The sequence below is a fragment of the Pipra filicauda genome, unplaced genomic scaffold (genome assembly GCF_003945595.2).
Source record: "Pipra filicauda isolate LSUMZ 115617 unplaced genomic scaffold, ASM394559v2 scaffold309_size868695_pilon, whole genome shotgun sequence".
Taxonomy (NCBI): Eukaryota; Metazoa; Chordata; class Aves; order Passeriformes; family Pipridae; genus Pipra; species Pipra filicauda.
The window spans coordinates 69356-357713 of record NW_024104431.1 but is presented as its reverse complement, the minus strand read 5'-3'; the positions used below and the strand labels follow the sequence as shown (position 1 = coordinate 357713).

At 40.2% G+C, this 288358-nt stretch overlaps 4 protein-coding genes and 3 long non-coding RNA genes across 27 annotated transcripts; 3 read left to right on the top strand and 4 right to left on the bottom strand.

Annotated features, from left to right (window-relative positions):
- Positions 1-16525: 16525 nt before the first annotated feature.
- On the bottom strand, positions 16526-17076 carry LOC120323651. Its single transcript, XR_005564321.1, has 2 exons — positions 16878-17076; positions 16526-16724 (listed from the first exon to the last, which is right to left on the bottom strand). It is a non-coding gene; the product is annotated as an uncharacterized LOC120323651 (long non-coding RNA).
- A 150-nt stretch (positions 17077-17226) lies between these two features.
- TAMM41 (TAM41 mitochondrial translocator assembly and maintenance homolog) lies at positions 17227-45603 on the top strand. 13 transcript variants are annotated; one of them, XM_027748512.2, is made up of 9 exons: positions 17228-17452; positions 18723-18902; positions 19761-19853; positions 22646-22796; positions 25064-25209; positions 27356-27521; positions 29660-29722; positions 44186-44320; positions 45200-45599. In XM_027748512.2, the coding sequence occupies exons 1-8, from the start codon at positions 17315-17317 to the stop codon at positions 44311-44313; spliced, it is 1065 nt and encodes a 354-aa protein (XP_027604313.1). In that variant the 5' UTR covers positions 17228-17314; the 3' UTR covers positions 44314-44320; positions 45200-45599. The 13 variants fall into 13 exon arrangements, 12 of the variants coding, with proteins under 12 accessions (XP_039239344.1, XP_027604313.1, XP_027604318.1 ...); XM_039383415.1 differs by lacking the exon at positions 45200-45599 and adding an exon at positions 36572-36659 and having other exon boundaries at positions 17239-17452; positions 44186-44246; XM_027748516.2 differs by lacking the exons at positions 44186-44320; positions 45200-45599 and adding exons at positions 36572-36659; positions 39141-39344 and having other exon boundaries at positions 17239-17452.
- A 3489-nt stretch (positions 45604-49092) lies between these two features.
- Positions 49093-50076, bottom strand: LOC114002518. The gene is made up of 2 exons (XR_003545895.1): positions 49751-50076; positions 49093-49629 (listed from the first exon to the last, which is right to left on the bottom strand). It is a non-coding gene; the product is annotated as an uncharacterized LOC114002518 (long non-coding RNA).
- Positions 50077-50395: 319 nt separating this feature from the next.
- On the top strand, positions 50396-134380 carry VGLL4 (vestigial like family member 4). Of its 5 annotated transcripts, XM_027748460.2 has the most exons (8): positions 50396-50430; positions 56504-56580; positions 108061-108250; positions 125358-125580; positions 128633-128750; positions 131323-131512; positions 132765-132824; positions 134169-134380. In XM_027748460.2, the coding sequence occupies exons 2-8, from the start codon at positions 56517-56519 to the stop codon at positions 134275-134277; spliced, it is 954 nt and encodes a 317-aa protein (XP_027604261.2). In that variant the 5' UTR covers positions 50396-50430; positions 56504-56516; the 3' UTR covers positions 134278-134380. The 5 variants fall into 5 exon arrangements, with proteins under 5 accessions (XP_027604261.2, XP_039239355.1, XP_039239356.1 ...); XM_039383421.1 differs by lacking the exon at positions 50396-50430 and having other exon boundaries at positions 56345-56580; XM_027748458.2 differs by lacking the exons at positions 50396-50430; positions 56504-56580 and adding an exon at positions 88996-89315 and having other exon boundaries at positions 134169-134378.
- Positions 134381-142194: 7814 nt separating this feature from the next.
- ATG7 (autophagy related 7) lies at positions 142195-261564 on the bottom strand. 5 transcript variants are annotated; one of them, XM_027748455.2, is made up of 20 exons: positions 261283-261564; positions 258297-258507; positions 258019-258073; positions 256251-256368; positions 255364-255441; positions 254665-254781; positions 253524-253673; positions 252920-253008; positions 251690-251811; positions 250580-250670; positions 248684-248828; positions 245177-245335; positions 232006-232200; positions 229611-229814; positions 229242-229357; positions 228486-228561; positions 225200-225280; positions 210402-210524; positions 157923-157991; positions 142195-151407 (listed from the first exon to the last, which is right to left on the bottom strand). In XM_027748455.2, exons 2-20 carry the CDS (start codon positions 258472-258474, stop codon positions 151375-151377), a joined length of 2199 nt encoding a protein of 732 aa, XP_027604256.1. In that variant the 5' UTR covers positions 258475-258507; positions 261283-261564; the 3' UTR covers positions 142195-151374. The 5 variants fall into 5 exon arrangements, with proteins under 5 accessions (XP_027604256.1, XP_039239353.1, XP_039239354.1 ...); XM_039383419.1 differs by lacking the exon at positions 157923-157991 and having other exon boundaries at positions 261283-261563; XM_039383417.1 differs by lacking the exons at positions 142195-151407; positions 157923-157991 and adding an exon at positions 199174-199450.
- Positions 261565-261863: 299 nt separating this feature from the next.
- LOC114002524 lies at positions 261864-264086 on the top strand. Its single transcript, XR_003545896.2, has 3 exons — positions 261864-262023; positions 262325-262358; positions 263858-264086. It is a non-coding gene; the product is annotated as an uncharacterized LOC114002524 (long non-coding RNA).
- Positions 264087-265327: 1241 nt separating this feature from the next.
- HRH1 (histamine receptor H1) lies at positions 265328-283555 on the bottom strand. The gene is made up of 3 exons (XM_027748534.2): positions 283496-283555; positions 269294-269497; positions 265328-268162 (listed from the first exon to the last, which is right to left on the bottom strand). The coding sequence occupies exon 3, from the start codon at positions 268049-268051 to the stop codon at positions 266615-266617; it is 1437 nt and encodes a 478-aa protein (XP_027604335.1). The 5' UTR covers positions 268052-268162; positions 269294-269497; positions 283496-283555; the 3' UTR covers positions 265328-266614.
- Positions 283556-288358: the final 4803 nt, after the last annotated feature.

Below are 288358 nucleotides of genomic sequence, written 5' to 3'. Positions count from 1 at the left end.
TGAGGACTTCTTCACCAGGCAAGCGCATATAATCTCTCCGTAAATCTCGAAGTTCTCTTGTGGTCAGTGATTGTGTAATTTCGCTTTCTCGCATTATTTCTTGTCCATCTCTCCCACGTAGAATCTTTTCCACCTCTCTCTTTACTCTTCCACTCCTACGTGGGACTGCTCCCGCTTCCTCCCTATATCTCTCATGTGGAGGTGGAGACTGGGCATGCCGTGGGGATAAGCTTCTATATTGTTCACACCGTGGAGATGGATTTCTACGCTGTTCATACCGTGGGGATGGACTCCTACGCCGCTCGCGTCGCGGAGATGGACTTCTGCGCCGTTCACGCCGCGGAGATGGACTTCTATGCCATTCACGCCATGGGGATGGACTCCTGCGTCGTTCGCGATACCCCGCGGGTGGAGGTTGTGAGTAATCTTTCGCGTGCTGAGATAAGGGCCTCCTCCTCCAGTCATTCACACCTCCAAGAGAAGGTTGGGTCTGGAGGGGTAGGGATAATTCCCCCTCCAATTGAGGGGGATGCTTTGGCTCCTTCTTTGCGTCTTTTGTAACACTGAATGTGTAGTCAGGATATAAATCATCAAGCGACAATATACCACCGGCCGTTTGTACTATTGCTTTCTTTTCTCTTGATGCTGTTCTGTATTCCTTTGGGCGTGCCCCTAGTTCCTTTGGACGTGCTCCTTCCTGTGTAGCCGTTTCTTCCTCTCTGGTAGCTGCTTCTTCTCTTCCAATCACTCCTTCCTCAGTCACAACCACTTCTTCCTCTCTCGCAGTCGCGTCTTCATCACTTGCTGTTGCTCCTTCTCCCATTGCTGCCGCTCCTTCGTCTACTACGTCCTCTGTTCCTTCTTCTTCTTCTTCTTCTTCCCTTTCTTCTGTGCGTTCTGGTTGCGGAGATGGATCCGTAAGTTCCTTGATCTCCCTTACCCACGTCTTCTTCTTCATAGGGGCAATGATGACCTTCCGGTTCTTAGCTTGAGTCCCGGTTCTAGTGGACTTAGTAGAAATGGCATTGACTTCAAGTTGTGTTTGGACCCCAACATCTGTGGACTTAATAGGGACATCACTGGTTTCAAGTGGCGTGGTTTGGGTCTCTGTGTCGACCTTAACCCTTTGAAGGTGGTCTATGGCAGCTCGATAAGCATTAGCCAGGCCCCAGCACAAAGCGGAGAATTGCATATTTGGATCTTTGTAGGAAAGACACCCTTCTGCCAAACAGTGGGCCATCTCACCAGAATCAAACATTTGTTCTGGTGTGAACTCCCAATTAATGGGGGGTGACACATGTCCTACTAATCTACCGAAATCTCCCCAGGCTCCATGCCACCCGGGGACTGGCCTGTCTGCAGCCCTTTCCAAAGTTCCAGCGAGTCCCTTTGAGGTGTGATCTTTCCTACAAGAGGGAAAGCAACGGAACCCCATTCTTCCAAGTTTAAGGAGCACTTCCAGTACCTTTATCAATGACAGTACTGTTGCAATAAGATTTATATAGTAATTAGAGCCGATTTTAACCATGGGGATCTCCTTTACCAAACCTTCGATGTCAAAATTAAAGGATGGAAGCAATTCGTTCCATCCATCCTCAAGGTCTGGACGTCTCCCTATAGAGTAGCCTAACACAGGTGTAAAGAAAGATGGCTAGAATTATAAGACAAATTAATGAAATAGCCATTGTTTTTGTTATTATTTCTTCTTGATCCCAAAACAAACCTTAGTTTATATAAACAAAGTTTCCTTGGCTGCTTTCCCAGACTCTGGCAGTGTTCCCAGACCTGTTCCCAAAACAATAGATTGGTTTGCAAAACAACACCGAGCTTGGCTGTCTTCCAGGAAAATGTTTATCAAAACAAGCCAAACTTAACCAAAATATCCCACTTCTGACACCAAAAATGTTGTGCAAGTTTCGAGCTGGCTTCCCGCCAAGTCCCCCGAAACTCGACAACGAGGACCCGCCTCCCAGAGAGGGAAAAGAGAAAAAACAAGCAGCCAAAGCTATAGCAAAAATATGTATATATATATATATATATATATGTTTTATATATGAGACAGATACACAAAAGGAGAATACCACACACCGGGGGGGGGGGAAGGGGGGAAGGGAAGGGAGAAGGACAAAAAGGGGCAAGGACCGCACAAGTCAAACAACCAGCCGAAGGCAAATTAGCAAAAATCTCACCACTTCCCTTCGAACAGGCAGGATGGCTAGACACGGCCCTTGGCTCTCCCCTCACGGGTGGCAGATAACAGCAGTCACTGTAGGCCTCGGCTCCAGATAAGCCCGACCGAAACAGGGACCCACCGTTCTCGAACCTCGCCGGAAAGGAAGAGAGCGAACTATCTTATCAGTGCCTTATTTATACCCTAGGTTATGTAAAGGAATAGCATGGAATACTTCCTTGGTCACCTTCCTAGTTCCTTCCTGGTTACAAGCTGGTTTCCAGGAAGGCCTAGACTGAAACCATCACAGCTGGAGGATATGACACCAGGATGAATAATCAGAAAATACTCTTCAAATATTTTTAAAAGTAAATTATCGAGTCTCACTTTTACTAATATAATAATGTTAAAATACAAATAAAAGAATGAAAAAATAATTTTTATTAGAAAATCTAACTTAATTTTCATATTCTAAGAAGAAAAACGAGAGAAAAACAGAACTTCCGAATTAACCAACAAGAGACATACAATTTCTCTCTAATTTTAAAGTTACACCACAATTTTTTAACTGCATTTTATAAATTTTAATATGCAAGTTAACACTAATTGTTTTAAGACAGGGAACACTAATTTTATTCTCAAAGTAGTGAATTAGCTTAATCACAAATTCCGTAAATACGCAGATTTTCGTTGAGTTGGGGAACACAAGATATACAAGATAATGGAGGTCAAACGGAGACAGAAAAAAAGCTGCACTGTAACACAGTTACAGTTTTCATAACTACAGAGTTCATATTTCCTTTATTCAAAGTTGTCTACTGACACCACTCATAAATGGGAAGGAGATTCAAAATGAAGTCTGGTATAGTATTAACATATGTTGTTCAGCTACTGCAGGCAGTCATAAATTATGGTCCTTATAAGTGCTATACACAAGAAAATAATTTAACTGTCACATTAAACACATTTCAAACTCTGAAAATTCCTCTGTGTGACTAGTAGAGTGCCATGCAAGAGCTCAGAAAAAAAAAAAACCAGTGGATTTTTATTGAGTTATACAGACTTAAATATTTTTTAAAAGGTCCTAAATAAGAAATTATCTATACATTTACTTGCAAACATCAGCATCTCTACGAGATCAGGACTGTAACAGACAGAAATAAATCCCTGGACCAAGTTGGAATTCTCCTAGATTAAGCAAAAAACCTTCATTGCTGACCTGAAAGAGGAAGACTGTAATTCTCTCCCATCTCTCCACATTTAGCTATTGCTTGCCTGAGGGTTGTCTGGTGCTTCTTTGCTGATGGACGCAGCAACAGCCAAATTCAGAGCCAGGTGACAGAGCTGACTCAGCCCACCTTGCCTGCAGGCAACCCCAACACCTGGGCTGGAGAGGGGCAGAGAACTCTGGGATCATGGGGAGGAACAAATGAGGACAAGCAAATCACAAGACTTTCTTCCTTCAATAAGCAGAGAACTGTTAATCCAGTGCATCTCCATCACTGAATTATAGCCCTATATTAAACTTCAGGTGTTTCCTCCTGGAATTTGGATTCTATTATATATAATTTATAGTATGTGTATGTATCAACAAGAAGCCTTGTCTTCTCTCAGTTTTTGAAAGGTTTTCTCATTCTTGGACATACCATACTGCTGAAGTTGTTAATACGGACTTTCAACACAAACTATAATTTATATTAAACTTTAGAAATGGTGTTGACACAAAACCATCATTCTTCATTTATCAGATGTCCCTGTGTTTTCACTTATTTCTATTTCAAGTTCTGACTTCATGCTTTCTTTCAAGTAAGAGCCCTTCTAAGCTCTTTAGCTTCACCAGGTTGATTCTCCGTTGGTGTTTTTCTACACCGATGCACATGAGAAAAGACAGATTTCCTTGTGTGTTTTGTTGTCAGAGGCTGGCAGACAAACAGCATTGTTCACCACAACAGCCAACTACTCACAAGCATTTTGAGTCTACCTTTTGACAAGGACTTGTTTCTTCTCTCATCTAAGAAAGCAGGAGTGTAAGAAGAAAACAAAGTCACCACTTCCTGTTCCTTTGGAATTCAATGCTCAGTCTCCAATAAATAAATGAAAAGGGTAAGTCTGACATACCAAGAAAAAAAAAGACAACCAACAAAACAACCAATCATTTTCTAATTCTCTACGAAACACTTCTTGCCAGCTCCTCATTATTTGAATACATGGTTCATGCTGTAACCTCCCTGAGTCAGGCACACTGCCACTGCCACAACCACAGCTGCTTGGCAAACAAGTCAGGTCAAACAAGTATTGCAATTCCAGATACTTTTGCCAAGAAAGAAGGAAGGGCATCTTAATAAAGGGCATTCTAATGCCTAACAGGAGCTAAGTCCTCTTATTGCTTATATGTGGGCTGCCTCAGAACCCATACCTCTTGGTTTTAACTTCTGGGATTTTATAAGCCTTAAATATAATCTCTACACTATGGAAGCTCTTCCAGACTCTATGTGTTGCTATAGGAACAGATTATTTCACTTACACTGCTCTTTTAAATGGTCAGATTGGGTAAATGCAGAAACCAACAACTGCAGAACTGATTACTCTTTTCAAGTTCATTCTTGAAAAGAGCACACCAGATTTTAAGAGAAATTAATCAGCAAGACATTTGGTAGCTGAAAGCAGTCACATCTGAAAAGAACTTTAATGCATATCTTAAATAATATCTTTAAATAAACTATATAACATACTAGCTTAAAACTGAAATCTGGTTGCTACCCAGTATATCATCATTTCTGGTGTGATTGCTCACAAGAAAATTATCTTACAGGGGAAGGTTGTGTTTTGAACTTTTTGAAGAAAAATTCCCAGTATTTCAGTAACAATATACAACACAGTAGCATGAGAACAGTCTGTTTTCATGTCAGTCAAGAGAGACAAAGTGAAGTGACTGCACGTGTGCATGGAAGTCCTGTGGTGGTGCCTCTCCAGGCAGGCACAGCAGCACAGATCCCACTCCCGGCTCACCCTGAGCTCAGGCCACACAGCCACTGCCACGTGGGTTGCACACATCAGGGAAAAGTAGAGTCTTAGCAAAAAGAAAAATAATACCACATTGTGAATTTGAACCATTTGGGATTTCTGTTGTTTGCTTGTTTCACTTTTCAAAACAAAGCATAGGACTGCTTGTGTCAATCTAGACTGAGAGAATAGTGCTCAAAATATTTGATCACCACCAATTTCCTGTTAAAATTCCGTGAAGAAAGGAAACTTTAGAAGGAGAACCATTTTAATTACTAAAGCATGTACTATGATAAGGGTCTCATGGATTGACACAAGGAAAAAGGCCCAAATGATATTTCTGTTGTAGTTAACAATAAAACTTCAGGTAGTCATCACATGTGATACTGTTCAAATATAGCACAGTATTGATGCTTAAACTGAGGAAGAGGGGAAAGAGAATTGCTGTCATTATTTTATGTCCAGAAGGTTACAACAATCTGGAATTCCACAGAAAACTTCACAATCTGCAAGCAAATCAACTTTTGGTTTTATGTGATGCTAAAGATTATAGACATTGTTCCACGGATAAGATCCGGATTAAAATCTGGAACTAAAGAAAAAACCAACAAAAAAAGGGTATGTTTCAATACCACGCAGACATTAATCACCTCAACTGTCCTCATACGTTTGAATTATTTTATGTTATCAATGTTATAATGTGGTATATTTTTGCCTAAAGAACTTTGAATCTCTCTGCAAGGTAGTGCAAGAGTTATTCATATGTTTAGGTCACTAGGAATCTTATGTAAAATTACTTCCTACTGCCATTTCCAAGCCTGATTCCTGACAACCCTCCCGAACAAAGGCATGAGAAACCTCAGGAATATTCTCCCTGGACTTCGTATCTGACCTCTCTGGAAATGACCACCACTGCTAGAAAGGAGTGTAATAATTCCTTCAGACAAATGAGAAGGTGGAGAAGAGCCAAAAATTGCTGTCATGCCCAGAGCAGCAGCTGACCATTTCCTTTGCCTTACCTTCCCATCCTTGCCAACAGATGGAGTGGGGATGCTTCATCCCAGGGAATGCCAGACTCTCCACTCTGAGTGGAGCCTCACAGTTGCCTTGCATGGGGCAGGAGGTCCTCAAGGCAACTGGACCAGCTCAAGGTGAATGTTGCCAAAATGTCCAGTGTGAGATGTGAGAGTGGGAGTTCGGGCTGGATTTCTCAGAGTTTGGAGAAAATGCTGAGGAAAAATGTTGAATGTTACGTTCTGAAGGGGAAACTGAAGTTTGCAATAAACTAGAGATGATGGGTGGGTGATGGTACATTGAAGGAAGAGGATGAGAAAGAGTGGGAAAAAATTAAAGGAAAGTGCAGAAATAAACCACTGGGAACCTGATGTAATGAGAAGTGCCCCAAGAAAAATAGGCACACAACCAATCTTGGACACTTGATTGAAATAAAGATGTGCCTTCTTCTGTGAGTACATTAGACAGAAATAGTGTTTATGTCTGTCTGAATCCAAAATCAGCTTTTGCTACCTGCAGAATACACAAGACTTGAATTTTTGATGCTTGAATAAAAAGTAAATCTGCGACTGCATTTTAAATTCTAGTTATGCTGCAGATATTCACATTCTTCTGCAGCACTTTGACTAATTCACTTTCACTTCAGAATAACACAAGTATTCTTCTTTACACATTGCTTTGTTATCCTTCATCCTAGAGCTGTATTAAGGGATACAATTCCATAATGAGTGGTTTCTCGCATTTTAGTGATTTTCTAGCAGGTTAGACTTTACCTGTGTGTCTGCAGGGCAAAAGAAGTTTGCTTTGCACACCCAGAGGCAGTGTAAACACTTGAATTCTCACACTCTGCTCCTCAGCAGCTATTATTGCAGGCTCTATGGAACATGCATCTGCCCAGATCAGACCTCAAGAAAAGCCAGCCTGCCTGCCAGCAGAAATTTCCACAATCCATTAAGAGTCTTCTGCTGAACAATATCCTAATATACTTCCTTCTACTTGTCCTGTGGGAAACATCTTCTGGTATTTTGCAGCTCTAATTTTCCCCAGTGCTCTCTGTAAAAGAAAAAGATCATTTGCTCATGACTCATTTTTGTCTGAGAAGATCTGCACATGTCACCATGTGAAAGAAAGCACTCAGTGCCAAGCTGTGAAGTATCCTGCATTGCCAGTATGCTCTTGTTATTTGGTTACTTGAGCTACATAGTATGTTTTAAAACTCAAAACTGCATTTAAAATTGCTTCAAAATCCAACCCTAAGATCATCGTAAGTATCAGTCTATTGCTATTAGTGAAGGGAAGAGGAGATTTTTTTATAGTGCTCAGAAAGTCAAGAGAAACATTTGACATTGATTCTAGCTCTGGAATGGAGGAGTCTTAAAGGAGTGAGATCTGAGGCAGCCTAATTGGCTTGGATTCTTTACAAATCTGGCTTAAAGTGGGTGAACTACTCAGTCAATACAGTATTTTGGGAGGCTGTGCATTTTATACTGAAAATATGAGTTTCAAGCCATGACATTTCAATTCTCCTGAAAGACAGTAGAAAAATAGATCTGAGAATTAAGCCTCCTACATAGCCAGAGACCAGCATCAGAATGCACCAAGTAGGTGCACCGACTTCTTCTGTGCTTCTGCCAAGGAACTGCAGCCTTCACCTTGAGAAATGCCTCCCATGACAGCTTGTTATCAGATCATTTTAATTATTTGGAATTACAGTAATAGTAAAAATCTACACATTTAATAGGAATATTGTTTCCTGGATATATACAAACATCAGGAACTAGTTATGAACTGGACAGATTCCACACGATCACCTCCCACATGAAATGTGTTCCAGCCACCGGACAAACAGTAGCGGTGTCAGTCCCCTTTAATGATCCTCTACATGTATACATATATGTACAGGATTCTCCTTTTCTATTTCCTAAATTCAGGGTACCTCTAAAGGGGAAAGATGTTTTTTACTTAATTAATACAGAAATCTTTTTCTCCTCAGTAATATGCAATTAAGTCTGCCAAAAACAGCTAGGCTTTAAAATTGTTAGCAGCATATTGAAATAAAAACCTTACCCAAAGCACTTACCTCTAAGGAGGCTAAAGTAAGTTTAGAGGAATCTAGTCCTGATCAAATCTTTAAAAATTGCTGTCCAAAATGCAAGAAGAATATCAGAATATAACATTAAATTTGGGCACATGTTGATTATATAATCACTTACACTGGAAGAAGGGTTAACAGTAACATCCACCAGGTTGGGCTCAAAAGAAAGTATCTAAGGTCTACAACATAGAATAATTAAGTCCCACAATGTTAATGAAGGCAGATACACTTGAATTCAGTGGTGACAGGCCAGCAGAACTGTACATCCTTTCCCAAAGGCTACAGGAGCAGCCTCAGCTTCCTCATAGACCAATACCCACCTAAATCCTGGTCTCATTTGAGCACAGAGCAACCCTTTCAAGAACTGCTGTCATAAATCTATTTAGCTTTACAGAATCTGACCTACATCATTAGGAGCATAGACTGTGTCTAGCAGGGAAGTCAAATACGGCATTTTTCTACTAAGAAACATTTGTTATTCTCATTTACTGTAAACAGCTAGTCTAGGAATCATCTGCATTTTCACTGTGTTTTAAGACATCACTAATTAGAACCTAAGGAAAGCACTAAAAATACCCCGCCATGCAGCTGACATCTCCCTGATTCAACGTGAGAACCTCCTGTGCTGGCTGAGAGCAGTGACTAACACAACTGCCTTCAGTGTGTGCTCTTCCATGAACACTGGCACGTACAAGAACTACTTTTTCCCAAATAAGATAGATAACTAAGGTAAGAAGATTTTCTTTTCCCTCCTGAAGACAAGTAATTCATAAGTTATTCAGGCATTGAGGGAACAGAGCAAACATTCAAAATTTGATATATCCAGAAAGCAGTAGTTGCTGGGAAAAAACAACTCCTGATTTGTATTCTAGGTCCATCAACTGGAAATGATTTTTTAAGAAAAAAACTTCTTAGTGTTTCCAGGCTTCTGGTAAAAGTCTGTGGTTTTGCTCTGACAAAACAGCAAATGAAAGAAATAAACCCCACAAAATTTCATGAACACCACCAGCTCAGAAACCACATGATGCTCTGTGCATTACAACACTTCAATATTGTTGTTACTTCAGATTAAACTGAAATATTATCCCAAAACTTCAGAGGGTTTAGTGGACATAGGATTCATATCCCTGTATCACGTGACTATTCTTTAGTTTTCTCTAATTCTACAACCACCTACACTCACAGACAGTAACTAAAAATCTCCATCAAGAGAAAATTCTGGAGGAATCAAATGTGAGTAAAGTATCCCTTGTCATTATTGACAAAGTGAGATTTCTGTGATGCTATTTTCCCCATTTTGACTAACACATCAAAGAAGGGAATCCAGAACATTCCAACTTACTGAACAATTTTTGGACATTCAAATATGTAGTTAGAATAAAGAGATGTATTAGAAAAAGAATTAATGACAAGTTACTAAACAAAACTATTTAAAGTACCACTCCAGCAGGAAAAGGTGCATTATAATCTCTTGGAAAATTTGCTTCTAAATCTGTTATTTTTTTAGCTAATGAGTAGTCCTAAAAATGAACCACAGAAACAGAAAATGCAAACTATATCTAGGGTCAAAAGAAGTCTAAGTAATACAGTATATATTCATTAAAAATCGTAACTTAAATAAGCTTGTATTTAAGTAACTATGAATTATGTTACAGAAAACATCAGAAAAAGCATTTTATGTGCATCTGAATATATCAAGTTAATGGGCATTGTGATCCTTCCTAGTTTTCAAAATTCCTGATTTTCTAATGTCAAGCAGAAGTATAGTTTCCTACTAAGCCTAAATAGAGCATCACGCAAGTGGTACTCAAACTCAAGTTATCCAGTTCAAAAACTGTGGCTTTAGAGCTGAGAAAAAAAAATTAAACCCATTTCAAGCTCCTTTAACAATCTTTTATTTTGTTTTGAAATTAATCGCTTATGTACATTTTACTGCTTTTTACTGGATTTCACTATGTAGTTCTCAGCCTTGGAACACGGAATTTTTGCAAAATAAACAAGAGTTTAAGAACTAAAAGTAAGTGAAACATTGCTGATAACAGACTGTTCATCTTTCTGTGCCTCCATCTGCACAGCAGCACAGTGGAGCTTGCACATTGACCATGCCCACGTCACAGTGGGAAAAGAATAACACCAGTCCTTCAATTTAGAGAAACTCTGACAATCAGGACTTACTTTTCTCAGTTTCAGTATTTAAAAAGAATATATTTCCTGTTGCTTTCTGCACAGCTGCATGTTGGCATTCAAACAGGTTAACCTTAAGAAAACTGGACCATGCTTTATTCACAAGGCCTAAGCTACCAGGCCAAATTTCAGAACTTCTTGTAGAAGGTGCATTTCTCTCCCAAGGATTCTCCCCCCCCGCCCCCCCCAGCTCATCTGATGCCTTGTCTAAGATAATTCCAATTGTGCAAAGCAATACTCCTTTTACTGTTTCTTTGAGTAGGCCTATAATAAATAATTTATCTTGAAATGCATTCAGCTCCGTTTTCCTAATTTCAATTCACCACTGCTAAATCCTCCAACCACCTCCTTGAACTAAAATTCTATCTGTCCATACCATTTGATACCATTTCCTTCATAAAACGCTAATGAGATTTTGTGAAACATTCTGATTTTAAAACGTTGTGCCAGCTAATTTAACACTTCCATCTAGAGCATCTCAAAGATTCAGGACGAATTCTTAAAATTAAGATTCCTATGGAATTATCATTTTTACTGTAATAAAAAGGTTTCTCCAGATTTAACTATCTGTTATTACTATTATTTTGGACATGACACTAACATTTAAGATGTATTTTACAGATCCATACTATTAATTTCTTGCTTAAGTATATCACCTATGTGCAAGACTGGTTTCATCAGGTTAACACAGATTCTTCAAAGAAATTCAACAGTAATATCCTATTTTTTTTTTTTTTAATCTAAACCAGATTTGAAATCCAAAGAACATTTTCCACAAAACATATGCATAAACAGAGACATACAGCAAAGTGGTTATTGAGGATCTCAAGGTACTAACAAGGCTGAGAACTCATCCTCTGGCACCAACAAGTCTTACACATCTATAAAACCGAAACTGTTTTATCAGCCACACTGAGGCATTCACTGGTCCATATCCAGAAGCTACTGTTGTTAGCACCAAAATATTTAAAAGGTAAATTCCAATAAGTAATAGAAACTTAATGCTCTAAGAAAAATAGCAATAGTCCGATTCAACTTTGTTAACTGATATGGGTGATAGTTCAGCACTGAAGTATCCCCTAATTGCAGATAATTAACCTGGATTGATTGAATAAGCAAGCCCAGACACAGATAATACACCTGGATAGAACAGACTGTGCATTTCTCAAGGGCCAAGGAGAGAAGGGTTCACACAGCAGTCAAAGTCCAGATTGTTTATGAAACTATTGAGTGAGATCGGACTTGGTTGTGGTCCCAGAAGAACTGTACTTGGGACCAGCTGCCAGTTCAGCTCAGACACAACAACTGCTGCCCTTGGAGCCTGGCAGTTCAGTGTTCCAGCTCTGATCCAGCCTCTCCCTCACCAGTTTGTTTATAAAGATGTTGTGGCAGCTCAAGGGAATTTAACTATTTTCAACATACATGAAATATGCAAAACATTTATGAGTGGTTAATTAAGTTCATTCTATATCTTGCTTTTTATACATCAAATTAACTATAATGCCCTTTTGAATATTTTTCATTTCCACATGAAATGCAGATAAGCACAATAAGTTCTAAACTATTATACAAAACATCAAAAAAATACACATTCTCAGTTTTCATTAACATGATGCATTATTGCCATGACATTATAAACTGTATTCAATATTAAAAGCACCAATTGTCACAGAATATTAATTTCATTGATTATATCTCCCACTATAACAATTTCAAATAAATCAGCTTACATAATGGAAGGGCAGCTAGGATTCCACTGACAACAATATACTACAAGTGAATATTTTCATAAATGAGGAACTAGAATGACAGTTTGCCCTTTCCTCTATGAAATGGGGCTCTTTATATGGACACAGAGCCTTCAGTTGGAGTAGAACCTAGAAAGGACAAAAAATTCCTTCTGATTAAGATCAATCCCTTCATGAAAATAAGAGAAGTTATCTTACAATGGCATTCTGAAGAAATGGTCATTAATGGTGTGTCAGTCATTTTCTAGGTCAACACCTTCACTCATCTTTATTCCATTTTGCAGTCCTCTCACCTTGCTCTCCTCCCTGTTTTGCTTCAGGACATGAAGGGCCTTACACAGCCTGGCCAGGTAAGGGAAAACAGCAGTACAAACTACTTGTTTAGCAGCAGAACTGCAAAAAGGATTGTAGGAGATAAACTCTTTGTGCTTTCACACAGCCCACACGAGCATTAGCTTAAAATATCACTGTAATGTATTTTTCAGTGTCACTTGCTGTTTATTCCACTTAATGATCCTTTTCATTTTCTCTTGTGTGTGCACAGACTTACAATGCTGCCTTAGTAACTGATGATGATGAGAATATGCAGTCCGGTGGCAACAATTATTAGGCTAATAAATAATGTCCTGTATTGAAGCTATAACTGCCTTTCTTATGAATAAATTTAAAAATATTAGTATATTAGTCATGATATAGACAGTTAAATACACCGAAATTCAAACTGTTGTTCAATAAAGTTCATCCTACACACAAATGGTACGAACAAACGACCATGTAATCAAAAGTGTCTAAGCTACACTTAACAGCTGGTCAACTAAAATCCATGGAAACACCAAAGAACCACTGCAGAACACATGGTGAGCATTCAGCAACTCGAATCGTCACACCCTTAGCCTAACACATTTGACATGACTTATTACTATCTACACGTATTATAAACTAACATTATAGTTTTACAGTAAGAAATACTCACAAAATGGAATTAAAAATAAGCGTGGTAAGGAAACACCCTATCACAGTCAGTGCCCTGAAAGCATTACCACTACTGGAGTCACTTGTTTCTGAAGTCACCTTCAGGTGGTGTTTTATCACTTGCCTAAAAGAGTCATTGGCAAGCCACCATCTGGGGTAGTTCTAGGTTAATGCTGCTGGGAATAGAGCTGCAGTTCTGTTACCATTCCAGAGCCAGGGCTGTTAATAATTCAGGAGCACACAGTTGAAATAGAAAGTATTGAACTGGGGATAACCTAGAGATTCTGTTTGTTCCATCTAATAATGGCACAAGGGAACACTCTAATTTGTTGCTCTTTGATGTCTCCACAGAGGGGAAAAAACCCCGTAAAATGTGGCTTTGTCTTATCTCTTATCCAAGTACATAAAATAACGTGCAACTTCCCTAAAAGCTTTTAGGCAGGATATGAGTTTAAAGGAAGAAGAATGACAGTGCTGTTGATCACTCCTCCAAAACAGGGGCTCCCAGCTGCCATGGCAGTTCAGCTGGCAGTACGGGTTACTCGGTTTAACTGTGAGCTCAGTTCCCCTCAGCTCACAAAGTGCTGGGGACAAATTAACTCCCTGGCCCGGGGTGGAGCAGCCTGCAGTGCACCACCTGCAAGGGCACAGCACGATTTCCATCTCACAGTGTTTCACTGCTTCCCACAGAGTGATCTGTTGCTTTGTAAAAATATGTTCTCTCGCACGTTGCCAGTCTGTCACAGAAACCCCTTCCCGACTAGAAAAAGCAAGCAGACAGAACCAAGGCAAGAAGAAAACCCACAAATTTTGGTACTTAACCAACTTTTATGCTCATTTTTATTTCCATATTATCTTGACTACTATTGTTGCCTAGTAAAAATCCATTTGTTGATTGATTGTAACAGCTGCCTGCTAATAATCTCTCAGCAAGAGAAGGGTAAGCCTTAGTGTGGTGATGGCTGAACTGGTTTCAGCAACAAGTCTGGAAGAGACAACTAGAAATATCCATCTGCTACTCTGTCCTTGTTGGAAAATAATCCCTTGGATACTGGTGAGTCACAGGGACACAGATAAGCTTGGGGGAGTGAGGGGAAAGCTATACTAACAAGATGTAACAAACAGTGCGCATCCCCTAACACTTCCAAGTGGCTTCACACCTCGACCTCGTCAAAGCTAAGCAAAAAGGTTTGTGTGTTATCCCCCATTCCTGTTTTTTTTTTTAAATCAGTATTTTCCAATCCAGAGGAGGATCTCCAGGAGGTAATTCAAATCTGATAAAGAAACAGAGGACACCTGGTGGTGTTTAGTTGTTAGCATAAACAAACAGCAAGCCAGCTCAGATGTGTGTGCAGCTGCACCAGCAACAGTTAACGTAATTCATGCTTTAAATAAATAAAATATGAAGCGATGGAGAACCTAAAATAGTCTAATCACAGAAAAATACAGAAATTTAAAACAAACAATATGAGCTGCTGATTCCAGATGCTGCCACTTCTTTATGAAAATTGCTCTTTATTTATAAAGGTTACAGGCAAGAAGTAGCAACTGCATGTTCAGAGGAGGCTGCCACCTCCAACAGGCACATGCTATGGAAAAGTAGGACAGAATCCCCACTACTCAGAAACTAAAGGACACAAAGTTGTCAGTTTTGCTGGAGAAAGATCCACAGAGGCAAAAGCAGAGATCTGAATGAGCCCATCCTGGGGCAGCAGCAGCACCCCAGTGAGGTACTCAGCACCCCCTGAACCACAGCATTTCTGGTACCGTGGAGAGGAACCACTGGGACTGACAGACTGTAAGTATTCAGATTTCCATATTAACTTAGTGAAAATGGTTATTTTTTATTGAAGATGGTGTTATTAAGATACCTCTGTGAAGATCCAATGCTGGAAGATATGATACATGTCTTGGAATTCAGACACTGAGCAGAGTCAGTGAGCCTCCTTCATTCAAAGGAACTGGAGAACACAGAGGCAAGGTAGAAACAAAAACCACACTTGCAGACAAGCTTTCTAGTTATGTGGAGGCTATTCAAAGTTCATATTTTATTGCCAAAAAATTATGCTCTCTCATGAGAAACATACTGCAGTAAGTATTAGAATTTACCTGGCTGAAAAAGAATGAATAAAAGATGACTGTGCAACATACAGAATATTGTACCCTTCCTAACACAACTTTAATGCATGGACTCCATCCCAGCCAAGATTCTAAGTGTGAAAATTTTGTTAAAAAAACCCTCAAAACAAGTACTTGTATCTTTTGAACCAGCACTGTCAACAGGAGAAATCGTATCATCTCCCCTGCTTGTACCAGCACAAACATGTGTGGTAAAGAACACTGGTGACCTGCTTAAAACTAGACTGGTTTAAAAATCTCGACAACCCAAAACAGTTGGTTTTAACCCACATCAATTCCCCAATCTGTTCTGATGTGCAGCCACACAAACACCTACACTGATACGAGTGGATAGAAGAAAACTGCTCCCCTCAACAGCAGTGCTAGCTAAAACTGCAAATCCAACTGAAGACCTTCTGGTGTTTGCAGACTTTGTTACCAAAGTCAGCCAAGCAAAAGTTCCACTGAAACAGATTAGAGGCCAAGGTCAAAAGCAGTACAACACATAAGATACCTCCACATAAACTTTCAGATCAGTTCTGAATTTTGTCCCAGATCACAAGCTATTAGTCTCAAAAACTAACTGTGCTATTGGAAACAAAACCAATTTAAATCTTAGTAGTAGATGCAAGAAACAAACTTTAAGTTTAGTCTAAAATACGTAAAAGACAGTTAAGGAAGAATAGCAAAGAACAGAGTTGTAGGAAAGTTGGAATATAAGGCTTTTAAATTATATGAAGAAAATCCACCTTGGAAGCCCCAAGGAGAGGATTTGAGCTGGCAAGGTTGAGATGGACAATTGTGCAATACTCAAGCAACCTTTTCCCCAGATTTTTTTCTAATACACAAATACTCAAGCAAAAAGGTTCCAGATATCATACCCTCTCAAGAATTTGCTTTGTTACCTTAATTTTTAATATTAGTCAACAGTATAACTTCACTGAAGGGTTACCAGTCTGTTAATTTTCAAACAAGCTTCCCCTTTTTTACTTGCTCATTAGAATAAGTGCATTCTAGGTCAATACCATCCATACCAATATCTATAAAGACCTTTAGCTTCTATTTTGATTTAATGAAATTAGACTTCTTTGTAGTAGCAAAGAAGGTATTTTGAAGGCCATAAACCATAGGAAGATAAAACGTGATCTTTGGGAACCGGATTCAGGGAAGCACAAAATCATGAGAGAACAAGACACACTTCAGTTTCCTGAGCCACTTTTATGCATTTAGCACTCTCATCGAGTTGAGGCAGGTTTATTATGTAGGACTTGAACATTCAAACTAAGCCAGGCTCAGCACGAGGAGAGCATGAGACAACCCTGAGCACAACCAGGATGATTAAACGCTGTGGTCTTTGTGTTTGTGTTCCACGGGGAATGTGTGAAGAACTGCAACGCTGGTGATAATTTCTGAGGAAAGCCTTGGAACAGTATAAAACATGAATAAAAAGATAAATAATAATTAAAAAAGGGAAGGAGGAGGAAAAAATAATCAAAGAAGATGCTCAAAATTGCGAGGACCTAAAAAAATTAAACTGAAAAAAGGGTGGTGGAAGACTAAATGCGAAACCCACCTGCTGAACATCAGCTCGCTGAGGGGAGCCCTGAAGGAGCATTGAGAGGCGCCCTGAGGGGACCCCTGAGGAGACCCTAGAGGAAGCCCTGGCCGTGTCCCTTTCGGGAGCCCCGGCCGTGTCTCCGTCGGGAGCCCCGGCCGTGTCTCCGTCGGGAGCCCCGGCCGTGTCTCCGTCGGGAGCCCCGGCCGTGTCTCCGTCGGGAGCCCTGCCCGGCCGTGTCTCCGTCGGGAGCCCTGCCCGTGTCTCTGTCGGGAGCCCCGGCCGTGTCTCCGTCGGGAGCCCTGCCCGTGTCCCCGTCAGCGCCCCCCGGGGCGGGCCAGCCTGTGAGCGGGGCCGAGCCCGCCATGCCCCCGCCGGGCTGCAGAGGGCGCTGTGGGCGTAGCCCCTGCCCGGCCGCGCCCTCTCCTCTCGCCGCGGGTCCGGCGGGCCCGGTTATGGCGCTGCCGGTGCTGTCGAGCTCGGCCGTGAAGTTCCGGCGGGTCCTGGCACACTTCCCGCAGGAGCTCAGCCTGGCCTTCGCCTACGGCTCGGGGGTGTTCCGGCAGGCGGGGGCCGCGGCCGAGCACGGCGAGGTGAGCGCTCGGGCCCCGCGGCCCTGTGCTGAGCGTTCCGGGCACCGCATTACCTGGAGCCGCCTCTGGCCCTGCGGCTGCGGCTCGTGTACGGGAAGGGGCGAAGATCTCAGTCCCTTACGGGATATTGTCCGGTCCGTGCCCCGGGCTGCCGGGGAGGGCCCAGGGTGGTCCCGGCAGTGGGTTTGTCATTGTGAGGGGCTCGGGGTCCCCTTCGTTCCTGTGTGTCAGGTTATTTACTGCTGTTTTTAAAGAGAATTACGGTGCTGCTGTGCACCGTATGAGGGCAATTGAAAATATATTGCCACCCTGAAGTGGCAGTCGCGGGGCTTCCACATCACTTGGGGGTCAACTGCTTGGAAACAGTGTTTCTTTTTATTTATTTCTTATGTTCGAGCTTTTAAAAATTGTTAATCAGCAGTATTGCTCTTTATTGGCTTCACTTACTAAGCAGTCTCCACAAATGTGACTTTAAATGTGCCTCGTTTTCTTTAAACGGGGATAACAAGAATTTCAGAGCTCTAACAGCATCTCATCGTCACACAAAAGAATAGGAAGAAAGGTAGCTAACAGATTATCTTTTTAGTGGTATTAATGGGTTAGCTGAGATGCTGCCCACAATTAATAAGCCACAGAGAGGCAATCCTAGTGAATTTGAAGCAACATCACTCCAGATAGTGGTGTGTTGCAGGTATGAGTTCCGAGCTTTTGTGCTGTCTGTGTGCAGGCGGTGTGTGCACTGGTTTCTCCAGAAGAGCAGTACATACACTGCACACCAGAAATCTTTGGAGTTTGGATTGTTTTGTTGTCAAAAGCAAAGGAATATGCTAGAAATGCACTTTTTGCCAGCTCTCGGGTGCCTTTATCTGCCCACATCCCCCAATTCACGGCCTTGAAAGTTGCCAAAAGTCCTGTTCATTAGCAGTGTCAGCTGTTCCACTGAACTGTGAATTAAGGTGGTGGAGATCTTACACTTGCTCTTCTGTTTTGGAGGGTTGAAATTTGGTCACGACCAGTACAGGAAAATTTTCAGTAGTCTTTGCTAAACGGACAAGAAAACACAACTTTATCTGAATCTTTAAACTGTATCTGACTTTAATACTTGTGTATTAGGCTTTATTCTTATATTTTTCTTGTGAAAAATTATTAGCTGGAAGTTTGATACAACATATATCTTAGATTATTATGATTGTGTATATCTTAGGTTATTATGATTAACATTGGCTGCTTCTTGACGTATAACCCCCAACACTCTGCTCCTCAACCACAGAACAATATGCTGGATTTCGTATTTGCTGTTGATGATTCTGTGACCTGGCATATGATGAACTTGTTAAAGAACAGGAATCATTATTCCTTCCTAAAATTTTTTGGGCCAAAACAGATAACTAGTATGCAGAGCTACGGAGCAGGAATTTACTACAACACTTTAGTGCCATGTAATGGTAGGGTAAGTATGATTAGTCTTTGTACAAGTACAAATTAAGTAAAATATTTGTCTGTGTGAAGTAGTGAAATGATTAGCTTAAAGCAAATTTCAGGAAGCCAATCTTGTAGATTGTAGCTGTCGATTAACTCGTGGTATCTTCAATATTTCTGTCTCAAAACTGCTTCACAAACAGCATTTTAATTAAAAAGCAAACAGACCAGCTGCTCTTGCACCTTAAAAGTGTGAGCAATGTTTGGAACTTAGAGCTAAAGTGCTTCAGAAACTGTATTTATATTCCTTATTACTCGCTGTCTGCCAGCTTTGGTGGTGGTACAGTGTATTCTGGGAAAACAGGCCCTTAACTTCAGCAGTGGACCACGTAGTAATAGCAAAGTGGATTCTTACTGTTTATTTGGCATAAAATGCAAATTGCAACATAGCAAGTTGGAACTGACACCTGTGTTCTTTGGTGTTGGCAATCCTGACCTGTGAGGCTTGGGTGTAATTCTAGGTAAGTGGTCCAGCAAGTGTCCAGCAAGTTGTAGATCTCTGACAAACTATTTCTTGAGTATTTTCAATATCATAAAGGATACTGTGGATTAATCAAAATATTGTAACATTTGACTGGAGACTTTATTGCAGCTTTGATTCTAGAAAAGATCTTAGAGTTCCAGGCATTCCATTTTTCCTAGAAGTTTGCATGTAAGTAGGAAATTTTTCTTTTACCTCCTGTGTTAATTAAAACATGATTACAGTTTTTTATTGGAGGTGTGTGTTCTTTAGAATGAATGACAGTTATGTCAGGAAGTAGTAAGTTTCATGTAGTGAAAAAGGTATAGGTATGTTTTTTCAAAAGCTTTTATTTTGCTTTATTCCCAGATGATAAAATATGGTGTAATTAGCACTGATACCCTGATTGATGATTTACTTCACTGGAAAACCCTCTATGTCGCTGGGCGCCTACAAAAGCCGGTAACTGTTTGCCTATTCAGTTTTTTGTCTTGAAATGCAGGAAATTACAGGGCTGGAAAATGATCAGTTTTAGTTTTAACTTTATCTGTTAAGGATATGTTGGTACTGAACAAATAATGTGCCCTGATTCAGAGGTGTAGCCCTGGAGGGATAATCTCTCAGAAAGGAAGTGAAATGTAGTCCTTGATTACGTTCTGTGTGATGTGGAAAACCCGCAAAGGTAAGTATGTTAATAAAAGCTTTCTGCCTGTAGTAAATCTTGGGTAACTGGACTATATTAATGCAAAGTCCCTTTAATGTTAAATGTATTCTGTGCCTTTCATAACAGACATAGGGGTCACCAAAATTTAATGTGGGTAAATAATGGAAATCTTTAAAGGTGAAAGCTGCTTTGCTGTGCAGTTACTGTCTAGTGCATTGTATTGTTAAAGTATTTATAACTGAATGAACTATGGGTTAAACACGTGTGTTTTTCTCCTCCGTGTTTGTGTCGTAAAAAATAGGAGGTGTTTGCTTTCCCCGAGTGGTTTCAGCAGATGGCAGCAGGGCTGAGGAAAAATTTGTTAAGACAGGAGGGTGAGAAGGAGAGGAGAACTCTTCAGGTCTTAGAACAGAAGTTAATTATGCTTTTAACTAAAAATTTGGAGTGAAAGTTTGAATAGATTGTCTCAGCACTATTGGCTTTTCTCTATCTCCAGAGACGTATTGTAGCATGATGCAGATCAGAGCAGCTGTTATCTCTGTAAAGAGTGAAACTTAATACATTGAGAAAAATAACTGAAGGAAAAATCCTGAATGTCACATTAACAATGAATAGTGAATAGCTATTTTCAGTGTAACTGCACTTGCTGCTACTTTGATTTGTGATATGGTACAGTGAATAGATCCAATTAAAAGTTCTCTGTACTGTGAAAAAGCCTTCCTTAACTTTGGTGCTCTTTCAGATTTACTCCAAGAATCAACATCCAGCCTTTTTGTACTAGGGTGTTAACTATTGCATTCTGACTTCCTGGGAGATTTTTAACTCTCTGAACTGTTTAAAATTTGTTCATAAATTAATTTTATCACCACTGCAGTGTTTCCAGGCATGCAGATTTTGAAGCCTAGCATATTGTTTTCCTCGGAAAAAATTCCTGTGGTCTTCTGTAAGGAGGAATAAGATCTCTTTGGAGTTTTACATTTTAAAAGGCTGTAACTGTGGTGTTCTTAAAACAAGTCCATAACATGGTGCTATTTACAGGGCTGTCCTAAGGTATAAGCACCTATATGAGTGTTTGTGGTGCCACAGACTTCTCTCTTCTGTCTTTCCTTAGAGATTCCCTGTAGCAGCAAGCTATGAACATACATTTATTAGTTCATCCCCATGACCAGCATGTCTTAGTTATTGAAACTACTTAAGCAAGTCTGTTATGCATTCAGTAACCTTCTCCTGTGGCTTTCAAGGAAATAAATAAATAGTGCAGAATGATTGAAACAAGTAACCTCTGTACTGTTGCATTCACCATCGTATCAAAATCAGATATTATTAAAGTTTTATGCCTCTTAAAGATTTTGTCATAACTAAAAAGTATGTTCTGAATATCAGCAATGTCAGCCATGACATTGCATTGGCTGTGTCCTTTCTATAGTAAGAATTGTGTGTAGCAGATATGTCTGATTGTCATACTTTATTGAACCTAGGTTTGGTTTTGGGTTTTTTCCCCCGTTGATTAACAGGGTATTTGTATTCCTGAAGAAAAATAGTTACTTGAAAGGGTCCCTTAGCTGTTTCAGGTTATATGTGGGGGCAGAATTTCAGGTAATACTGCAACTCATTTGTGTGTGAATGGGCTTTTGGGGAGAAAGAACAAATGGGTACCTTTGTTCATAACTGCCAGAGCCTTTGCATTTTAAGGTATTGTAGGGTAAACAGATATTAAAAAATCTGCCTTTTATAAGCAAGACACTTGAAAAAGACAGCAACTGACAACAAGCAGGGATTCCTGGAGAGTTGCTTCTGGAAGAGCATAGTTATAGAGCCATCTTGTAAACCAGGATGACTTCATCTGTCTGATGTTCTATAATGGTGTGTTTCTATATTCCGTTCTTACCAAAGATCTGCTTTTTATTCCAGTATATTTCCATATCCCAGGTGACTGGTTTCTCTAGTTGGTCTTGAACAGTTAAAGTGTTTCCTAAAAACAAATACTTCATGCAGCGCGTGGAAGCGTTAAAGTGATCTGTTCTTCACGTATCGATGAAGATTCCCTTGAGTTCACATTCTTCTCATGCAAAGTGCAAAAATAAAACCTTGCTTCTTCTAGGAGGACAACTAATGTCTGAGAAGCATTTGGTAGGGGAGTCCTCTATTAAAAAGAAAGAATGAAGATGAATATTAAAACTTAGCTCTTTGGTGTTCCATTCTCTTTCAGTGAGACAGTGGTCTTTTTTCTTATTGCATAATCACATATGAAGTATTTCTGTTGATGCATTCATATTTATTGTTTTGATCAGTCTTAAATTTATGAATATGGAAAGGTGAATAGCTCTTCAGAGATTGGCTAATGGCTGTAACATATGGCAGTTCCAAACCTGTTTGTAAAACCAGCCTTTTCTAGCAGACTGTTAATTCTTAAAAAGATGGTCCTCTTTCTCACACGGTGTAAACAAAAGGGGACAGTAGTCCTTATTATACCATACTAATAAGATCTAATTTTGAATAAATTTCTTATTTAGTTTTCATGCTGGATTTCTAGTTCCATCTTCAGTAGCACTTTCCTGAAGTCTTGCTTCCAATGGCTCTGCTTTTTCAGGTGAAAATACTGACACAGAATGAGAATAGCAAGCTGCAAGCTGCTCTTGTTAGCAACCTGAAGAGTGCAGTCACAGCAGCCTTTCTCATGTTACCAGAAAGTTTCTCTGAAGAAGACCTCTATATGCAGATTGCAGGACTCTCCTACTCTGGTTAGTATGTGGTGTCTAAAGTCACCGAGGAGAAAAGCTGTAGTTGGAGCTGTTGTACCACAGTTGGAAGTCTCATGTGTAGTAAGTCATTTGCCCTCTTGCTTTGGGCCCACACTGCTGCATGCTCCAAAAATTGTATCTGAATGCTGTGTTACATAACAGCTCCAAATGACTAATTGGGTTTATTCTTAGGAAATAGGTGTAGGTACCTAAGCAAAGCTTCTTATACCTGCTTGATTTATGAACAGCTAACTATGAGCGACTGAATATGATGAAATAATGTGGGGTTTTTTCTGTTTGTATGGATTGTATTTTGGTTTAGTGTTTCAAAACCTTGGAAAAAAATTTCTTTCCGCTCTCAGTGTAATGTTGAGTCATCTTATAGTCTGACTCATACCGTGTCATCTCTTACTTTTTGAGCGTGATGTGTTTAAGGTTCTTATTTAGTTAATTTAAGGATCCAGATTATGATTCCTCAATGTATATTTAACATTCACCTCCTGGTTAGTATTTGTTGACTTTTTTTTTATTTGCTAAGAGAATTTCCTCCTCCTTTCTTTAGTTAGGAAATGAGTATGGAAAACAATTGAGGAAACTACTGCAAATGGCTCTTCAATGTAAGATTTAGTTGTTACAATTTAATTCAGCATTACTTTTTAAATTTAAATTTCAATATCCTTATTGAAATCACTATGAACAAGTTTGATTCCTTTATGCAGCACTTCCTTTGCTTGTGTAGAAATGCAAGTTTGGCTTTAAAAAATCACAGGTGGGCAGGTGGGGGTTATAAGCTGCAGCTTGGCTGTACTGAGGAGTGTTACTGTTCTTTATGTAATACTTCCCTGAGCAGTTTAGATTGCAGCTTTTTCAGCTTTTCCGTAGTAGTTTTTTTCTGAATTGTTGCCTGTTTTAAAGTGACAATAAGAGGGTGCTGACAATGGGATTGCCAGCCAAGGCTGTTTGCTGCAGGGCTGCAGACCTGTCCACCTGAAACCTGCCCAGCAATGGCATTACATTCTTGGTGGGCACTAGTGACCGAGATACTTTTTTATATAGTTTTTGAAACACTGCAATCAAACAGAAACATGGGAGATCAGTTACCATGCTATAAGATGTTGAAATTGGCTCTACTGTGTGAACAAAGCTAAAACAGTAAGATTCCCAGTTGGGAATGTTCAAGGAAAAGGCTGTTGATTATATGTTCGTGGATATTTTATTTTGCTTCCATTTTGTTAAGTCTTTCAGAGGGTATACCAGTAGACAAAATTGATTTTATGTGTTACTCTAATTAATCTCCTTGCAGACTGCTGAAAAGAGTTGTTCATGCTTGAATTTAGAAAATGTTTAGCCTTTATCTTTTTATGCATTTTTTGAGAGCAGTGAGTCAGTACCATTTGTATGCAAAGTGTTTGTTTTGTGGCTTGGCACAAATTGAAAAAACTAAGTAAGGCTAGCAAGTTGCCATCTTTCAATAACATTTGTCTCCTGAATGTGGGAAGTGGGGAAAATTAATTGATTCAGGATTTTGTTTGTTGATACACGCTGCACTGAGCCTCTAACTCCTGGTTAGAAACACCGGAAGTTACCAGGCTAGTACCTAACTGAGGTAGTTATTACATACTAGCTGTCTTTTCTCTTATTCTCTCTGAAACTTTTCAGTCATGTATCAGAAGAGAAAGTGTAAAGGTCAGTGATGTAACAGTGGTGTTAAAAGCAGTTGATTTTTGAGACTAATAACAAAATACATGGCTAAGAGGAAAAGATAATCTTACCATGACTGCCATTAGGTGAACTTCAGGTACTGCCCTTGAAGTGCAGAGACAATGCAAATTATTTTCTCTCAATATTGGAAAATTAAGCTTATTTGTTTGTAGATACAAAGTATTAGAACTGGTCAGTTTGTTTAGTAGTCTTTTGAAATGTATGTATCATTGCAAAGAATGTAACTGCTACTGCCGCTTGACAGCTGGACTTACTTTGTCGTCCACAAGTGAAAATGTGGACATATGGGCTGATGATATTACAACATATCAGAGGCCACAAAACAATATTTGACTCTAAGCACATATCTTCTGTGCTTGAAGATATTTGAATAGCTTTTTGACTAATAGAAGGTGAACCTTGTTGTGAATTATGCAGGCATTGGTAGAACTGAAGAAAAAAGCTTTAGATGACAGCTTTTTACTATATTGATTTCTGTTATATTCTCCTTCTCTGAGTTTTTGGGTTTTTCCTAATGAATTAACTGTGTCTCTTTTCTTGACCAGGTGATTTCAGAATGATAATAGGAGAAGACAGATTGAAAGTGCAGAACATAGTGAAACCCAACATACCCCATTTTCAGAAGCTGTACAGTACCATATTACAGGACTGCCCTCAAGTGGTATATAAGCACCATCTGGGAAGACTAGAGGCAAGTGTTCTTCAAAACATTTTTAAAACAAACAGGTGGAAGTGCTTTATCACATTGACAGAAGGCAGGAATTATGCCGTGCACTAAGGAGGGCAGTTGTAGTCACTGTACTTGCTATTTGTTATGTTTCTGTTGTTTAGTTAATTCTGCAACCAGAAGATTTGCCTTAAATACCAGTCTCTGCATATGTAGTAACTACTGCTCATTTTCTTTGAGTATGGGCACAGAACTAGAGCCCTAGCAAAGGAACAAGAGAAGATGGCTGTAAAACACATGTTCTAATGACTACCACATGGACACAACTGTCTAGGCAGTGATGAATGAACATATGGTTTATGTTAAAAAGATTAGGTTGTAACTCAGAGGTGCAACTTTCCACAATCAAAAACTGCATCTCACAAAAAAACTCATCAAGTGCTAGTTGTGAAGATCAGCTGACTAAACCTAAGTGAAATTCTGACATTATCTTTAAATACCCATCCTAAACCATTTCTATCCTTAGTATTTGGGAAATCCAAAATGACCAGTATCTTGAATTCGATCTTTCTGGTATAACATTGGAATTAGGGGAGAGATGCCATACAGTCAGGGGTCCAGTAGCAGTTTTCCTCTTGTAGTTTGCATGTCCATGTGTGAATATTCAAGTTACAAATGAAGTTACAAATAGCACGGGTTGTCTCATGGACTCTTATCCTCGAGTCACCGTGGTAATTATCTCCCAAATGCCTCCTTTTAGGATGTGTCTTTGTTAGAAACTGATATAAGTACAGTTTTAAGCAGACCTGAGTACAGTAAAAAATTGTTCTGCAGCGCTTTGGAGGACAGCATAGGCAGATCTGTCTTACACTGCAGCTGTCTCCATGTTTTCTTATCAGTGTGCTCTTCAACAGTTTAGTGGAAGAAATATTTAAATTAATTTTGAAAAGGATCAGTAATACTTTCTTCAAGAAAAAGGCTAGTTACAATAATACTTCCCGTTGTTTTACCTTTAAAAAAAATCCAGATAGCGTACTGCAAATATGCTGTTGGATAATAAATCTGTCCATAATTCCACAATTGTCATCAAGGTTGTTGATTAAATGCCATTATTTCACTGTTGATTTGAAGTAAGGTGCTTTAATATTCTATTGTTCACACCTTGGTGTGATTATTGGCAGTCATTACCCGGACTGAGGTGAATGTCTGCTCTCAGGAGTGCAGTTTAATGCAGAATAGAACCCCCTTCTCCAAGTATATGTCTTCAGAGTTACAGAGAAAATTCTTTCTTAAAAGATTCCTCAAAACCAACTGAAGACAGACGCTAGTTCTCACAGTTTTGGTTCAGACGTGGATTCCTCCCACATAATGTTCAGAGCCTGCTCATCGTCGGCTGACTCTGGAGTGATTCATCTGGAGATCATTTTCTCCACACTGACAAAAGGGAGTGGATAGGGGAACTAGACTCCTGTCTGATGTCTCCATGAAGAGTCTGAGATGTTGTGTGGGAGGAACTGAGCTCTTCATATTTTCCTCCAGTTTTGGAGAGATCTGCTCCATCATGCATTTTTCAGTGTTTGTGCTTACACTCTGTATAAATATGTACAAGCTTGTACGTTGGCATTGTTGTATTCAAAAAAGGGTCCTTGAATTTCTGATTTAGATTGGAAAATGTGGAATGAATGTTTTCTTCAAATTTTACAAACCAGATGTGGTTTGAGTTTAAAGCAGAGAAAATGGTTTTCAAACTAAACTTGAAATGTGTGTGTCTACAGTTTGATTATATTCAGGCAGAAGAAACTGAGCTAAGTGGTCTTTTGGGAATTTTTTTTTAATTGTAGTGTACTTATGTTTCCAAAGGAAATTGGATATAACAGAAACTATACAGTTTCAATGAAAAGTTACTTACAGAGACAGGAAGATCATGTATGTCTTTAATTAAAATTAACATCTTTGCATTGAGTTATTCTTCAGGTTCAGAACTGAGATAACTGCATTTCCCTGTGCTTGGGAAATTTTCGTTACAAATGTCCATTACTTGTGCTAGTGACATAGATTGGGTTCTGAGAGATATTTCTCAGAGGTCAAAGATAGCCAGAAGAATTTTCGGACTTCTTTAAGATAAAGAGAACTGAATGTTTTTTTCTGTCTTATTTTCTATAACATTCAGATTGATAAAAGTCCAGAAGGTCAATTTGCACAACTAATGGCTTTGCCAAAGACTCTGCAGCAAAAGATAACTTCTCTGGTAAACCCTCCTGGAAAAAACAGAGATGTGGAAGAAATTTTACTGCAAGTTGCCCATGACCCTGACTGTGGATTTGTGGTGCATCAAGGTAGGCCTAACCAGTGTCTGTAATCTCTTTTAAGACGTGATAGAGATACAAATCTGTATCTGTATCTGTTTTTCTATTTCAGAAGGATGGTTTAAAGAGAAGGGTGAAAAACCCAAGAGATTAATCACGAGATACCTCCTTAAAAACATCGGTTTGGACTTCTTTGATTGCAAACAGGTTATCTGAAAAACTAGCAAATAGCATTCCTAGTGATATAGGAAGATATGTTTTGGTTTGGGTCCTGGAAGAGACAGTCTTTAGGGATTAGTGTGGCCTGCTTAGACTGTCTTAACTCTGTAGTGCTTACACCTTTAGGCAAAACTTCATCGAAATACTGAGCTATGTATCCTACCAGTCACGCATTGCAAGGATAAGCTAATTTTCTGTCTTGCTGACATTACTCTTCCCAATCATGTTGGTTAGTCCAGACATGTAAGCTCTGGCAGAGAACTCAAGCTTTAAGGAAAAAGATTGAGGTGTGTCTCATCATCACAGCTGCTCTGAGGCAAGATTATGTCATATGAGCAAGTTAAAGCTAATGCTGCAGACATCAATGTTTTTATATGCTGCAGAAAAAGGGAAATGTTTAGTACTTGAAGAACTTGACAAATTTTTAGTTCCAGTTAGCAAATTTTGCAAGCCCCTTTCAGCACAGCAAAAGTTCCCTACGTGCCTGGGAGCCACTAGACACTCTCCAACTGCTGAGGGAGCTTTTAGACTGTTTTCTGTTTGGGGAAATAAAGCTCCTGAGACTTGCAGTTCTCCACTGGCAGTATAGGATGCATTGCATCTGGACATTGAGGTGTCCAGCTTTTTCATGACAGTCTATGACACCTTCTGTGCTGGGCTGCAACAGTAACAGGATAAAAGCTTAATCCAGGAGCAGTGTTGTGAGCTGCACATGATTTTAGAGCTCCAAGTTATCCCCCCTGAGCTCATCATCCTTGTGGTTGTGTTTCTGTAGGGTCTTGCAGGCGTGGCTGTGGCTGTGCACAGTGGTGCAGCAGTTCAGTATCAAAACACTGAATAGATCTGGTCTTCTCAGGCCAAACAGTTTAAACTCTTAGGAGAACAAATCAAAACCCCTCTTTCACTTTTGTGGCCAAAAGATTTTCCTAATTCATCACTCTGAGTGAAGGCCAGGACAAGCCATTTGGGAATCCTACAAGACAAAGCTGATTACTCAATCTGAATTATATTATCCCTAGATATTTTACTAGATCAATATGATTTCTTCCTTTCCCCTCCCTACCCCTCAAATTATTTTCAGTGGAACATTGTATCCCTCTTACTTATTAATGGATTACACTAAACTTTGTTCTTCATTATGGAAGTAGCTTTGAAAGAAGGGTTTAAAAATATTTGAAATTATATTCTAGGTGTTTAATGCAGGATAATATCTTTCAGTTTGGAAGCCTAACTGAGACTACTGCATTCCTGCATTTTTTTTAAAGTATTTAGTAACGTGCAGTACTTTTTTACATATCAGTATGCTTTTATGTGTTAGAACAAACATACCAATACTTCTGAAAAAAAAAATTTTAAGTTTTATATACTTTTCCATTAATACCTAAGAACCACAGGACAATGAGAACTGAATGTGGCACAGTGCAAAGTGATAAATGAGACTTATCTTTCAAAGCTGATAATTTAGAAAAGCCAGACAAGCTCTGCACAACAGTGACATCTCTACTTGATCAGAGAAGTGCAAAATCCCAATTTTATATTGAAGTAATCATGAAGTATAATTTGTTCTGCTCTAGAATGTTGATACCAGCACTTAGATGAAACAACTCCGAATCCTTTGTGACTAATTATCTTAGTAGAGATGTAGTGGGACCTCTAAATACATTTATTTGATCAATTCCTACCGGTTGTTGTCTGTTTTAATATTGATTTGGTTTGTTTTTTTCCTGTATGTTATATATAAAATAAAATAGCTTAGAGAATATTTTCAATTAATATGACAAAGCAGAGCAGAAACAAAACATTGTCAGCATAAGTGTATGTTTTACTTTCAGGCTGGCTTGATTGTATAACTGGAACAATATTTGACTTGTGTATGTTGGAGGGTAAAAAAAAAAAATCGGCACAAAACTGCTAAGATGGATAACATCTGTGTGCTTTTCTCTCTGCAGGCATTTCAGGAATTGTGAGATCTTCCAGTATAGTGCAGAGTGCTAAAACCATACTGACAGCTGGTAAGAATGTGTGTGATTTCCATCAACATAGGTCTTTTAATTTCACAAAGGAAAAATTACAGGGCCCCAAGACTATCTTGTTACAGGAGTTTATTCTTTAAACTTTTAGTGCATTTAATTGAAAGCCCCTGGAAGATAAAAGTAATATTTAAAGCAGAAGATTTACTGTAACTGTTGCAAAATTGTAAAATGCTAAAAGGAACTGGAGTCTGTGCAAGTTGTAAACAAATAAACAAACCCCCCAACAACCCAAAAGTAAGGAAAAAACCAACTTCTGAGTTCAGTTTAATTTTCTATGCAGGCCAGATCTGGCTGATATGCACTAGTTCTGCACTTTCTGCATTAAAAAGGCTTCATGCTTTCTTGAAGTTGCTTAAATAATTTTCTGAATTCATTCATACCTATTCCTAGTTCTTCCACAAAAGCAATTATATACAAATGATGCCAGTACTGGTTTTAAAAGCAGCTATAGAGGTTCCTACTGAGCAATCCTTATCCAGACTTCTACAGAGGCTGTTCCCCTCCACTGGTGTTGGTGACTCCATGTTACACCTCCTACCCCTAGCAAAGAAACACAGCTTTCAGTGTTCAGGACCATTACAGGTCTGCTGAGTAAAATAAGCAGGAACACTTTTACTTTTTATATGTGTCTGTTAATAGTTTAGTTCTATTAAATGGAAGAAGTCTGACAAAACTATTGCCTAACTTTTAGTAGCTGGAGGAGACAGAACTCCATCTAAGTAAAGCAATTTTGTTATATATCAATTAAGCGCATGGCAGATGTTAGCTTCTAATGTAAGGTTTCCAACCAAATAGGTACATTTTTCTTCTACGGTTTGTTGTCAAAATTACCTGCTAGTGGTCAAGAATTCTGGTATTATAACATGCCTTTTTTAGAGATGTCAACTTGCATCCTATCTGTTCCTAAATCCATGGAGCGTAGATTTTTTTTGTGAAATAATTGTAGGGGAGGGGTCAAAGACAGTGTTATCCTATTGAATCCAGTGCTTGGGAAAGTTATCCTGACTGCCCAGTAGGGCAAAGCTGTTTGTGTGTAACTTAAAGAGCAGGGATAGAGACAGCTGAGCTTTCTAGGTTATTTATGCTCTCCTTCTGTCTGTTCTGATGGACAGAAAATCCCCTCTGGGAGTTATTAGCTCCTTTTGCATGTCATGCAGTAAATCACAGCCTGTGTTGGTACTGGGACTTTTGTGGGGTCCTAATGCATCTTCTAGTAGGACTTGTGATTCTTACCATGTTTTCTGCTTGTGCACTTGAAACTAGTTATTTGGGAAATGCCTTTATTTTCCTTTAACTGCTTTTTGCTTTATATACAGTGGCTTTTTTTCCCCTTTAAAACAAACTCGAGTTGTCTCCTAACCAGCCAGTTAACATAGAATAACACTCATATTTAAAAACATGTATTTTCTGCTGGTGGTTTTAGTGTTGAAAACATATTTTTGTGATTTGATTCAGGTAAAGCAAAGCAATTTGGATCCTTTGCCTCAAGCACGAGCCAAATTTGAGCAAGGAGGCCCTAGGGGAGTTGATTTTTCTTACTTTTAGCATAATTTAGTTCCTTTTTTTTAAACATATTTACAGTCTTCTGCCAGAATCTGGCCAAAACCATTTGCAACAGAATTCAGGATTGATGGATTTTTCAGATGTGAGATTTGTATGATCTTAAATGATTTTCCCTGGAATTGAGGAGGAATGGGTGTCCATGGGTTTAGGAGTTAGTTAGTAAAAGCTTTTTGCTTGTGGGGTTTCTTTTTGTTGCCTTTTTTTTTTTTTTTTAAATAATTCTCTCCAAACACTTATGATTATGTTAAATCTTGCTGTATCTTCTTATGAAGATTTTCTCTCAAGTACAGTTTCTTAGTTTAAAAATGCATTCCTAGGGGCAGCAGTACTGCTGCTGCCGTGGCTGTGCCAGTCCTTGGGGCTCTCCACGTTCCTGGAGACGCAGAATGTGCACAACACAGGGTGGCTCCTGCATTGGAATAGTTGCTTGACTCATGGAAGGAATGTGTCTTACAGGGAAGTGTGGAGCTTTAAATTCAATCCCTAAGGATGCCATATTTCTTCATTCTTTGTCCAAATCTTGTCTAATATTCTGTTCCCCTAAGACCTATTTTCACGCTTTCTAGTAGAGACTTTAGGAAAAGTATATGGCTCTGACCTTCTGCAATGCTTAGGTCAAGAATAGTAGCTTAAAATAAGAGAATTATTAAAGAGGTTCATGAAATCTGTGGCTTCATTAAATAAGCTCTGACTTTTTTTTTTTTTGCTGTTTCTAGTAACTGTATAAATAGTTTGTTTGAGGAAGAATTAGTTTTCACTACCTGACCATCGTTCTTTTTGGAATGTAAGGGAGGACACAATATCTTTTCCTTAGCTGATTGTTTTACTTTAACAACCAAAAAAAGTGAAATGCCTACTCTGGTCCATAGCATGGCTGTCAAATGTACAGCATATTTCTAAATTGAATGCTAAATGTTAAATCAGCAATCGTTGTGCTGAGGTGGCATGCTGGGTATTAACATTATTGGCAAGGAGCACAAGCAAAATAAAGAATTTCAACCCATTTAAGAGAACTTTTTTCATCTTTCTCTGCCAATGTGGTTTTGAAGTTGAGCTCTAGCTCTGTGTTTTTGTTTGTTGTTAAATGCCCTGTTTAGTTTTTGAAAATGTGCCTGTGCATTTCTTCGAGTCTGTGGTGAGGTTGCCTCTCTGTTTCTCATTAGAGATGGCACCATGGTTTAATTTGTTTTCCCATGTAGCTAGAGTTTGCATGGTCTTTGGGAACTAACTCTGCAGCTCTTATATTTAACTCCTCTGAAGGAGATGTTGATACTTATTTAGCTTGGATTTCTTCTTTATATTTCACTCGAGGAATGCAGCAAGCCTTGAAAATTTTTCTATAAATACAATACTATGAATTAAATCATCAATTGAAGCATTTGTTCAAGATACTGTTAAGTTAACACAAATGCTCTGAATAACATTTGTTTTCTTAGAATTGAGATATTAGTATACTAATCCTTGTGTATTCAAGGATTCTTTTAAACTTAAAGGATCAGCTTTATATGTAAAATACTCTGTAGAGTTCAGATAACTGATGTCCTCATCAGCTGCCTGAGCAGATACTGCATTGCCACCAACTTCACTGGGAATATGTGTACAAAGTTTGCATATGTCTGTGCATGACACACTATCAGTATGTAACTATTTGCCTCCACATGACAGCTCTTCAGCAGTACATACATCAGTCTTTCTTTTTAAAAGGAATACTGCATCCAGGCATATCTACCAGAAAACTTTGGGGGACTTCAGCCAAATTGCTGTCTTACAACACTAACACTTCCAAAAAACTCAATGCAGATTGTTAAGTAAAACCAGATACAACTTGTGTTTACACTGAGATGCTGTGGTCTCGGTCCCATGTGCATTAGGCCTTTGTTCTGTATCCTATAGTGGAAAAATTTGAAGGGGAGGTGGAACCACCAAGTCATAGATTCATAGCTGAAGTAAGAAAGACATTTTTATGTGGGTCAACTGCTTCAGATTCTGAGACTGAGCCATAATTACAACCATTAACTTTTACTACAGATGTGACTCATCACCCTGAGGGCTGCTTTAAGAAACCAGCTGTATGTATAAACCTGCATTTTCCTTTGCAGGCTGATGTGGTGGGGCAGAAATGTAAGCATCTCATTCCATAAGCCTCTGGTGGGTGGAGTTCAGTGGAGTGCTCCCTGCAGGGGGAAAATAGGAAAGAGAAAAATCTCTGTTCTGTTGAGCTGCTTCAGGAGGCAGGGTGAGTTGGCAGGCTGGTAGAACAAGCTGACTTGCAGGCTGCAGTGCCAGCACAGTTAATTCCAGTCCTGCAGGGCTGAATCAGCTGCGTTGCTGTTGGTCTGCCACGTTATCCTGCGCTTCCACAAGTACTCTGACTTCATTGTAATGGCACAACAGCATCCATCCTGTCAGAGCAATTCCCGTATTGGAGGGGCTGGATCCTGCATGTACAGTACCTGGGAGACTGGACAGTCATTTTCAAAGCCATACACACAGTTTTAACTTTGGAGATTGGAATCACTTCTTTCATTTATGTGCTATGCCCGAGCTCAGCCTGGCCTTGTTCTGCAACTGGAATTCTTACCCTGTGTGCAATTCCAATGTGGATATGTGAGTCGCCTTGGAATTTACATGATTATTCACTTATTATTTGAGGAGCCTGTCATGACTTCAGTAGTGTGCTTGCTTTTACAAAAACCTATTAATTGTAGAAAAGTTAGAGCATACAGGATACAGCGGGTTTGTAAGTTCAAAATACAGGTATGGATTATTTCTTATGAAAGATAAAGCTGAGCTTATTTAAATTGCAGTTAGAGGCACCAGAAGTGTAAAACTGATTCTATACAGCGTATTTATCATAGGATTTTTACCCTCAGAAACCTTTCCTTGTTACTGCATACTCGTTTGACTTCTTGCTACTCTAGACTGTCAATACCAAATGTATCTTTTCACTTGAAATATTTTATCTTCATTTGATTGCTTTCTAAGGTCTTTTTCAAATTAAAAATGATCATACCCTCCTCTCCTCCCTCTCCCCAAGAAAAGACCAGGGCAGTAGATGGCTAAACCCGTGGTACTTGTTCCAGAACATCTTTCCTTGCACTCTGGTCTGTCATACTGTGTGCCTTACAGCTAAATTGCTTCTGTGTATTTTTAGTCAGTCTTGTGAGGTGTTCAATTAGATAAACATAAGAAAGACTGTAGTAAGTATAACGTACCATACTTTCGATCTCTGCATTTAAGTGTCAAAATGAAAGCTTCTTGTGCAGCATTAAAAGCTTGCCTTTTCAGTTTTGAATTTGTAAGGGTGTGATTGAACTGTGCTGTAAGCTGAAAAGTCACTGTGTCTTATGTTGGGTTTTTTTGTTTGTTTGTTTTGGGGAGTATTTTAAACAAAAAAAGCTGAAAGATGGAAAAACAAGTAGCTCCACTTGCTAGGATCTCAGGACCCCACTGAAATGCCAAAAGTAACAGGTTTTAAGTTTACAAATACTAGATGACTAAACTCAGCAAAAGGCTACGTCTTTTGTTTATTCTCGGTCTGTAAGAGATGGCTGGTAGAATTTAAGTGTTTAAGGGTGCACTTCACAAATTGTGTGGGAGTCATCCTTGGTCCCTTCTTATCTAAAACTCCTAAATGCTTGGAGGCAACGACTGCTGCTCTGTCTTTATGAAAACTGAGACATTCCTGCCTTCACTGTAGGCCCAGTGTGATGGTGTGGTATTTACCAGAGTTCACTACTTGTGGGCAGGAGAGTGCTAGAGTATGGCAGCTACTCTGGCTTCATATGAGGTTTGTTATAACCAAGTGACAGCAGGTTATTCTAAAGCAAAATTGGTCCAGACAACATCCCCGTGACACATTGAGGTCCATGGTACACCTCTGATATTGGCAGTGTCTCCAAAGTATAGCTGCTTGTCATCATCTCATTATTTTTGCTGCTTTCAGTTCAGCTGGGTATGTGCCTTGCCTGGTGTTTCAGACCCATCGTTTCGGTATCATCTCCTAAGCACACAGATTGAGCAGTTTTATTCTCTGGCAGATGCACCATTCTGTCAGTTATGAAATTGTACCTGCCCTTCTACCTAGTTGGCATGAGGCAATAACAAAATATTCAAGGAAGTTACAGTGTACTTTACAACTTGTTGAAATCAGAACAGATTTGCACCTTAACAGTCAGCAACATAGTTCCTATGACAAACCCAGATCTCTGTTTTCACTTTTAATTCAAGAGCCTTTGCATAGCAGTGCCTGGGCTGCTGATGGTCTGCAGGGTTTGATTAAACACATAGTTGAGGTGGGCATCAGCGTGATGCTTCTCAGTTCTATCTGTAGAATTGGTCTCCAACAAGGCAGGCAGGTGCCCAGTGTATGGCACTAAGCACAGCTGTCTAACATCTGCTTGGCACCAGGAATTGGCCCAGGAGGGGGTGGAAGTGTAGAGCTTGTTATCTACCAGTCACGTGGACTTTGCTTGTTGTGCTTGAGCAGGATGTTCTTTTGTCCTGGTTCAGCCCTCTCACTCCTTCCCCTTTATCCCTTCAGTAAAATTTTGGCTGCATAGCTTTGGGCATAGCTTGAGGTTCTTCATCTAATCTCCAGAATCTGGGAATTGGGCTCCTGTCTCAAGAGCCAAACTGCTTTGACAACTAGATTCTTCTCACAGGCATGGCCAGCTAAGTAACCTGCATGGCTAACGGCAGCCTGGAATCCTCCAAACAGTCCTGCTTAGGTGTCCTGCTGCACAGTGGAATCTGGCAGGTTGCTGGTGTCCATTACCAGCCAGAGTGGAATCCTACTCAGCTGGACATACCTTGCAGTAGATGAGAAAGGGCTTGAAAAAGCACAGTGTATTAGTTTGGTGAGGATCTGCAGCACACACAGGTGCGTTAAAAGCCTTCCTGTATGTAGCATTTAGAAACAGTGATGTGAAGGAGAAGTTTCCCTCTGCACCAGTTAATTGTTTCAGCAGGAATCTCTACATTTGCTATCCCTCAGTTATTGTCTGTACAATGTGCTTGTATACAGCATTGTCAGGCCTTCAGAATGAACCTGTTTATTGTACATGCTTTGATACTATTGAAGTTTTTTTTTGTGTCATTATCTACTATGTTATGAAGGCTATTTGCATATCTGCCTGGTGGATTAGGTTGTCATTCCTCCATGGAAATACTTCACTTGGTGTAGTGAAAACTATTATCTGAGTCAGCCTTCCTAAATGTTTATATTTTTCATTTTGTCTTTTTTTTTTGTCCTTTTTTTTTTAGGGGCAAAGAAATCTGTAACTTACAGTATGAAGAAATTATATAAAATGACAAAGGGATGGTTAAGGAAGACATCTTGAGTCTTGACGTAGTATGTATGGGTAAATAAATGGTACTTTTTCTCTAAATATTTTGCAGATGCCACTTTGCATACTTGAGAAGATTACAACGCATTTAAGAAGTCCATTCTAATGACTTACATGCCCAATTTTATGAATGAAATAGGAACTTTTTAATGGGAGAAGGTTTGCTGGTAATAGGGCAAAGGAATTCTACTCTGTAAATACTGAACTGTATTTTCTTGTATACTAGAGCTTGGATTTTCAGAAACCCCTAGTAAAAAGAATTGATTGTACATATGAATGAAAACCCAAAGCCACTCATTTTCTATGTATTGCTAGCTTTATTTTCCAAAATACCCTCAGGCTCTTTCAAAATAATCAAGTTCTTTCAGGGACTTATGGAACTGGAGAGCCCACTGAATTTTGTGTAGATAAGAAACTGTCCTTTCACATTTCTGCATTGACAAGTTCATCCTTAGAATTCTTCTGAGGATCCTCACTGGATGCTTCTGCAGGGCAGACCTTATGGAAAGGACATTTCTTCTCACGTGTGACATTCTGAATCCAAAAAACTTCCACGGTGACTTTCAGTGTGGGAAAGAGAAATGAGCAGCTTGTCAGGTGTCAGGTTTCAGTCCTTTCATAAAAATCCTTTTATGAGCCTGAGATGAAAACTGCCCAACTCATGGCTCAGTCTTGTCAGAAGAGCCAGAGTTGGAGGGAAAATCATAATTCCATGGACCTACTTGTGCAGACTTATGAAATATGTGTTGTTTGGCAAAAGATTCTATCAAAGCACTTTGAAGTTGGGAATATTATGAACAAAAGCACATATTTTTTGATTCTTTGATTTTATTTTTTTTCCCCTGAAAATACTGTCCACAAAGGTGAAACTTGTTTTCCCTTTAAAAATTAGCTAAACTAAAGAAAATTGGAGTTTTACATAACGTGTTCAATCATGCCATTAAAGATTGGACATTTCTGGCAGTTTTCATGTGTGGTGCAATAAATTTGGAGGATCTTTTGTAAACAGAATATTTTTCACACTCAGGTGGGTTTCCTACTTTGGGAAGTTTATCTTATTAGAAATAAATTGAGACAAGATTTAATTTTGTTTGTGAAAATGTCAGTGATAAAAATAATGTAATGGTAAAAAATGGAAATAAGATGTATCTTTCCTGATTAGCATGTGTTTTTTTTCTTGTAAATTATCTGATCAGTAGGGTTGTCTCAAGCTACATTCAATTTAGTGATCTCACTTTAAATTATTGGAATGAAGTTATCTGCTAATTGTTTCCAGGGAGCAGTTCAAAGCATGAATTTAAGAAAGACAACAGAAAATATATTATTGTATGTAGTATGACTCATGCAGGCTTACTTTAATCATAGGACAACTTTAAAATATTGATTATTTTTAAATATTTGAGTTTGAAATTTTAAACCAGAGTCAGGAAATAAATGTGTCCCCTTTTTAAAATTATTATCTTGAAAAATATTATTCCTGTGAAATAGTAAAGAAATGACTGTGAAAATTTCTAAGGCCATAGGTAGATTCCTAAAACTTTGCATTATCCATTGGTGATAGATCCAGAATGTGTGAGCCAAATCCCCTCAAATGTCCCTTTGCTGATATTAGAAGGCTCATGACCCTTTTTATGGGTCATGATGAAGAATGTTTGTATGTGTGGTATTAGCATTCCCTGTCCCCCCTTACTAATGGAAGAGGCCAAATTCCCCAATTTGAAAAGTTTACCATATAAGAAATGTAACCAGGGGCTTTAAGCCACTGCTTAAATAAACTTAACTTGGGTTTTGGCTGGATTTTTTTGTTTGCACGAAGAGGTTCCTTTGTAGATAATCTAGAAGTCTTTTATACATAATACACCCTTATCCACCTTAAAATTAACCTCATACGAGTTAATTAAGTGAGGGCTTACAGTAGCCATACCATTTTTAACATTTCAGCATAAGCTCTAGTAAAAGAAATCTGAAATCAGATGTTGACTTGCTTAGGTGTGCTCGGTGGGAAGCTCTTAAGAACAGAAAACACTGATCCCAGTGCTAGAAACAGACCCCGACAGATACAAAGGTTTTGGACAAATGAACAGCCTGAGAAAAGATTCAGGATGGAGCCATGGCCTTCTGAATGAAATAGTTACCAGGTAAAAAGTGAGAACTGCCTGATTTAGTCATCTAACAAGGTGACAGCTTTGATTAGTTGGTCCCAAATGAAATGCTCCGTAGGGGAACACTTGGGCACATGTGCAGCAGCATAGACAGAACACTGATTTTTTATCTGGTGTTAGAAAATTTTTAGTAGGGTCCAGGGTAGTATCTGGGGAGGGAAGGAGGGAGGAAAGTCCTCATCTGTGAAAGTCTTAGGATACAAAAAAATTGGAAAACTGAAATTGTCAGCGCATAAATTATCCTTGTAGGAAACGGGAAAATTTCAAACATATCCCTCTGCATAAGTAGTTAGCAAAACTATTTATCGTATTTATCTTTTGTAGTTTTGTTCTTTTTCTTTGAAGGCTGTGTGGGAAGGGGTCTAAGAGAGCCTTCGCTCCTTCCAAAGAAGAGGACGCCAACCACTGGTGAGGATTTGTCCTCGACAAATTCAGAGAGATCATTCCTAGTGAACCTGTATTTTTCTGTGTGAATTCTGTTCCTCTAGTCAACTTTTGGAAAATAAAGTCTGTAAGCAGAAAAATGGAGTTGGTTTTGTGTTTTTAAGAAGTGCCAGTTGCTGCACACTGGACTGTTAGAAATCTATTCCATATACTGAATACATTACCAGATAATTAAGGCTAACAACTAAAATGTTATTGCAGATTTTGCCTCATTTATTTTCTCTTTGTGTCCATAAATGAAAATATAACTATTGCATTTCTGATTCCCATAATTCCCTCAAGGATGCAGGCTTTACTAGGCATTGCATAGAAGTCTACAGGCTGACAGAAAACAAAAGGACATCTGTGGTGCACAGATGGAGCTAAAAGTTTTCCACAGAATAAGCAATATGACCAAATTAAGAAAAAAAGAGGCAGTGGCAAAACTAAGACATTTAGATTTTAATAAGCTCATTCCTTCCTCCTGTAATAGTGGAATGTAGTGAAGTTTTAAACATCATGAGGCATTCTGGGGAGTAATATTGAACAAAACCATCCTGACGAACCAGTGCACTCTTTTCTTTTGTTTCCTTAACACAAAAAGGTGAGACTGGGGCTTTTTAACCTGGTTAAATAACAGCACCACAGGATAGGAAACCATAAATTGTAACTGCTTCAAGCACTGGTTGAGAGGGGTCATGTGTCATAAGATTGCTCAACATCTGGTTGAGAATTCCTATTAGCAGAGCATTTAATCACATGCTTGACTTAAAATGCATAGGTTAGCACTGTTTTTGAATAGGGATGTAATTCCTTTTTGACATAATGGCAACATATAGCTTGGCCTTGAATCTACAGGAGTAAAAAAAATTGTACGAATCCTTGATGTAGAGAGTTGTACAGTACAGCTGGACATGGCTGACCCCCTCCTGGAATACGGCTGCCACATAAGTAAAGGCTGGATTTTAACAGCTCATTCACTCTGGTGATTTTTATTTACCTTGAAGTTGTGGCTGTTTTCCCTTCTGTTGAGAGAGAATGCCTTGGAGATATGTGTGCACCAGAACTTTAAATAGAGTATCTTGTGGGGATATCTTGTATCCTGAGAGGCTCAGTGTTTCTCCTTCTCTGCAGTTTCTCACTATTGGTGAGTTTGGGGATAAGCAGCAGTTAAATCTGGAATTTTTTAATGATGAAATGCAGTTGTAACTCTAGGGAAGCATTTGAAAGAGCAGCTTTCTTTAAAAACCCTTAGTAATACAAAGATAATGTCCTGAATATTAAAGTAAGACACATTTAAGAGTGGGTTTGGTGTTTCAGAAGCTGCTTGCCCCTGAAATGGTGCTTCAAAACATTAGGAGGCAAAAACAAGTCTGTGATGTGAGAATGAGTTGGCCTCATTCCTGCAGTGAAACAGCAGTCTTCATCCTGCACCTTGCTAGCTGAGCAAGGGCATTTATTCAAGAAATAAGGTTCTCCTAGAAAAAAAAAAAGATAACGTACTGCTTGCTGTCTGGCAGCTAATTAACCATTTTTATGTGCAGCAGATGCTGTGTGGTATCAGGCCCTCCCAACCCTTACACTGTTTGTCCTGCCATGGATTGCTCTGCCCCTCTACAGGTGTTACTTTACTGAAGTTTGCCTGTAACCTGAGCTGGTCATGTTTGTCTTACATTGCTGGATACCCCCTGCATATCTTGATTTTGCTTTATGAACTTCCTTTGTGTACAGCACTATAATGGGTCACTTCTTGCTCTTTGGAGAGAGTTTTGCAAATCCCAGTTTAATAGTTCCTAGTTCACTCCATCTGTTGATACATTGCCAGTATCTAAGTCTGTGCACTAAATCTTTGTGAGACTTAATCTTAAGTCCTTCCTCGTCATCCATATAGGCTGAAATCTTCAACTGTATTCTGTTCTGTAAATCATTTATCTCTGTGCCTTTTAAGAAGTGGCCTACCTTTCCCCTTGGGGCCATTGGTCTTGAACGTATTTATTTTTTTGGCAGAGTGCCATGAATGAATCATAGCCCTGAGCAGCTCAGCCTGGGCTCCTCTCGATTGTTAATAGGGAATACTTGGGGCAGTTGTTACAACGCCTTGCTCTGGGAGACTTTTAAGAGAAGAGAGATTGATTTCAGACTTGTTAGTTGCTTTTGAAGTTCCTCAACAGTATGTGGAAATGATTTCTTACGGTTGTACAGCTGTAATGCACTGAAATAACTCGTGATTGTTGAATGGGAAGTTGGTACATGGGAATATGTTACTAACTCTTTGTCCTAATGAGCTGTTTGCTCTTTCACAAAAAACAGTCACTTCAGCTTTTCATTCCATTTGTAACTTTCCTGTTTATACCTTCCTGCTCCATTTCCATACTGCTTTATTGTTTCTCTTCTTGACTTAATTCTCAAGTCTTTCATTCTGTTCTTCAGACATCCCTCTCTTTTGGTTTCGCTGTCCCACATGGATATTGTTTCATACTCCCTCCCTCTTTTTCCTGTGTAACAGTGCTTTCATTAAAGGCAACCAGGCAGATGATTTATTTCTGATGTCTTAAAAGGCTTCTTTGTAATGAAGAGCCTGGAGCCAAGCAAATCACTAAGGATTTCCGTAGGTGAGTCAGCAGCATGGGCCTGGCTGGCTCTGAGACCCACGGTGTCCACAGTGAAGTATGGAACTATCTCATGCTTCAGAGGGAATGAAGTAGATGACAATGGGAAATCAAAATTTGACTGGATACATCACCATAGATTCTGGTTTCCACTTCTTTGTTAACTTGTCCACTGTTGTGAGCAGCCCATTTGGCTAGCACTGGGATGTTTGGCTGCTCCTAAACTTTGGATTTGGGCAGTGCACAGAGTGTAGGACACAGTATGCTGACCTCCTCCATCAGCATTCGTGGGATGTGTTCTTTATCACGTGCACATTTCCCATTTTCCAGGTGTTTGAGCACTGAGTTTCTCCAGCTGGTTGGCTGTAGGACCCCTCAAATACCACCTATATTGAGTGCACCTGACTTAGTTTTAACTGCAGAGCCTGTATTTCTCACCTGTGCTTCAGGGAGGCTTCTCTTTCGATTTGGTTGACCTTCAGCGTGAGGGAATTGGACCAACAGATGGGGAGTAATAGCTGCAACCTGATCATAAACAAGGTGCCTGTAAGTTAGCACACAGCTGAGCAAGTGGGATCCCTTTCTGTTAGAGGGATGCACTTTGGAGTATTCCAGAGCTTCCTGATGTTTGCAACAAAAATCTTTGCCAAATTGGGAAGATAAAGATGGATCCAGAGAGCAGTATTCCTGGGTTGCTTAGGGAACTGAACTGTGAGGTCCTTGTTCTCCACACTGAGGTAGTAATGCTACATCCTGTTCTGACTTGGGAAACTTCAGAATAAACAGAGCCCTTGGTGAGTGTCCAGTGGAGGGGGATCCAAGCAGGGTTGTGACTCATGCCTTTTCCCAGCAATTAATTTAAAAATAGAGTTGACACTGATGCTTTGAAGGTCAGAATGCCAGGTCAGTGTGTGTCTGATAGTTTTTCATGGGTAAGGTGTTGATAGAGGACGAAGTATTCTTCATTTTGAAATTCAGTTCTGCTGGCCTATATTCTGTGTAGAAAATGAATTTTCTTTGTATTATCTACTGCAGGAAGAAGAGACATTACCTCTACATAGGTATTTTCTGGCATATTTTTTGTCTGAGTGAACAGCTGCTCTGTCACTTTTGATACTGTGGTTTCACAAAATTTTGCAGTGACCTTATTTACCTGTTTTTCTAGATAAAAATTTACATCACAGTTGCTAACTGATCCTGAACTTAATGACTGCCTTAGGGAGAGGCAGGAATCACTTTACTCTTGCACATTTTAACCTCTTACTCAGACTGGTTAAATCAGAGATGTTAAGAAATGGGTTAAATTTTAGTACATGAACAGGAAGCTTTGGACTATATACATTCTGAAATTATTCATGAAAGCTGCAAATGTTTTAGTTACACCTTCAGTAGAACTTTCATGTCATTTTTGCCTTCACAATTCAGCATTCTGCCCAAACCTTTTCATTAGTGGTGGGTGGCTATTTTGACGATTATGCACATTTTTTTCCTGAGAAATTGAAGATACTGCAGCTGTAAAGGCAATATTCTGAACTGACTGAAACTTCATGCAAGTGTCATGGCTATAGAGGATTCCTCCTGCTTTTGAATTTGAATAGAATTTGATTCTTGGGAGCTTGCAACCACAGGGGACAGTCTTTAAAAACAAAACAAACCAAAAACCGGTCATAACACTATGTCTTTTGGTTCCTTCACTTGCTTTTGTTGTACTGTGAGATCTGCTCTGAAAGACTCGAGCCTGATGTTTAAGATACCTCCCCTACTGGTTAAACAGGCCAAGTAAATGGTAAAATATCTCATTTATTTAATTAATTTGTATTACTTCTCTACATGGAATCTGTCTAGCTCTATGAAATACTTGGTAAATTTGAAAGGTTCTGCTCCCACACAGAGGATTATTTTTTTAATCTCTGCTTTCCTGCCAAAGCTTCTCCAAACCTTGGTATTGAAGCATGAAGGTGTGTGGGGGGGGCATTCAATGGAGTTTTTTTGGTTTTGTTTGTGATTTTGGTTTGTTCTTTTAATGTTGCCATCCTCAAGCAACATTGCGCTTAGCAGTGGTGAAATGTCTGGCTCACTCCTTGTACGAGACAGCAGTGAGAGCCAAGAAGTTTGGCTCCTTAAAAATGTTTTGAAAAGTGGTGCAGGACAGGGGGCAGAGCTGACATAAAGCAGCCTCCCAAGGTCTGTCTCATGATATTGTCACAGTGCTTTGGCATTACAGCCTGGGGCAAGGCTTTTGAAAACCAAATTATTTGCACAATAAATTCTAGACTATTTCTTTTTTTCTTTTTTTTTTTTTCCCCTCTGTTTTTTCTCCCCTCATTGCCTCCCAAGACTGGTGTTGGGGCATAAATCCTAGGTGGGGAGATGGTACACATTCTGCACACTCCTGGTTAACTTTGAGCCTGCATCCTTGGGTTAGACTTGCCAAGCAGAAGACTGAGTCAGCAGCAATTTCATAGTTTGAAGGTGAGTTTGTACAGACAACAGTAGATGGTCACTGTGCTTAAAATGCTTACATTTTAAAGTGGATTATATTTAAGGGTTGTACTTGCACAGGTGCTTTTAAAGTTCTGGGTTTTTCTGCTTTTCTTTTTGTTGTTTAAAGAATGTCTCCTCTGTTCCTTATCTAGAGTTTGTGACTAATTTTCAGTATAAAATTGAAAACATGTTACTTGTATTATAGAATCATAGAATCATTTAGGTTGGAAAAGACCTCCAGGATCCTTGAGTGCAACCTTTGACCAATATGGTGTGATTCCATGACACATGGACAGCTGACAGATGGGTATTCCTAAGGGCCTAGACAGTCTCCTGGTGCCCAGTTCCTTTAGGCAGGCATGTTACTCTAATCCAGTCACCTACTGCTGGTTTAGAAGAAATTCAGGTGACTAAAGAACCTTTCCTTATAACCTCGAAATGTATAGAAATTATGTAGCTTACAATAAGTTAGTGTGGAAACTCAGAAAAACAGATTTGCATCTTATCACGAATTGCAACCAGTCCATGATTTTAATGATCCCAGTGGAACTAAAGTTCCTCTTGACCTATTTGAAAGGATACAAATCTAATAGGGAGTTAAATCTATTATATGTATGTGTTTGTTGCACAAGAAAAAAGTGTACAGTAAAGAGGTTGCTTTGAATCTTTATCTACATTTGTGTATCATGGTTATACTGACCTTTTTTTTACACTGAGCTCATCATTCAGTCTCTCTGTGAACCATTTGTGGTCTTTTTATCAGTGTTTAACAAAACTTGGACAAATTAAAAACAGTGGGTGTGACCAAAGCTTGCTTTTAATTTGTTAATCTGACACTCCTTCATTTTTAACTTTTTTTTTTCTCAGATATCTTGACTGTCTTCATTTTATGGGAACATCCATAGGGTGGAATCTTTCCTAGAACAAAGCAAGGAAAAAGTACCTGTGGTTAAATGTTCTGAAAGAACAGAGTTGGTGGTGTTCATATTTCTGTTTTAGTCTGAAAGTATCTCATTGTTTGCTTGAAGATTATGCTGGTGTTATGACCCTGCTCCAACTGAAATTATACTGTCTCTTTTAATCTGTCTTTGGATGATGAGGCAGACAATTATGAAGAGGACAAGCTTTGTCTTGAAGCAGGTAATAAATAACCATCTCCATCAACTTACAGTTTGGATCAACTTGTCTGTCTGGAATTACTGCAATTTAACACATTATGGTGTAATGAAATAATAAACTATCTTCAAAAAAATTTAAAGTGTCTTTTTAAGTCTGATATTCCACAGTGTTTTGGATTTTGGGTGTGTTTTTATATAAGGTAGCTTTGAGATGCAGTGCAAATGAACCCAGATTTTTGCAGGGAAGAGTTTTAGATTCAGAGCTTAGGGGTGTTAACATGGAAGAAAAGATGTTTGTTTCAGCGGCTGCATAATTTGTGTGTGATAAAATGTGTTTTGAGATATGATTTTAAAAGCTGCTGTCATTTGGTGTAAAATCAACCTGTTTTATTAAAAGAATGTGTGGATAGATGGAAGCATGCATTGTAGTTGTACTGACAGGGATTGGGAAGCAATGACATGCCTTACTAAGCTGACAAGTAATGGTGTTTTGTGATAGCTTTGGGAAAAGTTGGTGCTTTTGGCACCAACTTAATAATCTTCATGCAAAGTTTAGTATGTCTTGGGCTTCTCCTCAGACTCAAGGTAACTTCATGCATTCCTCTCTGTTGTAACAGACATAACTGTATTGTTGCTGTTCGAAAAACTAAATGAGATTGCAGTAAGAAACTGGAAGAACTTCCATAAATTCCTCTCTTACTTGCAGTGATACCAGTTGGCAAATTACTTCCTTAGATGGGCACCTAAAGAAAAAGAAACCATCTCTTTGTAGCTCTACACTTGTATTGTTGATTGAAGCAACACACAACACGTGCCCCCTGCTGCAACTCTTAGAAGCTGAGATCAGTCAAAAATAGTTTACCAAACCAGGCTGGAGTCCCTTTGTGCATGGAGCACCCGTGGCTGGTGAACACTGCAGACTTTCACAATAATAAGGCTATTGCTGTTGGGACCCACATGGAGGGAGGTACTTGCCCAAGGCATTTTTAACCAACTCTTGGTATGGTGAAAATGTTTTATTTTCTTGGTTAGCCATGGAACAGATGTCAGGCTCAATTTCAATAGTAATTACAAGATTAATGTTTGAGTAGGGTCTGTAGAACTGGGCCATCAGATCTCCCTGCAGACTGCAACTGCACTTGCTAGCATACAGGTTTCCCCCTCTGGTTTCAGGTTCTTTCCTTCTTCTATACTAAAAAGAAGAAAAAAGTGTTAAAACACTTTGTGAAACAGTGGCAACTCTCAAAACATACTTAGAAATGACTTGGTGGCTTTTGGTGCTTGTGAAATACTGGTGTCTCTCTGTGCCCCTGTGCTAACATATTGTTTGAGGAGCTCGGTGGGCCTGGGGATGTGGCAGATCTCTGTGTGACTGGCACATCCACAGCAGGAGAAGTCGGGAGACATCGATCCTGCGGCACCTGAGATGCACCGTCAGGAATGATACCGGCTCCCTCACGCAGGGGTTAAATCTTCTGTTGCGGTGGCCATACCGTATGGAGAATGTGACTAATTTTTGGTGATTAATACACATTTGGAACAGGAGTAGCAACTGGAGTCTGTCCCAGGATTTGCATCATATCTTAGGTGCCTTACCTAAGGCTTCAAGCACTACTTTTGTTTTAGTTCAGCTAGGAACCCTCAGCTGTCTCAATCGCTTTTTGGGTTTCAGCAAAGTATATTTTTGCTGGTATCCAAGTCAGCAAAGAGCCTTTGATATCATTCAGTTAGAAAGTACATGCAAAAACGAAAACAAATTTTAACAGCTGAGCAAAACAAAATCTCATTCATCACCCAAGGCTGGGTTTGCTTTACTGGTTTGTGCATTTGCCTTTTGAGTGGCTTCGCTGAACATTAGCCTGTGTTGAACTCAGCAGCTTCAACAAGATTTTCTTATGCTGTTTTCGAAGATTTCCAGTGTTTGACAACTTGCCCTTCATTCTTTTTGTTTTAACGAGTGTTTACAGCTCACTTCAGTGGGGAAGTCTGTCTGTCTGCACCAGCAGTGTCTGTACGGGAATGCACAGGGTCACTGTTCCTAGCAAGCTGATGTTCCTCAGACTCTTTAGATGTTTAGTAAATATCCTGTTGTAAAACTTTTGCTGGGAGCTGTAATAGAATATCCAAAGGATGAAAAGCTGGTTTTGACCTCTCCTTTTTCAAGCTCCTCCTCATCCCAGGAGCTCTGTGTCATTAAACAAAGAAACCCTTCCTACCTACTCCCTCCAGCAGTTATAAACAGGAGTGGCAGACTTTTTTCTTAAAGATGCATATTAAAAAGTCTGCAGCAATTAATTCTCGTGATGTGTACCAATGTCTAGTTCAGATCTTTTCCCAGTGCCTGTGGGTTTGTTTTCCGTATTTCATTTTTTTTTCCTGATATCTTTTTTTTCTCAAGTTTTAGATTATTATGACTAGTATTTTTCCAAATATTAGATCATCAAAATTCTGTTCTTGTTAGCTGGTAATGAAAATATTTTTCAGTAGTCTATTAATACAATATTAATTTTAAAAAATATAAATATTACCATATATTGGTATAAATGTCATAGACAAAGGTTTAAAAATATGTATAAAATTATGTTTATTATTATGAGACTATATGCCTTTCAGTTTTTTAGCAACTGAAATGTTTCTATTAGGTATACTGAGTGTGTGGAGTCTAAATCTGGATTTCATTTAATGTTTGGAATACATTTTTGGCTAGCTTTTGGTGGCCCGGAGATCTCATGACCTGTCCACACAAGGATATGAAAATACTTCAGTGTCAGCTATTCTTGCATGATTTTGATAGACTTTTAAATGGGAACTGGACAGCACAGGTCCTTCATGGGATCTGAATCTTTCAAGGAATCCAAGTGCAGGGTGTGTGGGTTCATCCCCGGCCGTTCCCTTCCATGCAGCCTCCCACACCACTTGGCCAGGCTGCTGCTTTGGCTGCACCTCTGGCGACATGTGGGAGCTGTGCTCCCTCCACCATTTCATGCACCAATCCCAGTTTCAGGATCTAAAATAAACCTTGCTGTGCCTTGGTACTTTTTTTTCCTTGAGAAAACACAGACAGTTGTGCTGCCATTTATATACTTATGCATTTATTATAATAGTGTGTGTGTCTGTCACACTGAGGGGAGGAGGAGCTGGGTGGGAGAAATACCATGAGCAGAATTCCACTGAGACACGGCATTTCTGTTGCTCTTTTTGGGTTCCACCCCAAATCTGCAGCCCTAAGGCTCTTTGTGGGGTTCACACTGATTTGAAGTTGTGTCAGGGCAGGGTCAGGTTGGATCTCGGGAAAAGGTTCTTCCCCCAGAGGCTGGTTGGGCGCTGCCCAGGCTCCCCAGGGCAGTGGGCACAGCCCCAAGGCTGCCAGAGCTCCAGGAGGGTTTGGCTGATCCTCTGGGGCACAGGGGGTGACTTTTGGGGATGGGTCTGGGCAGGGCCAGGGGTTGGACTGGAGGATCCCTGTGGGTCCCTTCCAACTCAGCACATTCTGTGATTCTTTCCCTTAGCAGTGCACTCCAAGAGCTGCCCAAAGCACCCTCAGATCCTTGTGAAGGTAAAATGCAGAATTATTGGACGTGTTTCTCTACGTGACAACTGATGTTCATGTGGACACCAGAAGATCAGTACAGCACTTTCCCATTACTTTTCTGTAATTAATTTCTGCAAATTAAATGCCTGTTGCACAAACAGCATTCCGGGGTTCTTCAGAGTGCATTGGAATAGTCTTAAGTTTGGCTTCTGAGAAGTGGCTCTTTCAAATACACAAGCTGTTCCAAACCAGTTTGTTTTTGATAACATTACTCAAAACAGGCAAAATGTGCTCCTAAATTGCTTGAATCTTGGGAATGGCAAACTTGGAATGAGTGCTGCTGTAAGGCAAGGGGAATGAGGATGTGCTGGTGTTCGGGGAGTGCTGGGATGGTGAGAATAGGTGTGTTTCTTGCTTTTCCCAGTAGTCCAGTGCTGAGGGACTGGATCGTTCTGGCTCCTGGCAGACATTCAGACTTTTTGCAGTTGCACGTGGGAGCTCCTGCTCTGGAGATGGAAGAGTACGAGAGCGATTCGTTGACCATGGCGATGGCTCAGCTTTAGTTTCACACACGTCTGACTGGTGGCAGTTCCTCCGGCGGCTGAATGAGTCATATCGAGTGCAAGAAGGGATTCTGTAAAAATCTGCTGCGGTACGAGCAGTAAACAGGAAACAAAGTGACGGATCTGTTCAGACCAATTATCGTCAAATTGTGTGGAATACGTGGACGTTAGCCCCCAGTCCTTCAGCCCGGCTGTAGTACGTTACCTCAGGCTCTGAAACGCTTGTTCCTCGTCATTTGTGCGTGTGGCTGCTCAGCCTGTTTGTGAGATGCTGAGTGACGGCGCGTTTCAATTTGAAACGCAAGTGGCGCACTTCGGCTTTTAAAAAAGTGCGTTGTGAAGAAAAATTTTTTGTTGTTTGCCTGTAGTTTCAGAAAAACTTTTAAACCAGAGTCGGAGTCAAGCAGGCACAGACCGGCGTCGTCGTCCCCGCTCCCTGTTCTCCTGTTCCTCGGTGTGGCGTTCCCGGCTTTCTCGGGGTTCGAACCGGTGGCCCTTCGACCTCGGCCCCCGCGAGCCCCTCCCCGGGGCGGGGCCTGGCGCGCGCGCTCCCTACCTGCGAGGATGTGACGTCAGCTCATCATTACCCTAATTACGGTGACGTCATAGCGGGCTCGGCCAATGGGACCGCCCCGCGCTCCCCACCTGCTCGGCGCAGAATTCCCTCATTCCTGGGATTCCACCCCGGGCCCGCGAGCGAGCGGGGCCAGCGGGGCCAGCGGGGCCAGGCTCGCCGCGCCTGCTCCGCTCCGCTGCCGGGCCGCCAGTGCCGCCCCTTCCCGCCACTCCCGGCCCGGCCCGGCCCGGCCCGGCCCGGGGGCGCCGCGGCCGCGCTGCCGCCGCTCCTCCTGCCGCCGCCCGGCCCCGCCGCCGCCCGGAGCGCCGGTGAGTGAGGGGGGAGCGGCCGGGCGGGGGCGGGCGCAGGTGCTGCCCTGGCGCGTTCTCCGCGCTGCGGGACTTTCCCCGGGGCGGGCGGAGCGGAGCCTCCCGGAGGGGCCGCGGGACCACCTCGGAGCGGCCGCGGGGGCTCCGAGCGCTGCCGGCGGGGCCGGGCCCGCCCGAGCAGCGAGACTGTCCCGACAGGGACTGGCTTCGCCGGCTGGAGGTGCCCGAGGTGCCGCAGGTCCCGGCGAACGGGAACGGGGAGGAAATACCCCCCAGGAGCCCCTACCCCGGGTGTTAGGAGCAGCGGGACCGAGCGGGCGCTGCGTCCCTGCCGTCCCCGACTCACACGTGGGCTCCCGCACGGCGTGCTTTTCCTACAGGGAAAATCCCTGGGGTCACATCAGTAGCAGAGGTGAAACCTTCTAGAATGAGTCCCAAGGGCGCTGGGAAGGTTTTTGACTCTGTATCTTGTATATTCCATTTGTAGAGAGATTTTTTTATTCAATCTGTAGCAGTGCAATTTCAGGCTGTCTTATGTGTTCCCCAGATGCGATCAGCAGTAATCAGTTCTCGAGGTTTGCATTTTTTAAGTAAATAACTGGGCTGGAACAGTTGTTGCTGGATCTCCAGCATCCCCAGCGTACTGCGGGGAACAAGAATGGGGTGTTTTGGTGCAGGATGCTAAAACAGGGTAGAAAATCATTATACAGACTCTTGGGGGCATATTAATTAAGAGCATTCACACAATAAAGTGTCAGGTTCTTATTTACATATATGTAGCTCTGATAACCTTCTCAGCATCTCCATATTACATTAGTTAACTTGTTTGTTCTCAGAAACATTTGAAAGTTTTCTATTATAAAAGGGACCTTCAGTTCTATCTGCTGTAGTTAAATGTTTCATAATAGGTTTGCAGCGGAGTGTGTAACATGTAGGATGGACTGAGTGGTCTTGCAGATAGATACAAGACATGGTCAGGTTGGACTTCTCTACCTTTAGTTTCTTAGGTTAGTTTTTAATTCAAACACCATTGCTAATAGATTTCTTTGTAGAATGTTACTTTGTTAAGGAGTTTTTATGCAACAAGGCAACAAAAGGCACAAGGTAAAATGCCGAAGCTCTGTTTTAAGCTTATAATTTTCTGTGTGATGAGTTAAATTGTTGTTTCTGCCTGAAGATTTGCCTGTTCAAACACTTTTTCCACATGCAAAACAACCATGGTTAAAAAAACTCAAAGTAGTGAATAAATAATTTTTTTTTTTAAAGAAAGTGATATTTTGAAGATTCCTTGGCCATACTTGGCCTGAACTCACTCTGAGGACGATGGGTTGTAAATGCAGGAGATGAGCAGTACTAACCGTAGTCATGACCTACACTGAGTACTTGCAGTTAACATTTCACATGGGTATCTCAACACAGGATTCATGTATCAACAAGTAGAAGCTTTGATCTAAGTGCAGTCGAAGGAATTTATTGTGTCTATTTGAGACGCATACTGTGCTCATCATTATTCTCATTCATGTTGCAAATCTGATTTACTCTCTCCTATAATAAAAAATAAAAGGTATTCACCTATTTTGCATCAAACTGCTGCTTTATCTTCCTTTCCTCTGTGGACTTACTGGTTGTGCTGATAAGCTGTGCCTGGATTTCCTCTTCAGTTTTGCTCTCTCTCATGGAAATCAGCTGAGTCTCTCTCTATAGGTACTTCTGGTTATGAATTTGGGCAGGACTGTGCCTGTATTTCCCCAGGTAGGAGCTGCTTTTGACCTGTTTGACCATACTTTTCAATTAATCATGTTTTCCCTGTACTTGTGTTTATCTACACTCGGTTCACTTTAGTCTTGATTGTTTCTCGAGTGTCTTGTCATTTTGAATCACTTTGTCATTGTTACAATGGGCTTTGTTTATGAACCCTCCTTTTCTCCCTCTAAAGTTATCTCTATAATTTCACCAGATGGCAATTCAAGTACCAGACTTTTCTCTCAATCATTAGAAGGTTCAGCCTTTCTCTCCTTGTCTGTCTCTAGTTCACACTGGACACAATTGAGAGAACTCTTTCAGGTGTTCCTTAGGAAGGTGTTTGCAGTAGCTGTTCTGTCAGTCACACCTAGAATCCAGTCATCCTCATGGCTGTGATTTCACTTTGACTTTTCATATCCAAACTGGGTCAAAATTCTTCTGATTTTTTTTTTTCCTTACCTGCTCAACATGTCTGTTGTCCTCATCACTCTTTGTCCTTGTTTCTATCATCTAACTTGTTACTTTAGCTCCAAGGTAAAGTCCATCCTAGACAAAAGCCATCATATCTCCTTAATGAGTACTACCCAAACATCATCTTTCATGTTTCTCTTTTCTTTCTGTCTCTTTGCTATTCCCCCTTTTAAAAAATCAAATATAAAGTTCTTTTCTTTATTTCAAATTATTCCTGACGTACCCTGAATATAACTTTGGTGAGGTTAAATAATTGTCTTTCTGTTCAGGCTGAGTGAGTTGGTGCTGTTTACTTAATTTCAAACAAGCAACTTGAGGATTTTTCCACGAATGCTTTTCCGGGTGCTTGGAAGGTGCTGTATAAATCCATGAAATCACTTCAACCTTCATTTTCAAAAACTTTTATTTCTCTGTAGTCTTAAAAAAAAAAAAAAAAGTTAGCAGATATTTGCTGACAGTATTCCATGTGTACCTGGAATTTTCAAAAATGTGAAAAGGAGAGGGGGAAAAAATGTGCTGTTTTGTTACACTAATGGGTGTTGCGTGTTTCAAGTGCTGCATAAAAAAAATACAGGTAGATCAGTGTTTAGTAACTTATTTGTCTTCCAGGCATTGTACCTCTGATTTTACATTCTGTGTCTTTACTACTTTCCAGAATATTTCTGTACTGCAGTGTAGGTGAGAGGACAGAGTAGGGGCATGTTGAATGGGAGCAGTAGCTGATAAATAAAAGGACTGAGTAAGATATTAAACTAATATTTCAAATTACAGTAGATAAAAATATCTTGAATGTTTGTAAAAGTGTTTTTGGCTCATGTCTCTTTAAATCTAACAGTTAAGGGATTGTAACAAGTAAGATATTTGGGAAACTGTTTCCATAGTTTAAATCAGATTTAGCCAGAGGAAGTTCAATTGTGTTCTTGTATTTCACTGGTCAGTTGTTTTCCCTTACCAGATCGGGGTGCAGAGCAGTACTTACACATAAAATAGAGTTGGTTTTTAATGGGGATACTCATGAAAGTCCAACATTCATGCAGGCTGGTTTCTGCATACACAGGTTTCTGTGTCACACAGAGAATTAGCTGGATTTTGTCAGGAGTCTGCTTTTTAACTCACTTTTTTATTTTTTTTTTAATTTTTTTTGGAACCCTGGAAAGTGTCCTGGTCTTTATTTCTGAAACGTGACTCCTCCTGAGGATGGCTGGGCTGTTCTCTGAAGGCAGCCTTGGCAAAGCTGTATCAGTTGCTGACCTTGCCCAGATCAAATTAGGTTTTTAAGCTTTGAGCAGTCTAAGAGAAGATCCCTTCTCTCTCATTCTCATAGGCAACCTTTATTACTTTCTAAAGTGTTATCACTGGCTTGTTAGTCTAATTTAGAGATAGAGGGATATTTAATATTGTTTGGAAAATAATCTGGAAGTTTATATCTCCTTGAAGGTAACTTTCATAACTGTGAACGTGTTCAGTGTGTTTAAAAAAATCCCAGAATACTTGGTGTATTGCACTGTGGGATTTGCAGCTCTCCCTTCAAAGCAGCTCTTGGATGAGCTCAGTATTTGCACAAGACCTTAATTTTAGAGGAGCATCTCAGCAACTCTCTCATGATATGGACTTGAATAATATACAAAGGTGCAAAATTATATAGAGCCCACTTTTAGTGAAGTTGTTTTTGAAGTGTCTAATTTCCTGAATAGAATTAAGACCTGGTTCCTGTTTCCTTCTCTCAATGTGGATTTCTGTCACCAGCTAATTCTTTTACTAGGAACATGTTCCGGAAAGGGTTTGGGCATCTGCTACTCCCATTACTTGAAATTTGCTGAAAAACTTAAAGAAAAAAGGCAATTTGTTGTCAATAAAAAACATTTCACTATCCTTTGCGTTGCTCTTTATCAAGAGGTGCTTGGTTTTTTGTTTTTCTTTTCCTAAGGAGTTGACTAAAAGGGTTTGCATTGCTGTCTTTGAAATTTAAGACAAAGTTAGCACTAAATCACGAGTTAGCCTTCAGTTTGGTGTAGCTGCATCACCTGATCAGACATATTTTAGTAATTTTTCTGACTGAATTTTCACTCTGTTAGAGGAATTTGTGTGAGGGTCAGTAATCAACAGTCTGGGGAGAAATAAAGTGTTATTTTGAAGTCCAAGAAAACAAAAAGCAGGAAAGAAACTAAGCATCAAGGTCTAAAGGATCAAAGTGGAATGATGCTGAAGGCTTCTCCAGCAAACACGCTCTGCCAAATATTTGCTTTGGTTTGGAGGAGAATGTGGCCAGACAAGATATGAAGAAATATTTAATAGTAAAATAAGAAGCTCGGATCTTATTTTCTAAAACCTCTTGCCCACAGGTACTATCTTTAAATGAAAGAGTTAATTGACTTACAGCATAGTTAAAATACTGTTCTTGAGCAAAAGCTGATGATGACAGGGAGGGAAAGGGCACGTTTTAATCCTCAAGTGCTATGCTTTGTTATTTCAAGTTTTTCTCTTGTATAGTTCTGTGGAAACATTACTGGATTTAATTATTTAAACTTAAAAATATATTTTTTAAACTTACAAATACTTCAAAATCCTTTCTCTTATGCTTTAAAACCTTTGATTAAAATCTTTGACGTTATTTAGGAAGAGGGAGGGAGGACAGTGAAGTTTATTGTTTTAGTGCAAAGTCAAGGAAATTGCTTCCCAAACATATGCTTGTTGTTAAGTCTGTGTACATGTTATACATGTGTTTGAGATTTCTGTAGTTGCCACTACCTTCTTTTTTTTTTCAAGATTATACTGTAAAGTAAGTTACAGTAAACAGTTTTTATGATAGAAGATCATGCTAAGTTTTTGGTGGAAGAAATCCAACAAAACTGTTAGCTGTTCCGAGATTCTCTATTTTTTTTTTTCTTAACAGTTCTGCCTATGCTGTTGCCTTCTTGTTTAAAAAGACATATAAGTTGCTGGCGTTTTAATAAAAGCAACTTGACAGCACGTTGTTCTCTTCCTTGATTTCCCTTTCATATTTTTTGAATTTCCTATTGGAACTTCTTTTTTTAGTTTTGAAGCCATCTATGTGAAGCTTTGAGAAGCTTATGTGAGCTGCAGTGCAATCATTGGTTTTAATGGGAGAGTCTGTTGCTTGATACAGTGCTGAAATGTCCATTTTTAATGTGGTAGGATGAATGTTTTGTGTATGAGAATTATGTGTTGCAAGGGGCTAAAACTGGGGAGAAGCAGCTATTGAGGTGTGTAATTATACAGGTTGCAGTTCTCTGTGTTGTTGTATATACACATACCCAGAGTTCAGCTATATATTCATTAGTAAATGGCTTATAAACTTTGAATGATTCTCCCTTGGACACAGGAGTGTGGAGATGGAGTTTATTGAATCCTGTGGCTCTAAAGCAGTCTCGTGCTCAGGTAGTCAGGCCAGCTGTCACCTTCACTGCAAATGAGTTGCATCTTTGGATAGTGTCTCAAGTAGCTCTTTATTGGGATGGAAGGCCAGCATGTGGGACAAAAAAGCACTTACAACATGTAGTAGATAACCCTGCTGCAACATTTGTGACCAGCAGTCACCAGCTTCAGTACTTGAGAATTTGGTCTTCTGGTTTGTTTGGGCAAGTAGTTGGTGGGAAAGCTAATTCCCGTGTTTCCTTGTTTTCAAAACTAAGCAATTACTTAGTTTTAACAAGTCCCGTGCTGGTATAACATGAAAAGAACAGCAGAAACTTAGATTTTTGATTCTTTTTGCTGTCATGCTCTTTTTCATTCCTTCTGTAAAACCTGATGTATGTATGCTCTGAACAGGTGATGCAGCACTTGGTATGTTAAGGACTCTTGAGTTTCCTATCTGTAACTTTGGGTCTGAATTTTGCAGGATCCAGGGAGGAATGGAGACTCCATTGGATGTGCTGTCGAGAGCAGCATCTCTAGTACACGCTGATGATGAGAAACGTAAGTCTGTGATTTAGCTCTGCTTTGCTGGATCCGGATCATTACATTTGCACTGTGTGTCAGCCTAGATGTTGGCTCTATCAATCTTGGTATTTTGCTGAATCAAAGATGTGTAGAAGAATGTCAAGAACCCTTCAGAGGTTGTCTTCCTCAGGTGCAAACCCAATATGTTGCATTTAAATCTGTTAGTGTGCAAGACAGAATCATTCCTATTATTTAAAATTACTTACCAATTCACGTGAAGGTGCCCCTCTTTTCCCAATTGCATATGCATTGTGAGTAGACAAAAAGTTGTGATGGAACTATGTCAAACTAAGGCCAGTTTGAAAACTTGCCGTCCCTAATGGTATTGATTAGACTTGTTCTCATTTAAGAACACAGAACTGTGTGGGCATGAGTGGGTTGCAAAGATTTCAGTTCATACAAACTACCAGGTAGACTGTTATCATTAGTAATGAGCACTTCATTTTCCTTTCACTGCCAGTAAAAGGTGATAACAGGGTTTTAACATAGTGATGTCAGTGGCAGCCCATCATTTGGGTAATATTTTTGCTTTCAATATTCATAATAAGAGTTTCAGGTGGGTTAACTAATGTTGGAATAATGTTTTCAGTTCTGCCAAACTGCAGTGCTGCTTTGTAGATCAAATTGTTACCTGCATGCTCACTGATAAATGTCTTTGCCAGGTTTTTCCGAGTAGTGTAAGCACTCAGGGAGTGTGTGCCTCTTGGCTATCAGCCTCAAGAGGTGCCGACTAGCAAAATGGTATTTTGAATTTCAAACTGCTTTTGTGTGTAGCTTCTGTGCCTAAAATCGCCTTTCAAGATGAATTCAGCTTTTCTTCTTTTGATCTTTGTTCCTTTATTCTGCATGTGTTTTTGAAAAGCAGTTGTATTGAATGTTAAATAAAATAATTGATGCACTGTTGTTAATCAACTCACTCAAGTAATCACAAAGTAAAAAAATACAGCATATTTGGATAACAAGTGTATATTCAAGTAGTCAAGAAAGCAGTAGCTCACCCTTTCAGAAGTCTATAAAATGAAGGTTTCATACCCTGATGAGCTCTTCTGTGTTACTGGCTTTTAGCCTTATAATGAATATTGGCTTTGCTGTTCTTTCATGTTCACTTTACTACTGGATAACTACCAAGTTTTTGTTGGTCTCACTGTAGTTGGATGACTTAGTTGATTGCCACAGTTGTTGACTATTGCTGGTAAAATGAACAGCAATGGAACTCCTTGAGGAAATAGTTTCAACTGTGAATTTGGCCTGGGGGATTTCTCTTGCAAACTAACATATATTTGCAGAAAAGTCAAAAGCTTAACCTATTTTGCTTTGCCTACATTTTATAATATATTATGAATACGTATTCTCAATGTTCTTACGCTTAAATGCATTCTTTTTGGTTAACTATTCCCTGAGACTCTAGTTTGAATTTGAGTTCCATGGGGTAGGAATATTGCGCTGGATCTGGAGAATCCAGAGCAAGTCTGATTCAGTGCAACTTGCATGTGAGGAAGCTGATGTGTATCTGGTTCTAATTTACATTCCTTTAGTCTTACCACTTAGACTTAATTAGATTTATGCCACTCTGCAGCTTCTAACTTGTGCTATCTCTGAGCTTGTCCTCTTGCGTGAATCACACACCGAAAAGCTGTAGTAAGAAGAGCTGCTGAGAGGAAGAGAAGAGCAGTCCCTGAAGTTGCACTTTTTTGTGTCAGCTTTAGTGGAAATGGCACCAGCCAGACTTCACCCTTTGTTAAAGTGGATACTAACAGCTTGAAGTTAGTCTTAGTCTTGAAATTAGAAATTATCCTTGAGCTTTCCAGTGAAGTGCCTGGCATGCTGCTCATGGAGTTCTAGCAGTGGTCCTGTCTGTATTTCTGTATCCTCGTTCACTTTGTCTGACACAGAGTTCTACAGAGAGTTTCCAATATTCCAGTCGTGTCCAGGAGTTCAGGAATAATTTTTTTATAAAGTGAAGGATCCTCTTATCTCTGTGGGCACTCACTGCAGTGTCAAGTAATATTAAAATGTCTTTGTCTTATATGTTGTATGAACACATATATCTTTGTTTATAGACAAATCACATGCTGTTTAAAACAAATGCTTTTAAACTTCCCAGGAGATGTATGTTATTGTGGCTTAACCTCAGCCAGCACCCACGTACCACCCAGCTGCTCACTTACATGTCCCCTGCCCTGCTGGAATGGGGAGAAGAATCAGAATAAAATCAGAATAAAAATATCTCAACCTGTGTGTTGAGATAAGAACAGTTTAATGATTGAAATAAAATATTATAATTACAGTAATGAAAAGGGAGACAACAAAAAGAGAGAAATAAAACCCAAGAAAGACAAGTGCTGCATAATACAGGTGCTCACCACCTCCTGTCGATGCAGAGCCTGTCCCCAGGCAGGGGTCAGTGGCCAATTCCCCGCCAGTTTCTACACTGAGCACAGCATTCTGTGCTGTGGAATATCCCTTTGGCCAGTTCAGGTCAGCTGTCCTGACCATGCTCCCTCCTGACTTCTTGTGCACCTCCTCACTGGCAGAGCCTGGGGCACTGGGAAGTCCTTGGCTTCAGGTGAGCACTGCTCGGCAACAACCAACCAGGAGTGTGTTGTCAGCATTGTATTTATCCCTTCGGACCTGAAGGGAGCCCACAGCCTAAAGGAAGGATGGAGAGAGACTATTTACAAGAGCCTGGAGTGACAGATCAAAAGGGAATGGCTTCACATGGACAGTGAGTAGGTTCAGATGGGATATTAGGAAGAAATTTCTCCCTGTGTGGGTGGTGAGGCCCTGGCACAGGTTGCCCAGAGAAGCTGTGGCTGCCCCATCCCTGGAAGTGTCCAAGGCCAGGTTGGACAGAGCTTGGAGCAACCTGGGATAATGGAAGGTGTCCCTGCCCATGGCAGGGGGTGGGACCGGATGAGCTTTAACTCCCTTCCAACCCAAGCAATTCTGGGATTCTATGATTCTATAACATTATTCCTGTACTAAATCCAAAACAGCACTGTACCAGCTACTAGGAAGGCAATTAACGCTATCCCAGCTGCAACCAGGACATGCCAATGGAGATTTCCCAGAATGGTCATTGGTTTCTTAAGCAAATATGACCTTGATGTTTTTGGTTTGTGTTTTTTCCCAGCTGCACCTGGGTCAGTGAGATTGAACCTCAGTGATACATTAGTACTTGGTGTTGCTTTCAGTCTCATCTCTGGTTTAGTTCATGAACTATATTATAGACTGTATTTCAACAGCTCCCAGTTTAAATCATTCTGCACTTGTTAGCAACAAAAATTTATGAACCCCATTTGGTTAACTGCTGTGTCATGGAAAAGATAAATTAGGGAGAAGAAATGACTACTGCAATTCTGTGTTTGTAACTCTTACCACTGTGATGGAAACAGCTATTTAAGGTTATGGTACAGTGGATCTGTACTTAAAAAAAAAAAAAAAAAAGGGCTGAGCAATAGAAGGTAGACAATGATGTCATTATAAGCCAGACATCTTAAAGGCTTGTCACTAGTTTCTGACTTGTCAGTCGTGGAGGAAAGGCCACAGGAAGCCTGTGCTGTTTATGAGCAGATGTTCAGTGCTGGAGTAGGTAATGTGCAACTATTTTATCTGTAAGTGGCACCTGTAAGGTTTTTCTGGGTTCTTTTCAGGACTTCGGGAGTGGGATTTAGATGAAGTAACCATCTGTATGATATGCATGTTTGCTGGTTTTTGAATGTTATCATGGCCATAAACATTATTGAATGTGGGTTATTGTAAACTGCAGAAATCCATTTTACAATGAGATGCTTGATACTCATTACTCTTATTCCTCTTCTTTCCCTATACTTCTCACTGGGGTTATACTGGTTTCTCATATGTTCAGGGTTCAAGTTGGCTGGTTTTAGAAGACCACAGTGAAAGCTGGTAAGATTTAAGCAAGTGTTCATGCAGTAAGGAGGATTATCATTTTGTATTTATCTCATGTAAAAATAAGAGATTTGGGAACTGGTCATAGAATCATAGAATCATAGAATCGATTGGGTTGGAAGGGACCTCCGAGATCATCGAGTCCAACCCTTGGTCCAAATCCAGTCCATTTACTAGATCATGGCACTCAGTGCCACGTCCAATCTGCGTTTAAAAATCTCCAGGGATGGTGAATCCACCACCTCTCTGGGCAGCCCATTCCAATGCCTGATTACTCTCTCTGTAAAGAATTTTCTCCTGATATCCAACTTAAATTTCCCCTGGCGGAGCTTAAGCCCGTGCCCCCTTGTCCTATTGCTGAGTGCCTGAGAGAAGAGACCAACCCCCACCTGGCTAGAACTTCCCTTCAGGTAGTTATAGACGGTGATGAGGTCACCTCTGAGCCTCCTCTTCTCCAGGCTAAACAACCCCAGCTCCCTCAGCCTCTCCCCATAGGACTTGTGCTCCAGTCCCTTCACCAGCCTTGTTGCTCTTCTCTGGACCCGCTCCAGCACCTCAATATCCTTTCTGAACTGAGGGGCCCAGAACTGAACACAATACTCAAGGTGTGGCCTCACCAACGCAGAGTACAGGGGAAGGATCACTTCCCTGCTCCTGCTGGCCACGCTATTTTTGATACAGGACAAGATCCCATTGGCCTTCTTGGCCACCTGGGCACACTGTTGGCTCATGTTGAGCTTCCTGTCGATTAGTACCCCCAGGTCCCTAGGTCTTTCAGTTGTAAACAGCGTTTTAAAAGCATAATCTTGTTATTGAGAAAATAGTGAAGGAAAACACTAAGGAGGAGTTGTGCTTGCAGAATGTGTTGTAAGCAGTGAGTACTCACCTGTACTGATTTTATAGTAACATTTACACTTCCTCCAATATGTAAGTCTAGTTTAAGAATATGGGAAAGAATGAGGAAAAAATATGTCATTTCTCACTCTCTCAGGGTAATATAGTGAAAAATCTGTTGTTGACAAACAGGAGAAAATATACGTCCATAAGGAAATGAAAGGTTTGGAAACAGCTAATGAATGCCACATTGAAGTCCTGGCTAAGAACTTAGCAACCTAATGCCTTGTACCAAATCCATACCTGTTGAGTCTTGATTTATGTATTGAAAAACTGATAAAGAACTACACGAATAAAAAAAAATATCTTTGATCAAGTCATGCTTCTTGCACATGTGGGATCAACCACATGTGTCATCCCTGGGTGTATGGAAGCCTGGAATTGCTATTCCACACTTCTTGCCTGTGAACACTGTTATTGTTTGGCAGCAGTTTCTCTTATGTGGTCTTGTTTAATGCGCTTCAAATAATTGGACCACACAGTTGATATTTCTAGTACAGAAGAATTATTGTGCTTTAAAATCCCAGCCATAATCTGCTTTGTCATAAAATTCTTGTGTAGACGAGACCTAAAAGTCAGTTTTCACTGTTCTTCATTGGTATCAATAGTTAGAAGTGGGAATTTTGTACTGGCTGTCACCTCATCATTAATAAATATGCACTGATTAATTGTTTTGGATAGCTGATCCTAAAATACGTATCACTTCAAGGCAGAGGTGAAAACAATGTATTATTTTTTAGGACTCTTGAAGAGGACACTAATTCTGTAGTCTTATTGTCTTTAAATACAAAACAAGCAGTATTTATAGTAGAATTAGACTTGAATGTTATGTGTGTTAGAGATATTAATGATGAAATATTTCCAGCATCACCAGGACTTTTGCACCTACACTACTAATGTTTGTTGTGTAAATTTATAGCAAATTATGGGCAGTAAGCCTGAGAAAGGTTTTAATATCAATGTGTGCAGAAGTTTTAAAATCCTACTGTGGGAACACTCACATCAGCACTGAAAATACTTCAGGGCCTCAGGGGTTTTTGACTGACTGAAAGTGAGGAATTGGATGGAACTTGCTGTATGATGCAGTTAGTACAAGTCTCAAGGATCTGTTTCATTTGAGATTTGCTTTTTAGGGGGGGTTGAGGTTTTCCTGGCATCCGCTTCAGAAAAATGGGTTACAGTGGCAGCATTTTTGCACAGAAATGAAGAAGCAGTATCATGTCACAGTCCTTGAGTATTTTCTATTCACCAGTTCACGCCATTCTGAGTAAAAGTGGGAGGAATTGCGGTGCTTGTAGCAAGAATGATAAATATTATATAGCAAATATTACTTGGAACAAGATGAAATATTTCCAGGAGAACATAATCTTGTCATGTGACTTGCCCTTTGTATTTTTATTTGCACATATATATCCAAAATAGGAAATCTGGTACCAAAGAAATAAATGGAAAAGGTCTTAGCGGCATGCGGTATGAAGAGATATTTCACTATTGCTTCTCGTTTATGGAATATTTGCTTTAGGGATGGAAAGGAATCAAATTGGTTTAATAAGGGCATCCTGGAGCATGTTTAGAGTTCTTTTGACATCTAAAATGTGTTTATGTACTGAACCATAGTTCTCATATAGACTGTTTTGGTGGTAAACTGTTTTTTGTTCATGCTGGTATTCATTATTTGGCATCCCCAATCCTGTGCGTAATACATGGAGCAGTTTAGTACACCACAGTTAATCTGGTTTGTGTTTATTGTTCTGCCATTATTCCTGGAGTTGGTCATTATTTTTTCACTGCCACAGTGTGGAGAATGTGAATGCTTTCTGTAGTTCTTGGTGCTGTACAAATAGCTGGGAAAAGGTTCTCGGCAGTGTCGAGGGCAGGAAGCAGAGATCTGCTGTCCTGATATGGGGCTGCTTCCCATTACCCAGAGAGTCAGGAGCAGGGATGGAAGCTCCAGACTCCCATTCCCAACTTCTCTCTGTAACACCACGACACTGATGCCACAAGGCTTCTTTTGAACCCTTGAGCTCTGTTGGTGTGCAAAAAACGTGGCCAGGAGTCCTGGCAGAGTCTGCTGCTGTGGACACTGTTGTTACCTTGGAAGTGTCACTTTTGGAATATTCAGGAAATGAACTGGTGATTGTCTGTTAACAGAAGCTCACAGCTGCACCATGAAATTGCTCACAGGGAAAGTATTCTTAAGGAATTCCTTGCTTTGAAGTGTGTCATGCTGGGTTATGATCCTTTACCAGGGCAAGCTGGGAGTCATTATGGATAACCTTAAGATACCATTGCCAGCAGGGCTGACTAAATCTTGTTTTTTCCCCAATTTAGACCAGATAAAAATTTACCTTATAATGAAAAAGTTGTATGTGATGCTTCTACTAAAAATATTCCTTCCTATGACTTTCAGAACTCCTCCAGTGAAACATTTTCTGGTTTGTGGGACAATACTTGCTGCAATCCTGCTTGGCTATGTTGAGGGAAACACGACCATGTTAACCCAGATTTTTCTTTTGCATTCTGTAAATAAATTTAACGGTATTTTCTATGCATATTGTTTTTCAGTGCTTTTGAAGTTTGGGGATTTTTAATCAGGGGTTGGCAACCCTTGGATGTCTCTTTTAACCAATCCAGTGCAAACTTTCATTTAGAACTTGACTTCTTCAGAAGGACTTTTCCCTTATTGGGTTGAGAGGAGGGTAAGAAGTACTTTGTGATAATTTCTTATATGAATGTGGGCAGACTCTCCACATGGATGTTTGTTTCTTCTTTTATGGCAAATTAAAATATTGATTTGGTTGTCTTTCTGCCAGGTTGGTGATTGGATGAATATGTCTGTGGGTTCAGAGAAGAGGCAGATATTTGACAGACACAAAGAGTTGGTCTTAAAAATCAGAGGTAGGGTTAGACTTTGGTGTTCTGCAACTCAGTTTAATACACTGAATTCTTTAGTTGCAGAAATTAATGTGTAGTTAAGTAACTGAATAGCTTGTATGATTTAGCAACTGTGTTTGTGGTCAGAGCTTGTCTGTGGTGTCCAGCAAGAGAGGAACTGAGGGTTTCTGAAGGAAAAGCTCTAATTTCGAAGGAGCAGCATCAGCAAAAATCTACATTTGTAGTCCCTTAACAACTATGAGAGGTGTTAAAAGTGGATTTGTCAGCTATTTGTCTTTTTGTAATGTTTAATCAATGGCAGCGGAAGAGGGGAGTCCTGTTAGTTTTGGAGCAGAACCTGTGATATAAATAATCCTTTTTTTTACTGGACAGGAGAAAAGTATGGAAATGGGATGTTTCAGCTTAGTAATAACGTGATGGAGAAATGTGAGTGGTTCGATCCTTGAGATGTGGCCTCAATCATCTGATGTTGTGTCTGAACACCAAAAGCTTGAAGTAATTAAAATTCGGAGTAGTAACATGCATAGTGCTCTGCTTTTAAATTCATGAACCATACAGAAAATACTAATATCATCTGTTTTAAATATCAATTAGTCTGTTTTTTTGTAAAAATATCAGAATGGGTGAATTCCTGATCTTCTGGTTTTTGTTTTTCCAAAACCTTTAGCTCTTTGTATTACTTGGCATTTCACAGGATAACTTCCTGTAAATAGTGTCAGGGCCATTTCATTATTTTTAGGATTTTCCTGAAAGTAGGAGTGTTAAGTAGGATAACTATTCGTTTGGGTTGTTTTGTTTTAAAAAAAAAAAAATTATTCTTACCCGCAGAAAGTTTCACCCTCTTTTCCTCCAAGTTTATTGTAGCAAGGAAATAAAGAATGAGTACAGTTATGTTTTCAGCTTGTTAAATAGGCTGGAAAATGGGGCAATTGTCTGCCTGGCGCCTGGATGTATTTTAATAGCAGGGGAATGCCATTAGCATAGGCAATGGAGTGGTGGTAATGCCTGCAAGGGACAAAAGAGTCTACATGTTTTTTTCAAATTAATTTTAAAAAACATTTGCAAGAGGTTCAGCTGCCTACAGTTTGTAAACCTATTGTAACATCCTTCAACATAGCAGATATTTCTGCCCAGGCTGCTCAGAGCTCCTGAGCAGTGGCAGCCACAATGTGGCTTTTCTTTCTGAATCCTTTTCAGCTAATTGGTGATAAAATATTTGCAGTGACTGGTGACATTACCTCCAAGTAAATGGTGTTTACAGGAATGCTGTCTTTAAATGTTGTTTGGCAAATGGAGAGGAAGGAATCTTTTTACCAGAGTGGAATTTGCCATCAGATAGCAACCATTGCTCTGAAAATCACAGCTGGCTGAACACCGTGTTGTTAAGTGTGCGAGCACATCCAGACCTATCCGGATCTTGTTGGTGCATGTGCTCCTAAATGACTGGCATTTCTGAAATACTGGGCTTGGAACTGGGTACTCTGCTTGTCTATTTTACCATAACCTGTATTTATTATATACTGAATTTTCAAACGATGCGGGGAAATTATTCACTCATTAGGTTTTGTCCATTGAGTTTTTTGGTGATGGGTGGAATTACAGAAATGGACTGGGGTTTCCAACTTAGCAGAATATTCTGGCATGTGAAAATCTGGCCATTCTTCATGTGATACGTATTATTTGGTTGATGTAATTTTAATTTTTTTTTTTAAGTTCTTAGTTAATTGGAAATACTGCAGGCTGACTTGGGAAATGCAGGGTACTTTCCCAGGATGTCCTTTCCATGTCTTTAAGAGTACAGAGAGTTGGGTCAATCTTGGAAATGACAGTGCCACACATGAAAAGCTGGCAAGGCAGAATTGGTGAGGAAAAGAGTTAAAATATTTCTGAAATACTTTGGGTTTGGAATATTTACTATTGTTTACCGCTTTTTCCATATTTAATTGTTTTTTAGATACTTATTTCAGCACTTTGTCTGTGTCTGAAAGGGTTAGAATAGAGCACTTGCAGCTTCCTTATTGCCTCTCTAACACCATGTCTTAAACCAGGCTTAATGTTATAAAGCCAGTTAGAATTTTGTTAAAATTGAGGTTGTCCTGTACAATCTTTACTACTTGTTCAGTCATAGTCTTTGGTGAAATGAGCATAGAATATTTACAGATCTGTTGTAAAAAGCAATATGCAAGTTCTTAGTTAATGAGCATCTGTTTGGTATTTTCTTTTCCCTTGTTGGGATCCCAGACTTAATTTATGCTGTGCCATTCAAATTCTGACCTGAAGGAGGAGGGATTTGAACATGGGTTTCCCAATCCAAGATGAGTGTCCTAATTATATGGTTTATGAAATAAAAAGGGGATACTGTCAATTAACACACTGTTTTACTGGTTCTTACCTTCTGTTGTTTAAGAAAAAATAAAATAAAAAAATAATTAAAAAAAGCAGCAGTATTTTGCTTCAGGCTGAAGAGAACATATTTCTCCCCCAAGAAGCAAACACCAAAATTACTTGCTTTCAATTTCCCCCCCCTTTTGCTGCTGAACCAAAAATCAGTTACTTGTGTAAGCAGAATTCTGGCTACAAATCTGCAGCACAACTATAAACAATGTGACTACAGAAACTTCTGTCATCCTTAAGCTTAAAAGGAGAAATGCTTCTTATTTAGCAAACTGAAGAGTGAAGAATGATTTATTACCCTCCTCTGATTTTTTTTTTTTCCTCTTCTTTTCTGACTTTAAGCTTAATGACACTCATTGAAAGGTGTAATACCCTGTATTACAAGAGTATTTTTGTGCATCCACTACAACAGTATTGTACTAGGTGATAATGACTTCATAACACTGGAATAAATTTGCTTTAGATACACATTTATTGCTTTGTAAGGCAGAGAAATTCTAAACAGTAGTTGGACAGAAATAACCTTTTGTGTGTTCTTATTTTAAATGGAACAATTTTAGCACACACACTAGGCTGAATTTTCCTGAAACTGTGGCAGTAACTGCTTTTATTTTCTGGGTCATGTCCATGTTGTCTGTTTGGTTTGTGTGAAAACATCTGTGTATTACAGCTGTAACTTTATTGCTGTGAATCTCCAGCCTTTACTTGCCTTCTTTAGAGCTGGATATCTCTGGGTTGTACAGCAGTGACTGTTCATCCACAGCTCCATCTGTCTCTTTTTGTATCTCAATGCACTTCTTGCTTAGCCTGACTTGGAAAACATTTGATTATATAAACAGGCAAAAATGTTACTTTCCCCTCTGAACTCACCTCCAAATTATGAGGACCTCTTTCAATTGGTTTTATCCTGAGTTATCTCATCACTAGACAATATAGTGATTTTCCAATAGTGGTCTAGATTTCCAGTATGTTCAAGGTGAGCGGTGTTGGCTCTGGTTGAAATCCGTGACCTCACTGTGCAGGTATCTCAGAAAATAAATGTATGTATGTATGCATGTATGTATGCGTGCATGTATGTATGTATGCATGTATTTATTGCAGAATGCTGGCACTTACCATAATGACATCATTTTATGTTACATTCACCCACCCAAACTATTCTTTTATTCAGAAGATGAACTCTGTTTTTAGAAGTACAGTTGAATAGCTAATTATCTTTACATATGTTAAACATTATGCATTTAAATACATTAAAGGATTTATAGTAGTCCCTAATAAATTTGTTATAAATCAATAATTTCTTGATCTCTTTAATAAAACACGTGAATAACATAGGCTTAAGGATGTCATTTGTCAGTGTTTGAATGTGAAGGAAAGTAGTGGGCTTTCCACTGTCTTCTGTGGAGGAAAATTTCAGTCTTTTTGCAGAAATCTAGCTGGTGTTTGTTGCTTTTTTCTTTTTTTAGTGCAATAATAATTAACTAATCTCAGTGGAAACCTCTGAGCTGTCTGACTCTTCTTGTCTACAGTACTGGAGAGATTTTATCTGAGTTACAGCAGGAGTTGGTTACATGACTACCCTGTGGTTCCATGGGGCCAGGGCTCAGCTGCCTTAATCCTTTGGACTGAACTTCTCATGACTCCCAACAGATGTTTTGCCTTTAAAGGTCACTTTAACTTTCTGACCAGGCTGGTTCTGTGCTTCCCAGAGCGTGCCAGCATAGTTCACAACTGGAATGTAGTTGGACATCAGGAATGAAATTTCCTTAATTTCTTTTTCACTTCCTTAGTTATTCGACTAAATCTCACAATACCCACTTTCATAACAACTGGCAGAGCATGTTTTAAAAGGATAAGACAGTGCCAAAATAAAAAGACTGTACGAGTAATTAGAATGTGTTGGTTTTCTGAACGGTGTAAGGCACAATCATTGGAGTTCTAAGTACTGTATTTTTGTAAGGCTTCAAGACTAAATATCTCTGTATCTATAGGTAGAGCAGAGGCAAACTGGTATACCCACATAACTTGAGCATTGTTACGTACCTGTATCGTTAGCGCTTCCAGTATAGATCTCCCTAGCTAGACTCTTTTTTTGTGGTCATCTGTTTGTGTTTGCATGCATATGCCTGTCTGATCTTCTGATAATCTGGCAGGTCTATTCTAAAATCAGTTTTCTTTTTACTTCTCAGAAATAGGGCATAGTGGTATTATGAGCTGCTCCATTGACCTTAATACCATCACATTAATGCCGCTGTCTTTCTGCTTTCAGTCATACCCAAATATTACTTAGTAATGAGAGGAAGACTGACAATAGAAAAATGTAGGTCTTTACTACTGCTTCTGGCTATTAACTCCTAACCACCACTAATCTGTTCAAACATGTGCCCTTCTGCTCTCCTTACCTATTTCAGTTATTAATAACAGCAGGTTGTGCTTTCTGGTAGCACTCAGGTAACTTCAAGTCACTTGTAAAACAGGATGGATATACACTTGCTGCTTCGCAGTGTTGTACTAGTTGTAAAATTATGAGCATATGGCTCCAGCATGGGATAAATGTGATAAACCTGAAGAATCTTGGATGGAGTGGCAGAGAATTTCTGGAAGAACAGAGCAGTGGTCACTCAGGTGATCTCAGGCCTGGTGTAGGTAGGACCTGCCCAGGGAAGACTGTGTGTGCTGCTCACAGTGGAGGTTCAGGGCAGGTGTCCTGGCTGGAATGTGAGGAGAGGTGACCTGCAGAATCGTAGAATCATAGAATATCCTGAGGGGGAAGGACCCACAAGGACCATCAACTCCTGGCCCTGCCCAGGACACCCCAACAATCCTCCTCTGTCCCTGAGAGCGTTGTCCAAACCCTCCTGGAACTCTGGCAGCCTTGGTGCTGTGCCCACTGCCCTGGGGAGCCTGGGCAGTGCCCAACCAGCCTCTGGGGGAAGAACCTTGTCCTGAGATCCAACCTGAGCCTGCCCTGGCACAGCTCCAGCCCTTCCCTCAGGTCCTGTCACTGGTCACAGAGGGCAGAGATCGGAGCTTCCTCTCCAGAGGGACTTAATGATGGTTACAAAGAGCTGAAAAGTGATGTGCCAGCAAGGTAGGAAATAGTGGACAGTGGGCTGCAGTGAAAGGTCTACTCAGCTCACCCCTTTAGCAGACTTGTGTGTAGGATGGAATTCCATGCATATTTTATGAATATAATGAACATGTGTCAAGTACAAAAGGAAGAGTTTTGTGGAAGACCTTCTATGTATTTCTCAATTTGGATTCTGTCCTGGTTTCATCTGGGACAGAGCTTTTCCATCTGACAAAACTGATTCCAGATATATTTTTAGTTACTAAAGTCTTATTTACTTTTCTTCTTTGGATTCCCGTTCTCCATTAAGTTGGAAAGAGGTTATCATTTTCATTTTATGGTTGAAATTGCATGGTCACTGAAGTAAGTGGAAAATACTTATGCAAATGATGCTACTTGGTGACTTCTTTTCTTTTGACTGTTATCACACAAAAAAGATAAATAATTTCTCCAGTAACTATAGAATAACTGATGTTTCCTATGAGAAATAGAAGCTATGGTATAAATGAAGATTGGGGGTTTTTTTAAAACCTCAGTTCAGTTAGCCCTCTGCATTCTCTGAGGTCTTGTTTTTTATTTTCTTTCTACCTTCCATTATGGAAGTGGTGTGTGATTATTCTTTTGTTCTTTACACGTGTGGGTAATAGATTGGAGGCTAAAAATGAGTGTACAACTTAGTGTTGGAATTACATTCCATGTTCAACATGAATTGGTGTCCTTTCTTTTGTATGGCTGCAAGGAAATCCACATGGTGCCATTTGTGAAGTAACCGAGATTAATTTCTAGAAATGGCACTGAAATTGAATGTATTAATCTAGTGACACATTTAAAATATTTAATGCTTTTAACCAATAATTTTTTTAAAATGTGAGCTTCTTTTACATTTTGCTGGAATAGGAAGAAATAATTGGAATGTACTTTTGTTTCAGTTGAGAAGGTATCCCTGGAACAGTGGAACAGAGGTTTGTGTCATCAGCTTTAACTGAAATGTACCTTTCTACAATTTGATAGTTTCTCTTTTAAAGGTATATTGCTGACAGAGAGTGGAAGGTGAGGTGAGAAATGGTGAAAATGGGGCTGAAGAAATGACAAGTCTTTCCTGTGTTAGTACATTCTTAGCATGTTTAGCACAATTTCTTTGCCATGGTGTGAATTGTTGGTTTAACCTATAGTTCATAAGTGATTAGATTTAGAAATATGTTATAAGGCATTATATTCAGGTCATTCTGAAGTAAATGTACAAGAAGAAAGTTGGAAAAGCATAGGGAATTCTGTATGGAATTAAAGTGGAGGTTAGAGGGGGGGTGGAGAGAAAGGAATTGACGACTTAAGAGAACCTTTAAGAGCTGCAGCATTATTTTCTAATGTCTGCTACAGTCATATTTTAGCTGATACTGTTTTTTCCAGACTGTAGGGTTTGGTTTTTGTCACTATACTGTGAAGCAGGCATTGAATTTATGATTTAAGTCAACGACAGCAGGCTATACTAGTGCAGTGTTAGACAAATATGAGGGATAAAATTAACACAGTGCAATGTGGTGACTGTTCAGTTCCCACAGAGTTTGAGATATGGACTGTGATGCCTTTGCTTTATAGATGGCCAGGTTCCAGCCAGCTTTCACCCCAGAGCTCACTAAATTTAAGAATTGTCACTGTTTCTTGAACACTAGGTGCTTTGTACAAAGTGCACAAGTAACTGGAATGTCCAGCTTGATTCCTAACTACAGTTTACAATCCTGCAGAAAAACTTTCGGGGAGGTGCGACCGTGCTTTTAACAGGAATTGTCTGGGTGGCCAGAGGCTTTAGGCTAAACTTTAAAGGAGTGCTAGTCACCCCTGGAGGATGGATCAGTGTGTTTGTTCATGGGAAGAGGGTTCAGTGAAAGGCAGTGGATGGGCTGTGCCTCCCTGTGCTCCCTGTTGACTGTGGGCACAGGGTCCGATTCCATACCCAGGGTTCTCTTTGGCAGTCAGAGATGCTCCCCTCCAAAAACTGTTGCCAAGTCAGCACTTCTGCTGAGGACGTTACTTGTTTCTGATTCCTTTTCTTGCCCACTGAGGAAAGTGGGATTCTCCACAACTGCAGAGGAACCAGAGTTTGTTTATTTAAACAGATACATCCCCTCCCAGTTTGTTCTCCGTTTTAGGCTGTGTACAGATGTTTTATCAATTTTACTTGGAAACCAATACACAAACCAACTTTGTGGAATTAGTGTAGACCCTTATGACAAAGTAGTGTCAGTTTAGTGAGTTTAGTCATATGATTAACATTAACATACAACCATATTAATTGATTCAAGCCTTCATAGGGTTTACTGCAGTTGCAGACCGAGATCAAGAATAAACTTTGTAATTGGAATGTTAGAGGAGTAGACACGTGTGTGAAGACAAGAACTTGATGCTTCTATTAAGATTTTCTCTGTGCTTATTGCATTTGGGAGGCCTCACTGTCATCTGCTGACATCCTGCACTCAGACCTGTGTGTCCACAATCACTGTTGTGCTGAGTTTACAGTAAAAAATATTGCACAATTTCTGGCCCTGGCATCCGAAGAGGCAGAATGTATTTTGAACATTTGTTATGCAACACAGTTAACTGAGTTGTATCACTTTTTTTATAGTAATTTTTTTCCTCAAAACTTTGCAAGCTGTCAGATATCTGATAACCTCTGACAGTGCTCAGATAGCATTCCTGATACTGAATTCCAAGCCAGCTGCTGTGCAGACTGGTGTGGCTAATTGGTTTCTTCGAGATTGTCTTTACTGCACAGACATACATTCCTGACAGAAACTCAGTGATCAAGGAAGCAAAGGAAACCTAAATCAAGTAGGATTTAGCCTGAGTTGGTTGACCTGTCTGGGAGTACAGAATAAAGCCTAAATTAGCCCAACAGAAATGATGTTGCTTCAATATCATTCTGTAATGTGATGACTGTCTTTTGTATTTGTCTAACTGGAGAGACGCATCAGTTTACCAATGCTTCTGAAACTTGAGAGCTCTGAGTGTTCAGTATTTGTTTAGTATGTGGAAAACCTGAGGAGAAAATGGTGTATAAAGATGAATCTACTGCTGCCTATCAGTAAATAAGAATGATCGGAGAATAGTGACCACGGTGGCAGCAGAGTCATCACCAGTTTGTGAAGATTGCGTTGAACTTTGAAAATTCACGTTCCACACGTACACATTTGTGTTCAGAGAAGAACAGCAGCAAGGTTGAGAAGGTGTATAGCTCAGAGAGAGATTTTCTTGGTGGTATAAAATTCAATAAAAATAAAAAATCAGGCAGCAGTTTTGACAGGGATGATGCGTTAGTCAGTTGTTATACACTGGCAGTTCAGTTGATCTGCTATTTTGTATTATTAGTGACATTAATTTACATTTGACCTATCTGCTGCAGCCTGACAAAGTATAAAGCACTTACTGGCTTTGGAGTTGGAAGAATTATTCATTTAGGAAAATCTACTGGCATGGCTTCAGCACACTGTTTTTGTTCTTTTGGTGGCCCTATGAATGTACTGTTCCCTGTGGAAGTGATGTGTGCCCAGGGAGAGCTGTGTTGGTGTGTATATGTGATATAACTAGTAGTGTGTTTCCCTTTGTAGCTGAATCCTGCTGCTGCTAAGTCTGTAAGGTGAACTTTGATCTTGGCATCATCTGCACTGCAGATTTTTTCTAAGGCTGCTTGTCTTGTCAATGCTTATTCCCATGAACAGTAATTAATTCTAATTATTGTGATGTTTGTGGATATGGAGTCCTCCTTTTGACTAGCTTTCTTTTTTTTGATCTTGGTGTATCTTATACACAAAGAAACTATGAAATGACACTTTTCTGAGACCAAAGTCAGGCTGTAGTTTTTTTAGTTGAAGTTAACGAGCAGATTGTGCTTAGCGAGATGTGCAAAGGTTCACAAGAATCCAAGAATGTCAGAAGATATGCAGTTCAACCAGCTTCCCGAGGCCTGTTGTTGCAATGCTGGGCTTGCAAATCGGGATGTACAGACAGGAATTAACTGCTTCACTCACTTAAAGAATCTGATTGACTTTGCAGAGGGTAAATGCTGCTTCACTTATGTGTGAGTTCAAATCTCTCTCACGGTCCCTGGAAGAATCCGAGTTTATATCCCCCATCAACAAAACTAAAGAGAGTATTTTGCAGAATGAGCACAGCTCAGAGCAAGGAAAAGGAGGTAAATACAAGTGCAGCACCAGGATTCTTTTAATAAAGGTTCTCTGCTGGCTGGTGACTTTTTAAATACGCTGTCAGTAAATTAACAGGTCAGACAGGTTCTGCCTGAAAAGAATATACAGACCAAGAGTTCTTTTATTTGTAATTATGAGAGTGGATGAAAGCAAGGTGTGGCCTTTGGCCCAGGAGGAGAGTCAGGATCTGACTAGCTTCTGTGCCTTCAGGTAAATCTCATCCTCCTGCCTGGGTTTCTCCAGCTGTGATAGAGGTGTGATCCTTGCCTCAGGAGGAAGCAGAATATATTCACGTTTGCAAGGTTCCTTGCAGGTAGAAATTCTATGCACATAGTATTTCTAATACGTTGTCTGTATTACATGTTAGAAAACTAACCTGTTGAAAAATAAAAATCCTGATCGCATGGCTTCAGTTTAGGTGCATTGTTTCTTCTCTTTGTGGAAAGTAACTGGAAAATATGTAATTCCGTCAATTTTGTTATGGATGTCCAGGTATCTGACTTCAGAGAAAGCTTAAGATGGTGAATTTTTCCTGAAATAGAAGATATCTACATGACTGAGTGCATTTGATGAATGAGACACCTAAGAAAAAAATGTATTTTGACAGTCTTTATCCATCCACACCGTTTAAAAGTTGTTGTATTTTGCCAAACCCAAACATTTTAGCACTTCGCAGTTGGGCTTCAGAAATGTTCAGTTAAAAAAAGTTTTAACTACTTTCAAGTTTGAGCTCATGGATTCACTTCAAGGCCTGATTTACGTGGCTCTTTTTTTTTAATCCGTTAGAATTAAAAGCTGAAAAAAAAATAAAATGTGTGCAATGTCTTCAGATGCCCATGGGAGAAATGAGGCTTTGAGAAAAACATCAACGTTGCAAAACCTTGCAATATCATGCACTTGCAACATAAAGAACATGGGGAAAAAAGGGGCCAGGTCACTGCTAGATACCAGTTTTTTAGGAGCAGAGTCTCCTTATTTCACTTTACATGGTCTGTTAGAACACTCAGAATATGAAAGTAAACGCTGTTCTGGGCCACTCAGGGTTCTGTTCTGTCGGCCCTGTCATGGCTCTGCTACAGTTGATTTTTCCTTAAGACACACGTATGGAATACTTGGAAATGATCAGCTCCAGTGCTGTAGGTTTGACTCCTTGGTTCTGGGGGTGATTTGCATCCCGTGCAGGGCAGGTGTGGACAGGAGGGTGTGAGAGCCCTGCGGAGGAGCAGGGCTGGGCGCTGGCTCCAGCTAGGCAGGCTCACCCTGCCCTCCAGCTCCAGGGAACAGCTCCTGTCGGCTCCTTTGGCACAGCCAGGGCACGGGGAGATGGGCTGGAGCTGGTTCCACAGGGACACTTCAGGCTTTGTGTGGAGATCCCTCTTTGGGCTGTTTTTTTCTTTTAGATGCAGCTTTGCCACTGGGATGTTTAAACCCATTCCCCAAATGGTGGCAAAGGTGGGGCTCAGAGAAATAAAACGCTGGGAAAAGGGGAATGTCCACTGGTTTTACTTACTGGCTCCACTCTTTTAATTGCGAATTTGTACTTTGTAGGCTACAAATATGTGCAAAGACGTTACAGGGTTTTTTAACGTGGTATGACAAATACATTCTGACTTATGGGAGGTGTGGTGAATTGTGTCACTAATCCACTTCCACTTTAGCCCCTGGCATTTATTTTGGTGGCAATATTTGCTTTGCTGTCTCTGATACAGGTTCTTAAGATTGTTTCATGGAGGATTTGATTTATGCGTCTGTAGATAGAAAATAAGAATAATTTGAATTTTTCTTGATGGCAAATTGGAAAATAAGAATAGTTTGAATTTGTCTTGTTTTAAGTGGTTTTACATTTCTTCTTCTTAATCCACTAAGTACCATTGTCAAAAGTATAAGAACTTGTAAGAACACAGAATAATTTAGTAGAGTATCTACTTGAATACAGTGTGTGATAAAATTAAGCATGTCCACAAAAAAAAAAAAAAGAGAAACAAGGTCATCAACTCTCTTCAAGATGTATATTGCTAGGATTTTCTGTATTTGCTTAATTATGCCAATAGCATGCATGTGGGAATGTATTTCACATTAATTTTGTTTTAATAAACTGAGGCAATGACGGTATTGAGAAAAATGAACCTGGTTTTAGAAGTCATTATAGATACACACATGTATATACAGAACCTGTAACTTCACTCAGAGTGAGTTAACTATTGCCAAAAATAAGATAGGGAAAAATGCAGGAAATAATAGGGAAACCCCAGGAATTATTTTCTCCTTGTTTATAAAAACCTCACATTAATTTTGGTGATCTGTTTTAGAGGGGGGATTCGAAGGCTGACCTTTGTGTACTTTTTACTGCCCCTGTAAGAATCAGTTTAAGTTAAGGAGAAGCTCAGAGGTGTCGGTGCCCATATTTTGGATGTTTCTGTGGATCCTGGTCCTGGCAGCGTGGGGGAAGGAGCTGCTGGGCTCTGGTGTCTCCAACACTGAACTCCTCAGAGGTGAGATCGGGCAGAGAGAGGGGAAAGCAGAGCAAGGTGAGCTGTCTGAGTGCAGGGCGTGCTTTGGGAGGCAGCAGTGCATGTTGGCAGAAGAATACAGGAGCTGGGACTGGTTAGGCAAGAGTTTGGGACAAGCAGGTACTAGTCCAGGATCATTGAAAAGGGACATGGGAGTTGGAGGCTCAGGTGATAAGGCAGTCCAGGAAGGAGGGCGATGGGACAGGAGGAAAATGGGATGCGCAGGAGGACTGGGAAGCATTTTGCCTGCTTGGTGGATATGAGGAGTTCAGCCTCACTCTTAACTTCTGTGGGTACTAGTTTTGTGGAACAGTGCTGGGGGGCAGTTCTGTTCTTTGCAACTTGCCCTATTGGGGAGAGCCTATATGTTGAAATTTTGTGTTGAAGTTTTGAAATTTTGAAGATGGTGATTAAATTCAGCTTCTTTGTAAAAAATGCAGGGTATAGAGCACTCTTGACCATAAACTGTTTTTCACTCAGGGCCATAGTCTCACTTGCTGAGAGGGACAGTGAAAGAACTATTTGATATTTAGGTGGGTTTTTCTGCATTGCTTAGTGTGGAACTTAAACTTTATTTCTGCCCACTGTCCAAAGCAAGCCCAAACAGGCAGGATTGTTCAAGTCCTTGTAGGTTTTTGTGTGGCTGTCACTGTGCTGCCACAAAGCCACAGTCACACCTGTCACTGTGCTGCCAAAAAACTTGACAAACCTTTAATTAATATTCACAACATTTTTTATATGATTCAATTCAATCATTATTCAGGACCAGAGCCAGTAAATCTTTCTTTACACAAAATGTGGTGAGGTCCTGTGGGAATAGAGCCTGCAAGGTAAGCAAGTGTGATCATGCAGTGGCAAAGCCGGGGTGCACCAAAAATCCCTTTCCTGGTATATTTTAACTTGTCAGTATTTGATTTTTGCAATCACTATGTTATCCTTTAAACATAGGATATGTTTCATAAGGCATGTCATGGAAATAGTAGGATGTCTCCAGCTCAGGATTTGTTGTTGTTGTATTGTTTTTTGTTTTGTAACCTTTTTGGTGCTACTTCTTTTAAAACAAAATCACGGCTGAAAATGCTGACAAAACCAGACTTCACCTGGGGGATATGTGTGTGTGTGTGCATGCATTTTGGTGCCATGTGGCTCATGGAGCAGTTAGTCAGGGCTGCTCACACACCTTGGAGTCAGTCTTGCTTCCAGACCAATTACCAAGACTGACATAAACTCAGTTATGCTCAATATTAAGGTCATAAACTGAGAGCCTTTGATTTTAAGGATACAATATCATACTTTTGTGCATGGTTTAAATGCTTGTCAGTGCAGCTTGTGTCGATTCGCCTCTTCATTTATCATTGTCTCAACAAATCAGCAGTTCAGGCCAGCGATGTGACTCCCTATTTAATTGTCGTGGCCCAGCCCGAGCAATCATTTTCATATGACAGTTCACTTTCTCTAACTTCTGGAAACAACAAGCCCAGAACTTTTGGCAATAATATGACTTCATGTAATTAGCTCAGCTTACCTCCTACCACTGTTGGTTTTTTTTTCTCCTTGCTTAGGAGCTGGAATCTGTCTATAGGGGAATTTTATCTGCAGTGGAGTCTTTATCAGAAGGAATTGCTGGGACCATTTCCTCTTTAGCCACCAGTCCTGTTACAAAATAATGCCTTTTTTGCCCTCTCCTCTTGAAGGAGAGGAGTATGTGAACTCCAGTATACCCAGGATGACTCTCTCTTTTTCTAGCACTTTGGGAAGAAGATGGTGTATCACTGGGTTAGTAGAAGCAAACATTGCTTATCTTGAGTCCCTGTTCCTGTAGCTGAGAGTACCTGTAGCTCAAGAGAAAGGAAATAAAAGGTCAAGAGGAAAAGGACCAAGACAAAGAGAGAGAAGGTAGTGCGAGGCTAAGAGTGTGACCTGTGACTTCATGTTTGGGGTATCAGTATCCTAGGATTGTGTATCTTTTGGTGTTGTGCGTGCTTGGGCCTGTCCTGTGGCTCCAGGGCTGGCAGCAACCAGAAGCAGAGGAGCTGAGGAGCTGAGGCTGCTTTGGAGGGGAACAGGCAGAGGGGATTTTAAAGCCTTGGTTATGAAGTATTACACTTTGGGTGGGGAGGGCTGGGAATTCGTGGTGAGGGAGGATGGGAGGCTCTGGGTAAGTTGGGGTTGATGAGAAAAGTAGGTTCTTAGTGCAGGAAGAGAAGGATGGAATTTAGGGCAGTTGGAGAACAAATCTGGAGTAAGGGTGTTGAGATGGTTGGAAGGAGACAGAGAAGCTTGTAGATAAGTGAAAGAGAATGATAAAATGGGAAACACTTTAAAAGGCTGAGGAAGTTTTGGGGATGTTATATTTGTCTTGCTTGAGAGGCAGTGAATAGAGTTGAGCACAACCTGACACATGGGCAGTGTTCATCAGAGGGGAAGTTTGGAGACTTTATGGTAAATGAAAACCTAACATTTGGGTTTAAAATGGCATTTTTTAGCACTGCAGTTTGGAAGCCCCATGTTGCTGTTACACTTTCCATGCTGTGCAGTGGTCCCTTCTATTAAAGGTGGTGAGTGATCCTCGTGAGCACTGTGTTCCCTAAGAAAAGCAGGGAAGCTACAGGAAAGACATGTAAGTATAGAATTGGTGGTTTTGTCAGAAAGCTGGAAGTTAATAACAAATAAGTGTCTTTTTAATGCAAATCGTGAAAAATTTATTTAATCCTTCTTGTTTCTGTTTCATTTTGAAGTGAAAACATCAAATGCACAAGAAAAGCTAGTGTTGATAGATAGTTTTGATTGAGAATTTCCAGCAGTCTCTGAGTTTCAGACTAAAAATTACCCTTTTGGAAGGCAAAATTTCTTGCCTTGTGTGAACCTGTAGAATTGGAAATGGTAACTTTGATCCATTGGATTTCAGCTTCCTGTTCACTGTTAGTACTTTTCACGAGTGGAAAGCAGGAATGTTTGAAGCTGATGGTTGTTTTTTGGAACAGGAAGAGCTCGACTGCTTTTGTGAGGTTTTCCCTTATACAGGGGCTGACGGGGTGTTATTTCTCTATTTCTGAGACCTGTGAATTTGTGCTTACGGACAGTGAGGGCACCCTCTGCAGTAGGCAGCGGAATTAGTACAATTTTTAACATTCCACTTGCATGTTACATAACATGCACATATGCGTGTGTATGTGTGTGTGTAAATCCTATACAGCTACAACATATTCTTTCTTGTAATGCTGCTTTAAACAATGCAACAGCAACACTTCATGGTTCTTTTTTCTTATTTTCTTCTATTTGATCTGGAAGACATCCATCAGGATCATGAGCAAAGGTGCTGTTCTCTGGCTGGCTGGGGTTTTATGAGCACTACAGTTTGGGATAAGTGAGAGTGTGTTTAGGGTTTGGGGTTTTTTTTTTTCTTAATGTGGTAAAACCCAACTTACTGCGGTCAAATACTTTAAAAATATTAGAGAATAAGACCTTCGGTTGGAAAAGAATAGTCTTAGAACTTCAGTGAAATTTCATTTTAAGTTAACGAAGTAGATTGCAAGTTATAAAATTGGGATCTGTAATAGGTACTTACTAATATTTTCATCTTAAAATTTAGGATAAGTAATTGCTTTAACATTTAGAAGCCAAATTAAATTTGTTTCATAAGAAAAGTTGTGATTGATTTTGCTACGTGGGATAGCATTGGGATTTTATCTCATTTATAAGGCTGTTACCTGGGTTACTGTAATATTTAGTCTGTGTGCAAGTAAGGTCAGCTCCACAGATCTACATATGTCAACATCAAAGCTCAATTAGGCCCTGTGTGTGTGTATATATATGTATTTATATATATATCTTATGTCTCACCAAACAAGCTGTAAGGGGAAATGTTTTCAAAGACTTTAGTAATCTTAGAGCTCTTTGCTTTATTTCTAAACCCTGTAATTAGTGGGTTCTGGAAACTGGATTTGCTTCTTCCCAAAGCTGAGGGATATGCATAGTAATTTTGAAATCTAACCTCTAAACATGGGCTGGCTCCTAACTTTTCTAAGTTAAAAGTATTTGAGATGCCTCAGCATCAAACTGGTTTAGAATTGGCTTTTTTCTTTAATACTCTCTCATTTTTTTATCTTCTCATTTCTCATATTGGAAGAACATGAAGTGTTTCCTTTGCCCTGTTAGCACGGTAGCAGGGCATGGCAAAGTTAGCACTTCACTGTTTGCATCTGGAGGCTCCAGTGGTGTTTGAGACTCTTTGTAGATCAATTTAAATTATGTTTATGATTATCATCAGCCCTTCAGAAATTTATATTAGCAGGCAAATAACAGGAAAGATTATCAAGTTTTTAATTAGCACATAACAATTTTTCAGCCTAGATAAACTACACTTATCTGTTATGTATTCTAGCTGCATTATTGAAGTGTTGTCAGCTCAGCTTAAGAGAATAAAAAGATAAAAACACCAGCAAATTGTGAATTGCAGGGTACCATTCAGAAATGAAAAAAAATTCTTGGTAAACCTGATCTCAAGCTTGCTGCTCACTTTGAGCATGCATTCAGGGAATGAGGTCAGGATAAATCAGGTGCTATTGAGTTTTCTCGTTTGTGTTCCACCTGGTAGCATTTGGAGTGATCCTCTGCTTCATTCCCTCGACTGCCCCACGGCCTTTGGCAGGTGCGAAATAGTTCTGGAGGTCAGAAGGAACAGTAGATCGTGTGCTTTCCAAGCCCCTGCTCACCATCAATTAAAAGCTTTTAAAAGCACTTTAAGCTTGGAAACAACCAGGAGTTACAGCTTTTGTTGCACAGCCAGAGAAAATAAGGTGATGGAAGGACATGGCTCAAGTCCTGGGTCGGTGTGATCCCACTGATGGGAGCGAAGTGGCTCCTTCCAGTTGCCAGCTGTGTCTTTTTGGAGACACAAAGTACCTGCTGGAGCAGCAGCTGCTCCTGAAGGCCTCACAGAGGACCTTTGTGCCCATTTTATATAGTCACCCATGGAGCTAAATGTCACTATTGCCAAAAAACCCCTCCAAACCCAAGTGGGAGCTCAGAGAAGACTTGCCTGTGCCCTGCCTTGGGCCCTGGATTTTCTGTCCCCTCACCCTGTCCTCAATTGCCGTGTGAAAATGGGCTGTGGTATGAGAGCAGGTGTGTTTAGTTTGGGGTAGAAGGCAAATGGCTTTCTGAGGATGATGGGGGGAGGGGAACTGAAAGGTAGAGGGAGAGGGTTCTTGCTGATGAGGACAGGATTTAATTAGCCAAAAAGCTTTGTGAGTTGTTAAGTGCCTCAGAGTTTTTTGATCTGATATGAAATGGCTGGTTCTAAATCTAAATATTTACAAATAAGTGATCTGAATTTTTTATTTACATTCACAGTGATATGCTGTTTAAAATCTGTGTCTTCAAAAAACTAATACAGAATGAGATCTGCAGTACAGCAAGATATTTTTAAAAAACTAATAATAAAAATCCAGCTGCCAGACAAGCCATTACCATCCATTCCTGGGCCCTAGAAGAGCTTGCAACTCCAGATATTCTTGGGTATCACTATATTTTTGGTTTCTCTGGGATTTTTTTTCAGTGGGAAATGGAGCCAGGGTGCCTGCTGACTTGGTCCTGCTGGGAATAGAGTGATTCCTAACATAAGTTACCCAGCAGTTTGTGAGTCCAGTACACATACACAGTCATAAACAGAATTCCTTACTAGATAATACTGTGTTTGGGTTTTTGAAGCAATACTGAGTAAGGTAGGGTATGACAATAATGAAAGAATATAGAAATTACTTTGTTACAACTTAATATTGGGTGTAAGTCTACTATTTCATTTTTGAGAAGCTCCACTGATAATAGCAACAACATCTTTTGTGTTCTATAATGTCTGGCATGTTTTTGAAACCTTCAGCTAGCGAAGGACAGGTAAAACAAGAAGACAAGCACTAACTTTATTCAGAGATGGTCTAACTGGTAGGGCTTTTTTCTTTATTTTTTTAAGGCTGTGAAAGGAAGCAGGTAGTTTGTGATTAAAATCTATTTGCAATGTACCCTTATGATTAAAAAAAAAAATAAAAGAAGAGTCCACATCTGAAAGAATGTGTGTTTTGATACCTTCTGTTCACTGGTGCAGTTGTCAGTACTTAACGCTTCATAAGAAGTGTATAAAGTTGGTATGTTTTGTGGTATCTGACTCACTGAGCAGAGCTGAGTTGTCTTTTGCTCTCTGTGGGTGTCAGAGGCACAGCTGTGAGATAGCTGCTTGCAGCTATCAAAGGAACTTTGAATGTCAATTTTCTTATAATGCATCTCTGAATTTCCTGTGTGTTCAATCCATTTTAAATGTGTTTCCTCATCAAATCTGAATGTATTTCAAAGCAAACAACCCATCTTGCTTCAAGGAGAATTTTTGTTTTGTTTTTCCCTGTGAAATATATTCTAACTGAAATATAAGAATTGAGGTGTGAAGCGCAGCAGTTTTGCAGTGGAGTGCACGGAAGAAGAAAAGCAAGCTTTTTTCTTCAGGCACATCGCCACCTAGCAGCTGGCAACTCAAAATTGCTCATTTCTTAGTTAAAGAAAAAAGCTAAAACCTGTTTTTAAGTGCTTTATTCCTCCACTACCTCCTTGGTGCATATTGAGGTATCAGTAGATGCAGTGTCCTGACCTCAGGAGCTGCAGCAGATAATTGTCCACTCAAAAATGGAATTATACTGAACAGCATTGCATGGTCACACAGACACACCAGAGTGTGTCTCACCTCTATAAAGACTATTTTTTCTCGCAGTTGCAAAATTGGTCACTGTATAAATAGCTGTTCTTTACTGATGATCAAAGCTGAAATTTCAGTTGTCTCTCTTTTGTAGTGTCCATTCTTGTCCAGTGATGCCATTTTCCCACTGAAAGATGTTGTGTGGTGTGGAGTGGAGGCCAAGCTGATAAAACTGCACCAAAGCCATTTTCTCAATCTCTTCAGCACTACTGCCTGAGGCAGCAGCAAGTGTGAGAATAAAGAGGGAGGAGAGGGTGGGAAGGGCAATGGTCCATTGGCTGAGGGCAGCGAAGGAAAGGCAGACAGCAGAGCTCGGTGGTAGCTTGCTTGAAAACATTTGTTCTAAAGCAGCTCAGTGTATGTTTAAGTGCTGTCAAAACCATATAAACTCTTACTGTCAAGTCTGATATTATAGACTTGATATATTAAGGATTTTTTTCTCTGCAAAAATTCAAGTAGCGAATATGTACAATTGTACCTCATTGCACTCTACAGCTTCTTCATGAGGGGAAGAGGAAGGGCAGGCACTGATCTTTTCTCTGCGTGGACCAGTGACAGGACTCAAGGGAATGGCCTGAAGTTCTGTCAGAGGAGGTTTAGGCTGGACATTAGGAAAAGGTTCTTCCCCCAGAGGCTGTTTGGGTACTGCCCAGGCTCCCCAGGGCAGTGGGCACAGCCCCAAGGCTGCCAGAGCTCCAGGAGGGTTTGGATGATCCTCTGGGGCACAGGGGGTGACTCTTGGGGATGGGCCTGTGCAGGACCAGGAGTTGGACTGGATGATCCTTGTGGGTCCCTTCCAGTTCAGCATATTCTGTGGCTCTGTAAGTTTTATATGAAGTCCTATTATTGCTCAAATAAGGCAGGCCTGTGTGTTTTTATCATGGAGAAGTTTTATCAGCATTAGGAACCAATGACTCAATAACACTCATGACATGCACTGTAACTCTTTGGAAAGGTAAGTTTCTCAAGCTCTTTTTAAATCTGAAAAATGCTTTGTGGTTCTCCTCAGCTGTTGGTACATCCATAGCAGTGCTTTCGTTGGGGCAGATGTTTGCTTTCAGAGTGAACCTCCTGATTGCCTTTCTTTGATCTGCATCACAGAGGGGTCTCGGCCATGGACTAGATGTGTTCAGATGAAAAGAAGCTGGGAGAAGTGCAGTGAGGGTGCCCCTGATGTGCTCCAGCTGCTGAGGGGACATTGGTCTGTCTGTCTGAATAAAAGCCAGATCAGGGAAAATGTGTGGAGCTGAGAAGGTTGAGTCCACTGTTCCTGGTGCTTCACACCACTGTATGCTCCGAGAGAGAATTTGGTATTTTCTTATTGTGAGAACTGTAGAAGGGCACAGAAATCTTTCAAACTCCACCCTAATGCATGGGCTAATTCAGGTGTCTGCCTATGGAGGGGGCTTGGAACTAGATGATCTCTAAGGTCCTTTCCAACCCAAACTATTCTATGACTAACTGGCAAAAGACACTTTTAGTCACCTGGGTTTGACAATGGTGATTTTTCTACTCATTAGAACCATCTTTTTTTTTTTTCTGTATTTTGCTATCCTTGCTTCAGTACACTTCTGTGATAGGACATTCCTGTGTGAAGACTGAATTTGCTTTCCTGTACTAAAGTGAACCAGAAGATCACTATCTATCTGCTATGTGGGATAATTAGAATCAACTCCCATGTGAAGTCCCCGGTGATTCCAAGCCTTGTGGATTTCCTGTTACCTCTAGGGGATGCTGTTGTGCTAAAGTTCTAGTGTTTTAACATTTGATCTATGTAATGGCCAGTCTTCGCGAGCGAAGATTTGGGAAAGGTCATTAACCCTTCCAGCCTGCGCAGTGGATTTTTTAGGTGAGACACAGCGTGCGCTGAACTGAGCCCACCCTTTAGTCCTGAGGTTCATCTGCCGGGGCCGAGCAAAGCTTGGACAGTGGCAGTGAGGTCCCCAGGATGTAGGTTTGTTTAGAGTGACCTTCTCTTAGGTGGATTGCCTACCAAGGCTGACGAGCTCCACCTGCCGGGTTCGATTTGATCTATAGATCTGGGTGTTTATCTACCTGACCGAAGGAAAAAATGTGCAATCCTGTGGGAAGTACTCCAGCTAGCATGAAGCAGAGATACTACAGCTTGTAACTGTGTTTGCAACGATCAATATGTAGAAGAACAGAAGGAACTTAACAGAGGTCCTGGGGGATGTTAATAGCTTGTTTTTCAGTGTAGGTTCCATCCAACCTGCTGATGCATTGATTATTGATTGCAGTTCAGTGGAAGGTCTCTCAGACGGGTGAAGTGTTTGATGAACAATCAACACCTGTTTAGAGCAATCTGGATCAAGGATTTATTGACAGGAACCAAGTACTTTATAGTGACCTTGGCAGTATTTAAAGTTAATGTCTGCTGGACTTGAATTTGTTGAGCTGATAAGTTTTCTTTCGAAGAAGGGGTTCCTATGAATGGATTTTGGATTTAAAATATAATATAAGAGATACGTTTACATTGATAATTCCCCCCACCCATTATTTCACTAGGCATTACCTTATTTTCAGCGTAGATATTTTAATTTAGAAATTCATAAAGCTCCCAGTATTGGGTACCAGTTTATTATTATTTATTGTGAAACATCTGAGTTGTTCATGACACAATATTTGACAAGTCCAATCAGAGTGTGCTGTGCTGCTGAAAGCCATTTCACATGACAGTGATCATTACTGCCTAAAAACCTGTACACCAGTGACAACTGGTCTCATAAAGAAGAATTAACTTATTTTTTGGTGTCAGGACAGCACTACTGAGTATTCAGTGGTTTGTAGGCAACACCTAACCGTGCTTTTCCAAACAGCTTGAAGAAATATATATCCTTGAATATAGAGGAGAATTCATATTGGCCTTGGAACTGTTATGCCCGTGTGTAGCTAGCACAGTGTGCACACCCTGTCTTGTAGGCCCGTGCTCTAAAGGAGCGTAGAAAAACAGTGTTTTCTTTTCTTCCTTGTCACCTGCACCTCTCAGAAAGATTTAAGCATTTTAAATTGGAAAAATTAAATACTTTTCTTATCCTTCCTAAGTATCCAATAAAAGTGTAGCATTAGTTTAAACTCAGGGGTGCTCTCCATGTTAAAAACTGTACATATCAAAATGTTGTCCCCAAAATATTTTGTATACTTATGTAAGAAACTTGCATTTCGTGGTGAAGAAATGCGCCTCTCTTTTGTTAACGTTGTAGATGGGGATTTTTATTGCAGTTTATATCTTAAAGGGCTAAGATCTCTCAGTGCCTTTATTAGATGGCTGGTTTAATTTGATGCAATGGTGTAGAATATCTTTGAGTATGCACAATGTGGTCTGCTATGCAAAACTTCCAGGCCCCTACTTAAAAATCATAATGAGCTTTTCATTATTAAAAAATATTTCTCTTTCTAGAAAATACTATGGGCTACTTTGGTCTGCCTGGTTGCAACTTTTGCAGTAACAAATCCTGTGAGGTGAAAAAACAACTGCAACCTTTTTATTAGGTACCATCCAAGAAAAGTGCTGTTACCTCAGCATTAAGTACCCATAAGTTTTTATACCATGTTAAAGTAGTGTAGATTAATAGCATTTCCAATTAGGAGAGTGCCCTTCTTGTATAGAAATAATCAATAAAGGGCTTCTTAACCTTCAGCTCCCCAGCCATTCGGGGGCTTTGTTTCTTGCTCTGATGAATTCAGCACTGTTAGTGGCCATTCTCCTTCAGCTGAAGCACCTAGGTAGGTAACACACAGGTCTGCCTTGTGTATCTCAAATGAGGAGAAACCTTATTTAGGTTCTAGGCAGTCTTCCTTAGAAGATTCAGTAGATACCAGTAGTAAATTTAAGTAAACTAGCTACCTTGTTTACTGAAATACCCAGAGCATTCAAGCAGTAATTTTCAAAATGCCATCACCAAATGGGACTCCACGAGTTGCCTCTGTCATGTTGTATCTTCCCCTTCTCTAACAGAGGGAAGAAGTTCTCAGGGTGGAAATGAAAATGTTTTACTGGTTCTCACTGTCTGCTCTCATGTGTATGATGAAGATTCTCCATCCCCGAGAGGCAGGGATGAGCCTCCAAGCCTAAGAGGGCAGAGGGAAGATTAGGACTCCATTAGCTTTTTTTGTTTTTACACCATGTTCTTGGACCAAACTTCCCCAGTGTTTGTCTTTCCTGTCAGCCCAGACGTCAGGTGCTGATGGGCTGCAGGAAATGCAGACTGATGCCCATAGGGATAGCACATGCTTACACCCATGCAAATGTTCTGCCCTCTCAGGATGAGTCACACACATCTGTATAAGCAGCCAGAGCCTTTATGATCAAGGTTGGGAGTGCAGAAGGAGAGACCACATCCTGAGATGAGAGGACTGCAGCACCAATCTCCATCATTTCTGTCATCTAACTGGAGCTGTTAAAGATCCAGAGCCCAGAATGTTTAACCGCTAATAGCCCTTAAAAAATCCAATGTGGCTGTGCCCTGACAGAATCGTAGCAATGTGTGCAGTGCCTGTTTACATGCATAGGCAGAAACCTTTTTAAATTATATATATAAATTATATACATGGGAAAATGGCCACTGTACCTCGCACCTTTAATTTTAATTGTCTTTTTAGTTCCTGTGATTCCACTTATCATTCCAGTGATACCATTCTGTGATTCTAGAGCTGCTGTTCTGCCCTGTTACTGTAAGGCACCACCATTTTTCACTGTAAGGCATATTTGAGGCCGTGCTAGGGAATGAAATAGGCATTGAAGAGTCAGAATTAGTTTAAAATAGAAGGCTCAGCATCTGACCAAAACGTTGCTGTGTGCCGGTGTTCTTTCCGGTTACTGCAAAGCATCATCATTTCTGTCATCTAACTGGAGCTTTGGCAGCTGCTAAAGATCCAGAGCCCAGAATGTTTAACCGCTAATAGCCCTTAAAAAATCCAATGTGGCTGTGCCCTGACAGAATCGTAGCAATGTGTGCAGTGCCTGTTTATATGCATAGACAGAAACCTTTTAAAACTATATGTATGAACTATATACACGGGGAAACGGCCACTGTACCACGCGCCTTTAATTTTAATTGTCTTTCTCATTTCTATGATTCCATTTATCATTCCTGTGATAGCATTCCGTGATTGCAGGGCTGATGTTCTGTCCTGTTGCTGTAGAACCACATTATTTTTCACGGTAAGGCACTGGGGTGTGTGAGACGGTGCTAGGGACTGAAGCAGGAGCTGAAGAGTCGGTATTAGTTTTAAACAGAAGATCAGCATCCGGCCCAAAAGTTGCTGTGTGTTGGCTTGTGCCCGTGCCCGGAGGAGGCCCCTCAGCTCCGCGGCTGCGGCTTCCTCCCCTTCCACCCGCCTCCTCCTCCTCCCGGGCGGTGTTTCCTGTGAGCGCCGCTCTGACGCAGCCCCGGGCCGGCCCTCCCTCCTCCTCCAGCCCCCCCGCCCCAGCTCCGACACTGGGCGCTTTTTGGGCTGATCTGGTGCACAAAGCATCCCCAACATCCCAGCGGCCGCGCGTGCGCGGGAGGCGGGCCGGGCCCGGGGCCGGGATCGGGATCGCGGTCGGGATCGGAGCGGGGCCCCGGCGGGCAGTGCCGGGCACTGCCGCTGTCAGCGCCGGCGCTTGCAGCGGGTTCCCCCCCCGGGAACTACCCTCCCTTCTCTCCCCTGCCACCTTTTCCCGACGGGTTTGCTTTGCTTTTCCACTTTTTTTTTTTTTTTTTTTTTTTTTTTTTAACAAAAAAACAAGCAAACAAACTTGAAAAAAGCATTGGGAAGCCCTCGCACAGCCCCCCCCCCCCCCGTCCCCGCTGCGCGTTACCCCTCGGCGGGCTGGCAGAGGAGCGTGTGCGGTGGAACCCACGCTCCCCGACCCGACCCGCTCCAGGCTGGGCCTCGCGCTGCTGGAGTTTGGGAGCCGGGAAAGCCTCGGCACCGTCTGCCCGGCCGCCTCCCCCTCCCTGAGCCCGGGCCAAAGCGAGCGAGCCGGTCCTCTCCGCCAGCTCGATAAATGCTGTTTATGAGGATGGACCTGTTGAACTACCAGTACTTGGACAAGATGAACAACAATATCGGCATCCTGTGCTACGAAGGTAATGGTGCCTTTTCACGGGAGGGTAATGGATCCCTTCCACGGGAAGGCAGCGCTTCCCTTCCACGGGGGGTGGAATGGATCCCTTCGCCGAGCGCTGTTTGCTGTTGTTTGTCAGCGGGAGTGTTCCCTCTGGAGATCGGCGGTGTGGGACACCCCGCGGGCTGTTGTCAGAGCTTTGAGGGCAGGAATTTCTTTCTCTTCATTTGGTTTTTCTATTCTTTTTTTACGAGACGAGTTTCCAGCGGCAACTTTACTTTTTCCTACAGGCAGGATTGCTCAGACCGAAGGCCCGCGGTGCGGGTGGGGGTTTGTCCGTCGCTCCCGGAGCTGTGGGAGAAGCGGTGCGAGGACGGGCGAGTTCCCGCGTGGGTCCCTCGGCGTTGCCCGACACGGCTCGGTGGCCAGGCCGGGCCCCGCCGTGTCCCTCTCGGGGCCGTGTCCATTGTTCGGCCGCTCCGTCCCCTCCTCTCCTCCCCCAGCACCGCCCCGCGCTCCGGCCCCCGCCGGGAATTACACAACGCGGGTTGTGCTCCTGGAACCCGGCGCTGAGTTCCCCTGGTGTCGCCTCCATCCAGGGTAGGCTGGCGCTTGCTCTGCACACTGTCAGCATTCAGAGCCCTGTTGGGAAGGCGCCTGAGGTAACAGGGCAAAATCAGTTTCTTAATCTAGTGGAGTTTTTCTCTACGTGCGTCTCGAAGAAGCGGTTATGGCTTGGCTTTGCCTGGAAAGAAAGGCACCACAAAGCGAATTCAGCTTGGCAGTAGAACTGTTTTTGCTGTAGCCACACACAAGCACTGCAATTTTTTTTTTCTTTCTGATTCAGCAGAAACATTTTCCATGTTCGTTTGGAAAATTATCTTGCTGTAGTTGTCAGGAATGAAACAATATAGAGTATACATAGGCCCAGGAGATATCTGTTCATACTCCAGGCCAGGCCAGGCCAGGCCAGAACACAGGGAGCTGAATCTCACTTTGGAAAATAGTCATTTCTATCACTAAACCAGCATGGCCACATTTCTTCCCTTCAGGAAGTGGAGTGGCTCCCTGTTGAACTGTTAATATCTTTGTTTCTTTTTATTTTGGTTTCTTTCTTCTTTTTCTTTCCTGCATGAATAGGTATATATTCGTTTGAATAAAGCTCTTTTACAGAAGATTGAGCTGAAAAATATAGAGCTGGGGTTCAATGGAGTTGAATTTCCAACCTCTTTCTTATCCTTTCTTTATTAGCACAAGAAAACTAGTTTTAAAGAAAATAAAGAACAACAACTTGCAGGAAACTAACTTCTTCATTGCTCTCTACAGTAACCAGTATTTTCTTTGGAAACAATCAATAACTTCTGATGAAGACCATAGCATTGTATGCAGAACTTTATTTATGTAGTTTCTGAGTGTTTTGTTGACTAAGTTTGTTGACCTGTAATTTTGGCTCATTATTTCAATTCATTGTAATTATGCCTAGTATTTATGGAAGATTCTTTCCAGCCCCTTTTCCCCCCACCCTTTTCTCCAGTAATTGTTATTTAACCGGATCTTAGCTTTAATAGTTCAAAAGCAAAAGAACAGCTTAAGAAATACACTCTATTGGACCAGTTTTTGTTTAGTTTAAACATCTGTTGCTTTTTTCTTATTCTTGAAGTTAACATTTTTAACACTAAAATAAACACACACAGAATGAAGAAAAGAAAAGCAAAACTTCAGTGGTGTTTATAGTGAAGTGTTTATATCCCAGTGGCTTAAAAATTATAAATACTGGCAACATCTGCACTGAACTCAAAGGGTGTTTTAGAGATGCCTACAGATCTTCCAGCCTCTGTCATACTATTTCTTTAGTAAGTGAGTTGTATCAGCAGTGATAGATCTTGTCTTTTCAAAGGCACTGCCGCAGTAGTAACTATATTGACAACAAAGTATCCTTTCAAACTCAATGAATTAGCATTTACTGAATGTCACACTTGTAACTACTTATAAATAGGTGCCTTCCTGAAAAGTACTTTTGGAGAAGGATAAGATACAAATGCATTGTATGATGGGAAAATAGGTTTGGAATTTCAGAGGAAAGAATGAAGGGCCTATATGCCGCAGGATGGAAGTGAGATGGGTTCCTTATTCCTTTAGATTCTCTCTTGAAACAGTTGTTTTTGCTTATTGGTGAAATGTGTCAGTATCATTTTATGAGGTTTACTAGTGATTTTAATCTTTCATCTCTGACACAAGCCACTGGAACTCTGTGCCATTGATTTGTAGCTGCACCTTGTGGATAAGAGATGTATTGGAACACAGAAACAGGAAGAGTTCTTCCATCATGTGCATTTGGTGGGCCTTTAGTTTGACATGGAATAAAAGAGTATAATTTGCAGCCCAAGATGAGTCCTGCTTTTTCTTGCCCAACAAGAGTCAAAGATAGCTCCAGTCACAGTAAACTCCAGGCTATTGAGTTAATGCCAGCACTGGGATAGTCTTCCTTGGCTGGTAGGTGCAGGAACCTCTGGGAGGTTGCTAAGTTGTGCCATTCATGATCACACTCCAGCAAGTATGGAAATATTGTCCAAGGGCTGTTTAGTTCATAAAACAATTTCTACTTTTGGCTGGTCTGGGGGAAGAATGTAAATGATGTTAACATAAATGAGATCTGCTTCATGGACAGAAAAGCGTCGTTTTGCTGAGGCTGGGGGAGAAACGGGAGATCAGAAGTTCTCCTATTAACATTTAAGAGGTAACGGTGTGTTGTGGATTTACCTGATGGCTTTGTAGATGAAACCTGAATTGAAGTTGACTGTTTTTTCAAACATACTTTTGCCCTTTATTCCTTTTTTTTTTTTTTTTTTAACTGTAAGATTGCTGTAGCACTGGCACAGGTTGCCCGGTAAAGTTATGGAGTTTCCGTCTTTGGAGATACTCAAAACCTGTCTGGACATGGCCCTGAGCATCCTGTCCTGGTTTTGAGCAGGAGATTTAGACTAGATGATCTCTAGAGGTGACTTTCTAGCTTCAACACTTGGGAAGTTCTGTACACTCATGCATTTAAAGCAGCTACAACCAGGAAAAGGATTATAACCCGAGATGAGGTGAGAAGGGGGTCCATAGCTTTGAACCACAGAATAAAGCCATTTCCTTTCCTCAGGATTATTTTACACTTATAATTTGTGCCCTTTTGAGTGTTTCCTTAATCTTATTACTGGCTTTGAGCACCTTGTGATGCCCCGTGATAATCTTAACTCTGATTAGTGCTTTTGGAGGAAAACCTGAATTTTAACAACATGGTGGGTTTTTTTAACAAGTTGCACAGAACAGAACATTTGAGTTTCATTTTCCTTTGTTTTGATTTTAAATCAATCAAATAAGAATGTTTAGTCTTCACCAATGAGAAAAGGATAGTTATATTAGCAATAATCAACCATTTCAAGCAATTTTATTAAATATATATTTGGTGCAATAGGAAAGAAAAGAAAAAATAGATAATTGTTGACTTGGTATCTGGATGCTGATTTGTAGTATTAATACATCTGATATTCTTCCACTAAACATTTGCTGCCAGTTATTAACAATGGCCAGTTTAATGAGTAGTGCTTTCATGTCATTGTTTTCTTCCTAATGAGCTCAGAGGCATCAGAAAACTCTTGGGAGGCTGCTGTCCTCGCTGAGGTGCAAAGGCCAGGGAGCAGAACCATTCTGTACCAGCCTGGCATTCCCAGGGCTTCAGATCGAATGACAGGCACTTAATCTGGGCATGTATTCAGAGGTAGAACATCTGCATCTTGTTTTGCAATGGAAACTCACTTAAAGTCAGCTTAATATTCTTTCTCAGAGAGCCTTGTGTGTGAGGTAATGGAGTGCTCAGAGTTAAAGAAAACAAATCTCAGGTGATCCGGCTCTTTGACTCTGTCCAGCAAGTTTTGGCTCCTCGTTTCCAGTAGAATATGTATGAGGAGGTGCAGTCTCCAAGCAGATTTGTTTCATTCTGTTGTTTATCCGAGGGAGTGTACAGATTTCTGTCTTCCTCTCTCTCCCAGTTTCAAATGCTTTGGGTTATTAGTGCATTCTCAGGGCTGGAAATGCTGTGCTGGGAAAGGTATAAAGAAATGCAATAAGATGCTAAGAAGTCCCCCAGGCATGTTACGAGACTTGGAGCACTTGAAATAGTTATACAGAGTTCTCTGGACAGTCCAGAAGACTAGATATTTTTTTTTAATGAAGAAAATTGGATCCAGATTTTTGGAAAAACACCCCTTTCTGGTTTCAGGACAGCTTACATTAGTTAGTGGCATATTACATAATTTTTTCACTGCCTTCCTGTAACAATGAAGCATTACTTGGCCACAACACTGAGCTTGCATAGCTGTGTGTCTTCTCAGGGCACTGCAAGGCATTCTGAATATGTGTCTGTCTTCCCCAAAAGGCCAGTTCAGATGTTTGGTATCAGATGAGGAGTCCCACATGCATTCTGCAAGCTTCATTTGCTTTTTAATGAAATGTCATGTGTTTTCTTAAGTTCTAAAGAATAGTTTCAGTCAGCTGTTTTTGCTGACCTCGCATTTTTCACTGGGTTTGTAACATCAGTTTCTCGTATTATTTGGTTTAGTTTCTAAATATATGAAATGACTTTAGCACTATTCTTCTATTAAGAATGGGATAAAAATCTCCTTCGCGGTGAATTAAGTGTTCTTATTTGTAATTCAGTGTAAAATTTCTGTTCAAAGCCATGTAAATTAAGATGCACCTACAAAATGTTCCCCATTTATAGAACATTTTGTGGGTTTTGTGGGTTTTGCCTTTTCAATGTCTTTTATCTTCAGGAAAAAACAAAGAGCCCCAACTTCACAGTTGGGCTTTTCTTACTCATTTCCTCCTAACATGAAGTTGGGAATATCCTCTTCAGTACTGACATCAAAATTCAGTTTATTTTCCTCATTCATCAAAGGCAGGATAGATTTAGGTCATACTCAAGCTTTCTTTTTTTTTCCCCCCCCTGGAGTTCTGTTGTTCTCCTCACCCTGGATGCTAGTTCAGCATTTGTACTGAGAATTCAAACAAGGAAATTAAAAACGTAAATATAGTTGTCCCACAGCTTTCAGTAGATAAGATAGGCAACACATTTTTTTCTGAGATAAAAGGTAGCGAGGTTTGTAGCAGTAAGTTAAATTCTGTGTTAATGAGCACTTTGCTTAAAGGCTGTAACTTTTTACTCACAAGTCAGATTTGTTACAGTGCCAGGTCTCTTTGGATATAAATCCAGGGATTTTAGGAGACATTGAAAAAGCTTAAATTGCTCCAGAGTTTGAACAATGCACTGTATTGTATGGAGAACTGTTAGAGAAAAAATAAACCTTAAACAACAGTCTTCACTGTGTGGCATCTAAAATTATGAATGGAAAAGTTCATCCATATGTATCGGGTTTGCCTTTTTTAAATTTCTACTTTGCATGAAAATAGCTGTCTATTAATTTCTTCTTGAGGATTAATACAGATGGGCCTTTATATTTGATTTTGGCTGAATAGGCTACAGAGTTTGAACATGCTGCATGCAGACAGTGTGCCAAGCAATTTAGCAAAGCTGTTTACACTAACAGTAAGCCAGCAGGACAGAGCCTATAATTTCTCCCTGATAATAGTATAAGGTAGTGGTGAACACAAGTTTCTGGAGACGTGTTTACAAAAATGGTATTATGCTTTCTCAGCACTAAAGAATCAGAAGTGATTTTGGTTTTAATTCCTTCTTTAAAGCCAACCAGTTTTCCCTTCCTCATGCAGTCTGTATCATCTCCCTGGAAATTGCTTTGCAAATGAGCACGGAGCAGTTGCCGGACACACAGAGCCATTGTTCCCTTCCCTCTGGGTGACAGCCCTGCCTTTGGGGGACAACTGACTCTGGGATCCAGCGCTGCTGGCTGCTGCTGGCTGCTGCTGGGTGAGCACTGAGGCTGGAATTGCAGTAACATGCACACCACCCTGCTCCCTTTGGGTTTCCTGGAGGCAAATTTTCCTGGGTGCTTCATCTGACAGCTTTTCTTAAGAGAGAGAGAGAGGACATTCTCATGCCCTGTCTCTACAAGTGGACTTAATGGTCTGTGGAGCTTGCTGAGCACTGGTGTGTATCCTGGGAGCCTTGATGGGATGGAGAGAGGGATCATCCAGTGCATTGAACAGGCAGTTGAGCTCTTAATTAGGGTTATCTCTGTCCACTTGTCAACCTCATGTTACAGATGGATGGAGTTGGGAGAGTCTTAATATCAAGAGTAGTCTGGCACTGATTGTAGGGGCAGTCAAGCTTGGAGGACTTTAGATCAGAGAATCACAGAATTTCCTGAGTTGGAATGGACCCATCAGGATCATCTAGTCCAACCCCTGGCCTTGCACAGGACACCCCAACAATCCCACCATGTGGGTCCAAACCCTCCTGGAGCTCTGGCAGCCTTGGGGCTGTGCCCACTGCCCTGGGGAGCCTGGTCAGTGCCCAACCACCCTCTGGGGAAAGAACCTTTTCCTGAGATCCATCCTAAACCTCCCCTGACACCACTTCAGGCCATTCCCTTAGAAAGGGCCTTTCCTTGTTAGGAAAGATCTCTGTACAGCTTCTTCCTGTGTAACCTTGGTGAAGTTGAGGTAGTGGTGTTCCTGGGACCACCATGGCATTGGTTCTGGCCAAAGAAAGAAGTCATCTAGAAACCTCAGTGAGGTGATGGGTCTTCATCAAAGATCTTCAGAGCTCTAGTTTTAATAGGAATGTCGGTCCTGAAAATCTCAGGGTGGTGGGGACAAAAGTGAGAAATGGATGTTGGAATGTTTCCTTTACCTAAGTTTCACAGCGCTGTTTGGTATCAGATTTTTTTTTTTTTTTTAAACAAGAGTTTAGAATGTTTCCTTGCCTAAATTTCATGGCACTGTTTGGCATCAGAATTTTTTAAAGTAACTTTCCTCTTTTTCTTTGCGTTTAAACTTTGTTGCTGCTAGTGTTAAAAACCAGAACTTGTTAAACATAGCAGCACTTGGTGCAGTCCAGCTTTTCCCTCCCTAAGTGTTGTGTGACACTTTGTGCCTCATTTTGTCTTTGGAGGAAAAACTCATCCACAGTGTGGTGTACACGGATGGAGGTAGGTAATATTTTGGATAAAGTGGAATGTTAAAACCTTTGTGGCACACGGGGAGGAAGAGAAGGGTGTCTTCAGCAGGTAGGTGCCAGCTTATTTACTTCTTTTCATAATACATGTTGTTACAAGAGTCTCTGATTATTTAAAGACATGTACTTTTTCACTCCTCAGCAGTTTGGAGTGTTCCCTGTCAGCTGTGAGAATCAGGCACTGTAGTGTATAACTTTCTTTCTGTTCTTCCAAATGTCACTAACAGGTTCCAGGAAATATATTTGCTCTCCCAGGAAAAGTTTGGACCCAGTCGTGTTTAAAAAGCGGTAGTTTTTCCTGGAAACCCATTTGACAGGGCAGACCACTCAGCATTGCATTTCCCTTGTTTGTGAGACTGAATATTTATTCCTCAGCATACAGAAATAGGGTTTTTTTGCCTTTAAATGTGGTTTGTAGGTAGATGTGAGAGAGATTTAGTACATAAGCCTACCATTTTTTTGCCCAGGATAGGAATGGCACTCTAGTATGGGAATATAATCCAATATTGGAACATTTATTATGTGTTGTTTGAACTAAAAATCCCAGAACAGCTGATTAGCAATAGTTACCATCTACCAAATGGCCAGCCCAGCAATCTTTTGCATAAGAAGAGTGAAAACCAAAGCTGCTAAATGGATCTTTTGAAATAGCTGTTGTCTTTTAGGAATAAGTGAGTATTTACTTGTTTTACTAATGGCATCAACACACTGTGGTTGCACTTCAGAGTTGTTATTGGGATTTTCAATTTTGTTATTTAATTGCTATTGTTTGGTAGGTCTTACTTCTGAAAGTAAATTCAGGTATTTGTGAAATTAGCAGGTTTGGACACTTTCAGAGCAGACCCTTTCAGGAATTTATGGTCTCTTGGCTCCAGAATACTGAATTGTTTTCTTTGTGATGTTTTGCTAATTGTAATTAAATGGTCCTATGAAGAAAATTAAAGTTGTCGAGGCAAAAGGAAACTATTTCTGTGAATCTAAATTATCTAGTAAGGTCAGTAAATGCCACACAAGAGCTGGCCGAGTAAAGTAGGACTATTTAGTTGTTCTGTTTATATTCTTTGGGAAGTAATATCTTCTAGAGCAGGATCTCTACGAAAAGTGCTCTTAGCATATAGAAAAAGAAGTTGACATAACTATGGCACCTCCTTTGTGGAGGTTTTATCCCAAACACACTAAATGAAGATGAGGCGAAGGAAATGCTGTATGATTCATGTAGGACAAGTTTGAACTTGGCCAGTTTCTCAGATTTAGTATAAATATTTATGACACTGAAGGGGATTTTTTTAATATGCTTCCTTGTGCTCGGGCTCTTTCAGATGTCCTCCTCAGACATCTGGTGTGCATTGCTGCTTGTTTAACCCCCACCCTTCAGTTTTCATGCTGTGGCATCTTGGAGAGCAGTCGCAGTCACTCTGTGGTTGGTGTAAATTAAATCTCCTTGAGCCAGCTGGGAGAATGCTGACGTGCACACTTTTCCTGCTGAACACTCTAAAACCAGTTAAAGAGGGGAACGCTTTGCTCTTGTCTTGCCGTAGGCATCACACTGAGCTATTTACCAGAGGTGTCAAAAATAGGAATTCCAGCATTAACAAGGATGTTTACAGAGTCTTGGCTTGGTTTCTGTATTTTAGAAAATGCTTCTCTCATTGATGTTACATAGTCAATGTATTTACCTCAGCTCGTCAACCAGAAAAAAAAAACCAAACTTAAAAAGTTATCTTCCTTTAAAAATCCTTAAAAGACCAGCTATCTAAGACTGTAACTGCTTTGAGGTACTTTATGTTTGCCTTAATAACTAATCTGTGGATGTTCTGACTTTTTCTGTGTAGCAGGGTAAATTGAACACTACCCTATTTGATTTCAAGTGTTTCTCAGGGGGTCCATTTAGAAGCAAATGTGATAACAAACATTTTAATATATGTATATATTTTCAACCCTCTCTGCAGAGTCCTAGTTCTCACAGAAGCATAGTTAATTCAACTTCTAGATTCCCCCATGAAATAAAGAGTGAACTTACTTACAGAGGGGGGGAAAAAGAGCTGTAATTGGTTGACTTCACGTAAGTCAAGGATAAAGCTGACCCCAACATTCAAAGTACCTCAGTTGTAATATTTTGCCATGGCTGCTAAACCTTACTGTGACCTGCCAGTAAACAAAAAGTGCTTTTGCCTTTTTGAGATGTGCAAATAAAAATAGTCATTGATCAACTAAGCAGATAAAAACTCTGAAACTTGGATTGATACCATATGAACTAGATCCTTGCTTTGTGCTCAGCCATCATGGAGGGAAAGCAAGAGCTTTTGGAATAAAATATTGTGACTGTGGTTCATCTGTAGTGGACCCCATTTAAACTGAGGTGATGGCACTTGTTTCAGTGGAAGTAGTTGAGTGTTTTTAGCTGATGCAAGGAATGAGCCCTTACAGACAATAGTGGGATTTTATTTTGGGAAGAATTTTAAGTTCCTCTGTCTGAGCCACAGGACCTTCATAGGTCTCTTCTTTTAGATTAGGTCTGTTGAGTTGTGTAAAAGGAATGTGCCCACGGGAGCCGGCAGGTAATTTTGTGTTCCCTTCAAAAGATGTGTTATCCACCCTTGTAGTACTGGTGACGAGCTGAAATCCTGCTCTTCCACTGACTCAGGCAATGACTGAGTTGTATCTCAGCCTCCTGCCATCAGCTGCAGACCAACCCTGCACACGAGGAACTGGCAAACTGACATATCCTCCTCATTTTCCATGGAAAGAGCACAGTCAAAAGATGATCTTGTTTTCATCTGAATGGCTCCTGTGGTTTGCTGCTGGATTCTGTGCCTGAGCGCCCTGCACAGTCGTCACTGCTCCCTTGCTTTCCCTCTCTAGAAGGGATTTTGGAGCCCACTTTGAAGTACAAAGGGATTTTGTTCTCTACAATGGATTCTTTGTGGGAGATGGGTTGGAATTGTTCTGATGCTCTGTGGATTAAATATCTTCAATATTGTGTGCACTGTGGTTGAAGGAGCTCTGTGTCCTTCACACGCGTCCGTTTCACAGGCGCTGCCGTCAGGTAGCAAAACCAAAATGGAAATTGAAGTTTTTCCTGTGCTTATTAGGCCAAATGTAATTTGCTCATTTCAGCTCAGTTTAGGGAGAGAATTTGGTCACTCGTTTGCTTCTCGTGGGGATTCCCTCAGGGAACTGGGCACAAAGCTTTGCAGGACTTGCAGCAGCACAGTCCTCTGAACACTGACCCGACTTAGTTCCAAGTCCATTCTGAAAGGAGCCACCCACCTGTGCATATCTTTTATTAACATTTTGAATACATTTGCTTTTGTGTTTGTATTTTAAAGCATTTTTATGCTCTCTTGAGGGCATTTTACCTTCCAGGTAGGGAATTTGGGGGAAAATAATATGGGAATAAATGAAACTGCTTGAAAGTGCAGTATCAGATTTCACAGCTCTTTTAGAAAGCTCATTTTCTCGATGCTCTGAATTTTTCCACATGTGGCAAAGGAGAATAATGTGAGAAAAGGTGTTCAGAGCATGTTTATAGTAAACTACAATAAAAGCTTGTAGTATTTCTAAAAATAAAAATAGTTGAAATAAGTGGAATATTTTTTTAACCTTTGCATAGTGCCTTTTTCTTCAAATCCTTATGAAAGAAACAGTTCACGATTTATTGGATTTAATTTTAATATGACCCCATTGCAAGTGAGCATCTCAGAATTAATATTTTAAGCATGGCTGCTGTAGAACATACTGACTGTCCTCATATCTGTGAGGAGCACTGATTACCCAGTGCAATAAAGTTTAATTTGTGTTACAGGATCATATCCATGAAATATCAGCCATTGGAGCAGAAAGGGGTGTTTCAGACCTGAGTATCCACTGACAGGAGGAATTATTCAAATTTGAGCTTTCATAAATCGATTTTCCTATTTGTCTTTGCCATCTCATGAAAATATAGTTGTAAGGTATCATTTAATACATTGAAATACTGCTCAAGCCCCCAATCCAATATCTTCTGTTGTGACCTTACTGTGACTTTGATTTACTTTTGAAATAGATGGCAGGTCTTCTAGCTTTGATTGTTTCAGCTGAAAGACAGGCTGATCTTTGATCAGTTTAGCTTTGCCGTCTTTTCTATAACACAGTAAGTCATTTAGCAGTGTGACTAAAGGAAGAACACCTAGATCTGGAAAGCAACATCTTCAACTTATGTGGGAGAATGTTGTATAATTGTTCTACAAATAAATTAAATGGAGCTGCATTCTGATGCTGTGGTTATTATTTAAACTTTGCGTGGTGATAGTTTTCGTTCAGCGTTCTGGAATTATTTTCTATGTTATGGTTACTGTAACCCTCACCGTGGTGTTTGTTGCCTGCTTTCTGGTGTGTGTGTCCCAGAGTCATTCCAGCCACGTTCCAGGGTGGAAATGCAGTGCCTCATCTTTCTTCATGGGACACACACAGTCTAGAATCTTTAAAGATTTCAACCACACTGAGGACAAAACATTGCCCGGCACTGAATAAACTGCAATGACTGAGTTTCAGTACCAGTATACAGTGTGGTGTAGGGATGCACCAGGACTGCTTAACAATGCACTGTGTTTTGCCAGGGAATTAAATGGCTCCTGTATCTTTTGCTACCCAGTAAATACTAATGTCATGTTTAGAAAGCAAACAGAATAATGTGAAATGTACTGTTTTCTGCAGAAAATGTGAATTATACTTCTCCCTTTGCTTTCCTTTCTCTTCTCTCCTGTGTTTGGGATGCCCAAACTGCTGCCTCTTGCACTTGGCCCCACTCAGTAGCTGGGCTTAGTGCAGAGCTTGGTTCTTCTTCAGGAGCCTCTGTAATGCACTGGGCAAACATAAAATTATAACTGTGTTGATTTTTAGTCCCTCTTAACTGATTTTAAATGGCCGATACTGGCGTTTCCTGGGAGAGCTGGCAGAAAGGCTCAAAGGAGTGCTCCCTGCTTCCTGAACCAACACCCATCCTCTGCCTTGAACACAGAGGAATCCTTTTTTTGACATTGATGTTAACTAGTGTTGTAGGCAACTCCAGTGCTGTTTATCTGGAGATTAGTGTAGTTTAGCATTGATTAAATTTAAATCTTGTCTGCCAGATAATTGGAATCTGATTTTAGCTGTAGTTTACATGAGTGCAGGTATTCTAAGCAGAATAAAGGAACATTTTTTCAGAGTTTTTTAGGAGTTACCTAAATGGGACATTATCTTAAAGGGAGATCTGCAAATTTATGAAGTAATCTCATGCTCTGCAGTTAGACCCAAGCCTGAGTTCATTGTTGGGTTGGAACTGAACACAGCCCTACATTCACAACTGTTGAGGTGTGAAAAATTGGGGTTTGACAGAGGAGATAATAAGGAGCTCTGCCAGACCAAAGCATTGAAATTTATTCCATCCTGCTTTCTTTGTGGCACCTCTGCTGCCCTTCTTCTTTCCATGCCATCCATTTCTTACCAAAGAGACTCCCTCAGTTGGTACCTGGTTGATAGAGCAGAGAGAATTTTTCAGTCTTTAAGTGGTCAGCAGGGACCTTTTACGTGTCTTATATGTTTGTGAAGTAGTTTGTAGAACTACTAAGCAGTTATCCATACAAGTCAGTTAATGCAAGAGTGTGCAATGCTATTTGGTACAACTGTGCTTTTACAACGTGATCAGAGAGAACAGAAGATGAGGCAGGCAGTTTCTCACAGTACCTTTGAAGGAGCAAATACGGTTTATACTTAGCTTTGAGAGGGCAAATTGACTGTTTTCTGTCTGTTGCAATGTAGTGTTTGGTATATAATACAGCATTTTCAAGACCTGTAAAGTGGAAAACTGCTTTAACCTGTGCTGCTCAGCTCTGAACACCAGTATGCGTTTTGGAAAGGATCCTCAAGTGAGCTTGTGTGCAGACTGCACGTCTGTGCACTGTGCCTGACTTGGGGCTCCTTTGTACAAGGTTTTGCAGGAAGTGGAGGAGAAGTGGGTGGAGGTGATTGAACGCAGAGGTCACTGTTTTATGTTTTTGCTTGCAGCGTCAAGCCTGACGTGTCCCTCATTGGCAGGCACGGCCAGATGGAGGAGCCAGGACAGAACAGTCGATTTAATGACTGTATTTTGGCTTTGGCCATGGGTTTTCTGGCACACAGGTCTCTGCACAGCGGTAGCCAGAGCTTTGTTCCAGGAGTAAGTGTTTTTCGTATGTTTTGTAAACAGAGGAGAAGAAACTTTTGCCAATTTTTCTGTATGTGTATGTAACTTTCTGGTCTCCTAAATTAGCCTTTTTGTTATCATACCAGAAAGTCTGTAAAATACGTTTCAAATAAGGGAACCTGTAAGGGAATTGGTAAGTTGTCTGCTGAAAAAGAAATCTATTAATTATGATAAAAAATATTTCCAAGATCTGATTTCATAGCAGCATTTTTTGCCATTCTGTTGCCATCAATACTTAATTTTTTGTTGTTTTGTAGTTTGCTGTTTTATTATGCTCTCCCGATAGGCCTGTTTAATATATTCTAAAGGAAATACAACTACTGTGACTGTTTACAGTGTTTGACAGACTGCTTCCCAGAATTATGTCTTATTTAAGCTCAGCTTAAATCATATATTTTGAAGAAGCAACCCAACAACAAAGTAATGGTAAAAAGTGATGATTCCACATAAGGGATTTTGTTTGTTTGTCTGAGTGGAGGTTGTAGAGATTTTCAGCAATTATATAAATATTATAATTTGTAACTGCTTCTTAGGATGTCTCTTACGGTGACCAAAGATTTCTTACTGAGGAGTCTGAATGGACTAATTTGTTGTCTTTGCTCGAGCAAGTGAAGCAAATCTGCCTTAAATTACACATTTTTAAGACTGTCTGTTTCAGACATATCTAATTTCTGGGGAATTTCCCAATTTCAGGCGTATCAATTCTCTTGCTGTACAGTATGCTGTGAAGTAACACCTAAACTAGGCAGCTGCCAAAATCTGCACATTGATTCTCTGGGGCTGTATTGCAGTTCTTCTGTTTTGATAACTTGTTTTGATGACTTGTTGAATTGAGTAATTTGTGGTGACTTCCCTGCTTGGTATTTGATATCTCAAATCATGTGATTTTTTATTTTGTACATGAATTGGAATTTTTTTGCCATTTATCCCAATTTATGTTGACACAGACTGACTTCTGTGTTTAAGGTAGTGGAAAAAACATACAGTATTTTATAAATTCATTCCAGTCTTCCTGTGATTTAATCTCCTCGTGATTGTTAGAATACAGGAATAGAAAATAATATAAATTTCATTTTATATTATCCTTTTCCCACATAGATTGCTTTTGTGATTATCTTGGCTTTTCAGCAGAAGTGCTTTGTATGTCACAAAGGTAAATTTTGGTCTTGAATCAGTAGAGAAAACTGCCCTTGAAGATCTCCATGTACTATTCATTCCTGGGAATCTGGCCCTAGGAACATGAGGCAGCTCCTTCTACTACTGAGAGTTGGTCTACAGGTATTGGAAAAGGTAATTAAAAGCGTAACGCCCATTAATTAAAGTCTCTTAAACGCTCTTGCCCATGATTTGATTAATTCATAGAGTGGCCTGAGGTCATGGTAATTCCCAAGACCTTCAAGGTCTTGGTGACAAACACCACAACTGAGGAATTTATTAATTTTTTTCCAAAGTTAATAACGTTGTTGGGAATTTACTCTCGTGAACAAATCCATTTATCAGATGCAGAACACAGAAGTAAAACGGGCAAGGGCAGTGCTGGAATTTTCTTTCGAGGAGTTTTATTTCAATCTGTCTTAAGGTCTGTATCGTGTCAGTCTTCAGCTGGAGAGACGAAGCCTTTCATTTCTGGGTGGTAATTAACACTTAGACTTTGTGCATTAATAGCAGCCAGCAGGAGAGAGGAAGCTGGGAGGGGGGATAGGATATGGCTCCGTGCAGCCCATATGGAGCTGCTGGGGCAGAGGAAGGAAGCTTAGCTGCCAAAATAGTGTGGGGTTTTTTTTTTTCCAGTCCTTGGTAACTCCTGGAGTTCTCAGACACATTTAAGACTTCTCTGGTGTCTTGCTATCAAATCCACACTTGTAAAAACATGACTTTTGCTGTTGTGATGTTTGTGTTGCGTGGACGTTCAGGTGGGGATGCAGATCCTGCTGACTGAGCTGTGAGAGAAAGGCAAACAGAGCTGGAGATCCACTGTTTACAGAGAGCTGTCCTGGTGGTGTGTAGGACTGAAAAGAGCCATGCTGGTTTGACAAACATTTAGTTTGCATGTGTTAATTCGAACCACTTTCAGTTTAGGCTGGTAAGTGGTTAAAATAAAGAACATTCTTGCTGACTGCATGGACTTGAGTCAACTGAGAGCGCTGCTGCTCTATAGGCAGACGCTACGTCACGGTGTTATCTTTGTTTAGCTTGTCTGTGCTTTTTATCGTGTTGCCCAACAGTTTTAATAAAAAAAAAGAGGGGGTGGGGGGGAAGGGACTGGTATGAATAGTTGTAAGTAGAACTATCTGAAAGCAGCAGATCTGGAGTGCCTTACACCAGCTGCTGACTGAGACAAAGAGAAGCATTATGAGAGGCACAATAAATGTGTTTGCTATCTCTGCTCTCAGTTGCAGGGCAGACACAAGCCATCACAGTAATGAATTTTGAAGACTGGAGTTTGGACTTGGGGAATTTTATAAAACACAGTTGTTCTATCAGAGTGTTGTCTTGCCAGCTGTGTGATGCTAGTCTGGTTTCCATGGAGTGTGGTCAGCTGGGGGAGACAAATTTAGTCCCTAAAGCAGCATTTGGGGCAGTAGTCTCCTTTGTGGTTTCTCCCTCTCTGCTTTAAATTCAAGTTTGGTAAGGAGGAAGGTAGTGGGGAAAGAAGTCACCATCTTAAATTAAAAGCAGTTTTAGCCCTAATCAAATGTACAGGCCTCATGAGAACTCATGGTGCAGTACAAATTCAGTATATGAATAAGCAGTTTATCTCTATAAACAATGTAAAGAGATTTTTCCTCTTGATCTTACCCTGCTGTCTGGACCCATCTTTGGCATTGTTCTGCTTGTCTGGTGTTGGCAGGATGGGCTGTACAAGATGCTGAGCACTGGCCACTTGAACCCTCTCACTGGTGGCTGTCAGTCCGTCCTGTGAGAGACACACTGCTCCAACCTGCACATTGCTTCCACCAGTTCAAGGTGTTGGTGTTTGATTAATTTTGAACAAATGGCCCTATGGTGCTGGTCAGATTCTGGTATGTTTAACTGAAGGCCTTGGTGTTCCCTGCAAATGCATTACCAAATTTGACAGGCTTTAATTAGAAGCTGTTCCTTTCTTTGCAAAATTTCTTTAAAATGGGTTTTCTTCTAGCATGCAATAGCATTTTTACCAGATTTTGTACTCAATCTGGATGCTAATATATAAACACTGTTCTTACCATCCATATAAGAAATGGAAATTTTTATTATTTTTTGAAAGAAAAAAATCCCATTGTGGTAATTTAATATCAGGCTCCTACCTGCTGTTTGGGGAAAAAAAAAATGACTAATTTAGTCAATTGAACAACATCTAGAGATTTTTTGGTTTTTGTTTTTTGTAAACACCCCAGTTAGCTTTCCATGGATATTTAAATTGCCTGTGTTCCTGTCAGGAGTTGGTCAGAAGTCAGTAGGAGTTAGGTGCCTACATGGAATTTGTAATTGCTGTAGTGGAATTTTGTATTGGAGTCCTCAGAAGTGATCAGAGGTACTGCAGGGAGAAGAGTGATTGCAAGTGGGTGGGAAGACAGTATCACTGTTTCACTTTAGGTGGTGAAAGCTTTATCTTTTGACATGGTATTAACTTAATTTTTTTCAAAGACAAAAATGAGGGAGATTCCTCACAGAAAGGGACTGGTATGATGTGGTTTACTTTTAAAGTTTAGGATATGAACAGTCTGTAGGTGAAGGTTTCTACTGGCAAAATACAAAGGCTGAATTAAAAATGCAGAAGTTTACTGGTCTGAAGACTATTTCTATGAGAGGTCTTTGTAATAAAGGCTCCTCTGTGACACTGGAGCAGTTGTGGGGGCTTCTCAATTAACACTTTGGTTCCTTGGAACAGGAGAGGTCTGGATGTCTGTCCTAGAGCATTTGCAGCAGGGCACAGTTTTTGCTATTTAGAGCTGAGATGGAAAGTTCCTATTTAGATTTGGTGCCAGAGTCTTTAATAGAAATCATGGCTTGTGGGTATTATAGGTCAGCATGTATTTGCTAGTTTATATTATGCTGACTACATTGGCAGAATGCTTATTTTTACTGGTAAACATTCAGGAGGTTTTCTCCTCACTCCTTTTTCCAACAAAATGGCATTTGTCATGTGTGGAATTAGGGCAGCATTTTATAAATCATCTGCCTCGGCGCTGATGTGAAAATGTGTGGTGGTATACAAAGATTTCCATTGTCAGGTACCTCAGCGCTGTGGATGGAGTTAACTTGATCCTAATTTTAGGTCTGGAAATTATGGCTGTGTAGAAAACAAAATACTTCTGGCAGTGTAGGAAAAATACAAATTTTAAACTCTAGCAAAGGTGGCTATTTCAGAGATATTACCAGAATAGGTAACCCTGGTTAATTTAGCTCTCTACAGGCCCCTGATGAAGCCCCAAAAGCATTTTTTTTAACATCTTTAAATCCCTATAAGGTCTAAATATGGCCTGTGGCTGTAAGGATGTGAGTTCCGATAAAGTCTGTAAGTGCTGATGAAGTGCAGCACTGTGCTTCAGCTGGTGCAGGTACTGAGACATTTAATTTAAATTAGAAAAGTGCTGTGGTCATGCTTTAATGCCTGTTTAGCAACGATATGTCAATGTGTTTATGCAAAGGCAACTCTGTTGTTGCTGAAATTATTAATACACAACTCTCATATGCTGGGAATGGTGTTTTCTGGTAAGTGTTAGATTATATAAAAATTTATAATCTACTCAGGAGCCTACCCCCCCCCGTCTGCCCAGATGGAAATTAGCATTATCCAGTTGAAATTCTGTGATTCCTGTGCTGAAGAACTGTGCTCTTTGTTCACAGCTCCAAAAACACAGTTTTAAAGTACTTAAAACTTGCATCAGCAAGTTCCAGTTTTTTTCTTTAATTTTTCCCTTGCATGGTTATACACCAGACAAGCTTGTTTTGGACAGCTTTTTGTAAAGGGAATCATCTGAGAATTTGAACGTTCATTCGGTTTTATATCTTGGATATTTGGCATAAATGTGAACTGTAGCCCTGGAATTTATAACCACAACTATAAGAAAAGGAACAAAGCTTATTTCGCTGTGAGCAGTCATGGTTTGCAGAGTGAGGTAATCAAAGCTCGGTGTTGGAATTGCAGCCTGTGCGAAGGAATGTTTCTGAGTAAAAAAAGCTGTTGCAAAGATGAGTTAGCTCAGCCTTTCAGATCATCTGAGGTGAGCTCCCGCCTCTCTTATGCTGCCTTTTCTCAACTTTTTGTCCCAGCATAAAGCATTGTTGTGGTACAACCATGTTGAACGTGCCCGTGCAGTTTGGGAAATTTTTGAAAATTTTGAAATTTTGGGGAAATTTTTCTGCAAGCACGTTTTCAAAGCATGTTATTTCACCTGTCTTTTCCCTGTCGTGTTCACTCTCTGCCGTGTTCCCCCCTAGGTGAGGCAGCACTGAGAGGTGAGCCCCGAATTCAGCCCCTTCCCGTGTCCCCTGCGCTTACCAACCACCGGACGGGCCCTCCTCCCATCAGCCCCAACAAGAGGAAGCTCAGCATGGACCAAGGGGACGAGGAGCTAGACTGTGAAAACGACCATGTCTCTAAAATGAGTCGGATGTTCAATCCACATCTGTAAGTGCCACGCTATTTAAGGTTATCCTCTGCATCTCTCTGTGTGCTCAAATCATGCCCTGGCTAAAAACTTTGCCCTGGATTTTCCTTTTGTTCCAGCTTGTATGGGAGATCTGCCTAAAAGCTGCTGCGATTAGATGGGGTTTCTTGTTTTCTTTTGTTTTCGTACAGCATGAAGTAACAGGAATTAGCTCAGCTATTTATAGTAAAACACACGTATTCACCTTGCAATTCCTGAAGTATTGTTCGGTTGTTCTTTGTTATCTTCCCCTTTCACTTCCCCCCATTCTGGGCGCTCTGTGCGGATGGGGGTGGGGAGGCAGGAGGAGGAGAAACACAAATGCTTTGCATTTTTTTGAGGCCAGGAACTTGTGAACCAGCTGCTCCCTTGTCTGCCTTGACAACTGGGCAAGCTGCAGTTGTTGCTAAACATTACTGAGGGATTGCGCGGCTCTGACAGTTAGATGTGGACAGGTAAGGTGTCGGTGAGTGAGGTGCACGTGTTGGGCAATCAGCAAATGCCATTCTTGCTGCGTTCTCATTCCTGGGAATGCAAGCGTGGTTGGCACAAAGTTCAGACTTAGAGAATTCCTTTCATTCTTGACTGGAGGAAGCCATGGAGCGGTTCAGCAGCCTGATGCCTGTCCCTGCTGCCTCAGCTCCTGCAGCCCCGGCATTCCGCACATTCCGCGCTGCCTTGGACTCTGGTGTGCAGCCCTGAGATGTGGACAGAGGTATTTATCCTCAAATAAATCACCACAGTGTTAGTCAGAGGCTGGGCCTGCAGTCTGCACTCTTGGAATTTGTTACAAATCAGGAATCCAGCACTGAAGTAATGCAAAACAATAAAAGCTCACAAGCTGAAAGAGACTTTACAACATACCTCCTTCTTTTGCCTAAAAATTTAACTATTTGTAGCCTTTCTTTGGAGCTGAGAGTGCTGGTATTGGAAAGAACTGTGTGCTGTGTTTTGTGGCACACATGCATTACACAACCGAAGAGATTTATGGCATTTTTGAAACATTATGCAACTTTATGGGGAAAAGTGTGATTTCTATTTTTTTTTTAAAAACTTATTTTCTGGTGATGAAATAAAACACAGCTGGCACATATGTACATTATAACAGTGGAGGCCATAAAAATAATGAAGTCTGAACCAGCAGACTCTTGTGCAATCAAGGTTCAAAACTAAAAGATACAGGCAGTTATTTCAATGATCCCTTAGATATACATTAAAGCTATCCAATATTTTCCAGTATGGTATATTTTTATGGTTCTACTCAATGGATTCTTTCTGTGATTTTGTACATGAAACATGCATCTCCTTATAATAAAAAGCACTGGTTTTCTGTCCAGAGCTCATGTGATTTAATGTGTTTAATTAAACCATCTACTGCAAATGAATTATAATCTAAAATAGCATCCATGAGGCCATCTTTTTTTCTACTTTATTTTGTAAGTTTGATCTGGCCATAAGAAAAATGTACTTTCAATGGAATATTACAGAAACTGGAACTTTTGTGATGCATCTGAAATAGCTGAATGTCTGTGTATTTCAGATATATCAGAAAAGTTCACAAACATTCTTTAAATTTTACTCCTATTTCCCTACCTCCACAGCCAGTGAAGTTTTTTTTTCTGAATGTTTTCCCTCTTTTTTGGATTTTGATGTTCTGGTTTAACAAATGAAATGGATTACTCAAACTCTGTGGAACTGTCCTAAAAATTTTGGTTTGGAGATGGGAAGTGTGTTGTAGAAGCTTGAGTTTTTCACAATAAGGAAAAAGACAGTAGGTTTGGGGAAATAGATGTTTTATAGAACACAATAATGGCAGTGTGTGACTTGAAGGTTCTAGAAAGTATGACAACATTTAATTTAGAAAACCAGATCTGTAAGAGACGTGGAGTGTAACGTGGGGAAACTAGATGGCACAATATCTTTGGTGATAGCAAAGACATTTATTTCTGTGACTCAAACTATAAAGATAAGTTTCAGTCTCCTTTTCAGGACCAAGTCCCCTGAAAAGCATAGGATGAAAGAGTTGGTGATACAAAATCTGGGCACAGCTGCCATGATCAATATGAGGGCTGCAGACTGCACATCTCTGCCCAAAGCGGTGTGTGAATGCCTCCAGTGATTCCCAGTGTCCAGAGGGGCAGACCACTTTCATTTGGAAGTGAGTGCTTAGAAGACAGAAGTCTTTATAACCTCCAGCAGCTCTTGGTCAGGCATTTGGGTCTTTGTGATGGTGCTGGTAGAACTGGGAAGCAGCTGTGTGTTCATCCTCTTAACACCAGCATCTTGTGGTTGGAAATGTAATTAAATAGGACAAGAATTGTGTCTTTGGTTCATTATAAATGGTAGAATCTTTCAATAGCAATTTGGTCTTAACTCTTAGGTAGCGGCACCCCAACTGTGCTTCAGTGGGAATGAATCCATTTAAAGGCTTTGAATATTTTATTAGAAATCCAGTTACGTCAGCCTTTTGTTTGGAAACGGAGGGCTTTGAGATATTCCCTGCTCAGGTGTAACTCCCTGAAGTATCATCTGTGAGTGTTTTTACTTTTATTGTGGAAAAACACAACTATTGGAGTACAGTGTCCAGAGCAGAGTGAATCAAATGCCCTGGCAAACCTCCTGGCGTTCTGAAATATGTAATGGAATTTCTGTGCAAAGAACAATTTATCAAAAGCTATTTTCAAAGGAGATGATTCTCAACTTTAAGATAATAGAATATACTTGAGACCTTGTGGTTTAATTTTTAAAAATCAGTATGTGGTGCTACCTTCCTTACTTATATATACTTATAAAGCTTTTGTATTTTTGTGATGATAGAGGTTGTATACTCCCATAAGCTCCTTGGGGAGAAAGAGTATTTCCACTCCTTCCACAGGTAATATGGAATTCCTTTGTTTGCATTTCACACTTTCTGGTGTGTCCCTCAGATGTTTTACTTGAAATGCACTCACTAAAGTTAATCTTGCTGAAGTAAAAAGTGCTTTTTGCACCGCACTTCATTTTCTGGTGCTGCGTGAAATAGAAGTGTGCTTGTTTTGAGCCTCGGGTTGAAACACACCTTTGTTTTCCCATGAATTCACTAAAATCACTCTGATTTACAGGAGGGTAATTAGGAACTCGGATTAAGTGAGAATTCTCTCTGTGTGTGCGGGCAGGGTGGCCACGTTGTTCCACCTCCGGGGTGCATTTGGGGAAGCCTGGCGGGGTGAGCGCTGCCCAGGCATGGCCGAGCGTGTCCGCGGGTTCCCTCTCTCCCTCCTCTCGGGTTCTCTTCCTCCCTCCCTCCCTTCCTCCCTCCCTCCCACTCTCTCTCGGTTCCCGAATCCCCGGGAATACAAAGACCGCCTTGTCCCAGCCGGGCACACACAGCCCTGCCCGCGGGACGCACCTCTGCCCTAAGAGTCCCCAGCTCCCCTTCCATCAGCCAGAGGTGCCCAGGCCGAAGAGCTTTAAAGAGAAATAACCATTTGAGTTCCTATTGTGACCATTATTTTTGTTTACTCGTGGAGTACATCAGGCTGGAAGTTGGGGTTTGGGACAAGAAGGCTTGTGGACAGAGTATTTTCTGCTTGTTGGGATTCCCATTTGGTTTGTTGGCATTAGGATTGCAATGAAAATTAATTTCTATATAGAAATCACCTTATGGCAAAATGTTTGCAGCTGTTAAGTTGATGTCTGAGGAATAATCATCTCTTGGTTTCTGTGATATATAATTCGGCTTTTTCTTGTGATGAAGAAAGGTCTGCACATGAATAAAGTAGTTTAATGTGTCATGCAAAATGATGTGTAGTTTCAGACGTAAACCGTCCAGACCCAGACTCTTCTGTTTCAAGTTCTGGTTTGTCTTCGCTTTTGTTACAAAGAAGAATCATGTCAGTTCCACCCATAAGACTCCTGCAGTGTGGAAGCTGCCCTACACCGTGGAAGCTGCCTTACACCACAGATTTTTTACCGTGAACATCCAATGGCATCTGTGCACTTTAATGACACTGTGGTAGAAATCACCAGGGCAGCCTTTAAAAAAATCTGTCCTAAAAGTGACTTGTATTCAAAGACCACAAAATAATTTGTGTTAGAACAGGCCATTTCATCCAACCTCCTGCTCAGAGCAGGGTCAGCTGCATCTTCTTCAAGCTTGTGGTAGCTCAAAGCCAGAAACCTTAAGATCTGAAGTACTCAATAAAACAAGGCCCTCCTCATTAGAGGTGGGCTCTGTCACTTTCCTCCTTACCATTCCCTGAGCCTGATTGAGAACCCAGAGGGGAAATGTTCTGCAGAAAATCAGGTCCTCATTGTGGAGGAGGCTCCAGCTCCAGCAGGGTTTGAAAAGATGCAGAACCGGCTTGCAGAGGTAGTGTGGGAGTTGTCAGAGAAGTTCTTTGCTGCTAACTGCTCCTTTTTGGGTTCCAAACTTCATATGGTATTAAGAAATATGTTTACACTATCACTTTATTGTGACAAATTGGAATTGGATAAAAACCCCAACACACAACTCAGAACACCCCAAGTGTTTCTCATTTGCTGAGTGAAGCATCTTCACTCAGTCCTCCGGGCACAAATATGCTCTTGAAGTATTTTACGGTTCACCTGGGCCTCTCAAATCAGTCCTGTTGAAGCTGAACTCTATTGCCAGTTGAACTGATACAATGTTACTCTTGTTGATTAAGTGGACAAAGAATCACAAGGCAGGTTTCAAACTACTCTTCCTAATTTTTTTTTTCTTTGCTTGAATGATGGACTGAATCAATCAGATGTATTTTCTTATTTACTAATGGAGATTGCACAATACACAAAATCACTGTTCAGTTGCTTCCAAGAAATATATGTTTAATTGAACCTTCAGAGGTGGACTTGAAAAAGCCACCATACCTGAGTTAATATTTAACACTGAGTTTTACAGTTCTTAGCCAAGGGGGAATTTCAGAATGCACTCCACTCCCTTTCAGTTCAAGCACGTGTAAAAGGTTTGTTATGAACAGTTCCAGGGCTAAAAGCAATCTGATTGATAGCTTATCAGTCCTTTGCAAAAATACCTATCTGTCAAAATTTGGGTATATGTTGAAGTACTTGAAAAATCAAGTAATGTTAACTCAGGTGTCTCCTCCACTTGCAAACAGAAGGGGTTTGTTAGCGAGCTCCAGATTTCTGCTTTGATATCATGTTTCCCACTTTCATTTTACATCTCATGTGAAGAAGCATAACCCTTCCATAGTGTGGCAAGGCTCCAAGATGCCTTGTGAGGGGAAAAGCTGTGTTAGTGTTGCACAGGGGGTCCAAGCACCCATACGGAGGTTTGGACACCCACTTAGGGAAGGTACCTGGGCGCCTGTGCACACAGGGATGGAACATGAATCACCTAATTTGAAGGGACCCATAAGGATCATGGAGTCCAACTATTTAGTGAATGGGGAATCCCTTGAGCCCTGGTGTTGGATTTTTACCCCAGGGTGAAAGTAAAATTTTACATTATGTGAACTATCATATATTGTCATGGGGTGAAATTCAGCACCAATCCAAAAGCCTGATATCTAAGCAAGAGGGAAGAAAAGAACCTTTGCAAGCTTATTCTAAATGTATATCCCAACCCCATGGAAACAAAGGTTTAATCTCACTTCTTTCTATTTAACCATTTTCCCAGATGTTTCCTGCAGTTTGACAGATGTGCCTTTTACTAGAAAGTTGCGCTCTTGAGAATTAGAATGTTGTGGACACTGTTGCTATAGACAATGACTCTGTGAGGGCAAGATTTGGAATCAAACGTTACATGAATTTCTAGTTGAATCAGTAGTTTTGTTCCCCGGGCTGGCAGTGCTGGTGCTGGAGGGCGGCAGGCACAGCCCAGCGGGTTTAACTCCTTGCAGCGGGTCTGGCTGAACAAACATGGCTGTGATTCCCAAGCATGATCTGGGGAAGGGAGCTGATGGATCTCCCCGTCGGATACGGGGGTCGATCCCGGGGGACTCTTGCGCCGACAGGACGGGTGGGCCGGGGGTCGTGTCCTGCGGCGGGGGCAATGCCCGGAGTCCGGGGGGACCCTGCCCTGCACTGGGCCAGGGCTGGGCTGCGTTTGAGGTTTATCTCAAAAGAAAGCGAGGAGGGAAATAAAAGGGCTTCCCCACCGTTGCAGTCTGGAGGGTTTGACCTCAGTGACGGGACCGCTTCTCCCAGGGGGGAGGGAATGCTGTTGAGATCCACGCGCTGTGGTGCTGAATAGGATCTAGTGGGGATGGATCCGGTGTAGATGGGTCCTGTGTGGCTGGTCACCCGTATGGATGGACCTGTGAATGGGTGCCATGGGAGTGGATACTGTGAGCGTGGACACTTATGTGGATAGATCCCGTGTGGATGGGGTCCTGGTGTGGATGGACCCCCACGTGGATAAATCCCACGGTGGGTGGACCCCTGTGTGGGTGTACACCCATGTGGATGGATCCAGTGTGGGTGGATCCCTGTATGGGTGGATCCCATGTCTGTACCACTCAGCTCACGCTGAGCTGCCTCTGCATTTCTTACCTAACTGCACTGGTGCTGTACACAAACTGCAGCTCCTCATTCCCAATGTAAATGTTCCTGAAGCACGGCAGGATGTGCCCAGAACAGCAGCAGCTGTACCTGTGGGACTGTGTGTGTAGGGGGGATGGGATACGCCTGGTTTACTGACCAGAGCGCAGGATACCTGGTGAGGAAGGAGAGGGGTGGGTTTGGTAAGCCATGGGAACAGCCTTCAGAGCATCTGGGGGGAGCTTGGCATGCTCCAGTTACTGCTGCATGTTGTGTTTGAGGTGGTGCACATGTGCTGTGCTCCGTAAGGAACAGTCACACAGTGCAGTCACGTTGTGGTCGATTCCGATGTTCCTGTCACAGTCCTGCTTTTACAGTCCTTGTCTGTCCGAGTAATTTGTACCATATGTGTGTGAGCCATGTGGACATGACTGACGTCGCTGAGGTCGTGCTGCCTGAATGATGCCTCATGAATCTCTTAGTCACATTTTTAATCAGTAACTTTCATTATTCACAAACCAATACTTTAAAAGGGGGGAGAGGGGAGGAAAGGGAGTAAAATCCCCGAACATTTTTGCTTGTGGTTTGCTTTTTTAACTAAAGTCTCCTTTAAACCAGAAGCTGCAGTGAGAGGATACTGTTGATTGCAGAGTGTGATGGATAACTCAAGCGCCCGAGTTGCAGAAGTGCCCTCTAAACATGCAACTGCTGCTGGGGTTGCTTTGCTTATCAGCTTTTCAAATGAATTGTTTTACTATTGTCTTGGTTTAACAAGATTACAATTTAAAAATTAAGAGACTTCAGGTGGAAGTGTGGAAAAGGAAAAGAAACAGCTTTGCATTAACAAAGTCTGAATAAACAACAAATGGTGCAATCAAAAACTTTCAGAAGAAACAAAACAAAGTTCCAAATCCCCGGGGGGGGGGAGGGGGGGGGGGGGAGAACCGTGGCAAACCGGGGAGGGGGGGAATGCAGAACTGTCCCGACAGTTCAGAAGGTGCTCACAGCCACGTGTGCTGGCAGTCAGAAATGGAAAAAAAAAAGTCTTTTCCCCACAGGCAGTCTCGAAAGCAGAATACCTCGCTCTCAGGTGGGTCAGTTTCTCTCTCTCTCAGTTGTCCTCCACGAGGTGTCCTGTGGGGAAAAACTTCCTCTCAGGAAAAGAGAAGGAGGCGGCCAAAAACCGGGCTCCTGCTCAGTCCTGTCCCGGACCAAACCCCCAAAAGGCCCCGAACAAAGGACTCCCCGCCCTCCCCGCGCTGCCCCCACCCCCAGCCCGGGAGAAACGGATTCCAACGTTTCTTTTCAAACCTATGGCAACTATATTGGTAAGAACAGTTGTGCAGTATACAATGAAGCTGTTACTGTATTTATAGTGCTTCTAGAGGTTTTGATAATTCAGATTTTATTAGCAATTACAAAGAGTTTCAATAAACTTCTAATGAAATGTTTATTCCTTTTATAAAACAGCCTGTGAAAAAAATCTGATTTCTTAAAACCAGTTATTTATACACTATTCTCAGTCTAAAGGCCTGAAGAACCTGGGGGTTCTTTGAGAGTTGTTGAAATTTTTGTATGAAAGTGATTTATTGTACTTTCTCTGCTTTTCCCGCTGCACATCAGCTAATGTTATAGTATGTATCTGATGGACAGAGACCACAATTCATAAGCTTTAAGGATCCAGGCCCTTTTCCCTCTTTTCTCATAAGACCCACTGAAGCTGGAAATTTGGCACAGTTAATTCCAGCACTGTGACCTTATTTTCAGAGATTGGGTTGTGTTGTTAAAGCTCTTAATAAATAAACCTGCCATTCTTGTGTTGTTGGTATCTTTTACTTCCCACATCATCTCTTTGAAAAAAAAATTTTATATGCTCCTCTACTGTAAGATTTTCACTTGATGCATCTTTTAGATGATGGAACCAAGTAAAATCCCGTAAACTGGTGAGAATTAGGGATTCACAGACTGACTTAACCTGGTGCTCACTTTTACAGAAACAGTTCCATGACAGGCATTGAGTGATGAACAAAAATATTTTTTCCAAATAAAAAAAAGTAGAAAATATTGTGAGGAGCAGCCCAGTGAATCCTCTAAGAAAATGTGACTGCCATTTTTTATTTCCTCTGGCAGTCCTGCACAGCTTCACCACTGAGTTTTCCTAGAGCCTGCAGAACAGACTGATGCTCCCTGGCAGTGTTGAGCACACGTGGATGTGGCTGATCTTGCTGCACTGGGACATGACCCACTGCTGTATTTTCTGTTGCAGCCTTTCTCTGCCACTGGCCTGTGGGATTCTCTGTGTGACCATAAATAGTTTTTACGGTATTTTCCAGTGACTCGGTATAAAAGGTTTGTTGCATGTGCCAAGTTGAACTTCAAAAGGATGTTAATATGGCTGAATTATAAAAGCTGCACGTGACCCAGCTCATGAATTGGTAGAATGTGGGAGGAAATGTCTGCCAGAGGTGTTTGGGTGGGCAATGCAGTGGGTACAAATGAATCCCTTTACAGCTGCCTCTGAATTTTTACAGTAACCCCTCTGACCTTTGAGCTGTTTGCATGGAAGCCTCTTTGCTCTTTCCCTGTGCTGTCAGATTTTTCGTCCTGCTTGTTAGAAACTTTAGGGAAAGTTTGGAGTGTCTCTTTAACCTCGTTTTTTTATCATTTGCTTTTCTGGAAGTTCTCCCCTCCAAGCATTCAAAGTACCTTATGGACTTGAAACAGTTCAGATTTCTGCACAGACACTTCTAGTTTCCCTTGCAGCAGTGACTTGCCTTTCTAGATCCTGTTCTGTTGATTCCAGTATCTGCATTACCCTGCCTTGCTCTCCAGAAGTGAGCACTGACAGACTCCCTCTGCTTCACCAGCTTTGTTTGACTGTCTCAAAATAAGGTTATTGTGCCACCAAGTACCCTGCTACTATGGTGACTTCTGTGGAGTTTACTTTTGAGCTAGAAATGAAATCTTAGTTGTGGGTCCTGACTGGCAGCTGTAGGATTGAGTTTCTGGCATGCTTTGATATGTCTGAGTCTTTCACTTTTACTGAAACTACCTTCCAAAAAAGTGCTCTCTGAACTGCAGTAGCAGCATCTCATAAAGACAGACCACATCCTCTGCAGTGCCTTTCTCAGCTTCCCAAATGTTCGCTTCTTCTGCCTTTTGTTCTTCACAGTTGGCAGAAATAGTTCTTCTGTTATGCATTTTTCTAGTGCAGTTGTGCAGGATTTTCCAAAGGCAACTGAAGCTACTGTTGTTCTTTCAAGAGGGAGCTATGGAGGGGTGGCTGAATCAGATAAATCTCAAAGGTTAGTTACTTGTCCTGTCTCTTTCCCAAGAACTGTGCTGTTCCTGGGCAGAGTTGGGAGAGGGAAGCCAAAGATACTCCCTTGCAGGTTAGAGGACCAGAAAGTTTCTCCTCTTTGACTAAGGGATGAATACTTTTTGTCCTCAATCCTTGAAAACTAAGTCAGAGCTGGTGGCAACTGTACTCAGCTGTTGGTTCCCACCTCGAAAGAGTTAAACCAAAGTTTGAAGATGTGAAATGGGATTATGTTTATACTCCAGAAATCACTGTACATTTTAGGAAATTTTTTAAGCTTACTGCAATATAACCAGTTACACCCAGACACTTGTTACTGTGGTAGTACTGAAATGCTGGAACGTTCTGTTGCTCTAATTCCACCTTTTGAACAATTAATGATTGTTAAAATTTATGTAATTTTCCTAACAGGCTAATTCATATTTACAGCTGCCTCAGCAGACTTAATGACACCCCTTACCATTTCAGAATTTTTCTGGATATTTCCTATGTGTTAAAATTTTGTTGTTTGCATCTCAGGTATGGTTTAATTTCTTCAAAAAATTATGGAACTTTAGAATGAACCATCAGGTGTACCAAGCAAAATGAGAACTTAAATGCAGGAGTTGGAGTAGGTTTGGAGTTGAGCAAACAGGCAGTAGCACTGCAGAGCAGAGAGATCAGTGGGCGATTTCCCCCCCCCTTTTTTTTGAAGGTTGAATTACAGGTAACCTGCAACCTGTACCTATTGCAGTGAGGTAACTTTGTCAGTGTTTCTGCATTGTATATGTACATGTGTTCCAGCAGTGATGTAACTTTTCATTTAATGAATCCCAACATTTTACTTATGGATGGAATGAGTGATTACTTTTATGAAGAAACCAGTGCTACCTTTTAAAACAATCCTTCGAGTGTTGGAGCAAAGATGGCCAAATATTAAAGAAAAAATTCCTGTGAGAAAATAAGGAGGATCTGAGGTTGTGCTAATTGATTTTACTGTACATTTGATTTAGATTTCAGTTTTGTGGGTTTGGCTTTGGACTGAGTTCTTACGTCCTGTGGTTGTCTTGCATTCTTTCATACTTGTGAGTATCAAGCCTTCAGGAAGAGAAGCTCGTCTGTATCTGAAAATTTGTGCGTGGTACAGGCAGTAATGGGACACTCCTTTATGCATTTCACAGCTTATTATTGATTACTTTACTGTGAAATCTGTCCTCTTTGTTGATTCCATTTGTAAGTGACAATCTTGTCCGAGATTTTATCTCTGAAAATCCTGTTTTGATGAGGATAAATATAGAAAGTCTGACCTGTGTTTGTTTATATGTAAGATTATCCTATTTGTTAGAGTATTTTCAATGGTTTAGACTTCTCATTTCAAAGGTCTTTCCATCAGCTGTAGCACTAAGCTGAAAAAAAATATCATTAATTGAAACTTTTTAAGGGAAGGAACTGCAGAATTCCAACTACAGAGGAGTGGGGAGAGCAGGGAAAATTGGTGTGGTTGGTGCATGTGTGATTTGGACTCTGAGAGAACTTGTATAAATATGATGTTTAATTTCCCAGACTGGGGCTGGTGCTCAAGTTAAAAATTCAAAAGAACAACAAGCTCTTTTCTGGGAGGAGTTAACTTTAATTACTGGTGGCTGGAGAAGCTTCGAGGCAGTGCTTGAAATCCTGGGTGGCTCTCAGGAGTTGTTTGTAGCCTGAAGCAGAAAGTGAAGGCTCAGCCGCTTGTTTCTATCCTTGTTAAACCACACTGGGATGGGCAAAGGGCTGGAGGATGTTCCAGGCCAGGCCAGACCTGTGGCAGAGCCCTCCATGACCAACTGGCCCCAGCAGGACCAGAGCAGGAGACAGGGATGCTCCAGTGCTGCTTCCAGAAAGGCCTTCCCGGGAGAGCAGTTGCCAGCTTGACCTGTGCGTTGGTACAAAAACATGAGCTTTAGTTTGGCCAGGTTTCCTGCAGGGATGGAGATACTGTACAAATAATGTTAAAATATCAGCAGTGGCAAAGAAAGGGAGGACATTCATTAACTTTCTTGGGAAACCCTGTCGTGTGTCCAGGTTCTGTGGCAGGAGTGATTCCTGCAAAGACAATGATCTCTGCAAGTTGCCTCTTTGAAGGTTTTTTGGAATGGAGTACTGAGCCATAAAAGGAAAAGGCTACTTGAAGGAACTGCGAAGCATGAAGTTAATAAAGCAGGATAGGAGAGGGTTATATATTTAGATGACAGTCATTCAGAGGAGATGTGGTTTGAAGAGGGCATTGGGCTGTTTGGGGTATTTTTTCATGTTATAAATACTTCAGATGATTGGCTGACAGAGCAAAGTGATATTACTTTCAGGTTTTATTTGGGTTGTTGGGGTTTTTTTAAGTCAATTCAGCTTGCTTAAAAAAAATCTGAGTAAAGAACACTCCGGATGCATATGCATCATTGTATTTTGAAATACCATCTTAAATTCTAGTTTTCCCACCTCACAGTAACACAAGTAATGTAGATAAAAGTAGATACTTTCACAGGAAATGATCCCCGTCATGTGGAGCAGATATTAAGTATCAGTGGATTATAGATCCTTAAGCAATCTTAAACAAAAGCAGCTGTCCTCTTTCAGACTTCAGAGTTAATGAATAAAGACAATAAAAGATGTTAGAAAATAAATATTACAAAGATGCTAAAAATATTTAAATCATATTTGACTTGTTACACAAATGGAAGTTTACTCCCAAGCAATATTATGCATTGTGTTTGTGTAAAGAAAACATTTTACATAGTTGTTCTTTGTGCAACACACTCCCCTGTGCAACCATTTCAAGTCAGAGCTCTGGTTCTGCCAAAGAGAGTGTGATTTCTTCTCTTGGAGGTACAGTAATGCTTTTGGCAACTGTTCCTTAAGGATCTGCAGGCTGAAAGTGAGTGCAAGCAAAACTGTCCCCTTCACTGGGCCTCTTTTTTCCCTTTTCCTTAAGCAGCTGGCAGAGTTCTCTTGTTCCCGTAGCGGAGTGTGAATTACCCCCCCTCAGTGCCAGCGAACAGAACAGCCGCGGCTAAAGGGTCTGCAGCAAAAAATGCAAACAATGCATTTGAGTCCCTTTGAGCTGGTTCTGAGGAGGGCTGGAGCATTGCTTTCAGTAGAAATTTCTTTAGAACCAGACTGCAGCAGAATTCCAGTCAGGATGTGTGTGGTTTTGGTGTGACATCCACCCGAGCACATGATGCTTGGTAAGTGCTGGAGTCCGGGTTATGATTCATTGGGAAGCAACATGGGAAACAACTGTCTGTTTTTCAAGTGTTGGAGAAATTAATTTTAGGTTGGAATTGTAATTTTGCTAAAATAAACCTGCAAGTAGCTGGAATTACCTGTGTTAGCAGGGAGGAAGGGTGGTGGATATGACTGATGGTCTCACCATGGGAATTGCTGTTTTTTAAGCCAGTAGAGTTGCACTGCACGTGGAGCCCAGGGTTGCATATGCTGGTTTTTAAGATGAAGTGGAGTCTGGGGATGGCAAAGCTGTTTAGACAGCTAGATTTATTTGTGATATATATTTTTAAGTTCTTTTTCAAACTTGGTCAGAAATCCTTCTTTGTAATTTTCTGCCCTTATGTTTGACCTAAGGGATGCATTTCTCCTTGTTCAGTGCACGTGGAATGTTTAAGCTGATGGACTTCAGTGAAATGTAATTATCTTCATACACATGCAGTTTTGCTGCCCCCTCAGATAAAGTGTCTAATAGCAAAACAAGAATGACTTCTGTCAATAATAATAATTAATCATTTTGAAATTGTAAAAAATTTTCCATTTCTAATAGAAAATTATTTCTAAAGTGTCATTTTAAACTAAAACTACTTAATAGTGGGAAATTGATGAATACCCTATAAGTAATTTTAAGTACAATTGTCTTACAAGTGGAGTCGGATATCTGTAGGATTTGCTGTTTATATTTAAATAGGAGGGACTAACAAGTGCCGGTGTATTTTCACAAGGGCAGAGCTATCATGTTACTGTCCTACACAGTGCTGTAACATTTCCAACTGGGCTCAGAAAAAATAATATCTGATGTGGAAGTAGAAGCTTCAGATATTTTTCTTTTTTTTGCAAAGACTATATAGTTGAAGGTAGATGAACTGAGGAGAGGATCTTTGAAGAGTGGAGTATAAAACAGTTCCCTGGCCAGAAGAGGAGTTGTTCTAATTTAGGAAGAGGACATTATTTGCTTACAGACAGGACTGGAGTGCGGCCTGCTGAGATTGCTGAGATAACTCAATTTTAGGTGTCTTTAGGGAAAGTCTGCCTGCTGTGCTTGTTCCTGGCATCAGGCTGATCTCATTGCCCAGTTTCTTGGTCCCTTCCAAAAATCTTTGCAGGAAAGTGTTGTTGGGTTTTTTTTGTGTTTTGTTTTTTGTTAAGAGTTGGGGTTTTTGTTTGTTTTTTTGTTGGTTTGGGTGTTTTGGGGGCAGCAAAACTACCACTTCACCCCTATTTAGGGCTGTGACTTTTTGTTTAAAGTGAGGATGCGTGAAATAGGTGCTGTTGTGTAAAATGGAAAATGTATTTTGCTTGGAAATTTCAGTAAGTTTGTTCATCAGTGGTCACTTGACAGCCCCACTCCCCAGTAAATGCAGCACTAAGTTGTTGAAAAGTGAGTTATAAGACAAAACCCCCAAACAACTGGTGTAGCTACATTTTTTTGACTCATTTTACAAGTATTTTTGGTGGAGGAAACTAAACTTTTCCCTTGAAAATCAACTTGTGCTTATTAAAACAGAAAAATTCTGAACAGAGATTATTCTTTTCTTTGAGGGAGTGAAAAGTAGGAATGTGCTAGAGCTGTAGGTGGTTTTGCAACCTCCAAATGGTCATTTAAATTGTAGTAGACCAGATAATATTTTGTTGAAAAGTAAGAATTTGGCTTGCAGCCGCCAAAGATTCTTCATTGCAGGACGGAGAACAAGCCATCCTTACACAGCCTTCATTTAAACGGTGATTTTTTAACGTGGCTTTCCGTGTTGCTGTTTCCCAGGATATCTCATGGCTGCTGTGCTATTTCTGAAGTTCCCCACTTGCTTCCTCGGGGTGGGGCAGGAGGGTTTGGTTGTGTCCAGGAGCTGTTTCCATACTGTAATTCAAGAGGAGGCTACTGTATGTTAAATATAGTCCCCGGCGCTGCCATTAACTCACATTTGCATCAGTCGTTAGCTCAGAGCGCTGCAATTCCAAACTTTCCTGCTGAGCTCTGCTCCTGCAGAACAGTGCAATTGAAACAGGCCCGAGGCTGGGAGAGCCATTCCTGCTGGATTTGAGCTGCTTTATGCTGTCCAAATCCAGCCTGCAGAGAGGTTTGGGAAACACAGGGTGTTCAGGGACCATCTTGAGCACCAGCTGTGAGACCTTCGAGGCTGGATCTGCTGGTCGGTTCTGCTGACCTGCAACTGCTAATTTGGAATTAGTTGAAAGAGATGGGGGGCAGAGCAGGGGGATCCAAAGGGTTACAAATCCTATTGTTATGCTGTTGGCTGTTCCCTCCTAAGCGTGCCAGGGGAATCTGCTTGAGGGCTGTGTCCTGAGGTTCTCAAGTCACTGGTTACCTGACATCATATTAACCCTATCTTTACCACAATAAATGAAATTTGATTCAGGCAGCAATAGCAGATTTCTGTACAACCACATGACTCTTAAGCAAGCTCAACAATAGCACTGAAGAACTGTGAGAAGTTTCTCAACACAGCAGAGATCTGGATCCTCATCCCTAGAAAGATGATCACTTTTCTAGGTCTTACCTGAGAGGGGCCAAAAAAGATATGGGAAAAGGTTTTATCTGAATAAAGTATTACATTGGGAAAAAAAGGTTGTTGAACAGAGATGAACTTGGGAGTGGCATGAAGATGATGAGCAGGGAGCAATGGCTTTGTCTCTCTCCTAATACAAGAATCGAGGCAAAGCAGACCAAGACAGATTTTAGGTTAAAAAGAAACAAAAAGAGCCCGTGAAGAAAAGGTACTAACAAAGTATGTCGTTTAGACTGCGGAATCCCTGGCCACAGGATGCTGGTGAGGCTAAAAGATTCAGGACTGGCCAGGATCCAGGACAGGATCACCATGGGACATCCCCACACCCTGTTTGGGTGTTTTAGGGGTTCCTTATTTCCCTTGACTGGCAGGGCTTTTTTCCCCTCAGCCTTCCTTTTGGAGACATTTCCTCAGATATTGAAACAGGCATTAGCTTTTTGAACTTGTAACTTCAGTATTGAATTGATTCCTTTTCTCTCTCTGCCTAATATTCATCAGCATTTTTAAAGGTTGCTCCTGCATATTAATTTGCTGTGATATGCTTTAAAAAATGGGAGGAAAACCACTTTGGGTTTTACCCACTTATACACAGGACACATAGGACACTTCGTTAGTACTTCAAGAATCTTCTGAAGACAGGTTTTATTTTGCACAAAGCCAGCTTTCTCCTCTAGTGCCTTCCTATGGGAAGGATTGATGGAGTTTGCAGTTTGAAACTCAGTGACCAGTCCCTGCAAGTGTGTGAACTCTTACAACACTGGTACTCCCCAGACTGCCAGTGATACCCACACTTCCCTGAGTTATGAGTGAAGTGCCTTTCCCTTGAGTCACTGGTTTGCCTTTAATGACAATTATACTGCTGTATGGAAACTGAAGTCTCTCATCCCTAGATACAAACCCAGCTTTATTTCCATTGCAATGAGTGATAGGCTAATTATGTGAGCACATCTCCTGGGATTTACTTTTCAGGAGTAGTTTGAAGTTACTCTTTTGAAAGAGCAGTTGTAATTAAGTGATTCTGAGGTAAGTGCAGTGTAGTTTGCTTTTCCGTCATTTTCTGCTCTGAAGATTTTGCTTCCTGCCTTGACTCACTGCATTTTTGCTGATATCAACTGTGTCTTTTCAGTAAAATAAACTTTCCTTGGGCTTCAGCAGTGAATATTGCAGTGTTAGGAGAGGGAGTGGGATTAACAGTATGTTAAATGAGGAGTTATCTGATCTTAAAAAAGTTGTCACTTTAACTCGGTGCATCTGAATGAATATCTGAAGAAATTCTACAGTGAAGAGAAATGCTGGCTGCCAGAGGTTGCAAATCGGGATGATTGGCTTCACTTTGCAGGGAAGGAGGCTGGATAGACCAGGGGTACCTCGCTGAGGGATTGGTTCTACACCTCCCACAGCCCAAGCAAAGTGCATTTCCCGGTGTTTCTTACAGGGATTTGATGTTGCATAGCTCAGAAGAGCTTGGAACAACAGTAAGGCCTTTTTTCTTTCCTGCCTTAGAAACAAGACTTCCAACGGGGATTACCGGAAGGAGCACCGGGAGAGGAGTCGCAGCCCCATCGAGAGGGCAGCTGCCCCGACAATGAGCCTTCATGCCAATCACATATATGCCTCAATCCCAAGCTTGAGTGTGGATCAACCTCTAGCACTGACCAAAACCAGCATGGATGCAACCAGGACAGTCGGCATCACACCAACACTGACTTCTGTGGAACGGCAGCAGGTACGGGTACGGGCTGGCAGGAGCTGTGTGGGTGGAGAGTGTTGGCTGTGGACACAGGGAGGACTCCCAGATGTAAGCAGAACGTTTTGTGAATTACAATAGAGAGGAGATACTATTCCTCAGGCAAAATGTATTTTAAAAACATGCAGTGAATGTCACAGCTCATCGTGTGTAATGTGAATATATCACTGCTGTGTAAATGTATCTGTCACAGATTTCTTGGCCTTTCTGCTTTCCCTGACGCACATGTTTTAATTGGGAATGCGAAGTGTGTGGTTCAGTGAAGTCCCAGTACCTGCTAGGCAATGACTGATGCAATTTGGAGGTAGTTGCAAATTGATGCAATTGTGCCCCTCTTGGTGATCCATGTGTGCTCCCCTCCCCTCTGTCCTGGCTCTCTCCCACCAGGACTGCTGAAAAACGGGTGCAGGACAAAAAGGGCATAAGGGAAAATTTTGCACTGAATGTTCCAGGTGAAAGAAACTGGAATGATCTTAGTTGTTTTAGCCAGCCAAAAGCTGCATTGTTCAGAGCAATGTTGTGTCACTAAGTCATAACGACTTTTCCTAAAGCCAAGTAATTGTTTTTGATTATTTTATACTTTATTTCCATATGCTGGAGTGGTTGTTGGAGGGGTTTTTTTGTTGATTGGTTGTTTCTTGACTTTCTTGCACATTGCACTTGTTTTGCTTCAGAAGTGCTGAAGATGAGCCTATGCAGGTTCTACAAGAACAGTTAAGTGTCAGACTTGCTTCAATCCCTCTTACAAGTGGAGACAAAGCAAAGAGAATTGAGTTGTGATGAGCTGCAGCACTGAGAAATGAAACTGGCCCATGTACCCAAATCCATCCTTCCTTCCTTCCCTCCTGCAATGATGCCTGCAAAGGGTGAACACGTGGAGTAGATGGTTTTTCACGTGCTTTTCACTGGAGCCATCAACTTCCCATCCCCTGTGGATTTCCACGGGGGTTGGCTGTGTACACAAGTCCCTCACATTTTGCTGTGCCAAACCCCAACTTTGCACCGCTGCTCTCTCACACCCCTTGGCAGTAGCTTGCAGAGCTACTGTTCAGTGTAGGTCGGCTGTTCCTTGCTCTTGGTTATCAGTGATGACAGAAGAGAAGGGACGGGCTCCAGTGACAACACCAGTGCCCGTTGACAGCATTACTGCTGTGTCCCTGCTCAGCAGCTGCACCACTGACATTCTGTCTGACCTGGGCTGATTCCTGCTGCCCAGTACTGGATTCCTCTCTCCTGTCATCTTTGATGGTCTGAATTAGATTACAGTCATTTTTCTTGGGAAAATAGGATGTTGAGGTAAGACCTTGCTAAGATCACGGAATAGAAATCATCCAAAATAAAAAGTCTAGTGATAAAAAGAAACCTTAGGTTGATGATTCATTGTTCGGTTTTGTGGGTTTTTTTCACCTTAACATGTTGAACGGGATTTCATCTTACTCTGTTTCTAATAAACAGGTGGGGAAAAATTTCCTTCTTATTTTCAGCAGGGCGGGGTTATTCTGTATTCCGTTGTACTCACTGCTACTAAATCCTCATTTACCTCAGTATTTTCATACAAGTGCCTGTATTCTGCTCAGTGCTCTGTACACACACACAGCCACAGCAGAGGACTCTCTAAGATGCCTTATCCTGCCTCTTGGATCCTTCGTGGTATTGGCACATGGATTCCTGAGGCATTATTACCTGTCTGTCTCTACTTCCCACCTCTTACATGTCCAAAATACTCTTTTGAAAAGATTAGCATACATACCCTTCTCAAAAAAACGCTTCGAAGCGGTACAACATCTTGGCCTCTATAGAAAATAAATACTTCCACATATGAAATGCTTCCAAAAAATCAAATACTTCCTTTCTTTTCTTTATTTCCTTTTTTTTACTTTGTTGTCAGTGCAGTGAGATGTAGCTAGCCTGTTGTGTAAAAAAATTCCTGTTGTGTCATGTCCTGCCAAATGGTGTTAAACCTCCCTGAAGAGCTCAGCTCTTTTACTTTACAGATCTTGCTCTTTACTAGTAAGAGCAAGACTTCACTGGCCTTGCTCTTACTCTACGTAAAGAACCACCTTCTTCCCCACTGACCTTGTGTCAGGGTAATGCAGTGATTTTTGTGGGTTTGCTTCACAGATTTGTAAAATGGACAAGAAGTTAAATTACATCAATTCTGTTAATTTTTTTTGAAAACTTAACAATTAACTTACATTGAGTATAATGGACTATTTGCATCAGAAAATATACCAAAGATGCAAAGCAAATCTATTCCAATACCTGTGTTCTTTCCCTTCAGCCACCTGGAGAAACTGGGACATTTCTTTTCCCAAGGCCTTGTTTCAATGTAACATTTACATAGTAAACAACTATAAAAAGAGTATTTTATGTTTACACTTTGTACAGAGTATAGATGGCAGAGCTATGATGATGTAATATAGATTTTGGGAAATTTGCATGTGTTGAGAATGAAAAAAGATTATGTTAATTAAGTAGTGCTGGAGAGCAGATTAATTACAACAGGAAAGTATTTGTGGTCAAGACTGGCTCAGGAGCTCTTCAGATTATACATTGCTTTGTGTCTGCAATATAGAATACAGAATTAGAGCTAGGAAAACTCAACTTCTGAATGAAAAACTTGGGTAACACCAAGATGACAAATACCTGTAAAATCTGCAAAGCCCTTCTGAGTCCTGGAATGACACAGATGTGTGGCCGTAGGATGAAACATACATTTAATGTGTTGACATTTGACATTTAGTGCTGCATATGGAATGTCTGTGAGGTTGAAACAGTCACTGTAAAATCATTTTAATGCTTGTAATGATTCGCTTTCACACTGCCCTTTTTCTGTGTGGCCACTCACCACTTTATTTCCATAACGGTGGAATTTTGGAATTTTAAGTGCAGACTTTTTTTTTTTTTTTTAAAGCTGAATAATTTGGGGGGTTTAATGTGCTTTTTTGAATCGGATAGTTCATGGGTTTAATTGGTGCTGCTGTGGCTGATTGCCTGAGTGAGTGACAGCTTTCCTGTGTGTCCCCCCCAGAACCGTCCCTCTGTCATCACCTGTGCCTCTGCCAACAACCGCAACTGCAGCCTCTCCCACTGCCCCATCGCCCACAGCGGCTGCGGCTCCGGGCCTGCCTACAGGAGACCCTCCAGCAGTAAGTGACACCTCCAAACTCCCCACGGCCTCAGGAGAATCCCAGGAGAACAGAATGGGCTCACCAACCTTAGCTGGTGCAGGCACTGATGTATTAACAGCAATGAAAAAAGAGGTGAAACAATGGACACCTCTTTGTGTATCTGCTCCCTGGACATGCACTTTCTAACCATCAATCCTGTGCCACTGAAGAAAGTACCAATTCAAAGTAAGGGGGGGGGGGAGGAGAGAGGTGCTCTTTCTTCTTGTTTTGAAAAGCTGCTTTAAAAAAAAACACCCCACACAGACAAAGAAGTCATGATGTTTATTTTAGTCCATCTGACAAACAGCAGCCAGGGCCAGCAGATCCAACTATGGAACCATATTTTAGAAGCTGTTGTTTCTCCAGTCTTTCAATAGCCAGTAAACTCTTACTATTCAGCTGCAGTCACAAAAATCTTTCCTGCAGCTACAAATACTCTTCCAAAGCCCATACCCTCCACCCAGCTCTGCATGGATAACACAAAAAGCTTTGGAGGGCAGTTGCTACAGCAACCCAAGCAGGAAGTTTTAACTTTCTGCCTTCTATGGTACTTTAGAAGAGCAACGAGGCTGGTGAAGGGACTTGAGCACAAGTCCTATGAGGAGAGGCTGAGGGAGCTGGGGTTGTTTAGTCTGGAGAAGAGAAGGCTTAGAGGCGACCTCATCACTCTCTTCAACTACCTGAAGGGAGGTTATAGCCAGGCGGGGGTTGGTCTCTTCTCCCAGGCAACCAACAATAGAACAAGGGGACATGGGCTCCAGCTCTGCCAGGGGAGGTTTAGGTTAGATGTTAGGAAGAAATTCTTTACAGAGAGGGTTATCAGGCATTGGAGCGGCCTACCCAGAGAGGTGGTGGATTCACCATCCCTGGAGGTTTTTAAAAAGAGATTGGACGTGGCCCTTAGTGCCATGATATCGTAATTGGAGTTGGATCAGGGGTTGGACTTGATGATCTTGGAGGTCTTTTCCAACCCAATCTATTCTATGATTCCATGATTTTCATTCAGGCAATACTTGCTGGGAAACCTGGGCCCGTTTCTGTTCATCTCTCCCACTGCAGAGTGGGAAAGCCCAGGGGAAGCACAGCCCTTTCATGTCAAGGGCTTTCATGTCTGCTGAGGCAGAGCTTTAACACACAGCATCGCTGAAAGGTCACGGCAGTGGGGCTTCGTCAACCTGGATATGTCCATGGACACACTGTGTCCTACACCGGTGTGCTGTAGGCAGGAACCTAGAAGTCTATAGTAGGGTATTAGTATTATTAGTAGTAGTATTTTTTTGATTTTGTAAAGCTCAGTGTATTGTTGATAACTAGATTTAGAAGCTGAAGTGCTAACTAGAATTAGAATTAGAAGCTGAAGGAAACCCTTAGACTCTTGAACAAATCAGTCAATAGGGACCTCAGCTGTTACAAGTTTTCTCATGAACTGGTGTTACTGGTCTCAGGAGAGCTGCAGGAGACCTCAGCTGCACTTACATGGGCTTGGGAAGAAGGGTAAAGGTTTCCAGAAAAGATTTGTCTCCTGTCAGGTGAAGAGGTTTATGCATGACACTCACGTTTATTTTGGGATCAGTCAGACCTTGCTGTAGCACAGATGCCAGTGCCATGGATCCCGACAGTTCCAAGTGCTTTCTGAAAGATAATTCTCATTTAGACACAGATACTGTTTCTAAAACGTAAAACTGCAGCTCTCCCATATTTAGTCTGAGGAATTACTGTACCAAACCTGTCTTTTCAGGCTCTTTGTTCCTTTTTTAATAGTATTACATCAGTTTAATGCACCCAGTGCAAAGGTAATGATTTCATTTAGTTTGCTGACTGCTCCAAGCACAAGTGTGTGAAGTAAGATGAAACCCTGAGGTCAGCTCTTGGCACGTAGTTTAGAATGAGGGCGCCTCACACCTGACTGGGACATGATTTTAAAGAACCATTTACATCTTCAATTCTGTTTAAGCCTAAAGAATTTACTGTGTTATTGTTCGGGGAGAGGGTTTCCACAGAATTACAGCTGTAGCTTTTAGTAGGCTGAGGGAGAATATAATTATATATATAAAATGCTCACCTGTTGCAGGTCACAGAAATGCAAAAATACTTAACTCCATTTTTACTTCTTTTCATTTTCATTTCTTCTTCCCCATCCCATTCACTAACAGTCCCCTAATGATGTAAGGAAGCCTGGCCTCGTGCTGAGACAGGGGCTTTTCATGAGGGCTTGTAGTGACAGGACAAGTGGCCTTAAGTTAAAGGAGGGTAGATTTAGGTTGGATATTGGAAAGAATTTCTTCCCTGTGAGGGTGGTGAGACCCTTGGCACAGGTTGCCCAGAGAAGCTGTGGCTGCCCCATCCCTGGAAATGTCCAAGACCAGGCTGGACAGGGCTTGGATCAACTTGGGCTAGTGGAAGGTGTCCCTGCCCATGGGATTAGCCTTAAGGTCTCTCCCTACCCAAACCATCCTGTGTTTTGTGACAGAAATACAGGAGAAAATGTGGGTTGTGGATCCAGCCCTTGGTGCCAGGGTTCTAACACATCCTGTGCCTCCTTTCCCCGCAGCCACCACTGCCTGTGACCCGGTGGTGGAGGAGCACTTCCGCCGGAGCCTCGGCAAGAACTACAAGGAGCCTGAGCCAGTGGCAAACTCGGTGTCCATCACGGGCTCAGTCGATGACCACTTTGCCAAAGCACTGGGGGACACATGGCTGCAGATCAAGGCTGCCAAGGACGGCGTCTCCAGCAGCCCCGAGTCAGCATCGCGGCGGGGCCAGTCTTCCCCTTCCTCCCACATGGTCAATCATAATCACTCACCCTCCGTGGTCTCCTGAGGAGAGGACCCTTCCCTTTGTCAATTTGCATGGTTTGACTGAGCTTTGAACAGTGCTTAGGTAGTGTTGGGGGAGGAGAGGTTAGTTTTCAACACGTTATTGTGTACTCACTTTTTTTTGTGAAAGGGTGCCCTTAAAGACAATAGCAGGAACTATTTCATAAAGATTCATATGATGTAGCATCCTTTTTTCCTGCCTCAATTACCAAAGAAACCTCTGATGCAAATCTGCTGCCCCTTAAGAAAATAATGCACGCTGATCCACAAAAGCCATTACACTTAGTTGGTTGACCCCAGTCCTTTTTGCTTTTCTTAGCTTCTTAAGACTAGAATTTGTCTGGTTTGCTTACATTGCTTTTTTTTTTTTCCCTCTGTGAAGTAATTTTGTATGTATATACTTGAAAAGAACTGTTATGTATGATTTGCACTATTGGAGGAGGACTGAAGTTGCACAGCAACTTTCTGGAAGAGGCTAATATTTTGAGGGCAAACTGCTGAAAAAAGGGTTTAAGGATGACATTTCTATCAGTTTGATTTTTCTTAAAGCAAAACAGCTTTGGAAGGGGAAGTCTCATACAGGTTATAGGTCTTTCTCTCTTTAGATTTCAGGTGCTTAGTGCTTGCAACTGGACTGCATAATTTACAGAACACGGGCATTTTTTCCTAAACACTGCAGTTTGTTAGACTAGAGCTGAGGTTGGAGGGTTCCATAGTGCTTAACGATGCATGTTTTATGAAAAATAGCTGGTATCTATTAATGTATAGACAGTAAGAATCATAATACTTATTAGCTTTTCTTCAGAACTAGTTTATTTTTGTCAGTAACAATCCTAGATATACTTACTGCTGGTACAGTTGTACTCTATGGTATTTGTATTTGATATTCACTTTAGCAGCAGCCAGCATCGAGGGCAGCCTCAGGACAGGCCTCGTGCCACCCTTGGAGCTGGTGGCTGCTGGCACAGGATGCTGAGCTCTGCGCAGGTCCAGCCACCCTCCCTGGTTGCAGCACTGCTGCTTCACAGGGATCTGCTTCCTAAAACCAAGTCTGTGTAATCTACCCTTAACTAGCTGCAGGAACTGCTACTGTTACGGATCTTGGCTGGACAACAGATTGTTACAGTTTGTGACATATGATCTTTCTTTCTGTCTTTTTTTTTTCCTTTTTCTTAAGCCTGTTCCTAAACCGATGCCAAGTTGCAGCAAACATTCCTCCAGTAGAGACTTTATACAGGTATTACTGCATTTATTATCATTTGCTATATTGATAGCTACTAACTAGAAATTAGGTAGTAGAGGCAGGCATGAAACCACAGCTGTGCTAGTGCTAAGAGCTTCTCTTTTTCTTGTTAAGTGTAACTACTCTCCCCCGTACATTCCATCTTCCCAATACAGTTGCAGCTAGGGCTTTTTTTTATACTGGGTTACCTGAAACGATTGGTTCAGTGTAGAAAATGAGAACTAGTTGGAAGATGAACTACACGTGATGTATTATGGACTGTGTTACAGTATTGGGTCCACTGTGGCTTTTATTTTATGCCTTTTTTTTTTTTTAAAGTTAAGCTATTTAATTTGGAAAGGGTGCAGGGTAGAAAGAGATGGGGAGATTGGCTCTTACTCTTGGTGAGAAGGTGGCTGCTCAGTTTTCTTTAAAAAAAAAAAAAAAAAATCCCCCAGCATCTAAGCCCCCAGTTTTACACATTTCACTACCATCTTACTGGGTAGTCAACGCTTCCTTGCTTTGGCATTCAGTACCCTACTCTCTGTAGGAAGATTGTTAAAAGAACACTTTTTTATATAGGTAACTTTAAGACCATCGTTACGCTGTGCGTAAAGAATGTACAGAGAAATTTGTAGGTATTTTTTGAGGAACAATTAATTTGTTAATGATATGTAGCTATTTAATTTTTCCCTTTCCTTTATTGTAATCATTCATTTATTATTTTTTTTTTTTGGTTGGAGAAAAAAGTTGATCTTTTTTTTTTTGTTGTAGATTTGTCTGTAATACAGTAAAAGTGCAGGAACACAGTTATTCTATGAGGACACTGCATTAGCATTAATAGCCACTCATTTGTTATTGCTAGAGGCTACTGAGCAGTATAACAGTCAATACTAATACTGTAGATGGACTCTGTGGAAAATGTGACTCCTATATTTCTTTGTAAACACAAGTAAGATAATGGTTTTAAAGCTAATATTTTCAATAATAGCTGTTTTACAAGGTTACATTTACTTATCTGAGATAGGTAAATGGATTTGAGGGCAATAAAGATTTAATGTGCTATGTCCAGTAAAACATATATTATTGGACACAACAATGTCATGAAAGCCAAAGGGTTGGGGGGTGGTGGAAGGACGCTAAACTGAACTCACCATCACGAGACGTGGTGAAGTTTCTTCACAGAGCCAGGTTATCTACAGTTCAGTTTAAACAATTATCTCTGTGTTTGTAAATCTGTAATATACCATTCTTTTGTGGCCTTGTTTCACCTGGAAAAAAAAAAGGTTTGGCAGGCCATCTTTTTTTTTTGTACTTAAAAGTAGCCTTAAAGAACAATAAAGTGCTCTTAAATCACAGGTGTGTTCCTATGCCTCTGTATTGCTTGGCAAGAGAGGAAATTGGTGTCTGTGCCTCTGGAGCTGGAAGCAGAAACAAGCCTCTGGTCATGTCCTGGTCCTTCCAATGAACCCACCTTGTTCAGGACAGTGACCCCACCAAAGGGCCTGCCACAGCCTCACCTGAGCCTTGGCAGGGGGGTCCCTACAAGACTTTGTCAAGAAAAAAATATTTTCAGCAACAAAAAGAATCTGTTGCTGCCCCAGCAGCTGTGCTGGGCCTACAGGAGCTTACCAGCAGCTGCTCCTGAACAGGGACTGGTTTGGAAAACACCAGCTGGTCCTGCATTTCTGCCTCATTCATAAAATAACCAATGTGTCGATTTTCTTCCATTTCATTTGTCCCACAACTTCTTCAAGTGTTACCTAGAGAACAGGAAGAAGACAACTGTATTTCAAATGTCAACATCCACCATCTTGTGTTCCAGGTAAGGTGCATTCTAATGGCAGATCATTCATTCATCAACTGAAGATGGTTAATCCTTAAAAACAAGTGTTCTAATTACCTGAGTTTGAGAAAGATCGGTGAACCAGGCAAGAGCCTGCAGAGGGCTTTTCAACACTGAATGCATGAGAGGGGGTTCCAAAATTAAAAAAGGAGCCCCTAAAAGTAACAAGACGCAACGTTCCTGTTTGAGCAGTGGGGCCTAAATGGTTTGGAAACACAGCAAGTCTGGCTTGGCTGTCCAATGGCTGGGCTTGGGGTGGGAGAGATTTCGCGAGACCCCTTCCAGAATGATTTGTTTAACACACCTGAAACACATCCCTCTGGTGGAAAGAGGCCTAAATCCATGTTGTGAGGGTGTGGGAGGGAGTCCAAGGACAACACGCCCCGCAAGCCTCACAGTCTGCTTTCCAAGGGGAGCTGGTTTCCTTTCAGGAAAAAGTCATCCTTGTACCAAAGATTTTTGGGGAGGGAGGTGTCCATGAGACATGCCAAAGAGCATCACTTTTTCAGGTCAGTAACTTACGTGTTCCATTTTCTACATGGTAAAAGGAAGAAAACAGTAATTTTTTTCCTACCACATGATATTTCTAATTACTAAGCAGGAATTCTGCACAGGAGGGTGGCACCATGGCCAGGAGAAACAAGGCCATACACACACAACCAGACCATATACACACATTTCATTAAGTCCCACAGTATTTGTAATGGCTTTTTTATAGGAGCTAAACAAGAGGCAACTTCCAGCTGTGCCTTTGTAATCTCACCCCTACACATACACGTATTTTTGCTAATTTAATTTTAGCCAAAACTTTAATGTTAGAAAACGGACCTGACCACAAATACCCTTGGGATTGAGTTGGGATCTTTGTGCAGAGTTGAGTGCCGTCATTTCAAGATGGATTGGTTGTGAAAATTACCTTTGCATACAAATATATCCAGAGGCCAGAGAGATAGCCAGTGCTGGTGTGACCCAACAGAACATAAGCATGTGTGTACCACACACCTAGGCACGATGTCTCTGTGTCCTCAGTGAGTGGTGTCCCTGATAAGTAAGTGACCACTGACCTATCCATGGACTGGGCTTGCCCAGCAGGGTGGAAGGGACCTTGCACAATGCTCATGTCCTCTAAAACTAAAACCACACACAGCAGCAAAGGGAGTTTATAGATGGTACCAGGCTCAGAGTTGCTCCCGCTGGGGTCTGCACTGGATGAGGGCACTCTAGAGTCAGATGGCTGCAGAGAGCTCAGCAGGGAATTGCTGCAGCTGCTCCTAAATCAGCTGCACTTATCCCAGAATAACCAACTGTCAGACTTCACATGGCACATGCACAGAACTCACAGCTGTAACCAGCTCACCATCACGGACTGGGGCTGTAACTGCACCAGTGAGGAGCTGCTTCCCAAATCACAGCTGAGCTGTCATTGCAGTGGGGGAACACTCCCAGGGCTGAGACACTGCCGGGGGTGAGAACAGCTGTTCCAGCAATGCCAAACTGGTCAGTGGAGATGCAGAAATGTCCTTCAGCCTCTGTGTAGTGGCTGGATGGGGAGCACTCATTGCTCAGGCTGCTCCAACTCCTGACGTGTGGGAGAGACAATCCATGGAGCTGTGAATGAAGGACTTCTCCAGCATCCACACACTGTGCCAACGTGTCAAGTTGCTTAACGTGGTACCCTGGCAAAACACATCCCAAGTATTTTCAATGTTATTTGAGCAAGAGCTGCACTCACCAAAACTGGCTCACTTGGGCTTGGCTGAGGGGAACGTTCACACTCTCTTTAGATCCTTCTTGAGGAACAGTGAAATAGGAAACCACTCTGCATCTTCCTGACGTGCTCCCTGTCTCATCTGGCACAGGTACAGACCCAAAGCATGTTACACACCATGGCTCCAGCTCTCTTCCCTTAGCAGACAGTTTTTTCACAGCTGGATTATGTGGTTTGTTGAAACACATTTTATCCCTGAAGGGCTCATGATAGAAACTATACTAATTTAATAATTTTTAACCTCTTCTTCCATGGGAACATTCTACCCCTCTCTGTGTAGCAGCTCTCTCAAGTGTATTTCTTGGGTATAAGGCAGCCAAGAGAGACAATTTTTTTTAAGCTGCAGTTATATACAGCCCCACAGCAGCTGCGTTGTTCTTCAGACAAGGCTCTCCTGTGTTCCCTGTCACACACATAAGGCAACAGCACTACGTGTCTCCAGAGGTAGGTGAGAGGTGAAGAGCTCCTCAGGAGCTTCCACACCAGTAAACACTGACTGAGGAGACACAGATCCCACTAGACCAGCTCTGAGGCACTGATGAGGGGAACCAAGTGCTCCATTGAGACCATCATAAAGTCTCCATACAGGGTTTACATTTAACATGGACAGGACCCAGCTCAAAGAGAAATGAGAGCTCTCCAGGTCCACCTCTGCAATGTACCCACCCTGCAGAGACAGTGGCACCAGGGCCAAACACACCAGACCATTCCCAGTGCAGGCTCCTCTTGGGCTGCTCCTTCCTCTGGTGCTCAGAGTGGACAGGGTCCTGCTGAAGGCAGGCTCTGTCCCCATCCTGCAGCCATCAATAAGAAAATCTCATGTTCTCCTTTGTGACACAATCAGGAGCCCAATTCATCAGACAACAATGCACAGACTGAGGGGTTTACAGCTGCTAACTGCTGTATCACTTCAGCATCAATACCCACTGACATTCCTGCCTGCTGAGAATGGTTGGCATAGGATTACTCTTACATGGATATTCACTGGCATGAGTTTATATTGTAACAGAGCTGGAAAAAACAGAATTTCTTTTCCCATAGGCTAATTTTACATAATGACAAAGCAGTTACTGACTTCCAGCAAGAGCTACTTCAGTCACATGAAACTCTTTCAATCTCTTCTTGCTTGTAGTCCTGCCAGTTTCACTGCTCACTGTTGCACTGTTCAGTCTAATTTTACATTTTATTTTGCTAAGCAACAGCCTTCTTAAATGCCAAGGAGAACATCTGTCTTCTCTCCATCACAAAGAGACACAAAGGCATCTGTCAACACAAAGCTGTGTCAGCCAAATGCCTGCCATGTTTAATAGAAAGCTGCTTATCTTAAAACTGTTTACTCCATTTGGGGAAATACTCCGCACACAGAAATCCTTCTGAGAGTGTCTGCTATCGTGGGGAATCAAGGCTACTTTTCTAATCCAGGAAAACACAAAGCTCCAACTCCTGCTTCCCAAAGTAGTAAAATAACGTGGGTCGAGTTGCATTAATGACATGTGGCTTGTGTGTTAAAATATACACAATATACCGCTCTGATTATATTAGTTCCAGGTAGTTAAATGAAAGTATAAAAAACACAAGAATTTTTTTTTTTTTGCTTTCAGAGAAAAAAATTATTCAACTAGTTAAAAAAAAAAAATTTCTCAGCCTAAACCCAAACCTTTTCACTGGTACACTGTAGAATTCTTTTTTCCTTCTTTTTTTTTTTTTTTTTTTTTTTTTGAAGGGGAAGAGGGAGATGAAAATAATGGAAAGAAGTAACAATACTTACAGATCAAAATGAGGGCCTTTCCTTTTCCTTTCAAGTGACAAGTTCTTGAGCTTCTGCTAAAGCTACAGAAAATTTCAGCTTATTAACGTCCCCAGAAGAAAGTGTGTGTGTTCAAGGAGCACCAGAGGTGGCACAGCACTGTTATGGGGCTTAGGGCAGCAGCAAAGTCTTTTCTCTTACTTTCCCTGACGTGCCCTGAGTTAACTTGGTTTTACTTTTATCCATCACACATTTTCTCAGGGTGTGAGTAGTTACTGACATTGTTCCAGCTGCTCCAGCTTGTTATGCTTTATAGACTGATAAATAATTTCCTCTCAAGCAGGCAAGAAAGGTGAAAACCTCCTGCCACCAATCTGCCCCTTCCTACCAATGAAAATGCTGAAAGAAACTAATGGGAACAGATATCTAATTGAAGAAGATAATAATTTCTTCTCATTATTCAGAGCTGTTAAAAATAAAGTCATCCTCTGCTGTGAAGGTCTTTTTTACCTAAAAGCAAGGAAGACATTTTCTTTATTATAATAAAGATGTGGCTGGATAAATACGGGCTAAGAACCAGCTTCAGAATGATCAACCACATAAATGTAAAATGCACTTCAGCTTTTAAAGATGTTGCCTAAATCGTGCTATTTCAAAGCTTTGTTTTGCACCCTTGTCTCTCAGTTCGTGCCTTGCTAATTCAGCCTCTCTCTTTGCTGGTCTGTTCAGTGTAATGGGAGAGCTCTAAGGCAGAGCTTTCAGGTGGAGAAATGAAGAAAAACCCTCCAAAGCCACCACCCACAGAGCACGGTGGGATTCCAGGGCTCTTGGTTTAAAGATTTTCAACAGATTTCCTCACAACAAAAAATAATGCTTTTGTTGCTGCCAGGCTTACAAATAAAGCCTGTAATATGGGACAGGCTCTGACCTTTCAGGATTATGCAAAATCAGCAGCAGTAAATCAAATGGTGACTTCGCTGACATGTCTGTAACTTTTAGTGACTCATCCAACATATAAACAATTTCTACTTGGAAATACAGGAAAGAAGAATGTGGGATTCTCCTCCTGCTCTGCCCTGGTACAGATGAACTCTGGATGCAGTTATGGTTCTACCAATTCCCACAGGAAATGTGAAAAATACCTGGGCAAGGGCTGAGAATTAAAGTCAGTAGCGATCCACCCATAATAGGTCATTAAAGAAAGAGAAGCTAATGAAGGCAAGAAGAAATATTCTCCTATTTATATGAAAAGTTTGTTCCTTTTAACAGTTGCCCCATGACAGATCCCATCTTCTCTCCATTCTGTCCTTCTGTGACACACTCCCAAAGCAAGTTAGATGCATTTTCCCCTAAGACAAAAGTCAGTGTTAGCAGCAAAGCTAAATTAGCTTACACATCACTCCTCTCTCTGTAGCTCCTGCAGGATCCTTCCCTTTCTGCCATGGCACAACCAGTCCAGCTCTCAGGTGGAGCAATACAGCCTCTCACACATCCCTCCCGCCTGTGCAAAGTTGCAGTAACTGGGCAGAAAGTGCTTAAAACTAATCACTTGCCAGTGACTAGAAAAGTAAAATTTGCCCAAGGCTCCAAAATCTGCAACTGAACACATGGTTCTTTTAGCTGGCTGTTCTAAATTATAAAATAAGCTCTTCCCTTGATGGCACAGAAGTCTATATTCAGGGTGCTAATTTCCAGAGCTCAACAAAAAGAAAACTGAGGGTATCCAACCTCATGAGCTGCCCAGAATGTAACATGTGATGCTGGGGCACAGAGGCAAGGAAGTGTCACAGCTGCCACAATGGGATCCTGCTGCTGGAGCATCAACAGCATCTGGACTTTGGGACTTCTTTACACTGCTCCCCAGACATTCAAAAATTGGTTTTCTGCCTTTATAACACCAAGGAACAGATACAGACCATTGCTTTTATATTGCTTATACAAATCTCTACTGCTCTGTGGCTGTTTGCCTTGAACAGACACCCAGGCACAACAACATTAGAGTGCTGCAGTGCCTGGAGAGTTTTCTTGCCATCAGTTATTTTGACTTCTATGAACAACTGTAAGGTGGTAACACTGCTATCTCACCACAACTGTGTTACGCATTCACAGACCTCAGAAAATGTTTCACTTGAATTTTTCAGAAGCAAAATTAAAATCAAGTTATTATACATAATGACATTTGGAATTAATTCTGTCCTTGAGCCATTTAGCTTCACATTTTCATGTCTTTTTTACACAGCCACAAAACAGATGTGTTCATTTTTAAATTCAAGAAAAAAGAAAACAGATTCTTGGGAATTGACGGAACATAAAACAAAACCCCAGTGCTGGGAGACCAGCAACATTCTGAGAGTTGTGAAAGCTCTAATCTGCCCAACTAGGCAGACTGATGAAAAGCAAAGATTCTCTCCTCAGGAAACCTCCACTGCTTAACTCTGCAGCCATGATGTGGGAATTAGCTACACTATAACCTCAAAGCAAAACATTGCTTGAACTTCACATGGGATGGTGTTTAGGGAGCAAAGGGATTGTTCACTAAGATACAAGATCACATCATGAAGCTTCCAGATATATATTTATTTATTTTGCTTGTGGCTAAGAAATCTGCTTAAGCAAGTCTATTGGTCTAATTGCTCTGTAGGTACAAATTCAGAACAACATTCCTCTCCTTCCTGAGAGCACTAGAGAAGCTGGGTGACAAAAGAGGAGTAGTACTTAATCTCCATGAAAGCTGGCTGTGATCCACTGCCTGTGACCCTCTGAAACCTCACAGATACAGCAACCCACAATACTGTGGAAGCTCCACAATAGAAGAAAATTGATGCTAAGCCTCAGGAGAACTCCCCATAGATAGACAGGCCCCGGCCAGAAAAAAGGATGTGCCAAGATCTGTCAGCAGCCAAGGAGAAGAACTGAAACTCTTAGAAGGAATGTCCAATGACAATACCTCTGATGGGAAAGCTCCCAAACTGGGGCAGTCTTGGTCCATTGTTCCTAAAGCCTTAGACAGGAAGCCAGTCTCTATACAGTGTCTTTCCTGCCTCTCCTCCAGGTTCCTCTTCTGCCCCTTCATATCTCCCATCTAGAACTGGAACAAAGGAGGAAATAAAAACATTAGTATGGTAGGACAAAAGAATTGCTGGAGCTTCACTACAACAAAGATTTGGGGCAATGGGCGACGATTTCAAATCATTTCAGTTCATTTTGTTCTTCTCTCATAATGGAAGTTTTGTACTTTTTTTAGTGAAAAGTTTAACTGGAGAAAACAGCCAATGAAAACACTGTGAAAGGTTTGTAAAACACAAAGATGTCACTAACACCACAAATTACAGGTCATGGCAACTTACACTTTGTACTTAGTTCATGAACACTTCTCTGGAGTTCACTCAGGAAATGAACAAAGAAGGGTTTTTTTCTCCTCTGGAGTACATTCATAATATATAGCCAGAACTAATCAAGAAATGTTTGTTAAATAAGAAAATTTCAAAAACCCAAGTCCAATTCTTACCTGCTTAATTTAGGTGTGCACTAAAGGCAGTGCACACCTTCCTTTTGTAAATGAACCCAAACCTCTAGTTCCTGGGGACAGAAACTTTCAATGTCAGTTCAGGCCTGGGAGAACACAGCCAGTGTTATTTCCAGCCGCTCTCAGACTGGGTCGCTGAGCTCTATTACTCCATTTCCAACCATGCTAACCCAAGCTGACTGTGGATGTGAATCCCTCTGGGAGCAGCGTGTACTTGCTGTGAGACAAAGTCAAGCTTCTGGCAGGGAGATTGGTAACAAACATCACAAGACTGGTAACAAACACCACAAGCCTCAAAACCAGAAACTCCTTTTTAAAAAGTGCACTCAACTAACTTTTTCCTTTTCTGTTATTTTTTTTTTCCCCAGGAATAGCAAAGCTCTTTGGTGACTCCTCTCTATTTTAGCTGATTTATTACACGAATCCCAGCGCCCGTGCTGGGGAGCACCTCGGCCAGTACAGCCTGGCAAGGAAGTGCAAAACTGAAACAGCAAGCAGTTAAAATTTAAGAACAGATTTATTTCATCCTCTTTTACACACATAAGTTTTAGAAATACATGCTTAATGTAAGATTGTCTTTATATTCCAAAACAGACTCCTTTTAGAATTCTGAAACCCAGTTTAAGACACCATCAAAGTCTGGCTCAGAGCATCCAAATTTTGGCATCCAAAAATTGACACAAATGAATTCCACTAACCTGAGCAACTTATCCAAATTCAATTAAAAGGCATTAACAGACAATGTCAGAGGTGAGACAAAGCTTTATCACCTCTAGAACCTGTACTATTCTCTTGCCCAGCTGACTCCATGGAGATTGGTCTCACTGCACCAGGCCCTTACTCAGCAAGAGTCTCTACTGAACTAACTCAAACTGAGATTTTCTTTGGCCTCACTGGAGGCCTGGAGTACAGCCCCTCAGGCCCCTGCCTCAATCCATCTTCCCATGGATGTGACTATTATGGAGAGGACAAAGTTCCTTTAAATAATCAATGTTTTTAAAAATTCCAAACCGTGAAAGCTGGAAAATAACAATAACACTTTGGCTTACAAAATTTCTGAAGCCACAACCACCTACAACTACATCAACAAAATAATTTAAAACCAGGATTTTGGTCATATTCTGAAACATGTTCTGCTGCACGTCCCCGTGGCATCTGTACACACGAGTGACATTTGAGTCACATTCTTTTCCAGTATCAGATATCATGAAGTTATCTATCTGAATCTCTTAATGACATTGCCAAATACTATCAACAGGAAACTAAATGAAGTAACAGACATCATCATTTTTGAAAATGAAACTAGAGTATGTCCAGCCACAGGGCAACACTGGACACACACCAGCTGACTTGCTGTCTTCCTCCCTTGAAAACCAGTGGTTAAAAGAAGTCTGTCTGGAGTTTGTAGTATTTGACTGCTAAACTCGACTGAATTCCTGTTCAACACAACAGAGTTAGCAAGTAATTGAATGCCCCAGCCCAGGATTTTGGGGAGCACTGGCCATGTGAGGGTACCAGGGGTTTGGAGAGTGTGATCAGACATCAGCTGCTCCATCATGGCTCATGGGGCAGGAGCTTTTACAGCTCCCTCATCCCAACTACTGCCCCAAGGAAAACCACAAATAGTGTTCAACTGCATGCAAGAGGCATGAAACAGCAAACGTTCTAATTAGGGGAAAACTGTCTTCATATTTGTGTGGTCAAATAATTGCAATGTTATCACTTAAAGCACTCCCAGCTTAGTGCCCATAATGATAAACAACTAGTGCTCCAATAGCCACTGGCCACTGGGTAAAACTTGAGTGAGAGTTTTTAGTTAAAAGCATGCACAAAGTAACTTAGAAAATGAAGGGCCCAGAGGAAACTCAACAGCAACTTCAGGAAGGTACGATTAAAAAAAAAAAAAAAAAAAAAAAAAGAAAGAAAGAAAATAAATTATCAGAAAGAAAGTAGAAAGAGATAATAGAACTTTCTTTTAGGACTTTGGTTTAATGTGTCATCTGAAAAATAACTTTAATGACATAGTTCTCAATAGTGCCAAATTTTGGACTGATATCATTAGAAGAAAGACCATTATCTATGGTAGCCACTGATGCCACCTCCCTGCATACATGGATGTTCTCTGAGTTTTCCCTTAAGTACAACCACAACAGCACTGCCTGCTCAGTGAGAACCCACACGATCCAAGCACAATCAAAGGCCACACCTAAAGCCTCTGCTGCACAAATTATTGTGGAGTTCCAAAATGCTACTATTTAAACAAAGGGACGGGGATCCTTTGCTCCCAACAATAAAAAATAAACCAACACTTTTACAGCCTGTACAAGAACACCATGAACACATGACCTAGACAGACATCCAACTCGTCACATTCCTCTGATGACCAGAATTCCTGACATTATTTCTCTCAGCAGTTCCCCAGCCAGGTCCTGCCTGCAGTGACGTTGCTGGGGCTCGTGGCCAAGGACACACAGCTACAGGAGCTGCCTGTGGCCCCTGCCTTCCTGCTGCCACCCCGAGTCCTGCCGGCTTCAGGGACACTCCCCACAGAACCAGAACTTACTGCAGCTCCTCCTGTTCCAGCCACGGACTTACACAGCACTGTCACTGGAAAGGAAACACTGAAATCTGCCGTGAATCTGCTGTGCTGCAGATACACACTTGCTGAGAGTCATTTCACACTCTGTAGTATGAACACATGTCTTTTGTTTCATTGCTTCCAAAAAAACAATGGAAAAGTATGCTCAGACCTTTTCCTCCCCTTGTCTCCACCCCTCCCTAAACCAGGAGTGAATTAAGACTGATTTATAACAACAGAACCTCTACGAAGGCCTAATTACAATTATTTCATTCATAAATAACTGGTATATGAATGTGGATCTCCTGTTTTAAGTAAACTTCTACATTGGCAATTTCCACAATTCAAAAGGCTAAAACGCAGTGTGGTTCCCTGGAATGGCAAGGCTGCCTTAAGTAATTAGAACCCCTAATCCCTCCCCCCGACAAAAAAACCCCTCAAAGCAAAGCTGCAAGTCCCAAAAGCGAAGCCAACAGCCTCATTTAGGAAACTGGCAATTCCACAGGAGCTGCCGGTGATGTCACGGCATTTATAGGGCGCCTGAGTCACAGGTTCCGGAGGAAGTGGCAACACCTACGGAATTACCGTATAAAAGTCAGACTTGGAAGCATGAAATGAGGACACTCACAGACAAAGGAAAAACCTCAAGTCAGATCCTCCCTATGCTAGAGGTTTCCTCGCCACTAATTGAAGTCTGTCACTAGAAATTCATTTGGGTGCTCGCTGACAGCCCTCCCTCAGCAGTGAGGACATGAGCACTGGGGGTGGGGGGAAGATACTCACAGGGACAGAAAAAAGCAGATGGAAAGGACACCAAAAACTGCCAAAAACCAGAGTCCAAATGCATTCAGTGCAGCAGAAGTGGAAGCTCTGCAGGCCTTGCTGTCCTTCCCAGCCTATTGACATGACGAGGAAACAATTCCAGCAGCATTTTTCCAGGCAGCTTTAGCCCACATTCATTTGATTTAGAAAGTAAAACCGTTCCAGCAACAAGATGCCAGCTTGTATTTCACATGCCCCAGATCCTGCAGCACAGCCTTGCCAGGATGCATCAACTGCAGCTTCTTAAGAGATGAGCATCATTAGAAGACCATTAGGACCATTAGACCAAAGGAGAAATTAGGGAAAAAAACTACTGACCTTCTCTTTAAGAAGCAAACCAGAATAACGTCTCTCTTATTTCCATAGTGCATAACATTAGTAATTAATATTAGTAGTGAATTCCATTAACAAATCGAACAATGAATCATTCTGCTGAGATCTAGCAAAAATCAAATGTCCTGGTGCCAAAAAGAAAACTGAAGTTACACACAAGCCTGGATTTTTGGATGCTTGAGGGCAACTGAAGCAGCAATTTACAGCCAAGGAATGTAAGAACAAAGAGTAACTGGATGGGAGAGAAGTTACAAGGACTGATTTTTTAAAAATTGTGCTTTTCATTTGCAGCAGTACAGTGCTGTGCATATGCTTCTGTCCTTCCCTGTTAGCTTACCAAGATATTTTGTTGAGAACTAATTTGAAATTTTTAGCATTTAAATTGAAATGAGTGTGTGCACGTGCCTTTCAGCTCCAGAGACAGAGCCCATTGTACTTTATATTCAATGTCCTGTATAAACATCCACTCAAAGAACGTGAGGAAACAGGCATTTAGACTGCTACAGGAGATGGAAGGAGAGTGTGTGCTCTGTGCCAGCCAGGAAACAAAACATGTTTGTTTTTAGAACTCCTGATTGCCCCTTTTAGCTGTAAGCCCAAGGAAGTGCCTGCAAGAAGCTTCAATGGCAAGAGAACATTGAACAGAAAGAACCTCTGTTACTTCATTTGCAAAGTTCTGACAAATGACCGGTGGGTTTTGAAACTCTTTTCAGAAAATGTCCTAAATAACCCCACTGGATTTGAAAAAATGCTGTGGTGAAATCACAACAGGCAGATAATATTAATACTGTTATGAGGGCTGCAATCAGAACTCAAACTTATACATGGCTGGAGTAGTCATCTGCATACTTACCCTGGGGTGAGATCATCTGGGCTGGGGAATTAGGTGAAAAAATTGCTGCCCTAAGACATGGAATACCTTAAGGTACTTAACATCATTGCTGTTGGAGAGTATTGCTATTAGTTCTTTGGGGAGGAGCTTCAGTTCTTCTTCCCTGTGCCAACCTCCTTGGTCAGGTTAAAATCCTCAAGTGACTCACGCCAGAGACTTCACTACGACCTGGATAGAATTGCTGGCTGGTGGAAGAATGTGGATTTCTGACTGTCAGCTCCTGTACTGAGGAGAAATGAGCACAAGCCACAGCCCACTTGGGTTATCGTGACATGATTTGAATACTGCAAAAAAACCCCAGGTTGGAACAACAGTTTGACCCAGGATAATTGAGAATAAAACCCATAGATATTCTCTGCCAAGTACTGTCAGTAGTAGAGGACAAAAGGGTATCAATAAAAGTGAAATGCGGAAAAAAACCCAATGTCAACAAACTGTTACAGTTTGTCAAGTGCTGCACAGATAAGTAAGTGAACTTTTCAGAAATCATTACACTGGAAAGCTGAAGTGGCAATAGAGAGGGCCAGTCTAGATTATTTTCAAACCTAATGCATTACCTGTGTGGTGCCACAGTATTTTTACACACTGTTAAGGTCTAGCAGAGGTCCAGGCAGCTGCAGGGGAAGGAGAGCTGGAACTGAAATGGGACAGGTAGGCAGGTTTTTCATAGGTTAGGAATTTACACACTGCCAGGGTGGGACAGTCCAAAGTCCTTGTAGTGTAGTATTTCTGTCTTTTAAAACAATTAATCCAGGTGCTCTAAGAGAGAAAAGGTGCATAACACCCTCTTGAGGGAAAGTTTCATTCTTCTGAAACTTAGAATATGCACAAGCACAGCCTCTGCACTGAAAATTAAATTAAAAAAAAAAGAGAAAAGGAATTAATGAAGCCACATCAGAAGATTCAGAAGAAAAATAGTAACAGGCTCAAGATATCTTCCAGACTGTTACTTAGGAAGTCAGCTAAAGTTTACCATGTTGCATAAGGAACTATATAAAATAACCTCGTGGATTCTGTCACATCTCTCCAGGACTCTGTAAGAAACATGCACAGTTGTTCTTGATCACCATCAGAAAAGTTGGTATCAGCAACTCAGTGACCTCACACATTACTGGCCTTAACGAGAATTCTGGATGGCAAAGTCAAACCTCAGAATTCCACTGTTTTTACGATGTGACTTGAAAAAGTGAAAGAAAACTCAACAGGAAGTCAGGAACTGGGTGAACTCTTCATGGCCCAACATGGTCCCAGAGTAGTGCTGGGGCAACAGCTGGATTTGATGATCTTAAAGGTCTTTTCCAACCAAATGATTCTATGATTCCATCAGCAATAATAATTACATTAGTTAACATACATTTAGGAAGAATTCAGTAAGAGGGAGAAACAAGTACTATGATTCTACAGCGCAAAGTTCAGAAATACATAATACCCATTTCAGTAAAAGTTATCTATGAGAGTACAAGTGAGAAGGTAAAATAGAATGCTCATATATGGGAGAATTACTACATTTTGCTAATAATTCTGATGCATATATTTAAGGTGAACAGCCAAATTTTATACAAAGAAACAGAATTAGAATCATAGTTCTAAGGGGTTGGAAGGGATCTTAAATATCATCTAGTCCCAATCCCCCCTGTCATGGGCAGGGACATACAGGAAGTGAGATAAGAATATCAAAGATGAGAACACAGAAATTTTAGTTTGTATCACTTCTCTGAAGACACAATTTTCTCTAAAGACTTCTCTGAAGACACAGTACTGAAGCCATACAGAACACAAGGAAGGAAAAAGCATTTTTCCAAGCTCAATGATATTAAGGCCTGAGCAGTCCCTACATTTTTCTTTGACATGACAAAATACCTGTTGTGCTGTTGACTTCTACTGAAGCAGAATCTCTGTTTAGCTCTTGGGCATCATCAGCTTCCCAGGAATAGAACTCCTGTGGTCTCACTCCCTGATGACTTTCTCAACCAACCTGTCTCTGCTATCATGAATCTTTTTTCATGGACCTAAGTGAAATTTTCAAATTTGTGCCTTTTCTCCCTTACAGAGCCCAGTGTTGAAGGCTTAAGACCCAAACTAGTCACGCTCCATGAGCAGATTCTTGTGTGGGCTGAAGCAGGTACTGGTCATGATTCTCCTGGATCTAATGGTGTGGGACCATTTACACGGGACATAAAGGGCAAAGGCCTAAGGGAAATTTATTCCTGATTGACAGACTATGACACAGCAGACTGTGAAAGCAAGGATGAGAGCAAGTGGGGGCTTTAAGGAAGAAAAGTCTCACACAGAATCTCAAGTTCCTCACTTCAGTGAATGTGGCACATTCATGTAACAAAATCCAAACTCCAGCCAGCAAACACGACGAAGGGGTGACACTGAAGAAAAATTCCAGTCAGTACAAGTGTGACATCAAAACAGAGGATATAATTCCATGAGTTTCTTTAATACTCAAGTACAAAAGCGGTGTCAAGAGCTTTCCACTGAGATCTGTGCTCTTCTACTAACAGTATTAAATGGTCCCAGACGAGGTATGTAGGTGTCACAGTTCCCACCTCCACGGTCCTATAATGCCATTACATTTCTGTTAGATAGTTTAGGAAGATGAGTAGGTTCCTCTGAGGCTACTCATTCCCTCTTCCCAACAGATTTGTTTTACACCTGAAAAGCCACAGTAGCCGTTGGGTTCTTCAGCAAAAGTATGAGTTGGGGTTCTTCACTGACGTCATGGCAGCACAAATAACATTAAAATCCTACCTCCTTCATGAAGAAAGGGAAAATTTAGCTTCTTCCATTAACCAGCAATAACTGGAGCTGAGGACTGTGCTGAAATCCTGCCATAGGTGCATACAAGCCAGTAAGTAAATGTGTTTATCTGCTAATAGTATGTGAATGTGCATTCATTCATTTGAATGGATTCTCACAATTTCTCACTCAGTAAATGCCTAGAAACTGAGTAAAAGCAAAATAAGAGGAATTCTGGTCCACAAGGAGAAAGAAAACAACATTATAGTTAGAAAACGGAAGTTATTCCAAGTCCAACTGAAGTGTTTTTGAACATCAGAGACAGCTGGGGAGCATATGTGCAGGAAACAGCTCAGTCTCAGAGAGCTGTATGTTACTGAAAATACCGAGGTAAGGAAACATTACATTAACCCTGAGTTTTGAACCTTCCTGCCTTGTGCTCTTCTGCACTTAAACAGATATTTCCAATGCAAAGCTACAAGGTAACTGTAACAGGATAAGCAGAGTTTCAGACATTTAAAATAATTATTGATGTTTATCAGATTCAGCTCTCAGGTTTTAGATAACCAGATTCTGCAAAGACATTCACGCTCCAAGGGTCAGCAACTCCAAAAGACAAAAAAGCAGATTATTCCCTTTAAACTACCCGGCTACCAATCCATGGCTCCAGTTGGACAATGGCATGGATAACAACATGGGAGTCATTTGAGCTCCAAACTAATTATACAATTTAACAAACTGCTTTAAAAATTTACATGGAATGTTATCAATCTCAGTGTTCAGCGCCTGACCTCCTAAAGATCAGATTGCTATCATTACTAGCCTTTCAAAAATATATTGCATTAATATATATTTTTATATTACAATGAAGTTAATTAAACTAGACACTACACTACATGAAAAATCATGTAAATATATGAATATGATAGTTAAAATAAGTACAAATAATTGCTAATTTAGACACTTGGTGCAAACCCCAGCACGTTTCAATAAATCTTCTTTTGTGGTCAGAATATGGGAGTTGCAGATATCCTTGACCTGAATGAACTTCTGATGTGGCACAGAGAGAAGCTGTGAAATTCTCTACAAAAAATATTCAGAGTTTATTTTAAGGACCTAAATAATTGGATTGAGCAACTACTTTTCATAACATATATGGGAAACAGAGACTGCTTAACAGATAAGGCGATTTGCACTTCTTCTTAGTGAGTTAGCCCATAACCCCCACAATATAAAGCTATAAAAGAGATTTCAAATATCCTTCTAAAACCTATTCCATGTTAAAAGCAATAGATTCAATTTTGTAGTAATTTACTTTGATATTTTAAAAGTCCTTTTCCTCAAGTTATCTGTTAAACTTGAGGATTCTCAAACTACTGTTTGTGCTCAGCCATAATCTCTAGAACCATTCTTGATGCTGTAAAAATGGAAAGACTTAAATGAATAAAAAAAATAAATCTCACAATTGCTCCTTTTTAACACCTATGAAGTACTGGAGGTCCACATCCAAGAACAGCAAAGTCAGAGAACCAATTTCTTATTTCATTTAAGTATTTTTCTAGAAGTTTTGACTGAATCAGTGATCTACCCCCTAAAACACTTTTTTTTTTACTACATTAACAGAGCCTTCTCTGAACTTCAGGAAAGCTTCATCATCATAAAAATTGCATTCTGGTCTTTTCTGTGCAAAATAAGTCAAACTACATTGTTGCCATAGCATGAAATGATGAGATCTTTACAGAGAATAACACCTGCACTGACACATCAAGAACAACTGTACTCTAAATATGTGCTTGGAGACAAAAGCAATATGGTGGAAGCAGGAGGTGTGGGTTCTTCCCCACTCCCACCCTCCTTTAAAGATGAAGTTTAATTCCCAGTAGCAGAACATGCTCAGTCTTAACAACAGATTCCAACTAAAGGGGCACAAATCTGGGAAAGATGAAAAAAGACATGCTTGCTTCCACGTGTCCACTGACAAGCAAAATAAAAACTGGGACAAATAAACCTCCAAAGCTTATTTAAGCAGTGTATTTTATACGTAAGCCATATTTAGAAACTAACAAAAAAAAAAAAAAAGACCGAGTTTAAACGTAACCACACTGCTTTGGTTATTTACGAAATAAAAATGAAAACATGGAGAGTTCTGTCCATAACAGACTGCTTTTAAGGTGAAGTTATTAATGTCAAAATGTGGATTATATTTGTATTTGCAGCAGTCAGAATGGGTAAGCAATCATTAACTTGTCAGGTAACAGATAAAGGCAGGGCTGCAGTCCAGGTCATCTTCCTCCTTATCCAGCTGATTTCAGATTGTTTCATCATCACTCATGTCCCAGATCTGCAACAAAAAGGAAGTGTAATTTTAGTCTGTGGACTTGAAATATGCTTTTAATATACTTTTATAAATTCAAATTACTATTTAAATTACTTTAAAAGGAAGAATAAATAGCATTTTATGAACTGTTAACTAGCACCAATGGAGCTTTCCATAAAATTCAGTGTTCTTCTATTCTATTAACAACCTACATACCATTAATTATTTGTCATCTTGGGATATTTTTAAACATATAATTTTCAGCATTTGTCACTTCGGCTATTTGCTATTTAGAATCATTTACAGTAAGACTTAGACCAAAAACCAGACATTTTGTTTTGGTTTGTTGACTCATTGGCACATACTTAATGTGAGTAATAACTTTTAATAACCAGCGTAATCTACTAAACATTGGAGAAAAATTTCAAGACATCCCATACTTCACTTTACACTCAAATATTAATCTCATAAACAGCAGCTTAAAGACAAGAAGTTATATGGAAATTTGTACTTTTCTATTGTTTAAAAAAATTAAAAACTACACATTTTTTTCTGCAGTACAACAGGATTGTACTTTTACTTTCCAACTTGCCCTTGTTCAGTAAGAGGTTATAGATGGGGGAAAGAAATGAGTATTTGCATAGACCATCAAGGAATCTGGTACCCTTGTGAACACACTAAGGTAAATGTTCAAAATTCAGAGCAGTTCCCAGGCAGCAGATCTGAGGGAAAATACAGGGACTTGCTAGCAGAACTATTCTGAGGGGAGTAACGTATTCTGAATATATAGCACAAGCTTCTTCTTCCAGAGAAACAGGGGGGTACTTAAGAGACTATGATTTTTCGGAGGTTTAGCTCCTGGCAAATACCCTCCTTCCGCTTGGCAGGCTTAGGCTCAGGACTAACATGGGTACTCAGCTTTGAGTTGGACTTAAAAATATCATAATACTAAGTTTACAATACATAAAACTTCATCTGTGACTTGGGGCATTTCAAACTTGCCCAAATTATCTGCAATACTGCTGGAGTACCATGACAAGTCTTTCTGAGTACGAAGAATGCAATTTCTAGAGCACAGAGCTTTCAGAAGAGGAGGAAGTCCCTCACCTGACAAAAGGAGTAGCAGCCCTGTGTCCCTGGGAAAATGAAATTTAGTTAATTTGTTCCAAAACATAACTTGTGTGTTGGCATAAAATTGCCAGCTGAGTTATTCTCTCATTTTACATCCTGACCACTAAAATATATCAAAAAACCCCCCCATAACAGAATGTGAAGTTATTTAGGCTGTAAATTCTTCAGGGTACAAAGCAGTATTTTACATGTATACAGTGCCTGGGACAATGGGGCACTGTTCTCATTGCACTGGATAGACCAATAAAAAATACAAATAACCCTGTTTCTAGACAGGCAACAATGCCTATTGACCTTTAGCTTTAAGAAATCTCTTTGAGAAAACAAAGTAGTATTTCTGGAATTAAAAAACATTCTGAAAAAAGCTCTTCAAATTCAAACTTGGAAAACATAAAATCAAACATTTCGCTGCTTTGCTCCAAGCTGTGTAAAATGAAAACTCCGAATGGCGAGAGTTTCTTGATTCCTAGAAGCGTTGCAAAATGGTGGTGTAAATCCTTATGGAAAATACTGAAGGAACAGTCTGTTTACAAAAGGAAAAAAAAAGTTTTCATCCTGCCCTAGATGAGCAGCTTGGAGCTTGCCAAGGCAAACACAAATGTCCAGCTCACCAGTCAGGGTCAAGGATGTGGAAAATAAATACAAAAACCAAAATCTTTAAATAGAGTTTATGGTATGATTCAAGCCAGAGAAAAGCAGAAATCCCAATTTTAGGCAGACAGTCCCTCTCTGTCTGGCCTACTCCAATCTCCTGGAAACAAAGCCCATAGACTGCAACCTTGACAAACACATCTCAGGTACAGCAGTACAACAAATACTTTTAAAAATACACCATGAGGTGATTCAAAGGCAAAGTGAAAGGAGCCGACTGATAGCCCTAAAAAGTCTCCTTTATCTCCACAAGAGATCCCCAGGGAGTGGATCCAGCTCCTCCACTCCAAGTCGTCCCATCATCGCCCTGATCCAAGCAGTGGGGGTGAGCAGGAGAGCACACTCCCTGTTGGGTTATTTGTTTTGTAGAGAGAAAGGCTGTTCAGGTACCAGCTACATCAGTAATTCTGTGATAGGCAAATCCTTCCATGCATGAACTGGCAGCTCCATGATTCCTGCAAAGCCTGAAGAGCTGTTTTACTCTCCCTGTCTCCTGTGCAGTGCTGCTCTGTCACCCTGCCCAACCCAGCCACCAGCTCCAATGGCACTGCCAGGGCTTTTCTTGGAACTAGAGGGCACAAAGTGCTTCCCTGAGTTTGCTGGTATAGGACAGGCAACCCTTGGAGGGTCCAGGCAACCTGACAGCCCAAACACATCCATGGCCTATTAGGAATATAGGCTCATTAAAAAAAGTGGAAAGAATGACAATCAAATTCTCTCCTATCAAGCACAGCTCTTTTCTAGGAGGTTTTTAACAAAAAAAATATTTGCAAAACGACTGCAACAGATGTTCACAGGTATTTAACCACTACTCAAACATCTTGGACTGAGGAGGATTTTTTTTTTAAATGTTTGAAAACTATGCTATTATTTCACCTCCAGGACAACAGACAGTTTTATAAGACAGTTTACACTTCATCCAACTATCAGAGCAGTCAGAACCATCAAACCATAGAATGGTTTGGGTTGGAAGTGACCTTAAAGGTCATCTTGTTCCATACCCCTGCCGTGGGCAGGGACACCTTCCACTAGCCCAGGTTGCTCCAAGCCCCGTCCAACCTGGCCTTGGACACTTCCAGGACTGGGACACAGCATTGTGTGTCAAATCTTACTACGGTTCATAAAGAATGAAGTAGAGGTACCTTAGTAAATGACATGCAGAGGGAAGAGAAAACATGAAACAAAAGGGAAAAATTCAATACAGAAGTTAACAACTGCAAATTAACTTCAAGAAAAGCTACAGGGTATTGTGCAAAGGAAGTTGTGTGAGATGTCAATAGTGACAGTTGAATTATCACAGATTCTTAACTAAAAGCAACTATATGTTTCATGAAAGACATTTAAGCTATAATAGACTATGACTATGCAAAGTGAACCTTTTAAGAGGGGAAATAATGAAATACAGAAAGCCATGAAAGCTAACACCTAAAATGACTGTCATGGCAAGAATCTGATATCCAAACCAAGCTGTTAATCTGGATTTTGTTCTCATTTCTCTGTCCTGAGCACACCTGGTGAGTCAAACCCAAACGCAGCTACAGGCAACGACAGGAAAAGTTACAAAATGGGAAGATAATAAACCAGCTGTCAACCCCACCCCAGCCTGCACAAATCTGGGTGATTATCTGAATGCACCTGTTTCTTCAAATATGTGCTTTTATATTCAAAATTCTTTGTAGAAGTTCTTAAATTTCACATACAAATTATGCCTATTCAGGATAAGAGCAGAATTCCCACACTTGTTTTCTTGAAGTTACAAGCATTATTTTCCTCAGTAATGGGAAGAGTAGGGGGGGAAAAAAGCCCTGTGTATTAACTGTTCACAAATTCCCACTGACTGATTTTACACAGTTCCAGACTGTAGCGTTCAATAAATCCCACTGAACAGAGAATTTTGCATTTCTTTCATACAACAGTAACACCTGGTACCTGCAACTGAACTTCCACAACGGTTCCAAAATTGGTGTTCACCTACTGAGGCAGGTAGTGGCTTTGCATCTTAGAATTAACATATGTGATTCAAACAGATAACAACTGTTGATCTTATAAACAAACTTGCAAGAAATATAAATGCACCTTTAGGGGATTCTTAAAAGTTTCTTGCCTCCAAACTGCCAAACAAACAAACAACCCCCACACGTACTATTTTCTACGCACAACTGAGATAAATTTACATGCCCATGTACCAAAACACTCTGCTTAGTAGAATCTGGAATAGTTTTATTATGTAAACCACAGTGTTTACTACGTTAATAAATGCTTAAGATATGGTGAGGAGTAAAGAGTAAAATTCGTGGGCAAAGGTAAAGGCTGAAAATTAAATGTTACATCAATCAAACAGCACAGCTGAGTATCACGAGAACACATGGCTTCCCAGATCAATTAAGGCTTATCAAATCTTAGTTTGTGATTTAGAAACAAACAGGAAATTTAATGAAAAAAAGAATATATTTGAGCATCTGTTTAAATTTAAAGCAACTAAATTATTTTATAGCTATAAAATGTGAGCTTTTTGATAGATATGAGGTTAAACATGTTCTTGTTCTATGCTCTACCAAAAAGACAATACATCAGAACTTTGGGCAGCCTGAATTACTTTACATCTTATGCATGGGTGGTTAAATGTACTTGTACTAGAAACGAACTGCACAGAGCAGGCTGCACGAACACACCTCACGTGACCTGTTCCATGTTCTTCTTGGTCTACTGGCTGCATCTTTCAGGAATGCCCAAAAAATGAAATTGCACCTTGAAATTCATTAAATACCTGCAGGTTCTAACCTGCAACTTTTTCAGACTTTACAGTATAGACCGAGGGGGATAATTATGAAGTTCAGCACGCTCCTTTCATCTTGGGCTGCACAGTGAGCATCACCCTTCATCTTGCCGAAAACCAAAACACTTCAAGCATTTTGCATATTCAACAATTCCTTCCCCATCCCCCTTTCCCACAGGAAAAAAAAAAAAAGGCCATAAATGAACAAACAACATGAAGAGTGCTCTAGACCAACAGGAACATTTTCCTTTGTTCAGAATTTAGACCTGGCTGCATGTCAGAGCCTGCTCAGGTTGTCAGAATGTACTGACTCCACGGTCAGGTACATTCGCTGTCTAAGAACCAAAGGGATGCACTTAAAACAAGGATCCACCTGTGCTCCCAGTGCAAGACCTTATCCTACAACTATCACAGTAGTTCCCCCATGTTTGTTTTTTTCAGAACTGGTTTCTAACTTTGTATAATTAAACTACAGCTAGAGTCAGCTTTGGCTATAATCTGAAGAACTATCCATGAGATACTTTTTACTTCCGTTGACACACAAATTGCAAACTTAAATGCACAGAAACAAATTAAACAAAAAAAAAAGTCAAAGTCAAGGACTAGAAAAACTGCATTTCTTTCTTCAAGCTGCTTTATTCAAATATCAGGTAGAGAAAAGAGTGGATAATTTCTCCAGATCCCTTTACACAATGGTCCTATCCTAGCTAGTTGACCTGGCTGCCAAATTCCTGGCATTCCTAGTACCTCCACAAGGTCTGTTTTTCTGTCTCTGCCATCAAAGGCTTTCCTGTCTGAATGGTTTACTATCTTGCAATAAAATCAAATCCATCAACTTCATATCTTTTTTTTTTTCAATGATGGTGCCCCTGACTGATGTTTGATTTACCCTTACAGTCTTTCCAAAATTCTAAACTTTCAGCCCATAACCACAGCTTATCAAGGTGTTGGGGCATTCTCATTTTGATCTCAACCAATAGCAACAATTCTTCAAGTTCCTCTTGCATGCAATTTTTTTTAACAGATGTACAATACTTGGAATCACAGAATGGTTTGGGTTGGAAGGGACCTTAAAAACTTCGTTCCAGCCCTCTGCCGTGGGCAGAGACACCCTCCAGTAGATCAGGTTACTCAGAGCTCCATCCATGAGTGGTCTCATACAAAACTCAAGTGTTACCCTCTCAAAACAACCCTCCTGATTTCTATCCTGGAAGCTGCAGTTTGCTTAGGAATCCTGACATTGCCCTCCAAGACATTTCCTTGCTTTCTTGCTTCCTCTGATGTTCCCCATTCTATCAATGCCTTGAGGTTTATTTGCTGTCCCTTTACTCTTTATCCATTTTTGTATCCTTTTTATCCAGCACCAGTTTTCCAGGAGCCTGGGAAAGAGGGATCAAAGTCTTTCTCTGAAAATATCCTTTTCCAAGATGGGTTTTGTGTGACCCACCTACATTTGAGCAACAGGTGGGCAAAAGGCAGATGCAGAAAGCTCCTGAGCACCCGAGTTTAGCTCACACACCCGAAACCAGACCTTTGCCTAAATATCTTATAGAACTAGCATCTCAAGGTACCAAACACTTTGAAAGCTATTTTTAAGAACAAACCGAAAAAAGGTAAGTAAACAGTAAAGAAAGTATTCATTTACAAATAAACTTTTAGCTAGAAAGCCTTTTTCATATCTCCAGTAATACATTCCAAACAGATACACAAATAACAGCACTAGATAGTATTTAGTCCCTTCTAGTTTTATTGCAGCTTTCCCAGATATTCATCCGAATATTATATGAAAACATTCATTAAAAGAATTTTGTTTGAACATGACTAACAGTTAACGAAACAATACAACAAAAAAACATAAAAAAAAATGTTTTTTCTGGTATAAGAATGGCTCAGACACACTTCCTTCCATTGTTCCTTGTTTTACAAGGAAAAAAAGAAAAAAAAAACCAGAAGCAGCAAACACAAAAACAATTTCTCTCACCTTAAAGTGCTTTAGAGCTGAAAAGGCCATTTTCAGGGCACAGCACTTGAGTTGTTGGAATGACTGTACCTAAGAGGATAGTTTCTACTATTCAGTCTTTTCTTCAGGCTCTTAAAAACTGAAAACAAACTAGTGTGAAAACAAACACACCCCCACAAGCACTTTTGATGATTGCCATTATTTTATTTTGTGTAGGATTTTAAACTTCATTTTACTACCACCAAAAGGCAACTATCCAAAAAGAACAGTTGTTTGAAGGAAGCCACAATTAATGTAAATACTGTCATAGTAATGATTAGATCTGACATAAACCCTTTGACTGAAATGAAAACTAAACATTATAGTATATAAAAGTATACATTCAAATTCTTCTATCATCTTCCTCCTTTGATGTGTCCAGGTTTTCCATTAAAAATAAAGCTGTGTGTAAGTCTATTTTCATCACATTTATAAACCCTGCAAAAAAACTGACAATGTACACGTAAAGGCACATATACTTTTAAGGGTTGTGCACCCTTGTACAGGAAATCTGGACTGTAAACATAAATGGATCTTTCACAACAATTAACACAATTTATACACCTGAGTCTATGCCATTCCAACTGCACAGACTTTATTTGTTCTGCTGTAAATCAATAGCTTGCCATGTTCCACTGCATCTTTTTAATTCACAGGTGATGCAGAACTGCTGTCTAAGGCCTGTAAATGAGCTCTCAGGTCACCCACAATCAAACAGTTGATAGTTACTGATTAAAAATAAGCAGCAGTTTACCTACAGGAACTTTTCAAGTGAATTGCAGAAATAATTCAGAAACAATAAAGAGATTATAGAACATGGTATTTAAGGTACACTTAAAGGTACACACAGTGTTCTAACACAGGATCACAGAATCAGAGACCAAGCTCAACTGGAGGGTACTTCTGGAAATCATTTTGGCCATCCCTTCCCTCAAAGCAGGACCAACTAAATCAAGTTGCTCAGGGTCCTGTGAATAGAATCACCATAGATTCATAGAATGGTTTGTTCAGCTGAATGTTAAATATCTCTGTGATTTCACAGTCTCTCTAAAAATCCTGCTCCAGTGTTTTACTTTATATCCAAGCATAAGATTAAATCATCTCTTGAAACAAGGATCGTTTTTGTCAGATTAGCCCATACCCACCACATATCCATAAATACGTCCTCCTCCTCCTCCTCCTCCTCCTCGTCCTCCTCCTCCTGCTTCTTTATAGCCCCTGCCCATAGCTGACAGAGCAACACCTTCCTGGCAGGAACAGCACTACTTCCAGTCTTTCCAATCTACTTCCAGTCTTTCCAACAGCTTAAAGCTGCTGAGCTATAAAGGCACAGTTCTATTCACCCAAAAACCAGATAACCCTTATATTCAAAAGCAACTCCAATCGTAACCATCTGACTGGTCAGACAGAGGACACACTGCTGGAGGTGAGCTCTGACGGCCTGTGTGAACATCCATCATCCCACCACTCTTCATGGAGACAGATTTTGGGTGGGAGAAGGAACTAAGATCGGCCTTTGTAGATCATATCACAAAAGGAGACTGCCAGATGAATACCCTCCAGAACTGGGAAAATCTCCCTCTTCTTTTCAAAAAAAACCCCCAAATTCTAGAAGAACAAAAAAGGTCAACAGAAATCCTTGAAGCTGTACTGAGTGATTAAAGAGCACAGAACATTTTCAGAGGAGACAGAGAATCCCATAACAATAAAAAGTATTATTGGAACGTCCCCTAACTCAGACACGGGTCACATTTCAATCCTACACCTATGGCATGTTCCTGTTGGATCAACCACACTGCACCTTCACAAAGTGTAGCTGGCAAAGGCAAGCAAGATATGCATTATTCCAATAATAGGGATCCTTTCCAGCTCAATTCCCATTATCAGAAAATAACATTTCGCAGAAAAAGCCAACACATTTCCCACATGCCGTTATGTCATCTTACATGTGTATTTTGTACACATCTTTACCGTAAACAGACCCTCTCCTGCACTGTCTGCAACACATAAGTAATAAAAAACTTGAAAAGCCATCAAAATATTAATTCATTAAAGTTTTGATATATCCAGTGACCTCACTAATCTCATCATTGCGTCCATGGAGATACTTGTGGTGTATACACAATATTTCTATCTTGTGGAGGAGGCATCCAGAAGTTATGGAAAACTTTCTCCTCTCTCCTCTTACGCAGAAAGAATGCTTTTCATATAGTTAGAAAAATAATCTCGGAAGACACAAGTTGAAACTAAATGAATAAAGGAACATGGTTGGCAGTACTAAATGCACAAAAGATAACGGAATATCAGATTTATTTCATGTTATATAGTTCAAAAACTTGGGAAAGATAAATACTTTATACAGTATTATTGTATATTTTATAGATTATTTTAATGAATGCTTTATTAAAATAAATATTTATTAAAATATTACATGCCAGTTTCCCCTATGATTATTATTATAATAATACCTGTCACTTTCCCCATTACGTTTATCAAATAATATAAAAATAAATATTACCCAGAAAAGCATTGGTATAAAAGCACAAGTAGGACAAAATTTAGTTATTACAGGTAAGGTAATGATGTTCTAGAAATACAGCAGGCAGATCAGATTTAAGGTTTAGTTTTGTTTCAAATGGACAGAAAACTAACATGAAAAAGCAGAAGGTGCATCAGCAGTAACAGACCCCTACAAGCACATTTGCTATGCCCATACATTAACAATTTTCTAAATAAAAGAGGCAGCCTCAGCTTCACTCAAACCTCATGCAGTGACTCAGGTAACAGTGCTTCAATTCTACTCAGATTCAGCTGAAAACTTGTCCAAGTGTCAGATTTATTTCTGTAAAACTTCCATTAATACAGAAACAACCGAACAAACAAGAATTCTGATGATCCTGTGCAGACATTTTGGGCTTGGAGGGGCTTGCATGACTCTGGATTCTGTAAGCCTTTTTCAAAATTGCTTTGAAATTGCTTTCGACCAAAGAATTTCAAAATCTGTTGGACTAGCAGATGGTTTGCAAACAGTTGTGTCCTAACTATCAAGTCTCCTTATTTAATTCCCTCATATTCCCCTCCTTTATCTGTCCTGCTGGACGTGCTGTAACAAAGTGGAAGCCCACTTGCTCTGCTGTTGGCTTTCATTCCCAGTAAGAAAGCAATCTTTTAAAAAGCTGCTTATGGTGGGTGAACCTTTTTGCAGACTGGTAGCACAAAGTTGTCAGAAGACAGCACGACCAGCAATTGGTTTCTTAGAGTGCAGCAAATTCTTGACCAATTCCAAATCCCACCCACTCTGTTGCACTTCATAATTTGTAACCCAGTGCTTTGAAAAAGAAGAGAAATACACATAGGCCCCTGCAAACTAGTCTATCTGGTGCAAACCAATCCTGTTATTTCAAGTCCAGTCAGGATTAGCAAAGCCCTGTTGCAGCACTTCCCTGGTGTCACAGGAACAGGAGGCACATCATGGAGCTCTGGAATGCTGGGGACATGGCAGATGTGCTAGAGCAAAGCTTACAAGCCAAACAGCTTGTTTTGGCTAAGAATCCTCTTTCCCCCCACTATGGGATTACTTTGATCTTTTTGCCTATTATTGGACTGTAACTATACTGAGTTTATGGGATCAACGGGACTGCAGAAAGAACGCATTAATCCAACCCTGAGTAACAGACTGAGAAGCTACTTTTAAAAACTTGATTGCAGGCAGCCAATATTAGTTAGTTTGTTTCCAAAATGGGAATAGAAACCAAGGCTGTTGAAGGAATTTTCCGTAAAATTCACCTTAAAACAAGCAACAGATCTCCTGCACTACGAAAACATACTTTACTTCTTTGTGGCACTAAATTTACATTATCTTAAATATCTCTTTTTTTTTCCATTTCACCACCTCCTCTTCTTCCCAAACAAAATACTGGAATACACCTATGAGGTTGTTCTGCATAATTGTGAACAATTAAGTGTTTTAATTCAAACAGAGAATGGTCAAATACTGCAGGGTCCTCAGGGATATCCTCTCATGCTGTGATTCCCACAGGCTGCACGAGCCTTGCCATGTCTCAGCATCCAGCAGACACACCCCAGAGCACCCTGCCCCAGCACAACTGCCATTCCATCGGGCTGTGCTCTCCCTTTGGTGCCAAGAGGAGCAGAATCAAGGAGCACTTGGACAACACGCCACAAGTGACACCTTTGTGGACAATATTCAAAGCTGAGGTCATATTCATTTATAAACATTTTAAATCATATTACACTCCTGGAATCACAGAATCACAGAATTGTTTGGGTTGAAAAGGACCTTAAAGATCCAGTTCCACTCCCTGCCACGGGCAGGGACACCTTTCACTAGACCAGGTTGCTCCAAGCCCTGTCCAACCTGGCCTTGGACAGGCAGCCACAACCTTTTTGGGCAACTTGTTCCAGTGTTTCACCACTCTCTGAGTAAGGAATTTCTTCCTAAAGTCTAAACCAAACTTACCCTCAGTTTAAAACCATTGCCCCTTATTCTGTCACTACCTGCCCATATAAAAAGTCCCTCTCCCTCCTTTCTTTATAAGCCCTTTTAGGCACTGGAAGGGGCTCTAAAATCTCCCTGGAGCCTTCTCTTCCCCAGGCTGAACAGCCCCAGCTCTCTCAGCCTATCTCCATAGGAGAGGCGTTCCATGATTAGTGAATAAAATGATTCATTTTACTCAGTTTCTAAATCAATTCTTTAAAGAACTGATAATAAAAAGAAATTAAAAGGGACAGGTGGGCCATAAGCCGCCGCACATGCTGCGCGGGGCCCCGGGCTGCCACATGGGCTGCGCGGGGTCCCAGGTTGGTCGGAGGCCCCCGTGCCACGTGCGCTCTGCGTGCGCGCGGTTCGGCCCCCAGGCATGGCCACGGCAGGAGAAAGGAGAAAGAGGGAAAGCCTTGCCAGCGGGTACTGCACCCCTGTAGAAGAGGAGAGAGGAGCTTTGGAGCACGCAGAGGTTTGCCATTCCAGGTTTGGGGGGGCGGGGGAGGCAGAGGAGGAGAGGGGAAGGGTGTCGAGCGGGTCGCAGGGCTCCTCCGACTGGTGGGTTGGAGAGCGGGGCAATCCTGTATGAAATGGTGCAGGTGAGCAGTGCGCCTGAAGTTATGTGGTAACAGTCGGGAAGGATAAGGTCAGGGTGGATAGTGGGTTCTTTTAGAATGATGGGGGTCCCGGCCAGGCTGGGGCCTTGAAAGGCACCCCAGCCTTGGATGGGTACAGGAACCAGAACGGCTGGTTTGTTTGTTTGCCTGTTTGTTTCTGGTTTACCTGCGGCTACTGCCCAGGTTCAGCATGTTCTGGATATATCTGCTTTGCGCTGTTACATCCTGAAAGGGTGGACAGGACAAAGGGTTGTTCCTGAGTATCTCCTTGAGATTGTATATAGATAGGTGATAGAAAAGTAAGACATGAAAGACTTGCCCGAATCATTCTAATAGGAACATAGCATGTGTACCCCTATGTGGTTGTGAGCTACGCTGGCAATGGTACAGCCTTCGGTAGGGTCGCCCATGCCAGACAGGTCAAAACCGTAGGGCCAGATTTAATACATTATTGGGCAGGATGAGCTCGTTAGCCTTCTGGCAGTCATCCTAGGAGAAGGACAACTCTAATCCCAAACCCGGGCAGATGATGAGCCCTGTAAGGCCATCCATCTAAGAGAAGGTCACTCTAATCAAACCTATGTCCTGAGGACCTCGCTGCCACCGTCCAAGCTTGCTCAGCCCTGGCAGATGAACCTTGGGATTGAAGGGTGGGTTCAGTTCCGCGCATACTGCATCTCACCTAAAAATCCACTGCGCAGGCTTGAAGGCTCTACCCACATGCAAAAAGCCCTGTAGCGTCGGGCAAGGGTCGAAATGGCAGGTGAAAGGTGCACTGGAAGCCGCAGACCCAACCCTGCATGCAGGCGGTTCAGGATATTGGTCATTTGAGACTGACCGGAGAAGACAGTCTCTTGGGGCAGCACCCTGAATGACCAAGCAGCCTTTCCAAGGACAGCACTGCTTCCTCCACTCGGAGAGGGGCCTAGAAAAGGTGGCCTAAACAAAGCTCATCTCCACTTTCACCCAGTTGGTTAACCGCAGACCAACGGGCATCTTCTTCCAATGCGGTCGCACAAAGATCAAAAGACAAAGGCACGCACCTGCCTCCAAAGGTGTACCTAAATTAACTCTAGCATGCTGGAACATCAGAACCATGCTCGATTCTGCGGATAGCAGACGTCCTGAGCGACGTTCCGCCCTAATTGCTCAAGAGCTGGCTTGTCTCAACATCGACATTGCCGCTCTCAGTGAAGTTCGCCTTCATGAAGAAGGCAGCCTCAGAGAACATGGTGCCAGTTACACACTCTTTTGGTCAGGTAAGCCCAGAACAGAAAAACATCTCTCAGGAGTTTTTTCATGATCAAAAACTCTATTGTTGCCAAACTTGAAAATCTGCCGACAGGTCACTCTGACCGCATTATCTCCCTATGCCTTCCACTACACAACAAGCAACACATCGTCCTCTTTAGTATATATGCCCCAACTCTCCAAGCTGACCCTGCTGAAAAAGATAAACTTTACGCTGACCTGCACTGCCTTACCCAAAAGGTGCCTGCAGATGATAAGGTCATTATCCTTGGTGATTTCAACGGCAGAGTAGGCAAGAATTTTGATGCCTGGAAAGGAATATTAGGCAAGCATGGTGTTGGAAACTGCAACAATAATGGTCGACTCCTGCTAGAATTCTGTGCAGAGCAACAGTTCACCATCACTAATACAATCTTTCAGCAGAAAGATAGTCTGAAGACAACCTGGATGCACCCCAGATCTAAGCATTGGCACCTCATCGATTATGTCTTGGTGAGACGGAAAGATGTCCGCGATGTCCACCATGCCCGCGTGATGCCCAGTGCAGAATGCCAAACAGACCATCGGCTTGTGCGCTGCAAACTCAACTTCAATCTCAAATTCAAACCTAAAAAGGGCAGTCTCCCAAGGAGAAGACTCCAAGTTAACAATCTCCAATCAGCCACAGTAAGAGACAGATTCCAGGCAAACCTTCAAATTAAGCTTGATAACCATTCCACAGATTCTACAGGTTCCTCTCCTGAAACAATTTGGCACCATATTAAGAACAGCATCCTGCAATCCTCCGAAGAATCCTTAGGATTCTCCCTCAAGAAGAACAAGGACTGGTTTGACGAAAACAATCAAGAAACCCAGGACTTGCTGAGGGAGAAGAGAACCGCCCACCAAGCACACCTTGCACTGCCATCCTGTCACGCAAGAAAAACAGCCTTCCGTCTCACATGCAGCAAGCTCCAACAGAAACTCCGTGACATCCAGAACAAGTGGTGGATCAGTCTAGCTGAAAAAACTCAGTTATGTGCAGACATGGGTGATCACAAAGGATTCTATGAGGCCCTGAAAACAGCATACGGGCCTACGTACCAGGTACAAAGCCCTCTACACAGTGCTGATGGTCAAACGCTTCTAACAGATAAACCCTCCATTCTGAATCAATGGTCTGAACACTTTTCAGTACCAACCGTGTAGTCCAAGACTCAGCTATTCAGTCCATCACACAACAACTGGTGAAATATGAATTGGATACTGCTCCCACTTTTTTTAAGGCCATACAGCAGGTGAAAATCAGCAAGGCAGCTGGGGTTGATGGAATTCCACCTGAAATCTGGAAACATGGGGGCCTTGCATTCCACACCAAATTTCATGAGTTCGTGGTGCGCTGTTGGGAACTAGGCGAACTCCCATCAGACCTTTGAGATGCAGTCATCATCACTTTGTATAAGAAGAAAGGAATTAAATCTGACTGCTCAAATTACCGTGGTATTACTCTGCTCTCCATTGCTGGCAAAATCCTGGCAAGAATACTCTTGAACAGACTAATACCCGCTATAGCTGAAGGAATTCTACCTGAAAGTCAGTGTGGTTTCAGAGCCAACAGGAGTACCACAGACATGGTATTTGTTCTCAGACAACTGCAAGAGAAGTGTAGGGAACAGAACAAAGGTCTCTATGTAACCTTTGTCGACCTCACCAAGGCTTTCGATACTGTGAGCAGAAAAGGTCTGTGGCAGATTTTGGAACGTTTAGGATGTCCCCCCAAGTTCCTTAAAATGATCATTTCACTCCATGAGGATCAGCATGGCCAAGTCAGATATGGCAATGCACTTTCTGAGCCCTTTTTAATAACTAATGGTGTGAAACAAGGCTGTGTTCTTGCACCAACCCTATTCACAGTCTTTTTCAGCATGATGCTGCAAAGGGCCATGGCAGACCTCGATGATCAGGATGGTAACTACATTCAATACCGTACTGATGGAAGCCTTTTCAACCTAAGGAAAGGCCCACACCAAGACCTTAAACCATCTCGTCCAGGAGCTGCTTTATGGTGACGCCGCCGCCCTTGTTGCCCACACAGAAGCAGCCCTGCAGCGTTTAACATCCTGCTTTGCTGAGGCTGCTGAGCTCTTTGGGCTGGAAGTCAGCTTAAAAAAGACAGAAGTTCTCTATCAGCCGGCACCTCAGGAAGTCTTCCATCATCCCCATATCACCATTGGCCAATCAGAGCTCAAATCAGTCCAGCAGTTTAATCACCTCGGCAGCCTCATCTCCTCAGATGGTAAGATTGACAAAGAGATAGACAACAGGTTAGCAAAGGCATATAGCGCCTTTGGAAGACTCCATAAAAGAGTTTGGCGAAATAAACACCCGAAGAAAAGTACAAAGATCAGTGTTTACAGAGCCACAGTGCTGTCTACTCTCTTATACGGATTTGAATCATGGGTCATCTACCGTCACCACCTGCGTCTCCTAGAATGCTTCCATCAACGCTGCCTCCAAACAATCCTAAACATCCACTGGTCAGATTATGTGACCAATACATCTGTTCTAGAACAAGCAGCAGTCACAAGTATTGAGGCCATGTTGCTGAGAACACAGCTGCGATGGGCAGGGCACGTCTCCAGGATAAAGGACCACCACCTCCCTAAGATCCTGCTTTATGGTGAACTTGCCACTGGCTGCCGCAAGAGAGGAGCCCCAAAGATACAAGGACTCCCTGAAACAACATCTCAGCCTTGGCCATATTGACCAACATAACTGGTCTACTCTGGCCTCAAATCGGGAGGTCTGGAGACACACCATCTATAACGCTGTTGACGCTTTTGAGAAAGTACGCAGGATCACTCTTGAGGAGAAAAGACAGCGCAGAAAGAATCGTGCCTTGCAGAGTGTACCACCTGGGGAGTCTTTCTGCTGTGCCTTTTGCAACCGGACATGTCTATCTCATATTGGCCTTTTTAGCCACCAGCGCGCTTGCAACAAGCGTGGGTAGTGCCTTCCCAAATCTTCGTTCGCGAAGCCTAGCCATGAAAAGGAACAGGTGATTAGAGATATTGCATAGGGGAAAACTGAAGATGTGGGAGAAATCAAACAAAAAAGGTACTCTATTAATAATTGAAACATTAAGTTATTGTTTGCAACTCCTGTTTTTAGACTGAAAAAAAAAATCTGAGGAGCACTCTTATAATGATGATCTGTAAGGTCGCTTTCAACTCAAACCATTCCAATGTTATGAAACATTTGGGTCTAAATTTGAGGAACATATGAGTGTGTTGAATAGCTACACTGTGGGACTTCAAATTGAAATGATTTTATCCAAAATAAACACCTTAGAAGAATTATTTTGATAATCTCTTTACTTTGATCCTGTTCCCAAAATATGGATCATGCCCCGTGCAAACTGGGACTCTTTTGCTGCACAGTGCTCAGTGATGAGCTGCATTCCCACTTGCAGCTCCATGTGGAATCATCCTTAGCCTGTCTGACTCCACACCAAATCTTTATAATGTTTTTTTGGCTCACTGGAATATTCTTACAAAATGCCACCACTGCATTCACCTCTTGTGTAATGCAGAGACTTCAAAAACCGCAAACCCAAACCACCACACAAAACACATCTAACACAAAATACGGTTTCCCAGGAGCAATATTCCACCAAAGCATCCTCACTGGGAGCTCAGAAAAGTGAATTTTGTATTCTCTGCAAAGCTGACCATGTCTCTTGGATTAACCTTTCAAGTGCTACTATTTTAGCACAAAATTTGTTTAAGAGTTCTTATGTAGCACTGATATTTCTCTTCTATTGATAGAGTCCTTTGTCCTCATAACAGTCTAAAAAATTTATATTGTGATTAAGAATTGAGATTTTGATTTCCTATACAGTAGAGATGGACTTTTTTTTTTTTTTTATTATAGGTAACAGAAAATATTTTCTAATGAGCTAAATCTGAATTAGAGACATACCATACCCAGGCTGTGGTTGAAGAGACTTCAAAAATGAAAACATTCAAGAAAACGAGTTTCAAAAGACATAAATGAGGCTTGATTTCTCCATAGCTCCATAGCAGGGAAATGTTAGCTCAGAACCACTCATTTCTGCCTTTGAAATCTTTCCCATCTGCAGTAACAGACCTCATGTCATTCTGGCATTAAGCAAAATTTCTGTTGTCCACTCATCTGTTTTATCAGCTACTGTGGGGCTTTCTCCCACACTGATCTATCCACAGGGGATCAATTCTCAATTAAAATTATATGTTAACAGTCGATAACTTATTCTTTGATATTCCTGAAAGGTGAATTAACCACATTCAGAAATCAAAGAAACAAGTGATGGGATGTTGTGGAAGTAGAATTTTTGAGTATGGCTTCAAACTACCAAAGACAGCAATTCTTTTTTTTTGGGGGGGAATTGAAACAGGATATTGAAAGCAGGAACTATTTTCTTCTCTGCCCCTCTGCACAACATTCAATATAATGATCCATGGTCTGGTTAATAAACTAAAGATTAAGCAAAGTTTTTCTTCATCTTCAAAGTCATGAGCTGTTTATTCCACTGGTAAGATTATGTAGTCAACAAGAGCTGGCATAGGCAACCTTTATACACTATTCTAGATAATGGAGATAATTCCAGACACAGTTATAATGAAGAGAATATGCTTGTTAAATATTGTGATTTTTAAAAATTAGTGCTCTATCAGTGCACTCTTTAGATAAGACAAACTTTGGGAAAATAGGAAGAATCTTCTAGTCACATATATTGCACTTAAATGAACAACTGTCTTTTAAAAAGCAATTCCTTCTTTCTCTAAGACAAAACATCATCCAATAAGTCTCTTCAGTAACTGTATCTAACAGCAAAGTAAAGAATTACCTCTATGAAGATAGATTTTCAAAATTTGTTTTGCTGAACTTTGATTTAAACTAGCTTTTAGCATTGAACAGAAAGCTTTACTAAGAAATTCAGTGAGTAAACAGTCTATAAAGCTCATGTGTTAGATACTTCTGTAAATTCTAGTAAAATCCTCCTTCTCTTCCAGCAATCAGGTGTGGAATCATAGAAAGGTTTGAGTTGGAAGAGGCCTTACAGATCATCTCATTCCAACCCTCCTGCCATCAGAGTGGCATGTACAGAAAGAGGAAAAGGCAATGAGCAGAAGCTGCAGCAAGAGAAAATCTGTCTGGAAATCAGGAGACACTGTCAAGTGACAGTGGTGGGGCACTGGGACAAACTGCCCAAGGGCTGAGCCCTGCACTGAGGAGGAACCTGGATGTGATGACCATGAACTCCCTTCCAGCCTCCATGTTCTAGGATTCTTACTATATTGAATAACTGGCAGTTAAGTGTTATAAATTAAGTTGTATCAACATCATTACATTACTCAGATGACTTAGTTATATATGAAAAATTAAATCCTCTAATGAGTTTAGCAACTTAACTGAATATTATTTATTTTAAAGGTTTATTTGTTCATGACAGAGGGGAGATTGCTGTGGGAGAGAGGGGTTGGCGTTTCTTTTTCACGTTCTGCTCAGTTGGTGAAGCTCAATTTCCAGTTAAAAAACCTAGGCAGCAAAGTTTTAACCAAATACTGTCTAATTATTTTAATACAGAACAAATAATCTATACTTAATACAAAAACATCCTTTATAATTATTGTTTTGAAAGCCATGGAACTGTTTTCTAGTTCAAAAGGTTTCTGAAGGACTAAATGATTAGCTGTCCTAGCCTGATGTACTCATTTCCCACTAATCTGATTCCTAAATATTATTGCTCTAAGTGCTGTTGCTGAGGTAAGGAAGTAGCCGCTCATGGAAACTTTTATATTCCTTTGTCTTTGTACTATACAGTTCAATTAAAATGTCAACAGTAAAAAAAGTTCCATAACACTAATCAGCAATATTAAGGGGCCAAAAACCATCCAACCCCATTAACAATTGTATCTCAGGTTTGGATCTGTATGCTTCATTTTCTGTGATGGTTTCTTTGAACAGCATTCAATCCTTCAAACTCACTCGCTTCAGATGATTTCTCCAATTACCAAATAGACATGAGAGACATGAGAACATGAAGCCCTTGTCAAAAAACTACATATATCCAACTTTTCAGCCTAACTCAGCAGACAAATGACTCTCCAACTGGTCTCAGAAGAGCACAGATTTGTCCCACTGGAAACCACACCTTCAGCGGCAGTGGAGTCCCATCACCCACCTATCATAACTTATCCCTGGGCCAAGAGCCAGAGTTGATCACACTATTCAGCATGATAAACCTAATCTTATTTCTCTCCCAGCTTTTATTAGTGACTTCCCTGTTCCTTCCCTTATTTAATTTAATGGCAAAAAGCTGCCCTGACATCAGTTGCACAGCATCAGTCCTCATTTCCATCTGCATCCCAGGGATATCACTCAAGAGCTCTAAACTCACACTCAAGAGTCTCCACATTAAAGCAAAAATCTGAGCAGAGATTCTCAGTCTTTCAGTGAGTCATGATGACAGGAAAACTGTTATGGCCATGAATAAACATTGCTGGGTATTCTTATTTCATTTTCATATAAAGCAAGATCTGCTTTTTGGGCTACGTGAAGCACTGCTTCCAGGGAATTAAAAAAACTACAGAAATCCGAAGACTGGAAGTGTCAAAGACTAAAGCGTTCCTTGAAAAGTTAGAAGTCTCGAGCAAACCCAAAAATGAAGAGAACACGAACAGCTCAAGTATTTTTGCACAAATTGAAAAAGTCCTCTACCAGTTGGGAGCAAGTTGGAACTTGCATGGGGCCCTGCACACCCTGGCAAACATCTTAATTGTTCGGAGCAGACAAAGTCTGTTTAGTCATGTCTGCTGAGGGGAGAAGGATATTACAACACATCTGCACAGGCTGTTTCCACATAGGTCAACTGGTTCTCGAAGGCTGTTTTTACACGCCTTTCCTCCAGCCAGAACCCCGCACACATGGACACCATTCCCCTGGTTGGCCGTACACCTGGTGGGCGCACAAGGAATCTTTGAATAGAAGCTCAAAATGAGCAATCAAAGGAACAATCTCAGCGTCCTCATAGACGTGCAGTGTCAACACACAGTGATGTCTGGAGGGATTTTGTAAGAGTCTAAGTATGCCTCAGTGAAATTTCAAAACAAGCATAATTCAGAGCTGCAGTCCCCACTGAGGATAGAAATGACAGATCTAAAACACCTCAGGAATGGCAAAGGGTATGGGCAGCAGCTCAAACTGGGAGATGAATTCAAATGGTTCCTTCACTTATGCAAGGATGGGGTGGGTTCTTTCTAAGATATTCTAGCAAGGTTTTTAATCTGTGCTCCAAAACAGCCAGAAGCTATTCCCCTATAAAACACGCTGCATGAAGCAAAACGATATTGAAAACCAGCAAGGAGGTGGATCTCATGTAAATAACTATGCAAGGAGTAAGTGTGGTTCTGTGCTCTACAAACAGCCAAACAGTGTTTCCCTGCTTTGGCAGTGGTACCTCCATTTCCAACATATACACTCCCTTTTACCTCTATCACTTTATTGGAGGAAGCAGTTTAAGATGCATCTGTACTCTGATTATGAAATCATCAGTGAAGTGCCAGCTCTGTAAAGGGTAGCTTCATGACCTATGCAATGTGAGTCAATCTTGCCCCACAAGACCAGGTTAATGTCCAGACAATCAGCAAAATATTAAACAAAACCATATACAAATTAGCACAAATCTTACGTTTGGACCTCTCTGACTCAGTGAGGGTACAGTACAGCCCAAAGCTGTATTCATTCTGTTGGATTTGTTATATTTGTATGGAAATACACACTTTTCCCTTCAGCTTAAGTTTGCATTCTGGAGAATCTTAAGCCTGGTAGGTGACACAGACACACATTATTTATATGTATTTTACCAAATTCTTAACTAATATATAACAATATGTTTAGTAAATAGTTTAAACTTAAACTTCAACTCTTCGAGTCAAAAAACTGTCTTGGCTTCACATCTCATTAAATAACAGAGTAGGATTTGCCTTTCACAAGAAAAAAACCCTAACAGATCAGGTTCAATAAAAGAAATTATATATCTCTATCGATGTCTCCACGTTCTAATCTGGGGCAGTGATAACATCAGTGACATTAGTTTAGAGACAATTGCTGTTTCATAGAATCATAGAATCAGCTGGGTTGGAAGGGATCTCTGAGATCATCAAGTCCAACCCCGCCGTGGTTCCCAGTCCATGGCACTGATGCCACATCCAGTCTCATCTTAAACACCTCCAGGGATGGAGAATCCATCACTTCCCTGGGCAGCCCATTCCAATGCCTGATTACTCTCTCTGGAAAGAAATTCTTCCTAATATCCAACCTAAACCTCCCCTGGCACAGCTTAAGACCATGCCCTCTTGTCTTACTGAAAAGTGCCTGGGAGAAGAGACCAACCCCCACCTGGCTACACCCTCCTGGCAGGGAGTTGTAGAGAGTGAGGAGGTCTCCCCTGAGCCTCCTCTTCTCCAGGCTGAGCCCCCCCAGCTCCCTCAGCCTCTCCTCACAGCACTTATGCTCCAGTCCCTTCACCAGCCTTGTTGCTCTTCTCTGGACCTGCTCCAGCACCTCAATGTCCTTCCTGAACTGAGGGGCCCAGAACTGGACACAGCACTCCAGGGGTGGCCTCACCAGGGCTGAGTCCCAGGCAAGAATCACTTCCCTGGACCTGTTGGCCACACTGTTCCTGATCCAGGCCAGGATGCCGTTGGCCTTCTTGCCCACATGGGCACACTCTGGTTCATGTTCAGCTTCCTGTCAATCCAAACTCCCAGGTCCCTTTCTGCCTGGTTGCTCTCCAGCCACTCTGTCCCTTTATTTAAAGCAGCCAATCAGAATGGGATTTATCTCTAGACTAGAACTTTTCCCACACCAAGGAAAAATGAAATTCATATGGAGATTAAGTACAAAGCTGGGCAGGCACAACGCATTATTTCATTTGGGGAATTTTTTTTTAAAGTTATGGCATTGCTGCTAATGAGAAGAAAGAAGTCAAAACCAAACAAAGCATTCAAAAGGCAGAATAAGTTCCAAGTTATTATAATTATAAAAGTTCACACAAAGACTAGAAGTACCACAAAAACTTATGAAAAATTATGCAGTGAGTCAAGGGTTATTAAAATACAATGGGAAATGGGATAACCATTGCATTTCTTCATGCTTGTAACTGGACTAAAAGAATATTAGACAAGCAGGACAATGTCACAGGGGTGATAGAGTTATGTTCCTCGACTTATACAGTATGGCATGATTACATTAATAAAGGGAGTATTTTTTACTTGGAGAAAATGGCAGTGTCAACCTGATTTATCATCCATAAAAAAAGGAAATTAGAAGCATCTTAAATCATGTAGCAATGAGACTGAAGGATAAACATGTATGGGTTGTCTGATTATTGGTGACAGCTCTACGTTTGATTACTGGTGACAGCTCTATGAAAAATGAGTTAAAGGAGATTTATTAGAAGTGTTTCATAGAAACTGAGATGAAAAAGGTATTAACTGGGGTTCTAGTATCACTCCAGACTGAAAACATCCTGCAGTAAAAGAAAGGTGTCAGAAAGCTGACAGCAGTGGTGGGGAGAGTTCAAAAGAAGATTGATATAAAGCAAAATCATTTTTAAGACAAGCTAGAGTTTGGTCACAAGATGCATGGATCAAAACATCAAAAAGGTTATGGTGACTTACAATATAAAGGACAAAGGTGCTAGAATAAAAAAAGTTCTTAATGCAAAACATAGGTAAAACATGTAGACAAAAACAGGAGGAACAGTGCCACGTGAAAGTAAATACAAGAGAAAATTCTGATGTGAAAAGGTCCTACTGATGTGAAAAGGTATCTACTGATAGAAAGTAACGTAGACATCAGTATTAATGGTACATTTGCTGAAGAATTAGGTTCTCCTCTGAAGTGTCAAAACACTGATCTAGACCAATACTTTTAAGAAATAGGGAATATTACCATTTTTGAAGTTTAAGAACCAGATTAAACAATATAGGTGTATCCTGACAGCTCTAATAAGCCAGAGCATAACAAACCATTTCTGCTGTTTGGGGATTGATGGCCATAAGCTCATCACAATCCACCAGTGTGGAGCTCAGCTGACCAAGCACAGGCAGAGCACCAGTTGTGATAAGTAACTGCTTCAGAGTTGGTTACTGAAGTCATATTCCCAAGGGCTGTACAATGGGAATTCCAGCCTCCTCCTGAACCTAGTCCTTTAAAATTGCTTTGTCTGTTTTGGCCCTAGGCTGCATATCAGAAATGATAAAAGTAGTTCTTTCATACTCAAAGCAAGACAGTTCAATTGCCAGTGTCAACATGACAAAGTGCTTGTGGCTACAGGAGTGGGGGGAGGAAGAAAAATGGGGGGGCAGGAGAGAACTCTGCACTTAATACTGGGCAAGTAAGAACAGAGTTTTTCTTTCCAGCTGAAGCCCAGACTTATCCCACCATATTTCTTCCCCTTCTGTATGTTGACTAGACTAGAACTATTGCTCTGGCAGCAATTACAAATCGAATTCATTATAATTATTCTTGCAACATAAAAATGAAGACATGTCCCTGGAAACAATTCTACATCTTTGATATACATTTAAATGCTTTTAATCAGCATTTGCCTTTTTCAGAAACAGTGAAAAGAAACAACCAATGAGGAAATATAGTAAGATGATTTCCTGAGAGAAAGCCAAAATGCAACGCTTTATGCTGACCTGCACATACAAGGTAAGGAGACTTTTTTTTTTCTCCCTCAAAGAGTGAACAAAAGTTCTGTTTCTGGAGGAGAACACCTTTTTTAACAGCATATAAATTAGAATTAGGGACAGACAGACATACAACCTCAACAGAATGTAGTGCCTTATCATAGTTCCCAAGAATCACAGAACCACAGAAGGGACATACAACAATGTCCAAGTTACACCCAAATAAGACTTTTCAAATATAATAATTAGAACCATGATCAAGATCAGAGAATCATAGAATGGCCTGGGTTGAATGCACATAAGTTTACCAAGAGCCAGAATAGAAAGTCTAAAGAATAACTTATTTCATTTTGAGGAATTATGCCCCTACCCAAGAAGAAACATTTATAATTGGAGACATAAGACTTATAGAGAACATGTTTCAGGAATTTGCAAAATTCAAAGGGAGTTCACAGCACTGCAATGCCAATTTGAATTTTTAAGTTTTGCCTCATGCTGTCATTAATTTTTTATGAACAAAAAATGCTCTAACAAATATATTGAAAATACCCTGAAGAAAAATCCAAATGCAATTTGAAATTATATATGTTATATGTACATGATGTGCATACCCTTATGGAACATGACAACAATTTTCCAACATAGTACCAAGCCCAAAACAAGACTGTGAATGCAAACCCAGTAAGTTGCCTGGATGAGCCCTTTAAGACACAACATAGCATGCAATACTCTTAAATTGGATTTTTGCTTATGTACAGTAAGCTTTCACAGATTTTATTTATAAGCTCTTGTTTGGCAATTTTAATTATTTTATTCCCTAGTGCTTCTCCTTTTACGGCCATCTCTTTCTTCCCACATTTTGCCCCAAGGCACATCAGCTGTCTTCACAGCTGAATGAAATTCCCATCTTTGGCTCAAAGGAGAACTTTTTTTTGTTGTTTATTTGTTTAACTAGAAAGACGCCAGCCATCAAAAAGGAGAAGCCCTAAAAGTTGGGTCTTCTGATGCTACACACATCTTCTCCACAAATACCCGTATACTCTGACTTTAAAATGCAAGAGAAGAAGTTTGTCTCCTACAGGTTGAGTGTGGGAGACTTAACTATCATTACTAAAGTTAGGTCTTCTCCTAAATAATCATAAAATAGAAAGAGGTAATTAGTAGAGCTAAGGTCTGTTAAACAAAATTGTTTTCAATTAACCACACTGAGGTTCCTGAAAAAAAAAATCCAATTAAAAAAACCCCCAAAGACCAAATCCAAGACAAAACCAAAGAACATAACAAACCAAGCAACCTCCCAATTCTCTTATATCCTGACTATATTATTATATTCTCACTGTCACTCACCAGAGTAAGGTGTCACAAGCTGAGCCCCAGTAGCCAACTTTGAGTCCAGCCCTCATTAGTACCTGGTAAGGTTAAAGTCAGGCTCAGCCTCGTGTTACATGTTCCTGCAAATACTGGACTGGCTTCGAAGGACATTGTCCCACTCCCCTCTCCTGCTCTACATCGAGCAATCAAACAGCTACACAGGCACTGTCAGCAGAAAGGAAAAGCATTAAAATTGCCATTACTTATAACTATTTTCCTGCAGTGCTCGCTGGTATTAAATAACTATGTTAGGTAGCACTGCAGGCCTCCTGCCACGATGCCATCATTTGCTAAGGCAGCTCAAGCCAATCACAGATCTGGTCTGGAGTTCAGGCTGTACATCAAAGGCCCATTTGCTGCCCATAGATGCCATCAAGTCACCTTAAAACACCTCCCTGCTGCTGGCACCTCTCCTTCTGGCTGTCCATCTTCCTGCAAACAGGATGTTCTGGCTAATTATTGACACATCTCTACATTCAGAGTATTTTGAGCAGAATATCAACCAATAAAGTGTTAAATATCTATGATTTTCTCTTCAACTCATGATTCTTACATGGATAATTTCTTAGAGATGCCACATATTAACTAAGCTGTGAACAGTAACATGCAGAAGCAAAATAATGATCTTGTGAATCAGTGTAACTAAAAAACCTGGTACCTGGCTTGGTATAATGTGAGAAAATTATGTTTAATTAGAAAATTATAAACGGGTATAGCTGCCATCATTGATTCAGAAGAGAAAGTGAGATACAGGAAGGGATAGGAGATGCAGAGACTTTGGAAAGAAGAAGTTAACAAGGAGCTATATTTAAGCAGGTGTAGTGGTTTGAACCTTGTTCTCCCCAGAGGCTAAGAGAAGTGGTAGACCCCAAGGGGTGGAAACCCCTGGAAGTTTTGAAGTTCTGCCCAATGGGCGCTCCTGCAGAAATGTAAACATACCACAACCAGACCGGAAAAGGAGAGTTGTAGTTTGGGTGGTTGTAGGAGAGGTGGCCATGTTGTAGAGCCACGAGGAAGGGGCTCTGAGCCCTTGGGGCCTCGGGCCCCCTCCCAGCCCCTGGCTGGGGGGCTGCAGGGACCTGGAACAGCATAAAGCTGGGCTAGGTGCCTGTAGTTATGCCGGGAGATGTTTTCTCCATGGGCGCAGAGCAGCAGCCGACACTGACCAGAGAAACGGTGGCAGAGAGCCAGAGATAAGGACCTGAACTGGAGGAGCAGCAGAAGCAACATGCAGCACTGCAGAGGAGACTCCTGGAAGGAGAGCCGAGGAAAAGAGAGCCAGCAGCTGAGAGCTACAGAGTTCTTGGGGGTAAGACTGTACCACACTCCCCCAAAACTCCCTTGAGACCCCTCTTGGAGAAGAGGGACATGGACTCCTATTTTGGAGAGCAGTTTTAGACATGCAGCACCGGAGAGAGAGGAGCTGAGAAGCTCAGAGCGTCCCAGAGCTGGATTGGGATGGCCAGATGGAATGCGGGGGGGGAGTTGACCTTGGCTCTCCCCCCTCGCACTGCTGCCACGGTGGCAGCCTGAGAGACAGGGCACAGAGGCCCTGCAAGAGATACCAGACCGTCACGAAGACCCCCCTGTGTCTTCGTGATATGACGTGGTGATACGACCTTGTCTGGGGTTACGAAGTCCACGGAAGACCCCTCGGTTGTGAGGCGATGGGGCCGAGAGAGAGGCTTGGATACCTCCCTCGTGGAGTGCTGGCAGAAAAGCCAGCCACAGCTGCTGCATGCATGAGAAGAAGAAACCTGCTGCCTTAGAAGATGCTGCTGCTTAAGGACTGGAAGGGATCTGTCCTTCTTTCCCTCCTGGACTTTTATTTGGAGGGGAGAAGAGATCTGATCCATTGTAAATACATATGTCATGGTAGAGATAGTTTGTGATCATGTGTATAATGTGATATGGTATTTATTTGTACAGTCATTGTAATATATTCCCTTTTCCCCACTTTGAGTCTGGTGTGTTTTGTCTGGAAAAACCCATCTCACATTAGGTTGAGATGTGGGAGGGGGAATGGAGCTAGGGAATTGGATTTTGGGACTATCTCAAACCATGACAGCAGGTTTTTTTTTAATCTAAAAATTCCACAATGTGTATTGCAGCCAATAGTCTCAAGACAAATCAAAAGCAGCCAAAGTTGCCTGGAATATGATAAACATCCAGTTATCAACAACAAGACAGTTTCCATCAAATCATCCACTTCTTTCCATCAAATCAAACCATCTCTGAGCTCACATTCCTCATTTAAGCCTGACCACTTAATTCTCTGTCAGTCACCTGATAAATTCAAGCATGGCTTTGGCAGAGCCACCAGCCCAACACGCTCCCTGCCTGCTCCCACCTGTCCACACTGCAGCTCATCCTGCTTGGAGAGATGGCCAACACAGCTGGGGAGGAATTTGCACTCTGAAATGGCTTAGGAAAGTCATCTACCTTTGAGGAACAAACTCTAAAGAGGATCTAACACCAGTTCCTAATGGGGAAAAAAAGGAAAATGGAAATGACTGGATGATGATGAAGCCAAGGAGGAACTTTGCTATTCAATCTCAGCTCCAGCCAACTGAAACTTTTCAGCTTTTTCTTGACATGTAAATATTCTACATCAAGAGGTTATTTTGCTTTTCCAACTATGTCAGTACATCTAATACAAGAACTTCCTTCTCTACAAACCTTGCTGTGTTTATTCCTTAGACTGCCAGAGCTATATGATCACTAGTTGACTGTTCCACATCACCAACTCAGAGTGGAGAATCACAGATTTAAAAAGCTAGAAGCAACCAATAATTTGGACAATTGGATTGATGAAGGAGTTTGCTTGGTAAGTGTGAGCTGCTAGTACCTGACTGCTTAACTGCATGTCTAATGAGAGACAACATCTTTAATATTAGGCTGCATCCCTGGCACAAACTAACACAGGCCTTCAAGTGGTGATTTTAATGCAGAAGACTCTCTTACCCAACTGCCACTTCCCTTCAGGCACTTGTTTCTGTTCTGTCAAACTATCACACGTTATCCTCCCATTTATGAGATAAAATCAGAATGTGTCTTTTGGGGACTAAGATCTTAATTCTGCTCTCTTTGAAGTCAACTGGAATTTTGGCATTTATCTAAATGATGAAGGATCAGATCCCAAAGTGTTTGTTCAGCAGTTCTGGAAGAACGACAGTCTTAATTAATTGAAACACATTTTAAAGATATGGCCAATCAAAATATTTATTTTTAGACTCAGACATCCCGGTATTTGGCATATTTTTTCAGCTGAAATGCACACTGATGCTCCTCGGCAGTGGCACCACAGCACTGCAACACATTCTACAGATTTCATTATACAATATTCTTGTTACTGCAAGCATTTGAATCAGAAGCTTGTGAAGACTTGGCAGTACTGAAATACTATTCAGAGTTTCTTTCTCATCTTCACCAATGTAATAATGTCTTTGATAATCTGGCACATCAGGATCTTAATCCTACTGTTGGAAGAAGTTCATGAATTTACCAAGGTTTTCCCCTTGAGAAAGAATCCCTTTCAAGATAAGCTATAATAATTATTTTTCAAAAATTAGTTCTGTTGCTTCAATGAAAAACAAGGAGTCAAAAGAAATGCTAAGGGTATTACTACCACTACTTTCTAAAAGTACTAGCTAATAATTAGAGTGGGAAATAAGACTTTTTTTCCACTGTGGCTTATTATCACCATGTTCTTATCTTTTCAGTACACAACATACTATCACAATTTGCTATTTTCATAGGGTTTTTTTTAGAACCACATATAGAATTAGAAGCTGAAGTGTAAGGATAGCTGAGGGCTTCCAGGGAAAAGATAAAAGGCAGCAACCATTTGTCATATCTACACAATCTGACACATTTGCAGAGTGCACGAGTGAAGACATCAACTGAAAGCAGATCTTAGAAGTCTTGCATGAACATGTTTTTAAAAGATTAATAGATGTCCAACATTCCTTGTAATCTTATTTATTTCTTGCTGCAGTATATACATGCACAAATTCTCCAGAATTTCAAATTCTACAGTTTTTTGAAAGCTCTAAGTATTCTATAAATATCTGTTTACACATTTTACTGCCTCTACTATATATACAAAGACCAGCATATATTCTTCATTCTTCATATTTCACCCATCTTAAAATTTCCTTTCCATTACAAAAATGGTTTTTATTTGAGAACTAACCAAAACCAATTTTTTTCCTTAAAATGCAAAGTTTAAAACAAGCTGTCAGAGGTGTACACTGATTTGGAAAAAAAAACAACCCCAAAAGTTACCATCTGTAAATTGACGGTTAGTAAGAAATCAGTAAATAATATTCAAGTGCTGCAGGGATGGATTTGTTCATCCCAGCTAAGAATACTGTGATCATTACTTTGACAGGATTGTCACCATCATCTGGACCAACAGGTTTCCTTTCCTTTTACTTTGCATCCAGGGGGGCCACGTGGGTGCTCAGCACAGGGGACAACAAACACTGTTCTGTTCTTGTCCCAGGGTGCTGGGTTATACATCTGTCTTTGGGGGTTTAAAGTAGTTTTCCCTGTATCATTGCATTTATTGTAATTTTTTTTTAATAGATTGTAACTGTGACTTGTAACCTCTCTGGAGTTGCGTTCATTTCTTCTGCCAGTTTACTTTTAAACCAGCACGTCTTTAGTTTTTAAATTTGCATATATATTATAAAAAGCATAATACAGGGGTTTTTTTTGTGGGGAGCAAAAGAACTTTTGGGTTTAATTACTGTATCACAATTAAATTACCTAATGTACGTAAGACCTGCAAAGTCTTGGAAACAACAGTGGGTGGTGTTTCCTGGAACAGGGCGATATGTTTTACGACTGGGAAGGAACCCACACCACCTCATTTTAATGTTAAGTCACACAGCTCAATCCACACAGTCGAGCAAGAACTGAGAGCAGGAAACAAGAGGGACTTCTTGTCAGGGTAACTATTCAGAGAATGGAAAAGTTAATTTAGTAGCCTGAGGCAAATAGTTAAAAGCAGCTGAAGTCAATTATATTTGTTTCTACGAAACAGCATATCTATTTCCAGCTTGAGCAAGCCTACAGTATACATTAATAACTCATTTTAACACTGTTTCTAAGATTTAGAGAGTTCATCAGTACAAAACACAATACTGCAACACATGCTGAAAATCAGTTCAGAAAATGATGATTTTTTCACTATTACTTGATTATAAAAGAGTCACAGTACTTAAATGAATATATGCATATGCAGTGGACTTAGATACACAGACTGAGTATTGAATGCAAGTCTTCCAAGTAATCTGAAAGCCATTTCCTACCGAGACACAAAAATATTACAGCCTCGGATGCATAATCTTTATTTTTTTTAATGTTTTGTGTATGACTTAAACTACAGTTTAAAGAAGTCATCCATCAGTTACACCCAGTTGTATTTTTAAAAGCTCCATTGCCAGTTGATCTAGACAAAGTAATCTAGTTTATAACCTATTTCCAGCAGCTGTAGCTAGAACCAATTTTCAATTATTTGTGTTGTGACACTTTGAAAGGGAAACCCAAAAAAGTTCCTAAATCCAGTTTTTGGAACTTGGACATCTCACAACTTTACAATACGCCTATATAAAAAAAACCATATTTTTATTTCTCATAACACTGATGAAGAAAAGCTTGAACCTTATTACACTGTATGAGAGTCAACAGCAAAACTTCCTTTGGCCTCCTTATAAAATTTTCAACTTGTTCAAAACTGGTTTTGTGTGTTTATTACTAAACATGGTTTCAACATAGTTTGGACTTGTTCAACACAGTTTTAAGCTATTTGTGTCTATGGACAGAAAGCATTAAAACAGGAACGAGCTGTCTCAACCCAACAATAGCGTGGTCTAGCAAATTCATCCTTAAGGTAAAGTTTTGCAAAATCCAGGTTTATGGTACATAGTTATTAACCTTGCATAAAAATTGATGACAAGCATGAACAAAAAGGATTATGGTCAGCTCTACATCCAGAGATCTGGGAGCTGGGCAGTCCTGCCAAGTTCCAACAAAACCCCAGTCTGATACACAATATATTCAATTAATGAGTAGAATGCAAGAATTATAAAAATTCCCTGTCTCTTCCTGGCAGCAGAAACCACTAGAACTGTGAGCAGAAATTACTTCTCCAAAAAGGAAGCCAGATACGGGAACAACATTGTCCAGCAGGACTTTTTTTATATTCAATTTAGAACAGCAATTATTTTCGAAAACTGCTTGTTCTGACAAAATAGAAACAGCAGTTTTGCTATGGGGCAAGACAGGAGGTCTGGTAGACCAGAGATAGATCTAATAATTATAAAGCTGAAGTTTAGCAAAAAGGTAGCACTTCTTTGTTTTGTTTTTTTCTTGCATGTGTCAACAGAGCCCCAAGTTCAGAAGCAGGATTCATGAATAGTTGATGTGGACAATAATAGCTGTCTTCTTAGTATCATGTCCTATATCCAAAACCAGCCAAGTTAGAATGTTTCTGAATGTTCAGTCATATGCAGAATTATCTTGTTTCTACTGTACAAAAACCATTTCCCCTTCTATGCCATCAATTCCATTCAAATCAATGAATTAAAAAGTTTTCAAATTATTTTCAGGAAAATTATACTGCAAATTAATTAAGCAATACAATCAGGGGCAACTCTTATTTCTGCTAAGTAAAAAGCATGGCTCAACACAAGCTCAATATGAGACTTCAGTGCAGTTCAAATGTGATTAAAGCTTTCAGAAATGCAGGCTTAGCAAAACACAAGACCAGCACACCGTGACAGATCTATGCATCATGTGTGTTCTTCTTAAGAATTATTATAATTTTGCTTAGAATTAGAGAAAAAATAAGTTTGGGACACCTGGTGGTCATTTACTGTAACCCCCACACCAAGCAAAGTCAAGGAAATGAGGCTCAAGCCTTGTCCAGTTAAATTTCAAGAAAGAAGACCCCATAAGTTTCTTCTGTCCCTGGTTAACCAACCTCATACCAAATCAGAATTTCTTATGACTGTCCTGTCACCAGACACCTCCAGGAATGATATGGCTCCATTTTCTCTGTAAACACCCTTGAAGTATCAGAACAGACAAAACTGGCTCTCCCCTGTCAACCCCAAATAGCTCCAGGTCTCCAGAGCATTGTGTTGGAGTCTGCTGGAATACAAGATTCTCTCCTGAGGTCTCATTTACTCGTGTCACAAATATAATTTGCACATAACTGTACAGGAAATTCATCCCATTTCAAACCTTCTCCTCAGCCTGGGATAATGTCATCATCTTCACCCTTTTGCTTTCCCACCTTTGACAGCACTGCCTGCTTAGAAAGACAGAAATGTTCCAAGTGCAGTGCCCTTACTGGGTTTGAGACATTATTTTTTTAAAAAAATTACATCAGATACAAGTGTGAAAGGGTGGAATGAAATCACTTTTAAAACCAAACCTGTTCCTCAGGATTCTACGAAAAGTCCCCTCAGAATAAAGATCCCTCTGTTCGCATCGGCAATTTAAAGTCAAAATCTCGACACTCACCAAATTCTTGTGAACTGAAGACAAGAGTTTTATTTTTTAAATTACAAATGCTTATGGTCCAAGCTGTTTTCTTCACAACAACAGAATAAGTTTTGTTCAGCCTCACGCAAATGAAGCCTGTATCGCTTATAAGCAGAGTTGTTTTGCAAAGTGCCTATTTTCTTAAAGTTTAACCTTGACCTTAATCAGAAACCTGGTTTCAATACCTATTGAAAGATGTGACTTCCCTCTAAACAGTACCATAATAAACACTACAGTAAATGAAACAATGGACAGGTGTAATCTTACTTTTTTGACTATGAGGAAAAATTCAGTCAAAACAAACAGTTAAGAGGTTGTTTCATTTAGTTAAGATTACCAAGTCCAAACAAGCAAAGACAGGCTGACAGTTTAAGATTATTTTCCTTCTGGCAGGAAAAAAGAAAATTTTTACACTTGAATGATATTTGAATTATTTTTGCTTTAAATATTAAAATATCCAACACAATTATGAAAATGCCCCAAATGACAACTTGCACACATTAAAGAACAACTCCCTGACTGCTATATATTTTTTTATTTAAGATAACTAAAACAAACACAGCATGACAGCATAAATACTTCCAAAATCCAGCACTTACTGAGCTTTTTCAAAGAAGGTTTTACCTCCTAATTTTCAAACCACCACATACAGTAGAAGCTTAACTTTTCATCTGCAAATATATTCTAATATCCTAGATTTTGGTCAGCATCTTATATAATACAGAGGCAGAGATACAAAATAAAAACAAGCCCTCCAACAAAGAATTCCATCTTTATACCACATTCCCAAATGCCACAGCTACAGTTCCCATTCACAGGTACTTGGCCAACAATTTAAAAAGACAAACCAAAGCAGAATAAGCCTCGATCACACCCTGGCAGTCTGAAACTGCTGTGGAAAAGCAAGGGGGGGACGAGGAGGGAGGGAAGCATTTGCTGCACATTGGCTTGGCTAATCCCACACCGTGGCTCTTAGGGAACGCTATAGCCAGATGCTTCTGAAAAAATTTTTCATGATTTAATTGCAAGTCTTGCACGAAGTTTATTTTCCAGTTGTATGTCCTTACTTGGTTGATTTTTTAAATTGCTTTCTTATGACTCATGCACCCATGGAAACAAGGACAAGCAAGGGCTACTGTTTTGTTGGAAGAGCTGGAAGACATCTGGGAAGCCAAGCCAAACCCCTCCTCTTCTGCTCTTATTCAAATATTCGATGAATTATAACATCAGCACTCAGAAAATGCTGAGTCCCTTGTATCAAGCAATCACTCAGAGGCTGAGCTAACCTGCTTCTTCCAGCTTTAGTTTATTTGCCTAATGTCTCTAAATACTCAAACCACGCTGTTTAAATCACAATACAAGGCTTAACAGACACGAAGCCCTATCGGTTTTGCTGAAATATTAACAACAAAATCCCCCTTCAAATAACAGCAGCAAAAATGTCAGTGGCAGCACTGTGCAGCAGCAGAGTTCAGGAGCTAAGTGCATACAAAAGCCACTGTCCAAATTTGCACTTAGTGCTATTTTTATCCCATGGTTCATAATATCTGAAATGAGTATTTTAATACGTGGGAATGACATTTGACTGGTGAATGGAGAAAAACGGATTTCAACTACTTCCAGTACAGCTTTGATACTTTGATTTTTCAAATCTCTTCCTTAACAACAAAACACAACACAGAATAAATACAAAGGTAATTTCTTACCTACCTCTTCACTGCTAAAGTTTCTTTTTTTTCTCTCCTAGTTGGCAAAATGTTGACAGAGTCCCCTAAGAAACAGCATTAGTCAGTGGCCTAAAGCACAAGTGACAATACTGGGGTTTCATTTGCTGAAGATACCATTTTTTTCATTTATTTCTTCCTCTGTCTGTGAAGAGGAAGAACACTGTGAAACCAACTACACTTGAGACATGATAAATGAGACGAAGTGTCAAGTGTAAGACAACATAATTAGGAATCAAATTTTGTAATACTTGCGTATTTGTTTACAAGGTTTGAATTTCTCTTATTTTCCCAAGAGAATTTATGGAGGATACTTGGGGAAAGTCTGCAACACAAGCAAGAGCTCTCGAGAAGTCAATACATTAATTTCTGTCAAAATTCAATTATGTTAATTAAAAACTAATTCATAACCCAAAGATATTGACTGGCATTGAGTAACTTCAAGGAGCTCAAGATCTCGGAGAAGATCAGTGTGTGTGAAAATTCTGATAGTTATTGTGAAATACCCCAGAGGCTTCACTGCTCAAATTAATCCTTCAAAAAGATACAATTGTACTGTAAGCATCATATAAGTACTTCAGATGTAATCTACTCTAATTCCTTTCCCACTTCTTCATCAGAACAAATCAAAGGGAGTTGTATTTTGTAAAGGTATCTGCAAATATGGGCATTGTTTTAAATTGTTCAAAACGCAGCCCCTGAAATGACACAGTGGCTGCACAGTAACTGCATGTTACAACTGTACCTTATGACGTTAAAGGGGAATGACACTAAATACCTTTAAATTCTAATCTAAGTATTCGAATGTTACTACAAATACCTAAATTCAATACAAATAACAGGAACAACCAAATCCTGCCTGCCCTATGGAAAGAACTGGAGGAATAAATTAGCTTTAGAGTTACAATCACGTAAAGACCATGCCTTAAAACCTGACTTTATTATCAATGCACCACAACAGGAAAGGTTGAATGAGCATTCTTCAGAGAGTGACAGCCCTCAGTAAATATTTGATTCTAACTTCTGAAAGAAAATTCTTTTGGCAAAGGGCTTTGTGGTAAAAGGCTTTGTGCAAAGACCATCCCTTACAATATTTGCATAGGAGTGACCTTAACATATTTGATTAGCAACAAGATCCTGCATGTTCATATAAAAACATTCTTGTTGTTTGCTAAAATTATAGATTGACAGATAAATTTCAGAACTAAAATAAACCAAAGTATCATTTAATTCAACATGAATTTTTGCTATGTTATTGTCAGACTGTAACTTCCCACGTCAAATCAAGTACATATGCACTTCTAATCAGGCACAGATAACATGGCAATGTTGAAATAGATGGTAAATAAGCTTATTGGAAAAATGCATTTCTTTTTTTCTGGACAATAGAAATAAATGGTAAAAGAATGCATTCCCAGCTCAGAATATGCAGTTTCAACATAATCAGTTTAGTATTTTGGAACTGGAACTATCACAGAGGAAGCAGAGATTGGGTTTTGCTTTGCCTTCTTTATTTTTTATTTTATTTTTTTAAACGAGCCTTGCTAACTTTTCCCTTTTGCCCCTGAAATTTATGATGCTACTGGTAACATTAAGTATCTAAATCAGTTTAAGGGTCTTAGTCATTCTGTGAAAGCGGTCAGGCAGATATGTGAATAAAATATCTATAATTGCATCTTCTACTTACAGTAAGAAAAAAAAAATTAGTTGTTTTAAGCTTTGCAAGAGTATAGTGGCACCATAAGAAACCCGAGTACAGAACCAAAGCACATGTTGCATCCAGCAAAGAATGAGCTAAACAATATTTAAACAGGTGAAAGCACTACAAGCTGCAGTTTACTTTTCCACTTGAAACTGCCCTTCAATTATGTCACAATACATCTATTAATTAGTAAGAACAGGGGGGGGGGTTGTATTAAAATTACACACACAGACACACACTGAGAATATTGATATAATTCTGATGAAAACGAGCAGAGCAGAGCAGAGCAACGCAGCTGCATTTAAACCAGAGACCAGTTATCAGCTGCTGCTCAACAGTACATTATGCCATAAATACTGTAACATATAACACCTGAGAATGTCCCTCGGTGTCAGATAAACACTCTGGGGACACAGGAATTGATTCAGTTTGTATTCAATATAATAGGACAATAATAATGAATTTTCAGATGTGGGTGAAATTCTTAAGAGGTTCAAAACTATCAAAACCCAGCACACTGTGCATTTTAACTACTGCCTTAATGAGAGGAATTTCCTCATGTCTCTACCCCTGATAACTCTCAAAAACACTGCTAAGTGAAGAGGGCTGGGAAGAGGAAGGCTTCTCTAAATATCAAAGGTGGACTACTTCTCTAAGGAAGGGTTGAAGAAGCCCATAGTGAACCAGCCATACCCAGCACTTCCTGAACTAGGAATAGCTCCAGCTGTTTTTTCCTCACAGTTCTAACAGGTTATTGACTATGGAGTCATATAAACAATTTTCTTTCTCCAAACACAAATCCCTTCTAGGCCATACACCAGTCACCCTGTATGAATGCCCACCGTGGAGTTACAGTGCAGAACCAGACAACAAACTTTAAATAAGAACTATTTTGCTCTAGTCCATAGGACACAGCTGATAAACATCTGGTCTTTGGAAAGCACTTTGTGATGTTTGGATTTTGTACCAGCAAACTACTCTCACACATTGTGGCACATCATCACATGACACTGTACTTTTCCAAGAAAAACCTAGTAAAGTGAAAATACTTCATTACCATGAACCCTTTCTTCTTAAAAGTTATATAATTACTGTGCAATCTCTTATAAGATCTTATTTATTTTAGCTTTAATTATTCACTTCAATGAAAGGATTATTTCATAAAAAATATATTTTTACTCTAAAAAAAAATACAAGCCTTTTTTCTTCACAGTATATAATTTGTTTACCACTTGCCAAACTGTTATTTCACATATGTGAAAAGAAAACTGGACTGAATATGAAATCAACTATTGGCAAAGGCAGTGTAAGGACTTGCCATTGAGAAGATTAGACTCACAAGAAACGCCTTCTACTTTTTCTGAAATCAACAAAGCTTAAAAAAAAAACCCCTCGTAAAAATAAAAGATTTGTTTGAAAGGAGAAGGGATTTTTCAGGTAGCTCTGAATTTCCAAATTATTTAAATTACCCTCAAAAAACTTGCATATCTCAATTGTATGTTCACTAGAACATCAGGGTTCACTATGCTGAGTAAAGACAGAATTATGAGGTACTGGATTTATTCATTTCTATTCCTCACCTGTTCAGTGAGATTGAAAACTCCTGATGACATCACCAACAATTGTGATGAGATGTTGGGAAAGAGCACTTAAATTCTGCAAGTTTCCTTCATTTTTTTTTTGTTTAGTCCACAGCCTACAATAAAATCTCTTTCAGTGCAACAGGCAAATTGTATTTCCTTTGAGAGACCCAATTTGAGAGATATTAAAAAGCACATTTCTGACCTACTTATATGAACAATTCCCTGCAGACTAATAGGTAATTGCAAGACAGGAATTTGTTGCACACACAGTGTTTGCATCTCTAGTTTTCAGCTGTGGCTGAAACTGTTTTCAGCCAAACAGATGCCTGCAAAATTTGAAGTGAAATTATTTAATTAATCAGCTTCATCTCACCAAATATCCACAGATTCAGTTCTCAGAGACCTTTTTTAGGTGAAGATTTTCTAAAAGGCATCTCAAAGATGGAGTGTTAGGAGATAGGACAGACACAGGTTAGGGGAAAAAAAGTATTGCAAAGCTGTGCTACTTAACCCAAAGTATATACATGATAAACTTAGAAAATATTTCTTTATAACTTTGAAGTTATCAGTAACATACTGCTAAGAATCAGATTCAATTACACCATCAGCTATGTCATGCTATTGTTTGTCCATAACAGTTCAACTACACAGCCAAGACAAACTTAGGTATCTTGCAACTCCACAACAACAAAAATACAAAAGTAAATGACACAAGCAGCTATGAAAAAAACTCATAAAATAATTTTAAAGCTGGTAATTTTCTCATAATTTTTCAAAACTTTACAGGTGTAAAAAATAATAAAAGAGAGATTGAGCTCCCCAACAAAAAACACACAAGAGCAGAAACAGAACCTGGAGAGGATTCAAGGATCCCCAATTGCTCCTTTTCTAACAGAAATGTACATCCCTTTTCTAAACCCAAAACAAAAATAAAAGCTGTGAGAAGATTTACAACAAATGAAACTGCCCTTTTATCCCTGTCACAACCAGGAATTTTGGTTCAAATATAGTTATTATGCAGAAAGTCACACTTCCACAACACAGTACAAAATACTGTCAGATTAAAGTGCTTAAATGTCTTATTAGCAAAAATCGTTGCCTTTCAACTGGGTTTTCTCCTCACTCTCAAGATCCTAGCAGGTATAAACATGTTCTCTTTTAATTACAGAACTGGGTTACTGCTGTAACTGATTCCCAGCTTCAGCAAATTATAATCAAGTAACCATTGTGCATAACAATCATTTAATGGATGACAAACCATAATAAAGAAAGCTTTAATGAAGAAAGCTGGAAACCTGACAGAATTTTATGGCAGTGCACTCCAAATGAGAGACATACAATCTGTATTTAAGAAAGCCTTTTAATCCAGATGGCCAGAATTAAACAAGGTAGTGGAGAAAAATTTTGATCAAAAGCAAGTACAACATGAAAGTACCAAAATTCCCCCAGTAAACCATGACTAATTATTTCAAACAGAGGCTGCACATTCATTTTGTCCTGTGAAGAACTTGGGAGGAAAATACAATGTGAATATGCTGCTTTCTCTGTGATAATTCACTTATCCACTTGCTTTTTTTTGACTTAAGTGTGGAACAGTTTAGCAGCAAGAAATCTATTTGCCGGCATTTTTGGGGTGGAAATATTTGGAGAGTTGCACAATAAAATTTTAAAGGAGTTTTCGAAACTATATAAACATTACTTCAGAGTAGTATACTCATAGTTTTAAGATGCAGTTGAGGAAAATATAGTTATTGCAACTAAAAATTGAAAAGGTCCTTAGTTTCAGAGTTGTGTTATTAATACAGGTGACTACCAAGTTTCATCCAGTTTTTCTTCTCACTCCAATAATTCCCTTGGAACTGCTGACACACCACTTAGTAACATTAGTTTTCCTCAATTCATCTCCCAGTCAGCAGAGAGGATGTGAAATTTTCCATTTTGAGTAAGCTCCACTTCCTTGGTTTTGGACTTGTCCTTGGATGTGTGGGAACACATCCTGCTGCCTGTTTGGCAGCATCACACTCCAGGAGTGGGGATAACATCACCTGACACTCAGGGCAGTTATACCCGTAAACTGTAGAGTATTTCTAAATCCCCCAAACTAAAATTATTCTTTAGCAACTAAAAAAATACAAATACCATTTTTAATAGAGCATGAAAGCAGTAAGAGACTGCTTTTCAGTGACCCTCTTTCTGCATCTGTGAGTTTTGTAGAAACCCCAGAGTGGAGAAATACACAGAGAAGATAATTTCTCAGCTGCTCTACAATAAAAATATTTACCTTTTGCAAAGGTTTTTTATGTAATGAAATAAAACGTCTGTAAAATTCATCAATTAATTAGAAATCACAGAGTCCAGTCAAGACTGAACTTATACTAAACCAGCTTCATTTCACCTTCTGAACACACCTACTTACTATTGCTCTGATGCTTACATCCATTTCTTTCTTTGATCTTTCTGCTGAGGCCAAGCCAGAGCTGAACCATGACATAAATCACTCTGTCACAGTTAGAAATACTGATTCAGAGAAAAAAATAAGGAATCCTTGCAAGTAGGTTTGTAACATGCTTTGTAAGACAGCAAATCCCAGAAGAGTAGTGTTGCTCCACAGCATCCATGTCCCTTCCTGAGCCTCCTGAATATCAGAGCAGGATCAGTAAGCTCTGCTTTCTGAAGCTGTCCCTGTGTTGTTCTGGATCTGGTTTCTCACAGAATGTCTTTATGCTCTTGCAAAGTTGGAAGATGATCACTGTATCTTTGATCTGTATTTTTCTGGTTTATAATTTTCTAACAGCAGTAACCTTGAAAGTCTGCCAGGCTCCCTTAAAGGAGAAAGGACCTTCAAAATCCGATCAGTCTCTGTCTCTGTACTCATGTCAACATGGTCCACTATTTATATTTGTGCTACTCATGTGCAGATCCAGAAGGTGTTTCAATTGTCCTTGTTAAGCCCCCTCCTGCTCCTGCAGCCGTGCAAGGTCTGCTGCATCCCCAGGGCAGCACAGCACTGCAAAGTTTCTACCTAATGGATTAAAGGACTAGAGGAAAAACTTGCTGAGAACAAACACAGAGGTTTGACAGAGTGGAAATTAAGGCTGAGAAGTCTGTCTGAAATCCCAGGCAACTGGGTTTATACTGGCTGCACAACATTTTTCAGGTTCTAAATGTTATCATCTTCCACGTGAGCTCACTCAAGGTGAACAAAATGTTATTGCCAGGAATTAAAATCAGAAAAAGTCCTGCAGCTACTGAACATGAACTGAAAAAAAAAAAGCTGTACTTCTGGTGATAACAGGATCTCCTGGATTATTTAGAGATTCAGCAGTAAAAAGTAAATCTTGTCCAAAAGCAACAAGGAGAGCTTTCATGGGCGTGCAACTGCTGTTCCCTTGAGACATCAAGCAATCCAATGATGTGAAGTCCCTCTTACCCCCAATAAATAAAGCTCTTCTGCAATATCAGCATCACGGTTTCTGCTGTACCAAGAGCTGCTCTGTGAATATTTAATGAATGACTGACTTATTGTGCCAATAAAATAAGAATTGTCACTTGCAATAATTTACACCCCAGGCAGGAAAAACCAAATCCAACGTAACTGTATGGTCAACTCTTCATCAAAAACAGCCCCGAAAGAAGAAAAATAAAACAAAAGAAAATCACATGTGAAATTTATTAATGAAAGACACAGAAGGAAAAACTAATTTAGGAAATGAGATCAAAACTGCCAATGCAAAAAACCCTAATTGTGAAATGCAAAAAGAAGTAGAAAGCAGCTGGCCTATGTAACTGAACTATTCCAGCTCTTCTTCCAGAACTCATGGAAATCAGCGAAATATCCTACTCAGTCCTGTATCTGTACCTGGGAATTGAAACAGCATTGGCTCCTGCTCCAAAGCTCTACTCTCTCTGCTGCTACAAGAGAATTCTTAGTAAAATCAAGTTAAAAATTAAAACATACCATACTGAAATAAACATGGGAGAACAAATAATTATAAAATACTCATTAAAACATCCCCCCAAATCAACGTATTGTTTATTTTTGGAATGCTTGCAATTGTTTTTTAAGGGAGTCATAAAAGTGCCTCACTCACCAGGAGTCCATTCAGGAGGGCACTGAATTTCCAGAAGACCTAATGTTTTATACAACTCAAGAGAAATACTTTTGGATACAAACTTTAAAAAAATGTTTTTAAACTAATAGCTTTACTCCTTAAAATGAGCAAAGAGTGTTCCCTACAATGTAAACAATGAAAATAAAATTAAAAAAAAACCCACAAGTCTGGTAACCTAAATACAATACCCATTGTCTGGACTTCCCTATTTCCATGAAGAACATCTGATTCCATTTTGGATTAGAACATTCTGCTAAAATTACTAATATACTGGGATAAAATTTAATTTAATTGTAAAATTTCAAGATGAACAACTTCAGCGATGAATTCATTGGTGTTCCATAATGAGAATTCACATTCTAACTCTGGAACAATGATTAAAATCTAATATTGGATCCTAGCTGCAATAAGTTTTAATGATCTCAGAGTGAACAGTAGTTCTCAACAGAAAAAAACACCACATAAAATTCAGATCAACTGGCAGCTTTTGTCACTCCTTAGCCAGGGAAAACTTGGCTCATGACTCGATATGTTTGTAATTCCAAGAACTTCCAGTATTTTTCTGTGAACAGATACTCAGTTGCCAGAGATAAAAACTAGACTTTAAATGTGCTGGAGTCAATGGTGACAACAATGATGACAAACTTCTCCCTTGTATTTCACTTACTTGGCTTTCCTGCTCAGCACATAAAGTTGTGGAGAGATTGGAGTTGGACATGGAATGGTACCTGAAGGGGCTCCTTCTCTTTTTCATGTGTGTGGGGTGAAAACATACTTGGAAATTGTTAGTAATGTCAACATGCTCTGGCTTGTAGCTAAAGAACATGAAACCTAAGAGATCAACAACAGTTTTAATACAAAAGACTCCATAAACTGCAATACAAGAGATTTAGTCCAGCTTTTTCATTTGCTCCGCACTCTTTTCGTGGAATTTGGGTGAAATAACAGCATTATTTAGGAGATACATGCAAATAAAAAGTATAGAAAGCCCTCTACAAAACCCTGCCAGAAACAGATGGACTTGCTCATGTCTGAACTCAGCACTAATGAGGGCAGATATCTATTTTTGAAAAAATATATATTTTTTTTCAGAAAAGGCAGAGGATGCTCTGCATCTTAGGCCATAAGCATTGTTAAGTGGATAGCCTTAAATTTTCAGGAAATTGCATTACCTCAAATACTGGTCCCAAGCATGAAGGAGCTAGGGGCAAAAAAAAAAAGATTAAACAAGGTATTTTTTTAATATGAATATTAGTGTTTGAAGTGTAACTTTTGATGCTTAACTGTCAAAATCTAGGAGGTAACAGGCCTTGGCAAGAGCTGTGTATTAGAATAATACTCAGGCACACCCGGCTGAGGAAGGTTGCTGACAAGGGGCAATGGGCTGAAAGAATACTTCCCAAAAATGACTGCTAAATTACACCTGATACTTAGCAGTCAAGAAAAACAGGTACTGACAATTTCTTATTGCTCAATGTGAATGCAAGTATTGGAAGATGCATGTTTGTACAAGAGGAATGGAAAATCAACCAGACTACTAAATTGAGTTTATAGGGAGAACAGAGCAAACGCTGAGGCAAGGCAATGGTGGTGAGTCCAGCGAGCACAATATCTGTCATCTGACAAACTGAGCAGCTAAAGAAACAAATAAAATACCAATGCAGTCCTTTAAATGTAAGAATACATTTAAATATTAAAATAAAAAATAAATTTAAATACCAACCAGTTAACAGCACCACAGTATTATTGATGGAATTCAATAGAATTGTCCAGTAGTTTTTCAAAATGAAAGTGTTTGCGAGCATAAATAGAATAAATGCCACATTACAGACCAAGATTACTGTGAAAGAAAAAAATGACAGAAGAAAAATTCTGATTTTTTTTTTTTAACATGACAACGTGCTCAGAAGTGCAAGAAAGAACCATTAATGAATAGCACTTTTTACAACATTCTGGTGGAAAACCAAGTCGATTATTGAAAAGCAAATTGTTTAGAAGCATTTCTATGTCCACTTACAGATACTATTACAGAGAAATAAAAAAATAATAGGAATCTACAACTGTTTATTCCAAGAGTTTACTACTAAATAATATGAAATAATTTTGTAAATCTGGAAGATGAAAAGACTAACATTTTTATTTCAAGTCATGCAGATGCCCAATTAAAATAAAACATACAGAGGATACAAAGTAGATCTGCAAGCAGGTATGAATCAAATAGAGAAATTATGGATGACAGAGATGAGAGAAAGTGCTGTGATAAAGTGAAATACAAAGAAAGCAACAGATCACATTGAAGTAAGTGATTGAGACAGCAGAATTTCATTGCTAAAATGACAGTGATGATACATCTTGAAAAACTAAAGCAACACACATACAGTTTTAAAAATAACAGGAATGGAAGGTTTAAACAAAAATATATTGAATAGGGTTGGAGCATTTTATAGTAAACTGGAAAATCACAATAGAAGGATGGGACATTTCAAATACTTAAAAGAAAACATTTGTGGCCCATGAATGAAATAGTTCTATCTCCCAACAACAATGAAAAAAATTGTCACAGTGAAAGGGAAACTGGGAAAGTACTTAAGAGAAAAAAATAATAATAGTGCTTTGCATAGTAACAACATCTGTAACTGTGTCAATATAAGTACAATGGAGAAAATAAGAGCTGTCTTCATCCAGTTTTAAAAATACCTTTGGGTAGGATACAGTGAGAAAAATTAGCTGAAGGCTCGCACGACAAGATAAATTCCAGCTGTTGTTTTTGTGGACTAACAGATTTTGCCTAATTTCCACTAACATAATAATATGGGTAGGAGATTATTTCCATTCTTCCCTTCTGTCCCCCATCTCTCTGATACACAGAACAAATGGTCTGTTTGCATTTTAAGACTTTGACTCTGTGATGTCCCGTATAACATTAAGAGAAATTAAAAGTTAATCTATTCCAATGCCATTTGGAACATGGGCTTGGCGAGGTAGCACGAACACTTCAGACCTGAACACTCCTTCCACGTGCTTGGCTCTGCAGACTCTGCTTTACCCTCTACACAGTATGAATGCAGATTCCAACGCCAAGTTGGGTTGGTTTGCTTTTTAACACTGCTCATACAGCATCAGGAATGATGCTCCTCTGTGCTTCCCTACCTCCTTACACTTCCTGGCAGTGTAACTGCACTGGTGTGACAGATGTATCACACCACAGCACATATTAAGCTTCTGAAAAAACCCTCATTTGGGCTGTAACAGGAACTACACTGACTCTTCATTACATAAACTCCATAACCCAACCAGCCACTGCTCCCAGGAGTTCATACAGCACCTGCAAATACTCTGCCATATGTTCAGCATGTCACCCTAACAAACTATACAATATGCACTGGGATTCCTTTCTACTCTCTCCCTCTTTGCTGTATCTACCCAGGGATTCGCTCCACGGCCCTAAGAGTTATATTTCAAAGGCATAAAAGACAACATATATGAAAAATTACAAATTTTACTCTGCAGGGGAATGATTTATTGATGCTGAGAGCTTAATTTAGTAATCAGACACTATCTGAAGACAAAAAAACCCACCCGGTCATGGAAAAAGTAGATGAGGAACCTATTCCAGCTTTTGATGTAGTTTTGTTCCAAATACAAAGTTAAAAAGACTAGGAAAGAACTTTTCCAATTTACTGATATCCAATCTCATACTGGATCTCATCCAGGTCTATATCTCAAAGGCAAAAAAGACAGTCATATTTTTACATAACTAAATTCCTGAGTCCCATTAAAGAGGGAGAGTCAAAGGGAACTCAAGAACGATTTCTGCCATTACATATTTTCTTTTTATAGTATTGCTTGTAAGAAACAAATGTTGTAAGACTACTTCAAAACTTAGAAGCCTTTCATCATTGATTATAGCTCATTTCTCATTCAGATTTACTGACACTCACATTAATACCCATACCACTAATTCTGTGTCATGGTAACAAGAGCAAATGATGTCTGCTGAGCTAACTCTAAGAACCCAATAAATAATTTGCAATTAATTGGCTGTTTAAGTAATAATCATTTGGAAACATCTCTGCAGTACTACAGACTTCACAGTATGGAATGCAGCTGTCTAGAAAAAGTTACTGGATGTCACACTAGTCTCTGAGCTGGGTTAGTGAAGTAATGCTACAATACTGCCAATTTTATACAGCTGAGATTAATGAAATGATCAAATGGATGTGATATGCACTGAACTCCTAATTCACCTAAAAAGAGACCTTGCAGGAGCCCAGCACATCCCAGTGCTGTTACACATTTGTATTTCAACGTCCCTTCTCATTATAGTAACTGTGACTAAATTTTGGAGATACTGCAGAAAAAAAAAGCCAATTTCAACCCTTTGTTTCTAAAGTCACATTTCCCCACTTCCTCTTTGCCTGGGGCTTGCAATCCCTGTCCTTCTAAACTCCTTGATGCCCCTCTTAAACTCAGAATATTTAAAACTAACATTAAAACTGGCATTAACAGCAAGCTCCAGAGCCCTTTGGAACTATAGCCCCTGTGGACCCCTGGGGGCCCCAGGACAGCACAATTTCTCATGGGACTCAATTCTTGCCTTGCTCAGACCCACATGATCAGTGCTCTCACTCATCCCTGTGCTTCCTCCTCACATCTTTGCAGATGCTCTCATCATTTTTTGTCCCATGCCCACAACATGACAGATCATTTCCTCCTCCCCTTGTGTAAGAATAATAAGTCATTTAAGAAAAACGACCTTGACCATGTCAGCTCTAACGCACCTCACTTCAGTCATAAGGGATATTAGCTTCATTTCTCTGTGCAGAAGCTGGATTTATAACTTCCTGTAAATTATCTAGCCATTTGGAGAGCTAAGGAATGCTCCAATGAAATTCATTTCATCAACATTAATTCTAGACCATTAATTCTAGATCTAAATTAAAAAAAAAAAAATGAAGTTATATATAACTCAAAGTAGCAGCACCTATAAATCCTTCAAGCCTCTGGCAACTTCTCTAATCCAAAGAAATCATGTTTCCTTGTATAACAAGTCTTGTGATGTCTGTAATAGCACCTCACTGTAGTAACAACAGTCTCAATGTTATAGCTCCCTTGCATGCCTCAAGTATTAATCAGATCCCATATTTATATATGAAATTAGAGTATTCCTGATACTCTTCCTGAAACAGATATGCCATTTTTAAAAAAAGTACAATAAAGATCAGGAGTGTGAAGTTGCTGTTGATACTGGAGTCAAACATTGCAGCTTGCTGGTCATTGCTTTACTCTATTACCTCATCCCTTCACATTAAAATAACATTTCTAAATGGGCAGTCTATTCTATAGGCAATTTTCTCTGCCATTAAGTTCTTTCCTTTCACTTTTAAACTGAAGAGAGTAAAGAAAAATCCCACTTTATAACCAGAATGAAGGATTGCATACTTCATGCTAGAACTGGGAATACCATTCTCCTTGGAATGCAAAAGACTCAATGGTCAAAATATTCATTCTTCAATTTAGAAATTTCTTCACGAAAACAACATTTTTCTCTTTCATAAGTAAGCTTAAATCCTAGCAGTTTACCAAATACACTAACTTTTTTCTAGTATTGTCCTGAAAAGTCCTGTAGCATCCTCCACCAGCTATGACATAAGTGTTACTAATGCTACACTACAAAAAATGGTATTTTTTTTTTAAATGACCAACCTTGATTGAATTCAACCTCACTCAGCAAAAAATTTGTGACCTTTATACCTCAATGTAACTAAAATTATATTTAACAGTATTACTTTCTTTTCCCAAATCTCCCATAACCATCTCTAATTTCCACTGTACAAAAAGAAAATTCACAGTCAGCTGCTTGAACTTTTATCAACATGTTTCAGCTACAACCAGGATTTTACTTTGTTGAGTAATCCAAATATAATCTGCAGGCATAAATCTACATATTAAATACACATTAGACCATATTAAATTGCATATTAAATGCATTAAACAATTTGATCCAAATACTAAACTCTAGATTAAATCCAGAAAGCAGAAGTATCAAATAAGTAGCCCCAGCCAACAAAGAACTTGTAATTCCAAGGCAGGCAGAGTTTAAAGTATTTCATTACCCATCTAAAGATGGGAGCTTGTGTTTTACAGTTTGGACTCAATCCAAAGGATGACCCAGTTCACCCATCCCTCCCTTTGGGGAAGCAAAGACAGTTGGAGAGGATGCTGCCCATATCCATCTCCACACGTGCTGCTGTGATGGATGTGTGCTGGCACAGCTGGACAAACTCACAGAGGATACAGAATTCAGGAGAGAATTCTCTCACAGGAGCTTGCCTGTTCCATTGGGGCAGAAGAGAAAATGCGAAGCCCTGTGAAAGCAGCAAGAGAAAATACGGCCAGGGCTGTTCTTTAGAATAATGCCAGGGCTGCCTACAGAGGTACAGTTAAAAAAGACTGCCCAGCACTCACATACAAAAGCTACAACAGATACTCTTTAATTCTTCAGCTGAATGAACCTCAGTCATTTAGCTTCCATATTTCTTATAGTGAACCAAACTCATGCAAGGACAATTCTTTTGGAGGCCGGAAATAACATCTTATTTTGCATTTATGTCTTCTTTGTTCTTTATCCTTTCAAATCTATTAAGATTTAAAATTGAGCCTCAATTTCATGACTGCATGTCCCTGAAAACGTGCACAAAGTATCAGAATTTGTTACATATAAGACTATTGCCTGTGGAGGAAGAGATTAAACCAGTTTGGGTGCTTGATCCACTGTCCCAGCCAACTGCACTCTTTCAGAACTGCCAGCACAGCAAGCACAGGTACAGCACAGGGTCACCACTGTTCTCACATGCACTATGTGTGGCAGAGGCAGATCCAGAGATTAGTACATATAAATCACTCACCCAGGAATAAAAAAGCCTACACAGTTGCCAACTAAGGCAACTAATACAAAATGCATGTTTTTACAAGGGCTTTTCAAAGAAAGAGTATTGTGGGAAGAACAAGTCATAGGCAGGCAAAATTCATATACTGCAGTTACTCAAAGTGAGAAGACAAAGGGGATTAAAACTTAGATGATTTTTTTTTAATAACCAAGAAACATTAGCAAAACCAGCTGTTGCACTGTAATAATTCTAAAAAGCTTTGTTATGCCTTCATATTCTCTTCCAGTAGTAGTTTTGTATTTTTAACTTGCATTTTGGATTTGCTGTTGTTGGCACACTGACTCAGTAGACACCAGACAAATAACTTTTCAACAACATAAAGACTTTTAAAATTGTATCTCTTAGCCCCTATCCCCCTGAGAGGTTGGAAAGTGATTACTTAACTCTTTCCAGGTTTATGTGTGCATCCCTTTTCCATTTCTGTGACTGACTTTCTTTAGTTACAAAAAAATAAAGCATCTTAGCAGTTACCTCCATCTAAATCACAGTTCGTATCTTTTTCTTAACCATGTACTTTTTGTATTTACTGATTAACCTATTTGATTTCACACTTGACTCGCAGGGGATCCAATTCACTGCCTGGTAGGCTTAGGACAGTACTTTACAATTACAGAAGTTTATTTTAGGTATAGTAAGTACTTAAACAGAACCCCTATTTTAAGATGACGAAGTACTGATGTGCTTGCACATACAGAGTATTTCTCCAAATTTACTTCCATAATCTCACTGCTTTAAGTTCATTCCAACTAGACTAGTTTTATATTTAATTTTTTGTTTTAACTGGAATAGAGTCAATTCACTTATTGTCTTAGACAGTCACATGCCATTAAATAGCCATTTTGTGAGATTTTACACTTCAGTAATCAGACATCTGCATGTAAACCTTCATACACAGAAATGTCAGCAGAACTGCTGCACACAGACTTTGAAATCAGATCTGTGATTTGATCCTTATCACATCTCAACCATGAATTAATTTCACTTCCTACCAGAGCTTGCAGCTCAACCTAATTTAAAGAGTATGTTGTCAGATTTCAAGGTCGCATGTTCCCATTCATACTAATCCAGTAAAACTGCACTATTTTAAGGCTGCTGCATAACAATTAAATGGCTAAAAATCATCATCAGACCTGTAGAATAACAAAAAGTATACAAAAATAACAACAAACTCAGTAACTGACAAGCAGCTCTTGCTTCATGAAATATTAAATATAAATATAGTTTCAGTGTCCCAGCCTCAATACCTGGAGAATGCAACAACTCATCAGTAATTTGAAGCATGTTAATTAGTTAATACCTAGAGTAGGGGTTTTAGACGTTGAGAGAGCAAGAAAACAGAAGCTTATCCTAAAACTTTTTTTAAATGTTATGCTCTCTGAACTTAATCCCTTTTCTCTGGGCAAATTTTTTATTGTATGCATAACACTGTAGACTTTTTTGATGTCTCTTCATGGGGTCAGACACAACTTTCATTTACAAGAACATGATTTTCCACCCAGTTTGACCTTAAATCAACTGGAAGTCACTGCTAAGTGATAAGAGATAACCAATCCTTATCTTCTCAAGCACAAATAGGTTAATCTTGGAATCAAATCTGGGGTTTAACTGTGGAATTGGTCATTAATTTGTATCACTCCTAAAGTATCAGGTGGTCTTTCCAGGACTCCAGCCAACTTCATACAAAAAAAACTATGTTGCATGGCAGACTTCAGCTGGAAGCCAAGTTATAATGCATTCAAGGAAAAGATGTTGTAATAAGAAAACTTCAAGAGAACCTGAAATACAGTAAGGGAAAGGAAATACCAGCACTTTGCAGAGATGTTCATTAAAGTGCAAACACCAGGAAAATATTCAGAATCAAACAGAAAGAAAACTCAGGTCAGTAAAAGCTAGGTTAGTACTAATTTTCAAGGCTACTCAAATTTGCCTGTTTTATAAATCTCTGCAAAATTAGTGTCAACCAAAATTCAGCCAACAATATTTGCATTACTGTAGCAACACAGATGCAAATCTTTAAACAATCGTGCTGGTAAAATTATGCCATAGTTCATAAAGGAAGAAACCCTAAGACATTGCAAAAATTTAAGCTGACAAGTAGTTTACAAATGGTTTTCCATATGAGATTTCCACATAGACGTATGTCTGAAATTCATGTTCTGTTATTAAAATTTGTGATGCTTAATTTCCTCTGATGGTCACATGAATTAGCAACTGCTGGCACTAGAGAAAAGCTGTGCTAAATCTATATGATTTTTCAACAGCTCTTCACAGTGCAATCAACTTCACTTATTACCATTCACTAGGTATACAAATATTTACAGGAAAGTCAGAAGCTTACAGAGTTAGAAAAGAAGCCATAACTGTTTGTGCAGAAAGGTAGCCTAAATTAGATGCTGGCAATAACAAAACACCAATGCCCTTAGTATGTGTGACAACTGACTGCACGAATTCTCTTGCACAACTCTGAATGCCTTAAGAGAAGTTTGAGAGACATTTCCAGAGGAAATACAGACTGTCAGAAGAGTGCAAATACTTTTAACAATTAAATACTCTTGGACAACATTTAACAGCCTATAAGATGAATTGAGCACAATAAAAGCTCACTCAGATGTAATACAAGTAACTCAATTAACACTCCAACATTCAACAGTTCAGGGAATGCTGAGGAAGATTTGCCTCAAGACATTCACAGCACCTTCGGGCAAGGCTACAACAATATGTGCTTCTTGAAACCTGCATCTGGGAGTACTTTGTCCAACAGCAAACTTTTTCCTTTTTTTTGACTTGACAAGGGCTCATATACTCTGCAACTGTTCTCTTGAACTAAGATGCACATTGTATAATTTATGTTCTTAATTATAAAATGAAGCTTATCAGCATGTTTGTCTGTGTTGTGTAATTTCTTATTCTTCACAGCAGAATAATAGAATGCATCTTGAAAAATGTATTCATTCTTCATTGTGACAAAGTGTATTGGAATGGAAGAAATTTAATCTCTAAATTCTTTTTCTTCTCCCTTCTTTACTGGTGATTTTTCCTTCCAATTAAGTCTGAAAATCTTTCTAGAAGAGAATTGGTAGCCCACACACATAAAAAAAACAAACCCCAACAACAAAACCAAACCAAACAAAAAACCCACCAGGTTATAATCCTAATTTAACAAATATTTTTAGTAATGGATGAGCCATTTCAGGTACAGAACTCATTGATAACTTCGTCACCTTGCACTGTCAGAGACTGGCAAAGAAATTATACCAGAATATTGAAGTTGTTCTGTCATACTGATGCCAACTCAGTGTGATGGATCATTACATGTGAAAACTGGGGCTATGTCTTCTGACTTATGGAAATGTAATGAGATGTACCAAGTTCCTTAGAGGCACAATTCATTTCTAGAGACATCAGCAAGTTTCTATTTCAGATTTTACAGCTTAAGTATAGGAGTTCCTTCAAATTTTGGGGTGCTATGTTCACCATTAACTAAAATTACACTAAAATCGTAAATAAAGTACAATTTAATATCATTTACTACAATTCATAAAGAAAATGAGTGTACCTTTGCAAATGTACCTGAGGAGCTGTTATCATTAAAACAGGAAACGTCAAAAAGCACAGACATTGAGCCCTATTGGTAGAGAATGTCTGATATTGAACAGTACAAAGCTCTGCTGATCAATACTGTTTAGACAGAGGATGAAAAATCCAGTGCTCACCAGTTGCATAAGCAGCATGAAGAACATGAGGCACACATTTATGCTTCAGCAGTTCCCTAGCACCTGGAAAGGTGCTGGAGTACTGAGGTTGATGGCTTTGTACAGCTATTTGTTCACAGCTCTTCCCTCTCACATAAAAACTGATGAAATTATAAATTTATTCACAGCAGCATTTTCCATTTTATAGTTATGTGAGATTTACTGTGACATTGTATATAGAGATTTAAACCCTATCAATGCTTTGGCACTATGACAGCAATTGACAGGAAAATAAATACAGGAAAAAAGCACTAAAAACCCTTTCATCTGTTGCTAATCCAAATGCCATTATTTTATTTCTTTTAGTAGTTTTGTCAAATTTTTTTCCATGTGTTTGAAATTTCAAACAAAAAAGACAACTTGATAGCAACATCAGCTTAAATTAAAAAAAATTCTTTATACTGAATAAATCAGCATTTTCTCTGTCTTTGCCGTCAAGAATTGATTCTTATATTTGAATTTGCAGAGTTTCATTTAATCTGACTAATAACTGTACCAGTCTAGCAAATCTATCAATCTGTGGAGTTAAGCAGTAGTGCCTTTTACTGAAAGATGCCATCATTTACAAGTCAAAACTTTCAAGTAAAAACATTTTATAAGGTCATTTCATATTTTTGAGATGTCATAACGGATGTTTATGACAATGCAGATTTATTCATTTGTAGTAGTATGGGTAGTGTTTTTATAGCTGCCCTCACTTAAAATCCCTTCAGAATTCGAACAATACTGAGGGTTGTCTGATGAAAAGATGTTTGTAACTCTGACTCAGCTCAGAGGGTTGGCTGGTTCTCATCCCTGACATCTTCCCTTCCATACAACCCTACAAGCAACCGTCCTTCCCCCTTCTTCCTCCTGGCTCCCCCAAAATAAAATGACTGCAAATGCCACTCCCCATCCTAAAGGCACGAATATGTATTTATTCAAACATATCATGAAACATATGAGTATTTGTGCACACCAGTTGCTGACGATAATAAGGGATAATAATTGAAGTTATCAGTAAAGATATCAGGGGAAAGACAAGGAGATCATGTTTTGGTACCAAACAGAGGCAACACTTTACAGGTATTTCTAAAATCTTCAAAGAGCAACATAAGGTTTCAGCTTAAAGACCATTCTGGGGCTCGTTCAGAGGCTATAAAACTCAGTTTGAACTGTTCTGTGTTGATGTAACAATTACCTCGCCTGGCAAAATGTCAGTAGCAGAAATACCATCAGTTCAGCAGAACAGTGTGTGAAGGACAGACTAACTAAATCTATTTTAGGCACTGCACATTTACACACATTTTAAAATCTGCTCTAACCAAGACTCATTTCTCACTTGGACTGTGTTCAACAGGAATTCTTTTTCAGAAAAAAAATTACCATTATTTGAAGATCTGGGAAATACTGCTTGATGAATGAAGAAATATGATGACACTAATTGACATCATGAGAAAACTTAAGACAGAAAAAAACAACCTACCTCCTGAAAAAAACTAAATTAATCTCTTAATCTCTTCAGAAAGAAATTCCAGGGCAGGCCTGAATCTGTCAAAGTGAATTTCTCCTGAAATGCACCAGATTAAAAACATGAAAACAAAAAAGCTCACGGACACAGAAAAGTCTCAAATATTAATTTTGGTCTACCCATCAGTAGTGATTTCTTCAGGAAGTTTTCGTAACATCAAGTAAAATTAACTTCTGAAGACTGTTTGGCTAACAGAAAAAACCTGTTAAGCTAAAGAACTTACTGTTAAAATATTGTTGCAGTTGGGTTTTTCTGTTTTGCTTGGGATTTTTTTTGGCTATTCATATGTTATTGTTTCAACATCAAATATATTGCATAATATAATGCAGAATCAGAAACAAACAGGATATTTTTAATAGTAAAGCACACTGGAAATTCTGAATTTTCTTCCAAACTAGGATAAGTTCCCTTTTAATACCAGTTGCCTATTATACAGCTCAGCCTTGTTCCCCAAGAAATGACTGAAAAAATGGTCAGGCACAAATGTCAAGTAAGTGCAGAAACAGAATAAAAAAGGGGTTTCTGTGTTTTCTCTTAGTCAAAGAGCTCTGAGTATTTTACTAGCATGAATCCTTTTTTTTTTTAAATTGATCCTACCCTTGCATAGGATAAGAAACACAGCTTGGGATACAGTAAACCAGCACAGAAAAGTGATTTTGCAAATAACAAACAGGGTTCATTCACTAACCACAAGAACTTGTCATAGAAATTACAGATGCTATGGATCCCACTTTTTGTAAGAGACAAAAAACTTGAATTACAACATTACTAAAGCAAAATAACACAGGCATGTTATTTTGCTGGCACCAATATCTGACCTTTATAATCACATTCAGAAATACGAACTCTGGTCTGGATTTGATTTTTTTTTTCCAAAACTCTTTATGACACCCTTAAGATGACAAGACTTCTACGCCTTCTCATGTTTTAATCGATCATAAAACAAAGTGAAAATTTTATTTCTTGTATATATTCTATAATCTTCTTTCATCCTCATGAAAGCAGTAAGTACAGTAAAGCACTCAAGTAATTTAGGAATTGAAATCCAAAGGAAGAGAAAGTATAGTTACATTTGGGTCTTACTAGGAACAGAGAGAAATGAGGCTTCTGTACTTCTGAAAATGAATATAGTTGGAAAATGGTTGTACAGAAATTCAACTGCTCATACTACAGTGAATTCATGCCAAAATTTCCCTTTCCCACTATTATCACTCCTTCTGGTATTGGCAATCCCTTTCAAATAAGATGCTTCACTCCTGGTGATTTCAAGAACACTTACATTAGTCTCAGCAAAGATAAGCTTGGTTACTTTGTTTAATTGGGTCTCGAAGAACAGTGGCAGTTATTTCTGGAGGAAAAGGGCAACAATGAAACGAGCAGCCTTCAAGAACTAAGTTTCTTAGAAAATCTTACAAATGGGAATGGTTTTTCCACAACTATGGAATAACCTTGGCTGTGGGCTTTAAAACTGTGTTAGTTTTTACTTCCAGCAGTGTCACATCAGTAAAAATTAACCTTTAACACAGAGTAGGAGAGTGAATATCAGGAAAGTTGTAATTTTAGACTGAATCTGAAGAGCTTTCGACCCTGGCAAACAGCATTACCCTTTGCAGGGTTAAATCTGGTGTCTATGGGGAGCAAACCAGCTGGGTTAGGGATGCACTGACACGCAACAATCCAGCCCAGCCAAGTTCTGAACTGGAAATCATCCACTTGGTTGTTCTGTCTCCAAGTCAACACCTCCAGTTTTTCACTAATAATTCAAGGATCCATAGGCTGTCTCTATTTTAAGTCCAGCTATTAAACTCGACTACACATTGAACAAGTGTCAAGTTTAAAAGTTTAGGTTAGGAGCAAGGAGACAAAGTGATCTGGAAAACAGAAGTGCAGTTTTTACATGAGCTTGGGCAGCTCCCTAAATGAACTGTATCCAGTGGAAACAAGACCTAAGTGCTGACATGGGAGTTTCCCACAGATTCTATTGGCCTTCAAAGCCATGTGTGTCATCAGAGTCTCTTGCTGAAGCTGTACATAAATATCTAACCGGTATTAAAAAAAAAAAAAAAAAAAAAAAAAAAATTCCATAGAACCTAAATTAAAGCCAGATGTGGAAAAAGCAGATGCCTAAAATTTACTGTCATTTCAAGACAGAACAGAAACACTTGCTAATATTACTATTTACTGAGTAAATTGTCACGAAGGAAGTCACGTGGAACATTTATAATTTCCTGATGCATCTCACGCCAAAGAAGTAAGTGCTTTATTAACTAAAATTCCTGCAATAAGTATCAAAGTTAAACCACAAACTAAATCTGTATTATGATTGCTACTCTGATTGCACGTTGAACTAGGATTATATTCTTATCAGTCATTTTAAAAAGACAAGGTAAAGCATGTCAAGATGGCATTAATACTTGGGTCAACAGACCAGCTCTGGAAAAGGAAACTGAACAATGCAAGTAAAAACGATATTCAGTAAGTGAAAAGTCTCCCATTTCTTACTGCAAGTTGTATTGCTTTAACCTGGGAAAATGCAGTCTGTGCTAATAATGTAGGGAGGGAGAGTTTTTATGGAAACTTCAGGCCATCCAAAACTGTTCTGTCACTCCTACGGAACTCGCATAACTTATCCAGAATCTCTTTTAAGCACCTCAAATTTAGAAGCAATTTCTCATCAAAGCAATTACATACACACATCATGAAAGCAGCTAAGCATTTAGGTGAATTTATAAAACAAGAAAAAGTTTCAGTGTGTGATTTCACTTAAGATGCTGAAGCATAAGACCAGCATGACAGTTTTGCTGACTGCAACAAAACACTCTAAGCAAAACATTCATTTAAATCCTCTTAATGAATCAACATTTTAAGAGCAATCCTTTTTAAAAAAGCACAAGATTGAGTTGTTTCCCTATCAGATGCAAATTTATCAGTCAAATATCAGTGATTTTGCATGCAGAATTACAACCTGATTATGATGCTACTGCAGTAAATATGAGGTTGGATGACATTTAACTTTACAAGTCTATTTTCTTTACAGTGCAGAAATAGCACTGGTGAAATTTTACTAAACGGGAGGAAAGGAAAATCTTCAGTTACTAGAAACTATTTTTAGGGTCTCCAAACCCACCAATAACCTATAAAATCTCTCCGAAGAGTTTGCATGCTGAAAGGCACATAACTCCTTAACAGAACAATCAAATATTCTATTCACCAAAAGAGCCCATAAATGTCTTATGAAACCTCTCAGTACTTTTGCTGCAGTCTTTAGAACATAACAAGAATATATATCTCAGACCAATCTAAGGAGCACCAACCTTAACAAATCTAATGCTTCCATTTTAGAGAACACTTTCTGCCAACGGCAGCTCCAAAGTAGCCAGAAACCTGAAAAACCATTTTGCAGACCTCACACTCACCAACTGCAGTGTGAGAAAAATGAGCTCAAAATACAAGAATAATTCAGCAGAAAATATATTAAAAACACTCTCTTGTGCATCTAAAAAAATTAAAATTTGCCCCAAATTATGTTCTGAGGGGGTAGTGGGAGACCCCAAAACAACCTCTTTGATTTTAAGAGCCAACAGTGGTAAAATGCAACGAAAGAATAGGTCTTTTAATCCGAAGCAAGCAAGCATGCTCCAGCATCTGCAGATAATCTGCCTATCAGACCTTAACCTTCATCATAAACACAGACTTTATCAAGACTATTATACTAATTAATCCTGATAAAACAGATGAATTTTTACAAAAATATACCAATACTACAGGGAAGCAATCAAGAAAAGTCACTGGTTTTATGGCAGTTAAGCTAATTTGAAAGCATTAGCTCTGCAAATATTTTGTATGTCAGTTTTTCCACGTATGAGTAATGATTTCATCACATAAACCTCAGCATTGAATCAAAAGATTTTTTGAAAGCACACTAATTTCATTTTTATTATAAACTTTGAACGTCAGTAAGTTGCAATAAACTCACACCTGACTCCACATTTTGTAGAAAGTATCTAAAACTTCATAAACAAACACCTGTGGACACGTTGAAACTGCAAAAGAAGTTTATTGACTGATGTCTGCAAAATAATACATTACTAACTAGGGCAATTGTAATTGTTTTTACATTTTACATTAGCAGTCTAAAAGTCAGGCATGGCAATCAGACCACAATTATTCTAACTGTTAATAAGTGGTACGTGTTAAATGGTGTTTCTTCTCCTTTCTTGGATCCCTCTCATATATATATTTAAATATTTTCTAGGTATTACCAGGCTGATTTAAGAATGCATCAGGTATTTTACAGTTGAATGTTTCCAGCATCTGCTCCAATTATTTTAAAAGGTTAAAACACGAAATAGAGAGCCAAGTTATCATTATCTCCCCCAACCTTATTAAGCAACACTGTTGAGCCATTTCCAGCTGAAAAAACAGCTCCACCATTTGCACAGGCTGCAGTAACTCAATAATCACTTCAGAAACATCCATGTGATACGACTATGCCAAAATTAAATTATGATGTAGAGTGGTATAGACATTGGCAGATGGAGTAGGGAACACTAATCATTACTAAAATACAATATTAAAACAGATACCTGAGCAACCTGATCTAGTGAGAGGTCCATGGCAGGGGGATTGGAACTAGATGATCTTTAAGGTCCCTCCCTACCCAGGCCATTCTATGATTCTGATACCTGTTTCATTTTTTATGGAACACACTCAGCTATCACAACTCTTTAGACTGTGTTATTGCCCATGAGATCAAAACATACCCCAATTTCTTCCCACATTCCAACTTTTGTCACTAGACAAACAGCATTGTTTACCCCATACTACAATCCCTCAAGCAGTATAATAATTACATTTTAATTGACCTAAAATGGTAATTGATTTCCTTATACTACATAACACAAGTCACTTATTTCCTTTAAAAGCAGTATCTGAAAACCCAGGATATAAAAAGTTACAAGTAATTTAAGAGAATGTCCAAATCACTGAGTAAATCAAATACCACTGCTTGATTCTATCAGTGATTCATTTAATCACATGGCTACTTCTATCAGTGATTCACTTAATCACATGGCTAATTCTTAAAATCCAAATTGTATTTTCTTACCTCTGCAGCTTGTGTCTCCTGGTGTAATAAAGTTAGACCTGTCAAATCTTCCAAGAAGGAATGTGAAGAATTAAAAACTTTAGCTAGGAAATTAAACCCTTCTCGCTCATACTGTTCAAGGACCTGTCAAATAAACAAACAGAAAAGTATTTAAAATATAATACCCATAACATGATTCGTCATCATATTTTGCTCACAAAATAAAAGCACAAACTTTCTTATGCTCAGAAAATGACTGTATATTGTAAGCAGCTAAAAATTTCCCCAACTTTATTCCTAAAGTGAGGAAAGGTGAGGGCAAGAGGGAAGAGAAGAGGGTTTAAGATTTCCTGGTTTAAACACGCCTTTAAGCTTGTAACAAGACAGATGATATGGCAAGAAGAAACACTTCGCTGCAAAGTCATGAAAGCAGCATTTGAGTTACACAAAACACAGTAAAAGACTGTTCCAATGTATCAGTTGAAGGGAAAGAACCATGCTGGGACAGACTGAAAAATTCCCCGATTCGGTGTCCAAGTCCAACATCCTCCCAGTCTCCAACCTCTTCATGGTTCTGAGATTATTGTATCTTAAAGCACTCTCTATTTTTCTGCTCTAATCTTCACAGTTTATCTTTCATTTGGAGAATTTTACAGACTCCTACAAGAACTGTGAGGAAGATTTTAGCTTATGCTCGTCTCAATCCCCCGACCATGAAGAATTTTACTTCACACAGCTTTAGCTTAGATAAACTATTTGCCAGGCTGATTTCAATCCAGTGTGATGGAGATTAAGGGAACAGAAGAAAAATCTCAAAGATAAAGATGATTCCACAAGCTTTGTGAAAGCAGGTAGCCAGAAAACGGAAGGAACTTATGACTGCGCAACACAGCATCTGCTGTTTCCCCGTTTTTGTTCCAGGTTCTACCATTGATTATTTAATACCCTGGTTTGCTGTCACCAGGCTTACAGATGAAGCAGCTGAGCTTGACAGACTCCAAAGTAACTTCTCCTATAGAGGTTTGTGTAGCAGAGCAGGATGCATGTAGGGATCTCAAAACCACACAATATTTAAATACAAAGGAAAAATATAAATGACATCAGAGCTAGAGAGGCAGGAGAAGGATCAGCAAGATCACCCTGGATCAGAAGAGGCAAGCTTTTCAGAAGAGTGGAAATGAGAGTTCCATTATGAATTCATCTAACTCATCCAAATCACAGAACCCTAGAATGACTTGTGTTGGAAGGGGCCTTAAAGCTCATCTTGTTCAAACCCCTGGCATGGGCAGGGACACCTTCCACTAGCCCAGGTTGCTCCAAGCCCCGTCCAACCTGGCCTTGGACACTTCCAGGGATGGGGCAGCCACAGCTTCTCTGGGCAACCTGTGTCAGGGTGTCAGCACCCACACAGAGAAGTATTTCTTCCTAATATATAATTTAAACCTACTCTCTTTCAGTTTGAAGCCATTCCCCCTTGTCTGTCACTACAGTTCCTGATGGACAGTCCCTCTCTGGCCTCCTTGTAGCCCCTTCAGACACTGGAAGGTGCTCTGAGGTCTCCACACAACCTTCTCTTCTCCAGGCTGAATAGCCCCAACTTCCTCAACTGGTCTTCACAACTTACTCTCAACAATCTTATTCTTCTCTAGTTTAACAATTCCTAATTGTCTCAAAACCCCTTTGCATTGATAAATCTTAAAATTGTGGAAACTTGCACCATCCGATAGCATTTTTCAGCAAAACACGTCCAGTGAGCTTTTACACTGAGTCCTACAGGAATTCAAACTCATTTAAAAACATATTCATATTTAGCTGACAGAACTGTAAGTTTACTGATAAAACCAGACTCGGATCTTCACTCAGATTTTCATGCAAAATGTCCATTTAGCAGCAAAATTATCTAATGCATTCTTAAGTTTCAAAAAAACACAAAGAGAAACAACAGAAACACAACTACGAAAAAGACAGATGTAGGTGACTATAGCAAACACGTGGCACCTTCTTGACCACACTTTATGCTCCTAAAGTACATAAAACCAGCACTTAGTGTTCTCTTACTAAATCAGCAGAAATCATTCTTCACGCTTTATTTATTTATTTTGCCATACGTGGGGTTTTGTGTATTTGTTCATTGACCCATAACATAATGAGAAATCAAAAAAGAAAAAAGGAAAGGAAAAAAGATATTAAAATATTATTAGAGGTATTTCTTTGTGTTTTGTTTGTGTTTTTTTATTCCAGAGAAACAAAGTAATCTGAACGTTCACAATGCAATGCAGAGAACTGTACAACGTCAGCATTTCATTTGAGATGTGTCCTCTTAACATTATCCCAGTCAAATTGCACTGTGGATAGACACATACATTTAATGACTCTTCTGTGTTTCAAAATTACAATATACCAATTGAAGTGCAGAAATCTCTTGCATCTGGCTCTTTGTGAAATACTGTACGCAGATGCCAACTTCTAAGCTTAGAATGTATTCACAGCCCTGCCTGTGCATATCCCCCAAAAGCTATCAGTGTTCTCCAGTGTGCTGCTGGTGCCATTTGTTGGAACCACAATCCAGAACTCAGGAGGCAGATTTTTGGTGATGCAGGCCAGGTTATAGGTCATGGCACACTGAAACCATTTCCAGCCTATACACAATAAACTCTAGCCTTATTTTAAAATTTTACAGCATATCCATGAAATGCAGGGACAACAACATTAATATATTTTGGTCTCTTCACAGAGGTAAAACTTGCTAAAGATGTAAACTATCTTGGGATATGCAAATTTTATGAGCAGAGGCAGGAATTGAGTGCAACCTTACTACATACAAGTCATTTATCAAACAGCCTTTAAATCTGGCTGATGTTGTTACTCAGCTAACTGTGCTTTAATCCTCATTTCCAAAAAACCTGTGACTCAGGCCTGAAGTGAGGTGTTGCTTCCTCAGTAAGTACATGAATTCAGTGTGCCAGGGTGCTCTGCATGAACTGCCCTGGTTTATTTTCTCCCTGTAGCAACTCCATCATGCCATCCTGCTCTGTGGCAGTGACTTTCCACAGTGCTACAATGGCAAACTTAGGTTTGGATAACAAATTTGAGTATAGCTGCAGTATCTGAAATACTTAAAGTACGAAAAAAAAAAAATATTTTTTCTTCTACTAGTAACCAGAGAAACCTGAAGAGCTTTACTGAGAAACGTACTTGCTGATTATAATTGCTTGCTTTTTATAATGGGAGCAGCCTGCTGAATAGAAGTATCTGTTAACTACTTTTAAATCTGAAATCCCAGTCACATGGCCCAACAAACTTCATGGCAAGGAGCCAAAGGACCTGGCAGCAGCACTCTGCTGCCTGAGCAGTGGTGGTACCATTAAAGAAGACATACGTTACAATGAAATCCTTTTAATATATACGCAGCGACTCAAAGAACATTTTGTCACCCTCAGGGATTTTATTTCCCAGTTCAGACAATTAAAACTTTACAATGCCACAAAAAGGATAAACACCTTTAACCTTTACTACACAAATTCAGTAGCAGCTGTTCTCTGATAAATGTAACATGGCATATATTTGTTCAGTAGCCACTGAACAGAACTCAGAAAGAAAAAAGAATGAGGAAAAATAAAACTCATCTCAGATTCCTACGCCAGGAGACCACATAGGGACACTCTGTGGATCATCAGGAATAATGCCAGTCAAGATAACAAATGGACACAAAATAATTCTAAAAAATTTTTCCAGATTTAATAAGTCGGCATGAGCTTGCTTTTGCACTTCTGAACAATTCTCTTTGCTGCTGACACTACACTTGGAACCAATGTGATCATTCTGAATAACAGCTTTATGGAAGGAAAATACTTGAGAGATGTTCTAATTTTTATTACTATTGATCTCAAACTATTTAGTTGCAGATGTGAAAAATCCTGCATAAACTTTTCCTGGGAATAAAAGTGTCTCTACCCAGTCATATGTCACTATGCAGCAATTAATTTTCTCAAGCAGAAAAAAACTGCAAAACAGCAACAACAAAAAGAACCAGAAGGGTATAATTCTAGCATCAGGCCTGGAAAGCTGGAGCAATAAAGATTTATTAGGGCATTCTTATCTTTTTTCTCACTTGTAGGTCATTTGTCAGATCTTAGGAGGAGAACTGGAAAGTACCATGTCCTCTATTTCAGAGCAGCTACAGGAGAATCCACATTTTAGTGGAACAAACGAAGCTGTGGATGCACATTATCACAACAGGGTCAAATTACTGTATTGCCAAAGTCTCCCATGTAAACAATACCCAGTAACCCATTTCATGAGCAATCTTTTTATACTCGTCTGTTTACTGAAGGAAAAAAAAAAACAAATCTCATGGCAGGAGGAAAGAAATATAGACCTAGAGTAAAAGAACTTGTTTTGAAACGGGAAACAGATGTGCAGCCTTTGTGTTATATTCTTTTTAACAATATTCTGCACAAAGAAGTCTCAGTTTGCTGGGTAGAAAGACATCCAGAAAGAGAATCGGGCTCCAGCACTGCTTTATAGCATAAAAGTTAATATCTGGTTAAGTAAGCACACAAAAAACAAGCTCCTAACCCAAAGAACCTGGCTACTGATGCAAAACTGGCTTATGGTTTATGCCTTATTTCTGTCACAGAAATTTAAAACTTTTCACCAGTATTTACATTTGGTTTGGCTTTTTTCTTTCCTAGGCATTTTGCATCTGCAGAGCTTGAAACAGTGTTGTTTACTTTCCAGGAAAAATAAAATAATTATTATTAAAACTAGATGGATTGTTTACACTAAGAAAGATCTATGAGTAGCCCACCTCCAAAATGAGGGGTGCTGTGTTTTACACTCTTCCTGACTTTAAACACTTTCTTCAAAGATGACAGAACACTTCCCTCCCTGTCCTGCCTCTTTCAAAGGGGGCAGATACTTCCCTAAACATTTCAGAGTCAGGAAAATCACAATATTCAGTGTTCTATTTAGAAATTTGACATGTCTACATATATTTTTGCACACTGTTAACTATCTGGTTATCGCAGGCAAAGCAGAGTGAATAGAAAACTACCGTGTAGCTTGAAAAAAGAGATATTTCAGTTTCAACAGCTACCTGGAAAATAAGACAGACACGTAAAAGTCTTGCCAGGTCCCCTCTTCAAAGTTCAACGTATCTGCTATTAAAACGGTAAGTTTAGTGAAGGATGACAATGCTGTGAAGAATCCTCTTAAATGAGAAGATAATAAGCTGAACCGTCAGGACCTTGGGCTCAGGCAGTTGCACAGCACTACTAATGTTCAAAATTTTATCATGAGACCCATAATTCTGGTTTCCTTAAAAAACCCTCATCTCCCAGACTCTTGCCTTTTCATGAAGTTCTCAATTTTTATTGCCATTTGATATTGAGAAGTTGTAAAAAAAAAGTCTAATAAGGTGATGCTGTAATACATCTCTGAAAAAGAATGCAACAGAACTGCACTTTTGTGAAAATCAGGTAATGATTTTTCAGGGACTCAGTTCATGATATTGGAACAAAAAAGTCTGATAATGTTACATGAGCACAAAATTGATTCTTAAAACACTTCACCTTTAGATAATACTCCAAGTGCATTCACACGTGACTAAGTTTTAAGAACAAGATCACAGAAAAAAGTTTTGAAAAACGCTGCACTCCAGGCCCACACTGAACAAGGCTACTCTGGAAACATGGGACAGTTATAAGTTACAAGGCAAAAATTGCATAATTTTTGGCTCACGTCCAAATAATTAAAACACCCTCTGCATACACAATTCTCTCCTTACCTTCCCATAATCAGGATTAAAAATGAGAGCAAATCAGTCTCAAACCTTACCTAATCAGAGTACAATGTGCTGAAAAATCATTTAAGGAACAGATTGCTGCTTTAATTTAGAGTAGGAATGTATTCAGACAAATGTGTTTTGTCTGTTGCTATTTCCTACAGCAATTTTGAATGACAGTGGACAGAAAATGGAATACTAACTTACTGAAGAACTGGCCCTGAAAGTTCTCAACGAGATTTTTTTTCTGCTTAGAACTTTTCAGTTTCTCCTGAAAAAAGAAACAAAGGAAAAAGGAGGAAAAGTAGAGTTCTTAGAATTTTAAGATATGCCGATCTCGCCAACATTTAGTTCTTGGGAGCTGCATGCATTCTGAGCTTTTCTGAAATGACCTTGATGGGCTTTACACAAAAGTAATCATTTTTCCTGATACAAATTGATAGAGTAATAATACAGACAAAACTACAAGATTTTTATTTTAGCTACTCTTTTCTTTCTAAAATATTTCTCACCAATTAAACATAACAGCATTTGCAGATTCCAGTCAATACAAGGACTCTACTGCACAGTATACAAGTTTAAGGCACTCCCTGCCAGAAAGCATTAGTAAATAGAAAGGTAAGAGGAGAAAGGAACAGAGAGCATAAGAAAATAAACATCTCCATTCTAGAGATGAAGAAAGAGGAACAAAAGAGTTTTCTAGTAGCCAATACCATTAGATCATCCGTCCTGACCTCTTTTAACACACTGGTATATCTTTAAGTCACCTAATTGCCATTTCCTGCTTGCTCCATGTTTTACACCAGATGGATACTAACAACTTTATTTATCCCCATTCTACTTCCTGTCCAGAATTTATGCTGATTAGCTCATCAGCAGTTACAACATGTTTGGCTCCAGTTCATTCTGGCATTAGTCACCATCTATTGTACAACAACTCAAAAAGCCCTTCTCTTTCCCCAGTCCCATCCGAGGGCATTGACAATTTAGGGCTGGATAACACGTCCCATATATGGGGACAGACATCCAGAGCACAATCCTGGGGTTTGCCTTGAAGGGACAGTCCAGAAGCAGCAGAGATTCCCTAATGCTGGGAGTGAAGCAAGGGCACTTCCCCAACATCTAAGAAAATGATTCTTCTCACAGAAAAGCAACTGTCTGATGCTGAAGGCTGCTTTGGCTGCATGTACAATTTGATTATGCAAAGACAGGAGCAGTCCATCTCTGAAGGGTTGATTTAAGTAAGCCAAAAGCCAGCACTGGGTACTGCACATAAAGTCATTTATTCCATCCAGCTTTCCCCGGCCATCAGCACTTCAACAATAAGGCATGGTCTGTCAGACATTGAGCACCCAAAACTATCACTGCCTCAAGCAGAAACTGCAGCTGCTCAGTAGTTTCAGATCTAGGCTTAAAAACCCAGATTTCGTAGGCTATTTCGGAGCAGAGGATTTCACTATCTGGATGTGCACAATATCTATGCAAAATCACACTGGAGGAACAGCAGTATTTTCTTCAAAACTGTATTTAGTGGATTTCATAAATTTGAACTGTTTTATCATCTTTTTAAATTAAATTTCCTTCACTCTTTTCCAATTTCAAAGAAAACAGAAGCAATTCTGCAGAGACACAGACATGGGCAACCCTGTAGAAATGTGGAAAAATTGAATAAAAGTCAAACTTAGCTTCAACTGTTCAACAATGCCTACATGGGCTTTTCTAAACAAAACAACTGCTTTCCAGTAAAGCAAGGCTGATGATTTAAGTTTAACTAAAGAAAACAGGCATTGATGTAGACCACTCCTGTCAAAGACTGCAATGAGGAGAATGCAGAAAAACATAAAAGAAACAATTATAATAATTAAAAATATAAAAGTGTACTGTGTCTATGAATATGCATTGAACCCTTGGAATAACAGAACAATAAATAAGGGAATAGGAGGCATTAGATATTTTAAGTCAAAGTGTTTTAGTTCGGTTTTGTTTTTACTGACAGAAAATGAATTCTGTAATAGCTTTACAGAGATCTGACAAGGCAGTACCTAATTGCCATTAGAATAAATTATTACAAATGGTATTCTAGGCGCAGTTAGGTATTGAACACGTCAATACTAGAAAACTGCAATGATGGTGTCTTTTTCCAGATAGTCCTTTAATTTGTACTAATTGTAGTTAAAATGTAATTGAATCGAAGGAACAATAAATATTGGGAAAAAAACCCAACAACAAAAACCCAATCTTCTAAGACCCACAGAATTTAATTTAAATGCAACAGAAATACAACCTGTCAGAAATATTAATCCATTGTTTTTAAGAGTGACAGGTTTCTTCTTCCCCTTAAAAAGCAGCATTTTATAGTAAGTTAAACTTAACTTACTTTGGAAAATTAATTTTATTCATGGTTCAGAAACTATATAAGTATTTTCACTTCAAGACTTCAATCAATTCCATTTTTTTCTTTTAGTTCAGATAATACAGACTTCTGTTTAATGGACTTCATAAACCATTCTCTCTCCCACTCAGGACTATTTAGAATAATATCTTACATCCATTTAAGGTCACTGAACAATTACTGGAACATATTTTTACTACTTTTAATGCTATTTAACGTGGAAAGAAGCAAATGAGTCAATGTCTTGGACCAATCAGTCACACCAGCTGCTTCTTGGACTGAACTCTGGGACTTTCTGCAACATAACTTTGATTCTACCATCTAACATGGTACATTGCCACAGCAGCATGAATGGACATGCTATTTCACTGAAACATCAGGAAACAACAAATTGACCAAATAAAAGAAATACAGAACAACAAAATAATTTGTTTACTTCTCTGAAGGGCAAAAAGGTGTTACCTATTTACTAGCAAGGGATTCTTCATCTAGCAACTTTACTACTCCAAAACCAGAAGTAATAACAACAGAACTGCTTATTTTCTAGAGCAAAAGGAAGAGAGAATAACATGAATTTCAGAGTTTTATGTTCTCTGTTCTTTTTTTCTCCCTTCTTCTTTGTCTTTCCCTTTCAAGAAACCTCCTTAATTATTTAATCAGCAGAGTTCAGAACTTCCAGTGCAAAGAACACAATACTGAAGAATGGTTCCTAAAACACTTGCAGTAAACCTGCACTCTATACACTCCCTTGTGTTGTGAAGGCAAGACCCCAAACCAGAATGATCTGGGAAGGAATGTGGTTTACTTTGTTATTTTTTATGCCAAGTTGTACTTACACTCCCTAAGATTGTAATAGTTGCATTTGCCATGCAGAGAAGTCTTACCTGATGAAGACAAGTGGATTGGAGACAATAAATACAGTTATCTTTGGTTTGGGGGCTGAGTAATAAAAACCGGTTTTGTTCAGCAAAGTATGAAAGACACAAACCTTCAGTTTTCAACATTTAAAGACAGTTGCAAACACCCACACTCAAAACAAGTGCTTGGACACTGCATATCCAGCTGCTACCTTGGGAAAGATCTACCTCTCCTGAAGTCAGAAGTTATGAAACGCATCCTCCTCTCAGAGCCCTGAACACAAAACATATCCTCACCCATGTGAAAGTATTTGGATGGGTGGTTTAGTATGACAAGACACAAACTGATCTTTCACTTTGTATAAACAATGTCAATTAATACAGATCAATACACTAACAAGAGAATCTGAAATGGAATAATGTCTCCTCGATTTCCCATGGAGATGCACAATTTCTTCTCCTTAAAAGAAACAGTAAGTAATAACAGCAAGAAATTAGTCCCCACTGTAACTCCAACTAAATTACAACAGAGAATAAGAATGTAGTCAAAAAGAGAAAAAAAAAAAGTCTCCTGAATTCTTTTTTACTTGATAGATTTATCTTAATTGAAGAAAATGTAACAGTAAATTGATTAAGAAGCCATTTCACAGATATGTTAGAAGTTGCAACACAGAAACAGTGGAATGGTTAGGAGCAATTGTTCGTTAAAGACGTCCAACATCATCATGTCTGGTGGGGCAGAAGAGCACAAGTAAATGCTGCCAGCAGCAGCACTGGTTAAAGTTCTAAACTATCCTTGTGAGCTGCCTGAGTTTTTAAATAACCTTATTTCTCTTCAGTACCTTAATATAAAGTGTAATATAAAGTTTTGCTTTGTTTTTAAAAATCCTCTCTTCTGTTGACACTGGGGGGCTGTTGACATAAGTCAACGACTTATGTTATCTATTAAACATGGATCAACCTGCATCCACCACCTCTGAACAGCTGGTGCAAAAGATCCACCATTTCCCACTCACAATCCAGCCAGAGCAGTGCCAACACATGGCAGTCTCCTGCTTGCTGAATTTTGGTAAAGGGCACGATTTAAGAGTTGACATGAATATGTTCTATCTTTCCCCATGTCCCTTCCTTTCACAAGGAGCTGTTCTGTGCAAGTTCAGCACTACTCTCTTCATGTAGGATTAGCCACGATGTTCCCAGTCATCACGATGGACTAAGCAAGGAGTAACTTCCCCACTCACCTACACATACTTCATTAAAACCATGTATTTTTTCTCAGATATAGGACAGAGATAATGAGCTCTCTCTTACCCTATTAGATTCAGTGTTGTTATTGTTCCATTATATATATACACACATACATGTTCCATTTTTCAATGATCACCTCTCCTGTCTGTACAGCCTCCATACCCTCTTCTCTGTTCACAAAACAGGGCAATGTAACTTTTAAGATTTCTGAGGTTCTTTATCACGTTTGCTGCCCTCTAAGGGAACAAAATTCCACCATAATGGTCACATTACCATGGTCATAATTTCTTAGCGTGTGATGTGGCATTCTCATTCCATATCCCAGCTTCATTCTGTAAGTATCCTTTTACTTGGGATACTCTACATTATATTTTGTTGACTTTATTGTAAAAGTTCAGTATTTATAAAATAGTAAGACCAGGCAGTATTTTGAAGAATGCACACCTTTCAGGTAATGAGCAGTAAAACATCCTCACCGTGACTCATTTTGAAAAGATAAATCATTTCAATTCTCTCACTTAATTGAAAATTCATTTCCAGAGAGGTAAAGGCTGCCTGATATTTCAAAAGTTATGGGCAAGATAATCCTGCCTCCTGCTTCCCCCAGTTAAAATGACATTTTTCAAAGAGCAAAAGCAAAAGTGATAAATTTCTGTAACTCACCATAAAGCAAATTTCTATGCCAGTTTAAAAGTAAGAAAAGTACTAGATTTAACTCAGTATGTTGAAAATACGCCTAGGTGTACCTATGAGACATTCCTCAAGTCTGAATGAAATCTGCCCAATATTATAGAGGCTGCACTGTAAATGGACGAGCCAAATGTTAACATATGTAAATTCAGGAAATAAGGAAAGTTATAAATGGACTTGGTTATGCAGACTCAATGTTACAGCACAGCTCCAGAATTAGCTCTTTTAAAACATTCTTTTAAATTTTTGAAACATTAATTCCTGAAGGACAAACTTTTCATTTCCTTCATCATTTCTGCAAGCTCTGTAAGAGTTGGCTTCTTTTAGTACAGGAAGAGACCAAGGCTTTTCCCCCCCCCCCCCCCCATGATTTTTACATCTCTAACATCAGCATAGTACTTGAATTGAGAAATGTAGAATATAAAATGCTTCAAGAGTTTCACTGACAGGTTGTACAATATGCTACTACTGGGAGAAAGCAAATAGGAATGTTTTTCTCAGTGCAGCTGGGGCAAATATGAAGGGACTTGCTGGAATCAAAATTAAAATTATGTCAACTGAAAAACACCAGTAAGTTGAATATTGCAAGTTACTGTCATAACTGATCAGAACAGTTTAAAGTAAAAATGCATGCACAGCAGTCAGCAGATGAGAACAATGAAAGCATTGTTAAGTCTACATGAGGATAGATTTAAAAACTGAAACACTCACAAGCAACTTACACAACCCAGGCACTCAGTAAATGTCCCGGCAAAAGTGTTTAATGTATTCCTGGGATGTTAAAAGGGGAAAACATTTGCAAGTGTAGGGGACTATCTTGACTGAAAGCAGAAATTGTAACATAATGCCTAGAATACCATCCCTGATCCCAGTGTCTGTCCCTTCCTGACATGCGATGAAACTGAAAAACATTTAATGCTAAGTCAGTGAGATTGCTCAGTGGTTAAAAAACTACATCAGCAGCTCAAGTTTTCAGCACACTGAATGGAGAGTTGAGAAAGAACTTGAAAATTAGTAGACATACTTACAGTGATTTTTTAAAATTTCGTAGTGGAAATAATTACATGAGAATGATTGTAGTAGGGGAAGGAGAAAATATCTTTAAGGAAAACAAGCCAGCTTTCCAGCACATGGATGATAAATCCTATCTCAGGAGGAAATGTGAGATCTATGTAAAAACAGAGGGGGTATCTGTGTATCCAAGTTGGTTGGTAGCAATTTTCCTTAATGATGTTAAACTCTGACTCTACGAGGCCTCCTTGTTTGTTCCACGATGCACAACAAGGGGAGCAATAACATGAAAATGTTTACTACCCTCATTAAAATATAAACACTGGCAGTTTTGCATTAAAATACATATTTTAACATTCATGTGTCAAGGTTTTAGCCAGTTGTCTGCAAGGGTCTACTAGCACAGGATTAGGACTGCTCTGCTTTTTTAAGGAATTCCAATGCTTCTCACCATAATATTATGAGCAAATACCCTGATTTTGCTCCCATAAGGGTAAACAGACAGCTTAATTAGCACAGTAATAGCTTAATATTCACATTCTGTAAGTAAAGCAGTTGTTACAAATAAATACCGATACTAAAGAACTTGGGGCTCTCCCTTTTCAGTTACAGAACCAGTTTGGCACCAGAAGAGCTTTCCCTGCTCCTCAGAGCTCCACCGGCAGTGCCCTTAGCTCCGAGGAGGGACATTTGACATTCCAGCACACACTTCTGCAGAATCAGAATAAGACAGCAGGGGAAATCACACAAGGAAAATTTGGCCCAGAATAAAAATAGAATGGTTTCCTGCTGCGACCACCCCAAAATTCCTGAACAACTGCCTGTGGGAAGCTTTTCTGGCATGCAGCCTGTTTGGGACAATTCTGGATATGGAAGAGTTGGCTACTGGACGTCTGGTCTCCTCAGCTTCAAAACCAGCGAGATGAAGTAATGACTGTGAGTCAAACCAAAAAGGACTTGCAGATCATTAGCGGGTTCTCCTAAGTCATCCAGCTACACTAGATGGCTTAAGAATGTATTGGAATTTTTTAAAAATTCCTAATTTATTAGTTTTATGTTTTAAGAGTAACAGAGTGGCAAGAGCTCAAGAGGGAGAATGTTGACGTAAGAAAGAACAAAAATGAATATGGTGCCAGCAAATTCAATTATATCAGCGAAGCCACTTCTGTGCTAAAAGTCTGAATCTACAGTAAATCTGACATAGAGCAGGATGAAATTATGCTAAATTGCTATATTAAAAAAAAAAAACAAACCAAGAAAACACCACCATACAACAAACCAACATACAGACTAAAATTAAACCGTAATTGGATTTGTCATTTCAAAGTATTAGCATCAGATTTCCACATAATGCAGGGTGACATATTCTTGTGCTAATAAATAGAAAGTTAGAAAAGTAAACAAAGCCTGTGTTTCTACTGTAAGGAAATACGTGCGCCAATGAAGCAACCTTTTCAGCACAGAAGTAATTTAATACCCAAACCACATGAAAAGTGATCTCTCTGGGAATAGAACAGCTGCTAAAATCCAAGTCAGTTTTTATTAAATCGTCAAGTCTGTTTATGTAAAACTGGGCTCTCTTTAAATGATCTCCGAGAGGAAATTATTTGCTAACAAAAAATTGATACCTGCATTTATCTATATAGGTGTACATTTTTATTCTTTTTATATATTGGTATGTCTTGGATTGGAGATAAAAAAAAAAAAAGAAAAAAAAAGAAATAAGCTTATTCTAACAGTTTAACTCCTCAGGCTCCACCATCAAATTTTAGCTACTGCTGAGCTGTCAGCTATTCAAAAGGGTAGACCAAACTGCTGTTATTTTTAGAAATGTGCAAGTTTAATGCTTCAACTTTTGAGGAGAAATGCACATTAAGCGTCCTTCAAAACTTGTCAAATGAACCCAGGTAGCCCAGAGGAATAAAAGGAATACTGTAGAATAAGATATTGTGCAAGTTCTCAAAAAAATGACAGTGGCCCAGGAGTTTTTGATGGCTGTTTGAAAGAAAGGCAAGTGCAGTGAAAAGAACAGAAAGAACTTCTTGCAGTCGGTCTCAAGATACACAAAAGGGAACCAAATCAATGGCACTCCCAAGCAGTCCAAACCACGAGTCAAAACCTCTGAAACATCCTATCAAGATATCCCACTCAAAACTTCTTGAACTTGCACTACATGGCCATAGAAAACTTGTGAGAGAAAACTTTTCCAGGCCACAGTACAGGAAGACAATTCAAGAGCTGCCCCACTGTTCTGGCAGGACACAGCACGGAGCCAAGGAACAGCTGCAAACTGTGAGCTGACTCAGGACTGTCAACACCAGCACCAAAATGAACAGTCTCTTCAATTAAGAAGCAATTTTTTTTTCTCAATTGTTCTTTATATGTCTGTTTCGTATCACAAAACAGAAATTTAATATCTTTACAAATACACAAAGTTGCTTAAGTTCCAGAAAGCTAAAAAGTTGTATTTATCAGACATCAGAAAGAATTTCTTAAACAATATCAATCTTATTCCTTCCCACAAAACTAAAAGATATTGACAGTATTTACGTGAAAAACCTTTCAGAAATGTTTCAGAATCCATTCTCTTCTTGGATTCTTCAGCTGACTAGAACATTTACATGGAGATAGCATGCTAATAGGTGATGTCAAAGAAACTTGGAAAACAGCAAAAAAAGAAGGGTAGGAGGGCACAAGAACTTCAGCTGAAGCAAGCTGAAGCGATTCCAATTCCTAAGGAAGACAGACAAAAAGTCAAACATAAAGCAGTCCACAGTACTCCAAGACTGACCCAGAGCAAGACATATAAATAAAGCACAGACAAACTTAGACTTACCTTGGCTGAGCAGGCTGTGCACTTATCAAATGCCAGGCTGACTGGAAGAACATTATCAAATCTTGATAAAAATCCTCGGATCTAGATGAGGAAAGAAAATTACAATACTGTTTTAAAACACTCCCAGAATTCAACATGAACTGAAGATACACAATCTCTAACTAGGGTATATAACATTCTAACAGTCACCCTCAGTAACACCTGTAGTAAATTCATACTAACACATATTACTGTTTTTCTATATGCAAATAAAGGCACAACTATCTAAATGCAACACTATTTAGCCAGAAATAGAGGCACAGCACCACCTGCAGTTTGCCTTTTCTGAGTGCAAAAATTTGATCAAAAATAAAAAGTCATGGTATAACCAGTTAAACATACTTTTATCGCCCATTTCTAACATGTAGTCTGAAAATCCAGCTGTTGTGCATTACTAAACTGTAATGTTAATATGATAGTACTGATAGGTGAATTTAAAATTCCAGACCAAACACTTTGCAGCACGTTTGAATATTCAGACTATGAACTCTTTGGAGTATTGATCGTCCTTTTTATTCTGTGCTTTTATAGGCCTATTACAATGAAGAGATGTCATGAAGAACAGAACTTTAGTAACTCTGTAATACAAATAATAATGCCTTAATTTTGAAGTCTGTTATGGAAATCCATCCAACATACACTCCACACACTTAATGGAGCTGGAATGGCAGAGACCTGGGAAGCCAAAAGCAATTTATACTATTAAATACTATAACAGGTATTAATACAAAGGTATTTTTGCAGAAACGCCAAGCCATACATGGTATCAGAACACAAAAATACAGCCATTTTTTACACAAAGAAAGATGAAAAGAAAACAACAGAATCAAGCCTTTCTGGTACCACTGTTCTGTACTTCCAATATCCAAGGAACTCCAAGTCACTTCCTGGAAATAAATCCAGTTCATTTATGACAGTCCAAGAGTCTATGAGTGTGCAATGCTTTTTATCCATCAAGCAATACCATCTCAAAAAGAAGACTGCTGCATTAATTACTACCCCACTTTTTCCACAGTATTTGGCTCACCAAGTGAACAAAGACCAACATAAAACACCTCCCCAAAAACTAACAGTTAATTATAGACTCCTGGAGAAAATATTGCACTTCCCCAGTTGGTTAGATGGCTGACTGCTAAGAGAAACCAGCAGTTTGTAAAAGGATTAGATTTCACATTCTTTGACAAAAATATTATCTGTTTTCACTTGATACCAACTGAAGCTGTATTTGTGTTAGCATGTCTAAAAGAGAAGACATTCATAACAGTCACTAAATGTAAATGTGAAAACAGGTATAGGATTGACAGAAGTCACAACTCTATGAATAGTTTTCCAGTTAAAATCTATATTTGACACGAATCATATCTGAAAGCATACCCCAAAACAGAGATAGAACGCAAGTAAAAGGGATATAAACCAAATCAGAAAGCACTGACTGGACAGTTGATATTCTCATCAGTCAGAAACACGTGAACTGAGAAACCATTATTTTTCCACTAGAAACAGTATAATTTCTAAAGTTTACTAGGAAATATTCTAAAAAATATTAACTACATTATGTAATATTCCTTGCTTTTTGTTGGGGGAAAGTAAATAACTTCTTCACTATCCCTTTTTAGGTGCTAAGAGAAAGTTCAAATTGCAGATGTGTTTTTCGGAGGTCTGGAGCATATCCACTATTTGAGAACAAAATCACTGTATAAGACTCAAAGATTCAACTGTCAAAATTACTGAAATTATTTTCCCAAACAAACTGATCTAGCAAGAGTAAAATGTCTTTCATACTACCATTCCATATGATCCCAGGAGGCATTCTGATAATAATAGATAATTAATCCCGATAATTACAGACATTAGTTTGTCAACTAAGAAAGCAAAAACTTCTCCAGTGATAAATCAGTATCTGGATCAGCAAATGAACAAGACTTAGATTTGGATTCTGCTTCCTACTGAGATGTAAGAGGTCAAAATATCTCCCTCAGCAGCTTGTGTGGGCTGGACTTGACTGACAACAGCATTAGCATTGGAACTACAGATAACACTACAGGATATGGGAATAACTAAGTTATAATTAAGTAACACTGGGAAAGCAACAAACTTATCAATTAGTGCCAAAGCTGGAAATTGTTGAGACCCTTCCAGATGAGATCAAAAGTCCCAGCAGGGACAAAAGTCTCATACAGAGGGGATCTGAACCAGTCAATCAAGAACTGGATATTCCTGACCAGTCCCAAGCTGAGTGTCCACAGTAAAAAGGGGAAAAACTTCAGGGGACTCCTGAGAAAGAACTGAAGAGACTCCAGACTTCCTGGAGAGAGAGAACCCAGGGAGAATCTAGGGCACCCCACTGCATAAAATGACCCAAGTGTGCACACTGGTCATTACATAAAATTATAAACAAAATCAGACAGATTTTATACAGCCCAGACCCCGAGACACTTGGATGCTGCAAAGACAACATATTAGTAGCTTTATGTTTTTCTGAATCAAGATTCATTCTTGGTGTAAAAAACCCGCAAAAAACAACAGAACCTAAAAATACTGCTCAGAAACAAATAAATGGTTTATTTATACAATGGAAGCATACAGTCATTCGGATAGCAACATAAGGAAAGAGGCACAGAATAATTCTAGTTCCCAATGACAATATCAAAGAGGATATGACTGTGGGTAAAATCAGGAGACAGTTTTTTGACTGTATAATATAAGAAATAAGAACAAGTCTATCCAGCAATTTGAAAAACTTTATCCTTAGCACATTTGTAACTAGCGTTTGGGTTGAGTAAAAGAAAAAAGTGCTGTATTGTACCAAAAATACATGAATACTTTGGAGAACTATAATAATTGTGAGTTGGCTGGATTTGAATTTTTTTCATATTCTGAAGAGATTTAAAAAGGGAACAAAAGTCACTTAGAAATGATCATATTGTCAGCTCTGATGGGGAACAGGACAGTCAGAGGTTGCCTTATTCACATATTGCCTACTCCAAAGAAATTCTTGCTATGTAGATAGCAGGATCTGTGCATCCACAAGGAGGACAGACACAATGCCAGGAACACAACTACCTTGGCCTGTGTGATGGATTAATATTATTCATATATGTTTTTTTTAAACAAACATGGAGAGTCGGTCCTTTGAGGAATGGAATCAGCATATTGCATGTTTTTGTTAAGGAGACAAAATCTGTGACATTTGTCTTTTATCAGTTCCCAGGTCTTAAACAAAAGCATTTACTCACAAATTATTTACCTGATGAGGAACAAGTCCAAGAGAAGTAGGGGGCTCATTCATTCTATCATCACTACTGCTGGCCACAGCATAACCGCTGCCAAAAATTCAAGAAGGAAAATTAGAACAAGAGCACACTCAGAGTCAAAATTTCCAGTCAGCTTCGAGGCATTTTGTTACAGTTCACAGTTTAGAATCTGGAAAGGAACCTATCTGGAAAGTCTGTTTCAGAGTAACTAAGATACACCATGGGGATATAAATCAGTCTGAGACTTGTAATGTGCTCATGGCCAACTCCTAAGTCACTTTTTCGTTCACGGATTTTAAAGACAGAAAAAAAGCCTCGATTTCAAGTTGCAGGATTTCAGAATAATTACTGTATTAAACCCACTTAATTTTAATTAAGGTTTGCAATATGTGGCTTATCTTGAAGCCCTTCATGGGACACAGATAGTTACGACAGCTGTTCATTACACTCAAACACTGTCCAACAAGGGAATGCCAAGATCCACTAACAGCAATATTTTCTTCTCAATACTTTTCTACTGTTAAACTCAGAGAGAAAATAAAAAGAAAAACTCAAGATTTGATGAATCAGTTCTCTCAGACACTGTTAAATTACACTAATACAGTAGATGTGATCTATAGATTACATTAATCTACAGACAACACTACAACTTACAGAATTGTCCTACTTGGTGTGTACTTCCTTCTTCTCAAAAGATTTTATTGAATTTGTCTTATTTCTCAGATAATACCAGTGCAGAAATGACTCACCCTTCTGGATGCTGTAAAACAGAAACCATTAATTCCACTGCAAGGGCTCCAGCTACCATGGCTAATCCAGGGCGACTGACTGTGCACTGCTGGTCCAGTGTCCGATCCCTGGTGGACTACAAAGATAGACAATTCTAAAGGAAAGAAAAAAAGTAACTCAAAAGTAACTATCTGTCCTGCTACACAAAACAACCTTAGTTCTGTGCAATTAATTTCTTTGATCTTCCAAGTAAAAGATGAGCCATTTCTTAATCCCATGTACATCAACTTAAAACAAATCCCTTCATGAAACTTCATTTAAAGGAAATAAAAAATTCAAGTCACGACAGAAGGAATATATAATCACCAGTTGCATAAAGTTCTACTCACATCCCCTGGTGCCACAACATCATTGCAGAAGTAGCAGCCCAGTTTATAGCCAGGGATATTTGAAAAGAGTGACGATCCCAAAAGATCAGAAGGACCAGCAGCATTGCTGAAACACAAATCACCAGACTCTTGCTGTTTTGGTTTCTTTAGGCCGTGTCTCATAACAACAAAAGTGTCAAATCCCAAGGCAGCATTGATGACCAACTGTGAACAATAAAGGGAGAACAAGAGATTTTAAGTGAGCCAAAAAGGGAGGGGAAAAAAAGGCCTCAAGGCTTTATTAACTGTAAATGTCAAAAACCCCCACATGCTGTAGACAGATGAACTACCCATTAACTGCATATCTACCATCCTTGCAATAAACAATAAAGTTTCTGAAAGGTGCAGAATTCCAGTTATCAAGCGCTTCTAAGAAACAAAACCTAAATAAAAGTCTGTTTCAGAAAGGCATAAACCTTCGCCTTTTTCTGTGTCTTTCAGGGAAATCTGATACAAATTAATGACTCCAACTACCTGCTACACAAACCTATGCACACTTGCTGACAAAGAAGTAACAGGAACTTCAAGCAGTGAAACACCATCTGTTATCCAAAAAAAAAACAACCACTTCTGCTCAGTAAGGAAAGCAATTAATGATTACTTATGGTCTTCATATGCATATGCTTAGTCACGTGGGGAGCACAAGCAGCTATGGCACAGTTACACTGTCATCATTTTCCCTTTTCTCTCTGGTTTTTGGCAAGTGTTAGGGTAATCTGGAGCTCTGTATGTTATAAGCATAACATCAATAAAATAATGACTGTAGCCAGTAAAATCTAAAGGAAAATTCTACACTGCTTCACATGCAGATACTTTTGATAGAAATTCTAGTGCAGCAGTTCGTAATTTTTCATTCTTATAGGCAGGAATTATTTAAAAGAGGGACTCTGAGGGAAGCTATAAAGAATTAGCCATCCTAACAGCAAGCTTGTGAGTTGCATCATCATTCTCGGTATTTCAAATAATTTCTGGATAGTCTCTTTCGTAGTAGTTTTTTCTCCCCTCAGTTCTAAAGTAGAACCATGCTGTTGAATCTGTGGCAGCACACCCAGGTCTACAGCAAATAAAGACTGCATCTTCTCATTACATCTACCTGTAAAGCCTGAATATGGTATTCCACCTTCGAAATACCAGTAACATGGCACGGCTGGTATTACCAGAAATTAATAACATTGCCAAACACTTCCCACTGCAATAAGCTGTTTCTCTCTTTTCAGTTTACTGGCTCGCAACTATTTCAATCTAACTGATTGACCCTTAACAAAAAAACCCAGAATCATCTGGTTTGGATAAAGAGACAATGGAAAAGTGTCTCTTGGCATGCATTAAAAAAAAAAAAAAAAAAGGTGCAAAATTTTACAAGTTCCAGTGCTCAAGAGGAACAAAGGTTTAACATCTGACATGAGGATTTAACACTTGAGGGGTCTAAGATGCTTGTTTTGGGGAGAGGACTGCAGGAATATCAAAGAATGACTATATGGGAAAACCAGCTCTTTCTTCTACCTATGTACCTGTTTTTATGCACTTTACACACATTCTCACTCACTAGGTTCTTCATATTCCATGTGCCTTTTTTGAGACCTTGGGGACCAAACTGCAGTACTTCAGATCTGCAGTCATCATACAAGATTGCATTTGAAACAGAGCTCTCATTAGATGCGTGTCAGCACGAAGTACTGAGCATTTCAGTTTGGACACCTTGAGATTTCACTGCTGTGCTTATTCAGTGACAGGGAATTCCATCTCCTCATATCAAAGTGATCTTATCAAATCAACTAACTGTGATGCAGACACACTATGCCACTGAATAACAGAGAAGTGTCACAAAGAAATTTTAAAATTTGTCATCAGAATATGATTTGAATGCTGCAAGGCAAACGTAGTGGGGCACTGTTAGCTAAGCAAATGTGGGGGGAGGTTTTAGAGATCATTAAAACAACCCTGTTCTGACTGAACCAGACAGGCTGCATATAAAATTGCATATATTTCTTACAATTACCAACCACCATACATATGGAAGAGTAGGCTGGCACTTTCCAGTTCAATACCCAGCTTTGCAAACTCACTCTTTATGCCATTTCTGAGCTTTTTTAAACAGCTAAAAGATTGCTGAAAGACCACAGGTGCAAACTGCAGAGCAGACAGGAGGATTAAGGAGGAATTGATTAAGTTATCAAGTTACACCCACTCACACCTGAAGTTATAGTTCAGTGAAGTCTGCACTAAAAAGACACACTGATCTTTCTACTGGCAAAGGGAAGTTCATTTGAGCTACAAAGACATACAAGACTATTGTTCAGGATCAGAAATCTATTTAAATTAAGGAAAGAATGAAAGAAAAGAAATGGTACAATACCTTCCTCTTACTGGCTGCAATGACAGCAGGAAGCCATCGACTCTCTCTAGTGTCCATCAGTAGGAAAACAACATCATGAGTATCAATAAGCTCTTCAAGTTTAGCCACGTCCTTCCGAGCCTGTGCCATTGTTACCTCAGAAAAATTCACTGGGTGACCTGGCATAGGGATGCTCATGTTATAGCCTTCTGAGCTCTAGATGGAGGCAGACAGAAAACAACAGGTTAAAAAGATAACCTTGTGACTGAATAGAATTAGTATAAAATTCAATACAAAACTGTAGAGTACAAATTCAATTACTCTTTGGCAGAATGGCAACTTTCTTCTTGACATCTCTGTGTGACAGCGCAGTGCTGAAGTTTCTGAGTCTCAGCTGCTGTATTTATCCAGAACAGAGCAGCTCAGTGCAAACAGACTAGTTTGGGTCACGAGTGCAGACCAACCCTGTTTATGTGTCTCAGAAGGTCTTTTTAGGCCTAGCAAATCACTACAAGAAGGTAATTGAATTGCTCTTAATCCCAGAAATTACAAACATCCTCACTACAAAGGCAAGCAATCCCGTTTACATGTGACTATGATCCAGTTGTTAAACATGTATAAAATCTTTGTTTTGGATTCTCTTTGCAGTCACTTCATACATGATGTTCACAGGATGCAGTTCACATTTCTGATATGGAATACTGACTTAGTTACAGTAAGGCACGTGAAGCATCACACATTCTGCTCTTTGTTTTAAATTCCTTAGTCTCAAATGATTTTACTGTAATTCAACCAGCCATATGTGAAGCTGATATACAAGAAAAGCACTTCTGAGACTTGTTACTCTAGAGCTTGGCTGTCTGGAGACTTGTACTGTGCAGATGCTGAAAAGAGCATATTTCTGTTGCAGAAACATGTTCCTCTTCCAACCCCCTACTTGGGCAAGGCATACTAAGCAGAAAACACTGAGCCAAATAAGCACATACACAATGCATATACAATGCAAACAATTAAGTCATTAATTTGGAAATACATTAACACAATCTGTCAGCCATCTGCTATAAGAGGAGAATGGATCTTCATATATGTTAAAGCATAAGTTTTGCCAAAGCCTCCCTGCCTGTCACTGTGCCCTAAGCAACCAACAGTTTAAAAGACAAAATTTAAAAGCTGGATGAACCAAAGATAAAATTGCATGGAAAGAGAGAAAAGGAAGGTTGGTGGAATGTGCTTCTTGTATAGACCGACTACAAGCATAACTCATAAATCCAGGTGAGGTAAATAACCAGAAGGGTGAATGTACATTCTAAACGTCACAAATACCCCTGAGGATGATAAAAAGAACAAGGCACATATAGCAGCTTGGGGAAATTAATTCAGTAATATCTGTATTAACCACACCAAAGGATATACTTTTTTTTTCCCCTTTTTCCCTCACTGCCACCTCCAAGGGCAGGAAAGTAGAGCCCACAGTGACCCAGCATGCTACCAACACAGAGCTGTTTCCCAGTGAGAACAGCTCTATATCACCAGCACAACACTGGGTAATTACTGAAGGAGGTTCTACCTTCAGGGTCATTATACCCTCAAAAAGCTGCGGCAGGAACAGAAAACTTAATCCATGTTGTACATGAATAATGTATTTATAGATAACTCATTAAGTCATGCTGCACACAAGTGCTGATTTATTACATAAGCATAACTGACACTGCTGGTGACTTAGGAGGTTGATTTTTGTTCAATAAATTAACACAAACAAGTAAACGAGTTAAACACCACTTGCATAGAAATATGGTAACCGGGTTTGTAAAATACAAAAATCTCAGCAGAATTCAGAAAAAAAACATCCTGTGACTATAGCTGTAGGAATACAGACAAGTCTAGCAGCTTCAATAGTTTCAACTGTTCCTTGAAAATGTCATGGTTTGAGAGCCCCAAAATTGAATTCCCTAGTCCAAGCCCCCTCCCACATCTCAACCCAGTGTGATATGGGTTTTCCAGACACCACACGAGACTCAAAATGGGGGAAAGGGAATCTATATTACAATGACTGTACAAAATAAATACTACAATACATTATATACAATCTTAACTATCTCTAACCATGACAAAACAGTATTTACAATGGATCAAATCTCTTCTCCCCTCCAAATAAAAGTCCAGGAGGGAAGAAGGAAAAGATCCTTTCTGCTCTCGGAGCAGCAGTGTCTCTAAGGCAGCAGGCATCTCTGTCTCTCTCTTCCATGCAGCAGCTGTAGCTGGATGTCTGCCAGTACACACGAGGGGGTATCCAAGCCCCTCGACCCATCGTCTCCAAGCGAGGGTCTTCTCTTCTGTAGGCTGTGTTCACCGGGACAAGGGTCACTTCACTACGTCATATCACGAAGCTCAGGGGTCTTTGTGACGGTCCCTATCTTCAGGGGATTCAAATTCCCTTTGCAGAGCTCTGTGCTCTATCTCAAGCAGCTGGGGGGCTAAGGTCACCCCCTCCGCATTCCTTCTCGGAACTTTTCAGCTCCTTTCTGCAGTGCTGCTGCAGTTTTAGGACTTCCATTCTGTAGGAGTCTATCCTCTCCACTTAGGAAAGGTCACAAAAGGAGTTTGGGGGTTTTTGATTCAGTTCTTACCCCAGAACTCTGTCTCTGTCTGTAGAGCTTAGTCTTGTTCTCTCTCTCTGCTGCTGGCTATCTTTCTCTTTCTCTCTCTCCTTCCAGCAGTTCTCTCTGTTGTTGCTGCTTGGTCTTATCTCTTCTGGCTCTCTGCCACTTTCTCCATCCACTGCTGTTCTGCCGCTGCTTTTCAGTATCTCTTGCTGCGGCTCACAGCGGAGAAACATCCCCCGGCTCAGCTACAGACACTTAGCCCAGTTTTACAATGTTCCAAGTCCCTGCAGCCCCCAGCTGGGGGCTGGGGGGGCCAGAGCCCCCCCAGGGGGCTCTTGCCCTTTCTCCTCATGGCTCTACAACATGGCTACTTCTTCAACTACAACAATCACTACACCTTCTCTTCCGGTCTGCTTATGATATGTTTATACTTTTGCAGAAGCACTCATTGGGTAAAACCTCAAGGGTCACCACCCCCTGGGGTTTTACCATTTTATAACTTCAGGGGGAAAACTGTTTCCTCCCACCACAACTGTCCACCCCCTCGCTTTTGTGAAATATAACATATCACAACAATTTGAAAAACTCTAATCAACATGCAATCTTCAATAAACTAAAATATAACCAAAAGCTCTCTACTACACATCAATATAGCATTATCACAAACTTAACTCTACTCTTAGTACTTAACTTACATTACTATAGACTTACTTTCTCTACAATGGTACAGTCTGTGTTTTGTCTGGAAACTCTTTCTGTTATCACAAGCATCATGGCTCTTATCTCTTTATCTCGATGGATCAAAACCATCCTCTGCTACCAAAAATGTCATGGTTTAAGAGCTCCAAAATCCAATTCCCTAGTCCAAACCCCCTCCCACATCTCAACCCAGTGTGATATGGGTTTTCCAGACACCACACGAGACTCAAAATGGGGGAAAGGGAATATATATTACAATGACTGTACAAAATAAATACTACAGTACATTATATACAATCTTAGCTATCTCTACCATGACATACAAGTATTTACAATGGATCAAATCTCTTCTCCCCTCCAAATAAAAGTCCAGGAGGGAAGAAGGAAAAGATCTTTTCTACTTTCAGAGCAGCAGTCTCTATGGCAGCAGGCTCTCTTCTTCTCATGCAGCAGCTGTAGCTGGATGTCTGCCAGTACACACGAGGGGGTATCCGAGCCCCTCGACCCATCGTCTCCAAGCGAGGGTCTTCTCTTCCGTGGACTGCGTAGCAGGGACAAAACTCACTTCACCATGTCATATCATGGGATGTAAGACCCCCATGAAGGTCCCTTCCTCAGGGGATTCACCCCTGAGTCAGAACATCTTGGGCAGCTTTCAGTTGAAGGCCTTTGCCTCAAGAGTTCTATCAGAGCTCCTGTGCTCTGATCTCAGGCTGCTAGCTTAGCTTGGCAGCAGCGGCGAGGGGGGCCAAGGTTACCCCCTCCGCATTCTTTCTCTGAGCTTTTCAGCTCCTTTCTGCAGTGCTGTAGCACTCCAGACTCTTCTCAAGCAAGAGTATATCATCCTCCTCCTAGGAGGGGTCTCAAAGGAGTTTGGGAGTTTTTTTTGGTTCTTACCCAAACGCTCTCTCTCTCTAAGCTCTGTAGAGCTTAGTCTTGCTTTCTCTGCTGCTGGCTCTCCTTCTCTCGGACAACTCTGTGTCTCTCTTGCTCGGCTGCATGTTTGTTTCTGCTGCTTCTCCCTTATCTCTTCTGGCTCTCTGCCACTGCTCTCTGGACACTGCTCATGCTGCTGCTCTGTCTGCCAACTCACGGTGGAGAAAACTTCTTTAGCTTTCTAGCTACAGGTACTTAGCCCAGTTTTACACTGTTCCAAGTCCCTGCAGCCCCTCAGCCGGGGGCTGGGGGGGGCAGCCCCCAGTGGGGCTGCTTCTCCTCGTGGCTCTACAACATGGCTACTTCTTCAACTACAACAATCACTACACCTTCTCTTCCGGTCTGCTTGTGATATGTTCATATTTTGCAGAAGTGCTCATTGGGTAAAACCTCAAGGGTCACCACCCCCTGGGGTTTTACCATTTTATAACTTCAGGGGGAAAACTGTTTCCTCCCACCACAACCAGTCACTAGCAAAAGTGGCTGAGGTTCACTTTCGCAGCCAAATGCTGGCAAAAAGAGCTCAAAGAGTAGCTTGGGATGCCACATGAATATTTTTTTAAGGAAGAATAAATACACATATATCTCCAAAGACAGACCTTGCTCATTCCAAAATCTCAGGAGTCTCTATGTGATGAAAAGAATTCTGCTTCACTGCTCACAAAAAAGCTTAGATTTTAAGACCTTCACGCTAAAAAAAGTTTTTAAAGTTACCATCCCATAAAGTCATAGAATCACACAGAACTCCTTTTTTTTAGAAGTATGTTGACATGTGCAAAACCATAAAAGATAATGTACTTTTCAACACTTTCACTGACAGCTGATCAAAGCTGTGCTAAAGGCTCTAATGCTTTTGGGTTTTTTGCATTTCTTTTTAAAGCCAACAGCCAAAATATTGCAATTTGTGATGCTACCATAACATTCTCTCTCATTTTTATTCTCATTTCTATTAACTTTCTGCATTTTTGGTTAAACCATGGCTCAGATCACTTAGAATATAACTGTGTTCAATACATTAAACCTGAACAGAAGTGTGTAGGTACATACAACATTAAGAAATGGGGTGCTGGCATCATTAAATTGTTCTATGAGAAGCATCTACATAAACTGGCCCTCTCAGGCAGTACAGAATAAAGGATAAGATGCTAAATACACTGGAGTTCCATGCCTGAATAGTTCAGGAAATGACTATATAAAAGAGGTAAGAAAGTTAAATTCCACAGAACAGCTACATGAATGACTCTGTGCATTACCTACTTGTTAGGAAAAGCTGTGAATTCATAAATGCTGCTATTTCCAAGGCCTCTCTTCTTTTCTATAGTAAAACTCTAAGCTACAGCTAATGATAATCTTAGAAGTGGAATGAAACAAATCAAAGCTCCTTGCCAAAGCATTCCTTCTTGTTTCATCTGCAATGATGAGGTGGTTACTCTTCCAACTAGAAAGGATGTAAAATTGAAAAATAAAGCAGAATTCACAGAGAGCAGTCAAGCATTTCAAAGTCAACCAGGAGAAACTGCATTTTACATGCAAAATATTACTCAAAATTGAATCAAAGAAAGTAAATTAGACTGCAAACGTAAACCCAAGTTTTCAGAAATGCCTTCAGAACCAGCATTGCTGATTGGATTCCCTCGGAAAGGACCATGTGGGTTTCCAAACAGCAAGAGACAGCTTTGGCTACTCCTTCAGTATGAGAGAAATGAGAAGGCTCAAAATCCAGGACAACTAATCTTTTTCTTCAAAGACATTTATACTGATAAATCTGGACTTTGGTAAGAAGCAAAGCACAGTGTGCAGGAACAGCTGTAGCTCCGTGTGGAGAAGCCCAGTGCAGTCACTGGACTACAAACATCTCCAGCTACAGCACCTTCACTGTCCAAACCATTCCAAGGCACCAAGATTTTACCCTGACTAATTAAAGACTTATTGTTAGTCCCTGCACTTGGCCTGCCACTTGAACCTCACGACTCACATGCTGCCAGCATGATATGAACTGTTTGAACCAGAGGTTTTACAGGGAAGCCCTGTTAATTCTTGTTGGTGCTGGCATGTAGTTTCTCTGTTTATTTACAGATCCTCAAACAGGATCCCTCTTCTCCATGAATTCTACTGCAGGAATGAGATTGACGAAAAAATATATTAGAAACATTCTATCCTGTGGGTACACAGGAACTGTGCAATTGCTTTCTCCTCACTTGTGCCAAAAAGCTATGAAACCAGGTGTGAGTCCCACTGAAGGCTGATCAGATGTGACACATCCGTGGCATGAGGAAAACACAGGGAATGCATAACACTAACGGGGATACTGTGCTACAAAAACAGCGGGAGATGCAGAATATTTGAGGTGTATAGTAGAGGAAAAATTCCTTACACACAGTACAGGTTGCACATTGTATGTGCTATTACCAAACAGGAAAATTGGTTTTTTCCCCGTGTATAGCAAATATACATGTATATACATCATCAATACAGGCTCACTAAAGCATTGTTATTGGCTCCCCTTTATTACTAGAAGCTCTTCTCCAGGCTACTTTTAACTTTTTTTTTTCCTTTTTATTTTTCCCAAGCCTCATCACAATCTCACGATTCCATGGTATAGTTTGGTCTTTTGCTTTCTTGGTTATTTCTAACAAGAAAACTCATAACTGTACAAGTCAGGATTCCACAAACAGCTTTTATTTCCTCTAATTAAAGTACTCATGCTTTCTTAATATTCCTGTTTTTGAGTTCTCAAGTAAAAAAAGTGAGAAATCATGTGACACATGCCCTAGAGGGCATCCTGTTAGTGCTCTGTGTGACACTGCACAGATGCTTTCTCTTCTGTACTTGATATTTAATATTTCTATAACTAAAGGAGTATCACCAAGTAACAGCAACACTGTAGTGCAGCAAGCTTAAATAAAGCTCTTGGAACTTTCAGAGAGTTTCTTCTGGTTTACTTACCAAAAGTTCTGAAAGTGAAATGCTCAGAATTTTTTCATACTGGCAATCATTGTTTGATACTCAAATATTCACTGAATTACTACTTAGTAGCAGTGCTGACTTCATAAATGATAATAGTAGGATAATAACAGGGTCAACACAGAGAGAAGAATAAAAGCACAGGGCACTCCTTGGCTGAAACTAAACAAACCTAAAGATGTTTAGAAATGATCTGTAAAGTTGTTCACAACGCTGAACACCAATGACATAATCTGTATTTCTCTTTTCATAACTCCTAACATTATTATGACTAGTAACATAGTAGCACTTTAAACACAGAATTGCATAGTGAGCGTTCTTACTACACTGTTTGCCAGCTGAGCTCTGGTAACTATAGCTACCCATTCTAAGACAGTCTCAATTCCAAAACAAACACTGTTTTATCAACAGCTGAGTGACTTTCATCACATGCCAAACTAGTCTAAAAATTTTTTGTTCATGATAGAGGATGCTGAGAGTGTGTCTATTCTGAAATTATAGGCCAACTACTTTTCTGGAAGTTAACCATTAACTTATTTTCTTCTAATGTAGAAAATCAATTAAATAAGTGTGAAGGACCAGGAATCAGAATGGGGAAAATCTCAGAAGTGGAAAAAGATGTACAGTGATTGAAAGGACTTTATGATACAGACTTTACAGTTATTACGTATATACACATTGTATGCTTCTCCAGAATTTATATTTCCCAGGCATGTCCCAGCCTGTTCACCTCCCTGCTCACCTCCCTGCTCCTGTTTCTCTGCCGATTGGCTGGAGAAGCTGCAGAGAGGGGACAGCCTCCATTCGCCCCTTCTCTCCCCGGTTCCTCCCTCTTCTGCCCGTGTCCCTATCCTGGTTTGTCCCCCCGCTTGTCTGTCTCATGCTCTGCCCTATGTTCTGGCCCTTTCCCCTCCCGAGCTGATAAAAAGACCGGGTGCGCGCATGAATAAAGCATTCTACCTGCATCCCACCTTTGTGTCACGGACTCGTGTAGTGCCACGGTCCCCCACCCCTTTCGGACGGCGGCAAATAAGACTGCAAATTTTTAGTGTAAAACATAATAGAGAATCTCAATGATACATTTATTACAGTTTCAAGACCTGCTCCCATAAATGGACAATTAATATGTCTGATCTCACATTTATGTCCTTAGGACATACTAGACAGAAATACATTTTACTTCACCATCAACGAGCTACAAGATAATTCAGATGGTGTTTACTTATATTTCATGATTACAAATATTTGTCTCAATAAAGTTTAACAGCTATGGAGTATCTGAAGTAAAATGCTTGCAGGTTTGTCAGTAACCAACATATCACCTGTGTAGCGCTCGCAGGGCCGCCCCCGGTCCCCTCCCCCCCAGCGGGGAAAGGAGAGTGGGAGCTTCGCCGGCGTGGCCTTGTGCCCTCGTGAGAAAGGAGAGAGAGGAGAGTGGAAGCCTCGGAGTACACAGAGGTTTGCCGGTCTGGTTTGGGGAGGGGGGAGGTGAAGGGTACCAGGCAGGCTGTGGGGGTCCTCGGACTGGAGGCTGGTCAGGTAAGTAATGCGTGGGAAGATATGAGGAAACACGGTGCGGGGAGGACAAGATCAGGGTGGATAATAGTTTCCTCTGGGGCTTGGAGATCTTGGCCGGGCTGGGGCCTGGAGAGGTCCTCGAGCCCTAGGTGGGTACGGTGGCCAGAACAGTTTTGCTCATTTGTTTGTTTTTGGCTCACCTGCGGCTACTGCCCAGGTTTGGTATGTCCTGGATTTATTTGTTACATCCTGAAAGGTTAGTCAGGACAAAGGGCTGATCCTGGGTGTTTCCCAGGGATTGAATATAGACAGATGGCAGAAACTAGGTAGTGTAAGACTTACTCTAATCGTTTTTAATAGTAGGAATGCAGCCTGTGTACCCCTATGTGGTTGCGAGCTATGCTGGCGATGGTACATGCCTTTGGTAGGGTCGCCCATGCCACGACAGGTCAAAACTGTAAGGTCGGATAAAATGAATCTGTGGGCAGGATGAGCTCATTAGCCTTCTGGCAGTCATCCTAGGAGAAGGACAACTCTAATCTCAAACCCGGGCAGATGGAGCTCGCTTAGCCCTGTAAGGCCATCCACCTAAGAGAAGGTCACTCTAATCAAACCTACGTCCTGAGGATCTCGCTGCCACCGTCCAAGCTCGCTCGGCCCTGGCAGATGAACCTCGGGATTAAAGGGTGGGTTCAGTTCCGCGCATACTGCATCTCACCTAAAAATCCACTGCGCAGGCTTGAAGGCTTTACCCACATGCAAAAAGTCCTGTAGCGATAGGCGAGGGTCGAAACGGCAGGTGAAAGATGCACTGGGAGCCGCAGACCCAACCCTGCATGCAGGCAGTTCAGGATATTGGTCATTTGAGACTGACCGGAGATGACAGTCTCTTGGGGCAGCACCCTGAATGACCAAGCAGCCTTTCCAAGGACAGCACTGCTTGCTCCACTCGGAGAGGGGCCTAGAAAAGGTGGCCTAAACAAAGCTCATCTCCACTTTCACCCAGTTGGTTAACCGCAGACCAACGGGTATCTTCTTCCAATGCGGTCGCACAAAGATCAAAAGACAAAGGCATGCACCTGCTTCCAAAGGTGTACCTAAATTAACTCTAGCATGCTGGAACATCAGAACCATGCTCGATTCTGCGGATAGCGGACGTCCTGAGCGACGTTCCGCCCTAATTGCTCAAGAGCTGGCTTGTCTCAACATCGACATTGCTGCTCTCAGTGAAGTTCACCTTCATGAAGAAGGCAGCCTCAGAGAACATGGTGCCGGTTACACCCTCTTTTGGTCAGGTAAGCCCAGAACCGAAAAACATCTCTCAGGTGTCGGCTTCATGATCAAAAACTCCATTCTTCCCAAACTCGAAAATCTGCCGACAGGTCACTCTGACTGCATTATCTCCCTACGCCTTCCACTACACAACAACCAACACGTCGTCCTCTTCAGTATATACGCTCCAACCCTCCAAGCTGACCCTGCTGAAAAAGATAAATTTTACGCTGACCTGCACTGCCTTACCCAAAAGGTGCCTGCAGATGATAAGGTCATTATCCTTGGTGATTTCAACGGCAGAGTAGGCAAGAATTTTGATGCCTGGAAAGGAATATTAGGCAAGCATGGTGTTGGAAACTGCAACAATAATGGTCGACTCCTGCTAGAATTCTGTGCAGAGCAACAGCTCACCATCACTAACACTATCTTTCAGCAGAAAGATAGTCTGAAGACAACCTGGATGCACCCCAGATCTAAGCATTGGCACCTCATCAATTACGTCCTGGTGCGACGGAGAGATGTTCGCGATGTCCTCCATACCCGTGTGATGCCCAGTGCAGAATGCCAAACAGACCATCGACTGGTGCGCTGTAAACTCAACTTTAATCTCAAATTCAAACCTAAAAAGGGCAGTCTCCCAAGGAGGAGACTCCAAGTTAACAATCTCCAATCAGCCACAGTAAGAGACAGTTTTCAGGCAAACCTTCAAACTAGGCTTGAAAACCATTCCACAGATTCTACAGATTCCTCTCCTGAAACAATTTGGCACCATATTAAGAACAGCATCCTGCAATCCTCCGAAGAATCCTTAGGATTCTCCCTCAAGAAGAACAAGGACTGGTTTGACGAAAACAATCAAGAAATCCAGGACTTGCTGAGGGAGAAGAGAACCGCCCACCAACCACACCTTGCACTGCCATCCTGTCACGCAAGAAAAACAGCCTTCCGTCTCACATGCAGCAAGCTCCAACAGAAACTCCGTGACATCCAGAACAAGTGGTGGACCGATCTAGCTGAAAAAACTCAACTATGCGCAGATACAGGTGATCACAAAGGTTTCTATGAGGCCTTGAAAACAGCATACGGGCCTACATACCAGGTACAAAGCCCTCTACTCAGCGCTGATGGTCAAACACTTCTGACAGATAAAACCTCCATTCTGAATCGATGGTCTGAACACTTTCAGACTCTATTCAGTACCAATCGCGCAGTCCAAGACTCAGCAATTCAGTCCATCACACAACAACCAGTAAAGTATGAATTGGATACTGCCCCCACTTTAGGAGAAACCCTCAAGGCCATACAGCAGGTGAAAATCGGCAAGGCAGCTGGGGTTGATGGAATTCCACCTGAAATCTGGAAACATGGGGGCCTTGCATTGCACACCAAATTTCATGAGTTCGTGGTGCGCTGTTGGGAACTCGGTGAACTACCATCTGACCTTCGTAATGCAGTCATCATCACCTTGTATAAGAAGAAAGGTATTAAATCTGACTGCTCAAACTACCGTGGTATTACTCTACTCTCCATTGCTGGCAAAATCATGGCTAGAATACTCTTGAACAGACTAACACCCGCTATAGCTGAAGGAATCCTTCCTGAAAGTCAGTGTGGTTTCAGAGCCAACAGGAGTACCACAGACATGGTATTTGTTCTCAGACAACTGCAAGAGAAGTGTAGGGAACAGAACAAAGGTCTTTATGTAACCTTTGTCGACCTCACCAAGGCTTTTGATACTGTGAGCAGAAAAGGTCTGTGGCAGATTTTGGAACGTTTAGGATGTCCCCCCAAGTTCCTTAAAATGATCATCTCACTCCACGAGGATCAACACGGTCAAGTCAGATATGGCAATGCACTTTCTGAGCCCTTTTTAATTAAGAATGGTGTAAAACAAGGCTGCGTTCTCGCTCCTACCCTATTCACAGTTTTCTTTAACATAATGCTCCAAAGGGCCATGGCAGATCTCAATGATCAGGACGGTATCTACATTCGATATCGTACTGATGGAAGCCTATTCAATCTAAGGTGTCTGAAGGCCCACACCAAGACTTTAAACCATCTTGTCCAGGAGCTGCTTTATGCTGATGACGCCGCCCTTGTTGCCCACACAGAAGCAGCCCTGCAGCGTTTAACATCCTGCTTTGCAGATGCTGCCGAGCTCTTTGGGCTGGAAATCAGCTTAAAAAAGACAGAGGTCCTCCATCAACCTGCACCTCTGGAAGTCCCCCATCATCCCCACATCACCATTGGCCAATCAGAACTCAAATCAGTCCAACAGTTTAATTACCTAGGCAGCCTCATCTCCTCGGATGGTAAGATTGACGGAGAGATAGACAACAGGTTAGCAAAGGCATACAGTGCTTTTGGAAAACTTCATAAAAGAGTATGGCGTAATAAACACTTGAAGAAAAGTACAAAGATCAGTGTTTACAGAGCCATAGTGTTGTCTACTCTCTTGTATGGTTCCGAATCATGGGTCATCTACCGTCACCACCTGCGTCTCCTCGAACGCTTCCATCAACGCTGCCTCCAAACAATCCTAAACATCCACTGGTCAGATTATGTGACCAATACATCTGTTCTAGAACAAGCAGCAGTCACAAGTATAGAAGCCATGTTGATGAGAACACAGCTGCGATGGGCAGGGCACGTCTCCAGGATGAAGGACCAACCACCGCCTCCCTAAGATCTTGCTTTACGGTGAACTTGCCACCGGCTGCCACAAGAGAGGAGCCCCGAAGAAAAGATACAAGGACTCCCTGAAACAACATCTCAGCCTTGGCCACATTGATCACCATAACTGGTCTACTCTGGCCTCCAATCGGGAGGCCTGGAGAAACACCATCTATAACGCAGCTGTCTCCTTTGAGAACGCACGCAGGATCACTCTCGAGGAAAAAAGGCAACGCAGAAAGAACCGTGTCTTGCAGAATACACCATCTAAAGAGTCTTTCTACTGTGCCTTTTGCAATCGGATATGTCTATCTCGTATTGGCCTCATAAGTCACCAACGTGCCTGTAACAAATGTGGTTAGAGCCTTCCCAAATCTTCGTTCGCGAAGCCCAGCCATGATGACCTGTGTAGCATTCTTCCTCACTCATAATAATGTTTAATTACTAGCACGTGGAATAGCAATTTAAAGTCCCTGGTTTTCTTCCAAGCAACGTATCAATATGTTGTAAAATACTGATCTTACCACTCCTGGGAAGATTTTCAGTAGCCTGTCTGCTGCTGCAAGTGCCTTGGGCTTCCCCCCACTCAGACAGTCCTCAAACTCGTACAGCGGCTGCCGCACGGGGTTGGAGTAGGAGATCTTTGCATTGTCCACAAATGTGATCTTCCTGACTCCCCAGCCCTAAATGAGAAAGGAGTTCAAATAATGACAAGTACAATAGCCTTAGATAAATACTTTTGAGTAATGCCAGACACATTGTCCATTTTGTTTCTAGAAAGATCAAGCTATGATAGCTTTTGAACCTTGTACTCGCACGGAAATCGAAGAACAGAAAATACAGTTTGTCCAAATATATCATTTAACAGTAATCCCTCAAAACCTGAAACATCCCTGAAAGCAATTATCAGCATAGTTAGTTACTTTTAAGTGCTTCACTGTGAATTTGATCATAGAATCATAGAATCAACCAGGTTGGAAAAGACCTCCAAGATCAAGTCCAACCCTTGATCCAACCCTGCCGTGGTTCCCAGACCATGGCACTGATGCCATATCCAGTCTCATCTTAAAAACCACCAGGGACAGTGACTCCACCACCTCCCTGGGCAACCCATTCCAATGCCTGATTACTCTCTCTGTAAAAAATTTATTCCCAACATCTAACCTAAACCTCCCCTGGCACAGCTTTACACTGTGCCATCTTGTCCTACTGCTGGTTGCCTGGGAGAAGAGACCAACTCCCACCTGGCTACACCCTCCTGGCAGGTAGTTGTAGAGAGTGAAGAGGTCTCCCCCAAGCCTTCTCTTCTTCAGGCTGAACAGCCCCAGCTCCCTCAGCCTGTCCTCACACCACTTGTGCTCCACTCCCTTCCCCAGCCTTGCTGCTCTTCTCTGGACCTGCTCCAGCACCTCCATGTCCTTCCTGAACTGAGGGGCCCAGAGCTGGACACAGCACTTGAGGTGTGGCCTCACCAATGCCAAGTACAGGGGAAGAATCACTTCCCTGCTCCTGCTGCCACACTGTTCCTGATCCAGGCCAGGATCCATGGGCACACTCTGCCTCATATTCAGCTTCCTGTCAATCCAAACTCCCAGGTCCCTTTCTGCCTGGCTGCTCTCCAGCCACTCTGTCCCCAGCCCGTGGGGCTGCCGGGGGTTGTTGTGGTCAAAGTGCAGGACCCGGCACTTGGCCTGCTTGAACCTCATCCCATTGGAATCAGCCCAACTCTCCAGTCTGTCCAGGTCCTTCTGCAGAGCCCTCCTGCCTTCCAGCTGATCGACACTCCCCCCAGTTTGGTGTCATCTGCAAATTTGCTAATGGTACGCTCAATCCGATCACCCAGATCATCGATAAAAGATTAAACAGAACTTGGCCCAACACTGATGCCTTGGGGACACCACTAGTGACCAGATCCCAACTGGATGCAGCACTGTTCCCTACCACTCTCTGGGCCTGGCCCTCCAGCCAGTTCCTAACCCAGCACAGAGTGCCCCTGTCCAAGCCATGGGCTGCGGCTTTTCCAGGAGTGTGCCATGGGAGACGGTGTCCAAGGCTTTGCTGAAGTCCAGATAGACACATCCACAGCCTTCCCCTCATCCACCAGGTGGGTCACCTGATCATAAAAGGAGATCAGGTTGGTCAGGCAGGACCTGCCCTTCCTAAACCCCTGCTGGCTGGGTCTGATCCCTTGTCCATCCTGTAGGTGCTGTGTGATTGCACTGAGGATGATCTGCTCCATAACCTTGCCAGGCACTTAGGTCAGGCTGACAGGCCTGGAGTTTTCTGGGTCCTCCTTGCAGCCCTTTTTGTGGATGGGCATGACATTCACCAACTTCCATCATCTGGGACCTCCCCAGTGAGCCAGGGCTGTTGGGAAATGATGGAGAGAGGCTTGGCGAGCTCTTCTGCCAGCTCCCTCATCACCCTGGGGTGGATCCCGTCTGGTCCCATAGACTTGTGAGGATCCAAGTGGCTCAGCAGGTGGCTAACTGTTCCATCCTGGATTACAGGGGGGCTGTTCTGCTTCCTGTCTCTGTCTACCAGCTCCAGAAGTCAGATGTCCCGAGGACAACCTGTCTTACTGTTGAAAAGTGAGGCAAAGAAGGTGTTAAGTACCTCAGCCTTTTCCTCATATTTCATGACTATGCTCCCCCCATGTCCAATAAAGAATGGAGGTTTTCCTTGCCCCTCCTTTTGCTATTGATGAATTTGTAGAAGCACTTCTTGTTATCCCTAAGAGTCATGACTAGACTGAGTACAAATTGTGCCTTTGTCTCTCTAATTTTCTTTCTACGTGACCTAACTGTATTCCTAAACTCTTCATGAGTAGCCAGCCCTTTTTTCCACAGTCGGTAAGTTCTCTTTTTTCCCCTAATTTCCTTTAAAATCTCCCTGTTCAGCCAGGCTGGCCATCGTCCCTGCCGGCTCGCCTTTCGGCACACTGGGACAGCTGCTCCTGTGCCTTCAAGACTTATATGTCCATCCCTCCTGGACCCCTTTGTTTTCCAGGGCTGTTTCCCAAGGTACCCTGTGAACTAGTCTTCCGAATAGACCAAAATCTTCTCTCTGAAAGTACAGGGCAGAAGTTTTATTGATGGCCCTCCTTGCATCTCTGAGTATCGAAAACTCTCTTATTTCATGGTCACTGTGCCTGCCCCAGATGGCCTCTGACCACCACATCTCCTACCGGCCCCTCTCTGTGAACAGCAGGTCTAGTGGGGCCCCACCCCGGCAGGCTCATTTACCAGGTGGAGCAGGAAATTATTCTCTATACAGTGTAGGAATCTCCTAGACTGCCTCTTCTCCACTGTGTGGAGTTCCCAGCAGACATCCGGCAGGGTAAAGTTGCCTACAAGGACAAGGGCTGGCGATTTTGAGACATCCACTAGCTGCTTGTAGAATAATTCATCACCCTCATCATCCTGGTTGGGTAGTCTGTAACAGACTCCCATCAGGATATCAACCTTGTTGGCCTTACCCGATTCTGATCCACAGGCACTCAACCTTATTGTTACTGACTTCAAATTCTACAGAGTCAAGAGACTCTAACATATAGAGCCACCCCTCCACCTCTCCTACCTTGCCTGTCCCTTCTGAAGAGTTTGTAGCCACCCATGGCAGCACTCCAGTCACGGGAGTCATCCCACCATGTTTCTTTGATGGTGACCACATCCCAGTTTTCCTGCTGCACAATGGCTCCCAGCTCCTCCTGTTTGTTACCCATACTGCGTATTATAGCTCATTAAAATTAACGAGAATTTTTTGTTCAATCTTTTTTAATGTAAATTCAAAACAAGTACTATTCTGCCATGGTTCGCTGACTTTCTGCTATTCTACTATTAGCAGAACTTTTTGGCTACGGATCTTACCTCTTCCCTGCAATTTATAGTATCAACTAATTATGCATTATGTGTATTTTAATGCACAGGAATACAACTTTTCTCTTATGTGTCATGGCAGCCGGACAAAAAAAAGAAACACAGAATTTATAAGAAACAGCAGACTAGTTTTAAGATTAACTCAGGACTTACCATCAAGGTCCTTGCAACACTACAACCCAGTGTACCAGCTCCTAGCAGCAGACACTTGGCAGACACAATCTTTTCCAAATCCAGAGTAGGCACCAAACGCCAGCACATCAATTTCAAATTAAGATCCACAGATGATTCTGCTAACCTAGACCACAAAATAAATAGCAACACACTTCTGAATGCTCTTGTGTTTCTCCAACAAAGCAATTACTTGTTTTTCAACTGGAGAAGTTCAAGACTTATTTTTTAAAGGAGAGAAAGAATTTGGCGATTTAACACATCAGTAATACGACAAACAAAGTCTCTCAAGCATACTTCTACCTAATAATAAGGTGCATGGCAAGGACAGTGGAAAAACTTTTTTTATACTCCTTGTTCACTCATGACACATGCAAAACATGCAAAAAGAAGATGCCAAAAATCATTCTAAATAAATACACACACAGTTCCTGATACTCAGTTTCCTTGGAACCTCTTATTGTAACCAATGTGTTGGCCCAATAATATTCTTAGAAAAGCTGTGACTGCACTGCTTAAAAACAGAAGAGTAAATCACTACTGAAGAAACAGTAGAAAGATAGTGGAAGTTTAAAAGAAATAACTTGTAGATATTTGAAAAGATGGTTATTAAGCAGGTAATTTTGCTAGGAAAATGTTCTCTTTCATAAGCCTGGATATACTAAAAAGGTGTCAGCTGGCCACTCTGGACTTGCTACTAAAGCCACATACGTCCTTTGGAATTGGAACAGGTCTCTAAGAGCTTCTGAAAAAGGTAACAATCCAAAATTAAAATTTTAGTAACAAAACTGATGCAAGCATGAAAATAAAAACAGTGTCTCAGACAAGATTCCTGTTAAGATCATTTGCCCATCAACTATTTTTTCTTCTTTAAATTGGTTTCCCATATGCAATTACACCTGCCCTTAACATGAAATATTACATTTATCTCCTAAAGAATCTGGTCAGTTCTTTGTGAAAGTTTTAGAAGGAAAATGAGGTAGGAAATCCATGTTCAAGCTAGTTTCGGATTTTTATATTCATCAGAACACAGGGTGTTAAAACTCTCATCAACCAGGTCATCACAGCTCTCAGACTCCTAAGTTTCATTCCTTTATACATCATATAAAAAATTTTGCAGTATCCACTAAATTATTTGTTCAACAAGGATTTAAGATGGCAACTGTCAAGGCTGGCATATTACCAACATCCCCTGTAGGAAATAACAGAAGTGAACATGCATAAAATAAAGAAGTTACATTTACCTATAATTAAGAGTCCTGAGATGAACTTTCTCGAAGGAAGTATGAACATACTGAGAATTGCCACAATTGCAAGACAAAAATGGCTTTGCTTGATGGGTAAAAGGTTAACCTGAATCATTAGATCAGCACACTCTTACGGTGTTTCCAAGCCAAGAACACAGATACAGCCAGTGAAAACAGACGAGCCAACAGGCCCTGTAACTCTTTTCAATCCATTACTGAATGATAAAAATCACTAAAGTCATGTTTCCTGAGCTCTTTCCTGTCACACTCTAACAATTCCCAAAGGCTGAACTTTTCTCCATGCTTATTATCATTAACAACCTGCAGGTTATAGAATTCAGTGAAAACCACAGGCCTGTAACATCATGGCCTACATCTCACTCAGTTCTAAACACAATGCATTTGAAATTTTAAGCTGAAGTTAAAAATGGCAAAGATTTCTGCTGCAGGCAGTGCACTGTTCCATTAAGGTTCTTCCCTCCAAAAGGACTGCCAAAACAATACCCAGTGTATATGTTACTGGATATTCTGACCTAAGAGACAGATACTCCTTGCATTTCACACTTCCAACTTGTTACGGATTGAGCCCAAGTAAAGAAAACTACTGGAATTTAAAAGATAAAAACCAAACCTTTTTGGATCCATGCACTCACTGAGATTCACCATCCTCGGACCCATGCCTCCCTTTTGGTTTTTCTCCCATCCAACAGCTTTTGGACAATCTGTTTGACATATGGAGAGAAAAAAAAAATGAAGAAAAAAACAAAAGAAAGAATGAAAGCCTTAATATCACAGGATAGAAAAAAGAAATTTTGTTGGATTTAACATTGTTGGAAAAACACTAATGCTAAACTTTTAAGTAAATAATCTGTATCTTAACCACCCAGTGCATGTTGCTACACAAATGTTGCTGATTTCATCACCTGAAAGCATTGATTCTCAGAGAAGTGCTTTGCCCTCAGGTGTCCCATGTGCTGCTCTTGCCTGTTCAGCTTGCTTTAAACCTAAAAGAGACAGCACCATTCCCCGTCAAGCCTCCAGATCTTTAATGTCAAGCTCAGTACATTCATAAATCAGAACTCAGTAAATTTTGCCAAGTTCAATCATTTCTTCACGTTCCCTAGACACTACCTGTGAATTCAGTGGAGAATTATATATATATATATATAATTAAATAATTCATAAAAATGATATATAAAGCATTCAGAACTTTTTGGATGAGGTAATGTTGTGATAATGTCCTTTAACTCTGAAATTATGCTTGAGCATTACGTATGTATTGCTCTAAAATACATCTGGATATGTCACTACGGGATTGAAGAAACAGTTTCACTCTGCTCCAGGCTTTTATTATTTTAGCAATATACAGAAAGTTTACACCATATAAATTCACTATTATATGCATTTTTTTCTACCTGAGGAACTGTGTACAAATTTAACAAGAACATACTGATTGCCTGGGCTTTTTGTATTTCATATGATACCAGGAGGACTTTTCTTGTTTTTAAATTAGAAACACAATTAATGTAGGAAAAAATTAAAAGAGAATATGCTCTCTTCTTTCTTTGTTGAAGTCAGAACCATTTCCTTTGTAGACATTTGACAGAAATTCAAACAATTTAAAATCCCTTTGAAATAACTTAGTATAAGCAATGACTTGGTATGATTATTTTATTTTTCTGTCTCTGCAGTGATTGAGGAGGGAGAAAAGAAAATAGGATTTTTTTTTTAACTGGATTACCTGGGCCAAGGGGTTTCTCTGGAAGTTTTATTTCAAAGATAATGCTGTGTGTTATGTCCCTCACCCCTTGCATGGTCCTGTCTCTGAAGCAGAGCACTTCAACTGTCTGGAGAATGTTGCTCCTGCCATTAAAAAAAAAAAAAAAGATAATAGAGACAGACATGCAACTTCTTTAATAGAAGAGGGACTTGTTTTAAACACCATTTCATAAAGGTTTAGTCCCTCGTAGATTCTGAGTAAGGCTTTTTCTCAGGTACAGAAATAGAACAGAAATAGAAACAACTCCTTAGGATATAAAAATATGAAAATAACTAGTTTGCTGTGAACAGTTCTATGTAATGACACTGTCAGCCTGTCCTCTCTCATATATAAAATGCTGCTGGACAAACTGTATATTTAGAGGAATAAAAAGCAGGGAATCACTAGAGCACATCTCAGGTGACGATGGACTGTGCTATGTCACAAGCAAGATCCTCTTAGTTCTCAATATGGTATAATTTTTCCTCCTTATGATTCAAACCCTCAAATCAACCAATAGAACTTGAGTGCCTAAAACCCCCTGAATCCCAAGAACATGCAAACCCCTTGGCTCTTACAACATCTTTGCACACTGGCAGCCCAGAAAACACACCCAACCCTGCACATCTTCTCCTTAGTGCTTTGGAATAAAACATGACAGTCAAAACTATGGCAGTGCAGCTTAATTACAATTTTGTTACAGCAACACAAATTTATTTGATCCTTTAAATTATACTTCTTTTCCAAAAACCAGTTTAAATTATACTTTTTTCTCCCAAAAACCAGAGCGTAAAACTGTCCTGTCTCCCATCTTCTGTCTAACAAAAAAAATTCAAGATGGTACACTACAAGAAAACCTAAGAATATATGATTTTCAAAATTGAGGTCCACTATTACTTGACACTAATAAATGATATAAATTCATAGAATACTTTTAAAAATATTTGAAGCACCTACCGGGTATTATCGGGGTCTGAAGCAGGTATTTCCAGGCACATGCATTCATGTGAGGATTAGGATTAATAGGAACTTGTGGCTCACAGAAATAAAAACCAGAATAATATATAAAATCAGAATCACTCAAGGTGAGGCATGTCGAGGGTAAAAGCAAAATCTCTGATGGGTGATACAAGTAAAGTGCCATGGGGAGAAAAACGCCTAATTTGGTATCAACCAATAAATTAGCTTTGTGTGAAAGAATAAAATAGATACCAATTGTGGGCTGCCAAGATCAGGAAATTTCTCAGTGGCCATCCTGGATATTGGGATAAATTACATGGATCATAAACTCCAACCGTCACCTGCAAATAAAATTGATCTGCATGAGAAGCCATCTATTCATACATATATTAATTCAGTTCACAGTAAAAGTTATCTGGCATTTTTAATGTAAAAATTCTGGACAGGGAAGGCCTACACACACATTTTGCATATTTACAAATATTTATTATATAGTTATGCTAGATTTCAGTCAAGCATTTGCCACAGCTTTGACATTTATTTAGTTTGGCCTCTTTATGGACATTCAATGTTCACTCCAGTAAATGCACCTTCCTTACTTTGCTTAAAAACACCATTATGAGAGAAGCCCATCAACTGAAGCCTTGCTTTCAAAACAAAATTCTTTACTCACTTTGGAATGATCAAAAAGTGAAGGGACACATGTCAGCAAGACAATAAATTAAAGGAAAACCAGCATAAAAATCACTTGTAAAGCCAACCTTCAAGATGGTACCATTGTGCCCAGCTCAGTATCACAGACAATTTTCAAACCATTTGAAAATTAAAAATTTATAAGATTTAAAATTCTCATTACCTTTCCCCCTTGGTCTTGAAAGAAACCATCCCACTTTTTCAATAGAGATATCATGACAGAATTGTCGTGATACTTGATTAAAAAATAAGGCAGGGCTGTAACTCCCTCTTTCTGGCAAAGGTCATCATATGCTTTCTGAAGTGCTTGAATCTAAAAGCAAAAAGACAACTGTAACCAACAGTTTTAACCACAGTAACAGAGATAAAAAAATTAAGTTGCTAAAACAGCATTTGTCAATGTAAATTTAAACAGGAGCATTATTATCATTGCCACAAACTGATGTAGCAATAAGAATTAAACCGAGATAAAAATCTCATCTGATAGTCAGAGAAGCTTTTTAGAAACTAAATCTGTCCCTTTCTTATTAGGAAAAAAAACAGTCCTACTTAATTTATTTCACTAGGTGCATTTTCAGTGTTTAGTTAAAACTCTGTCTTTGGATCATGACTGTTAGGTATTTTTACACTATTTACCACTACAGAAAGGTCTTCCAAGAAGGCATATAAGTATTTTTCACTGAAAAAAACCAAAATTGTTTCTCATTGATTACTATTCCATTAAAAAGCCATTCAAGGTTTTGTATTAACTTCTGTCAAAGAAAAAAGGGACATGTGGGCAAGTGGATTTTTTTGGTTCTTTTACACTGTAGTATGAAAGAAACTCAAAATAGTTATCTTTTCTCCTTAAAAAAAAAATCTTCCCCATTAACTCCTTTTCTTTATCCAATCATTTATTTTAACAATTTTGTAATTTTAATGACTTGGTTCTGCCAGGGGATGCCCTTTTAAAAAATTTTCTTTTATAATGGGTTTCAAACACATAGCTATATATTCATTAAGCTGTATATAAAAAAAATTAACATAACTGCCACTTTAAGAAGTGTTTGCCACATCATTTGCTTCATTGCCTGAATCATTATTGCCTCATCTAAATGAATAAAGGTGAAGTAATGTTAAGCTGAGAGGTTGTATACAATAACAGAGGTAAACAAAACACCCACTTGGAAATAACAAAAGTGAAGATTTTAAAAGAAATTAGGTTCTCAAATTAATTCAGTACGTGCTAACAAAAAATACTAAGTTTTGCAGCTCACAAAATTTCTTAGTACTACAGACTTCAGAACATTCAGCATTTTGAATACCTGATTTAATGAGAACCTCTCACCAAGACACACCGGTTTCTGAATTATATGTATTCCACTGGGGAAGCAGAGAGCAGGGTAACAAAACCAGTAATAGAAGTGATACTTTTTTAAATCCTAGAAAAAGAAATGTAAAATTAGATAATAAAAATATACATCAAACTAAATGATGGTTTGGAATATTAATTATAATTGATGGTCAATGATACTAATCATAGGAACCATGGTTCTCTTTACCTCATAAGGCACTGTGTCATGACTTTAGAAAACCATAAAAAATACTAGAAAACTTCCCTTCTCTGTATACATTTTTATTTAAGATTTAAACAGATAATGTGTATACAATCCTTCAGTTTTTATTAACTGGAGCATTTATTAAAACTTCCAATTTGTGAAACATGAAAGTTTCTCTACTTTTACTAATATGTATAAAGCCATCAGGTAATCTAACAGATTTGTAGAAACTATATGAGATGGCATCAGCATTTTTTAAAGAACACATCCTAAAATATTTGATAGCTCTACATCAGAGTGGTTTATTAGGTTTTTTTAAAAATATTTTCAGACATTATAAGGTGTCTGAGAGTGATCCTGCTGACATTGATACGGTAACAGTAATACAGCATTTCTCCTTAAAAGAAACTACTTCATCATTTCCACTACAATGCTCTAAATATGAGATATATTATCTCTACTCACTGCAAACGTCAGCAGTAGAAACCTGTTCAAGAGCATGGGGTTTTCAAGAGCAGCTCCAGATTTTATGGATTCCCATATCTGTCATTGATGGACAAGAAGGAAGAGAAAGGGCAGAAAAACAAAACACAAAGAGAGCATGAGAACAGCTGCAAAAGCTTTAATTCTTCAAGCTATACCTTTAAAGTCTGGAAATTACCACTCCCAGTAATACACTGTGATCCTTTCCTAACTGATCTCATCCACACTGTTATCTGTGGAAAAAGGATCTTAAAGGTAAGACGTAGGAACACAAAAAATTCAGTCTTGAGTGAAGAGATGCATGAAAATTTTGCTACTCAATGCCAGCATGCAGACAATCAATTGAATTAAAGGAATCAAGGGTTGGTCAAAGTGAAGTGCCTAAAACAGTAAAAGGTTGCCTTAAGTTTGACTTTCGCTTCTTACCAAGCCATGACATTAAATTTAGCTCGTTATAGTGCAAGCAGACCGGCCTCTTTGACAGCCACCTTTTTCTTGCTTTATTTCAGTCTTCTTGCTGTTCTGGAGCTTCTCCATCTCTTTGTCACAGAGATATATTGCAGTAATCCAATGTTTAAACCAGGCACTTGCTGGTTTCTGGATGTCAAGACAAATTGGCAGTTCCTGCTAGGCTTAAAATGCAGCCTAGCAGAACACTGAGTCAAGTTCTCAAAGTATAATTAGCTACTTTCCACTCTCTTGTAAAGAACCGTAAAAATCAAACATCAAACTATTCCTACCAGAATAAGGTAGATCCTGAGGCTACTTATATGGGTGAGTATCTCCAATACTTGGAGCAGAGACTATAAGGCACTTCAACTGGTAGAAAGGATTTGGAAATAACCGGTGATTTGATTTTTTAGTCTTACCTCATTGGCTTCTTTTTCCAGAAGTGATTTCTTATCACAGGATTTGAACGTCTCAAAAGTGTTGGTATTATACAACGTTCCAAAAGCAGGACAGCAACGGGCTGGTATCGAAGCGTTCCTGAATAAAAGAAGAAAACCCCTGGGAATTGGATATACCTTTAACACGATCAGAGATAGCAGCAGTAGCTTCCTATGGTGTAAGCTTGCCCTGAAATTACCAAGTGATGAGGCACAGTAACACAAGTCAACAACACCTCAAATAAAAACAATTTTATGATCATAATGCTTTATAGAATATGGACTGGTTACAGATACACCTCTCCATTATGACTTTGAAAACAGATGAGGCATCTGTATTGTCTCTAAGCAAGGTGGCACTAAAACATGGATTTAAAAATTCTGTTCAAATATAAGCTATGCATGACAAATGTGATTTTCACTCAGAAAAAAAAAATTTAGGCTAAACTTAGACATCAGTATTGTATTCACATAAAGAGTTACTCAGTTAAAATTTTATGTTTAAAATATGTCCCAAAGGAAGTCTAAAGCAGACAAAAGATTAAGAGGAAAAACTGCTGTTTGCAGATACAGAGGGGTTTTTTGAGATAAATTAGGCAAAACCCTACAATATTCCCTTATTTATAGATCTGACCATTGACTCCTTTTTAACATTCTTCTCCCAAACTGATACGTTTCTGGCCATTGCTAAAACTTAAATACAGCAAATGTTTAAGTTACATCATAAATACATATGATGTAGTTTCCAAAAAATTTTAAAGATAAAAGGCACTTCTTCATGATCACCTAAATTGATTACATAAGGTACAGAAAATTACTATAGTAGAAGGAACAATTAAACTCTACCTAAGTGGATGTTTCATAATTTTATTTTTGTCCTAATGGTTGTGAGCTCAAACACCATGGTACCATCTCTTTATTCCTAACCTGCAATTCCTGTTCCCAATGTCACAGTTGTCTTCCAATTGCTGCATAAGCCTTCAGTATTTTACCTAAATATTCTTACGTAAGAATTAATGGGATAATATCTCCTAGGAAATTATCTCAAAATGTACAAAGCCTCAGCAGGCTCCTAACACCCTCACCAAGCAAGGCACACTGTGATTTACAACTCTATAATCCACCACTTTAAAACAAACAAGACACTAACTATGAAGACATCTGTTCCTATGTTAGTTATACTAACTTCGGCATTGCTGGAAATTAAAACCACGTCAAAAAAATATTTTCCCTCTCATCTCGTTTTTGCTCTGTACACTGAGGCAACTTTGATTTACCTTTCACTTTGGGATGAAGGCAAAACTACAAAATTCCAGTCAGAAATGTTAAAATATTTTGGAAAAGACTGCAACGTAACAACCAGGGATAGTAAAAACTATTTTGAAATTCTGATTGCAACGATGAATCCCTCAGTAAATAAAGATCTAAGGAAAAATCTGAAATTGGATGACTGAAATAGCCTTTTTTACACAGAAAAACCGAAGAAATGGGAAAAGTGGTATTTTATAAACATATATACAAACACTGAGTGAATTTGAGACTTACCACCATATTTTAAACTCAGCCCTTCAGACACAAGGAGCTAGTGTTTGCAACTGAAAGCAGTCTCTCCACTGTTATAAAGTTCATGAAAAGGTATATTTATTCTCATGTAGAGTTTGTCTAAGTAATATTACATACCTATGTGTAGCTGTTATGCAAGGAAAGTGTCTTCATGCAGGAATTAAGGTAAACCACAGTATGTACTTACATATCAAAGGCACTAAACTCCAATGTCAAGCGAGCTGGCAAACCCAAAGGATCACCTGGACAAAAAGCAGCAAGATGTTTCTTTTAAACTGAAATACATAGATGAATTACCCTTTTTTTGTTAACCTAAGTTATAAATTACCCACGAAGAATTCTCAGCTCATTCAGTCATATTTTCTAATGTTTCAGCCAAACACCTATATTATGTTACACAAATACTTAGAAGACTATGACAGGAGAAACCTGAACTGCTAAGGAAGATGTGCAGTTTCCACCTACCATTGTAATAGTATCCCTTGATAACTTTGGGGGTCTCATCCAGTCGGTATTCATTGAGTTTCTTCTGGGTTAGTTCGTGCCAGAATCCTGCATCCAAGGCACTACTGAAGGGAGCAAACTGCAGCTTTGAGATTCCGGGATCTACAGGATGGTGCACCTCACCACTGGCAGTGGCCATAATTTTAGCTGATGATCACTGTTAAACAGAATTCTGTAAGAGCAGATATGCCTGATAAGTATATACTCAATAGATCGTATCACCTATGACTACTCACAGCTACTTTTTAACATATTTTGTTGGATTAAAGTGAAGAAAGCCTGTGATTATCTAAGATAAGCATAAATGCTGCAAAACAAGGATTTGTTACACATTAAGATTTTAAAATATCAGTTTTAAAACTCCTCACAAAGATATGAACATAAGCTCATATCTCTCTCACAGCACATCCATCTGCCAAGCCAGCAACTGTTGTTTTCCAAGTCCAGAAGGGAGGTCAACAGCTATTGATTCCAGTTCTGTTCCAATGCTTATCAAATCAACCACATGAACTCAAATGACCTTGAAATGATTCCTTCAACTAAATATTTTTTAAAGACTATTTTTTAGCTTGCATAATGTAATCCTGTGCAATTGGCTTTTGTTACTGATCCTTCACAATACCCCCGTTACCTTTACACGTGAATCAATGCTAGGATTTTAGAGCAGGAAAGTCAAAAATAAGGTTCCCAACACAGCTGTGTTCTCTGACACTAATCTGAACAGACAACTACAGTTTTGCTGTATTGAAGTTTGGATTGAATTGAACTGCTCCAAGTTTACTATCCTGTGAAGTCACTTTTGCAAAGGAACTGAGCTTACAAGCTTTTCTTTCGCTCTCTTTGGAACAGGGGGAAAGGAATAAGTGGTGGGTTTAATTTCTTAATAACTGCCAAATATCCAACTTTGAGTCAAAGGTAGTTATGCTTTTCCTTACAAGACACTTCCTTAAACAGTCTTCAGTGTAACCCAGCTATGCCTTCTACGTTCAATTTATCCAGCTTAGCTTCTCCTTTTACTGTAACTGCTTTCTTTACTTGCTGCTAAGTTGTGGAATGTGGTTTTTTGGGTGTAGGTTTGAGGTTTTCCATATCTTTCATGGTGAAAGCTACATGTTTCAGTTCTGTCACGATGTCTTGCTGTAACTGGCATATTGCAAATACACCATTTTGTCTTCCCCCTCCACCACTTTTTTCTTACATTCCCTTAATTTTTAGCAGCAGCTGGAACTCATGGCAGTGTGAACTTTGATAGCTTATCTCTTTTTATTAACACAAAAAAAATCAGTTTCTTGAAACTTTGCAAGTCCTAGAAATGTAAAGATCACAACTAACTGCATGGAATTTTCTCACCATTTTTATAAGTTTCTTTTTCTGTGAGTATAAGAAGTAACATAAATCAGCAAACATTTAACTTTTACTACTACATAGCTTTTAAACCCTAATAATTTTTTCGTTTGCAACTGTACGTCACTGAAAGCTTATCATAAAACAGGCAAACAATCATTTTTTTTCATAGAGACATTAGCAATAAGAGTCAGATTACAGGGTGCTTGATGCCAAGGCTTCCACGATAAAACTTTTATTCAAAGGTTCAACAGCTGCCTAGTCAATATGAATCCACTAAGTTCCCTATCACCATTTTTTTCCGAAACAAGATCAAATTGTCACTTTTCTTGCCAGACAAGCTCTATTGTAACTAAAAATTCTGAATTTCCTTCAAGCCTTTTCTCAACTTTTCAAACAGGTAATGTTTTCACTTTGCTTTTCCCCCCATGACACACCCAAGACAAAAGTGTTCTGTCAAACATTTTACACAACCAAGAAACCAGTGACAGTACCGAGATGTACATGAGTAACATACATTGAAAATACCAGCCTAAAAGCATCCACTTGGAATCTATTGTAACACCCTCCTTATTTTATTACAGCATCTCAAGAGTTATGGTGCAACTTAAGGAATACAAACAGGGGATCTCACTATGTGATGCACATGCAAACAGAAGAGCACATGCAATCACCTCTGATGTACGGATTCTTAAAAATCTTATTTAATGTATTCTGATGTAAACATTCACCTACATGTATTCTTAATGCAATATCAGCAAACCAAGGTAAATCTGTGCAACAAATTTTAGAAGACTGAAGACAAAATGTATACATTTTGTGGAGGTTGCATGCAGAAATTCACACACAGCCTCTAAAGGTAAGAAGTGACTAGGAAAATATAATAAAGAGAAGTAGAAAAAATATATCCAAAACTTTATATGTGGAACAACCCTGAGTTACAAAAGGGCACAGTTGAAAATTGTGCTTGAAATAAAAAGATTTACCAGTATGCCTTAGATATCCTGCCAGTCACAGAATTTGGGAGTATTTAACCCCAAATACAGATGCCCTATCACCAGCCTAAGTTCTAGCACTTGCTCTTAAACATGCAGACGTTTAAAACTGATCTCATGAAGTAATATGTTAAGTGAAAAACACAGCAGGTCTTTTACTAATATTGATCTTTCCCTTGACAGACATAATTAATCTGTTGTAAAAGTCTGATTACCGGTTTACCAGCATTTCAAACTATCATGAAATTACAGGTTTTAAACCGAATTCACACAGTCCCCTAACGTGTGTAGGGTTTTCTACAAAATATTTTATTCAGCGGCCCAGAGGTGGGTATGTCAACGGTACCTGTGCAAAGAAGATCACTATTGCCTGAATTATTCTCTGAAGAGTAAAAAATTTTCAGAGAAGCTGCTTCTGGGTTCATGCCCCTTTTCAAGCCCATTCTCGGGACAAAGAACTCTTCCCCGTGCCCAAGGTCATTATGAACACACAAAAAGGCTACGCTGGCAACGGCGGCTATCCGTCCCGCCGAAACACTGACCGAGCCGGCAGGTGCTGCCCGCCCCGCCTCCCGGCCCCGCACACCGACACGGCCCCGGCCCCGCACCCGACACGGCCCCGGCACCGCACACTGCGTGACTGCAGTCCTAGCTGAGGCTTCGGGACACCGCGATCTCCAGGGACGCGGGAGCTCGCGGTCGGCGGGACCCTGAGGCGGGCGAGGTGCAGTGCGGGGCTGGTACGGGGGCAGCGTTGGGACCAGCGCCGGGACCCTGGGGGGACGGTGCGGAGAACCAGTGCTGGGACCCCGGGGGGGCGGCGCAGAGGACTAGTGCCGGGACCCCGGGGGGCGGGAGGGAGAATCAGTGCCGGCACCCTGGTGGGGCGGCGTGGAAGATCAGTGCCAGACCCCGCGGGACCCGCCCCGCGATCCCCTCACCGCCCGCGCCGCCCACTCCGCACCTCCCGCATCGCCGGCCGGCTCCACCGAGTGACGTCACCCCGCCGCACACACGTGATCAGGGCGGCCGGCGCGGGGCGATGACGACACGCGGGCGCTCTCTGCCTGAGGCGGGGGTGGGGCAGGAGGCGCGGAGAGAGCGGGGGGGGGGGGGGGGGGGGGGGGGGGAGGGCAAAGGCGGGCGGGGTCGGATGGCAGTCTGAGGAGTTGGATGGCAGTCTGGAGTGAGGATGGAGGCAGGTCCTAATGAAAGATGCACAGCTACAAGTGGGAAGGAGAAGGGTACCTGAAATCAGACTCCAGGAGTTGGATTTCTGCACAGCAGTTGTAGAGATTGTGCAGATCTAGGGATTATTCATGTCTAGTGAGGATGAAATTAGTTGCCAGGTAGGATACCTGTCAATATATAGCAGTGGGTACTGTGCAGTCCTTTTAAGGTATCTTTGCAGACAAACCCAAATGATAACGGATACAAATACAGTTAAAAATAGCAACACTTAAACTTACCAGATGTCGAAATGGTTTGAACCATTGCCACACACAAATGTACATCCCTTGTACTTTCTAACTGGTGGAGATCACAAATGCAATTTTGTAATAGCCTAGTATGTGAACTCATGTCTGTGCAGGGGTGTAAAATGTACATCTCACCTTTGATTTTTTTCCTGTTTCTATTTTACACTCTAAGATGACAGTGGAGAAACAATTTATTTCGGTGTCAGGTATGTAGCATTTTTTCAAGATAATTTTGAACTCAGTATCAGGAGAGTAAACTTATTTTCAGGAGTTATTTTTCACACTGTGTCAACATTAATTGTTGTTTTTATATTCTAATTCTTAAATAGACTCACAGTTTGATGAAAATTAATACTTTTGTCATTGTATTTGATAAGCAAAAGCGAATATGTATGCATAGCATTTAAACTTAATTTGGCATTTACAAGTGAACTAACTCTTGTTCTGATGGAGGGATTGCCTGCATTGAAATTTTTAAGTATATTCTTACACCTTCTCTGTAGGAACTTAAGTCAGGTTAGGAACTAGTCCTCTAAAATCCCTGATAACAGTGGAAAATCCGCAGAATTCAGAGGCTTCTCTAGAACTGTCCAGAAGTGTTTACAGTGTTTCTATATTAATATCTGAGCATTAGAAATGCATTTTTTAAGCGAGTCTTTCAGTCATTTTCAGTTATTGTGCTTTCACAAAGTGCATCATTAAGCGGTCTCACAGAAAATGTAATGGAGTCCTTTTAGATGATGGAATGAAGCCCAGCTGTGTCCCTACACTTACGTTTCCTTTCTGAGGGCGACATTTCCTGAAAATAATATGGGGGAAAGCAAATACTAAATGGCAAACTTCCCAATGCCCAGCATTCCATGCAGCACGCCGGAATTCACCCATTACCCACCAGATGTCACCGTTGACGCAGAGAACATTGTGAGAACGGCTTTTTCTGCCTCTGAAAAGCCGGGTCGGTTGTTCTCACCACACTTTAATCACAACAGAACTCCAGTCCAAGACATTCCAAGACACTCGTTATGTTCTCTTAAAGCTATGTGTCCTCTGACCTTGTTTATTAACTAGAAAACGTTGAAATATTTTACGGGAAACCACACCTGAAATACTCTCTTGAGCCTTAGCCCCACGTGGTAGGAAGCTTCTCCACTCCTTACCCTAATTTGCTTTCCTCTCCTTCTCTTACATCCAGAGCCATTTTGAATTGCCTATTCAGTACAGTAAACTGATAAATCCTCTTAGGTACCATGATAATTGGCATTTAAAACAGGATATTATAAAAAAAAATAAAATTCTCCTACTTTACTATTATCTATTATAGCTATCACATCAGAGAAGCCCATGATTACTTCTCCTGTCTTTATTATTAACACATTTGCACTAAAATCATGGATAAAAATAAAGTGAGATAAAAAATATTCAGGCAACTTTATTTGCTTGGGTTTAGCTGTGCTCTGTTTGAACGTTCTGTAATTTTACTAAGGTCTTCCTTGTTATGATCATTATAATTTTTAGAAAAATTTTCAATTATCTTGTTTTTGTTGTTTTGTCGTGTATTAGTACATTTTAAAATCAGAAAAGACAATTGTCATGTTCAAGAGAACAGACTTCTTGATGACTCTGACTAGCCCTTGGGTAAATATGTTTCAGCAATGTGTACTAATAACTGTAACTGACTTAGTGTGCTGCCTTTTTATTTCCTCAGGGATCATCTAAATTACCATCCATTTTGGCTGTTGCATATCACAATAGAAAAAAAAAACATAATGGCTGTGGATCTCTGCGATTGTTTGTGGAAGGCCAGGGGATTAGAGCATATGTTTCCAGAGATGCTGCTCTGTACTCCAAAAGAATGTGTATTTTATTACTTGTGCAGGTGTTCCTCCTGCAGTGAAAAAGTTGTCTGAATTCTGGTATAAATTTTGTTGCTTTTATATTGTCTCTGCATTTTGCCTTTATTTCTCCTAGATTTAAGTTCCCTAAATGCACTTTTTCTGAAATGCAACTTGAAACCAAAGTCAATTAATCTCTGAACCTTGTATGATACATTGAAATGGACTGAATTTAAGTTTATTCCTTTAACACATTTTTCCAATTTATTAAAATGTAGGTATATTAGAGCTTCATTTAATATTGAATACTTTAAATGCAACTATTAACACTGAAGTGTTGACAGAGGATAATAATACTTTGAATACTTTAGAGTATTATGTCCAACATTCATGAGCATCATTCACACGTTACCCTGAGTATTTCACTGTTACTGTAAGTCTTCTCATATTCACTTTACTTAATAGGCACAGAGCAACTTAAGTAGCTCAAGATCTTTAATTAAGAACATAGATTTCAGAATTTCTCCTCCTACCATTAAACTACCATTTTTTGCTCCTGATGTAATAAAGGTATTACACAGAATACCCCTTCCGCTCATCCCACCAAACTCTGGACAATAGTCAATTGAAGGAGTCCAAGTGCAATCAGAAGTTTGTTGTTAAGCTAACAGCAATTTCAGAAGCAAGAAAACATCCAGGATATGGTAAATACATCATCACAACAAAATCAGAGGACAATCTTTTTACTTGGAAACTTCAGGATGCCTCTTTAATCATCATTCCTAAAATGTATGGGAAAATACTTACATAAACTCACCATGACATGCAAATGTGACTTTAGCTGTTGAAGTTATCTGGTTCTGGGATTTCTCTTAAAGCTAACATACTCCACAGTGTTTGCTTAAAATGCCTCTCTCATATAGAGAAGCATCTCTTGTTCCTAGCAGCAGAATAGGAATGAAAGCTTTACTGATGTGCCACAAACAAGGTACTATTGTATCTTGATATACTTGGCTAATCCAGGGCCTGAGATCTAGCCTGCCTCAATTCTCCTTCTTGCTCTCCAGTCTGTACTCTCTGCTTTTATTTTGGTGTCATTATTCTGTGAAGTTGCAAGCTCCCTGATAAGTTGGCTCATATGATATATGACACTATATACCGTGCTTTGAATTGATAGAGGGCAGATTTAAATCAGATATAAGGAAGAAATTTATATATATGAGGGTGGTGAGGCCCTGACACAGGTTGCCCAGAGGAGCTGTGGCTGCCCCATCCCTGGAAGTGTCCAAGGCCAGGTTGGACGGGGCTTGGAGCAACCTGGGCTGGTGGAAGGTGTCCCTGCCCATGGCCGGGGGTTGAAACGAGATGGTCTTTAAGGTCCTTTTCAACCCAAACCATTCTGTGCTGAGGGACTGTGTGTTCTTCCTTTGGGAACTAATCTATACTTGACTGCACTTAGGAAGAGGGGATTGATTTCTGCTGTGTAACAGGGCATGTCTGGTTCTGAGAATTAGTCAATACTTAGAAACAGTTAAATCAGTGGCTGAAGAAGTGAATGCTCAGAGTTGGTGGAATGAACCTCATCTGTCAAGGCTGCCTCCCAGCTTTTCCACATGAAGCTGGTTTTACAGATGTTTGTCATTCAAGGGTTGTTCTTGATGATCTCAGAAGTCTTTTCCAACCCAGTTGATTCTATTATTCTATGATTTGAAGTTGTGGACAAAGGCCCTTAGCAACATCATGTAATGTAAAAGCCAGCCCAGATTTCAGCTGTAGCTTGTACTTAGATGTTTTTTTGAGATCTCTTCAAACACAGAGTATTCTATTATCGTGAGTTTCTCCTGAAATATTTTACAGCATTTACAACAAGATTTATAAAATGCAATTAAATATAAAGGAAAGAAAAGGTAAACATACTTCATGTATAATCAACTGCAAGCCTGGAAACAGGAGCACACTTTTCTTGAACAGATAGTGACAGCATGAAAAGTCTTAGCAAAATTTCTAGGACATAAAAATACTAATTTTTTCAGCAAAGTCAGTGTACAGGTATAAATGGAGCAAACATGATATCAAAGAGATACAGTAGGGTACAATATGACTTGACATTTCATAAAAAGTTTATGATTTTTGGGGTAGCTTTAAATAAATATGGGAGACTTTCTTAAACAGTTGAAAGTTCTTTGACTATGCAGAATACCTCCACTTGCAAATCCCACTTTGCAAGCAATATGTTCCTGTGTTTAATGGAGTAAGTTGAAAGAGAAAAATATATTTGGCCAATCACAGAAGTGTTATTCTATTTCTTCCTTTTCTGTAGCTGAATAATTTATAATCACTGAAGATCTCTATTTATACCTCCAGTTTTGTTCTGCGTGATGAAAGAGGCCATCTCAAATTGTAAATGGTTTACAACAGTCCAACAGTTTGGAGGTTGACCATGAATTTTTCAGATTCCTGATCTGAAGTAGCTCTCTTCAAATATGGGTAAAACTGTTAAATGCATATTTCCCACTTTTACTAACATTTGCTTATAAATTACAACTTTTTTGGTGTTTTTCTTTGAGACTGGAAGATTATGTTTGTTTGACCTCTTGAGCTGCTTTTGAGCTCAAAAATTCAGAGCAATATCAGTGAATGTGAAGGATCTGTTTGAATGTCTTCTTGAAATTCTGGTTACAAAGAGGATACAGGAAGGGATTTAAGGTGGAGTTCACATAGCCGAGCCATACAGTGACCATATGTAATTTTGAAAACTGTTCATGGTCGTGAAATGCTATTACCATAAATGACACAAAATAGGGAATCCAGCACAGCATGAAGGCTGCCATTATGACCCCTAACTGCTTTGCTGCTTTCCTCTCCCTGTTCCCATGCAGTCCCTGAATGTTCCCTTTGGAATGGGTATGGAGACTTTGCCAGGTTTTCCTCAGGTAAGTCAGTCCTCTGAAATCTCTGTTCTCAGTCTTTTCCTGAGCACTGCAGGCTCTTTCCGAGTTAGGGCTGGAGTTCTCTCCACATGGTACCACCTCAGGGAAAGTCTGGTTGTCTGATGCAACGCTTGAGTCACTGTCTTGTGAGCAGGGCTCCTTCTCTTTTGTGCTCTCTTTCATTGCACACATGTAGTTCTTTCCTGCTTTATCCAGGCCTCGCTCAGACTGGGCAGTGCTGAGAGGAAAACACCTCCATTTAAAGACTTTCCTGTTACTCTTGCCATCAAACGCCTTTGAAGACTTGTCAGGATTACTGAAATGAAGTTCTGCCTCCGCATTTTCAGGCTGTGGGGAGCTTTGCTTGTCTTTGGGCGGGGTGTTCTCATCTAAGATCTGCTTTTGGAGGCAAACATTTTGCTCGTCCTTCATCTTGCTACGCTGTATGAAGTTTTTGTCTGAGGAAGACCCATCTGATCCATTGATGAGCTCTCGGTGTTGGCAGTGTTTTCGAACAGCTCTGAATATTTTATAATAGAACCACAACATCAAGATCGAGGGTAGGTAGAAGTTGACAATGGCCGTCAACACTTTGAACCAGGTGACCTCAGAGAATTCCGTCTCACACTTGTTTTTCTTTACTTTCCTTTCCCCATTGTTAGCAAAAAGGTGCCATCCTAGGATTGGAATGACCCACATGAAAGAGAGCAACCAGATCCCCAAAATCATGAGCGATGCTCTCATTTTTGTTCGGTCCTTGAGATATTTCAGTGGTTGCTGAACTGACTGGTAGCGGTCGATGCACAATATGAAGAGGTTGAAAATGGAGGCAGTGCTGGCCACATAATCCATGGACAGCCAGAACAAACAGACTGGTAAACCCAGAGGCCACATTGGACTTAGAAGATAGACAATATTCAGGGGCATGACAGCTGCACCAACTATAAGATCTGCTATAGATAGGCTGACAATGTATAAATTGCCAACTGTCTGCAGCTTCTTCTCAGTTTTCACAGCACATAGTACTAATATATTCATGACAATAGTGATCAGTGAAATGCTTCCCAGGAACAGGCCTAGAAGAGCTGAGTGAGGGTTAGTTGAGTTATCTGTTGTGTTTTTTGACATCTTTTTCATAGGCCCACAGAATGAAAATCAGGGCCAATGTCCAGGCCTTGGAAAGTCACTCTTGGTTTACACTTCTGGATGAAAATGTGTTGGACTGCTTTGTGATTTTTATTTCCAGAACTAGGGAAAGGAAAAGAAACGTGCTTAATCACTGTAGTACTAAAATAAAATAAAATAATAAAGCTTATCTGTGCTTCACCTTATCACTGTCCCTTTTAGGGCTTTCCTAAGTAATGAATTTTTACAACATTTTACATATAGGTTTCACAGATTTCACAGAATATTCTGAGTTGGAAGGGACCCACAAGGTAATAAAAGATGTGTTCTATGAAAAGTACTGGAGCAAGCTCCACTAACCAATCCAAAATGGTTTGCAGAGGTGTTTCATAGGACTTTATATATTTCTGACCCCAGAATCTGGAAAAGAAATTTCAGTCCTCACTGGTTTAATTCATTATATCTCAGTAAATAGCTGATCAAAAACCAAAATATAAACTACATACTGGCAAACCAATTTAAAGTGGTAGTAAAAAGTATATTAACATGTTTTGTACTAAAACATTTAAACAAACCTGTAATTTACAACCTACACCTAATAGTTTGAGAATACAGCAGTTGGCAGCCAGAAGCAATCATTCAAATTATAGGTAATGAGTAATCTATTCCTACACAATTTAGGCTTACACAGATTTCAAACATTTAAAGATGCTAGTCTTATTTTAAATCAAGTGCAAAATAATAGAATTTTTTAGGATTATTAAGAATCTACTTCCCAACTGCTAACTTCATGCATTGATCTAAAGTCCAAAAAATGATTAATAATATTTTAAGTCTTGGAGCATATGGTCAATTGACCAAATTCTGTCTTCAGGACATAGAAGAAAAATGTCCGTGAGGGTGATACACGTTTTGTGCCATTTTATAGAGCTTGTCTGAGTTTATGTTCTGGTAAATCTCTTAAACAAATGAGGAAAGAAACAGATCGTGAAGATATTAGCCCAAAGTTTTTCACAGCTAGCACTGAGACATATATGGGATTTCTCATCCTTAGAGTTCTAAACAAGGTCTGAACAATACAATGCAATAGATTATTCAGTGATCAATGTTTAATATTGAAATTCAATAATTCAGTGTTTCGTGCTAACTTTATCTTTCTTATTCCAGAAATCAGGTTTGAAACTAAAATGTTTGTGTGCTTTCTTATAAGAGGTCAAATCCCTGCTTTGAGGGCTTTACTTAGGCTTTACTTACAAATGCCTGGTGTTGAGATGTGTCCTTGGAAGCAGGAGCATCCATAGGCAGAGGAAATAGGGACACCATGGGGTGTGAGCTTGACAGCTGTGCTCTGGAATTTTGTATTCTGTATATTCCATACAGCCCTCAGGTTCTGTCAGGTACAGGTCCTCAGTGGCAGCCTGGCACAGATGTCAGCAGATCAGAAGCCTCAAGCATCTCCTGTGTGAGAATGAGAACAGAAATTACTCCTTGGATTTGAAACTAGTATGTCTGGTGATGGAAAATTATTATATCCCACTCTGTCCTTTCCACAGCTAAACACTGTGACCTCCTCGCTGGGTGTGAGGGTACAGGATGTGCTCAGGTCAAGGAATTATGTTCATTGTTTCAGGGACCCCATAAAAAAATGACTGATCTTCACGTATTTTCATTTAAATTTATGGTAAAATAAAGGGAGAGAAGGCAACTTTAACTGAGTCTTCAACATTAAAAATAACAGCAAAGAAAGTTATCTGGTTAGACAGCTCTCCTTTGTTATTTATGAACTGTATATGGAATATATATGCGTATGGGGTTGGACTGGACAACCTTCAGAGGTCCCTTCCAACCCTAACAATTCTGTGCTTTTGTGAACAAAACATAGAGCAGAATTCAGTAAATTTTGTTGACTGCTTCCCAAACTTTCTGCTTAGCACTGCTGTGGTAAGATAGGGTAGGATTTAGAAAGCAACTTGCAGAACTCGATCTGGAGTTGTGCTCCAAAGAAGGCATGAAGGTCAAGTTTTCAACTCACACTCCCCTTTTATTAAAATGTCTTTTATTACATTACAAAGCTTGATTACTTTTCTGTTTTGGAAGAGCTTATGCAAGCTATAAGAATCCAAAAATTATGTCAGGAGATGAAAATAATTTGAAAATGCTAAGAACAAGAAAAATTCAGGGTAATGCACTTGCTCTTTAAAAAATACACATGCTAAGTGGTACTTCATGTTTATAATAATTCTGTCTTATAATGTAATTTTCATCACAGTATCATTTGAGCGATTCATAGTCCCTCATGTATCTTATCTTCTCAGCTTTTTAGAGAGCTGGCCATGTACTATTAAATTTTAAAGTGAAATTGAGGAACAGTTTGCCAGATCGGCAAACATCATACATCTAAAACCAGCCAATGTCCTGACTACTTACTGATTTTTTCTGTTTAGACTTTTTTTGGTCTGTACTCCTTCAGACACTCTAGACAAGCAATCTAGATTTTGAAATTAGGGTTTTTTTAAACTTCAGTGCAGTGCAAGCAATCTAGTCTGACTTTGATCTTCTGACATCTTCCATTGGAACAAGTCCACTTATATGATAGGTTTAATATGGCTATGAGTGGGACTATACCCAGTAAAAAACACCTACAGTATTAATTACTGAAATGAGCTTGCAAGAACCATTTGCCCTAGTCTAGAGTGAGTAGATCTGAAGCTGGATTAGGATATGAAAGCTCTACAGTAACACCATATTTTCCCTGTTGAACAATTTGTGGATTTCACAGATGATCTTTTACAACCCTGATTTTGGGAGTATTCTCCCACCAAAGACAGTACTTTAAGGCTCTGATTGATTTAGGTTTTGGAGTGTGTTGATAAGAAAGAAGCCACTAAAGACATAACTGGAGGAGGGTCTCCATACCTTTGTCACGAAAGTTATATACCAGCACATGCTTCTGAATCCTTTAGTTTAATCTGAAGCCAAACTGTACCTCTGAATCCATTAAAAAGTTTATCAAGGGATTGAATTGGGCACAAAATGCTTAAAGTAGAGCAGAAATGCAATGTTGCCTTTGTATGATCTAGTCCTTGCAACTGTCTCTTTGCATTTCCTAGCACATGACACCATGTGCTGCTGCTGTTTCTGCCTTAGATTTTTCAGATCGCGCGAAATTCTCCTTAAATTCTGGTAGGCATTTGGCAACATATCAGACGTACCGTAGTCCCACACTCATGTGTGTACATGAAAAATAATCTGGTGTCCTTCTTGAGTCTTCTGGGGGCCAAAGAAGGGGGCCAACGCAGGAGACTGTACGTCCTGCACCCATCAGTGTCCGTACCCTTTCAACAAGCAGTTAGTTACAGAGGGCCCACATCTCCCTTTTCTACACAGACCAGCAGAACAGTGCAAGAGAAACAAGTCAGGTTCCCCTCAGAAGTGAAGGTGACTGCACACAAAATAGCATGCAGTGAAGTTCCTTTCATTTGCAGAAATGTTATGTTACTACTCAATGCCCTCCAATACCACACTGTATTCAGAGCCCTTTGCCCTCTCTTACCCACTAAGCTTATATTGAACTGCTACATTTGTCACTCTTTGTTGGAATTAGTACATTTTGCCACACCATTTTGTCCAATGGAAGCTAATTAGAAAGCAATAAGCCTTTCTCCATAATGTGAAATTCACCACTCTCCTCTTCTGTGCTCTAAGGAAGATTGTAGTCTACAAATTTCCTTCTTAAACTTCCTCCCAACACCATTAGTAGTGATGGTACCAAATATCATCAGCAGTTAGTCATGGTGATAGCTCTGTGATTTGCAATAGCAGTTCCTTTCTCTTCCTTGAGGCACACACCATTTGGCAAGTGTCTGTAAGCTGCTTGTGGTATATGTTCAGGAGCTACTGGTTTAATTCCTTATCTGTATCTCAGTTCCCAGTAGAGGAACAGTAATGATACTGAATAAATGGGTTTTAAATGTTTGAAGAGTTACACCAAGACAAAGTTCACTAATACTAAACAGATTTTAAAGAAAACAGTCAGTCTAAGGTCTTGGATTACTTTTTGGAATTTCTGAACCCTGACCTCACCATGAAATGCCTCTCTAATTTTTACAGTCTGTAAAGAGCTTTTTCTATAAGGAAAACCAGTAATCATGATTTGTTTGTTATTGTATCACAGTTATAAGGAACAAGAATCTACTGGGACATGCTGAGTGGATGTCTTATTGACTCATTAGTGCAGGTGCAATCTATTAAGCCCTGGCTAAGTGGGAGGAAGTTTCTAGAAACAGATGCCAGCATATCTCTTATGGATGAGCTTTTAAGAAACTACAGCTCCAACAGGAAAGGGCTGGGCTAGAGCTGAATTTTTGTTCATCGGACTAAGTTCAAGTTAGAAGCTAAAATTTGATTTCAGATGACTTGTCTTCATTATGTTATACTCGAGAAACCTATTTGTTTCTAGTGATTTGTTTTAATTATTCTTTAGGTGTTGAAAGTTTTAACGTTACTACAGGTTTGATTAATTTCCCTCTCAAAAGACTCATTTATTTCTCTGTAAGGAAACATTCCCTATTCAATGCCTGCCAATATTCAAGGAATATTTTTGATAAAAAGTAGATGAAAAACCTTGATAACTTGCCTGCTGCTCCCACTGTCTCAGTCCAGGGAGGACACAAGTTTGTTGTTTTGGGTTTTGGTTGTTTGTTTGGTTTTTTCCCTCAGAAAAGTGTCTTCCACTATCAAAGGAAAGACTGAATTTCGTCTGTCCTTGAGTTGTCTCTCCTAGGTAGTCTGAAATGAAAAGATACATAATCTGAAGCTTTAGTGTCTGACCAGTCAAAGTTTGTCCTGCTGGATTGTCCTCTTCCCCTCAGATACCTATTTTAAAGGGCAGTGAGAGTTATAAATAAATCTCTTACTCTGTGAACAAACAAACCAGTCTGACTTACAAATACTTTCATTCCTTGTTTTTATTATGACTCTTCCTTTGTGTGGAGAAACTCCTTAACAACAGATTTGGGCATGTGACTGTCTAGTTTTGCATTAACTTGCATTGTGTGCATTTGGTGGCAGAGGATTTTCAGTCGTTCTTGAAGTAAATGCTGTCTTGGGGAATAAATGAGGCCAGAACTAATGTAGCAGATGTGCTGAAATCTACTTTACAGACTAGACTGCAGAGAAAATTGCTGTCTGAGTTGTTGGATTTGAGATCTACATGCTGATTTAGGAGCTGGATGCTCCGCAAAATGATGCAGACCTTCAGTGTGCCAGTGGTGACTGGGAAAGGTATTCTTCCTGGGCAGGGGAAGGGCAAGCAGGCTGGTTCTGAAGCCTTCTCCACACTTTCACTTCCAAGGAGATTCGATGGTCCAATGCTGTAATTGATGCCTTTTTATCCCTCCTTATTCTGTCACTTGTCTAAAAAATATTTTCAATAGGCCGTATAGGTTCAGAGCAAGAATAAAGCAGAATAGAAGGAACAGTGTGGTTACATCCACACTCCTAAGACATTTATTCAATTATCTCTAGCAATACACATTACAAATTATTTTAAAATACTTTAGCTGAAGGCTCCTTGAATTCATTTATCCATCTGTTCTGAGTGTGCAGTACTCTGTGAATGGTCCTCTCATGCCTAGAGCAGTGAACAGGGGACTGCTTAATTCAGTGTTACAAAAGGGCTAGAACAAAGTCAGCATGTCTGTCCTTCTACATAGGAGTTATTTAACTTGGTTGTGGTCTGTTCTGTGATTTTAAATTTACCCTTATTTCTCTAACTTGGATGGTGATATTCTAAGCATAACAAGCAGACCTTGTGAACAACAAAAAGATGGAATGCAGAGCCTATTGTGAAGGACAATTGACATTTCTGAGTTACTTTATGAAGTCTTTCAAGGAGAAAAAAGTATTTATTATTATGAAAATATGATACACTGAATTTGTAACTGGCTTATGTAGGGCTATTTTCTTTTCAGTCCAGTGATTCTACTGTGCTATCACTCTTTTTTTTTAATTGGTGTATTTGGATATTAGGGTACAGGCTGTCAGGATTGCAGACAAATACTTCTGCTTTTATTTAATTGAGGAAATATTACATGGAGATATTTAAAGTGAAGCATAATTCAAAGAGCAAGAAAACATTTGTGCTGGCTGAAAATTTAGAAAATATAAGTGGAAGCTCAGCTTCAGGCTTGTAGATGAAGCTTAACTTGATTATATTTGATATTTTCAGGTTTTAGCTTTTATAGAATCACAGCAGTTGCTTCTCCAGCCTCACACAGTGATCAGATTGGCAGACTACATGCTGCTCTCAACATAGATTTTGCTGATTGCTGATCTTTAGGCTTTTATTTGGGTGAGGGGCCTGGTTCAGTAGGAAAGAAACTGGTTAGTTTTAGCTCTCTGCCAGCAAAAACTGTAGACCTCCAGAGCCTTCTGAAAGTTTTAGCATGAAGATCACAAATCAATATAGCCATGCTATCCTTATTTGCACGCATGGATCCCAAGGCCTGTGAACTTTGTGAGGAAATTGAGTACTTGAATCTGAGGCACCACTGAGCTCAGCTCTTGATCAAGATGCTGTACTGTGTCTGCTTGTGAAAATACTGGTCTCTCTCAGAAATAACCATCTCTTCTGGTGTGCTGACCTTCCCCCCACCTCCCTCTTACTGGTGTATTGTTCACTGCATTGGATTAAGAATATTGTACTGTATCCCATCTTAAATCATTACTCCTTGAGTAACTACTAAGGATATGTGATGCTGTTGGATCTCAGGGGAATGGGGAGCAGGGAAGGAAAAACAGCTTTGAATTTTGTGCAGTGAGAACAAACATACTCATTTTACCACTGCCTCAGTTTAACAAGACAGGAATATCTGCTAAGGAGGGCGGGATATGAGAAAAAACCAAGCTCCTCCCTCTGGGTAATTATAACTTTGAAATTAAGAGGCTCCAGTGGAAAAGGTGTGGAAAAGAAAATAACAGCTCTTTACTAAAAAATGTAGGTAACAGAACAAAATCCCCTAAAACTGTTCTTCAGTCAATCACAGGTTTTTCCCTGTGAATACATATGGGAGGTACTTTCTAGCAGGTCAGATCCCTGCCCATAGGATACCGGTGCTGCACTCACTCTCATTGACTTCCCTTTTTCTCTCTCCTTCAGCTCCTGTAGTCAGGCTGCTGGAGCGCAGGTGGGTTTCCTGTTCCACCGCCTCATGTCTTCTCCGTGGTCCTCTAGGACTTCCACACCTTGGTTTGTGAGGTCTGTCCTCTCTCTCTAGCTGGGGGGCGTCTGGTTCGCACCGGTGCCACCAGTGATGCCTTTAGGTCCATCTGTTTTTTTTCTTATTTTCCTAATTTTTATAAGCTTTTGTCATGGTTTGAGAACCCCAAAATCCAACTTTATAAGTAGTTATATAGTAGAAGTAGATTTTAGAAGCAGCAACCCTTATTCACTCACCCTTTAGCACAGTAGCTCACACATTTCCCTACCCCATCACCACATTCCATACTCCCATATCAATATCCCTGAATTCCAGTAGAAAATGTTTAGTCTCTCTTTAAGAGTAGGCCTATTTTGTTTAGAGAACACTTGTACCCTGGCCTGAACCGCAAGAGTACAGTCAAGAACTGGGTGACCGTGTACCCTTTGTGCTCTGAAGAAGATGAAGATGATGAAGAAGTGGTCTTGAAAAGCCCCCAGCCTCAATTCTCCACGGGCAGGCCGAGGGTGGACCAGGGCAAAAGCCAGTGGGTGGATGAAACCTGGGATTGGACAACCAATATTATAAATTGTAACATCTGTACAGAGGGGCATCTTGTTACTTAATTAAATCCTTTTCTTATCTCCAATTAAATTGCTTTGGAGGTTTTTTTCCTCAGCTCCTGCAGCTGAGACATGGAAACAGTCTACCTCAATCTTCTCTCTCAGTTTTTTCTGTCCATCCTTTGCCTGTGTAGTGTCTTGAGGCCCTCAATCAATGTCTCTGCGCTGGGGATGGGGGCCTGTAGCGGGCCACTGATCATGCTGTCATACATCTGAAGTTATTTATTATAGAGCTCCCTGGCTCTCAGTTTTCCCCAGCCTGCAATGGTGTCAGGTAACTGGCATGTGCAGACGGCTCCATGTGTGTGAGGCTCCACCACATCTGTGGTGTGCACCTAACTCTGTCAGGGTCCCTTCCAAAAAGTACCTCTAACAGTGCCAGTTCCCTCAGGTGTAGGATCCCCTCCTCTATGGTCTTCCAGCCCTTTGAATAATGGTGCTCCTGCAAAGGTTCTCTGTAAATGAACCTCTCCCTCACACCGGTCAGAAGTCATGTCCAGAGAGAAAGGGACTTTGATTCTCTCACAAACACCTCCTCGATACTCGCACCCTGGGCAATAGACCTCAAGAACCTTGCTTCACTGCATCAAGGTTTATGGCCTTACCCGTAGAGTCCCAAACTCAGATCATCCAGGTCAGAATGGGCTCATTTGAGTGACAAGTAACAAACTCCGGAGGTTGTTATATGACAAGGCCTCTGTGATGATCTCTGGCTCTGGGCCTGCCGCCTGTGAGGGTCCTGCCTCCCTGCCATCATCAATTGGTCAATTGGTCTCATATTTCCTTTTTTGGATAGGGGCAACCTCCATTGGCTTGGTCTGTTCTTTTGGTTTGGCCATATCCTGAGTCCCCATGGGATCAGGCATTTTCCTTTCCCTTGCTGCACAGAAGTGCTGCACCACACCAAGCAGCTGCTGGTAGGCAGTGGCCAAAACTCCGCATGCAACTGTGAGCTGCCTTTCCATGAGTCTACCACAACCTCTCTCCCTCATGGATTTCATTATTTTCATGGGCTTTAGGAGCTGTTCAAGGGTGAACTTCCATGTTGTTGGAGCAGAAAAGTTCTCTGAGAATTTACCCATATCCTCCCATAACCCCTGCCACTCGAGGTTTCCCACCACTGGGGTGGGCTTCTGGACGCATTCTTGACGATTCCTGGCCCTGGCTTCATATATTAGGTATGCCATAATGGCACAAACTTGCACACAAAGCCCAAAGAGTAAGACATCTCTGACATCTAAAGAGAATTTAAACTTCCCAGAAGCAATTGTAGCTACCCAAAGGAGAAATGGATGAAGGGTCGGGAGAACATACCTCCCTGTGTTTCTCCACAGGGATGGGTGCCATTATCCTTAAATCCCCCAAGGAAACAGGCTAGAGCAGGAGTGCAGCCTTGCAGACATTTCTCAGAGGTCATTTAAAAATACTGTAAGAACAATAATATGAAACATTGTGATTAAAACAAAAAAATTAATAAAACCCAAAACTCAAAACAACCGTATAGGCAGTTCTGTTTGCAATACTGTAGCAGTGTGCTTTTGCTGATCTTATACTCTTTCCACTTTAAAATAGCATGTTGTGCTATTTTCATAGTATGTTCATGGAGGGGATTCAGTCCCAGAGTTTGATAGGTACTTCCACGGCATGGCTGGGTACTCAGTCACTTCGCAGATTGATTGAGATATTGTGTTATACACAGTTATGAATGCACATCACAGCAGGAGAACTAGACAAACTATAACAACCTGTCAAAAGCAAATTATTTCTGTAAAATATGGAAGCTTGTGGTACAAATGGAGCTTTGGTACAAATGCAGCTTCACACTCAAGCAATGCAAAGTTTGAGGAGTTTATTACTTCAGTTGTGGCTACACAAGGATGATGATTTGAAGTCGTTTGACGTGAAGAGCCTAATTTTCTACCTGCTTTTGACTTGTCTATATGGACAAACTGAAATAAAGCTAATCCAACCCTGGTGTTTAACTTCAGCTCAATCTAACTTTGCATCCTCCCATCCAGTCTTCTGTTTCTGTTCTTGGGCACTGCCAAACACAAGAATTCAATTTCCAAACTTAGACTCACTGTAAGGGCCAGTTCTTGAGCAAAGAGTGATCGAAGAAATACTCCTCTGGAAGTTCTTGCTCTCATTAGTAGTAACCAGAACACCATCAAAGTTCTTTTCCCTGAGACAAGGGAAAACTTCATTCTGGTTTTGATATTTGCTATGTGTTCCTGTGTTTCCGTGTTCTGAATTTTATTTTTTTTTAAATCAACTTGATTATTTGATCTCCCAGGATGACAAGAAGTACAACTTTTACTGTATAGTTCCTATATGATGCTGAGCATATGTGAACCTGGAAGTATATTTTAGGTGTTCGTTACTGTATTCAAAAACCCACCACTAAAGCCAAGAAAGTGATGCTCGGAAGGCAATGTTCTGGGAGCAGCAGTAATATGTCAGAAGTGGAAATGAAATCCAAAATACAGACACATTAGTCTTAGGAAGTGTCCACATAACTAATAATATGCAATATACAGAAAAATATCAAATATTGGCTCAAAAAGGAGAAGTAAAGAAGTAAAGCTTAATGGGCATCTAAAATGCTTTCCTGTGTAGAGAAATCCTTGTGTGAGCAGAAAAGACTGGCAATAGCATAATTTGATGTCGGAAGACAGAAATTGTGTGAACAATTTCCCTTACATTTCTGTGTGTATTGCTTTAGCACAGTTTGGGTGTAGTCAGCTAGTTAAAATGGCTACAGGAGCTGAAGTTAGAACAAAGGTGGATTCATGCCAGAGGCCAAGGAGGAGTTTTGGCAGGTGAATTAAGTTTTCTCATCTCCTATGACCACCTGTTGTGATCCAATTAGCAGTGGACAGCAAAGTATGTTTTCTTTATGTAACCAATGTAGTGTGAACAAGAACTAAGTGTCATGACGACTATATAAACTGTCTTTCTTCTAATAAAACTGACATTTTGCCGATCTTAAGGGTCTGTGAGCAATCTGTTCATACCTCTCCATCATTAATTTGATTAAATGAGCATGCATGTCCTAATTAATTGGCATAGGTGAACATACAATTTAGTGCTAAGCAATACTTCCTTCTAAATATGAAGAGGCCATGCCAAGTGTGGTGGTTTGAAAAACCTTTTTTGAGGTAGTAATGGTTTGCCCCACTGATAATATTCTTACTGGATCAATCAATAGTCCACATGCACCCTATGGAAATTACATGCCCACAGAAACGGAAGAGAAGGTGGTGAAGATAGTTTAGAAGAGAGGTAGCCATGATCTGAGCCACGAGGAGGCAGGGGGCCAGTGAGCCCCTCTGGGGGCCAAGGGCCCCCAGCCCCCAGCCAAGGCTACAGGAGACCCAGTATAGTGTCAAAACTGGACCGGGTCCCGTAATCAAGAGCTGGAAAAGTTTCCTTACTGTCAGCAGCAGCAGAAGACACTGAAAACGGCAGTGGAGCAGTCCTGAACAGAGACAGCGATGGCTAAAAGCCAAAGGATAGCCAGTAGCAAAGAGATAACGTGAAACCGGCTGAGAGACGCAGAGATGTTCCTGCAGGAGGGAGAGCTGGCAAAAAACCAGAGGTAAACTCAACAGAGCTGGTTTGGAGTAAGACTGTATTATTTTCCCAAAAAACAGAGTCTCTCTGAAGAGGAGGGGTGGACTTCCAAACCCTTAGGGAGTCCCAAAATGCAGCAGCAGCTGGAGAGAGGGAGAAAGGAGCTGAAAACCCGGAGTTTGTCCTGAGAGCTGAGCCAGGACGGAATGCGGAGGAGGTGGCCGTGCCCTCTGCTGCTGCTGTTGCTGTTTCTATCAAGCTGTCGAGCTGGGACAGAGCAAAAGAGCGTTGGTAAGACTGAACTGAAAGCTGCCTTCAATGTTCTAACCCAAAAGGAGTGAAGATCTACAAGGAAATCCCCCGAAGGCTCTGGCTCGGGGTTGAAATTTCCACAAAATAAGAACAAAAATCCTGACTGCCATACGTAAATCTGCTGCCTCAGGAAAATGAAGGACACTACCCAGTGCCAGAAAAAACTGAAATGAAGGAACTGTGGCTGAGAAGTGATAGAAAGACTTTTCTCTTTTCTTCTTGGACTTTTATTGAAGAAGAGGAGAAATAATTTAATTTAATGTAAATAAATATGTGGGTGTAAATAAACCTTTGTAAATATTTTCCCCTTCCCCCAATAACGAATGGTTGTGTTTTGTCTGAAAACTCTCCACATGGGGTGAAAAAGTCTATACCATCACTAAACCCTGCTCACAGGGGCAAACTGTGGGAGGGGGGGCTTGAACTTAAAAATTAGATTCTTGGGAGTTTCAAACCACCACACCAAGACAGGAAGCTAAACACCCAAACCAAATTCAGTCCCGCAAAGTTCAGCTTGTTATTGAGTGGTTTGGAGCTGAAAACACTCTCCTAAAACCTACCTAACTAGCCAAAGGCTAGTGAGTAGTAAAGGGAAAAGGTACTTCTAACAATATTTTCTTCTTTAAAGGCTGGTTACCATTTGTGACATTCACTGTTACTATGGGTATGCTCTTATCCACAAGCAGTTTATCATTAGTACTTCCAGATTTCACATGCTGTTTAAGTCCCTTCAGATTTGTTTTTCCTTGGTGTATTTATGGTACTAATTTCTTTGCATGTCATCTCTTTCTTATCTTTCTTCTCTTTAGCCTAAGTGAACTACAGAGTTATGCAGGCTCACACTGTAGCTACTAATCCATAACATTGTTCTGGGTTCTCAATATTTTTTTTAGGCTGAGAATTGATTGTTTGAGAGCATTATTTTTCAATGCATAACGAAGAACAGAGCATCAGTGTCTTTGATATCTCTGCACTGAGGTTTGTGCTCCAAATCATGTTCTGCTCATTTGAATTTTCATTGTTCCAATGCTGCTGCATATTCAACAGTGTTGTGTAACTCCTGGACACAAAAATCAGTGGTTGAAAACTACTTTTTACATGGAAAGTAAAGGAAGAGTATGAGCAAGGGTGTTTTCCTGTGCGTTTCAGTACATCCTGCAGGGTACCAAGGCTCTCATGGTCTCCTTTTTCAGTCCTTTACTTCAGGTCCCCTGACCATTACCAGATCTTTCCTGATATTCCCTCAGGCCTGTCTTCTAGCTGGAGGAGAACTTAAAAACCTGCCTGTATAATTCGTATGAGAGCTACAGGAATAGTATCAGGAAAAATTAAACATCCCCTGACAATTCAGTTACTGACAGAACTTTGGCTAGGGAAACACCTAAAAAAAAAGTAAAAAAAAAGTAAAAAAAAAGTCTGGATGCAATTCATAATCCAGAAAGCCTTAATTTACAGGATTAGAGCTGCAGGCACATAGCTTCTCAGCAGAACCGGTGAATGCAGTAACTTCCATGCTGTTTGTTTAGGAACCCTCTGAAAACAACTTAGGAAATGGAAAAATAAAGAAAAAAAACCACTACAGCTGAACAGAGGAGGGTAGGGAAGCCCGTAAATGGAACAGTGAATTCCAGAAGAAGCATATAAAAAAAAGAAAGCTATCAAGTTACATTGAATATTATAATCAACTTGAATTTCTTCTTGTTCATGTATCAGAGTAGATCCATGTCCTTTGAATCAGTGAATGATGAACATCCAAAAAGCATCCAACAAGCAGCCTAAAAATCTCATCTAACCTGGTAGCAGCCAATATCTGGCTGTATGCAGATATATTATTGCTTTTTCTCTTTATATATAAGGGTTTAAAATGAAACCCTTCTGGAGAATCCTCAGATAAATCGTTTAGTTTTAGCCACTTGAGAGCTGATGTGTTTATTTGTTTATTTATTTAAGACTTCTTTTGATGAATGTGTATCATGGACAGCTTTAATCCATGATGTGGAACACCAGGAGCAGAGGGTGTTTTTATATTCAGTGTGGAGTAGTAGAATCAATATTAGTAGGCAGAGATCTTGATATCATGATTTAATTTCCAACAGTGTCTCCTAAACCAGGATCGTTTGAAACCGTAGCTTCAGTATCTTTCAAGTGCTGGATGTATGAAATGAGACTTGGAAATTTATTGGATGTCTGGGTGTTTCTGTTTTATCCTGGTGTCCTGCCTGATCCCAACCCCCCAGCTTTGTCATGCTACTGTCTTCTGAGGGTTGAGCTTCATTTTTATATATTAATACTGAACCTTCCTAAGTTGACATTGTTGGTGATATATACAGGTATTTAGCAGTATAACCAACTATTTAATTAAACAATTTTCTAGATACCATTGTATTATGATGTGTATTTATTTATTTATTTTAAGTTTGTGCCTTAACCTGAAATTATCAAGAGGTAGATATATACTTTTTTAACTCTGGCTGGCATTTTTTAAAACTCTCTGTAAAAATGGGCCTATATTTCATGAGCATTAAAACCAAAAAAAACTTACAGACGATGGATGCATTCCAAAGAATATTTTGGCCTTCAAAATGTAATAATATTGTTATTGTTAATATATGTTAATATATGTAATATGTGTTAATATATGTTAATATATGTCGTTCATCATATTGTTAATATGTGTCATCCCCTCATAGAAGCTCAGACTTCTATGAAACTCTTCTTCCAGTGGCTCAACTTTCTAGTTTAATTCATACTAAAGTCTTATTCCTGTGGTAGTATCTCCCATATATGAATTATTTTTGCACAGAGACAGGGCGGAAATCCCCATCATGACTGCAATCCTAAAGCTCCAGATATGGTATTAATTTTCCCTGCTAGTTTAAACATTATCTGTATCATCCACTTTGTCGTCAATGGGATCTCTCAGCAAAACCAACCCCTCCCTGGCTTTCTCTCAGCCATGTAATCTTTCATGGAAACTTATCATTTTTCAAGAGGAAAATGCTTAAAATAAGAGCGTAAATATATTTTGCAGGTAGACAGAAACTCACCCTAACCATCTTTATTCAACTGGTCAGTGTGGTCACTAAGTACAATGGAGAATCTGGACCTTATCCATCTGTTTCTCTTCCCTTCCTTTCCCCTTCCACATGAACATCACCTTCATGCTCTACCCCTTGCTGGCCCGGGGCTCCTCTCTGCTACTGGAGCAGTAGGCAGGACCGGGAGCCCTTGAGCAGCTGGGGCTATTGGGTGCCAGACTGGAGCGCCCTTTGGTGCTGCCAGGATTGCAGCTTGGACAAGTGTCCTCTGGGGAAGAAAGGTGGCTGAGCTTCTTAGAGTGTATCGAAGCACCTTTTGTCTTTTTTCCTCAGCTTTGTTTGCCCCTACGTGGCATCCTTGGCTCGCCGCTAAGCCTGTACACCCGTCTGCTCTTCTGGGCTGTGCTGCCAGCTGGCAGGAACCCGATAAGGAGCAGCCTATTCTGCAAAGTGTTTTCAGTCAATGCTTGGGAAACGTCAAACCCGAAGTGTACCAGAGAGCTGTTTTGCTCTTGCTTGCTTTCTTCCTCCTCAGCGCTCCTCCCCGCGCTCAGCGCTATCGCTGCCTGTCTCGGCTGGGACGAGCGGGGACCGAGGAGCCCCCAGCGCTCCCCAAGCCTCCAATCTCCCCTCCCACTCCCCAGCCGAGGATGCCGCCGCTCGCCTTCATCCCAGCTCTCTCTTCCCTTTGCCCGTCCGCCGTCCACTTACCGACAAAGCGAAGAGGACAGCGGGGAACGACTCCCAGCACCTCCGGCAGCTCGGGCAGCCCCGGTAGGGCCGGTGGCGGTCGTTCTCTTCGCCCTCCCCGTGCGGTGTCCGCACCCCCGGCTGGGCAGGGCCGGGGCGGGATGTGATGCCCTGCCCCTCTCCCGCCCCTCCGGTGGGGAGCTGGCCGGGACTCTGGGAGCTGCAGAGCGAGTTTCCCCCTTCCCCCATGCAGCGCTGGCGGACCGAGCTCGGTTCCGCGTACCCGGGCTGACACAGCGCTGCCGCTCTGCTCCCTGCGGCTTTTCCCGGCTCAGCTCGGCCGTGAACCCCTGTATTGCAAACCTGTGGGAATCAGAGATTGCTTCCGTCTGCAGAGGGGAAGCCGCCCTGAGGGTGAAGTGTTAATTTACCTGGGGAAACACCAGGAGATCAGAAATCACATTTCGGTTTGGGATCATTTCAGTGCCTGATCCAACCGTAGGGTTGTCACTCTTGTCACTCTTCCTCTGATAATGAGCATGTACCCTGAAGTAGCTTGGTATGTGTATTTTCTTTTAGTGGAACTGCCTTACAAAACTAGTTCAAGACCTGAAAAATCTCAAATATGTAGCACATTATCGCATATGTTAACTAAACTGATATTTTTGTGACTTCGATAGATCCAGCACATCTGCTCTATGTTAAACAAACACACAGGGTTTGTTGGTTTCTTTTTCCAAGGGAAAACAACTAACTTAGCAACTTTCATTTCTGTCTTTAAGATCATGTTTATTTTTGCTTCAAATCTAAAAATGTTCAGAAATGTGTTGCACGCAACTCTCTGGATTCAAAGGGATTATTTTGTTACATAAGACATGAAGAATTCATGCAATGATGTTTTTGCAAATAGTGTTGTTAGGCATTTAGTAACTTCACTGGCTGTGAAATTGGTGAAGAGTAATCAAACTTTGCACAATTCCCCCCCACCAAGAGCAAATAAGAAAATACAGGAGATATCCGTGTTCCGGCTCACTATCTAGGAGGATAATAAGTGCACCTTATTATCCTTTGACAAAAAGTGCACCTCTATCAGTGAGGAAATGTTATAGCCATTAACTACTTCCTTGGTGTTACTAGGGCAATCTTTTTGTTCTTGAATTAAGTGTCCCACTGCAATTATGATAAAACCAATTTCTTAACAGATGTTTGCTTGGATCTTGTCTTGTGTAGACGTTTGGTCAGAGCAATCTTGTGTAAGAACCTTCTCTTTGTCAGTGTTAGGCAGTACCCATAATGTGTTTGAAGGTGTTAAGAGGATGGAGCCAGGCTCTTATTGGGGGTGCTGAGCAATAAGACAAGAGGCAACAGGCAGAAAATGACACACAGGAAGTTCCACCTGAACATAAGGAAGAACTTTACTCTGTAGGTGACAGAACACTGGAACACATTGCCCAGAGAGGCTGTGGAGACTCGCTTACTGGACATATTCCAGAACCTTCTGGACAGAATCCTGTGCCATGTGCTCTGGGATGACTCTATTTAAGCAGGGAGGTTGGACTAGATGATCAACTGTGGTCCCTTCCAACTTGAACCATTCTGTGATTCTATGCTGAGAGGCTTTATACTGGAAAATGTTCTGCAAGAGATGAGAGTCCTTTCTTGCTCATGCCTGTTACACAGTTACTTGAAGAACAACTTCTGTACTACCAGCTTATGCTTACCCACTACCCACTCAATTATATTCAGCTTCACTTCTGCAGCAGTTTCATGCTCAGTCTTCTTTGCTATTATTTTGATCCTTGTGGGTCACTTCCAACTCAGAATACTCTGTGTGAAATGACCTATTTGCTATGTGCAAATAGGTTTTAGGTAGGCCCTTTGGAAACACACTGTCAGTAACGTTTCGTATAACACCAACTTGCAACTGCTCTGTGTGCTCATTCTCCTTTGGACCTCTTCCATCTAGACAATGTTTTCTGCAAGTACAGCCAGAGATGGTCTGGAAGCCTTAAACCTGTGCTGCAGTGTTACTGTGACATGTTTCTCTCTCCCAGCAAGCAGGTCCTGTTCCAAACAGGATTTAGCTAACCTCCTTTAAAATGTCAGGGACTTTGTGCTGTTGAAGTTAGAAATGGCATTTCCGTTTAGATAGAAAGGACCAAAGTAAATCACAGAATGGGTTGGGTTGGAAGGACCACAGTGGGTCATCTTGTCCAACTTCCCTGCTGAGTCAGGGTCATCCCAGAGCACATGGCACAGGATTGCATCAAGACTGCTAAGGAATATTCCCAGTGAGGGAGACTCCACACCCTCTCTGGGCTCAGTCACTCCCACAGGAAAGTTCTTCCTCATGTTTAGGTGGAACTTCTGTGCATCAGTTCCTGCCCACTGTCTCTTTTCCCATTGCTGGGCACCACTGAGCAGAGCCCAGTCCATCTCCTAATCCCTCCCTGCAGACACTGACAGACATGGATGAGGTCCCCTCTCAGTCGTCTCTGTTCAAGGTTGAGGAGCCCAGAATTGGACGCAGCACTGCAGACACACCTTACCAGGGCTGAGCAGAGGGTCAGGGTCACCACTCTGACCTGCTGGCAATGCTCTTCATAATGCACTCCAGGATACCATCGGCCTCCTTGACCCCCAGGATACACTGCTGGCTCAGGGACAGCTTGTTGTCCACCAGGACCCTGTGATGGACTGAAATGTTGTTAATGTCTTAAACATTGTCAAAATCATAGAAAGACTTTTTGTCAAACTGCAAGGAAGCAAATGCCTATCTGTCACCACCATGACTACCACGGAAGCCTGACTGGAATTTGGACTGTGAAGGGGGACTTGAGATAAGACTATTGTCTGATCATCTCAGGTGTGAGGAGAAGTAAACAAGGCTCAGGAAAGAAGAATGTCTGTGTTAAGGATCCTCCCTAGTTGAGTTCAGTGAGTGATGGGGGAGAAGGGTTTTGTGGGTGTGATGGTGAAATCTCTCCACACCAGAGTAAACCTCGCCCCTCCCGGAAGACCATGTACACATGGGACATTCATGTAAGAGGCAGCTGAGAAGGGGTCACAAACCATCAAAGACCCCCAAAGCACCCCTCTGACTCGTTTCTGAGGCCTTCCACCACCAGAGGACTGCACATGGTCCAAGTGAGGTAATAAATACAGAGCCTTCGCAAGTGACTGCAAAGCTTTCCCCGCCCCGGGGAGGTGCCTGGCATCTCCTGAATGTATATTAATCCATTGGACTCTGTTTAGTGGGACCCTCACCACCCAGAAAACCAGAAGAACTGGACCAACAGGACACTGCTGGGTTGCACAGTGGTGATACATTTTCTATTTTAATCTCTATCACTTTCTTCCCCCCCTTCCCTATTTCTTTCTATCTCTCTTTCTCTGCCTCATATTTACCATTAAATAAAACCCATACTATTGACTTTGGTATCTGGTCTTGTTTTCACCTTAATTCGAGCAGGGGCATTTCTAATAATTTCAGTAACTGGATCATAACAGGTCCCCAGGTTCTTCTCTGTGGAGTTGCTTTCCAGCAGGTCAGCCAATTAAAAGAAGTAAGATAAATTATCCCTTCCTGCGTATAGTGCTGCAGGAGAAAACTGAGAGTGGGATGTTGTACACCACAACCGAAAGAGCTACAATTGTTATTAAAAGGAGCTTGGGGGATGTGCCTCTGTTGTCTCATGCTATGGAGCTCTGTATTTCTTTTGAAATTGTAACTCTTGTGTTATGAGACAAAGTTACGTGTCTACTAACACGTTCACACAGACTGAGGCCTATTTAAAAGCAGCATTTCAAAATACTCGTAAAAATTTGGCAGGCTTTTCAAGACTCCTGTTGTTATAAATGTTCAAAGTAGATTATTTTTGTCAAAGAATTCTCAGAGATAGTCTTTCAAACAAACTCTGATAGAATTTCAAACACAGCAAAGGGATTACGGTTTGTGATATGGAGCATTGCTGATTTACACCAACACTAATTTTAATTTGGAAAAACTGAGCAACAGGCTAAAAATAGCACAAGTGTTTGTCAGTTTGGGTTTAACTTTGTTTAAATGTCCATTAAATGGCTGCATGACCTCTATTCACGTTTTTAGTTCTGCAAATTAGACTTTAGAGTACTGCAAACAATAAATGAAATTAGATTTCTAATGTAATGTACAGATTGATTTTTATAATAAATGATGACCAAATAAACTAATCTGCCCATGCATGTTAGCAAATCTTTGCAAATTCTTGTTGGTGCCCAGTATGTCAAAAGTAGCAGCATGTGATAGACAACTAAAATTTGCACTGGGATTGTTTTTCTGTATTTTCTTACCATTTTCTTCCATTGATTCTCTTGGATGCAAGCAATCTTCAGTTGCCAGCATGTATTGGAATAATTGTAAGCTTTATGGGTTTAATGATATGCTATGACTTGCTACTTCCAATGCCCATAAACTGTTAAACTATTCTGCATGACTTGCCATATGGAAGATCATTTAATGTCATTAAAGTCACTTAGTGATTTTTTTTCCTGTTTGAAAAGCTGCCAATTGAATTGGTTTTATTCCTCTCTCTCTTTTAGTTGTGTCCCTTTTCATAATTATTATAATATTTTACCTTATTTCAATTAATAAACTATTCTTATCTCAACCCACAGGTTTTACCTTTTTCCTGTTCTCCTCCCCATCCCACTTGGGGAGGGAGTGAGCAAGTGGCCGTGTTGCCAACTGGGGTTGAAGCACTACAGAGCTGTAAAACATTCTCTACAACTCCTTTGTGGCACCGGCCAGTAGGTTTTTACTGTCATCTTCTGAATAAATTTGCTTGGGAATCATTGTTCTCTGGAACTGACAATGAGCTGAACAGAGAGGCTCTTCCCCACTGC

What these genes read in the sequence shown, in the direction of transcription:
- VGLL4 (XM_039383421.1), top strand. Translation starts at nt 56,451, where the DNA reads ATGTTAAGGACTCTTGAGTTTCCTATCTGTAACTTTGGGTCTGAATTT. An exon ending in CTTCTGTGGAACGGCAGCAG is followed by an intron (nt 125,581 to 128,632) that starts GTACGGGTACGG and finishes TGTCCCCCCCAG; the next exon opens with AACCGTCCCTCTGTCATCAC. An exon ending in CCAGTAGAGACTTTATACAG is followed by an intron (nt 132,825 to 134,168) that starts GTATTACTGCAT and finishes CTTAAATCACAG; the next exon opens with GTGTGTTCCTATGCCTCTGT.
- HRH1 (XM_027748534.2), bottom strand. Translation starts at nt 268,051, where the DNA reads ATGAAAAAGATGTCAAAAAACACAACAGATAACTCAACTAACCCTCAC.
- TAMM41 (XM_039383410.1), top strand. Translation starts at nt 17,315, where the DNA reads ATGGCGCTGCCGGTGCTGTCGAGCTCGGCCGTGAAGTTCCGGCGGGTC. An exon ending in CCGCGGCCGAGCACGGCGAG is followed by an intron (nt 17,453 to 18,722) that starts GTGAGCGCTCGG and finishes CCTCAACCACAG; the next exon opens with AACAATATGCTGGATTTCGT. An exon ending in ACCATCTGGGAAGACTAGAG is followed by an intron (nt 25,210 to 27,355) that starts GCAAGTGTTCTT and finishes TATAACATTCAG; the next exon opens with ATTGATAAAAGTCCAGAAGG.
- ATG7 (XM_039383417.1), bottom strand. Translation starts at nt 258,474, where the DNA reads ATGGCCACTGCCAGTGGTGAGGTGCACCATCCTGTAGATCCCGGAATC. An exon ending in ATCTTGGCAGCCCACAATTG is followed by an intron (nt 251,812 to 252,919) that starts GTATCTATTTTA and finishes TTTTAATGGCAG; the next exon opens with GAGCAACATTCTCCAGACAG. An exon ending in GTGTTGCAAGGACCTTGATG is followed by an intron (nt 245,336 to 248,683) that starts GTAAGTCCTGAG and finishes TTTCTCATTTAG; the next exon opens with GGCTGGGGAGTCAGGAAGAT.